A 262,225-nucleotide genomic window follows, 5' to 3' on the forward strand; every position below is an offset into this window, starting at 1 on the left:
CGCGCAGTGACAGCTCGAGCGTTTCAGTGTCGAAAAAAAGTTTGACAATTACCAAGAAATAATTAGAAAAGTTCACTGCGGGCCAATTAATGGGGCTTGGCCAGGGCTTCTGCACCGCAACCCTGGAGCGAGTTCACATACACAGCCTACAAAACCTCAGGTGAGTGCATGCGGGGGGAAAGCTGTGGTGTACCTTGAACACACATGTATCATTTGAAACGAACTTTAACTACTTCAAGGTATTTGGTCTAAGGTGTTTATCTTTATAAAAAAGGTTAATATTAAGGTTGGATGTGCTGACGCTAAAGCTACGCTTTCACCAGTAACGTTAGCTATTGTGATGGTTTGCCAACGTCATTAGAATTGCAATGTCGCCCAGGTTGTGAAATGCAGAAAGTGGTTTTGCCGCACCACAAAAAATAAGTGTGTGACTTAGTCATGCATGGAATTTGACTTTACTATCAGCAAAGATAAGGAAATGCCTATGCCATTTGTCTAAAATAAGTAAAACATGACCACCAGATCAAGTTTATCAAAGCAGATTTGTCAATCAACAATGCTATTCTATTGACTTGTATCGTAGAGAGATCTACATTTTTAGTCTTAAGTCTTGTCTTTTCCTTTTAGGTCCCTGAGTATGTTGTGGCGCTGGTACACAGTGGCCTATGGACAACTTCAGGGTAACGGAATTTCGCCAAGATTCAGATTTTTCACATTAAACTGTATTCCTAACAAAATCCATTGATTTCAAAGTTTAACAAACCATACAACTAAAATAATTGAAGAACAGTGCAGATACAAAGTACTGACTTTGCATCCGCACCGTTCTTCAATTAAATGTTTTTGTAAAATGTTCTGTGTAAATTGTTAAAAGTAGTCCTTTTGCATAGTTGTATGGTTTGTTAAATGTAGAAATCAATGGGTTTTGTGTAGCATAGAGTTCAAAGTGAAAAATCTGAGTCTCATCGTAATTCTATCATCATGGAATTCCCCCTATGAAACGAATGAAATTCTGCACACGCATGACATGAACACATTACCAAGTAGAAATTTCACACTAATCTAGGCCTAAATTCAATGTTATATTGACTCTCGTAGAAATGAAACTACAACCAACAGCAACCCTGAGATAGTGTAGCAGTTTTTCCAAGACAAACTATGTTCTATCCCTCATAAATCAAATCCAACCTGACATGTAGGCAACAAGACATGAAACACAATCCAAGGATTCCAACTGTGTCACTAGCTAGATTTCCATCCAATTGCCGATAGATTATCATGCGAATATTCTAAAATCTGCTAATTTTGTTTGTCAAATGGCAGTCAAGCATCGATCATCATGTTACCAGAATAAGACCCTCAATATTTACTGGAAAGGAGCATCAATATCACCATGCACTTTCACCACCCTGTGAAGTTTATCATCATTTATTTAATCTGTAACCTAATAAACTGCGTGGTTTTCCACCATGTCGAATGAACAAATTCTGTTGGCATTTATAAAATTGTACCGACAGTACCTTTTTCCATCATAGCTGTCATGATTYGTTTTTTAAAAATTGTATGACTTTACTTGCATAAAAACTGTGGATGGAAACTGGTTAGTGTAAGTAGAAAGGGAAGTTTGGGGATGAGGAGACTTGAGTTGTTGGGTAACTTACTTCTGCTCTCTCCGTTAGTGTTCAGTGAAAATCTCACTTTTTAAAAGTTCATATTCTGTTATTAACTCATACCCAAATAATGTTGTTGACTCGTCCTATACTTGTATTTGTGGCCAAAACATGAATTGGAGAAAAAGCTATTCAAAAACTCTCAAACAGAACGTTTAAAAATGCTTGCCATTTCAGAATGTCATGTTGGCTCATTGGCTGAGCTGGCCAATCTGCATTCTACTTGCATGAACATGCGTAATGACCAGTATACGCCCACAGCATTCTGCTGTTCGTACTCCCACACCATACCAACACACAAAAGGTGTTTTTTAACATACTTAATTAAACAAATTTGGAAGGAAAAGTATTTCACTCTTATTGTAATTAATGATACTTAATATTCCATAGAAAGCTGGAAACACTGGACAGTTACTTTAACCCGCTCCTAAATATGTAACCTTTACCCCAGAAGCCCAGAGTATTCAGATGGTCTGTCCTGTCGACATGATCATTTAGCAGACGTTTACATCTAAATCAACTTAAAGAACTGTCTACATTAGCAGTGAGTGACATATTCAGAATGTGAGACATTGGAATACGTTTTCTAACAGACATGATTGAGAGCATATGGCTAGTCGAGTGGACATTGTCCATTCTTTAGCAATGAAGCTGGACAATAACCCGTAGATACCAACAAAAAAACATGCCCATGGGGAATAACATTTAATACGGCTCTATATGTCTTTGTCTCCTTCACACACTTCTGTTGTGTGGGTATAAACTAGTGATGCACCGATATTACATTTTTGGCTGATACCGATATCTGATTGTTTTCTTTGCCAAAATTTTTTGGGACCGATATTAAACATTTTGCGGCCTTTTAAGCATTCTAGTACAGTTAAATAGTTAACACACACACATGGACGCGGCAGTCTAAGACACTGCATCTCAGTGCAAGAGGTGTCACTACAGTCCCTGGTTCGAATCCAGGCTGAATCACATCCGGCCGTGATTGCGAGTCCCATAGGGCGGTCCACAATTGGCCCAGCGTCGTCCGGAGTAGGCCATCATTGTAAATAAGAATTTATTCTTAACTGACTTGCCTAGTTAAATATAGGTTACACACACCACACTCACCAAAAAGTTATTTTGTTGGCATTTATGTATGTCCCCATTACCAGTAAAACAAAATCAAAACCTATTTCTTTCACTTACTTGCTGTGCTCTTTCGTTGTTCATTTGTTCAGTCGTTTCATTCTCAACCAGGATTTCAATGGAATGCTGTTTGGGTCTTTGCATGTCAACAAAGATGTACGTCAAATAACACTATTTGACATGTCAAATAAGCTTGTTGACCAATCAGGACCTGAATATGACTGCACAGAACGAGCAGTATGACTGGTGGCATTGTCATGCTGGAGGGTCATGTCAGGATGAGCCTGCAGGAAGGGTACCACATGAGGGAGGAGGATATCTTCCCTGTAACGCACAGCGTTGAGATTGCCTGCAATGACAACAAGCTCAGTCCGATGATGCTGTTACACACCGCCCCAGACCATGACGGACCCTCCACCTCCAAATCGATCCCTCTCCAGAGTACAGGCCTCGGTGTAACACTCATTCCTTCGACGATAAACGTGATTACGACCATCACCCCTGGTGAGCCAAAACCGCGACTCGTCAGTGAAGAGCATAGGCGACATTGTTGCCGGTGATGTCTGGTGAGGACCTGCCTTACAACAGGCCTACAAGCCCTGTCCAGCCTCTCAGCCTATTGCGGACAGTCTGAGCACTGATGGAGGGACTGTGCGTTCCTGGTGTAACTCGGGCAGTTGTTGCCATCCTGTACCTGTCCCGCAGGTGTGATTTTCGGATGTACCGATCCTGTGCAGGTGTTGTTAAGTGTGGTCTGCAGCTACGGGGACGATCAGCTGTCCGTCCTGTCTCTCTGTAGCGCCCTCTTCGAAGTCTCACAGTTACGACATTGCAATTTATTGCCCTGGCCACATCTGCAGATGAGCAGTGCCCCTGGGCATCTTTCTTTTGGAGTCAGTAGAAAGGCCTCTTTAGTGTCCTAAGTTTTCATAACTGTGACCTTAATTGCCTACCGTCTGTAAAACTTGTCTTAACGTGGGAAACAGTGTTTAAACCCTTTACAATGAAGATCCTTGAAGTCATTTGGATTTTTACGAATTATCTTTGAAAGACAGGGTCCTGAAAAAGGGATGTTTCTTTTTTTGCTGAGTTTATAATACAGTGGCTTGCGGTATGTCTCTGAGGTTGGCACATCTAGCCACTGGGATTTTTGGCCATTCTTCAAGGAAAAACTGCTCCAGCTCCTTCAAGTTAGATGTGTTCCGCTGGTGTACAGCAATCTTGAAGTCATACCACAGATTCTCAAATGATTGAGGTCTGGGGTTTGACTAGGCCATTCTAAGACATTTAAATGTTTCTCCTTAAACCCCTCATGTGTTGCTTTAGCAGTATGCTTAGGGTCATTGCCCTGCTGGAAGGTGAACCTCCATCCCAGTCTCAAATCTTTGGGAGACTGAAAACAGGTTTCCCTCAAGAATTTACCTGTATTTAGCTCCATCCATCATTCCTTCAATTCTGACCAGTTTCCCAGTCCCTGCCGATGGAAAAACATACCCACAGCATGATGCTGCCACCACGCTTCACTGTGGGGAGGGTGTTCTCGGGGTGTTGAGAGGKGTTGGGTTTGTGCCAGACATAGTTTGTTTTTGTCTCATCTGACCAGAATACCTTCTTCCATATGTTTGGGGAGTCTCCCACATGCCTTTTGGCGAACACCAAATGTGTTTGCTTTTATCTTTAATTAAGCAATGGCTTTTTTTGGCCAGTCTTCTTTAAAGCCCAACTCTGTGGAGTGTACAGCTTAGTGGTCCTATGGACAGATATTCCAATGTCCGCTGTGGAGCTTTGCAGCTCCTTCAGGGTTATCTTTGGTCTCTTTGTTGCCTCAGATTAATGCCCTCCTTGCCTGGTCTGGGAGTTTTGGTGGGCGGCCCTCTCTTGGCAGGTTTATTGTGGTGGCATATTCTTTCAATTTTTTAAATAATGGATTTAATGGTGCTCTGTGGGATGTTCAAAGTTGTGGATATTTTCTTTATAACCCAATCTTGATCTGTACTTCTCCACAACTTTGTCCCTGACCTGTTTGGAGAGCTCTTTGGTCTTCATGGTGCCACTTACTTGGTGGTGCCCCTTGCTTAGTGGTGTTGCAGACTCTGGGGCCTTTCAGAACAGATGTGTATATATATATATATATATACACATCTGTTCTATATATAGAGTATATATATATATCTCAGTATATATATATCTCAGTATATATATATATACTGAGATCATGTGACACTTTGATTGCACACAGGTGGACTTTATTTAACTAATTATGTGACTTCTGAAGGTAATTGGTTGCACCAGATGTTATTTAGGGGCTTCATAGCAAAGGGGGTGAATACATATGCACACACCACTTTTCAGTTTTTTTTATTTGTAAGATTTTTTTTTWAACAAGTAATGTTTTTCATTTCACGTCACCAATTTGGACTATTTTGTGTATGTCCATTACATGAAATCCAAATAAAAATCMATTTAAATAACAGGTTGTAATGCAACAAAATAGGAAAAATGCCAAGGAGGATGAATACTTTTGCAAGGCACTGTATGCCAATTATGTGATGGTCCGACCTTATTCTGTCCCCATCGACACTTAAAAAAAAAAACTTTTGGTGCCAGAGAGAATGATTACTTTGTCAAGACGACTAGCTTGATTTAGCCTCCACGATGTATATCTCACTAGGTCAGGATATTTAAGCCTACATATATCCACTAAATCCAATATGTCCATGACATTCATGATTTCCTTAAGTGCATGAGGGTGATAGTTTGTAGTGTGATTTCCTTTACGGTCCGTAGACTTATTTAAAACCGTATTATAATCCCCCCAGATCCCATGGCCCCTGAGAGAACGGGACCCATCCTTCGACAAGAGCACACAGTGCCACCCACAGAAAAGAAGCAGATCAGCCCCCAAAAGCATTTCCATCGCCCTCACCTCGATGTGTATTATATACAACTATTTAAAAAAAATGATATATATAAAAAAAATCCTGCTTTTTAATTTATTTTAACAATGAATATTTGTAATGTAAGTAGTTTATGCAAAGGACCTCTTACCAGTATTGCCATTACAAAAATTTCTTTTTCACCAAACAATTATTGTGATTCATCCTATATTGTCCCTAACATCTTTACTCCCAAGCAACAGTTGTGGGATGCATACACACTCAACCCCTTTCCCCAACAAACAACCATACACTCAGATGCTCAACAGTTGTTCCATCTCAGAGCCCAACTCAAGAAAGACCTTGATTTACAAATGCATATACAGTTGTAGCTGTATGAGAAGGGATGCAAAATTTAGCAAAATATTTAAAAAAAATTGGGAGATTTGACAACCATTTGACAATGGTTAATCAAATCTCCCCATTTTTGCCTAGGTGATGGATATCAGATATACCCCTTTCCCCTGAAACACCCACACGCGGTCCCCCGATTTGACCATATATCCCAAGCATCTCTGTGCAGTCAGACTTTTGATTTTGTGCCACCAGGGCCACAATAATATGCCCCCTCTCTGAATGTCCGAGTGTGACACCCTGCCCATGGGTTACTGCAGCTAGTGTTGCCAGCACTGCCACTGCCACCGGCTAGGTACAAGATCGTCACGGTTCACATTAGCAGCTTTGAGAATTTCCTTGTATATTATGCTCTCCCATCGGGGGGGCTTTGGTTTTGTAGGGCCAAACCAGCCAGTGGACATTGTCCATTCGTTAGCAATGAAGCTGGACAATAACCCGTAGATACAAAAAACATACCCATGTGACGAACATTTAATRCGGCTCTATACGTCTTTGTCTCCTTCACACACTTCTGTTGTGTGGGTATAAACCAGTGACTGAGGAGCTAACCATTTTTCTGTCTAGTCACAAGGTCCAGACGGTCAGTCTTGTTGCCTAATTTCACAACAATGAGAAATGGGTGACTTACTGTCCAATCTGATGGGAGAAGTTTTGTATTTTGCTTCTCTGTTACACTGACAACCATTTTACAGTTTGTCATTCCCCTCGTAGAATGTTCAGACTCGAATAATGGGATGTAATTACTCAAACTATTTTGTAGGCTAAGGCAGGGCAGAGGTTGGAGAGTTCAGCTCTTACAAGACTCAAGCTTTTCACCCAGCAAACCACTTATTTTCATTTAGGTGATCTAATTTACTGTTCTGTTAGTTAGAATATTTGTAGTATCAGTGTATAAACAGTGCATTCAGAAAGTATTCAGACCCCTTGACTTGTACCACATTGTTATTTACAGCCTTATTCTAAAATGAATTAAATAGTTCATCCCCCTCAATCTACACACAATACCCCATAAAGGAAACAGGTTTTTAGAAATGTTTGCAAATTTATAAATTAAAAACTGATATCACATTTACATAAGTAATCAGACCCTTTACTCAGTACTTTGTTGAAGCACCTTTTGGCAGCGATTACAGCCTTGAGTCTTCTTGCGTATGACACTACAAGCTTGGCACATCTGTATTTCGGGAGTTTCTCCCATTCTTCTCTGCATATCCTCTCAAGCTCTGTCAGGTTGGATGAGGAGCAGCACAGCAATTTTCAGGTCTCTCCAGTGATGTTCGATTGGGTTCAAATCCGGACTCTGGCTGGACCACTTAAGGACATTGAGAGACTTGTCCCAAAGCCACTCCTGCATTGTCTTGGCGGTGTGCTTACGGTTGCTGTCCTGTTGGAAGGTGAACATTCTCCCCAGTCTGAAGTCCTGAGTGCTCTAGATCAGGTTTTCATCAAGGATCTCACAGTACTTTGATCCGTTCATCTTTCCCTCGATCCTGACTAGTCTCTCCCACTGAAAAACATTCCCACAGCATGATGCTGCCACCATGCTTCATCGTAGGGATGGTGCCAGGTTTCCTCCAGACATGACGCTTGGCATTCAGGCCAAAGAGGTCAATCTTGGTTTCATCAGACCAGAGTCTTGTTTCCCGTGGTCTGAGAGTCCTTTAGATGCCTTTTGGCAAACTCCAAGTAGGCTGTCATGTGCTTTTTACTGAGGAGTGGCTTCCATCTGGCCACTCTACCATAAAGGCCTGATTGGTGTAGTGCTGCAGAGATGGTTGTCCTTCTGGAAGATTCTCCCCTCTCAACAGAGGAGCCCTGTTAGTGACCATCGGGTTCTTGGTCACCTCCCTGACCAAGGCCTTTCTCCCCCGATTGCTCAGTTTGGCCAGTTGTAGGAAGAGTCTTGGTGGTTCAAAACCGCTTCCATTTAAGAATGATGGAGGCCACTGTGTTCTTGGTTCTTGGTGACCTTCAATGCTGCAGAAATATTGTGGTACCCTTCCCCAGATCTGTGCCTTGACACAATCCTGTCTCGGGGCTCTACGGACAATTTCTTCGATCTCATGGCTTGGTTTTTGCTCTGACATTCACTGTCAACTGTGGGACCTTTTTATAGACAGGTGTGTGCCTTTCCAAATCATATCCAATCAATTGAATTTACCACAGGTGGACTCCAAGGATGATCAATGGAAACAGGATGCACCTGAGCTCAATTGAGTCTCATAGCAATTTACTTATATCAATCTGATATTTCAGTTTGCTAATTGTAATAAATTAGCAAACATTTCTAAACCTGTTTTTGCTTTGTCATTGATGGGGGGGAAACGATTTAATCAATTTTAGAATAAGGCTTTAAATAAAGACAAACCCTTGAATGAGTAGGTGTGCAAACTTTTGAGTGTATGTTTTATATATATATATATATATATCAAACACACTAAGCAAAAATATAAACGCAACATACAACAATTTCATTGATTTTACTGAGTTACAGTTAATTTGAGGAAATCAGTCAATTTAAATAAATAAATTAGGCTCTAATCTATGGATTTCACATGACTGGGCATACATATTTTTAATTTAATTAACCTTTATTTAACTGGGCAAGTCAGTTAACACATTCTTATTTACAATGGTGGCCTACCCCGGCCAAACCCTAACGATGCTGGGCCAATTGTGCGCCGCCCTATGGGACTCCCATTCACGGACGGTTGTGATACAGCCTGGAATTGAATGAGGGTCTGTAGTGATGCCTCTAGCACTGAGATGCAATCCCTTAGACCGCTGTGCCAGATATGCATCTGTTGGTCACAGGTACCATAAAAGAAAATCGGCCTCAAAATGGGCCTCGGGATCTCTTCAAGATATTTCTGTGCATTCAAATTGCCATACATAAAATGCAATTGTGTTTGTTATGGGCAGCTTATGCCTGCCCATAACATAACCCCACTGCCACCATGGGGCACTCTGTTCACAATGTTGATATCAGCAAACCACTCACCCACATGATTCCATACAGCTTGGTCTGCGGTTGTAACGCCGGTTGGACGTACTGCCATATTCTCAAAATCAACGTTGGAGGTGGCTTATAGTAGAGAAAGGAACATTAAATTGGCAACAGCTCTGGTGTACGTTCCTGCAGTCAGCGTGCTAGCTAGATGCTGGAGTGGTATAGTCTTTTGAGCATACATAAATGCATACAAACAGGCCATATGTGTTTTTCATGTCAAGTAATCTATGCTTTAAGTTGATTTGGAGAATCATTTTTGTTAGATCTAAGAAGAATACACCATTTCCCTGGATCTCATTCTCTTCTGTCATCATGAAGTGCTTTGAGACTAGTCAAGGATCATATCACCTCCACCCTACCTGATACCCTAGACCCACTCCAATTTGCTTACAGCCCCAATAGGTCCACAGATGATACAATTGCCATAACACTAGCCTATCCCATCTGGACAAGAGGAATACCTATGTAATAATGCTGTTCATTGACTACAGCTCAACATTTAACACCATAGTACCCTCCAAACTCGTCATTAAGCTCGACCCCGCCCTGTGCAACTGGGTCCTGGACTTTCTGACGGGCCGCCCCCAGGTGGTGAGGGTAGGAAACATCTCCCCCCCGCTGAACACTGGGGCCCCACAAGGGTGCGTTCTCAGCCCTCTTCTGTACTTCCTGTTCATCCATGACTGCGTGGCCATGCACACCTCCAACTCCATCATCAAGTTTGCAGACACTACAGTGNGCGTTCTCAGCCCTCTTCTGTACTTCCTGTTCATCCATGACTGCGTGGCCATGCACACCTCCAACTCCATCATCAAGTTTGCAGACACTACAGTGGTAGGCTTGATTACCAACGACGACGAGACGGCCTACAGGGAGGACGTGAGGGCCCTCGGAGTGTGGTGTTAGGAAAATKACCTCACACTCAAYGTCAACAAAACAAAGGAGATGATCATGGACTTCAGGAAACAGCAGAGGGAGCACCTTCCTATCCACATCGATGGGACAGTAGTGAAGGTGGAAAGTTTTAAGTTCATCGGCGTACACATCACGGACAAACTGAAATGGTCCACCCACACAGACATCGGGGTGAAGAAGGCGCAACAGTGCCTCTTCAACCTCAGGAGGCTGAAGACATTTTTACCGATGCACAATCAAGAGCATCCTGTTGGGCTGTATCACCGCCTGGTACGGCAACTGCTCCACCCACAACTGCAAGGCTCTCCAGACGGTGGTGCGGTCTGCACAACGCATCACCGGGGGCAAAATACCTGCCCTCCCAGACACCTACAGCACCCAATGTCACAGGAAGGCCAAAAAGATAATCAAGGACAACAACCAMCCGAGCCACTGCTTGTTCACCCTGCTATCACCCAGAAGGCAAGGTCAATACAGGTGCATCAAGGCAAAGAACCGAGAGACTGAAAAACAGCTATCTCAAGGCCATCAGACTGTTAAACAGCCACCACTAACATAGAGAGGCTGCTGCCAACATACAGACAGACTCGAATCGCTGGCCACTTTAATAAATGGATTTAATAAAGGTATCACTAGTCACTTCAATTAATGGCACTTTAATAATGTCTACATATATCCTACATTACTCCTCTCATATGTATATACTGTATTCTACACCATCTRCTGCATCTTGCCTATGCCGCACGGCCATCGCTCATCCATATATTTATATGTTCAGCCCTTTACATTTGTGTGCATAAGGTAGTCGTTTATGTTTTTGCCATCTGGGAACTTCGAATGTGGACTGTATGTGTCCGAAACAACCCTGCTTCAGGCTTGGACAGTAGCTATGGTCAACTGGTAAAGAAGGATTACTATCTGAAGGAAAGCTCCGCTACGGACACACGCTGGATATGGTTCTACCCACCATTGCATTTGGATCATATGGACAGCTCGCTTTGAAGGATTTGAACGCCTAGAATTCGCCCGCCGTGAGTAACCATTGCGAATGAATGAGCTGCCCTGTTCAATGCAATCGTTAGATAAAGAATATTATGGAAGCGCAAATGTGTTTCTTATTGGAATGTTTGATAAACTTGGGAATGGAAATCAAAACACAGCGCTGTGAAAACAATTAAGAATTTTGGGAAACACTGAGATCCTATGCACAATGTAGCCTCATCAAATGTCTAATATTAGGCCTAACGTGGAAATGCAATGCATCAATGGAACGCAACTWAAGGATCTAAAGATCCTGGGTGTTTTAAATAAAGGGGACAACACCTATAATGGAATGAAAGGTTGAACACATCTAAAATGCCAATTGGTCAATGTGCTGAAACGAATGAATGTATTTTAAAGCATTGAAAGAGGTCTAAAGGGGCATTGCGTTTAACAATGAAATCAACAACTGTGCCATTGTAAATTGAGTGAATTAAAAGTGAATGATGGCGGATGAAAACCCAAATGAGACTGCACTGGAGAGGACAGAGGCGCATTAAAGTTCACTATGCACCCGGTGAGGCAAACTGTGAATGAGGGTCTTGAAGCATTTGTTGTTCTCAATGACTTTAAGAATGCTCATGAATCTGTGCTAGAGCTAGTCACGAAGAAGAAAAGTGACAGGAGAGCATTAACTATTATCAACCAAGAATGAGGACTTACGAACATTGCCTGAAAAAGGTGGGAAAATGCTGAAGTGGAGCCACAAACGCAAATTGAATCACAAGACGGCATTTCCAATGTGTCAAATATCAGTAAAACCAAGTATTCTCTACACCTTGCCAAACCGGCTGCGCGCGTGCGCCATCGTGCATAAATGTATTTTGCCCCCCCACACCAAACGCAATCATGACACGCAGGTTAAAATATCAAAACAAACTCTAAACCAATGACATTAATTTGGGGACAGTGTCGAAAAGCATTAAACATGTATGGTATTTTAGCTAGTTAGCTTGTACTTGCTAGCTAACGTTAATTTGTCCTGTTTAGCTAGCTTGCTGTTGCTAGCTAATTTGTCCTGGGATATAAACATTGAGTTGTTATTTTACCTGAAATGGACAAGGATCTCTACTCCGACAATTAATCCACATATAAAACGGCCAACCGAATCGTTTCTAGTCATCTCTCTCCTTCCAGGCTTTTTCATCGTTTTAAATTATATGGTGATCGCATCTAAACTTTCATTGTATTACCACGACTACCTGCAAAACAGTTTAGTCTTTCTATCACCCACGTGGTATAACCAATGAGGAGATGGCACGTGGGTACCTGCTTATAAACCAATGAGATGCACGTGGGATACCTGCTTCCATAAACAATGAGGAGATGGGAGAGGCAGGACTTGCAGCGCGATCTGCGTCAGAAATAGGAACAACATCTATTTTAGCCCTTGGTGTCGCAGACGCTCGTTGGCGCGCGCAAGCGGTGTGGTGCAGTAATTGAATAACATGGGTTTTAAATTTATTTTGCGACGCACGCGACGTGTCCGGTCTGGTCAGCATGTAAGGGCTGCATCGTCCTCCGCATGCCTAAAAGCTGAGGCAGAGAGCAGCACTACTCGCTCGCCAAGCATCATTACAGGACAAGCATGCATTGGAACTGGAGAAAGCTCAACTGAATGTTAGAATGGATATGGAAATGGCAGCATATAATGCCAGACTGAAGGTCTTGGTGAGTTTTGAGTCAACTTCTCAATCCCATGCCATGGCAGCCCACTTACTAAGCAAAAAAATATAAAATTAACTCCTATTTTGAGAACCAGGATCCCAAGGTCTTTGAGGAACCTGAACCATCACCTGTTGAGTTTGCAGGATTGGTTGTAGTTCCAAAGACCCAACTACAAAGGGTTTTACAACAGACAACAAAGCCATGAAAACCCATTCAGAAAACAGTCATAACCCACACCCTTCAGCAGCCAACAGTAAGGTCTAGCAATCAACAGAATCAACCCTGTGGGTATCAGCCATAATACCAGCCATGATAACCTCCTCTACTGTCATGCAAAGGCCGAATGAAATTGCTGAACACCTTGTACTACAGTACAAACAGGCCACACTCTCTGTTAGGGAGATACCTATGTTTAATGGTGAACCTCTAAACTTTAGGCCATTTATGCGTGGTTTTGAGCATGGCATAGAAGATAAGATGAGCAGCCACCAGGATAGGCTCTATTACCTGGAACAGTACACCTCTGGTCAGCCCAAGGATCTGGTCTGCAGTTGTCTGCATATGGAAGCCAGAAGAGGCTATGCTGAGGTTGTTAAAGGAATACTTTTGGCAATGAAATCAGTCACCACTGCTTACATGGAAAAAGTTTAACTGGGCAAACATCAAACCGGATGATGGAAAGGGACTGGGTGCCTAGCCACCATCTTATAGGTTGCTAAAACGCTATGCAAGACCTTGAGAACATGGAAGAGCTTAATCTTCCCTCCAGCATAAAGTTGATAATGTCAAAACTTCTCTACAAACTAAGTGAAAAATTGAGCTCTACAGCATGTGATATTTTAGAGAAGCCACCTGAGGGCCCAGTTCAGTGACCGTGTGACGTTCATGGACAAACAGGATATTGCAGGATCTGTTGTATGGAGATGTTCAAGATTCCCTGTCCAACAAAAGGTTTTTAAAAACCAAAACAGCAGCAAACCTTAAACAGCAGTAGCTGTAGTGGCAGATTGCAACACTGAAAAACCTTTAAGAACAAACATTCGAAGTTAAGAGACCAGGCACCTACCCTCGGCTCACGGGGGCGTGGCCACTGACTAGTTGATCTTTATATGAAAATCCATACTCATTTAGAAGGTTATCACATTACATCTTTTCACAAATAGTTTCATGTTTAATCACATTATTTTCCCAATATTTAGATGTAAACATGACAGCTGGAAAATGTACACTAAGTGTGTTTCCTGTCCTTCATGAGATCACCAAATGAAACACACTCGTCAAAACTATCCCTTAAGTGTCCACGGACCATTCTCAAATTTAGAATTTGTTTAATTCTCCCATTTTGGGGATTTAGGAGTTTGGCCAAGTGAAGTCCTTTGTTCTCTCTGTGCTCTCTCCCTCTCTTTTTTGACGAAGTCAATCCCCGACGAACACTCTTTCATGGAAGAGATGGCTCTCAGAGCTTGAATAAATGTCCAGATTCCAGATTGACAGGTGCATGATGCCTGTGAACTTTGGTCAAGACCACAGAGCTGCATCACTTCAGTGACTGAAGTGAACAAAATTATTGCACGGCAAGTTACCTTAGGTTCACAAACGGTATGCAAAAGGTCCACATTGCATTCATGCTTGGGAAATCAAGGGTGACTCCACTCAAGCAGATGATGATCCCCAGACTAGAACTTGCTGCAGCAACATTGGTGGTGCGAGTGGACAGGATGTTAAGGTTGGAGCTCCAGATTGAACTCGAGGACTCCACTTTCTGGACAGACAGCCAGTCTGTGCTAAAATACATCCGCAATGATACCAAGAGATTCCATACCTTTGTGGCTAATGGGTCACAGATCACAGCAACCCTATCGAAAGCAGTACAGTGGAGGTATTTGAACTCCAAACACAACCCAGTCAACAATGCCTCGAGGGTTACATGTTTAAACTTTCCTGAACTCAGAGATGGCTCAAATGACCAGAATTCCTGGAGAAAACAGAAACATAATGGTTGAAAGTCCCAGAGGAGCTTGGCTCCATCCCTCCGGATGATCCAGAGGTGAGAAAAGACGTCATCGTGAACAGTACAAGTGTGGAAGAAAGGAGTCCGACCAGCAAACGGAGTACTATTCGACATGGAACAGCTTGAAGAAAACAGTTGCCTGGATGCTTAAACTGAAGATACTACTTCTACAGTTAAGCCAGAAAAGGAAAGTTCTCACACAAACGGATCCAGGATCAGATCAGAGTTTAACAAACTCACTGAAGGAACAAATTGACAAGTTCAAACTGACATTTGGAAAAGAAAGTCTGTCTGTGGATGACCTAGATGAAGCAGAAAAGATCATAATTGAGGAAAGACAGCATTTTAAACAAGAAATTGCACTCGTTGTCAAAGGAAGACAATGTGCCAAGGGAAGCGGCTCAATCTGTAGACTTGATCCAATTGTTGACAATGGCATTCTRAGAGTGGGAGGAAGGTTAAGCAAAGCTGCTATGCCTACGGAACTGAAGAATCCTATGATCCTTCCCAAAGACTACCACATCTCCAGACTGATCTTACTCTAGAAGGACAACCATCTCTGCAGCACTCCACAATCAAGCCTTTATGGTAGTGGCCAGACGGAAGCCACTCCTCAGTCAATGTCGAATGACAGCCCGCTTGGAGTTTGCCAAAAGGCACCTAAAGGACCCTCAGACCATGAGAAACAAGATTCTCTGGTCTGATGAAACCAAGATTGAACTGGCCTAAATGCCAAGCGAACCATGCTGGTGGCAGCATCATGCTGTGGGGATGTTTTTCAGCGGCAGGGACTGGGAGACTAGTCAGGATTGAGGGAAAGATGAACGGAGCAAAGTACCGAGATACTTGATGAAAACCTGCTCCAGAGCGTTCAGGACCTCAGACTGGGGTGACGGTTCACCTTCCAACAGGACAACGACCCAAAGCACACAGCCAAGACAACTCAGCAGTTTCTTCGGGACAAGTCTCTGAATATCCTTGTGGCCCAGCCAGAGCCTGGACTTGAACCCGATTTGAACATCTCTGGAGAGACCTGAAAACAGCTGTGCAGTGACTTACCCCATCCAAGCTGACAGAGCTTGAGAGGATCTGCAGAGAAGCATGGGAGAAACTCCCAAATACAGGTGTGCTAAGCTTGTAGTGTCATCCCCAAGAAGACTCGAGGCTGTAAACACTGCCAAAGGTGCTTCAACAAAGTACTGCGTAAAGGTTCTGAATACTTATATAAATGTGATTTTTCAGTTTTTTTTTTATACATTTGCTACAATTTCTAAACTTGTTTTTTCTTTGTCATTGTCGGGTATTGTGTGTAGATTGAGGTGGGGGAAAAAACAATTTAATCAATTTTAGAATAAAGCTGTGACGTAACAATGTGGAAAAAGTCAACCATTTCCATCCTAAAAATTAAGAATAAGCAAATGCTTTAGCTTCTGGTTAAAAAAAAAAACTTTTACAGTCAGGTCCATAATTATTGGCACCCTTGACAAAGATGAGCAAAAAATATTATAAAATAAAGAATAAAATGCTGAGCTATATTGTATGCCAAAAAAAATTGACATTTAATTTTTAGCAAATTACAAGTGGTTCATTCATTACTAGCCATATGGGCATATATTGCATAAAAATAATGGTTGAGTTTTTATTCAACGTATACACATACACAACAATAGATCATTAAACCTCACATCCTAGTTTTTCTGACATTTAGAAATGTTACGTGGTGACAGTAACGTTTAGTCTTCCCATCCTATCAGAGTGACATTTATGTTGTGCAATGTGGCATTACTTCTCCTGTCTTTGGCATAGGTTTGGTTATTAGGCCTAGGCTTCTTCTTGGCATCCCCTGGTCAGATGTTAGCCGGATCCCCCAAACCAGCTCTTTGGAGGTCTGTGGTGCAGATGTTGTTCTTTTGTCTTCAATGCATGGTTTTCTGGACTGCAAGAAGGAAACATATATATTTGATGAAATATTAATTAAAGGGAAAGTCAAGTTTCCATTGGAATTTTGTGTTGTGTGAGCAATAGTTTGGTTGCATGGTATGCTGATTTGCATTCAATTCATAGTAATATGATATTACACTCAATAGTTGAGGGTGACGTGCATCATTTTGAGTTGTGTATGGCTGATCTGTGGTGGTTATAATTCAACACTGCCAGCAATAAGGCCCCAGCCTCATGCACCCTAGGATAGTAGCACTTTTACACTGAACAAAAATATAAATACAACATGCAACAATTTCAAAAATGTTACTGAGTTACAGTTCATATAAGGAAATCAGTCAACTTAAATGAATTAAGTTAATTCATTACACCATAACCTATGGATTTCACATGTCGGGGAAGACAGATATGTTGGTCACAGATACGGGGTGTGGATCAAAAAGTAGTGGTGTGGATTAGAAAACCAGTCCAGTATCTGGTGTGACCACCATTTGCCTCATGCAGCGTGACACATCTCCTTCACATAGAGTTGATCAGGCTGTTGATTGTGGCCTGTGGAATGTTGTCCCACTCCTCTTCAATGGCTGTGCGAAGTTGCTGGAACTGGAACATACTGTCGTACACATCAATCCACAGCACCCCAAACATGCTCAATGGGTGACATGTCTGGTGAGAATGCAAGCCATGGAAGAACTGGAACATTTTCAGCTTCTAGGAGTTGTGTCCAGATCCTTGTGACATGGGGCTGTGTATTATCATGCTGAAACATGAGGTGATGGCGGTGGATGAATGGCGGTGGATGAATGGCATGATAATGGGCCTCAGGATTTCGTCACGGTATCTCTGTGCATTCAAATTACCATCGATTTTAAATGCAATTGTGTTCATTTTCCGTAGCTCATGCCTGCCCATACCATAACCCCACCGCCACCATGGGGCACTCTGTTGACATCAGCAAACCACTTGCCCACACGGTACAAAACACGCCTGACATCTGCCCGGTACAGTTGAAAGACGATTACGACGTCGAACTGCCGTCAGGTCAAGACCCTGGTGAGGACGACAAGCACGCAGATGAGCTTCCCTGAGACGATTTCTGACAGTTTGTGCAATAATTATTTGGTTGTGCAAACCCAGTTTCATCAGCTGTCCAGGTGATTGGTCTCAGACGATCTGTAGGTAAAGAAGCCGGATGTGGAGGCCCTGGGCTGGCGTGGTTTCACGTGATCTGCGGTTGTGAGACTGGTCGTTTGAAAAACTGTCAAATTCTCTAAAATGATGGAGAAATTAACGTTCATTTCTCTGGCTTGGATTATCTTGACAAAGGAAAAATGCTCACTAACAGGGATTTAAACAATTTGTGCACCAAATTTGAGAGAAATAAGCTCTTCGTGTGTAAGGAACATTTCTGGGATCTTTTATTTCAGCTCATGAAATATGGGACCAACATTCAAAACAATATTGGTGATGAAACGTGCAACCCATGAATTGCAAGTGTTGATGTATGAAGAGGTGATCTCTTTAGTAATGTAGAGGGATTCAATTTTGAATCCGTTTTTCCAGAATCACATCCCCATGTTGGCTATGCAAGTATCCACACGGAACACTAATAAACGCAACATGTTGCCGACTATGTTCTATTCCCCCATTCAGAATGACCGGACACCACTATTCTATGGCTGTGGTTAAATCTAAATGCTGAAGCTAGCTAAATAAATTGCATGGGCCGAAATGAAGATATGATTTGTAAACAAATCCCCACAGACTCTGAATAGCAAATTCATGTGGCACTCAGCAAAAGTAACGTTAGGCTACCATGGCTAGCTTTCTACAACGAGTAAAAAAATATGTAGCGCTTTGCTGGAACATAGTACGATTAACATTAGATGACTAGCTAGATAGGTACGAATAGCAGATAGGAATAGCTAGTAAATGTTGCTACGCTAACATTAGTTTTGAGTTTTAGCTTACCAGGTTTCAGCCCAATAATGGACTAAAGGAGCCTAACATTACTTCTTAGTCCAAGGACATGTTCTGTTTAGAACCAAATTGGCTCTGGCAGCCAAATCAGCCAAATACTTAATTTTAAAAGGGAATTGATTCTCAATTGTGGTATGGTTCTAGAAACGTAAAGCCCTCTACTTTCATATGACATCAATAATTTCACAAATGCAAAATATCCACTTATTGGACACTGTTTTATCACAGTTGCAATCAACAGTATTTCTCAGTGACAACACGTTTGTGGCGTCCGTCTTCTGTTTACACACAGGTGTATGGAGACACAGATAGCTAATTAGCACAGGTAATCAACTCTGTCGTCTGTCTGTTTCCCGTAAATAAGCACTGTAACATGGAAATATGGCTGTGTGGGAAAGCTATTTTATTTTGCTGATATGAAAGATCCTTATGTTTGCAAAACCTTACCGCAAGCAATGTGTTAAATTTCAGCATTTGGGCTCTTAACAAAAGGTCCCTGGCCAGAAGGTACTATTGTCAATATGCACTAAAGGTAGTTGGCGTCTATGAATTGAGTAACCATGTTTGAGTGCACTAACAATGCGGTCCATCGGTCCGAAGTATTTATCTACCATCTTCTCTTTCCACATCCTTCATCCAACTCCCTTTTTGGCTGGCTAAACTTCGTTTTTTAGCAGATAGTTTGCTGTCTGCTGTTGACAGCATAGTCCTTGGAAACTTTCCTTCCGTCCGTGCCATAAATAATGTTGTCCATGTTTGTTGTGACTGTCCAGAGATACTTTTGAGGGGATGGGGAAACTCCATTGGGAAAGTATTAACGCCCATTGTGCACATTGTCCATGCGTCATCAATGGTCCGCACGGTGCGCTCTGGCCGATGCTGGGACAAGGAGTAACCTTATTCAAAGAGTTAATGGGAGTCAATTGGGTGCTACCTTAACCCACCATTAGTCTGAATTACGGGAACAAGAAGTACTATATTACAAATATATTTTGGGATGTGAGATGATTAACTTGTTCTCTGTAATATTGTATAGCTTTGAAATCGTGACATTACGTACTTTTGAGGAAAATAGGCAGGTTTCTCGACTCCTACACTGACTTTTAGAAGGGATTGCGTGACGCAACGTGAACAAGATTTGTCGACAGTCTGCTGGGTGGGGCTTTATACGTTTCTCCATTCATTGGCAACTGGGATTCCTATCTCCACCTTTTCTCTAAATATCTCTGGACTGTCTGAGTCTTGTGTCCTGGGAGAGGCAAAGGGCCACGCCTCTTACGTGAGAGCATGCAGGGACAATATTCCCGCCAAATCGTACCAGACCACTATTATTCCAGCAGCAGTGGAATAGGCAACCCTCGGGTCTGAAGTCATCATGTAATTTTCAAAGCATTTTATTCTCTTATCCTTGCCACTTATGTCAATTTTAGAGCTATTTGAACGATAAAAAAAAACAAAAAAACATTTAACCTTTTTTAATGAGTGGAAAGTGCCGGTTCTCGATGGCCTATTGTGGCTGACAACTACACCCAGTATGGGACTACAGGTCCAGTCAATCCCCCATCTAGAGGGATGCTGAAAAGAGGGATGAGAGAGTGATTGCCCTCTGAATGTTGGCGATTTGCCCAAAACCTCAGCCCATAGGGAAGAGGTGTATTTGATCTTGAAAGAATCTGTGATGTGTGGTTAACCCTGTCTGGTTGGTGTTTCTAGGGTTTGTTTCTCTGTCTAATCCTATCATATTTTCACTTAGATGTGGTGGCGTCTTCCTCCTCCACTTGCCCCATCCTACTTCATCATTCTCTCCTTTGTCTTAAATACACACTGGCTGTAGGCCTACATTTGAACTTTGTAACTCAGTAAGAGAAATATGGACTAATTCCTATATGTCATCTTGTCTAAACAGCCAGGTCATCATCACGTAATGGTGAGAGTATATGGCCTTTTACAGTGTATACCCCCCCATGTGCTTTCCGCCAGGGAAAGTCTTAAAGCACTGTGTAAACTGACACAGTTGTCAATGTGTTTGTTGAACTTTTTTGTCTGTACACTCTGCTCATTCCCAGATTCTTCTAATTCCAGTCAGCCATTCATGCCAATGTAAGAATGAGTGATAACATTTTAAGGCCCCCTCTTTCACCACAACGGCCATTTCCCGTTCTCGGTGTCTGAGGAACAGGTAGAACCAGAGCTACTGGAAGTTAGTGGAACCTGTCATATTGTGACTGTAGGTGGGACTGACGTGAATTTAAGCCTAGCCTCCATGCCTGTTGCCAGTTAGGGCCACATGGACACATTACATCCCCATGATTTACTCTCATATCCAACCTTATTATTATAAGGGATGTGTTCGTTTTTGTTACATATAGATGTACTATGTGATGGGTCCCCATTCTTTAAGAGGCCATTCAAACTGGGCCCTGGAGAGTTTTCAAAAGTTATCTATCCAGATTTTGCCAAATGGAATGAATAGAACAGGAGTCCCTATTAAAGTGAAGTTCTATTCATTATATTTCTATGCATTTAATCCCAGGTGAAATCCAGATACATTTTGGGCAGAGGTTGCTACTGGATTCTCCCTCACTACCTTCAGCTACCCAACCCTGCTCTGATGACCAATGGCCAATCCCACTTTTTCTGCTGAACCAATCAGAGAGAGGCATAGTGGTTAGGGGAGGGTGGGTCTAGATGTTGAAACGGGGTGTGTTCCTGAAACTAGCTGGGTGTTGTCACTTAGTAGTGTGCTCAGCCTTTGGTTTAAATCTGGGTTGAATGAGTCCTAACACAGCTGTCTTCCCTCATAGCTGTACACATCTCTCTCTCTGACTTAGTCTGCCTGAGCTTTCTGTGGCTAGAAGGTACTTTGATTCAACATTTGAGGACTTCAAGGGAGAAACAAGAAATTCTGGGACTATCATTACACTTTTTCAGAGAATCTCTCTTTTTGACTCTTCTGTTTTGCTGGGCCTGGCCCATTGTAGGATCATTGGTTGTTGCCCTTGGCTGTGTGCCTAAAGGCCTGAGGGTTTGGGGACAGTACTGAGGACAACTTAATAGGTGAGTCTTGTGTTAACAAAAAAATGTCTGACTGTATATTCTCAGTAATGCTCAGTGCTAATACTCCATCTAACACTGCAGTGTCTATTTCAAGTTTTTTACTTTTATAACAAACTGTCAGGACAGGTTTTTCTTGTAGTTAGAACTGTATTACTTGGTGGATATGATAACACTGTCCCATCTTTTTTATATGTGGAGTGGGTTTTATTGCCGTTGTATGGAAAGGACATAAAAAATAAAATATCCAACATTCTCTTTTTGTCCTTCGCTCTTAGTTTGGTTTGCCGGCTCACCTCCAAGCCACTCCATCTCTGTCATTTTTCTCAATCCCTCATCCATTCCTATCTAGTGAGCTCATACCACATACTGACTGTTCAGATGTGTTCACCTCACCTGTTTGACTGGATCTGTTAGTCATTGAGAGAACACATCATTGTCTCAAAGGAGTCGCTAAGGGAATGTTAAATGCTGCTGAACAAGCCCTTTGTAAAACTACCGCCATCTTGGGTCTCGGTGTGTGAGATGATTTTATTAGTATAGTTTTTCTTGTAGTTAGAAGGTTGACTCAATGCTAAAGCCTGTATAGTATATTCCCTTATGTGTAGGTTAAAGCTGGTGGGGCTGCAACTGCCTGGTATGCCAGATTCAGCTATGGTATACAACTGACTGGTATGCCAGATTCAGCTATGGTATACAACTGGATGAAAATGTAACCTATCCCCTGTTTCTTGCTAGAAACTGAAGTCAACACTGAACAAGTGAAATGCAATTCTGAGTTGTAATTGAGTTGGTGTGTCTGTTTGCCTTTGCAATCTGTTGTGTAGATAATCCCAGATAATCCCAGATTTGCCTTTGCAATCTGTTGTGTAGATAAAACATATTTGATGTAATATTAGGGATTATGTCCATGGCTGATAGTGGAATAAAACACTTAGAAAAGTTAAAATAATATTACTTACCTGTGAAAAATCCCAGTAGGATCTATTGGACATTGACTGACATACATGGTCAGACCAACTACAATGCCCTTTGTGGTGGTTTTTAGGGTTGTGAATTATTTTAGTTTTGTTTGTCTATCAGATAGATAGTCAGTCATCAAAGCAGAGCCTCCGGTTCAGATATATGATGGGCCTGTGCAGCTGTCTCTGTTTGTTTAGTAGGGGAGGCAGTGTGACACTAGGCTGCTATGTTCATTACCGTATGTCTCTGTGTACTATAAGCTTAAGGACACACCAATGCATTCCATGTAGGCATAAAAGCATTACCTGCTATTATCACCACCCACTGTCTTTTCAACCAAATTGTATTTTTGTCTTTTTTAAGGGTTTTTTGATCAACTGAATAAAGAAGGAAAGAGGCCATCCAAAATGCTGCTAGAACTGGGATCCAATATTATGTCGTTGTATGAGTATGTATTGCAGAGAACGGGTGAGTGCWTTCTCTAAAATTCATATTTTTATGAATTAAATACATTTGATGATTTGCAGTTTGTAGATGATGAACGTGTTGTACCAGGCTATGTGTGTAACCTGTATTGTTGTCTTTGATAAATTGCTTATCCTCAGACCACCGGTTGTTGCCCTACCCGTTGATGCGGACCCCCTTCCAGATGACCAGCATTCTGTTGGGCTATGTATTCTTCTCGCTGTACGCAGGGCCTCGCCTGATGGTACACCGCAAGCCCTATCACCTCAAAACGGCCATGATCGTCTATAACTTCAGCATGGTGTTCCTGAACGCCTTCCTTGTCTATGAGGTGAGCAAAGCAGTTGTTCAGCAGAATTTAAGCTCTTCAAAGAACCTTGTTGTGAATACAGACTACTCTAGTTGCGATTTATTTTATTTTTTATTTATTTTAACAGCTTTTATGAATGTATGATATGACAGCCAGTTCTGTGCTTTGCCATTGCAGTTCCTGATGTCAGGATGGGGCACCACCTTTACCTGGAGATGTGACCTTTGTGACTACTCCAGTAGCCCACAGGCTCTAAGGGTAAGCTTTATTTATCAGAGAATCTGCTTTGCATCTCGTGAGATGCCATCCATGTTTTCATTCAATTAAAATGTTTTATATTATACATTTAAACATGCATAGCTATTTTAATAGGTCATATGATATTATTTGATGCCATCTATTTATTCTCTGTACTTTTCTCTCCTTTTTGTTAGATGGTTCGAGTGGCTTGGTGGTTTTACTTCTCTAAATTCATCGAGCTTCTGGACACAGTAAGAATGTTTTTTTTCTATTAAAACATGTTTGTGAATAAAAAAAATGGGCATGAACTGTCGTTTGACATTAGCATAATTCTGACTTTGTCTTTCTGACACACATGGAGATTTTAGAATTTGTTTGCTTAGAGTAACTTAAACTCTTGTCTGCTTTGCAGTTATTCTTTGTTCTGCGTAAGAAACACAGCCAGATTACATTTCTTCATGTCTTCCATCACTCCTTCATGCCCTTCACGTGGTGGTGGGGCATGACCATCGCTCCTGGTAATCTTGAACTCATCATCCCCATGCAGTGTGCTTACAGTCGCTCATATAACCTGTTTAACTTTAGAGTAGTTAACTGTGGGGGGGAGGGTTGTTGTTCAATAAACCTTTTAACCACAAAAGGAACATTCTACAATGTTACCAGGGAATAAGAAGCTTAACAAAATGATTTAGGAACAACATGTATTTTGTTATGCCCCTGTGACTATTCAGAATCTCTGAATGGGGCTCTCGAGTGGCGCAGTGGTCTAATGCACTGCTTCTCAGTGCTTAGAGGCGTCACTACAGACACCCTGGTTTGAATCCAGGCTGTATCACAACTGGCCATGATTGGGAGTCCCGTAGGGGGGCGCACAATTGGCCCAGCATCGTCCGGGTTTCGCCAGTGTAGGCCGTCATTGTAAATAAGAATTTGTTCTAAACTGACTTGCCTAGTTAAATAAAGGGTCAATTAAAAAAAAAAATAATAATAATATGCCTGTCATTGTGAATCTCCAGCAGGGGGAATGAGCTCGTTCCATGCCATGGTCAACGCATGTGTCCACGTCATCATGTACACCTACTACGGCCTGTCTGCTGCAGGACCTCGCTTCCAGAAATACCTCTGGTGGAAGAAGTACATGACCGCAATCCAGCTGGTGGGTGTTCTTTCTTAATGATGTACAATTGGGGAAAAAACTGTTAAACAGAAGCATTGATTTGTGTATAGCTGCCGGTGTTACTGTTGTGAATTGGTGACTCGCGCGCCATCTACAGACGACACATCATTAATATGTTCTCCCTTATATTTCTTCTTTAGATCCAGTTTGTGCTGATCTCACTTCACATCTCTCAATACTACTTCATGGAGAAGTGTGACTTTCAGGTGCCCATGTTTATTCACCTCATCTGGATGTACGGAACCTTCTTCTTCGTACTCTTCTCTAACTTCTGGATTCAGGCCTACATAAAGGGTAAACGGCTGCCAACAGCAACCAAGGAGGCGAAGCTCAAGCAGAATGGCGTTACTAATGGTCATACCAACGGCATTACCATTGGCAACATTTCCGGGGTGCCCAACGGCAAACAAGTGGAGAATGGCAATGGGACAACAGCGCACCGTGTCAACGGCCATAACCAACTAGGCAAAGTGAAGGAAGTCTAGCTTTGTCATTTTGGACGGGGAAACATAACTGTCTGAAGGAGCCTCCAAAATGCCAAAGATTCCAAAACAATGCTACTCTTTCACATGTTAGCTACTGATCACTTTCCTCAAATGTATATTTTTATATTTATTTACACTGCTTTTGGGATATGAATGGCGTAATGGATTTACCAGTTGGGCCCTACTTGACACACTGTTCATTTTTGAGTGGTTGAGGGAACTACTAACTGTAGATCACACTGTATGAAGAGGTATTCATCGTCACTATTATTCACCTCAAACCCAGTTTTGAAATGACYAATGAAAGCCCACTCTTGGACTTTTACTTCTTGTTTGGCTGGCATGACTCCTGTGTTGCTTGAAAATATTGTAGTTTCCACTGAAAGGACTGGAACATGCTTGTAAATGGCTTACCCAGTTCTCTTTCAAAGAGATGGGATTTGTATTGATGTCCATCATGGTTTTGTTTTTTGGTGCTGTTTATATTTAACTTTTTGAAATAAAACACATTTTAAGTAAGGCTGAGTCATTAAACATACTTACCTTGAGGCACATAAGGCATCCACAATCGAATACATCAGCCGATGTCACAAAGTGCTATACAGAAACTCAGCCTAAAACCCCAAACAATGCAGATGTAGAAGCACGGTGGCTAGGAAAAACTCCATAGAAAGGCAGGAACCTAGGAAGAAACCTAGAGAGGAACCAGGCTCTGAGGAGTGGCCAGTCCTCTTCTGGCTGTGCCGGGTGGAGATTATAACAGTACATGGCCAAGATGTTCAAATGTTCTTAGATGACCAGCAGGGTAAAATAATTATATTCACAGTGGTTGTAGAGGGGGCAACAGGTCAGCACCTCAGGAGTAAATGTCAGTTGGCTTTTCATAGCCGATCATTCAGAGTTAGAGACAGCAGGTGCGGTAGAGAGAGAGAGTCGAATACAGCAGGTCCGGGACAAGGTAGCACCACYGGTGAACAGGTCAGGGTTCCATAGCCACAGGCAGAACAGTTGAAACTGGAGCAGCAGCAGGTGGACTGGGGACAGCAAGAAGTCATCAGGCCAGGTAGTCCTGAGGCATGGTCCTAGGGCTCGGGTCCTCCGAGAGAAAAGAGAGTTAAGAGGGAGCATACTTAAATTCACACAGGACACCGGATAAGACAGGAGAAATACTCCAAATATAACAGACTGATCCTAGCCCCCCGACACAAACTATTGCAGCATAAATACTGGAGGCTGACACTGTGGCCCCATCCGACGATACCCCCGGACAGGGCCAACCAGGCAGGATATAACGCCACCCACTTTGACAAAGCACAGCCCCCACACCACKAGAGCGATATCTTCAAACCACCAACTTACTAGCCTGAGACAAGGCTGAGTATAGCCCATGAAGATCTCCCCCACGACACGAACCCGAGGGGGGCGCCAACCCGGACAAAAGATCCCGTCAGTGACTCAACCCACGTAATAGGATTAGAGGCAGAGAATCCCAGTGGAGAGAGGGGAACCAGCCAGGCAGACAGCAAGGGTGGTTCATCGCTCCAATGCTTTTCCGTTCACCTTCACACTCCTGGGCCAGACTACACTCAATCATAGGACCTACTGAAGAGATGAGTCTTCAATAAAGACTTAATAAAGGTCGAGACCGAGTCTGCATCTCTCACATGGATAGGCAGACCATTGCATAAAAATGGAGCTCTAAGGGAGAAAGCCTTGCATCCAGCTGTTTGCTTAGAAATTCTAGGGACAATAAGGAGGCCTGTGTCTTGTGACAGTAGCGTATGTGTAGGTATGTACAGCAGGACCAAATCGAAAAGATAGGTAGGAGCAAGCCCATGTAATGCTTTGTAGGTTAGCAGTAAAACCTTGAAATCAGCCCTAGCCTTAACAGGAAGCCAGTGTAGAGGCTAGCACTGGAGTAATATGATCAAATTTGGGGGATCTAGTCAAGATTCTAGCAGCCGTGTTTAGCACTAACTGAAGTTTATTTAGTGCTTTATTCGGGTAGCCGGAAAGTAGAGCATTGCAGTAGTCTGATCTAGAAGTGACAAAAGCATGTTTACATTTTTCTGCATCATTTTTGGACAGGAAGTTTCAGATTTTTGCAATGTTATGTAGACGGAAAAAAGCTTCGCAGCTTTATTTGAGACGACTGTACAACCATCAAGATTAATTGTCAGATCCAACAGAAGATCTGTTTGTTTTTGGGACCAAGAACTAGCATCTCTGTTTTGTTTGAGTTTAAAAGTAAAAAAAAATTGCCACCATCCACTTCTTATGTCTGAAACACAGGCTTCCAGGGAGGGCAAATTTGGAGCTTCATCATGTTTCATCGAAATGTACAGCTGTGTATCATCCGCATAGCAGGGAAAGTTAACACTATGGTTCCGAACCACATCACCAAGAGGTAAAATATATAGTGAAAACAATTGTGGTCCTAAAACGGAGCCATGAGGAACACAGAAATTTACAGTTAAGGACAAACCATCCACAGAGACAAACTGATATCTTTCCGACAGATAAGATCTAAACCAGGCCAGAACTTGTCCATGTAGACCAATTTGGGTTTCCAACCTCTCCAAAAGAATGTGGTGATCGATGGTATCAAAAGCAGCACTAAGGTCTAGGAGCACGACGACAGATGCAGAGCCTTGGTCTGATGCCGTTAAAAGGTAATTTACCACCTTCACGAGTGCAGTCTCAGTGTTATGATGGGGTCTAAAACCAGACTGAAACATTTCGTATACATTGTCTTCAGCAAAGCAGTGAGTTGCTGTGCAACAGCTTTTCAAAAAATGAGGAATGGGAGATTCGATATAGGCCGATAGTTTTTTTATATTTTCTGGGTCAAGGTTTGGCTTTTTCAAGAGAGGTGTTATTACTGCCACTTTTAGTGAGTTTGGTACACATCCGGTGGATAGGGAGCTGTTTATTATGTTCAACATAGGAGGGCCAAGCACAGGAAGCAGCTCCTTCAGTAGTTTAGTTGGAATAGGGTCCAGTATGCAGCTTGAAGGTTTAGAGGCCATGACTATTTTCATCAATGTGTCAAGAGATATAGTTTTTAAAAACTTGAGTGTCTCCCTTGACCCTAGGTGCTGGCAGTGTTGTGCAGATTCAGAACAACTGAGCTTCAGAGGAATACGCAGATCTAAAGAGGAGTCTGTAATTTGCTTTCTTATGATCATGATCTTTTCGTCAAAGAAGTTAATGAATTTATCACTGCTGAAGTGAAAGMCMTCCTCTCTTGGGGAATGCTGCTTTTTATTTAGCTTTGCGACAGTATAAAAAATAAATGTTGATTGTTCTTATTCCCCTCAATTAAGTTGGAAAAATAGGATGATCGAGCAGTGGTGTAGCGCCATTTCTGTTCCATATTTCTGGAAGATTGCTTCAGTGCTCTGGTATTTTCTGTATACCAGGGAGCTAGTTTCTTATGACAAATGTTTTTTGTTTTTAGGGGTGTGACTGCATCTAGGGTATTATGCAAGGTTAAATTTAGTTCCTCAGTTAGGTGGTTAACCGATTTTTGTACTCTGACGTCCTTGGGTAGGTGTAGGGAGTCTGGAAGGGCATCTAGGAATCTTTGGGTTGTCTGAGAATTTATAGCATGGCTTTTGATGATCCTTGGTTGGGGTCTGAGCAGATTATTTGTTGCGATTGCAAACGTAATAAAATGGTGGTCGGATAGTCCAGGATTATGAGGAAAAACATTAAGATCCACAATATTTATTCCACGGGACAAAACTAGGTCCAGAGTATGACTGTSGCAGTGAGTAGGTCCGGAGACATGGACAAAACCCACTGAGTCGATGATGGCTCTGAAAGCCTTTTGGAGTGGGTCTGTGGACTTTTCCATGTGAATATTAAAGTCACCAAAAATTAGAATATTATCTGCCATGACTACACGATCCGATAGGATTTCAGTGAGAAACGCTGTATACGGCCCAGGAGGCCTGTAAACAGTAGCTATAAAAGGTGATTGAGTAGGCTGCATAGATTTCATGACTAGATGCTCAAAAGTCTTTTTTTTGTAAATTGAAATTTGCTATCGTAAATGTTAGCAACACCTCCGCCTTTGCTGGATGCGCTTGTAACCGATGTGAAATGGCTAGCTAGTTAGCGGTGGTGCGCGCTAATAGCGTTTCAATCGGTGACGTCACTCGCTCTGAGACCTTGAAGTAGTTGTTCCCCTTGCTCTGCAAGGGCCACGGCTTTTGTGGAGCGATGGGTAACGATACTTCGAGGGTGACTGTTGTCTGTGTACAGAGGGTCCCTGGTTTGAGCCCAGGTAGAGGCGGAAGCTATACTGTTACACACGGGGGATATGGTCACTAGTGTAACCAGGAGAGGCCTCATTTAACACAGTAAATTCATCAGGCTTAAGCCATGTTTCAGTCAGGCCAATCACATCAMGATTATGATCAGTGATTAGTTAATTGACTAACTGTCTTGAAACTGAGGGATCTAACATTAAGTAGCACCATTTTGAGATGTCACAATCTCTTTCAATAATGACAGGAATGGAGGTCTTTATTCCAGTGAGATTGCTAGAGCGAACACCGCCATGTTTAGTTTTGACTAACCTAGATCGAGGCAGACAGTCTCAATTGGGATAGCTGAGCTGACTACACTGACTGCTAGTGGCAGACTCCACTAAGTTGGCAGGCTGGCTAACAGCCTGCTACCTGGCCTGCACTCTCATTGTGGAGCTAGAGCCCTGTATCTGGTCTGCAGTAGCATTCTTGATAAGGCTCCCCCAGGTCAGGCCACTCTTTTTATTGTTCTCCATGCATCTTTTGAGTGTTCTGGCACATCACAGCCTTTGCCATCTTTTCCTTACCATCAGGGTCAAGGGTGTTGCATTTTTGGCTTTCATAAAGGAGCAGATCAAACCAAAGCGTTCTGAACATTAGTCATACATGCCTCATTTTAGGCATTCAGCCAACAAGCTTACTATTGTAGAACACCATCCCGGCCTCTGGCCAGGTTTAGAACAGTTAGCTAGACGGAGGTTAGCTGGGACACAATTTTAGAATATCTTAATTCCTGCAGAAGTGCTTCTCAGAAACCTACCGATCAACAATCTTGTACTCTGCAGAATGTCTTACTGGAAAGCACCCACTGGTTTTCCAGGTAGTCTTCACTGTGGTCACACTGCTAGTTTCAGAAGATTGTTGTTCCTGAGCTGTTAACACTTCCAGGCATTGTGATATCTGTACATGACGTAGACCCCACCCCTTCTGGCTGGACAATATCAATAGTCAAGCACTTCAGAAAACACCATTCTTGATTAAAGAGCCATTTATGAACAAGACCACTTTCAACTAGCGCATCACCAATAAACTCCCAGGAGTACTGTACTTCAAAATAATGTTAACCATGGAAATATGAATCAAAAGCAGAAACTAGTATGGGTTTCAGCAAAGAAAGAAACCTCAGTTTCACAATGACCAAGGGCCCRAACAGTATTTCACTACATTCTACCCAGGTTATATTACTTGAAGATTTTCTTAAGTGGAAAATCAGATTTGTAATCAAGTGCCATGGCTGCAAAATATTCAAACGCAAAGAAAATGTAAAAGTGTCAATCTTTATTTTACAGTGAATAAACATTTTGTACATTAGTAAAGAATTAGGAGTTGATCAATAACTAAATTGAGCACACAACACATAAAAGGTTAATTATCGGATAGATTGGTGAATGCTGCTGCTGGTGGACTTCACCATCCTCTCTTTGGCCTTCTTCTTGACTGGATCCAGCTCAAAGCTCTTCCAGAGGCGGACAGTTTCATCACCGGCTACAGTGGCGATAGTCGAGCAGTCTGGACTCATGGTAATGTTCAAGACCCTGCCCTCATGACCTGGGGGGGGGGGGGAATTAAAAAGTTTGAGATTTCAGTTTTGAACTTTGACCCCAGAATGGTTCCAGTTCGAAACATGTGCTATTTTACTTTCAATTTTGTACACCAGCTTCATGAAGCTGAACAAAATATAGTTTTTGGTTATGGAAGAGATTTCACAGCAGTTTAGATTATTCTTTACACTATACCTGCTTGTTTTGTCAAACTGAAATTAAGCAAACTAATAGATTTTTAGGAACCAAGAAAAGGCAGAGCGATTTCAGYATAGCACATCTTTAAGCATGCATCATTATTGAGATGGATTGGGAGGTGTACATGCCCAAAATGCTTCAGCATTGACATTAAGCAAATTAATGCTACAGTTTAGTTTAAATTAGGATTATGTTTACCCAGTTAAGGAAACTGGGGTGAGGGACATTATCCATCAGGCTCTTTGATGCTTTTATAGCTTCAGGCAACAAAAATGGTCCTTGTCAACTGATCCATCAAGGACAAACTTAACAGCTCTGTGTAAAGTTATTATAAGTCATAATAATTTCAGGCCAGTCACTCACCATTGAGCTCTGCCACTTTAGTCAAGGAGGGATACTTCCAGATGACTACGTTGTCGTGGGCATATCCGTGGCCGGAGACCAATTCCTTGTAGTTTGGYGCAAACTTCAAAGAGGACACCTGTAAGGCAGATTTGACCACCAGTCAATGTCTGATCGTATGGCATTGCAGTTATGGAATGTAAACATATTTAAAAAGTGACCGGTATGCAAATATTCATGCTGCTATGACTGAGCAGCAGGGCCTTGGAGGTGTAATATCATCCAGCACAAAATTGAATGAGACTTCAGAACTCAGACAATCCCACTAGGGATCAAGATGGGTGCAGTTACCTGAGACTGAGTGTCCAGGGCACTGATGCAAGAGCCACTGGTGACGTTCCAGATGCGGATGTGACGGTCACTGGTGCCCCCTCCAGACGCAAGAATGTTAGGTTGCCATGGGCACCAGGCCAAAGCCTAAGGAATTTCAGTAAGAAACAATCATTACRGTTGGGCATGTCTCTTTACAGTGAGTGGACTTTAATGTGCATCAAATTGTGGCCTTTTATTCAATCCCAACTCCAACCTTCAATAAAACATGGTAGTTTAGCACGTCGCACCAAGAATTACATTTAGTTCAAAAATGTTTGCTTACCTTGACTGCACCTTGGTGCTCATTGAAGCCGTGAACAGCATTGCTGCCTTGGCCGCTGCCCTCCTGCACACCTGGCCACACGTACACAAGGTTGTCGTTTCCACCGCTGGCCAGGTATCTTCCATCAGGGGACCACTCCAGCCCACACACCTCCTGAGAGTGTCCGGACAGGGTGAAGATGTGGTGGTCTGCTACCCTTACATCATGGTGGTGGATGTGACCAGATCTGGAGCCACTGGAAAAAATAAATCATAAGACGGTTAATAAAAACACCAAATCAAAACATTCTGGACAGAAGTATAACAAAAAAAGATCCTGGAGGGACTGACTTAAGCCCTTGGCAGACTGTACATGAGATTCCATCTTTTACATTTTGTCACGTCACACTGATGTTACCAAATTAAAATCTTTATCAACCTGTCCAGGTGTACAATTTGCTTCAGTTCTGGCATCACAGTCTGATTGGCATGCGAGGCTTCATCAACTGCAGTGGTGTATTTGATCTGAGCATGTGCCAGCAGTGCAGGCCTCACTATGCTTATGCGCAAGTATATTGAATTCAGAAAAACTGAAAGTATGCATTGTAGAAAGTTTTCAAATAAAATAAATCAAATAGGCTTCCTCAAAATAGCATGGTCGCTGTGGTAGAACATTATTTTGATTGGGATTATAATGAGTGCACAATCACCATCAGGTAGACTGAATTCAAATGTGTCACGTAAATAAGACTATTAGGGAAATTGTTCTTGCACAGCATGTAGGCTTAACATTTAAATAGAACTATTACAATAACCTGACTATTCACAATAATCATATTGTGTGCATACTCTGTACCGGCAGTGTTCCTAGTCGACAGTCGCTGGGATCGGCTCGTAATACAAGCCACACTGCACGATAAAGCCCCCCCCAAAAAAATTGGACACGGCTAGAACGTCGAGGGGTCTACGACCGCATGTAGCGGTACTCAAAGCAACAGACCCATGTCACACTGAACRAGCCAAGACGTACCACAATCATTTACGATCTAAGAATTTGCACACAACGTGAACATTGTCTGGGACAGCAAAATCACAGCAAAAGCATTAAGTGGGACTGACTATTCATACAGTTGTTTTTTCCCCCCAGACATGAATTTTTACCTGGAAAGAATGTGATTGTTCCAACTCAGGCTGCCAACTCTGGCAGTGTGGCTGGCCATGCTGCGTAGACGCTTCTGGTTCTCCACATCCCACAACTAGGGACAAAGACAAATTCAGGTGATATATATATATATATATATTAAAAAAAAGAAGACTTAAACTCATTCTTTAACACCACAAAATTGCATTGGAAGCCAAATTCAGTTAGATGAGTGCTGGGTAGGTTCACGGCAGACAGTTTACCTGAACTTTGCAGTCACTGGTACCAATGGCAAGGAAGTTGCCCTCCTTGATCCATGACACAGAGCAGATGTAGTCCTCCTCCCGCTCCATCTTCATCAGTAGGACGATGTCACCCTGGGTGGCGTCCCACAGATAAACACTGTTGTGAAGGGCAACTGCTAGAAGGTTCCGACTGCTCCAGTCAAGTAGGTTCAGATCTGTGTGAACAGACGGAGGTAAATGGAGCTTTTTAACAAAGTAAATTGTCAAAGAATGCTCATCTCCACCCCGAGTGAATTAAGATGAGTTTGAAGACAAAAGGACAAGATACACTTGATGTGGCCCATTAGTCACTTAGTGCAAATCTCCCATTGAAATCTAGGACCTCTTCTCTCTATACACCAAGTCACTCAGCTCCGTCATATCAACCTGGCAGATATCTCAGCTTGGATGTCAGCCAACCACCTCAAGCTTAACCTCGACAGGACGGAGCTGCTCTTCCTGCAGGGAAAGGCCTACCTCACCATCAGTTGTCACCTCCACAATGTGTCCCCCCAGAGCGCAAAAAACCTTGGCCGGACCCTGGACAACACCCGTTCTCTGCCAACAGCAAAGCAGTGACTCGCTCCTGGAAGTTCATGCTCTACAACATCGTAGAGTACGACCCTATCACAGCAGAAGCGGCGCAGCTTCCACCTCAAGCTAGGACAGCAGCTTCCCTGTCCATCTTCCAAAAACATCCAAAACCCTACCTCTTCAAAGAGTATCTGAAGTAATCACACACCTCCACCCCCCCTCTGGATAAGAGCAGCTGCTAAATGACTAAAATGTAAAACAGTGTGATTTATGCATCACGGCAGGCGCACGTTACACCCACATCTAGGATTACTTYCCAGGTAGGTTACTGGACATTTACTGTGTTAGGAGACTGTCGAAATGTTGACGTTCCGGAGCATCTTTGACCAACACCCCTAGGTTAAGTCAATCGGTATCTGCTCCCCAGACAGGTTATTAGACATTTGTAGTACTGTATTGGCAGGACTCACAGAAATCATTTCGGAGTTCAGGAGCATCTAAGATTCTGTCAGGCACTGATGGTATGTATCGGTTCTTTTTGGTGGAGACTGGGGTAGGAATCTGACTGTAGAGAACTTTTAGGTTGTTCTGGTAACCTGCAAAGAAAAGAGAATTGGACACTAGATTCTGATAGCAAGCAACTGACATCAAGTCACAATCATTCCCAACAGTAGGCCTACCTTCTGGAGCATTCAAGGGTTTTCCTCCCAGATGCAAGATCTTTGCCTCCTCAATGTCATATCCATTGAGTGTAACAGACCATGCTTTCTGGTTCTCCTACAATGACAAATTTGCCTGTGTTTAGCTACAATACAACATACCAACAAATGTGATTGGAAATGTTAGAGAAAAGACTCACTGATGTTGCTGCTGAGGGGTTTGTGTCCATGGGCTCATTTTCCTTTGAGAGCAGGAAGCTTGCCACRTCCATCTGTTTGTTGTTTCTAGTGGGAATGAAACGGTCACCACCTGCCTTGGAAGGTGTGCACTGTGTCTTTCCATTTTTACCTGAGCAAGAGAGAAGGGCAGATTAGTAATAGAACCCTTGGTGAAACAGATTGGTAACAGTGCCACACCCATAGACAGTTGAAAAAGACTACCTACGTACACAGAAGCAAGTACTGTAGAGCAAGATTCAACATGAAAAACAAAAATAATTGCTAGTCACCTGGTGTTTTACTGGGCGTCTTGGACAGACTAAGAGATCGGTTTCCGGATTTGCCAGGTGATAGAGCGCTGGTGTTGGCACAGCTGGTCGACATTGACGAACTGGCTTTTCTCTGCCACCTCGCCATGGGCGCGTTTGTGATAGGCATATCCAGCTTCAGAATGCTGTGAATATCGTTGTCGAATCCAAATTGAGCCATGTCTGAATCTTCCTTTCGGACTCCCTACAGGGTAACGTTGCAAGAATAGAACCAAGTAGTTTATAAATTACACTAACAAAAGCGTATATTTTGTTAACTAAACGTGCATGTTAGCTAACCTTAGAAAACGAATTCACTGACGCTATAATTGAACGGCTAACGTTAGCCAGCAAACTTGCTGGCTTTCTCCGTCATTTATTATTTACATTTCATGCAACAAAACCTAAAAGTAGGTGTTAACAAACGTGAGCTACTTACTCCAAATTAATTCCACACGTAAATATGTACTTTTAGAACTACTGGAAGGAAAAAATCAACTCACAAACTTCACTGAACCGTTTTCCTTTCTGCCGCAGCTCAGGTTTAAAATTTCAACATCCAATGACGAACGTTCTTTAAATTACTAAATGCGCTGTCGTGATTGGTTTGTTCAAAAGATTTGGGAGGTTACCATGGAAGCGGAATAGCATCCGTTATTATGATTGGTGCGAAAATGTATCTGTTGCCCTCCTGAATAATCAATGCTGAAAGAAAATATCGTCACACTTTTTCGAAGGAMGGATAGAATCCACATCGCCCCCTAGCGAAAATAATGTCCAAACCACTGGCACTGACTTTTATGTTTTTGTTAACACTGATCTATAGTCAATCATTTTGAAGTCGCCTACATAATCAAATGCGGAAATGAATTCAAGATGTGTCCATTCTTGCAAGTCCATTTATTTAACTTACCGAATTTCCGGAGGCGTGGTCTTCACCATCTTTGATTTCAGTAGCACCATTTTCGGGAGGAAGCGCTATCAATTTATAAAACTTAACTAGTAGCTACATATTCGTGTTTGTAGGATACCCCCCGAAAATAAACCACCAATATGTTCAACAGGATGACAAGCCTTTGGATGGGTGATGTACGTTCGCTCTGTTTTAATCCTCTTGTTACTAACTGACTGAAGGCAAACGTTTTAGCCAGCTACTTTAGCTACAGGAGACTAGCTATCTAGTAACGTTAGGTAGCTACAGCAGTAACGTTATCTAGCTTGCTAACGTCAGCTAGCTAAGTTCCCCAGTTGTTGTGAAGTGTATAATATGTATGGTTATGTGGACGTTCATTTAAAAACAGGATAAGAGATACTGCCAGTGATGTATTAGCTACCGAATTAAAATGTGTGAACTTCTCAAAAGTAATGTTCCCGAATCCCGACAGTTTAGCTAGCTCGCTGCCCTGTCTGGGCCTAGTAGTAGAGCGCCTAATAATATCAAGAGTTTCTAAACCTGTCTTTGGTAATAATCTAACGTGTTTACAGCTACTCCTGAGCCCAGGCAGACATTTGGGTAAACATTTGGGTTGTCACGAGTTATCATAGCTGACTAAACTCCACTCCATGGTGAAGGAAGTGTCTGACGAATTGAATTACGTTCAACAAATGTTTGGTCGTCACTAGTTACCACAGCCACAAAGTCATAATTATAGCAGCATTTTAAACCTTACTTTAACCACACTGCTAACATTATGCCTGACCTAATTAGGCCTTCTCTCACTTCTCTATTTCCTGGCTTGTACTGTAGCCAGCTTTATATTTCATGGATATGAATGGGATATTTGCAAGTGTATATCTTACAGACAGATAACTCTACGCAATCTTTTTCATAGCTGGACCCATACATGGATGAGAATTTCATCAAACAAGCCTTCAGCACTATGGGCGAGACGGCGTATGGTGTTAAGATCATTACCCACAGAGTAACAGGGTATGTTCATCACACCTCTGTGTAATGTAGTCAAGTAATGCCATGTGTTTAGCATGTGTTTCCTTGTTTGAAAATAGGCCACACTATTTTATCTAGGCTATATATCAAGCAACTACTTTCCCAAATTAGAATCCGTCAGTAATTAAAATACATAGTGAGTAATTGAACCCCTATCAGCTACAATGCCAGGCTACCCTAACCTTAAATGGCTGTTGTTCTAGAACCTCCTGTTGTCATTTTAGGGAAGTACTTGGTTTACTTACCACAGAGCTGTGAATTGATACTGTAATTCCAAAATGCAATATTTATTACCCCACATTGGGGGTTTCTGTCCAGTTTCTAAAATGTTGTAGTATCACACTGTTGGCACTAATACAATCTCTTGTTCTACAGTGGTTCAGCGGGCTATTGCTTTGTGGAAATGGCAGACGAAACCAGCGTTGACCGATGCGTTCACCAACTGAATGGGAAGCTAGTTCCTGGATCAAATCCGGTGAGCACTCATCATAAGCTTGACATTTCTAAAGTTCATTTGAACAACTTACTGATGATGTGTTAGCGGACAACCACCCTCTAGTTTTAGTTTCAAATGTGTTGTTGATAGCGGAGCTTCGCTAGCATTGGCCTCCACCTTAATTTGAGGTTGATGGAACGGAATACAGTATCTCAGATTTACATTACTGCAAAGTTACTGAGCTCCGTATTCTTCCTGATGAAGGTGGTTGAGGCTGTTTGTAAGTTGACTTTGTTTAAAGCTGGTGAATAAACTCTGTTAGGAACTAACTGACGAATGGAATAAAGCCTGTTCTGGGTGGTGGAGGTATGTAAACCAAATAAAATGTTATTCTCTAATAATATACTCTTTATTTTCCAGCAATATATGTCCTTACTACACGCGTTTGTCTTTGAAGGTGCTTGACTGCTTGTTCTTTCTTCCTGTACAGCCCAGAAAGTTTAAGTTAAACTATGCAACTTACGGGAAACGGCCAGAGGCTGGGTAAGCTGTTTTACTTTCTTCCTCATTTGATGCATGATTCTGTTGTTGGAACCCACAGTAACTTGTTTATCATGTACACTGTTCTGTGTGATATTTTCTRTCTCCAGAAAAAAAGATTGTGCGAAAGAAACCGCTAGATGGTATGGTGTTGGTTCACCTTYGTAATCCCTCTCTCTGTGTCTGTCTTTTATGCAACCTCAGCCCGGAATTTTCCGTTTTTGTGGGAGATCTGTCTTCAGAGGTGGACGACTACCAGCTTCATCAGTTCTTCTTGAAGAAGTACCCTTCCTGCAAAGGAGGCAAAGTGGTCTCTGATCAGTATGGTAACTCCAGGTATGTGTGCTGAACAGACTTATACATTCATGTTATTTGGTGAGGCTAGTTATGCACCACCTGCTTTTGAACACAATTTGAATTAATCTGACATTTCATTACATTTAAATTCTTTGTAAAAGCTCATGACGTTTTAACAATAGATTCTTATTACATTGGATTGTGTGTGTATATATACTAGTGTGTTGGGTATCTTCACCACTGTTTACCACTRGTATATTTCCCCCAAAATACTGGAAAAGTTTGTTTCTGACATTTATGCTAAAACTATTGTTTTCCCCATGTAGGGTAAGCAAGAGCAACTCACAATTGAAGTGATGCTACTTCATATTAAAAGTAAAACAACAAGTTTCAGTTCTACCATACCATTTTTGTTTTTCGAATTAATTACGTATTTGATTAGCATGATACGGCGAGTTCGGACAGAATGTGTGCTCAGGGTTTTAGCATTTTGCTTGCTCTCGCAGAGGTTATGGCTTCATCAAGTTTGAAGATGAGAATGAACAGAAGAAAGCCATCGATGAGTGTCAGAATGCTTCAGGCCTGGGGACGAAACCAATCAGGATCAGCATAGCTGTGAACAAGAGGTATGGTTCTAATCTTCTGAAATAAGTGTATACATTATACTGTATTAGGGTCGATTAGTGTCATGCTGGTCTGTCTTTGTTGAAAGTCGATATACTATGTGTGATTGTCCTCCTAACTTAACATCCACTGCACCCAACATACATTTTTCCTGTTTCCTTACTTTTTAGCCATAAAATGAACAGCTATAACAACCAGAACCACAACTCCTACCACAACAATTACCAACAGCCATACTATCAACAACCCAACCAGAACTACTACCCTCAGTGGGGCTATGACCAGTACAACAGCTACAACTATGGTGGGTACGGTCCCTACGGGGGGTACCCCCCTCCAGGCCCCCATGGGATGATGGGACCCCCACCTCCCATCGGCATGCCCCCCATGCCCACAGACATGCAGACTTCCTCAGATGTAAGGCTTCCTTACAAGCTCCTGGGATCTTTCCTCATAATTTCCCATAACCTGTCCCTTAATCTAATGAAATCTGTCTAAAAATGGTTTTCATGCTAACAGGTGTTTACAATGATTAATATATGTTGTCTTGTTTTTCACATTAGCAAACACAGGAGTCCACAGATGAGCCTGAAGAAGAGGCAGCAGAAGGTAACTCTTCACTATACTTTCACATGCACTAAAGGAAAATGCAATGTGCTGCAGATATAAGGTCTTTCTTGTTCTTCCTTTTAAATGTATTGTTACCATTGCCTGACTCGGTTGCATTCAAATCCCTTGGTTTCTTGACTTATTTACTCTTCTTCATTCCCCTCTCTTCTCTGCCAGAACCCAATCCTCACCTGGATGTGGATGCACTGAACAAAGAATACATGGAGAGGAGTGAGGAGCTCTATGATTCACTAATGAACTGTCACTGGCAGCCACTGGATACCATCACTTCAAAAATCCCTCACTTTACCACTTCCTGATCTGTTTTAACTTGTCCTATGAATTTAGTATGAAGTGTATTTTCTCCAAAAGAGCAGTCACAGAAAATGTCAGCGTTGTTTAAAAAAAAGAATCACCAGTAGAGACACATTATGTTTCTGAGCTACATTATTGGCCATTTGTATATATTGTCCATGTCCTTCTGTCTTTGTTTTTTGCCTATTTTTTTCTGTCTCTAGATTATTATAATTATTTGATTTTTTTTAAAKATTTTTTTTAGACGAAACTTGATTCTTCCATTTAAATTTGATTATATCAAGTAATCAATGTTCGTCATCTCCCAGACACTTTGTTTGTATTTCACACTATTTTGGGTACCATCTTGTCTTCAGAAAGAAAATGTAAAGAAATGTTGGTGTAAGTCTATTTTTCAAAAATGAGAAACTTACATTTAAGCTTGTATTTCAAAATCTTGCATCACACCTTTACTTTAGCTTAATCTGTGGGGTTCTTAAAAAAATTAAAAAAATAACCTTTACCTGTCATTTTCATGTTATATCACCATGTCTATTTGTCTTAGACTTGTAATTCGTTTCTGCTTTTTTTGTGCCTGTAGCTTTTGGAATAATTGTATTATTAAAGCTGACTTGGAGGGGAAAAAACAAGATGTTGAAGTTATGTTTAAGTACAGTAGTAAACTATGTGTTTTCCAATTATAATTTGACACGGAAAAGTGGTGCTTATGCAAAGTTTAACATTTTCATTCAACACATTTGGTCTGGTTTGAATAAAATCACAATTCATTTATTTTCCTTACCTACAGTTGAAGTCGGACGTTTACATACACCTTAGCCAAATACATTTAAACTCAGTTTTTCACAATTCCCAACATTTCATCTTTGTAAAAATTCCCTGTCTTAGGTCAGTTAGGATCACCACTTTTATTTTAAGAATGAAATGTCAGAATAATAGAGAGAATGATTTATTTCAGCTTTTATTTCTTTCATCACATTCCCAGTGGGTCAGAAGTTTACATACACTCAATTAGTATTTGGTAGCATTGCCTTTAAATTGTTTAACTTGGGTCAAATGTTTTGGGTAGTCTTCCACAAGCTTCCCACAATAAGTTGGGTGAATTTTGGCCCATTCCTCCTGACAGAGCTGGTGTAACGGAGTCAGGTTTGTAGGCCTCCTTGCTCACACACGCTTTTTCAGTTCTGCCTACACATTTTCTATAGGATTGAGGTCAGGGCTTTGTGATGGACATTCCAATACCTTGACTTTGTTGTCCTTAAGCCATTTTGCCACAAATTTGGAGGTATGCTTGGGGTCATTGTCCATTTGGAAGACCCATTTGCGACCAAGCTTTAACTTCCTGACTGATGTCTTGAGGTGTTGCTTCAATATCTCCACATAATTTTCCTACCTCATATAGCCATCTATTTTGTGAAGTGCACCAGTCCCTCCTGCAGCCAAGCACCCCCACAACATGATTCTGCCATCCCTGTGCTTCACGGTTGGGATGGTGTTCTTCGGCTTGCAAGCCTCCCCCTTTTTCCTACAAACATAACGATAGTATGGCCAAACAGTTCTATTTTTGTTTCATCAGACCAGAGGACATTTCTCCAAAAAAGTACGTAGTCTGGCTCCAAAAAAGTACGTAGCAAACCGTAGTCTGGCTTTTTTTATGCTGGTTTTGGAGCAGTGGCATCTTCCTTGCTGAGCAGCCTTTCAGGTTATGTTGATATAGGACTCATTTGACTGTGGATATAAATACTTTTGTAGTTGTTTCCTCCAGCATCTTCACATGGTCCTTTGCTGTTCTGGTATTGATTTGCACTTTACGCACCAAAGTACGTTCATCTCTAGGAGACCGAACACGTATCCTTCCTGAGCGATATGACGGCTGCCTGGTCCCATGGTGTTTATACTTGCGTACTATTGTTTGTACAGGTGAACGTGGTACCTTCGGGCATTTGGACATTGCTCCCAAGGATGAACCAGACTTGTGGAGGTCTACAATTTTCTTTCTAAGGTCTTGGCTGATTTCTTTAGATTTTCCCATGATGTCAAGCGAAGAGGCACTGAGTTGGAAGGTAGGCCTTGAAATACATCCACAGGTACACCTCCAATTGACTCAAATKATGTCAATTAGCCTATCAGAAGCTTCTAAAGCCATGACATCATTTTCTGGAATTTTCCAAGCTGTTTTAAGGCACAGTCGACTTAGTGTATGTAAACTTCTGACCYACTGGAATTGTGATACAGTGAAATAATCTGTCTGTAAACAATTGTTGGAAAAATGACTTGTGTCATGCACAAAGTAGATGTCCTAACCGACTTGCCAAAACTATAGTTTGTTAACAAGAAATTTGTGGAGTGGTTGAAAAACGAGTTTTAATGACTCCAACCTAAGTGTATGTAAACTTCCGACTTCAACTACATGTCCTGCACTGTCAAAGATGCATAATCAAAACGATACAGCATTATGTTATGAATGTTGTATGGTTAGATGCACTGTAAAAATGTGTTCGAGGCCTAGTTAATACCATATTGATATGCATGTACATTTGCAAAATGATGGCACCTGAGGTCTGAAAGGCAGCCATCCAATTGTATGAAGAATTTTATTTATCATAAAACTGCTTGTAGACAAGTTCACAAACAAATATTTCTTATCAAGTTCAATAACTGGATGCTATTTGACAGCAGTTAAAAATGACTTAAAATTCTGTAGAGGGTTTAATTAGCCCCTAATTCTGTCCTGAAAAAGACAGCACATTCATTAGCTCCGTGTCTAAGTTTAATGAGGTGTGTTTATGCCTAAAACCATTCCTCTCATTCTTTCACTCAGGCTTCCCCCCTTCCTTCTTGGTGAAGAGTCCCACCCCTGGTCGTCCAGGACAGTACCAGCTGGGGCCCAGGCGGTACCAGCCCTGATACAGGCCCCTCCAACTAAGACAGCCCAGAGCCCCTCCTAAGATCTGTGTGGGGAATGCGGGGAAGTAAGCCAGCAGGCAGAGAAGCAAGAACATCCAGAGGCCTAGCAGGGTGACACAGAACAGGAAGAGCAGGCGCAGTGGGGCCCCCGAGGGCCCACCCAGAGTCAGGTAGGGCCCGAACACGGCCGTCTCCTCTGCCACCAGCAGGCAGCACAGACACAGCAAGAAGATGTCCTCAGAGACCTCATAGCCACGCCACAGCATGCCGTTTCCCACACACAACTGCTTGCTCGCCCCCTCCCGAAGTAGTAGGAAGGGCTGGCCGTCCACCGTGGGCTGGCCATCTACAGCGCTGAGGGGCTCGTAGCAGCTCCCTGTGGCATTCTCAAGGACATCCAGAAGCTTTCGGAACCCCACCCACAGCACGCCTGCCACCACCAGCCTGGACAGGTGTCGCAGTGAGAGAATGAGGGATCTGCGCACTGAGAAGGAAAGGAGGAAGACAAAGGAGCCRACGAAGATGCAGGTCCATCCCCAGCCTGAGCGCAGGAATGCTCTGAATGGTAAAGAAATGACAAGATGGTTGGAACATAGTTTTAATTAACTGGCAGGCATGTTTTGGAATATTGTTATTATGTACAGGCTTCCTTCTTTTCACTCTGTCATTTAGGTTAGTATTGTGGATCAATTACAATGTTGTTGATCCATCCACAGTTTTCGCCTTTCACAGCCATTAAACTAACTAACTATTTTAAAGTTACCATTGGCCTCATGGTGAAATCCCTGCAGTTTCCTTCCTCTCCTGCAACTGAGTTAGGAAGGCGCCTGTATCTTTGTAGTGACTGGGTGTATTGATACACCATCCAATGTGTAATTAATAACTTCACAATGCTCAAAGGGATATTCAATGTCTGCTTTTTTTTCTTCACCATCTACCAGTAGGTGCCCTTCTTTGCGAGGCATTTGAAAACCACCTTGGTCTTTGTGGTTGAATCTGTGTTTGAAATTCACTGCTCGACTAAGGGACCTTTACAAATAATTGTATGTGTGGGGTCCAGAGATTAGGTAGTCATTCAAAAATCATGTTAAACACTATTATTGCACACAGATTGAGTCCATGCAACTTATTATGTGACTTGTTAATTAAGCACATTTTTACTCCAGAACTTATTTAGGCTTGCCATAACAGAGGGGTTGAATACTTATTGACTCAAGACATTTCAGCTTTTCATTTTTAATTAATTTGTAAACATTTCTAAAAACATAATTCTACTTTGAAATGATGGGGTAGGCCRGTGTCACAAAATCTCAAAATTCTGACTAACACAACAAAATATGTAAAAAGTCAGGTGGTGTGAATACTTTCTGAAGGCGCTGTACTTTAGAAAAAGACCTTGAAACAAACAATAAGACAATCATGCATTGTTATTTGGGCCCATCTTAGTTCTCACCTGTAAAGAAAATTTGTCCTTTTGGCAAAGATGCTGTGTTGGGAGACCCACATGCTCAGGGCAGGTCCAAACACGATCAGGCATGACAACAACAGGTGAAAATGGCGGCGGAAATTGGCACTTCCCATGAGTCTGGCTGCCAGGTCAGTCAAGACCACCAGAATGGTATTGAGAAACATCTCAAGGGACTAAATCTAGTCTCAACTGAAACAATAATGAAGCTTTTATCTCTTCCTCTGGCTTTACAACTACACCCTATAGTTCATGTGTGTATCCAATGATCCTGTAGGTTGTTGTTTCTGTATTGCTTACTATGCCTGTGTGACTGACCAATCCTGCATGTTATAATCCAAAAYCAATACCTTCAGTTGGTGTAAATCACTTTTCATTGAATCAATCCAAAGGTTTGGTAATTCAATCGAGATGCAATCTTCTGCAAGTTTTTGACATTCAACTCTTCATGTGTAGATGTCTTAAATAAAGTGGCAGGTGTTCTGACTTTCAGAAGCTCATTTATTTGAATGTGCACAAATCCAGTTGTTCACCTCCTGTATCCAACACAGTTGGTACATTCCATTTCCACAAATGTTGCACTTAATTTGTTATTCAATATCTTGCAGTTTTCCACAGTTGAAGAATATTTGAATCCTGCCTTGTCTGACCTTGACTAGGTTTCCACTTTGGACTTACTTCCACGTGTTGCCACTGTTCTTCCTGTTATTGCTGAGGTAACTGCCCACCTCTTGCTCATGCAGCATTAAAAAATGTGCTCATCCACAATGGCGTGTTTGTTGTCCTTGTGCTCATACAGTAAACCGTAAAGTCCAACTGTTAGAGCTGAAGTTAGAGATTCCTCTGTCCCACATCCCCTCAGCTCCTGTCTCACTCCACCCCTTCACCCTTTCATCGACACCGACAGAGTGGGACATATGTTCTCGCCTTTGGTATATCCCTCCGTTGCGGGTGTCACATTACCTTTACAACGTTTTTAGGGGTTACAGAATGTATTGAGTGAATCAGCAAGTACCCTACTGTTAATGTGATTGTGTGTTAGTGTGTTAATGTGATTATTGTGGTATTTGAGTGCATTCCAAAAAAGACTACATTAATGCAGAGTACGCACTTTGTTTATAACATCTTTCAACTCATTATGAGCAGTGTGAAGTTGTGCAACGATATTTGATTATAGTAAGCGCTAGAGCTCCCAAATACTGTCCCAGTTGAATTGGTTGGCCCACAGTTCCACAATTTAATGTTGTTTGCTTTAACTCTCTACTGTAAATGTCAGTAACATTATAAATAACTAGGTCTCCTCCATGTGTCTTCTATTTATATCTATAACCTGTGTACTGTATCCACACCCGCCCATCCACCATTCTTAGACTCAGCTGTTGGTGTAGGCCTAGAAGCCTGTCTCTGTCAATCAGTGAGTTGGAGCTGTCCGCCCTCTCTATCTCTCTCTCTCTCTCTCTCTCTGTCTCTATCTCTCATATTACTCCCCAACGCTGACATTTCTAGCTCAAGTATTCCTGACTGACATCCCTCACTGCTGTCTATTTTCTCTGTCTGCCTATATACAGAGAAAGTCTATATCTAGCATGTACAGTGCCCTCAGAACATTCACACCCCTTTTCCACATTTTGTTGTGTTACAGCCTGGATTTAAAATAGACTAAATTGAGATTTTGTGTCACTGGCCTACTCACAATACTGTATAATGTCATAGTGGAATTATGTTTTTAGAGATTTTAGCAAATTCATTCAAAATGAAAAGCTGAAATGTCTTGAGTCAATAAGTATTTGTTATGGCAAGCCTGAATAAGTTCAGATATAAAAAACAAGTCACATAAGTTGAGCATGGTGAAGTTATTAATTACACTTAGAGTGGTGTATCAATAGACCCAGTCACTACAAAGATACAGGCGTCCTTCCTAACTCAGTTGCCGGAGAGGAAGGAAACCGCTCAGAGATTTCACCATGATGCCAATAGTAACTTTGAAACAGTTAGAGATTAATGGCTGTGATGGATCAACAACATTGTAGTTACTCCACAATACCAACCTAAATGAGTCAAAAGAAGGAAGCCTGTACAGAATAACAACATTTTAAAACATGCTTCTGTTTGCAATAAGGTACTAAAGTAAAACTGCAAAAAATGTGGCAATGAAATTAACTTTACAAAGTGTTATGTTTGGGGCAATGCAACACAACACATCACTGAGTACCACTCTTCATATGTTCAAGCATGGTGGTGGCTGCATCATGTATTCTTGTCATCGCCAAGGACAAGGGAGTTTTTATGATAAAAATACAAGTAATAGAGATAAACACCGGCAAAATCCTAGAGGAAAACCTGATTCAGTCTGCTTTCCAACAGACACTGGGAGACAAATTCACTTTTCCGCAGGACAATAACACAAGGCCAAATATACACTGGAGTTGCTTAGCAAGACAACATTGAATGTTCCTGTGTGGCCTAGTTACAATTTTGACTTAAATCGGCATGAAAATCTATGGCAAAACTTGAAAATGTCTGTCTAGCAATGATCAACAACCAACTTGACAGAGCTTGAAGAATTTTGTGCAGAATAAAGAATAATGTGCAAATATTGTAAAATCCAGGTATGCAAAACTCTTAGAGACTTACCCAGAAAGACTCACAGCTGTAATCTCTGCCAAAGGTGATTCTAACTTGTATTGACTCAGGGGGTTGAATACTTATGTAATCAAGATATTAGTGTTTTATCTTTCATAATTGTTTTACAAATGTTCTTCTATTTTGACCTTACTGAATATTTTGTGTAAATCGTTGACAATTTTTTTTACAATTAAATCCATTTTAATACCACCTTGTAACACAACAACATTTGTAAAAAGTCAAGGGGTCTGATTACTTTCTGAAGGCACTGTAACTTGTAGATGCAAAATTCCTTGTGGGGGCAAATTCCCCCTGGATTCTTTTTATTAAGGCCAATGGACGTAGTAGACCTGTTTTGCCCATGTGGCTCCAGGGAAAAAGCCTAGAATGGATGTGGAAACAATGTTGATTCAACCAGTGTGTGCCCAGTGGGCCATTAGCACTCCCAAGACAGAATGTAATTTGAACACATGTACACCATCGATTGCAAGCACCCTCRTCGATTGCAAGCACCCCTACACAACGATCAAGCTACCCCTCAGCTACCCAAGTAAAACATTTAGCCTTTTGGGCTTTCCCAAAAAATCATTGCACATTCTTCTCTCATAGCATCAGTGATTTCTGAATTGAAAATATATTTCTTCCCTTCCTGAATGCTTGAAAAAAAAACAAGTGACCCTCCCCTATACCCAAAATAATAATTAAAACATAAAGTGAATAGCAAAGAACATGTTTACCCTTAGTCCTAGGACAGACCAGAAGCTTAGATGCAGTTTGAAAAACTGTTCCTCCTTTTGTAAGCATTACATGGCAAAGTAGCCAGAAGGTTGTGGCTTCGCAGACAACCGCAGACTGGAGTAGGGGACAAAAGAGCTCCATTATAATAAAAGCACTGTATCAATCTATCATATTATTTGCAGACTGAGAAAAAATTGCCTTTTATAAACGCATTTCATGTAATTCTATGTCATTTTATATGACAGAAGACGAGCAGAATCTTTTTTTAGTATGCTGCAGGACCAGAGACGTTTTGATTTCTATACAGGCTATTGATAAAAAAGAAGATAGTCTATGTTTGGAACAGAGCTAAAGTTATCTATCAACTGTAAAAATGTAGCGTAACAGAACCAGTTACAGCTGAAGTACAGTACCAGTCATACGTTTAGACACACCTACTCATTTCAGGGTTTTTCTTTATGTTTACTATTTTCTACATTGTAGAATAATAGTGAATACATCAAAACTATGAAATAACACATATGAAATYATGTAGTAACCAAAAAAGTGTTAAATAAATCAAAATATATTTTAGATTTTGGATTCTTCAAAGTAGCCAACCTTTGCTTTGATGACAACTTTGCACACTCTTGGCATTCTCTCAACCAGCTTCATGAGGTAGTCACCTGGAATRCATTTCAATTAACAGGTGTGCCTTGTTAAAAGTTTATTTGTGGAATTTCTTCCTCCTTAATGCGTTTGAGCCAATCAGTTTTGTTGTGACAAAGTAGGGTAGGGGTGGTATACAGAAGATAGCTCTATTTGGTAAATCCTTATTATGGCAAGAACAGCTCAAATAAGTAAAGAGAAATGACAGTCCATCATTACTTTAAGACATCAGTCAATGCGGAAAATCTCAAGAACTTTGAAAGGTGGGAAGTATTGGTGACAAAACGAATGGCACTGTGATAGACTACATCCAATTTGCTGAGTAGAGTGTTGGAGGCTATTTTGTATTTGACATTGCCGAAGTCAAGGATCGGTAGGATGGTCAGTTTTACGAGGGTATGTTTGGCAGGATGAGTGAAGGATGCTTTGTTGGGAAATAGGAAGCCTATTCTAGATGTAATTTTGGATTGGAGATGCTTAATGTGAGTCTGGAAGGAGAGTTTACAGTCTAACCAGACACCTAGATATTTGTAGTTGTCCACATATTCTAAGTCAGAACCGTCCAGAGTAGTGATGCTAGACGGGCGGGCAGGTGCGGGCAGCGATCGGTTGAAGAGCATGCATTTAGTTTTACTTGCATTTAAGAGCAGTTGGAGGCCACGGAAGGAGTGTTGTATGGCATTGAAGCTCGTCTGGAGGTTTGTTAACACAGTGTCCAAGGAAGGGCCAGAAGTATACAGAATGGTGTCGTCTGCGTAGAGGTGKATCAGAGAATCACCAGCAGCAAGASCGACATCATTGATGTATAMAGAGAAAAGAGTCRGCCCGAGAATTGAACACTGTGGCACCCCCATAGAGACTGCCAGAGGTCCGGACAACAGGCCCTCCGATTTGACACACTGAACTCTATCTGAGAAGTAGTTGGTGAACCAGGCGAGGCAGTCATTTGAGAAACCAAGGCTGATGAGTCTGCCGATAAGAATGTGGTGATTGACAGAGTCGAAAGCCTTGGCCAGGTCGATGAAGACGGCTGCACAGTATTGTTTTTAACGATGGCGGTTATGATATCGTTTCGGACCTTGAGCGTGGCTGAGGTGCACCCATGACCAGCTCAACCCAATTGAGAGGGTTTTGGATGAGTTGGACCGCAGAGTGAAGGAAAAGCTACCAACAAGTACTCAGCATATCTAGGAACTCCTTCATGACTTTTGGAAAAGCATTCCTCATAAAGCTGGTTGAGAGAATGCCAAGAGTGTGCAAAGCTGTCATCAAGGCAAAGGGTGGATACTTTGAAGAATGTAAAATCTAAAATATTTTAAAATATATTTGTTTAACACTTTTTTGGTTACTACATGATTCCATATGTATTATTTCATAGTTTTTATGTGTTTCACTATATTTCTACATTGTAGAAAATAGTAAAAAATAAAGAAAAACCATTGAATGAGTAGRTGTCCAAACTTTTGACTGGTACTGTATGATTTATCAGTAAATAGTTTATTAAAGTAACAACAATTTCCATAAAGATTGTGAAGAATGGTAGTAGCAGATGACTACCTTGTGGGGCTAAGCTGTAGTGTAGTCCGTGCATCGCTCTAGTCATATCTCACGTCATGTAACGAGTGTGCTGAGAGTCGGGAAGCAAGTTCAGGGAGTGAGTGTTTTCATAAATAAAATAAACAATGAACACCAAAAATGCATCGACATTGCTAAAATTCGAATACTTCGCCTAATTTCTGTTTATGTGTCAAAACAAGAAATGGAGAATCATTGTACCATCTAAAACGCTGTGAAATATATTTTCCATAACCAAAAATATTATAATTTCAGTTGTTTGAAGCTGGTGTACAAAACGTAAAGTAAAAGACACAAAAACGAAATTTAATCACGGGATGCATAGAAATAGCGCACATAGAATAGGCATTGTTGACTTTATAGCCAGTAAGACATTTTTCGTTTCATTATAATTAAATTCTAAGTCATAGTTTTTTCCTGACCATTATTCCTCCTCCACCAAACCTTTCATTTGGCACTATACATTTGGCCAGGTAGCGTTCTCCTGGCATCTGCCAAACCTAGATTCGTCCGTCGGACTGCCAGATATTCAAGCATGATTCATTACTTCAAAGAGCACGTTTCCACTGCTCCAGAGTCCAATGGCGGCGAGCTTTACATCACTCCAGCCGAGGCTTGGCATTGCGCATGGTGATCTTAGGCTTGTGTGCGGCTACTCAGCCATGGAAACCCATTGCATGAAGCTCCCGATGAACAGTTATTGTGCTGACTGTGCTGACGTTACTTCCAGAGGCAGTTTGGAACTCAGTGGTGAGTGTTGCAACCGAGGACAGACAATTTTTACGCACTACGTCCTTCAACACTCGACTATCCCATTCTGTGAGCTTGTGTGGCCTACCACTTCACAACTGAGCCGTTGTTTATCCTAGAAGTTTCCATTTCACAATAAATCAAATCAAATGTATTTATATAGCCCTTCTTACATCAGCTGATATCTCAAAGTGCTGTACAGAAACCCAGCCTAAAACCCCAAACAGCAAGCAATGCAGGTGTCGAAGCACAGTGGCTAGGAAAAACTCCCTAATAACAGCACTTACAGTTGACCGGGGAAGCTCTAATAGGGCAGAAATTTTACGAACTGACTTGTTGGAAAGGTGGCATCATATGACGGTGCCACGTTGAAAGTCACTGAGCTAGGGCCTCCCGGGTGGTGCAGTGGTCGAAGGCACTGCATCGCAGTGCTAGCTGTGCCACCAGAGATTCTGGGTTCGAGCCCAGGCTCTGCCGCAGCCGGCTGCGACTGGGAGGCACATGGGGCGGTGCACAATTGGTCCAGCGTCGTCCGGGTTAGGGAGGGTTTGGCCGGCAGGGATATCCTTGTCTCATCGCGCACTAGCGACTCCTGTGTCGGGCTGGGCGCAGTGCACGCTGATCAGGTCGCCAGGTGTACAGTGTTTCCTCCGACACATTGGTGCGGCTGGCTTCCGGGTTGGATGTGCATTGTGTCAAGAAGCAGTGCGGCTAGGTTGGGTTGTGTTTCGGAGGATGCATGGCTCTCGACATTCGCCTCTCCCGAGTCCGTACGGGAGTTGCAGCGATGAGACAAGACTGTAACTACCAATTGGGGAGAAAAAAGGGGTAAAATAAAATAMAAATAAAAAACAACATAAAAAAAAAAGTCACTGAGCTCTTCAGTAAGGCCATTCTACTGCCAATGTCCTCTCAAGCTCTGTCAGGTTGGATGGGGAGCGTTGCTGCACAGCTTTTTTCAGGTCTCTCCAAAGATGTTAGATCGGGTATAAGTCCCGACTTGTCCCGAAGCCAATCCTGCTTTGTCTTGACTGTGTGCTTAGCGTCGTTGTCCTGTTGGAAGGTGAACCTTCGCTCCAGTCTGAAGTCCTAAGCACTCTGGAGCAGGTTTTCATCAGGGATCTCTCTGTACTTCGCTCCGTTCATCTTTGCCTTGATCCTGACTAGTCTCCCAGTTCCTGCCGCTGACAAACATTCCCACAGCATGATGCTGCCACCACCATGCTTCACCGTAGGGATGGTGCGAGGTTTCCTTCAGACGTGAGTTCAATCTTAGTTTCATCAGACCAGAGAATCGTGTTTCTAATGGTCTTAGTCTCTTCAGGTGCCTTTTGTCAAACTCCAAGCGGGCTGTCATGTGCCTTTTACTGAGGAGTGACTTCTGTCTGGTCACTCTACCATAAAGGCCTGATTGGTGGAGTGCTGCAGAGATGGTTGTCCTTTGGAAGGTTCTCCCATCTCCACAGAGGAACTCTAGAGCTCTGTCAGAGTGACCATCGGGTTCTTGGTCAGCTCCCCGACCAAGGCCCTTCTCCCCCGATTGCTCAGTTTGGCCAGCTCTAGGAAAAGTCTTGGTGGTTCCAGACTTCWTCCATTTAAGAATTATGGAGGCCACTGTGTTCTTGGGGACCTTCAATGCTGCAGGCATTTTTTGGTACCGTTCCCCAGATCTGCACTTCGACACAATCCTGTCTTGGGGCTCTACGAACAATTCCTTCGATCTCATGGCTTGGTTTTCGCTCTGACATGTGGGACCTTACGTGGGACCTTATATAGACAGGTGTGTGCCTTCCCAAATCATGTCCAATCAATTGAATTTACCACAGGTGGACTCCAATCATGTTGTAGAAACATCTCAAGGATGATCTATGGAAACAGGATGCACCTGAGATCAATTTTGAGTCTCACAGCAAAGGGTCTCAATACTTATGTAAATAAGGTATTTCAGTTTTTTATTTTTAAATGTGGAAAAAGTCAAGGGGTCTGAATATTTTCCAAAGACACTGTAGGTGTAGTCAAATTACATTTTGTAAAGCCTGAATTATCATTAAAATATAGGTAACCCCATTGACAGAAAGGCAACACAAGCATTTARCAAACATTTTATGTAGTAAAATATCAAAATACATTAAGCTGTAATTTATGTTGATTTCCATTAAGTAAAAAAAAACTGTGTTTTGGTTAAAAATATATATATATTTTTTTAATTGGCTGGTCAAAAAGCCACTATTTTCGGAGAATGACCCATGCGCCCTTTCTCCTTCACTACTTAACAGAGTTGAGCGGCTTGATGTCCTTACAATTCATCCTAGAATAACTAGGCAACTTAAATAGGCCTATATTGATGTGGCATCACTGCCACTATGTGGTCAAAAGCTGCATTACACATGATCATTAAATTGCATGTGGGTATGTTTTGAAATCACAGCTCGTGAATTTCTGGATGTAGTATTCTTGTCATTGTGTCCGCAATCTAGAATATGTAGAATGCCAGTTGTTTCTTAATGGCTCCTGCGTCCAAAATATTTACCCTGGGCTCCATCCTTATGTCTCCCTTGGTATTAATGGATGTCTCACTGTCGTTATCCCAAGCTATTCTATTACTAAGCCTGTTACTTTTTCCTGTCTCTTTGTTTTCATCTGACACTCACTAAATTGTTCTATGTTCACAGAAAGAATGGATGCCCAAAAGGTCTATAAGGGAATTGAGACAACAGAGAGCGAGATAAAAAAACAAACACAAACATCTAATCAAAAATATGGGGTATTCGGGATGTTAAATTTCAACTTTGTATCCATAAATTGGGCCACAAACATACAGTACCTTGAAGAACACATCACTGTCAAAATATAAGCATAAATATGACCAGTATAATTCTCAAAATAAATAACTTTGCTTATCCAACCACTATCCTGTCCTTGGTGATGACCAAAAACAATTCATGTATTTGTCTCTCTGTGCCTCTGAGAATAGAACATTCAGCAGTGGGACTGGAATTTACCTCTGATCCCTTGGTTAGGCTCTGACTGACAATACAAACAGCTGCACTGCTGAATGCAGTCAGTCCTTTTCAACTCCCCTAAGTCCTCTCAGATGAGGACACAGGAGGCAACTAGAGGAGATGATAAGGCAGACATGTGGCATGTCATTCCCACAGGAGTCAGGACGCATGCAGACGCTTCTGGTAGTTGAGCTCACACGCAACTTTGAAGAGGACATGCCAAAGTGCACTGAACATACCTTTAACAGCTATTTACATAAATAATGACTGACAAAAGTAGTTAAAAAAATAATATTTCAAAATGATTTTCAAAATCAAGTATCTACTTGCAGGGGGACATGCGCTATCCTCTGGCTATTCTAAAACTGAAGTCTGGGCATGTTCGAGCAGATCACTTTTGTCAAGTCGGTGCTGTTCAAAGTGTGTTGCATTATGGGAAGAAAAAAAATCTGACTTGCACCTACATTTCGACTGCATGCACWTGGCAAAAATCATGTGATCAAAGTTCATGAAGTTTTGACTGCAAGTTTCTGTAGTTGTACTTCAACAACTTCATCATGCAGCCATGGCCTGCGTTGTGGGGAGGCACTATTTGTCAACCTATCATTAGGGTGTTTTTGTTTGACCCACACAAACAAATGTGGCCAAAGATGTGACTGAAACAGGAGCCTACTTCGCCGTAATTCTAAAGCTTCAGAGTATACAAATGAAAGTTACATTTGAGATCTCTCTCTAACCAATATTGTTCAAACGTTAGTTTTCAGTTCTTGAGTGTGTGATATGCGGGTATAGAAATGTTTATTTCAATGTTTTTACATAATTTATTTTATAAACACTAGCAGCTATGTTGACACTGCCATGTTGATCTGGGCCTTGCTTTTGGAAAACCACTACAGTGTCTGACTTTTGGCTGTCGCAGATGTACCTACCCCAACTTCACTCACCGACTTTCGTCTACAGTCGGCTTCATTAGGCTTACCGCTCGACATGTCCATTCTTATCTCAATAGGGTTAGTAGGCCTGCTCTCTGCCTGGCCTTATCTTAGGTTTGTCATTACCTTCACTCCCAGGTTAAACACAGAGTATGTCGTTTTGGGAAGGGACATTAGACTTTATAATTGTGAGATTAAGGTCAGAAAAGATCAATGGATATTTTGTCCAATTCCCAGATTTCTAATTATGCCCTTCCCAAAACTACATGCTCAAGCTTTAATAAGGATTGCCTACTCAACTTTCGAGTAAATGCCAGACATTTCCAAACATCCAGAGTAGCATTACTTCCTCATCAATGTGTCAATTTCAGTGCATACTGGATCATTTTCAAACACTTAAAGGTGTTAAACACAAAAAAAGAGCCAACCCCAGTGACAAACCAAACGTACTTGAGCAGGTCACAATTGACTAAAATAAATTAAATGTATGGCCAATAGGAACTAGCCTATAGCTTATAGTCCATTATCTTCCCGAGCAGAGTACAGACACATTCATTGTGTGGCTCTTCTTCTCCACTACCTTTCCGCTTTTCTTGCTGAAGACCTCTGCTGTGGCGGTCTTCGAGCCAGTGGATGCATTGATTCCAGCAAAACATCTGTGAGAACAAAGAGCACACACATTTTTGAAAGATGATAAGGTCCCCTGATGTCTTCAATAGTGTCTGAAGTGTGCTGCATTACATCTGTACATTGTCCCCAGCTCAAATAATGACTTCGCTATGTGTTTACGCTCTGACAAAGGAGTCTTTCAAACTTATCAACCTATATTGATTTAATTAACCTGTCAAACCAAGCTGTGACACAAAATGCCTCAGTTTAAAGCCCCCGACCCCAAAGTAATTCTCCCAAGGAAGAAGCATATTTTTGTTTACCTTTGGATGAACTTTAGGGTGCGTGAAGCCTCCTCTTGGTATTGCAGATTGAAGGTGTGGAATGAGGCAAAAAAAAGCTGCCAGCGCTTCCACAAAGTTTGAGTGAACCGTCATCACGACCTCCTTCTCGATGCTWATCATCCATTTGGCAGCAGTCATTATGTCCCCTGAAATCAGATCACTTACATGTTTCACAATTACTTCTGTGAAACTTTGCGATTGTAAGGCCCCGTCTAAAAACAATTACTCACACAGAAAGTCTTATTGGATACACTACCTTGAACAATCAGTCTTAGTGAGTCCGGCAGGGGAATTGATCCCTCCACATCGGTGGCTGTGTTTGACACCTGAAAGATATAAAACGATCTTTCTATAACTTTCAAATCACATATTTTGAACATTTGGYACATCATTTTAAACTTCTAAAATACTTAGAAAATGATTATCTTATGCATAAGATGCAGATGAATGTAAAACATTGGCCTGTAGAAGGAGTGCATCTGTCCTTTCTTTGAAATGGGCCATCAGCAGGAGGACAACACAATGGCTAAATGCAGTCGCTCCACCCTTTTCAAAACTTGACAGGATGTGCCGAACTTCTTCATTTGTTGGTTTGTACAGGAAGTATTGTATGATAATCTTTCCTTTAACTGCCATTGCTGCATACATTTTTTCCCAGGATTGAGACATCTTTCACTAACTTGAAGTGGTTGTAGAGTTCCTTCTGTGTGAAAAGGTACGGCCACTTACTCCTCAGTGTCACGCCCTGACCATAGAGAGCTTTTATTCTCTATGTTGGTTAGGTCGTGGTGTGACTAGGGTGGGTCATCTAGGTGTATTATATTTCTATGTTGACCTAGTATGGTTCCCAATCAGAGGCAGCTGTTTATCGTTGTCTCTGATTGGGGATCATATTTAGGTAGCCATTTTCCTATTGTGCTTTGTGGGATCTTGTCTATGTATAGTTGCCTGTGAGCATTATTTATAGCTTCACGTTTCGTTTGTTCGTTTTGTTGTTTTGTTGTTTGAAGTTTTAATTTCCAATATTTAAGGATGGAAACATACCACGCTGCATCTTGGTCCACTCCTTGTAACGATCGTGACAGAAGATCCCACCACAAACGGACCAAGCAGCGTGGCCAGGAGGAACARGTATCCTGGGCCTGGGAGGATATCCAGGAGGTAAAGACATCTTGGACTTGGGAGGAGATAATGGCAGGAGACGAAAGCATTCCATGGAAGCAGACGCAAGCGGTGAAGGAATGAGAGCGACAACGGCGGGGTTCGCGGCCACGACGCAAGCCAAAGAAGCCGCCTCAAAATATTTTKGGGGGGWGGCACACGGGGTGGTCGGCGAAGTTGAGGTGTGAGTCAGAGACCGAGGAGTTGTTGGACAAATTGGAGGAGAGTGAAGTGAGAGAGCTATTGGTTTGGCGTAGTATGCAYGGCATTCGTCCTGAGGAGCGTGTTAGCCGTCCGATGCCACCTGTGCCAGCTTCCTATACTCGTCCTGAGGAGCGTGTCATTTGTCCGGTACCATGTGGGCCGGTTCTACGCACCAGGTCTCCAGTGCGCCTCCACAGCCCAGTACGTCCTGTGCTAGCTCCCCGCACTCACCGCACGGAGTGTGTCATCGTTCCGGCACCATCTGTGCCAGCTCTAAGCACCAGGTCTCCAGTGCTCCTTCCCAGTCAGGTACGTCCTGTGCCTGCTCCTCACACTCTCCCTGAAGTGCGTGTCCCCAGTCAGGTACGTCCTGTGCTTCCTCCCCGCACTTTCCCTGAGGTGCGTGTCATCAGCCCGGTGCCACCTGTACCGGACCCACGCATCAGGCCTCCAGTGCGCCTCCACAGTCCAGAGCTTCCGGCGACAGTTCCCAGTCCAGAGCTTGTGCCTTGCACTGAGTGTTTTTCKCTTTCTTAGCCGYACCAGAGGATTATCACAATTCTTATGCTCAACGCATGTTTTCATCTGGTTTAACGGGGATCCATAGCCACTCCCAATTGTAGAGCCATCTTTCATTGTATCAGCAAAGCTTTTCGGGTACTGTTGTACCATCCTCTTGGCTATTGTACGGCAATCTGCTCTGGTTGGATTRGGTTCAACAACTCTCATTGCACCTACTGTAATTCTCACCATCTCTCTTCGTTCTCCAGGGGTTGGCAGTGTGCCTCTGGCGAGGGCTGATGCACATTTTGCCCCAAGGGACAGTGAAGTTCTCCGGGCCAGATGTCCAGGTCTACAGTACTGGTCATATTCGTTGTTGACCGGGTTGTGCTGGATGTGGAGGATGACTGAAGGGGAAGGGCTTAATGGCTCAAATATTGATATATCCTTGATGGCACCAGCAGTGTCACTCCTTGCTTGTCCTTGGAAGTAAAATAGTTGCTCAACTAAAGTAATACAATTCCAAACATTTCCTCTCAACAGTACAGTACTTGTAAATCTTTAGCAAAATGTAATACCTTCAAATCTCCATGCATATAGCAGCTTCTGGCATTGTATTGGTCTGATTTGCTCTTGTACAGTAGGTCTTCTTCTTTAAGAAATTGAAGGTCTGGCTTTCCCTCTACTCCCACCTCTGATTCAGAGGGTTGGGTTAAATGTGGAAGACACATTTCAGTTGAATACATTAAATTGGACAACTGACTAGGTATCCCCCTTTCCCTTGTCCTGGAGGGATGAAAGCGGTCTCCTCAGGCAAATCTGGTGTTCCGCCAAAACGGCACTCTTTCTGGTGTGAATCTCAGCTAATTGTCATGTAGAGATTAAAATTAAAGCTCATGTGATAAAACGTCAAAGGTATAATAAAGGTAGCAAATATGTGGCAAGCTGTGTGTCTGTTTCCACTGCGCAGGCAAATGTCCAGCATAGTAATGTTGGCCATCATGTATGGATCAACTGTACTGACAGCTGGTATCTGCATTTTAAATAGTAAATATTCTTTTGTGAAATAACTTGGGTAAAGACAGTTTATTGCAAAATACACTGATACCTTCAAGTTTGATTATTTGAATTGTGAAAAATGTCCATACAGTCAATATTATTCAACCCTAATGTGATATATTTTAGTCAAATGTAGAAATGTATTTCTGGWTACTTGTCCACCTTTTGGTACCAGCATTATAAACCAGCAGGCATACAGTATGTGATCAAGACATCAGTCTATGATGGCTGGCAACGAGCACTCTGCTGGCAAGCTGCCCTCCAAAGTGATGGTGTGGTTCTGCCAGAAAGAACATCCTTTCCATCTGTCCTGCATCGTCCGCTACAAGTAAGCCGTAAGATTTTGCTTGCTCTGGACTCCAGGGAAGTGACATATCCCTAGTTGATGATATTGGCTGCAAACATGAATGACTTTCAGCTCCAAATGCTGCTGTAAAAAACATTGTATTTCTGTAACCTATCTTGCTTTTTGAAAATGTATCATTGTTTTTGGCTGTAATGATAGGCTACGTTTGCGCAGCAATTGTGCAAGCATGTTCGCATGTGCACAGGGGGGGGGGTTGCAAGTTTTGTACCTCTGGATTGTGGAAACAAATGGGCTTGGGTTGTATATAGGAATGGTGGGCTACAGTATTAATGACAATATTCTATTTTGACTGGAATTGTTTTGGTTGTTGTTCATAAGTGCAGCATTTAYTCCTGTTCAAAATATTTMTTCTAAAATTATTTACTCATCAGATTGCGCTACTTTCCCTTCTTCTTGCAATAATTGCTCAAAGAGTCTGTGACTGTGGTTGCGGGAACTTTGCCCCAAAAGGTCTGTGCATGGCCCGGGTCGGCAAGCACAGTGAGCATGATCGGCTAATGAAGAGTTCATGCCTGGTGTTCTAAGCAGGTAACACTGAGGCAAGTGTTAATTTAAAGTTATTGCTCCCTTAGCTCTGCTATCATTGGACGAGTGAGAGTCAAGTTTGTATTTCCTATGTAGCATTTCAGAGAGGAATGGGAAAGTCCCAAATCACATTGCTATAAATAATGTGGAGTCATAATAACAAGATCATAGCAACACTTTAACGCAAGTGTATGTGTTGGATCAGCTAGGTGTTTCAATCAGTTAATGTGACCTTTTCAAAACAAATAGTTGGATGAGTGATAATGAGGATTTACACCAGCACTGTCACATGCACATTCAGCTGTGAACGCGGCCATCCCTGCCGTTCCCCTTGGGTTGTGTCACGTTCCTGACCTTATTTCCTTTGTTTAGTCTTTGTTTAGTTGGTCAGGACGTGAGCTGGGTGGGAATATTCCATGTTATGTGTTTTCATTGGTTTAGGGTTGTCTAACTAGCCTGATATGGTTCTCAATCAGAGGCAGGTGTTTTACGTTGTCTCTGATTGGGAACCATATTAAGGTAGGCTGTTCTCACTGTTTGTTTGTGGGTGATTGTTGCCGTGTCTGTGTTTGTTCGCCACACGGTACTGTTTTCGTTCGTTTGTTCACGTCGTTTATTGTTTTGTATTTTGTCAGTGTTCTGTTTGTTAGATCATCATTAAAATTCATCATCATGAACATTTACCACGCTGCGCCTTGGTCCTCCTCTCTTCCACCTAACGAMGAGCGTGACAGGTTGAGAGATGGAGATATAGAAAGGTGGATGGGCCAAAATGAGACTTATATTAAACCCTAGATAACAAAGAAGATGAAAAAGAACAATACTGACAGTGACAGATGAAGTGTTGGGGATAGTAATGAGTGCTTGTATATGTGTGACTCACAGCATAGACATCTGCATTTCCCTGGACATTACCTCATAAAATCACAATGGAGCTGTGGAATGCCGGTCAAGGGAGGTAGACAGATAACAATGCACTCCTCTGGGCAAGAGTGGCATGTCCCTCTGGAGCCAGGAGTAGTTTGTGTCTCAGTGGGTGATTGTGAGGTTTGTGCGTGTGCTTGTTTTGTGCGTATGGGGGTCATGGGTTACAGTGTCCTTGGCCTTTGAGGGCAGGGCCTACAGAGGTTATATATTTGATCTCCGCTATTGCAGGGATACAGTTCTGAAGCATCCTTCCTTATCCACCTCTTAGCAGTGTTCAAGGTAAATTAACACTCCATACACTTTTATTGTGTGATTGTTACATACATCAAAATCTAATTGTATGATTTATTGCTATGCTTTTGACAAAGGATTAGTGATGTAATGAGACACGGGAATGTATGGTGGAAATGCTGAAGGAGTTTGTCCAGGCGTCCGTCACCAGCCGCGAAGGCGACTCGGTCACTGTGCAGACCAGTGGCAGTCAGTGCCGTTTAAGATGAGGGAGGACTATTTTCAATGAGCATGGCCTTATTTCTATTACAGCATATTGGATGACTMATTTATATTCCATTCACCCAGTTCAATGTAACAGCAATAGGTTTAGGCTACTACATGATACTCAAATGTTCCTATACCCATCATGAGGTTGCTACAACCTAGCCTATGAATGAAAGTTTACAACGTAGTATGCACACAGGTTGAGAGACAAATTTGAGGTGACAGACAGTGACATTCAGTACCGCCTTGCACACTCTTGTCTGCATCTAGCTGATATAGGGTGTAATCATTAGTCCAACAGTTGCAAAGGAGAGTTTATTGGACAAATTCAGGTATTTTTATCCCCGTTTTGTTCCGTTTAAGAAACGTTTTTCAACAGAATCGGCGTAATGAATCACACGTAAACAGAGTTCACTCTCATAACAGCCACGTTGTATTWCTTCTCTTCACTTCGCTTGTGGACTTAAATGCACAACACATCAGCTGTATGTGACGAGGCGAAAAAAACTTTCCAATCCAAACAGCCACATTGTTGTCACCATATTAGCTAAAGTAACATCATAGTCAGCATAGCTAATAGAACTAACGCGTTAGTAAACCCGCTACAGTCATGCAGTAACGTTAGTGTACAGTCAGTAAGCAGTTACACCGGCGGGCCCTGGTGGCAATAAATGTGTAATACCAAAAGCTTACCTTGACTTGGAAGAGTTCCAGTGTTGTGTTAGAAAGTCATAGCCAGCTAGCTAACATAGCATCCCTCTGTTTGAGCAGGATGTTTCAGTACGCTAAACTAGGTAGCTGCATTTGCTAGCTAAGTAAGTAAAAGTGAGAAATAAAGACACTCTTTCTCTTGCTTCTCCTTAATTTTTGGAAGAAATTAATTTGTTCAAAACTGTTCAACTATTCTCTCTCTCTTTGAGTCCACTACTCACCACATTTTATACATTGCAGTGCTAGCTAGCTGTAGCTTATGCTTTCAGTGAATATTTGATTAGGTGGACAACATTTCAGTTCATGCTGCAAGAGCTCTGATCGGAGGACGTCCTCTAGACTTAAGTTGTCGTAATTACTGTGTAAGTCAATGGAAGGGGKTGAGAACCATAAGCCTCCTAGGTTTTGTATTGAAGTAAATGTACCCAGAGGATGGAAGCTAGCTGTCCTCCGGCTACACCATGGTGCTACYCTACAGAGTGCTGTTGAGGCTACTATAGACCTTCTTTGCAAAATAGTGTTTTTTAATCAGTTATTTGGTGACATGATTATATTTAGTATAGTTYTATCTAGAAAGTATAAATGTTGAATGTTTTACAATTTAAATGTGTATGAAATTCACTGAGGATGGTCCACCCATTCCTCCTCTGAGGAGCCTCCACTGGTGCAGACCAAGAATGGGAAGGTCAGTGAAATGGGAAGGTCAGGTGAAACAGATCAGGGCGTGACACTAATATGTGTTTCTATAACATTCTAAGAAAACTAAGGATCAAATCATCCAGGCTAACCCAGCTCTGGAGGCATTTGGTAATGACAAGACCATTAGAAATGACAACTCCTCAAGATTTGAGAGTTTCTGATAGATATTCAGATTGATTTAATACAGCATTAATCACCTGAAAATAAACTAACAAACATTTTATGTTTCGGGTAAATTTATCAGGATTAATTTTGACACTAGAGGAAAACTCACTTCTGCTAAAATTGAGACATGTCCAAAGAAAGTGGCTGAAAGAAATGTCATTTTCTACTGTTCTAAATCTCCTTCTTTCCAGACCTTCTGGAAAGTCTTGTGTCACTTTTGAGCTGAAGGCTGAGAGACTACCACGTCTTCTATCAGATCTTGTCAAACAAGAAACCTGAATTACTGGGTCAGTACCACAATTAGATAACAATGATGCATTGACATTAATTTGTGTAGTGTAATAATGTAATAGCATGTCTACATTTGTCTTTCTATGTCTCTCTCCCCACTCTCATGGGAATACAGAGACGCTGCTGGTGACAGCTAATCCATATGACTCTACCTTCATCTCCCAGGGGGAGACAAGTGTTGTCTATTGATGACGCTGATGTTGGGAACAGATGTGAGTTACTTTACCATTACTCTGGCCCCTGGATTTAGGTATTACAGTTGTAATTCTTTGGTTTGGGAAACAAMGTGTGGTCTTGCTGAATTTCAAGCCAGCTTGTTATGTTGCCAATCCAAAATATGGATTTATGTTTCATATGTCAAGTAAACATTGTAGCCTACCCTGTTCTTGGTTTGAAATAATAATATCTACAATAGCAGAGCATCATTACGTCCAGAAATATCGGTGTTCTCACTACTAAATTGCTGTGCTTTTCTCATCTTCCACAGAGTGCTTTTGATTTGCTGGGCWTTACTGTGGAGAAGAAAAACTCAGTGTATAAGCTGACTGGTGCTATCATGCACTATGGCAATATGAGGTTCAAGCAGAAACAGTGCGAGGAGCAGGCAGAGGCTGATGGAACGGAATGTGAGAGCAGGCTAAAAGCCAAAAGCAGAGCATTGTTCTGTGAATCCATAGGTAAAGCATTACAACTCACTGATTTTCTTTCCCAGGTGCTGACAAAGTATCATATCTTATGGGCCTGAACTCTGCTGACCTCATAAAGGGTCTCTGTCACCCACAGGTAAAAGTAGRGAATGAGTGTGTCAAAGGGAAAACTGTCCAAGAGGTGAGTGATGGGATATTTCACACAGGGGAGAGCAACAAGTGGATGATGTGAAATCCTATATAGAGATTAGATAGCATTTTTCCATTCTAACAAACCACTAGCTCGAAGACGCCAGGCTCCCCAGCATTACTCACTCATACCACCATCATTACGAAYACCTGCCTTCTCCCGTCATACGCATCAGCAATTATTGGACTCACCTGGACTCAGTCACCTGTGTCATTACCTCCCCTATATCTGTCTGTTCTCAAGTTCTGTTCCTCGCTTCAGGATTAATTGTCATATGTCGTTGTGTTACCCGTGTGCTGACGCTGTTCCTGTCTTGTTCCATGTCTGTTACTTATTAAATATTGACTCCCCGTACCTGCTGCTCTACTCCAGCGTCGGTCTTTACAGTAAATACTACAGTATACAGTACTACAGTCTGCAAAAACACTACAGTAAATACAACAGTATACTGTCCCCATAGGAGAACCCTGTAAAAATGATTGGAGACAGGTGCAGGAATTCATAACAGGGGGGTTTAATACTCCACCTAAAACTACACAACATGCCATGAAAAGTCACGGGGAAGAGGCCCAATACAAACACGTATACAAAAACACAGGGATGTAACCCAAACAAAAGAGGTTAAACCTCTAATAAATACAAGGGACGAGACCCGTAATACACTACAGGGGAGAACCCGTAATGCACAACAATACACGGGACGAGACCCATAATAACAAGTGCACAATACATGCAGCACGAAAGCCAAAATAAAAAAGCACAGGTACTCACAGACCAACGGACATGGGAACAATAACCGACAAGACAATGGTGAACAGAGGGCACGTATATACAATTACTAATCAGGGGAATTGGAATCAGGTGTTCGTAATGAGACAGTTCAGTGACTCCTAAAGGCCGGTGACATAGACCTATTTTTTTTTTTTACATTTCATAAAAATATAGGACAAAACACACATCACAACAAGAGAGACACCACAACACTACATAAAGAGAGACCTAAGACAACAACATAGCAAAGCATCAACACATGACAACACAGCATGGTAGCAACACAAGATGACAACAACATGATAGCAACACAACATGACAGCAGCCCAACATGGTAGCAGCACAAAACATGGTACAAACATTATTGAGCACAGACAACAACACAAAGGGCAAGAAGGTAGAGACAACAATACAACACGCGAAGCAGCCTCAACTGTCAGTAAGAGTGTCCATGACTGAGTCTTTGAATGAAGAGTTTCAGTGTTAATTGCAGCTCGTTCCAGTCGCTAGCTGCAGYGAACTGAAAAGAGGAGCGACCCAGGAATGTGTGTGCTTTGGGGACCTTTAACAGAATGTGACTGGCAGAACGGATGTCGTAAGTGGAGGATGAGGGCTGCAGTAGGTACCTCAGATAGGGGGGAGTGAGGCCTAAGAGGGTTTTATAAATAAGCATCAACCAGTGGTTCTTGCGAGATGACCAGTTTACAGAGGAGTATAGAGTGCAGTGATGTGTCCTATAAGGAGCATTGGTGGCAAATCTGAKGGCCGAATGGTAAAGAACATCTAGCCGGTCGAGAGCACCCTTACCTGYCGATCTATAAATTATGTCTCCGTAATCTAGCATGGGTATGATGGTCATCTGAATCAGGGTTAGTTTGGCAGCTGGGGTGAAAGAGGAGCGATTACGATAGAGGAAACCAAGTCTAGATTTAACTTTAGCCTGCAGCTTTGATAKGTGCTRAGAGAAGGACAGKGTACCRTCTAGCCATACTCCCAAGTACTTGTATGAGGTGACTACCTCAAGCTCTAAACCCTCAGAAGTAGTAATCACACCTGTGGGGAGAGGGGCATTCTTCTTACCAAACCACATGACCTTTGTTTTGGAGGTTAATGGTTAAGGTTAAGGGCAGAGAAAGCTTGTTGGACACTAAAACACTTTGTTGTAGAGCGTTTAACACATAATCCGGGGAGGGGCCAGCTGAGTATAAGACTGTATAATCTACTTAGAAATGGATGAGAGAGCTTCCTACTGCCTGAGCTATGTTGTTGTTGTAAATTGAGAAGAGCGTGGGGCCTAGGATCGAGCCTTGTGGTACTCCCTTGGTGACAGGCAGTGGCTGAGACAGCAGATGTTCTGACTTTATACCAGAGGTTCGGACTCRAATCACATGACTTGGACTCGAGTCAGACTTGAGTTACAAATATGATGACTTGCAACTCAACTTTGACTATAACACCAATGACTCGTGACTTGACTTGGACTTGAGCCTTATGACTCGACCTGACTTGATACCCTCCCCAAGCCCAAATATAAAAGATTATGCTATTAAAAAAGTGTGCAGCGCATCAACTCTTCATTTAACGGATTACAGTTGTGCGTGCCAGTGCAGAGGAACGTCGGTGGGTGAATTCAGATGGAGCCCTTGGAAAGATGATACCCAAAAGTATTATTTTCGGATATAAAGACGACGCTGTATCAACAAAAAACGGATTGCAACTTGCAAAACATGCGGGAAGAAAATTACAGATGGAGGAGCAACAATTTCCAACTTTGTTTGACATTTGAAGCTGCACAAAGAACGGTAAGTAGTGGCTAATAWTGCCGACAGCTATATATTTTATTACTTTACTGGTGTATCATGTAAGCTAACGTAACGTTACGTCAATGAGCCTCCACACAGTCAGTCAGTGCAGGAACGTGATCATTGCACCCAAGATTGAGCTACAACTGGCTAGGCAGTTGGTARCCTAAATCCTGCCTGATGTTATTGCTTTTCCTAAAACCATTGACATACGTTAGCCTACTGTAACCACACAGAGAGAGTGTGTGTTAGGGTTGGGCGATTGTGTACAAGCCTACATCGCCCGATTGCGCCCCATAGCGATCCTCGATAGTCGATCACTATTGGGGGGGGGGGTGGGCTTTTTCTCATGGCTACCCATCTATTTCCATGGAAATATAACATTTATTTGGAAAGTAATAAATATATAGATATTTTTAAAAGCATTCATGATTTGCGTAATGTAATATACTATTACTCTTGATAAAAATATGAAATGGTATTACATTTGGTGAAGAGCACATTATGACTTGTTTAGGACTCGAAACTTGACTTGATACTTGACGGTCTTGACTTGAAAGATGACTCTGACTTGCATGTCTTGACTTAGGACTTGACGTGGGACTTGAGTGCTAAGACTTGAGACTTACTTGTGACTTGTAAAACAATGACTTGGTCCCACCTCTGCTTTATACACTGCGCTCTTTGAGAGAGGTAGTTAAGCAAACCAGGCCAAAGAYCCGTCAGAGACACCAATACTCCTTAGCCGGCCCACAAGAATGGAATGGTCTACCGTATCAAAAGCTTTTGTCAAGTCAATAAAAATACCGGCACAACATTGCTTAGAATCAAGGGCAATGGTGACATCATTGAGGACCTTTAAGGTTGCAGTGACATATCCATAACCTGAGCAGAAACCAGATTGCATACCAGAGAGAACACTATAGACATCAAGAAAGCCAGTCAGTTGATTATTGACAAGTTTTTCCAACACTTTTGATAAACAGGAGAAAATAGAAATTGGCCTATAACAGTTAGGATCAGCTTGACCCCCCCTTAAATAAAGGATGCACCATGGCTGCCTTTCAAGCAATGGGAACCTCCCCAGAGAGGAGAGACAGGTTTGAAAGGTCAGAGATAGGCAATGATAGGGGCAGCAACTTTAAAGAAGTAAGGGTCTAAACCATCTGACCCAGATGTTTTTTTGGGGTCAAGTTTAAGGAGCTCCTTTAGCACCTCAGATTCAGTGACTGCCTGCCTTTGTAGCGGGGCAGAGGAAAAAGAGGGAGGAGCATCGGGGCTGGTCGTATTAGAAAGGGTGGGAGATGAGGAAATGTTGGACGGGCAATGAGGAATGGCTGAGTCAAATAGGAATCCTGACTTAATGAAGTGGTGATTAAACAGCTCAGCCATGTGCTCCTTGTCAGTAACAACTACATCATCAACATTAAGGGACATGGGCAGCTGTGAGGATGAGGGTTTATTCTCCTGGTCTTTAACCGATTTCCAGAACTTCTTGGGGTTAGACCCACAGAGAGAGAACTGCTCCTTAAAGTAACTAACTTTGGCCTTCCGGATAGTTTGAGTGCACTTATTTCTGATTTGCCTGAACGAGAGCCAGTCAGCCTGAGTATGCATGTGCCTTTCTTCAAATGGAATTCTTGAGGCGGAGTAACTCTGCAAGATCACAGTTGAACCAGRGGGTGAACCTGTTTCTAATTCTAATTTTCTTTATGGGGGGCGTGWTTGTGAACAATASCACTGAAAATAAAATAAAAATAAGGTCCATGTCACGTTCCTGACCTTATTTCCTTTGTTTTAGCCTTGTTTAGTTGGTCAGGACGTGAGCTGGGTGGGCATTCTATGTTATGTGTTTCTATGTTGGGTTCATTGTATTAGCCTGATATGGTTCTCAATCAGGGGCAGGTGTTTTACGTTTCCTCTGATTGAGAACCATATTAAGGTAGGCTGTTCTCACTGTTTGTTGGTGGGTGATTGTTGCTGTGTCAGTGTTTGTTCGCCACACGGTACTGTTTCATTTCGTTCGTTCGTTAGTTTGTTCCTTCCTGTTCGTGCGTTCATGTTTTATGTTCTCAAGTTCAGGTCTGTTCACATCGTTTATTATTTTGTAGTTTGTTCAAGTGTTTTTCCGTCTTCGTTTAATAAAACAATAAGTATGTATTCAACCCACGCTGCGCTTTGGTCCGATCCTTGCTCCTCCTCAGACGAGGAGGAGGACGAGCGTTACAGTCCAAGCATTTTCGACAGAGCTGATTCTATACAAATTTACAGAGGCCAGGTCATGAATGAAGGCTTGCTCATTAAAGTTTTTTAGCAAGCACCTATGACAAATCAGGACAGGTCGTTTCACTAACCAGCCATTACGAACACAGGCTGTAAAACAGTGATCACTAAGGTCATTACAGATAACACCAGACTGATACCTATCAGGATTATTTGTGAGGATAACATCAGGGAGAGTAGCCTTTTCTGGGTGTTTGGAGTCATACCTTGTGGGATTGGTAATAATCTGAGAAAGATTTAGGGAGTTGCATTGCTTTAGGACTTGGTCAGATGGTTTAAGCATGTCCCAGTTTAGGTCACCTAGCAGGACAAATTCAGACTTAGTGTAAGGGGCCAGGAGAGAGCTTAAGGCGGGTAGGGTACAGGCCGGTTATAACCAGGAAGGTTAACATCAGTGTTCAAAACACTCTTCCTTAACCACTTCTCAGTAATGACCAACACATCTGGATTAGAGCTGCAGAAACCTCAGGCTTTTATGAGAACAGAAATCAGTGAATCAGATATCAGAGCACAAGTCAGAATTGGGGATAGCAACAGTAGATGGGCCAGGGTGTACATGCACATTTCCAGATATCATCAGCAGTAATACAATCAGGGCACGGCAGAGAACAGGGAGAGCTCTGCAGTGTTGATTTATGACATTTGAATGTGCATTAGAAGGCAACAAGATCATATTGTACAGAAATTTCATCAGGTAACATGAATACAAAGCCAGCGAGAGGTGGTTAGAATAGGATGGGAGGCCAAGAGTCCATGCTACCAATAGAGTGTCAGAGTCCCGAGTGTGGGAACAAACATAGTCTGTCCCACGGTTGGGTAAACAAGCAAGTTYATAGTCAATAAAGCATGCAGGAGCCTTGAGGCAAATAGCATAAAGCACAAGAAAACAATATAACGACTTGGGGCTAGCCATTGTAAGTTCAGAGTCCGTGCATGTGTCCTGGAGGCGAGTGAAAGCTCGGGAGAGAGGGGGGAGTGTGGTGGGGGTACCTGTACCTGACTCTCTCCATTCCAATGATGATCTTAAAGAGAACATTGCCATTGTAGAGAGACGTAACAATCTAATGCAGGCAGAGGTTGAGGAGCTAAGAAGCTGTCTTGAACAGATTGAAAGAGGCCGCAAGCTGGCTGAGAAAGAGCTACTGGATGTCAATGGAGGGTGCAGCTGCTGCAAGCTTTGGTAAAGTAGAACTACTGATTATGGATTTTCTACTTTAGCTATAGCTGAACATTGTAAAAAATATATATAATTAGACATCTCTTCACCACAGCTCCCATCTTGGTYCATCYGGATCCTTCCCGTCAGTTCATGGTGGAGGCCGATGCTTCTGATGTCGGAGTGGGGGCGGTCCTGTCCCAGCGTTCTGCCCTGGATCTCAAGCTACATCCCTGCGCCTTCTTCTCCCACCGCCTCAATGCCACGGAAAAGAACTACGATGTGGGGAATTGTGAGCTTCTCGTGGTGAAGATGGCGTTGGAGGAATGGAGACAGTGGCTGGAGGGGGTGGAACATCCATTCATCGTGTGGACCGACCACAAGAACCTGGAGTATCTCCGCACCGCCAAGCGCTTCAACTCCAGGCAAGCCAGATGGGCCCTGCTGTTCACACAGTTCAACTTCTCCCTCTCGTACTGGCCAGGATCTAAGAATGTCAAGCCCGGATGCACTGTCCCGCCACTATAGCCCCGCGGTTACCATCCTGGAGCCCGAGACCATCCTTTCCACCTCGTGCCTGGTGACGGCACTCAACTGGGGTATAGGGAAACAGATCCGGGAGGCGCAGTGGTCCCAGCCGAACCCTGGGGAGGGGCCCTGATAATCGGATGTTTGTGCCTGACGCTGTCCGCTCTGCGGTCCTGGAGTGGGCCCATTCCTCCAGGCTTGCCTGCCACCCGGGATCCCGTCGGACCCTGGCCTTCGTGCGACAACGCTTTGGTGGCCTACGATGGTTTCCAGATGTCGCCGCGTTTGTCTCCCCCTGCATGATCTGTGCTCAGAATAAGACTCATTGGCAAGCTCCGGCTGGTCTTCTGCAACCACTGCMTGTCCCTCACCATCCCTGGTCCCACATATCCCTGGATTTCATCACGGGTCTCCCCCTGTCTGAGGGCAGCACTGCCATCCTGACTGTGGTCAACCGGTTTTACAAGGCCGCTCACTTCATTCCTCTCCCCAAACTACCAGCGGCCAAGGAGATGGCCCAGCTCATGGAGCAGCACGTCTTCCGGATCCATGGACTGCCCGTGGACATGGTCTCCGACCGGGGGCCTCAGTTCTTGTCCCGGTTCTGGAAGGCGTTCTGCGCTCTCATTGGGTCATCGGCCAGCRTGTCCTCTGGATTCCACCCCCAGTCCAACGGCCAGTCRGAGCGGGCCAACCAGGATTTTGAGACTACTCTGYGCTGCCTGGTCTCTGCCAACCCCACCTCCTGGAGCCAGCAGCTGGTGTGGGTCGAGTATGCCCGCAACACCCCGGTATTGTTCCCTGCTCTGCCACAGGCCTATCTCCATTTGAGTGCTCCCTGGGGTATCAGCCCCCGCTCTTCCCCGAACAGGAAGAAGAGGTCGGCGTACCTTCTGCCCAGATGTTCATTCATCCGCCGCTGTCGTCGTACSTGGAGGAGASCCCGGTCGGCCCTCCTCAAGACCACCTCCAGGTATCGATGACAAGCGGATCGCCATCGGACCCCGGCTCCCCGGTATTGTCTCGGGCAGAAGGTATGGCTATCCACCCAAGATCTGCCCCTCCGGGTGGATTCCCGCAAACTCCCCCCCCGGTTTATCGGCCCATTTCCCATCTCCAAGATTATTAGCCCCTCTGCTGTTCGTCTTCTGTTGCCCCGTACCCTTCATATACATGCCACCWTTCATGTGTCCAGAGTCAAACCTATGTCTCACAGCCCTTTGTCTACTGTTTCCATACGCACCCACGTGTTGAATGCTTGCTGACATTTTTAAGACGTTAATAATAATAATAATAATTTTACCATTTATAATATTTTCCTATTTTTACGTAAATAAACAAAAGTGTATAAGGTTGTCACACCCTGATCTGTTTCACCTGTCCCTGTGATTGTCTCCACCCCCCTCCGGGTGTTGCCCATCTTCYCCATTATCCMCTGTGTATTTATACCTGTGTTCTCTGTTTGTCCGTTGCCTGTTTGTCAAGTCAACCAGCTTTTTTGTTCTCAGCTCCTGTTTTTCCCAGTTTCTCTTTTTTTTGCCCTCCTGGTTTTGACCCTTGCCTGTCCTGACCCTGAGCCTGAGCCTGTCTGCCGACCTGTATCTTTGCCCCACCTCTGGATTGTTTGACCTCTGCCTACCCTGACCCTGCCTGCCGTCCGGTACCGTTGCCCCACCTCTGGTTTACTGACCCCTGCCTGCCTTGACCTGTCTATTGCCTGCCCATGTTGGAATATTAAACCATTGTCAATTTGACGTGTCTGGGTCTTACCTTGATTTCTGATAAAGGTAGGAGATTACCTAGTTAATTAGCCAACTCTTACCATAGTCACTTATCTATATCCTTGACTATCTCAGAGTTGGAGGGTGATGAGGCTATCTGAGATCCTGAGGTCAAGCACCCTTTTTGACGTTGGCATTGGGATAAGGTTTGAGTTAGCAGGGAACCCGAGAGAGGCCAAGCAGGGGTGGACAGACAGAAAAGCCATGGGGTGTGGGTGGGCGGGAGGGTTGGCTGAGTGGGCTTAAGTGTTTGAAATGTGAGGTGATGATAGCTAAAATAGAGAGAGAGATAAAACAACTCTCTTGTTCTCAAAATAGAGCATTAAGGAAAGATCAAGAGTCAGGGTGTCAAATTCATGCAATAAACCACCTCAGATAGTAAGGCTACTCACAATGCCATGCAGCATAATTACACTAGCAGCTGGTCTGTCACAATAAATCCCTATCCCACTCCTCAACAACAATACTTCTCGATTGTGGCTGTGTTTGATACAATGTTTTTGGAAAAGTGCCATTAAAACAATGTTTTAAGTTTTTATGATCTAAAAAATAAGTTGTCAAAATKTATATAAATTGGAAATAATATACACTGAACAAAAATATAAAAGCAAAATGTAAAGTGTTGGTCCCATGTTTCATGAGCTGAAATAAAATGTCCCAGACATTTTCCATACACACAAAAAGCTTATTTCTCTCAAATTCTGTACACAAATGTCACGACTTCTGCCGAAGTCAGTTCCTCTCCTTGTTCAGGCGGTGTTTGGCGGTCAACGTCATCGGTCTTCTAGCTATCGCCATTCCACCTTTCATTTTCCATTTGTTTTGTCTTGTTTTCCCACACACCTGGTTTACATTCCCTCATTACTTGTCGTGGATTTAACCCTCYGTTCCCCCCATGTCTGTGTGTGGAATTGTTTGTTTGAAAGTGCTTGTGCACTCTGACTGTTTCGCGACGGGTTATTTTGTACCCATATTTTGTTGTTTTGGGTGCCGTTGGTTTTGCTATTAAACTGCTCCGGTTTTTACCCAGTTCTGCTCTCCTGCGCCTGACTTCCCTGCAGCCAGTCAMGCACCCCTTACAACAAATTTGTTTACATCCTTGTTAGTGAGCATTTCTCCTTTGCCAAGATAATCCATCCACCTGACAGGTGTGKCATATTAAGAAGCTGATTAAACAGCATGATYATTACACAGGTGCACCTTGTGCTGGGGACAATAAAAGGCCACTCTAAAATGTGCAGTTTTGTCACACAACACAATGCCACAGATGTCTCAAGTTTTGAGGGAGAGTGCAATTGGAATGCTGACTGCAGGAATGTCACCAGAGCTGTTGCCAGAGAAATTAATGTTAATTTCTCTACCATTAACTGTCTCCAATCATAAGCCGCCTCCAGTAAAATCTTAGAAATTGTTGCATGTTTCGTTTATATTTTTGTTCATTACAGATCTGATCATCTAGTCCACACTCTTACAGTTTAATATTTAAGAAATAGTATAGCTGTTAACAAACATAGTGTCTGGATCATGATAATAGAACAACTAGGTATATTAACTCCCTCTGCACCCACAGATATCCTCATGCTGATAGCAAGGTTGACATCCTCTAATTCAATAAAAATAATATAAATTTTGTGTAATTTGCCACTCTGCATTTCATTTTGTGCCTATTGATTTTGACATCATAGTCTCTCATAAAATACCATAGTAAAAATACTAACTAGTCAGTGCCTGTTGGTCTCTGTCCTGGTGCTGTTTGCTGTCCCTCGCCAAGGTTCTGTCACTTCTGTCAACACAGTGTTGTGGCCATCAGAAACCCCCATTGGAGAAACAGGAATCCATCAGCAGTGAACATGCTGACACCTTGTACAGTAGCTGTGGGGAGAAAATATCTGTTGAGGATTAGTGTACAGAGATGTATTTGATAAGTGATTAGGAAAAATAAATGTGGCATGACATGATGACACATTGATTGACATTTAAACGACTAAACAATCTAACATGTTTTTTCCCCACTATGGTCGCTATTGTTGCTATTCTTAAATAACATGCTTGATAAAGGTACATGTTCACACCTATTTGTGGTGACTTGTAKCTCCCTGCTATTAAAATATATGATAACTATTTGCCCTTAGGAAGTGTTTACAGATTCATTGCATTGCATTCATTCTTTGAGTTTGAGGGCAATTACAAGGCAGTCCTATAAAATACTTGCCTGGCTACCCACACTCCTTGCTCTGGCCAAACACTACGCCACGCCCAMGAACGTTAGTTTCTTCTCTGCAATAAGTTTGGATCTRAGTACCTCCCCAACCCGTCTCCCAATGTGAACACATTCGGGACTGTCTGATTGGTTCAGAAACCGATGGGTTTAGCCAGAGCTAGAACACATGTGGGTTTGAAAATTTGTCATTGGCTTTGACTGATTACAGACGATCCAATCGCTGATTATTTTGTTTTGTACAATGCCCCTTGTGCCTATCGTCACCACAAACAACTTCAATGATGGCAGTCTCAGACTGAAGTATGTAGAGAATGACAGCAAGTATGGGTAATCCATACTTGGAGTGGGTCTGAAAGTGGRCGTTGCAAAAGAAGTGGGTGGATCAACAGCGATGTGTGTAACATCAGTGGGTGGATCAACAGCGATGTGTGTAACATCAGTGGGTGGATCAACAGCGATGTGTGTAANTAACATCAGTGGGTGGATCAACAGCGATGTGTGTAACATCAGTGGGTGGATCAACAGCGATGTGTGTAACATCAGTGGGTGGATCAACAGCGATGGGTATAACATCACCGGCCATAGTCAGGTGCACAGCGGGTCAACTTAATGTTTACATAGTAGGTTAGGAGAATTACCGTAGCAGGTTAGGAGAATTAACATAGCAGGTTAGTAGAATTAATGTAGCAGGTTAGTAGAATTAATGTAGCAGGTTAGGATAATTAACATGGCAGATTAGGAGAATGAGGTTAAGGTTAGGAAAAGGGTTAGGGTTAGCTAAAATGCTAGTTGCAGTTGTCAACAATCGACTCGTCGTGTAGCCCAAACAGCCACGCAAAACTGTCTTGAGTGGCAACAAATCTGCCCATTAGCTTTCCATACACCTACTTCTGTTGATCCTCCCACTTCTGTTGACACGCCCACTTTCAGACACACTCCATGTATGCAGTTATCCATGACTCAATGACAAAGCAGAGCCGTCAGGCTAATAAAATACATGGTGTTGTTAACCTGCCAATTGTTCATATAAGGTTAAAATGTCAAGAAGTGTCTGGACTCCTGTGAATAGGGCTCAAAGAGCACTCAGGAACAGAATGTTACAAGTGATAGGCACAATTAAGGGGTTGGACAAGTGGAATATTTAAAACCTTTGAGTKTATGAACGTATATACATGTGTGTAGGAGGTAGGTATGGTGATGGTGCACGTAACAAGTCTACTACTGTATGTCACTCATTTTAATGAATTAAAGTAACTAAAATGCCCCATTTGCATCTAGCTGTCTTATATTTTCTCATGTTTCCTTTAGTCTGTGCTGGTTTGACTTTGGGCAGAGTGATAGGAAGGTCAATTTTATCTTCACAGGGTCTTTAGCAGTGGCATGGCATTTCTCACTTCAATTTGCCACCCTAACGCCAGCTGTCATTTGCAGGCCTGGGGAAGCTATCAGAAGATAAATAATCTTAAAACTTGTTACCAGCACTTGACTCATCTTTAACCTCTTGACCTTTTGAAAGGCTGTGACGATTAGTGGAAGTTACTAACATTCTATTTTACTTTTAGTAGTTACATTTCATTGCTTTTCCTCACTTTGGGAGTACTTTATTATTTTTATTCCTTCGACACGTCATCAAATGTGATGGACAGAATTCCCGGGATGTAAATATTTTGACTCAGAGAAAACCAGCCATAACCCTGACCGTACACAGCTCAGCATTGACTCCACACCATAAATGTAACATAACATATTGATGGGTTACAAGATACAACTGTCACTCTCTCTTTATGTKAAAGAAACCTTTGTTGGGTATGGTCATCTGCTACAGTTGATCCTACACGTAGGCAATGGCTGGACACTGAAAGCTTAAAACCCACCATGACTCACAAGCTGTCCTCCTCAATCAGTGAGAGGCACTCTGCAGGAATTTGACAGGGTTATCTTTGTCCTCAGACACAATGCCATGTCAACAAGACTGCAGTTAAGGGGAGAGTTTTAACTGGCTGTTGGTAGGTGATAATGGAGAACCTATGGAAGCCCATTCCAGTCAACATTTTGTTTATACTATCTAAAATGTTAGATTTTTATCCCAATTTTTTTCACTTACATATATCAAAATGTTAAGATAGTATCAACATAAACATCAACAAGGCCAATGACCTTGGCCTCGTACTAATCCGCAGTTACTGCCTCTGCCTCCATTATGTATCATTACTATGATATTTCAGCGAAATCTAAAGCTTGTCACCTGTGACAGACCTCCGTCCGTGTTGCATGACACTTGCCGCCTGGTTAATATTGCTGCCTAAATGTTCTTTATTTAGACCGGCCCATTGGCTATTTTATATTGCTGCTTATGCTTCCACAACGTCTATGGCTATGATAACAAAACACAATATGTTACCAATGTCGAACATGAACTCCTCTTAAGCCCTCTGGGAAATTGAAAACCTTGTCATGACATCTTTTTCTTAAATATCCCTTTGTGAAATCCAATATCTTCCTTTGTGTTTTCAGAAAAATACCAGTAGTCAAATAATTATCCTTGTGCCACGGTAAGACATCTGCGACATGTGGATAATTTGAATTCTCTTGAAATATTTGCTCTTTAATGCAGGGGAGACTGGGGGAAATTGTAACAGTTTTTGTATTTTACTTTGTATTTTACTTACTATTGCTCAGAGACCATTTGAACTAGACCAGTCATTTTTTGATATAAGAAACTTACATCTGTCTCCTAATCATTCATACCACTTATATGTCTGTACATAAGACGGTCGAATCACAATATTGATTTTAATCCGAAAAGTCCAGACTGGGGTCAAATGGAACACCTAAAAAATAAACCAAATAAATTAACTTCACTTCAAAAATATTCATGTTTATGAATTATCATATTATCATAGAAGTATGTAATTATTTTGCAAGAAATATGCATATTTCTATGTACGGTACATGATAAATAATTACAGTAAAACCCATGTGTGTGCATGGCAATTCAGTTCCTCTCAAAACATCTGAATAATCTCACGGTGCCGAGATTGATTCTGTTTACAACTTCTTTGACTCTCTACAGGACCCCAAGGCTATTTAAAGATAGTATTTCAATAATTAACGTATAATTCATACATTCTTTAAGTTAAAATCACTTGTTTTCATAATTTGGCTGCTTGGCTCAGGGACATTTTAACACTGTGTTACAATTGCCCCCAACCCAGCAGCCATGACAAAACCTCATGTGACTAGAAAGAGACAACAGTAGTGACACATGTCATTCATGTCAATGTTTAGTGATGAAAATTATGCTTGTTTGAATTATTGGACATTATTGCGCAGGGCAGTATAAGAAAAATACAGCCGGTGGAAAAAACTACTCTCACCCCTAAAAAACAAACATTTGCCCATTGTCACACCCTGGCCTTAGTATTCTTTGTTTTCTTTATTATTTTAGTTATGTCAGGGTGTGACATGGGGAATGTATGTGTTTTTGTAGTGTCTAGGGTGGTTGTATGGTTTAGGGGGTTAAATAGAGTAGATGGGTTTGTGTTTAATATAGGTTTCTAGCTGTGTCTATGGTTGCCTGAATGGTTCTCAATCAGAGACAGATGTCATTAATTGTCTCTGATTGGGAGCCATATTTAAGGCAGCCATAGGCACTAGGTTAATGTGGGTAATTGTCTATGTTGTACGTTTGTAGCCTGTGTGTGCACTTACGTTATTAGCTTCACGATTCGTTTGTTGTTTTGTTTCAGTTTGTTATAGTGTTTGTTGCGTGTTTTTTTCCCTTTCTCTACAATAAAAGAGAATGTATTTTGCACACGCTGCGCCTTGGTCCACTTTCTCTCAGCAAGACGATCGTGACACCCATAAAGGAAATAGTGAGATGTATTTGGCTGTAACTTGTTAAGCAGGAACAGAACCTAAATGGGCATACACAGTGTGCATTTCATAACTATAGATTGTTTCTGTTGTCCCGACTCTCCCCTACAATTACTAGCATCTGTTCATCTTATTTCTTCATAATTTTTTTATATCAAAACAAATGAACATATTGATAAAAAAATATATATATATTTTTTCTTCTTCCTTTAAGAAAGGAACATTATAATTGTAATTTAAGTAACATCATTAAAGCCAGATCTGCTCTGCAGTTGGAAAATGTAGACCACCCAGCTCCTATCTGACATGTACATTTTCTATTTTCAATTCAAGCTTTGAATTTCAGTTGAGATGGTATTCAGTTGAGATGGAGTCCAACAATGCAAGCGAACTAGTTAGATTACAAGGGATTTTCTGTTGCAAGATTGTATAACATGAAAGAAACTACATAATCTGCTATTTATGAGTGAATTTTGAGATTGCTGACAAAATCCCTTGACTATTTAAAGATGGAGTTGACTTCCTCTCACTGCTTGAATATATTTATGATTAACTACAACACTCCACGAATCACCTAATATGGAGCCTTCAGGGACACCCTCACTGATAAGACTACCTCTACCCGGTGATTTCTACAGTACATGGCTTTCCGACACTCATTAACCCCCACCACTCTTGTACCCCAACCAAACACAGACACAATAACATTCCTGGTCCCTGAGATGCATATCCATATTTGGCAGAGAGGTTTCATTTATAAAGAGGACACATGGTCTGGACCACAATAGGCCACCATACTACTGCAAGGTAAGACGTGATGCTGGAGCTATAATCTTCCTTTTTGTGCGAAAAAGGTGAGTGCTAGAAAGGGTAAATATGGTTTAAAATGTGTGTTTTTGTTTCCACAGGACCATTACCTCCATCAGTCTTCTATAAAGGGGTTGGTGTGGTAAGGGAATTTTAACATCATATCAGGGTGTTATTGATTCTGTATTAACCTTTGTTAAAATGTTTAATTTTAAATCAAGTCATACTATTTCAGAAATAATGCCTTAGAATCAATTGAATATGTGGAAATCAGAAATTAAATTAAGTCATTCAAAATTAGCAAAAGGAATWAAAAAAAATCTAAAACATTTTATTAAATTCTATTCTGTTATTTCAGTGATGCCTGATATAATATGGAATAAATGGAAACATGCAACAAATAGCTCTTTAATTTCTTTAAATAAAAATAAATAAATAATGGAGTTGATTTCCTCTCCTTTCTCTAGACACAGTAAATCATGGGAGACGCTCATATGGCAGAGTTCGGGCCCGCAGCCCCTTACTTGAGGAAGTCAGACAGGGAGCGTCTGGAGGCCCAGACCCGTCCCTTCGACATGAAGAAGGAATGCTTTGTGCCTGACACCGAAGTGGAATTTGTGAAGGCTTCCATCACCAGCAGAGATGGTGACAAAGTCACCGCTGACACTGCGAATGGGAAGGTTAGTAAGCTGTGAGAGAGCTGCTCAACCAGGACAACTAGTGATGATAAGATTATATTTTAACAAAATATTACTTTATATGTAATATGACAACAATTATGCCAGAAACTACTGGATCTAAACACTTGTGTGTTACATTTACTGTAAAAAAATATATAATTGTGAAATCTAAATGTTTAATACTCCTTTTTGATGTACTGTTGGTGAACAACTGTTTTAAAATGACTGACAAATAGTTCAACAGTACTTGCTTTTGTGACTCTGATCATTTCATTTTACAGACTGTGACTGTGAAGGACTGTGATGTCCACCCTCAGAACCCGCCAAAGTTTGACAAAATTGAAGACATGGCGATGTTTACCTTCCTTCATGAGCCAGCTGTGCTGTTCAACCTCAAAGAGCGTTATGCAGCATGGATGATCTACGTGAGTTCACACATGCTGGATTTATTCTCAATTTCTTAACACTGTGGAATGAAACAAAGTAGATATTCTGACCTGAAGAGGTACTACCTCTAATAAATCCTAATTCAATTGAATAGTCTATCAGCCAAACACCCAACAAGCAATTTAAAAAAAAACAACATGTTTTTGATATTTGCCACGTTTTTGGTATTCTTAAGACTCATACAGAGTATTCGGAAAGTACTCAGACCCCTTCCCTTTTCCCACATTTTGTTACGTTACAGCCTTATTCTAAAATKGATAAAAAAWTTACAAAATTGTCATCAATCTACACACAATACCCCATAAAAAATGTTTTAAACATTATTTACACAAGTATTCAGACCCTTCGCTATGAGACTTGAAATTGAGCTCAGGTGCATCCTGTTTCGATTGATCATCCTTGAGATGTTTCTACAACTTGATTGGAGTACACCTGTGGTACATTCAATTGATTGAACCTGATTTGGAAAGGCACAAACCTGTCTATATAGGTTAAATAAGTTAAATAAAGGTTAAATAAATAAAAAGTCTATATCAGGTCCCACAGTTGACAGTGCATGTCAGAGCAAAAACCAAGCCATGAGGTCGAAGGAATTGTCCGTAGAGCTCCGAGACAGGATTGTGTCGAGGCACAGATCTGGGGAAGGGTACCAAAACATTTCTGCAGCATTGATGGRACCACCAAGACTCTTCCTAAAGCTGGCCGCCCTGCCAAAATGAGCAATCGGGGGAGAAGGGCCTTGGTCAGGGAGGTGACTAAGAACCCAATGGTAACTCTGACAGAGATCCAGAGTTCCTCTGGGGAGATGGGAGAACCTTCCAGAAGGACAACCATCTCTGCAGTACTCCACCAATCAGGCCTTAATGGTAGGGTGGCCAGATGGAAGCCACTCCTCAGTAAAACGCACATGACAGCCCGCTTGGAGTTTGCCAAAAGGTGCCTAAAGTACTCTGAGACCATGAGAAACACGATTCTCTGGTCTGATGAAACCAAGATTGAACTCTTCGGCCTGAATACCAAGCGTCACGTCTGAAGGAAACCTGGCACCATCCCTACGGTGAAGCATGGTTGTGGCATCAKCATGCKGRGGGGGGGGGGGGGAACTATTCAATTCATTTTAGAATAAGGCTGTAACGTAACAAAATGTGGAAAAAGTTAATGTGTCTGAATACTTTCCGAATGCACTGTATACCCAACCAATCTTAGATTCAACTGCACAACAATCTGGTWAGGCCAAGTATTCACAATAATAAATGTAGGCCTAATATCATGCTCTGTATTTTATCATACTCTATTAAATATGTACTTTCAGTTTTTCTATTTTGACTCCTTCCTGTTTCTACAGACCTACTCYGGGCTGTTCTGTGTCACTGTCAACCCCTACAAGTGGCTGCCAGTATATAACCAGGAGGTGGTCTCAGCCTACAGAGGCAAGAAGAGGAGTGAAGCTCCTCCTCACATCTTCTCTATCTCCGATAACGCCTATCAGTACATGCTGACAGGTAAACTCACTACGATGACTTAGAATATCTTATTCAACTTTYACCCAAAAGATATTCAAACATTACGGTACTAATAATAGTGTATTCTTTAAAAAATATGTGACCATGCCCTTATATTTATTTCAGACAGGGAGAACCAATCCATTCTTATCACGTGAGTTCTCTCCTGAATTAGTMTATTTTTAGCTCTTACATTGTCTGACAGTGACATCAAAGTGTTGCTACTGTATAGAAGCTTAATGTGGCTGTATACTGTGATAAATGGATGGAGTCATTGGAAAGTATTGCATTGAAAAACCAATGACATGTAAATATTTGTGTTATTTTAACTACCTCAATTTGGACTGTTGAGGTAGTTAAAATAACACAAATATTTACATGTCATTGGTTTTTCAATGCAATACTTTCCACTGATTAACAGTGGATAAAACATGCACTTTGAATTCAGTGACTGGCATCCTGTGATTCCTGAAAAGAAGAAGGAACTTAAAATAACATTGAAGCCTGGTTGGGGGCTGAGGGCAAATTAAGGTTGAACAGTCAATGCATGCCAGCATTGGTGGATAGAGGCAATATTAATGGTGATATAATGGGTCATGGCTTTTCACAAAAGCTGGTACGGTCTTACACAGCTCACCAATTGAAAAGGACTTGGCTGAGATTGATGAGATTGACCATCCACGCTAAAATAAAAGCACATAGAGCTAACATTGTGTTTGCATTGAACTTCTTGCTCTTGTTTGATGTTGGGCGTCAGGAGAAAAGTGATATTATATCTTGAAAACTTGAATGTTGACATGCAACATTTGTGGGATTATATCAAAAGTAGACTAATGAAGAATATACAATATTTTTTTCTTCGTATGGCTGGTTTTTAGGGGATGAGGGAATAGTGAGCTGAATTGTTGCACTTTAGGGTGTAGCTCAGCTGGTAGGACATGGCTCAGCTGGTAGGACATGGCTCATCTGGTAGGGCATGGCTCATCTGGTAGGGCATGGCTCAGCTGGTAGAGCATGGCTCAGCTGGTAGAAGCATGGCTCAGCTGGTAGAGCATGGCTCAGCTGGTAGAGCATGGCTCAGCTGGTAGAGCATGGCTCAGCTGGTAGAGCATGGCTCAGCTGGTAGGGCATGGCTCAGCGGTAGGGCATGGCTCAGCTGGTAGGGCATGGCTCAGCTGGTAGAGCATGGCTCAGCTGGTAGGGCATGGCTCAGCTAGTAGGGCATGGCACAGCTGGTAGGGCATGGCTCAGCTGGTAGGGCATGGCTCAGCTGGTAGGGCATGGCTCAGCTGGTAGGGCATGGCTCAGCTGGTAAGAGCATGGCTCAGCTGGTAGAGCATGGCTCAGCTGGTAGGGCATGGCGCTTGCAACACCTGGGTTGTGGCTCGATTTCCACAGGGGACTAGAATGAAAAAAAAGTATGAAAATGTATGCACTCACTGCTGTAAATCACTCTGGATAAGAGCGTCTGCTGAGTGACTAAAATATAAATGTAAAATATACAGCATTCTGATTGCTCTGGAATCTTTTTTAATCAGTCAGAAGGCAGCCTTGAACTAAGTTATTAGTTAAATTTATTTCATGATGCATCTATGTTCAGTTCTTAAGCCTGGCCATTTGAGAGTGAATTTTGCATTTTGAGATACTTTCCATTTGTTTTGAGCCTATTTTACTGTTATATACTGTATTTGTATCCTCAGCGGAGAATCTGGTGCTGGGAAGACTGTCAACACCAAGAGAGTCATTCAATACTACGCCAGTATTGCAGCTGTAGGAGGAAAGAAGGACACAGCCTCTGAGAAAAAGGTTAGCTTGTTGAATTAACAGATAACATGTTCTCTAATGGCACTTTACCCTTCATTACTGTAATCAAAGCACTGCTATGAATACTTCCAGGGGACTTTGGAAGATCAAATCATCCAGGCTAACCCAGCTCTGGAGGCCTTTGGTAATGCCAAGACCATTAGAAATGACAACTCCTCAAGATTYGTAAGTTTCTGTCCACAGACCATTGTGACCACACTACCATTGAAAACATACAACATATGATACAAGGCACATAATATACTCACTATGTATGTTAATTGTATGCCAAAATGAATGATTGGTTCTCTTTAACTTTTATTCAGGGYAAATTCATCCGAATTCATTTTGCTGCTAGTGGAAAGYTAGCCTCCGCAGACATTGAGACCTGTAAGGAATATTCAAATCAACTATCAACTATTCTCATATATACAATCATGTTAACTGCTTCCTTCAATAAACTTTTCCGCCTTGCATTTTTACAGATCTRTTAGAGAAGTCCCGTGTGACTTTCCAGCTCAAGGCTGAGAGAGACTATCACATTTTCTACCAGATTCTGTCCCAAAGGAAACCAGAGTTGCTTGGTAAATAAAGAATACTGTCATCCATGTACTAACTAAAACATATCCTTGCTCGGATCTCACTGGATTTTACCGAATCTGACATTTTGCTTTTCAGAGATGATGCTCATCACCAACAACCCCTATGACTACCAATTCATCTCCCAAGGAGAGACAACTGTAGCCTCCATCGATGATGGTGATGAGTTGTGTGCCACTGATGTGAGTAAATATCGATGGTTGGTTCATCTGGCGCCATATCTGTTTTAACTATATTACCTTCATGTATTTATTGGTGCACTGGTAGCATACTATCTCTCTCTTTTTCTAATTTAGGAAGCTTTTGATGTCCTGGGCTTCACTCAGGAGGAGAAGAATGGCATTTACAAGCTGACTGGTGCTATCATGCACTATGGCAACATGAAGTTCAAGCTGAAACAGCGCGAGGAGCAGGCAGAGGCTGATGGCACTGAGGGTGAGGGGGACTTTATTAAGCAAACAAACCTCGGTGTTGATGATACATCTTAAAGACAGTACGTTAACAAATATTCTAATGTATCATTTCATTTGATTTATCCTAAGATGCTGACAAAGTGTCATATCTGATGGGCCTGAACTCTGCTGACCTCATTAAGGGTCTCTGTCACCCAAGGGTCAAAGTAGGGAACGAGTGGGTCACCAAGGGGCAAACTGTCCAACAGGTGAGCCAGAAATAACTTATAACAAAGATCTGAAAACACAAAGAACTCAGAGCTCAATGTTARTCAGGAAAGGTTCATAACCATAACAATAATGTTTTTTTTCTATTTCATTAAAGGTGAACTATTCCATTGGTGCACTGTCAAAGTCAGTGTATGAAAAGATGTTCCTCTGGATGGTGGTGAGAATCAACCAATCCTTGGACACCAAGCAGCCTCGCCAGTACTTCATTGGTGTATTGGACATCGCTGGGTTTGAGATCTTTGATGTGAGCTGAAGTGATATTCTATATGATACTTGAATCCCTTTTTTTTTACCTCAATCTATTCGTGATACTTCCAAGTTGTAAAACTAAGTTCACCTTTCTGCTGCAGTACAACACCTTTGAACAGCTCTGCATCAACTTCACCAATGAAAAGCTGCAACAGTTTTTCAACCACCACATGTTTGTGCTGGAGCAAGAGGAGTACAAGAAAGAGGGAATTGAATGGGAGTTCATTGACTTTGGCATGGACTTGCAGGCTTGCATTGACCTTATTGAAAAGGTAAGGAATAGTTATGTTTTTCAATAAGACAAGTGCACCTACACACATCTAAATGTTATCAGGTCATCAGTAACACTGCTCATATTTGTCTTCCCCTCAGCCAATGGGTATCATGTCCATCCTTGAAGAGGAGTGCATGTTCCCCAAGGCCAGCGATGCTACCTTTAAATCCAAGCTTTACGACAACCATCTAGGAAAATCCAACAACTTCCAGAAGCCCAGRCTTATGAAAGGGAAACCAGAGGCTCATTTCTCCCTGATTCACTATGCTGGTACTGTGGACTACAATATTTTCAACTGGCTGGTGAAGAACAAGGATCCACTGAATGAGACTGTGGTCGGACTGTTCCAGAAGTCTAACCTCAAATTGTTGACCGTGCTCTTCCAGAATTATGCTGGAACAGATGCTGGTATGCAAATTATGAATTTTTATATAAACCAGTTCTGAAAGCACCTAGATCAGTMCTTTTCAATAGGCATTGTCCCAGTCAAATAAACCTAATAAGATAAAGTACATTTTTAAGACGTTATTTTATATCCATTGTACTTCTCAGCTGATGATAGTAAGGCTAGTGGAAAGAAGAAGAAGGGATCATCCTTTCAGACTGTGTCTGCCTTGCACAGGGTGAGTATGAAAAACACATCAAACTGTGGTGTATATTTATTCAGATTTACAGTTACATGCATGGTTTTATTGCTTCCACAGGAAAACCTGAACAAGCTGATGACCAACTTGAGGTCTACTCACCCTCACTTTGTGCGCTGCATCATCCCCAATGAGACCAAGACTCCTGGGGCCATGGAGAATCCTCTGGTCATGCACCAGCTGCGCTGTAACGGTGTGCTGGAAGGCATCAGGATCTGCAGAAAAGGCTTTCCCAATAGGGTCCTGTATGGAGACTTCAAGCAGAGGTATACAATACATAGGTTCAACTGAATTGGGAAACAGGTCCTCTTTTGTAATATGTATTATATTCAAGACTATGTAATACTTCAAATAGATACCGTATCCTGAATCCTGCTGCCATCCCTGAAGGACAGTTTATTGACAGCAAGAAAGGAGCTGAGAAATTACTTGGGTCTTTGGATATTGATCACACTCAATACAGATTTGGACACACTAAGGTATAACTTTTATAAGGATGATCATGCACAATATACACATATTCTGATGAAGAAGCAAATATACATATATTTTCCAATGGAATATTTCCCTAAAGTGAAAGTGCCCAAATGTTATTAATTCATTCAACAATATGGGTTCATTCTGTATATAGGGAGGTGAATTAGATATGCTCTACTTGAAATCTCTTTAAGGTGTTCTTCAAGGCTGGTCTACTTGGTCAGCTGGAGGAGATGAGAGATGACCGTTTGTCCCTCATTATCACTGGAATCCAGTCCAGAGCACGCGGTCTGCTGGCTAGAGCTGAATTCCAGAAGATTGTTGAACGAAGGTAAGCATAAACAGTCACAAATKACTTTGATATCTATGTCGAATTCACATTGTAGTTCCATGCAATATCTGCTAAACTATATTTGTAATTGTTCACAGAGATGCATTACTTGTGATCCAATGGAATGTACGTGCCTTCATGGGGGTCAAGAATTGGCCCTGGATGAAACTATTCTTTAAGATCAAGCCTCTGCTGAAATCTGCTGAGTCTGAGAAGGAGATGGCCAACATGAAGGAGGAGTTCTTGAAGCTAAAAGAGGCTTATGCAAAGTCTGAGGCTCGCAGGAAGGAACTAGAGGAGAAAATGGTCTCTCTTCTCCAAGAGAAAAATGACTTACAGCTTTCAGTTCAGGCGGTGAGTTAAATATATCATCCCGTAAATGAAGTAATATGCATCAGAATTGTGATCCTTGCAATAATACTTGAAAATTGTCATTAAACTAATGAAACCTTTCAAAATAGGAGCAAGATAATCTTTGCGATGCTGAGGAAAGATGTGAACAACTGATCAAACACAAGATTCAGTTGGAAGCTAAATCCAAAGAGCTGACTGAGAGACTGGAGGATGAAGAGGAGATGAATGCAGAACTGACTGCTAAGAAGAGGAAACTGGAAGACGAGTGCTCTGAGATAAAGAAGGACATTGATGACCTGGAGCTCACTCTGGCTAAAGTGGAGAAGGAGAAGCATGCCACTGAGAACAAGGTCACTATCACCTCCATATTTAAAAAACAAATAAAAACTGTGTTTATGTTGTTGTTTGCTCAACCTTCACTTCCTATTCACAGGTGAAGAACCTGACTGAGGAAATGGCAGCTCTAGATGAAATCATTGCCAAGCTGACCAAGGAGAAGAAAGCTCTCCAGGAGGCTCATCAGCAAACGCTGGATGACCTGCAGAGTGAGGAGGACAAAGTCAACACTCTAACAAAGGCAAAGGCTAAGCTGGAGCAACAAGTTGATGACGTGAGTACTTGATGTTGTATTGCGAGCAATAAAGGATAGAAATACAGCATTCATGTAGCCATCAGAAGTTGAATGGATAAAACAGTAGTGAGTTTTATGATGATGTTCCCCAGCTTGAGGGTTCTCTGGAGCAAGAGAAGAAGGTCCGTATGGATCTTGAAAGAGCCAAGAGGAAGCTCGAGGGAGACTTGAAGTTGACCCAGGAAAGTCTAATGGACCTGGAGAATGATAAACAGCAACTAGAGGAGCGTCTTAAGAAGTAAGTTAAAACATTTTTTCCCAGTTTATATCATTCATGCCTATATTTGTTGATTTGCAACAAAAAAAAATGCCTTTCGGCCACAGGAAAGACTTTGAGGTCAGCCAGCTGAACAGTAAAATAGAAGATGAGCAAGCAGCTAACATTCAGCTGCAGAAGAAACTGAAGGAGCTTCAGGTAATGAATCATGTGTAATTGAATGTGTAACCATGAATGTGTAACCATGAAAATACACATTATTTKGACTTAAGTCACCTCAAAAGAATCGTACAATCTTTTTCCCCTCGCTAGGCTCGAATTGAGGAGCTGGAGGAAGAGCTTGAGGCAGAAAGAGCTGCCCGAGCCAAGGTGGAGAAGCAAAGAGCAGACTTGGCCAGAGAGCTGGAGGACATCAGTGAGAGGCTGGAGGAGGCTGGTGGAGCCACATCTGTCCAGATTGAGATGAACAAGAAGAGGGAGAATGAGTTCCTGAAGCTCCGCAGAGACCTTGAAGAGGCAACTCTGCAGCACGAGGCTACAGCTGCCACACTCAGGAAAAAACAAGCTGACAGTGTTGCTGACCTTGGGGAACAAATAGACAACCTGCAGAGAGTGAAGCAGAAACTGGAGAAGGAGAAGAGCGAGCTCAGGCTTGAACTTGATGATGTTGTCTCCAACATGGAACATATTGTGAAGTCCAAGGTATGACCCCATTTCATTATCTGGTCTTTATGTTTCTCATCAAATGTGATGCATGATGGATTATTTAAAAACTCACATTTATCTTTATATCATGCACTTTATTTCAGACCAATTTAGAGAAGGCATGCAGGACCTTGGAAGATCAGATGAGTGAATATCGGGCAAAGTATGAGGAGGGCATGCGCAGTATCAATGACTTCAGCATGTGTAAAGCTAGGCTGCAGACAGAGAATGGTAAGTTTGTTATCTCGTATGACAAATGATCGTCAATATTAGAAAACAATGCCTTCCTCCACATGGATCAAGGCAGTGAAATTGTTCTTAACAATTTCGTAATTTACTTCGCTAGGGGAGCTTTCCAGGCAGCTTGAGGAGAAGGACTCCCTTGTATCTCAGCTAAGTAGAGGGAAGCTGTCCTACACTCAGCAGATTGAGGACCTCAAAAGACAACTGGAGGAGGAGACAAAGGTGAGAGATAAATATGTTCACCCAAAGCTATATAATATACTGTAATCTATCACGTCATCCTTAGCTAATGATACAAAATGTGTGAAAATATTTGTCTTCCAGGCAAAGAATGCACTAGCCCATGCAGTGCAATCTGCTCGACATGATGGTGACCTGCTCCGAGAGCAGTATGAGGAGGAGCAGGAGGCCAAGGCTGAGCTGCAGCGTGGMATGTCCAAGGCTAACTCTGAGGTGGCTCAGTGGAGAACTAAGTACGAGACTGATGCCATTCAGAGGACTGAGGAGCTGGAGGAAGCCAAGTAAGAAATCATGGCAGTAATTTATTCCCTCTTTTAGTAAAATGTTCTTCAAGGAAATACACTGTTTCTCTTCTAGCAGATAGGCTTTCTGTTTGTGTTATGTTTCTTCTAAAATGTAAGACGAACAAAAAGTTTGTCTGATAGCTGACCACGCAGCTATTAGTAGGGAGGTAAAGTATCATCAAATGTTCATTTACCTATGAAGCAAAACAAATGTCACTGCAGGCACTAAATATCTCCTGTTTATTATTCTTTAATCCAGGAAGAAACTGGCTCAGCGTCTGCAGGATGCTGAAGAAGCTGTGGAGGCAGTGAACGCCAAGTGTTCCTCCCTGGAGAAGACCAAACACAGACTGCAGAATGAGATTGAAGATCTCATGGTGGATGTGGAACGGTCTAATGCTGCTGCTGCTGCTCTGGACAAGAAACAAAGAAACTTTGACAAAGTAAACTCTTTAAGCCATAGATAAATATGCTAAATTATAGGTTCATKATCCTTTCTTTCAAATGACATTTTTGTTTGATCGCTTCCAACAGGTTCTGTCTGAGTGGAAGCAGAAGTATGAGGAGTCTCAGTGTGAGCTAGAGAGCTCCCAGAAAGAGGCCAGGTCTCTGAGCACTGAACTCTTCAAGCTGAAGAACTCCTATGAGGAATCTTTGGATCAGCTCGAGACAATGAAGAGGGAGAACAAGAACCTCCAAGGTAAGCTGTCAGGCTATCATTACAGGGATCTATATATTTCATTAATGTCAACACAGCAATCTAAATGCCACTGTATGGCCTTAACCTCACAGAGGAGATTTCCGACCTTACTGAGCAACTTGGTGAAGGAGGAAAGAGCATCCACGAGCTGGAGAAAATAAGGAAACAGCTGGAACAGGAGAAAAGTGAGATCCAATCTGCTCTGGAGGAAGCTGAGGTAGGTTCCCTCTGTCCAGAATCAAGTCATAATATATTATACATACTTATACTGTATGCCTTTATAATAAACCCGAACCATTACSATCTAACAGGCTTCTCTGGAGCATGAGGAGGGTAAGATTCTGAGAGCCCAGCTAGAGTTTAATCAGGTAAAGGCTGATATTGAGCGCAAGCTGACTGAGAAGGACGAGGAGATGGAGCAGTCCAAGAGGAATCTGCAGAGGGCCATTGATACCCTGCAGAGCTCTCTTGAGGCAGAGTGCCGGAGCAGGACTGAGGCCCTCAGGCTGAAAAAGAAGATGGAGGGAGACCTCAATGAGATGGAAATCCAGCTCAGCCAATCCAACAGGCAGGCATCAGAGGCCCAGAAACAGCTTAAGAGTGTTCATGCTCATCTAAAGGTAAATTCTTTTTGGTCTATATCTGGATAGGAGTGTTGGTTAAATGACTCAAATGTAAATGTAAATTTAATKAGCAATTGACTAATTCATTATACAAATGTCTTCTCTTCTAGGATGCCCAACTCCAGTTAGATGACTCTCTTCGTTCCAATGATGATCTGAAGGAAAACATTGCCATTGTAGAGAGACGCAACAATCTGATGCAGGCAGAGCTGGAGGAGCTTAGAAGCTGTCTTGAACAGACTGAGAGAGGCCGCAAGCTAGCTGAGCAAGAGCTGCTGGACATCAGTGAGAGGGTGCAGCTGCTGCACTCACAGGTGTGAAAATGATTATTTAGGGTGCTTATTAATAGGATGCTACTGATGTATTGTACATTTCCTCTGGACTGTCCCACTGTTTAACAGTGGAAACATATTCCATCTGTAGAACACCAGCCTGCTGAACCAAAAGAAGAAGCTGGAGGCCGACACAAACCAGCTTCAGACTGAGGTGGAGGAGGCAGTCCAGGAGTGCAGAAATGCTGAAGAAAAGGCCAAGAAGGCCATTACTGATGCTGCCATGATGGCAGAGGAGTTGAAGAAGGAGCAGGACACCAGTTCTCACCTGGAGCGAATGAAGAAGAACATGGAGCAGACCATCAAGGACCTGCAGCACCGCCTGGATGAGGCTGAACAAATTGCCATGAAGGGGGGCAAGAAGCAGGTTCAGAAGCTGGAGAACAGGGTGAGTGTATGCTTTTTACAGTAGATGTACATACTGTGCATTGGAGCCATATGCAAAACAGCAATAATGGTCCCTGTTACATAGCCTAGATGTTATTTTTATGTTATGACAGGTGAGGGAGCTGGAGAATGAGGTCGAGGGTGAGCAGAAGAAGGGTGCTGATGCAATCAAAGGAATTCGTAAATATGAGAGGCGTATCAAGGAACTCACCTACCAGGTGATCTTTTATTTCTATTGTTGTTACCATGACAGGCATSCATAGATGTGTGCTTTACATCTACTGACTGCTATTCGCTATGGCTTCTGTCTTTACAGACTGATGAGGACCGCAAGAATATGACCCGCCTCCAAGACCTTGTGGATAAGCTGCAACTGAAAGTGAAAGCCTACAAGAGATCTGCCGAGGAAGCTGTAAGTGTGGACTTACCTACAATATTGGGGATCTTTTGCTTGTATGATAGTATCGGTCTCTGCTTTAGCTGTGATGCTTGTTGTGTTTCTATGTCACAGGAGGAGCAGGCCAACAACCATCTGGGCAAGTTCCGCAAAATACAGCATGAGCTGGACGAGGCTGAGGAAAGGGCCGACATCGCTGAGTCTCAGGTCAACAAGCTGCGTGCCAAGAGCCGTGATGTTGGTTCCAAGGTTAGTGAGGCTAAGTTAATTTTCTGATTCTTGAATATCTTAATTTTTGGTGTGCATAATATAATTATGTAAAAACAARCGTTGTTTTAATTCTAGTATTTCAAAATCATAAGCAAAAGTGGAAAAATATTTTTTGTAAGTGACTATGTAAGCAGATGTAAACATTAATACTGAAAAGGTCTTATTGACCCCAAAAAATCAGACCAAACCTGCATTCAAATATATTTTATTATAACAGTATTGTCATAGTGCATCAGACTTTGTCAAGATAAGGCCTGTATTTGTCATATAGTATTGTATTCTGTATTTGTAACGCTTGTTCGTAATAAGACTTTTAAGGCAAATTGGTGGTCAGTTGGTTAGTCAAAGTGATTCCAAATTACACTGTTTACAGTATTCGGTTATGAGAGATGGTTCCCATATTTAGGTCTTGATAAGTCTACACCTTTATATTGTGTTACTTACCTTGTGAAATGTTACTACAACATTTTAAAAGTACGTAGCCATCCAGTCTAACATTTACAGTTAGTCCCAGTTATGTCTCTTGACACGTGGGCTTGGTTTCCCCATAAATATGCAGCCTAGGTGATTGGTTAGTGATTGGATTAAGGAGGTAATGAGGATGTAGCTGAAGGCTCATCAACTGTTACACTTATGCGAAGTGACATAATATAAAAATCTGGGTAATTTATCAGTGTTTTAAAATGTATTAAGTGACACATCTAGGACCTTATATTGAATAATCCAGGACTTCAGATTTAGGACACATTTTCATCACTTTACATTTAATTGAACCGGCAATTGTATTATCACGGTTGTGAAATGAAAACACAGAATAGTTTTGGGCACTGTAAAAAAAACACTATTACTATCTACTAGGTAGACTCCCTTCACAAGTAGATGCTTTTCGTTTTCAGAAAGAGGAAGTGTTTGTTCATAGGCAGTAGTTTGAAAACAAAGACACTATTATATTGCTATGGCAGGTTTGATTGAATACAGTCTAGATTTCCACTGTATCTACATAAAGCTTGACCAGTGCTTACCAATATCTTCTGATCTGTCTCTCTCTATTCCCTAATTCTTTATCATCACAGAAAGGGCACGATGAAGAGTGAAGCTCTCATATGGACCTCTGAAACCCTCTGCTGTGGTGAAGTCTATCCAAAGCCCTAAAGTAACTCTGTAGAATAAAGTTAAATCGCAATCAGATTCACATCTACTGACTGTGTCTTTATTCATTGTATGTGAGTGATAGTCTCACTCCTCTCAAATAATTGTTGCTGTCATTAATGGTCATCAAAGCTTGGCAATCTGATTATCGGCATATATTGRTCTGTCATCATATTGATCTTCACTTGGTTAAATGTAGAACATTTTAACAAGGAGACTACCAATATCAACAGTTTACAAAARAAACTCTTGTCAATGCATTCGTCAGTGCATTCAGAAAGTATTCAGACATTTTAGCAAATGTAGTAAAAATAAAACATTTAAATATCACATTTACATAAGTACTCAGACCCTTTACTCAGTACTGTGTTGAAGCACCTTTTCATCAATGATCTCTCTGTTCTCTGCTCCATTCATCTTTTCCTCGATCCTGACTAGTCTCCCAGTCCCTGCCGCTGAAAAATAACCCCACAGCATGATGCTGCCACCACCATGTTTCACTGTAAGGATGGTGCGAGGTTTCCTCAAGATGTGATGCTTGGCATTCAGGCCAAAGAGTTCAATCTTGGTTTCATCAGACCAGAYAATCTTGTTTCTCATGGTCYAAGTCCTTTAGGTGCCTTTTGGCACCTGGGCTGTCATGTGCCTTTTACTGAGGAGTGGCTACCGTCTGGCTACTCTACCATAAATGTCTGATTGGTGGAGTGCTGCAGAGATGGTTGTCCTTCTGGAAAGTTTCTCCCATCTCCACAGAGGAACTCTGGAGCTCTGTCAGAGTGACCATCTGGTCAGAGTGGTCAGAGTGACCAGAGTGACCATCTCCCTGACCAAGGCCCTTCTCCCTCGAATGCTCAGTTTGGCCGGGCGCCCAGCTCGAGGACAAGTCTTGTTGGTTCCAAACTTCTTCCATTTAACAATGATGGAGGCCACTGTGTTCTTGGTGACCTTCAATGCTGCAGAAATGTTTTGTACCATTCCCCAGATCTGTGTCTCGACACAATCCTGTCTCGGAGTTCTACAGACAATTCCTTTGACCTCATGGCTTGGTTTTTGCTCTAACATGCACTGTCAACTATGGGACCTTATATAGACAGGTGTGTGCCCTTCCAAATCATGTCCAATCAATTGAATTTACCACAGGTGGACTCCAATCAAGTTGTAGAAACATATCAAGGATGATCAATGGAAACAGGATGCACCTATTTAATCGATTTCACAATAAGGCTGCAACAACAAAATGTGGAAAAAAGTCAAGGGGTCTGAATACTTTCCGAATTCACTGTATCTACTCTTCTGTTACCTTACCTGCTATTGTCTGCAGGAGCACGGTCCTGAAGCTGTTTCTCTCACCTTACACTGGCTAACTCACCCTCCTGTGGTGTCAGATGTCAGAGCTATCAGACTATCCACATGACCTCACTGCAGTATATTAAGAATAACTACACTACCATTCAAAAGTTTGGGGTCACTTAGAAATGTCCTTGTTTTTGAAAGAAAAGCAAGTTTTTTGTCCATTAAAATAACATAAAATTKATCAGAAATACAGTGTAGACATTGTTAATGTTGTGAATGACTACTGTAGCTGGAAACTGCAGATTTTTTATGGAATATCTACATAGGCATACAGAGGCCTATTATCAGCAACCATCACTCCTGTGTTCCAATGGCACGTTGTGTTAGCTAATCCAAGTTTATAATTTTAAAAGGCTAATTGATCATTAGAAAACCCTTTTGCAATAATGTTAGCACAGCTGAAAACTGTTGTTCTGATTATAGAAGCAATAAAACTGGCCTTCTTTAGACTAGTTGAGTGTCTGGAKCATCMACATTTGTGAGTTCGATTACAGGCTCAAAATGGCCAGAAACATAGGACTTTCTTCTGAAACTCGTCAGTCTATTCTAGTTCTGAGAAATGAAGGCTATTCCATGTGAGAAATTGCCAAGAAATTGAAGMTCTCGTACAACGCTGTGTACTACTCCCTTCACAGAACAGTGCAAACTGGCCCTAACCAGAATAGAAAGAGGAGTGGGAGGCCGGTGCACAACTGAGCAAGAGGACRARTACATTAGAGTGTCTAGTTTGAGAAACAGACGCCTCACAAGTCCTCAACTGGCAGCTTCATTAAATAGTACCCGCAAAACACCAGTCTCAACGTCAACAGTGAAGAGGCGACTCCGGGATGCTCGCATGGTATGGCCTTCACATTTGTAAGGGAATGTTGATCAGATACATTTTTCCAAGTATAAATGTAAAGCATATTCTGCACGTCACATTTACGACAGCAGAACTCTGCCTGATGCCATTATAACATGGAAATACACCACCTCTAAACAGACAATGCATGGTCATTTATGGTATTGTTCAAGAGTGCCAATGAACTAATAATAGGACCCCTCAAGGCCAATGGAGTTGGGTTTGCAGCAACAGGCCTTTTAGTGTTAGGCTAACAAATAACTGCTCAGAGGAGGGATATGGACAGCTGGGAATGAGTTGGCTAAAAGTGTCATTGAGTAGCCAGGAATGGAATGTTCATCCCCTCAACAGAGCTCAGTGAAGGACCTTTGTTGGTGCAAAGGTTGAATGTTTAAATGTAGAATAACTTGAATAACATAGGGTCACAGGAGTTAACGAGTTCATTAAAAAAAGAGCAGACAGCTTCAGAGATCAAACTGTAGCTAGTAAACCTAACACCTGTTTTATGAACAAGATGCCCCCTATCATTCATATGTTCCTGAACATACATGACTTGCTGCACTGTGACATGCCACAGCCACAAATACAAACAGAATATCAAAGAATGGCCTAATCATTGTTGAAACAAACATACAGCTCATTACTTACTACATAGCTAGCTGGATCTGGTTTCTTAGGTTTCAGGATGGATCATGTGGCAGCAAAGTTGAACCTGTAGGTCAAAAATATAGTTATTGCTTTATGATAATAATTTAATATATGATCACAAGCAGGTTCTCTAGAGGCGGTCCCTGAACACAATTTCTTCCAGTAACTAGCTAGCTATCAAATATATAACCCAGACACTGCAGTCTCACTAGCTGATGAAACTCAACTGCACGATTGAAGATGGAGTTGAGTGGCGACTCGTGTGGGCGAACATCACATAAAATGAAGTTTTTATAAAACACTGTGGATTTCAGTACCAAAATAATAGCCCAAATTTACACATGATATGGTCCTTTTTTTAAATTTTACTTCACCCAGTTGGACTAGCTAGCTAGTCTCAATAAATAGCTAGTACAGCAGTTCTATTATGTTTTAAGTAAAACAAATAGGTATTAGGTAAACAATAGATAAGTAAAGAAATACTTGTTCCGCCCAAAGAAAACTACAACGCAAACTTGCTCAAGTAGCTAACTAACTGACTCAGAGATCTCAGTTTTTATTTTTCCTGGTTTTAGATTATTATTATTTTTCACTCTCAATATGACAATTGTTCATAGAGAAACAATGAAATTGTATGTTCTGAGTCCATGTTCATGCTTAAATCACATCAGAAGACCATTTTTTAAAGTTCTGGACATAAACGTACACATTTTGATTTTTGAGTCTAATTCCCCCTTAATTGTGCGTCTGTTGTCTATCAACAATGACAAGACACCTGGGTCTGACAACTTGGATGAAAAATAACTGAGGATGATAGCGGACGATATTGCTACTAATATTTGCAATCTCTTCAATCTAAGTTTACGGAAAAGTGTGTGCCCTCAGGCCTGGAAGGAAGCAAAAGTAATTTGGCTACCCAAGAATAGTAAAGCACCCTTTATTGGCTCAAATAGCCAACCAATCAGCCTGTTACCAAGCCTTAGTAAACTTTTGGAAAAAATGGTGTTTGACCAGATACATTGCTAATTTACAGTAAATAAATTTACAACAGACTCTCAGCACGCTTATAGGGAAGGGTATTCAACATGCACAGCACTTACACAAATGACTGATGATTGGCTGAGATAAATTGATAATAAAACGTGGGAGCTGTTTTGTAGACTTCAGTGCGGCTTTTGACATTATTGATCATAGTCAGCTGCTGGACAAAACATATATGTTATTACTACACACCCCCTGCTATATTGTGGATAAAGAGTTACCTGTCTAACAGAACACAGAGGGTGTTCTGTAATGGTAGCCTCTCCAACATAATCCAGGTAGAATCAGGCATTCCCCAGGGCAGCTGTCTAGGCCCCTTACTTTTTTCAATCTTTACTAATGACCTTAGTAAAGCCTGTGTGTAAAGCCCATGTGTCTATGTATGCATATGACTCAACAATACACATCAGCTACTAGAGTGAGTGAAATTACAGCAACCCTTAACAAAGAGCTGCAGTCAGTTTTAGAATGGGTGGCAAGAAATAAATTAGTCCTAAATAATGACCATGAGAAACAAGATTATCTGGTCTGATGAAACCAAGATTGAACTCTTTGGCCTGAATGCCAAGCATCACATCTTGAGGAAACCTCGCACCATCCTTTGGGACAAATCATTCACTAAACCCTAAACCTCAACTAAATCTTGTAATAAATAATGTGGGAATTGAGCAAGTTGAGTAGACTAAACTGCTTGGAGTAACCCGGGATTGTAAACTGTTATGGTCCAAACAAATTGATGCAACAGTAGCTAAGATGGGAAGAGGTCTGTCCATAAAGAAGCACTGCTCTGCCTTCTTAACAACAATATCAAGAAGGCAGGTCCTACAGGCCCTAGTTTTGTCGCACCTGGACTACAGCCCAGTCGTGTGGTCAGGTGCCACAAAGAGGGACTTGGGAAAATTACAACTGGCCCAGAACAGGGCAGCATGGCTGGCCTTTAAATATACATGTAGAACTAACATAAATAATATGCATGTCATTCTCTCATGGCTCAAAGTGGAGGAGAGATTGACTTCCTCACTACTTGTTTTTGTAGGAAGTATTGACATGTTGAATCCCCTGAGCTGTCTGTTTAAACTACTAGTAAACAGCTCAGACACCCATGCATACCCCACAAGACAGGGAGGTGCACAGTAATGCTTAGAGCCATGGCTACAAGTAACTCACGCAAGCAGTCAAATCAGATTTAAAAAATAGATAAAAATACACCTCATGGAACAGCGAGGATTGTACAGTCGTGGCCAAAGGTTTTGAGAATGACACAAATATGAATTTTCACAAAGTCTGCTGCCTCAGTTTGTGTGATGGCAATTTGCATATACTCCAGAATGTTATGAAGAGTGATCAGATGAATTGCAATTAATTGAAAAGTCCCTCTTTGCCATGCAAATGAACTGGAAAAACATTTCTACTGCATTTCAGCCCTGCCACAAAAGGACCAGCTGACATCATGTCAGTGATTCTCTCGTTAACACAGGTGTGAGTGTTGACGAGGACACGGCTGGAGATCACTCTGTCATGCTGATTGAGTTTGAATAACAGACTGGAAGCTTCAAAAGGAGGGTGGTGCTTGGAATCATTGTTCTTCCTCTGTCAACCATGGTTACCTGCAAGGAAACACGTGCCGTCATAATTGCTTTGCACAAAAAGGGCTTCACAGGCAAGGATATTGCTGCCAGTAAGATTGCACCTAAATCAACCATTTATCAGATCATCAAGAACTTCAAGGAGAGCCTAAGAACACAGCCATGAATAAAGAATGGTACCAACACATCCTCCGAGAGCAACTTCTCCCAACCATCCTTTTCCAGCATGATGGAGCACCTTGCCATAAGGCAAAAGTGATAACTAAGTGGCTCGGGGAACAAAACATCGATATTTTGGATCCATGGCCAGGAAACTCCCCAGACCTTAATCCCATTGAGAACTTGTGGTCAATCCTCAAGAGGCGGGTGGACAAACAAAAACCTACAAATTCTGACAAACTCCAAGCATTGATTCACATCTAGATGTGTATAAGAGACAGGTTATGAAGAGTGATCAGATGAATTGCAATTAATTGAAAAGTCCCTCTTTGCCATGCAAATGAACTGGAAAAACATTTCTACTGCATTTCAGCCCTGCCACTAAACACATCTAGATGTGTATAAGAGACAGGTCCTGTGTCATGCCAACAGTAAAGCATCCAGAGACCATTCATATGTGGGGTTGCTTCTCAGCCAAGGGAGTGGGCTCACTCACAATTTTGCCTAAAAACACAGCCATGAATAAAGAATGGTACCAACACATCCTCCGAGAGCAACTTCTCCCAACCATCCAGGAACAGTTTGGTAACGAACAATGCAATTTCCAGCATGATGGAGCCCCTTGCCACCTTGCCAAAACATTGATATTTTGGATCCATGGCCAGGAAACTACTCAGACCTTAATCCCATTGAGAACTTGTGGTCAATCCTCAAGAGGCGGGTGGACAAACAAAAACCTACAAATTCTGACAAACTCCAAGCATTGATTATGCAAGAATGGGCTGCCATCAGTCAGGATGTGGCCCAGAAGTTAATTGACAGCATACCAGGGCGGATTGCAGAGGTCTTGAAAAAGAAGGGTCAGCACTGCAAATATTGACTCTTTGCATCAACTTCATGTAATTGTCAACAAAAGCCTTTAACACTTATGAAATGCTTGTAATTATACTTCAGTATTCCATAGTAACATCTGACAAAAATATCTAAAGACACTGAAGCAGCAAACTTCGTGGAAATTAATATTTGTGTCCTTCTCAAAACTTTTGGCCACGACTGTACACACATGTACACCTGGATAGTGTGCTGTAGTAGAGTAGTGGCCGGAGGGCCTCACACTTAATGTATAGTGATATATGTTTTTAAAATGTATTTTAATATTTACACATTTTATTATAATGTACTGTATATTACTGCTTTCATTTTTGCTGGACCCCAGGAAGAGCAGCTGCTGCCTTGGCAGCACCTAATGGGGATCCATAATAAATACAAATACAATGTGCTGGTTTAGTGATAGTTCTGTACTGCTGCTAGATATACTAGATATTTATAATATACTTCTGCCAGGAAAGCCTACTTTGCAGTTAACATTTCATTGTGAAGGTTTTAGGGAAAGTATTTCTGCCAACCCACAAGATGGTTATCACATCAACTGGCTACACACGGAGTGATAGACAAACACACGCACCACACTGACAGACAGGGGCAATATTGCTGGAAATTATTTGGCAGATATTGTCTTAAGTTTGCTTTTTAAGCCAATAGTGGCTAACCAGGGGTGGGATAATGTCAACGCTGCGTTGATTCGATAGTAGCTGGGTGCTTTCAGTGTCTAATACTTGTGAGATTTGTTTATCACAAGTTTGTGGTGGAACACATGAAAATTCCATGTACTTTCAGAATTCCTTGGCGAGCTACTCATAGGTGGGCTGCGAGCTACTGGTAGATCCCGATCGACCAGTTGGTGACCCCTGGTCTGAATGTAGGCCATTGCTTCGCTTCCTAGCTGCAGCTAGTACTTACTTGGGAGAAAGGACAGAACATCATCAGACAGCAACGGCTCGCTGCACACACTAGTAACTACACTGATTTTAGGTGGAATTCTGTGGTGCATGGCTGATTTGATAGCCTGCTTGTTAATGTCCCAAACTTGGCTATGGCCTAAACTCACCAAAGGTGAGCATGCGAAGAGTGTGTGTGATTCATTTTAGAATGCGTTGTCTTGAATTATAAAATATATTCTTTCCACACCATTTTCGGATTTTTCATTGGTATTTGCTTTTGTCACCCTGAAATCTTGTAGCAAATCAACTTTGAGGGTTTTTACATTTCAAAATAAATTGAGAGTTAAAAAATGGTGTAGGCCTACGTTACACAGTTGAAGTCGGAAGTTTACATACACTTAGGTTGGGATCATTAAAACTCGTTTTTCAACCACTCCACAAATTTCTTGTTAACAAACTATAGTTTTGGCAAGTCGGTAAGGACATCTACTTTGTGCATGACACAAGTCATTTTTCCAACAATTGTTTACAGACAGATTATTTCACTTATAATTCACTGTATCACAATTTAGTGGGTCAGAAGTTTACATACACTAAGTTGACTGTGCCTTTAAACTGCTTGGGAAATTCCAGAAAAGATTTCATGGCTTTAGAAGCTTCTGATAGGCTAATGAATATAATTTGAGTCAGTTGGAGGTGTACCTGTGGATGTATTTCAAGGCCTACCTTCAAACTCGGTGCCTCTTTGCTTGACATCATGGGGAAATCAAAAAGAAATCAGCCAAGACCTCAGAAGAAAATTGTAGAAATTGTAAAAAAAAAGTCTGGTTCATCCTTGGAGCAATTTCCAAACGCCTGAAGGTACCACGTTCATCTGTAAAACAATAGTACGCAAGTATAAACACCATGAACCCACGCAGCCGTCATACCACTCAGGAAGGAGACGCGTTCTGTCTCCTAGAGGATGAACGTACTTTGGTGCGAAAAGTGCTAATCAATCCCAGAACAACAGCAAAGGACCTTGTGAGATGCTGGAGGAAACAGGTACAAAAAGTATCTATATCCACAGTAAAACGAGTCTATATCGACATAACCTGAAAGGCCGCTCAGCAAGAAGAAGCCACTGCTCCAAAACCGCCATAAAAAGCCAGACTACGGTTTGCAACAAAGATTGTACTTTTTGGAGAAATGCCCTCTGGTCTGATGAAACAAAAATAGAACTGTTTAGCCATAATGACCATCGTTATTTTTGGAGGAAAAAGGGGGAGGCTTGCCAAGCCGAAGAACACCATCCCAACCGTGAAGCACGTGGTGGCAGCATAATGTTGTGGGGGTGCTTTGTGCAGGAGGGACTGGTGCACGTCATAAAATAGATGGCATCATGGGAAGGAAAATTATTGTGGATATATTGAAGCAACTGGCCATCACAAAGCCCTGACCTCAATCCTATAGAACATTTGTGGGCAGAACATGAAAATGCGTGTGCGAGCAAGAAGGCCTACAAACCTGACTCAGTTACACCAGCTCTGTCAGAGGATGGGCCAGAATTCACCAACTTATTGTGGGAAGGTTGTGGAAGGCTATCCGAAATGTTTGACCCAAGTTAAATAATTTAAAGGCACTGCTACCAAATACTAATTTAGTGCATGTAGACTTCTGACCCACTGGGATGTGATGAAAGAAATAAAAGCTGAAATAAAAATAATTCTCTCTACTATTATTCTGACATTTCACATTCTTAAAATAAAGTGGTGATCCTAACTGACCTAAGACAGGGAATTATAACTAGGATTAAATGTTGGGAAATTGTGAAAAAACTGAGTTGAAATGTATTTGGCTAAGGTGTATGTAAACTTCCAACTTCAACTGTAAGTATTTTCAACAAGTAAACAACTGTAGTATATGCCCTTTCAAAGGTTTTAATGAGCAATTATTCAAAGCTGGATTACATACCTGCTGGTGCCTGCCTAGGGCTGCTGGACCATAGGACAGTGGAAGGCATTCAGAGATACTGGCCAATGGGTGACAAACTATTGGTGGGAAGCATCTTGAGCATTCTCAAATTGATCCTGTGTGAGACAAACAGACCACCAGATCAAAAGCATCAACGTAATGTGAAATGAAACAACATTTAGACTTTCCACTCTTCAATTCTTCTGCAAGCTATGTTTTCTCTCTGTCAGTTCAGAGGTTCATCAGTGGTGAGAGAGGACCATCTGTAGCCTACTGGAGTCTGATAGGAAGACGACCACCGAAGAGACCATCTGTAGCCTACTGCAGTCTGATAGGAAGACGACCACCGAAAGAGACCATCTGTAGCCTACTGGGAGTCTGATAGGAAGACAGACCACCGAAGAGACCATCTGTAGCACCTACTGCGTCTGATAGGAAGACGACCACGAAAGACCATCTGTAGCCTACTGGAGTCTGATAGGAAGACGACCACTGAAGAAAACCATCTGTAGCCTACGGAGTCTGGATAGGGAAGACGACCACCTGAAGAGACCATCTGTAGCCTACTGGAGTCTGATAGGAAGACGACCACTGAAGAGACCATCCAGCAGAGCCACCAATGACTGATCCAATGTTAGTCAGGAGGAGATAGAGGGAGGTGGGCAGTCCTTCTCTAAAAAGTGACCGTTATGCCACGTTGCCACCACATAAGAACAAACACCCCTAACAATAGTCCTCTGAAACCCAAGCCGTGTCAGTTTGCACACTCAAGTAGGACAGGTACCACACATCCCTGATGGCTTGGTTGGGGGACTTTCAAGGACATGACAGTAAAGAGTGGGACAAGGAGGGACAGACAGCAGGTGTTTATTTAGTCTAGAGACGGGAAATGTGTGAACTCTAATAATATAGTTTGAAAAGACAGAGGGTGGTTAAGTTATAGTCGATGTTGTAGGGAGACATGATTTTTCATTGGGTCACCTGTTACTATTGGTTGACACTTGMCAATGAACCTTATTGTGAATCTAAAGCTGTCCTGCTCAATCAGTGAAAGGCAGCCAGGAAGAATTTCACAGGTTTATCTTTATCCTCAGGACTATAACTATTCCATGTCAACAAGACCTGGCAATACAGGGTATTAGGCTATACAGCTCTCTAGTGGCTGGCACAATAGGTTATAATGGAGAGGCTGACTTTGAGTCTCCTTCGTCTGGCTGCCTGCCAAGATGCATTGTCCCTCTACATAAGTGTCGTTATCTTCTCTCTCTATACAGTATTAAATGCAAAGTTGTCTAGCCACTACCATTTAATTGTGCACCGTGCTGATACTTCATGTGCACTATACTCTGTGTTTTTGCTATTGAAAAAGGTCCCCCCCTCCACAACGTTAAAACTATTTTCACGACCCTCCCATTGTACTGTGAAATAAAATTGCACACCCTCCCTCCTCATACAATTAACTCAAAATAATGTTTACGACCACAAATATCAATAGATGTAGCGACCCTGTGTTTATAAACGTGGATATCGACTTTGACACGTCAGCATGCTTTTGTAGCACGGTCGATGCCACGCAGGGCTATGGGCCAGAAGGTTGAGGTTTCGCCGACCACCATGGACAAGCTCACTTTCCCTGCCTGTTTCACTAGGCCTACACTACGATCAGAACCGGCTGCAGACAATGATCAGCTACTGTAGGTTGAAATGAGATTTTCAACATTTAGATTTTAAAATCATATAAAATATACGCAGAACATACCGACTTTGGGCACATCAATATCATGGTTTGCATTTTCAACACCACAATAAATAGACCATGTCAATCTCCACAAACAGAAAATGCATCCCTCTTTACCTTGTAGGCCTACGCAGTATCGAAGGTTTAGCTTGACGATCTCCGAATGTCATTAAATGGTCATTTTGGTGTTTTGTAACAGATGTCTCTTTCCATTCATCAAATGACCTCTGCACAGTTTGGATTGATTGATTTGTCAAACAGCAGCCAAGCATCGATCATCATGTAGGAGTATGAATGCCCTGACTTCTGCAGAGGCCGTATCACCGTAAATGCTGCACGGCCAATGCAGACATCGGATTGACCATGCAGCGCCTTTTAGGTTCTAGCTGCGGGAGGAATARCCGCTTGGATTGGAGAGGAGGTGACGCGCCTGGCCATATTATTGTAGGACGACTTGGGAGAATGGTGATCCCCAACAGACAGCGCATCCCAGTAAAATATTAAATAAAATAGAAGTACAAATAAGGTATTTTTTTTTATTTTTATCTTTGTCATTATGGGGTATTGTGTGTTGATTAATGAAGAAACCAATTAATTTAATAAATTTTAGAATAAGGCTGTAACGTAACAAAATGTGGAAAAAGGGAAGGGKTCTGAATACTTTCCGAATGCACAGGTATGCATAGGTAAACCTGCAAAAGAGCAAATGCAAACTAGGAGAAAAACGCACAACACTCCCATGTGCCTAATAAAAAACACACAACCCTCCCCAAAGTAAAAAATTAAGCTAGACAACCCTCCCCTATTTTGGTCCCCCCCCTCCAGTGAATGTCGAACTGTCCTTAAGATAGTTATTTATGGAACAAAATGACAAAGTATGCACAAAAGAGTAGAAGTAGAAGAATTGGAAACATAAAGTCATAAATGTTTTGCTTGTCTTTTATTTCATGATTAATATTCACATCACTAGTTAACAATGAATCACAATGAACATCTCTTTCATACCAAATTACATTACTCAAATCGAAAGGGAAACAATTAACTCCTCCTATCTATGACAGATGTTTACAATCCATTGTCTTCTGCATGCTCTTATGGTGTGCACTATGGAGAATAATACACACTGTAGGTGTGCTCTAAGAAGGCTCTAGATGGGCTCCTTGATGCTTTACAGAAGCACACTACATAACACATGCCAAAAGACAGTTACTGTTAGTCTTACAAGGGGAGGATGTCTGGACAACATTCAAGGGCTGTGTGTGTCAGGTGCCGCATGTGGGAGCTTGACCTTCAACCTATCCTCACAATGCCTGGTTCATGATTACAGTTGAGCACTCGGTCAGCTCACCAGTGACACAAAACATTTGGAAGAATATGCATTAATATGGATGATTCTTTGTTTCTGGTAGATTTTCTACATATAGTAAGTCTAAGTGTAAGAGGCAGATAAAAGTGGTAATTTATTCAAGCAAATATCAGTTTATCCACTATAGAGTTGGAGTGGATAAAAGCACACCTATACCATCCATTGAGAAGTTAACCATCGCTGAATGCTTAAGCTATTCACAGTCTGCTGCGGTCCCCATACTGGACTCGACACACACTTCCTACTGTCAGTCAAATTTATATTGAGTATAAGTGTCTTATTGTGATTTTTACAACAAAACAAAAAGTTCATACATATTATATTCATATCTTGCATCTTTAATATATTAAATTGTAAAAACATTCTTGTACTTCAGCCCTTTCTGAAAAAAGGCAGACTCCAGAAAGAAAACACTCTCCGGAAATGGGTTCATGAACGTCAAAGACATTTCTCAACATCCATAAAGACCCTAACATCAATACCTTGTTCTCCTGTGGTGATGAAAACGTGTGGATGTCTATATACAAACGAATGTGTGAAGACTGATGGAAGGGTGGTGGTGCAAGCAGCACTTAAGCGTTGGAAAGGTGAGTGTTCATAAAGGTGGTGCCTAACAGGCACAAGGAGAACAGACAGAGTGRGTGACCACTGTACCCAAAACATGACACCAAAGTCCACTAAACGTGACCGGTGAGCAAGGTTACCACCAAGGAGACTAAAAGACAAATCTGTTCATCCAATCACGGCAACAGTTCACTCAAACATACTGTAGAGCTCAAACGTGAAATGGACATGCCACTGTGCATTCAACGTGCTTTCGTCTGCTTTCATCAGTGTAAGGCTTAGTCTTCAGGAAGAATTCATTTCATTACAATTTTTGAACTAACCATGGGAATGTTGGGGGAAAGAATACCTTAAAAATATCATAAGGTGCTTTTGCTTTTCTTTCTCGATAATTTGATCACTTGCTCTTTGATTATCTCTGCCATTGACGTTCACTATTATTTCTTCCACTGCAGTGCACACACTCAAATAGATTCAGATTACACCCTACCGACAGTACAACAAATAAATCTAAGTAAAAGTGTTTTAGGGTGGGGGACACAAATATACTTTTTGGGGGGGAACTGTACACCTGTTACAGTTCAGCCTTGAGAATCTACAAGGCACAATTACACATTGAAAATCTGTGGCCATTATCCCTCTTGTTGGAGTAGTGTGATGGATATCTCCAAAAGGAACGGCAATTTTCATACTCTTAAGAGCCAAACTAGCAGTATTTTAAAGGCCACCCGGGTGCCCTTGATCTTGATCCGGCAACGTACCACAAATCCGACAGACTCCACAGATGTCTAAATGTCTAAATGTTGATCACAAAATGAGACCATCCCAAAGATCGTTCAACTACTATACACACACACACCGGATCCTAATTCATAGTCATGTAATGTTATACAATTCCATCCGCCAACCTCTTTACAAAACCAATAGCAAGTTAGACAGAGTAATTAGCTTATATATATATATTGCTATATATATTTGCTTGGTTAAGCAATTGTGCCCTATTGTTACACAATAATGTTACTATTCACAGTGGAACCAGTAGCATAAGCAGCCATTCAAATCAATTCATATTTAACAGTGGATTCGTTGAGAATAATTAAAATGTACATTGTTACATTGGAGATCAATTACCATCTTTGTCCTTCAAAAACTTCTCTTGATATTGACTTCAAATTGTATTTGTATTTTTACGATAATATTGTTAAATCTATCTAAATCTTGCTTTCCTTCAACATGGCTCTCTAGTCGTCGTCCCTGTCCCAACGATTTGGCCAACACTACAGAGACTTGATCGTCACTGGAGTATCTCCACTCTCCTGGTGCAATCATAGGCCTTTCCTCACTTTGTATGCTGCCTCCTGCTTACTATTCTGTCCTGCCTCAGGCATCCAGTCTCTGTGCACAGTCCCTGAGAGGGTTTTTCTCGCTCTCTCTCTCTGACTGTACCGTACTGTAGTTTACATGTGCGAGTACGGGTGTGTAAGAGGAAGTTGTATCCTCAACAAAGACCACTCACTGTATTGCTTTCAGAGAGATGTAACAGTAAAAGGAAAAAGGGTATATTGATGATTAAACAACAGAACAACACATCAGCTCATTGTTACAATAATTTACTAAAACACAATACAGAGTTTTTTTTTAAAGAGATGTTAAATATCCTACTGTTTGTAACAGCCTACTAGTTTCTTATTGTTTAGAGGGTTGTGTGGGGGGGTCACAGGTTTACAGAAGGTTATCTAGACATACTGAATTGGTTAAGTGAGGTGTTGACATATTAGCCGCTGCTCATTGGGATGACATGACAGTCCCACATGCTCACAATAAGGGKTGTTTCACTAATCATCATAATGTACTGTATAAGTGAAATCTGGGGTCCCTACAGTACAGGGGAGGCTATGCTCATCCAGAGGGTTAGATATGGTAAGGAAGGTTTTACATCTAGGGTTAGGCCTGTCACATACATAGCAGTGGCTCATTGTGATAGTCTATGACGAAAAAGTCATACTAATATACAGTGCGACACTGTAGGTGTTTGTGATTTTGATCAAGACTGCACTACTGTACGTATAAGAACAGTGCTTATAGGCTGGAACAAAAGAAGCAGGCGCTGACATAACTACAACAGAACACTGAGGGTCTATATTCTAGAAGGTTCACTCTGAGGTCATACTACTCCCCTTATATTACAGCCAGGGCAATCCAGAAGAGACAAAACCCCACTGTACAGAAATACCTTCCTCTATCTGTCAACTCTGGTCTCTATACTTTAAAACTGGCTCTTCTGAGACCAGAAGACTAARACAGATATTCAACGAGGGTAGAGAGTAGTGATGCGATACTGTATTGTGAGGTAAAAGGAATAAGTTGGAATGTGCTAAAGAAGTCCTTGTTCTGCTAGCATTCAGTATTTTYCCCCCTGCCCCATGGCTGGGTGACGAGGGGCTGGGTCGGAGCTGAAGGGTGTGGAGGAGGAAGCTGGCGGACCCCAGAGAAACACAGAGAGAGGTGCTGCGATGGGGGTGAGGGGGGGCTGCCAATCGGGGTGGGCCAAGAGATAAGGTCGGCGCCGTTGGTGGTGCGAGCCCGTGCGTTCTCGCGAAAGCTCAGCTTATAAGACTCAATCTGCAGGCAGATACAGACACAATGGAGAAAGATGGAGGGATAGGGGAGAAAATTAAGACGAGAAAGAGTGGAGGGAAGAGTAAACTGGTTAGACTTATGGCATAAAATAACGTACAAATGTTTTTGTACAGTATTTGTCATTTGTAGCAAGAAAGCTAAAAAGGAGCCTACTTCACAACAATCAGTTATCTCTCATCTGAGCACTCGGCAACGGAGGTAATCTCAAAGTTAAAGCTATGAGAGTGCATGACAGTGAAAGTGCTTGTTGGAGTAAGGGGCACCTACTTGTCTCAGGGATGCGTTTGTCCATGCCCATCGGGTCACCCCCAAAGGGATTAGGTTGAGGCAAGGCCTTATTGCCGTTCTCCTTAGCCATGCTTCCTGCACCTGTAGCTGGAGCTCCACCAGGGGGAGATGTTTTCCCTGCAGCTTTCTCCGGCATCCCCTCAGCCTGGAAACACACCAGCATCAGAATCAGACACACACTGATGTTAATTAACAATCATTTGTTAATTGAAAAAGTGTTTATGCATTTCTAGAAGTTCAATGATCTTTTCTTTATCTGTTGTTAATTTTATGAAGCAGTAGTGAGGCTGGGTAATCATTACCGGTAATGCCATCTAGTGGACAAACTCCCATAATGCATGATGACATTGCTTGTTTTAACAGGATGAAATTGCTCTCTGTATGTGAGCAATCAGCATGTTCAAATGAAACTTTTCCACCACAACCACAAAGATGCTGTGTTTCTGTGTTTTGCAATAAACAATTGTTTCATAACTTCAAGCTTTMTGAAATGTTTTTAAATAAAACTTCCATGACCAAATCCTGGTTAGATAAAAATGTTAATGACTATGTGACTACAACAGAATGGTGACCTTACCTTGATTTGTCCATCCCCTGCCTCAAGGCCAATATTGTCCATTGACCCCACCTTGGGCTTTCCATTACCATTGCCATTGGCCTTAGCCTCAATCTTCACGTCTCCACCCCCTGTAGCGGACACACCTTAGTTACAAGTAGGGTAAGAAGAKAATTAATTTGGTATAAGATGCTTCCCAATGGAACCCTATTCCCTATGTAGTGCACTACTTTTGACCAGTGCCCATGAGGCTCTGGTCAAACTAGTGCACTATGTAGGGAATAGGGTGCCATTTGGGATGTAGATATATTTTCCTAAATCATTAGGCGTCTTACCTGGCTTGTGCTTGATGTTATCCTTAGAGCCACACTTGGAGGTCACTTTGCTCAAGTCCACCTTCTTATGCTGAATCTGGACCTGAATGCACGCAAACAAACAACACAAATGGTGAAGTATGAATGGCAAACATGAAACAACACCCACTCTGAAATTCACACACAATGCCTTGAATCACTCTCGCCCACCAATGTAACACTGATTATGAAATTTGGACAGATAAAACGCTGAGGTACTGTAAATTGGAGAAGTAGGCAATTTGAAGTATCCATTTAAAAATATTGTTTGTCACTTAATAAGGAAAATGCTTGTTGAATGTAAAAGAGTGAGAGGCAGACAGAAAGCTAGTATCTCGTAGGCTAGTTAGTTGGGTGAGAAAGTTCACACAAACAGCACAGCACTCGGACCGAAACATTATTCACTGAGTATAAAAAGAATTAAGAACTTTCTATGACATAGACTGACCAGGTGAATCCAGGTGAAATCTATGATCCCTTATTGATGTCACTTGTTAAATCCAATTCTATGAGTGTATATGAAGGGGAGGAGACAGGTAAAAAAATATATATATATTCAGCCTTGAGACAATTGAGACATGGATTGTGTATGTGTGCCATTCAGAAGGTGAATGGGGAAGACAAAATATTTAACTGCCTTTGAACAGGGTATGGTAGTAGGTGCCAGGCGCACCAGTTTGTGTCAAGAACGGCAACACGCTGGGTTTTTCACGCTCAACAGTTTCCCGTGTTAATCAAGAATGGTCCACCCCCCAAAGGACATCCAGCCAACTTGACACAACGGTGGGAAGCATTGGAGTCAACATGGGCCAGCATCCCTGTGGAACGCTTTCAAAATCTTGTAGAGTCCATGTCCAACTCAATATTAGGAAGGTGTTCTTAATGTTTGGTATACTCAGTGTATCTAGGCTGGTCAATAGGGCTGACCATATAATTAGAATGACTAGAACGTTAGGACATTACTCTGTCCAATCGAGCATGTCAGTGGGATATGGGGATGGAGGCAGCAGCCACATGGGACCACCATGTGTTGTACTTACATTCCCTCCACCAGGGACATGCTTGATATTATCCTTGGAGCCACAGCGAGAGGTGATATGGCTGAAGTCCAGTTTTTTGTGGACTATCATAACCTACAAAACAGCACAGTAGCAGAGGGGAATGGGTCACTATGATGAGTGTAGAATTAGTGGAGGATGGTGGAGGAGCAACCAGGATATAAAAGTGAAAGCAATTTGAAGAGCATACAGTAGGGTGTTAACTCTTACTTGCTCCTTGTAAGTAAAGTCAAGTCACACAACAGTCAGAAATGCTGGCTGGTCAGACATCAGTATTTACATGCAAATGAGCTCAAATCCAATTCTAGATGTGACTGAGAACTATTGCAGTGTCACTCTCTCTCTCACACACACACACCCAAACAGATATACTAGCCAGCCAGCTTTTCTCTGATATCAATTATTGATTTCAAAACATTGTCACACAGCAAGGGAACATCTGTTCAGAAACCTTGAATGAAAAGCACTAGTCTGCTTTCTGCATTTATTTTTTGCTTTGTATTCTGAGACGCCTGGTGTTTAGATGATTTTGCGGCTCTGACGCAGGTAGCAGAACAGGCAGGCTGAGTCACCCTCTAAAACACACGGCCACAGCCAAGGTCTGTTAGTTCTCACTGCCTGTTCACACTCCCTCCAGTTCATATATCACTGAACTCAACTCACAGGTGTTGGACAACCAATGGCTACATTACTCTGCTATATCACTTGGCTTATGAGTGCTGGAGCTTGTTTCTGTATTGCTTATCTTGCACATTTTTTAGGCCCAACAGTTTAYCCACCTGCATTGAAAGAATAGTAAGCATAACYTTTTCACTGCGACCGGTGATCAGTTTWCCAACCTATTTTTGTACCACTACATCACTGATTCAAATCCTTAATTGAATCATACAAGACTAACATGACTGTATAAAGGTTAAGGCTAAACTACGAAGTAAACCCAAATGAACATTAACAGTGGTATTGGTTGCACTACGAACTCAAAAGCCATCCAGGGCCTCTCAAATACTCAAGCTCGGGGCTCTTCTAAATGTACCAGGTGCATGGGAGAACCAGCGAAGGACAACGGTCCCTGTGGTGTTCTGTTATTTCATGATGAGAACGTTTCTGTGCCAAACAAATGGGATGGGTAGTTCCATGGTTGTAGAGGTCAGGTGAATGATGGCAAGGTCCTGTCTGTCTCTTTTTCTGTCTGTCTGTCAGTTAAGCTGTGCATTTCAGGGGATACAGACWCTTGTCATACACTGTCCACAACCATTCCACATTTTATACAGGAAAGCAACAGGTTTTCATGAATAAGAAGAAAAGGTGAGAATGTGCATGAGTGAGTGTGTTAGAGTGTGACGTGTCTCTATTTATGTGTTTGTGTGTGTACAGGTAGGTTCAAATAGTCAGTGGACAAAAATATCCACTTATGTCATTTCCTTCAGTGTGATATCAGAGGAGAGAGAGTGGTTAGGCACACGGGTGAGAATGAAAGAGGGGTGTGTGATGATAGGGACTCACTTTGCCCGGGCCGTCTTTGGATTGGGAAGCCCCCGCCGAGGAGACCTGAGGGGAGACAACCACCCCTGGGTCAATACCAGGAGACAAGGCTGCCCTGGGCCCTGGGTCAGTACCACCAGTCAGGGCACAGGAGAGTGTGGTGGTGGGTGTATGGATGGAGGGAAGTGTTCTGCTTTCAGCTACACCACCTGTCTGTGTCACTGACGAGTTTCAAACCCAGGTCTCCTGCATGCCAGAAGAGTGCTTAGGCTCGCTAAACCAAAGCCTAGACATTGGCTCAGGGAGCCAATTCAACTCTTCAGTTCTCAGGCAAGATTAGTGGAAGTGTGTGCAGGGTTGGTACTGAAACTMGTTTTTTTAGATAGTTTTTCTAGGGAGTCTCCCTTATGCTTACATCACTGTGACAGGCAACCTTTTTGATGGATGGACACTGTCACAACCAATGCCATATGTAAAGACTGGACATGACGGCTATTTTCCAAGATGATCATCTGTATGAAAGGATTCCTCTTTTCAGAGTGATCTTTATGAATACAGGTGACAGCACCTTGTATCGGTCAAATGAGTGACGGCGGCTGTCAGTTGTAACGTAGAGAGACGAGAGAGAGAAAATAGAGAAAATAAAAAAGTTACAGAGAGGAAAAGGGGAGAGAACAGAAAGAGAACTACAGAAAGAAAAAGAAAAGTAGAATTAGACAGATAGTTTGCTTGACATATTTTCTATAGGGTTAGCATGCATTGTGCCACTATTCAGTTGAGGAGGCCAATAAAGGTGGCAATGACTAATGAGATGGTATATGGTCTTGTTATATGGTAGCAGTGGAGAGGTGAGGAGGTTTTAATAATATGGAATTTGTATGATCATTTGCTTGTGAGAAAACCCCTGCTATGAATGGCATTAGTTGGCAGCATTGAAAGCACTTTAAATATGCTAATACAAAAATGTCTATGTCTCATGTCGGTCTTCTTAAATAGACCCATCTCCACAAGCTTCCATGTACAGTACATCTCTATCCCTGGTTACCGCACCTTGCCGCCRGTAGGCTGGTACTTCATGTTGTCTGTGGAGCCGATCTTGGAGCGCACATTCTTTAGGTCTGGCAGGGGTGCGTTGATAGGTCTGGGAGTCCTAGGWGCTCTGGGTACAGGTGGCTTCCTCTCCATAGCGGTCTGCTTGGGCACTGGGGGTTTGGTGATGCGTCGGCGAAGCTGCTCCCCGTTGGTGGCAGGAGTGCTCGGAGCAGTGGCGGAGGTGCGAGGCACCCTGGGCTTGACTGGGGCAGAGAGAGCGAAAGGACATGAGGAACCATAGAACAGTACCCTCTAATGGCTGGAGCTGAGCTGATCGCGCACAACACTAACAATGATTTACTAGGAAACAATGGGCTGGAAGCTAACAAGTCCACAGGGAAGTATGAGGAACCACACTACTACTACCTACATACAGTAGATACAGTGGTCTCTGGTAGTTGGTTTTACAAGGCTGGGTCACCAGCCCCTGATTTGATGACTAATGAACATCTCAGAGGAGGAAACGACAGGATTGAGGGTTCAGTCAGTGTTTTCATTAACTGGAGCTACTGTGGAGACACAGGCAGCCCAATTCTGATCTTTTTTTTCACTAATTGGTCTTTTGGATAATCAGGTCAGCTCTGAAAAAGTTCTGATGTGAAAAGATCTGATGTGATTGGTCAATTCAATTACTGAAAAAAAAAAGATCAGTAAACGCAGCCTAAGTTTCTGTTTCCCTCTGCATCCCTGTCTGTCTCTTAGCCACACATATCCACTGTGTTTGTCTCTCTGTGTAGTCATAATGACACTGTCAGGAGAGATTAAAACAGGATATCTGTCCTAACAATTTCAAAGAATACATTAAACTCCAGGGTGTTTTAGTTGTATACTGAGATACTTAGATTGTGTAGGTTGGTTGTTGTTACTTGGTGTTGTCTTCAGCGTACTAGGCTTCTTCACATCACTTGGCTTGATATCAGTCTTGGGAACTGTAGGGTAGAGGACATAACCAAGCTCACCTTACATGATTTAGACTTGTGAACAATGTATTGATCTGGGGATGACCAATGAATTCTGACTTTGGGTTTTTGAATATCACCATCATCAAGAGTAAAGTACCTTAAAGAATGTAAGTTTGCACGGTACAGTTAGAGTTAGTGCTCACCAGTGTTGCGGCGCAGAGAGGGGGCACTAGCAGAGGGGCGTGGCCCAGCAGGTTTAGTAGTGGCGGTTGTAGAGGAACCGTTCTTATTTGCTGTGCCGTTGGCCTTTGGCACAGGGGGACCGTTTTCCGGAGTCTGAGTAAGCAAACAGGAAATCAGAGAACGGTTGGTGTGGAAGAGAGCGCTGGACTAAAAGGAAAGTGATTAGGAAATGAGGGGAGCAAAGATTGGAAACAGAAATGAGATATTGAAATGTACAGTATGCTGGGGTTTTCAGGGAGGTGATAGACAAGATTCAGTTTGTAGGACTACCCTAAATGGTGAAGAGACTGGACAGATGTCATAGTGCAGGGAGTTGGTGGTCCACAAACTATGAGTGAGAGTCAGTAGGTGGGCACTGGACAGTTATACGGCAGAACCAAACAAACGGGAGGGGGACAAGGTGCCAACCACAAAAGGGGRGGCCAGTGAGAAGACACCAGAGGAAAGTGGGAGGGAACTCACCATGGACTTGGTGACTTTAGGGGTTTGACTGGCAGCGGGCGTTGGCTGCTTGGTGCAAGCAGTGGGAGTGGTTGCCTTGGTAACAGGACTTTTTTTATTGGCAGAGCTTGAGGTGGGGGAGGAACGTTTTGGGGGGCCAGCTGCGTCCCCAGTGGACAAAGAGGTGGGCCGTGTTTTGGCAGAGTTTGGTTTGGTTGACCCAACAGCAGGCTGTACAACAACGTCACACGATAAAGGAGAAAAGAAACAAACCAAAAGCATAGAACAGAGGACAGGCAGGATAGTAAAGCAGCAGAAGCAGCATTCACTAACACCAAATCATAATCAAACCAAGAGCATCAGCAGAGCAAATTGGCAGTGACGAATTGCACATAAGCATGTGCATACAAACACACACAGACACACGCACACGCATACACACACACACACACACACACACACACACACACACACTAGAGATGGCAGTGACAGTTGCAGAAGCAGCTTGCACTGATATGAATGGTAACATTGTGCCAGCCTTTCCCTGACCTACCTTGGCCTTACTGTCTGGGCTGGTGAGGTCCTGCTTGCTTCCGTTGGTTGTTGGGGACTTTGCAGTACCTTTCCCAGCCTTTTCGTTATTTTCAGCTTTGACCATCTTGTCAGTTTTCTCCCCATTTTCTTTCTTCTCCATCTTCTCATCTTTGTTTGTCTTCTCTGGCTTGTCCACTTTTTCATTTGTATAATTCTTCTCCGTCTTATGGAACTTCTCTTCATCTTTGAGAATCTTGTCAGATTTTGAGGTCTTGTCGGCATTGTCGACTTTCTTAAATTCATCTTCTTTCTCTTTCTTCTCCATCTTGTCACACTTCTCCGTCTTCTCAAATATGTTCAAGTTATCTGTCTTCGGGAAGAAATCTGCCTTCTCTTGTTTGTCCTTATTCTCTGCTTTCACTGTAGAGCAACAAAAACAGATACATATTTAGCAAACCTGCAATACTGTATGTAATATAAAAATACCAGAATTACTCTACGGATCAAATACAGGTAGAGAAACATTTCATAGTGCCAGACGCGCTTTCAGCCATGAGAGCGATCATATCTTATAGTGTGTTATTAACCTAACCACAGATTCAGACTGGCTTTAGCTTGAAAATCGAGCTACAACAATGCATCCTAAGAATGCCACCTAAGAATACCACCACCGTATATGGTCAACAGGACTTTGTACATGTTGCGGCTGTTCAAATAGGCAACTAAATGTCAATCCTCTAAAATCCTCCTGATTGATCGGCACAAAATACAAGCGTTCCGAATACTGCTGTCATATTTTACTCATATGATGATAATCTATCAGTTATAATATTTTGTACTACACCCCAGAGCAACTCATTGGTGTGGAAATAAGAGTGAGTTAACTACAGTGACCAGTCATGGCATGGTGGTGTGTAGTCTAGGCAGGGCTACAGAAAGTCAGGGCCAAGCCCAGGGCCGAGCAGGGCAGACAGAACAGCACATTGTTGGCATCGGCTCCTTATGTAAACCATCCTCAGTGACCTCTACAGAGAGAGAGGGTATGTCTGTTATGGCACCCTATTCCCTATGTAATTCACTACTTTTGACTAAGGCCCATAGTTTTCCTCTCTCAGGCTGTATCCCAGGGTACCATTTGCGATACAACCCGAGCGAGAAAAACCAACTTGTTAAATGGATTAGGAAATGTGGGACAGATTAAGTTGGGTCAAAAGATGACCCATTGACGTAATGACTGAATCCGCTTTTCAAAGAAAATTCTGACCAATTAGTTGACTAGAGCATCAAAATGTAAAAATACAGCGAGTGCAAATGGATTGTAAGTTTACGGTAGATAGATACCAGTTCAATGCGTCAGACAAGATCATGGATTTGCCACAATGGTACTAAACCATGAGCCAATCGAAAAATGGATCAAATGATTGAGTACAGTATACAGGACTGGCCTTGTTGTGCCCATGGTTGGCTTTAGGAGCCCTGGTTCCAGTAACTGTCATACACTATAGACCAAGCGTAGGCAACTAGATTCAGCCGAGGGCCAATTTTCATCAGAGCAGAGGGTCTAGGGGCCCATAGTTATAATCATTTGTACACAACAAATTGACTACAACTAAGCCCMAAAAAGATTGTAAAAAATAACAAATTTCATACCTTGGTTACATACGTCTCTTTTTTATTGGTGGGAATTATTTATATGTTTATTTATTTATTATTTATATATTATAATTATTTGTTTGAAAGAGATTTCCTGAATTAAACTCATTCTTAGCAGAATTTCTGGTGATTTTACATTTAAATATACACCCCAGAGCAAATACACACCCCAGAGCAACTATATATATATACAGTACTAGTCAAAAGTTTGGACACACCTACTCATTCAAGGGTTTTTCTTTATTTTTACTATTTTCGACAAAATATGAAATAACACATATAGAATCATGTAGTAACCAAAAAAGTGTTTAAAAAATCTAATATATTTTATATTTTGAGATTCTTCAACGTAGCCATCCTTTGCCTTGATGACAGCTTTGCACACTCTTTGCATTCTTTCAGCCAGCTTCACCTGGAATGCTTTTCCAACCGTCTTGAAGGCGTTCCCACATATGCTGAGCACCTGTTGGTTGCTTTTCCTTAACTCTGCGGTCCAACTCATCCCAAACCATCTCAATTGTGTTGAGGAGGGGTGATTGTGGCGGCCAGGTCATCTGATGCAGCACTCCATCACTCTCCTTCTTGGTCAAATAGCCCTTACACAGCCTGGAGGTGTGTTGGGTCATTGTCCGGTTGAAAAATAAATTATAGTCCTACTAAGCGCAAACCAGATGGGATGGCGTATCGCTGCAGAATGCTATCGTAGCCATGCTGGTTAAGTGTGCCTTGAATTCTAAATGAATCACTGACAGTGTCACCAGCAAAGCACCCCCACACCATCACACCTCCCTCTCCATGCTTCACGGTGGGAACCACGCATGTGGAAATCATCCGTTCACCTATTCTGCGTCTCACAAAGCCACGGTGGATGGAACCAAAAATCTCTAATTTGGACTCATCAGACCAAAGGACAGATTTCCACCGGCCTAATGTACATTGCTCGTGTTTCATGGCCCAAGCAAGTCTCTTCTTCTTACGGGTGTCCTTTAACAGTGGTTTCTTTGCAGCAATTCGACCATGAAGGCCTGATTCATGCAGTCTCCTCTAAACAGTTGATGTTAAGATGTGTCTTACTTGAACTCTGAAGAATTTATTTAGGCTGCAATTTCTGAGGCTGGTAACTCTAATGAACTTATCCTCTGCAGCAGGGGTAACTCTGGGTCTTCCATTCCTGTGGCGGTCCTCATGAGAGCCAGTTTCATCATAGCGCTTGATGGTTTTTTTCAACTGCACTTGAAGAAACTTTCAAAGTTCTTGACATTTTCTGAATTGACTGACATTCATGTAATTTCTCTTTGCATATTTGAGCTGTTCTTGCCATAATAAGGACTTGATCTTTTACCAAATAGGGCTATCTTCTGTATACCACCACTACCTTGTCACAACACAACTGATTGGCTCAAACACATTAAGAAGGAAAGAAATTCCACAAATGTACTTTTAACAATGCACACCTGTTAATTGAAATGCATTCCAGTTGACTACCTCATGAAGCTGGTTGAGAGAATGCCAAGAGTGTGCAAAGCTGTCATCAAGGCAAAGGGTGGCTACTTTGAAGAACCTCAAATATAAAAATATATTTTGATTTGTTTAATACTTTTTTGGTTACTACATGATTCCTTATGTGTTATTTCATAGTTTTGATGTCTTCACTATTATTCTACAATGTAGAAAATAGTAAAAATAAAGAAAAACCTTGGAATGAGTAGGTGTGACCAAACTTTTGACTGGTACTGTATATACACTACTGTTCAAAAGTTTGGGGTCACTTAGAAATTTCCTTGTGTTTGAAAGAAAAGCAAATTTTTTGTCCTTTAAAATAACATMAAATTGATCAGAAATACAGTGTAGACATTGTTAATGTTGTAAATGACTATTGTAGCTGGAAACGGCAGATTTTTTATGGAATATCTACATAGGCATACAGAGGCTCATTATTAGCAACCATCACTCCTGTGTTCCAATGGCACGTTATGTTAGCTAATCCAAGTTAATAATTTTAAAAGGCTAACTGATCATCAGAAAACCCTTTTGCAATTATGTTAGCACAGCTGAAAACTGTCATCCTAATTAAAGAAGCAATAAAACTGACCTTATTTAGACTAGTTGAGTATCTGGGGCATCAGCATTTGTAGGTTCGATTACAGGCTCAAAATGGCCATAAACAAAGAACTTTCTTCTGAAACTCCTCAGTCTATTCTCATCAGTCTATTCTTGAAGGCTATTCCATGCGAGAAATTGCCAAGAAACTGAAGATCTCGTACAACGTTGTGTACTACTCCCTTCACAGAACAGCACAAACTGTCTCTAACCAGAAAAGAAAGAGGAGTGGGAGGCCCTGGTGCACAACTGAGCAAGAGGACAAGTACATTAGAGTGTTTAGTTTGAGAAACAGATGCCTCACAAGTCCTCAACTGGCAGCTTCCTTAAATAGTACCCGCAAAACACCCGTCTCAACGTCAACAGTGAAGAGGCAACTCCGGGATGCTGGCCTTCAAGGCAGAGTTCCTCTGTCCAGTGTCTGTGTTCTTTTGCCAATATTTTTATTGGCCAGTCTGAGATATGGCTTTTTCTCTGCCTAGAAGGGCTCTGTGCAGGGCTCCTTTGCAGGCCAGTCAAGTTCTTCCACACCGATCTTGACAAACAATTTCTGTATGGGCCTTGCTTTGTGCATGGGGGCACTGTCATGCTGAAACAGTAAAGGGCCTTTTCCCAAACTATTGCCACAAAATTGAAAGCACAGAATCGTTTAGAATGTGCACAGAATCGGCTAGAATGTCATTGTACGCTGTAGCATTAAGATTTCCCTTCACTGGAACTAAGTGGCCTAGCCCGAACCATGAAAAACCGGCCAAGACCATTATTCCTCTTCCACCAAACTTTACAGTTGGCACTATGCATTGGGGCTGGTAGCGTTCTCCTGGCATCCGCCAATCCCAGATTCATCCGTCGGACTGCCAGATGGTGAAGCGTGATTCTTCACTCCAGAGAACAAGCTTCCACTGCTCCAGAGTCCAATGGCGGTGAGCTTCGCACCTCTCCAGCCAACGCTTGGCATTGATCTTAGTCTTGACAAACCGTTCTTGTGCTGATGCTGCTTCCAGAAGCAGTTTGGAACTCTGTAGTGAGTGTTGCCGACGAGGACAGACTATTTTTACGCTGTACGACCTTCAGCACTCGGCAGTCCCGTTCTGTGAGCCAACTGACTTATTGGGAAGGTGGCATCCTATGATGGTGCCATGTTGAAAGTGACTGATCTCTTCAGTAAGGCCATTCTACTCACAATGTTTGTATATGGAGATTGCATGACTGTGTGCTCAATTTTATACACCTATCAGCAATGGGTGTGGCTGAAATAGCCGAATCCACAAATTTTAAGAGGTGTCCACATACTTCTGCATATATATATATATATWTKTTTTTTACTACAAACTTCAGGGGACCAAAAGAGATCACTGCCTGTTGCTGACCTGTGCTATAGACTAATATAGAGCTGTTCTGTATGCCTGGCCAGTGGTGTAAACATACACTATAGACTCTAATATAGAGCTGTTCTCTTTGCCTGGCCAGTGGTGTAAACATAGACTATAGACTCTAATATAGAGCTGTTCTCTTTGCCTGGCCAGTGGTGTAAACATAGACTATAGACTAATATAGAGCTGTTCTATATGCCTGGCCAGTGGTGTAAACATACACTATAGACTAATATAGGACTGTTCTATATGCCTGGCCAGTGGTGTAAACATACGCTATAGACTAATATAGACTAATATAGAGCTGTTCTATATGCCTGGCCAGTGGTGTAAACATACACTATAGACTAATATAGAGCTGTTATGTATGCCTGGCCAGTGGTGTAAACATACACTATAGACTCTATAGACTAATATAGAGCTGTTATGTATGCCTGGCCAGTAGTGTAAACACATTGTCACATAGAGCATGACTAACACACAGGGACATGATGGTGCTCATGACATTTTACTGCAGGCGACCAGCATTACACACCAGACTCACGCACACATATACACGCATACACATGCATGCACACATCCACCCCCACACACATACAAACACATGCACACACACACACACACTACTGTATATGAAGTGATGATGCATATAGCTCATTTGCTAGAATTAGTAAATGTGTGCATATTATACAGGATGTCTTTGAAATGACCTTGCATTATATAAAAACACACAGCCACATAAGCAGAGGGATTATTTTCCCATGACTTTCATCCATGAGGTAGAAATGACCCTTGTTACAGCAGGAGGATGCTGCCAGCTATTTCTGCTTGCTCCCTACTGTCGCTAGTTGAAGGATGCAGATGTATCGTTGTCATGATGGTGTCTTTGTGAGATATATAGCGATAGGCTAGCTGAAGGTGAAAGAGAGCTCTAATACTGTGTGTACAAAACATTAAGAACATCTTCCTAATATCGAGTTGCTTTTGCCCTCAGAACAGTCTCAAGTTGTCAGGTTATGGACTCTACAAGGTGTCGAAAGGTTTCCACAGGGATGCTGGCTCATGTTGACTTCAATGCTTCCCACAGTTGTGTCAAGTTGACTGGATATTCTTTGGGTGGTGGACCATTCTTGATACACTTTGGAAACTGTTGAGCGTGAAAAACTCAGCAGTGTTGCAGTTTCGGACACAAACGGGTGCGCCTGGCACCTACTAACATACCCCGTTCAAAGGCACTTCAATATTTTGTCTTGCCCATTCACCCTCTGAATGGCACACATACACAATCCATGTCTCAATTGTCTCAAGGCTTAAAAATCGTTATTTAACCTATCTCCTCCMCTTCATCTACACTGGTTGAAGTGGATTTAACAAGTGACATCAATAAGAGATCACAGCTTTCACCTGGATTCACCTGGTCAGTCAGTCTATGTCATGGAAAGAGCATATGTTCCTAATGTTTTGTACACTCAGTATATAGTGCAAGCAAAATGGCCTCAGGCTCCAGACTGCCTGCTTGTCTAGTGTTATTGAATCTAAGTGTATATATGAAAAACACAGAGTAGTCATGCAATTTGAAAGCATTCCCAAGAGTCCCCAGTCCCCACATGGTGCCACCAGAAATGACTACTTTCTGTTTAAATGGATACCCAGAATCAATTTCAAATCCATCACACACCCTTCCTTTAGTGCTAGCCACTTGTTGGAGTGCCACTTGATGTGATGTATCACTGAACAACAGTCATCTGAAGAGATGGGAGTTTGAGATCGTAAATTAACCTCAGCATTTCAATAGACATTCATATTCAGAGGAACTTGACACACATACTATTAATTCTGTATAAAACCCCAGACCTCCTCAACGATGGTATTCTGCTGCCTGTGACATTTTGTCAAAGCAAAATGTTGATGGAGGGGAGACACAACAATGGATGTACACATTTCCTTTCAATTATTCTTTCTGAATTGTAAACCCTCCTGCTCCCTTAAAACCCTAAATTGTTTTAGAAGCACATCATCCTWGTACAAATATACCAAAAATCAGAACTTCTAGTTGTTGTTGTTTTTTTACATCCATTCTTCTTTTGGCTACTTCCATTATCTCTCTCAGCACTCCATCATAGTTAAAACAAACAGCCAGCCCAGACGAATACCACTGCCCACTGATCTATCTGGTCAGGGATCACAAATAAACTCCCAAATCTATGTACTTAAATCAGTGTACACCATTATATAGATAACCAATGAGAGATAGAGGAACCAGGTCTAAGGTGTATATGAGCAACATGTTATAACAGAGCTAGTCCAAACACCAAGAGGAATAGGCCTCAAATCATATCAGTCACCTACCCTCAATGGAGCTTTTGGTATTGATGCTGTTGAAGGTTTTTCCAGTGAGGGGAACCGGCAGTAGAACACTCTCACTCTGGCTCTGTGACATCCCATTACCAGTACCTTTCCTGGGGGGAGGGGAGTTGGGGGCCCTGACAGGGCTCAGTGGGGACAGAGGAGAGAGTGTGGGCGACACAGTCTTTCTCTCCTCCCCCACTGTCAGAGAGCGTTGCACAGCCGAGTGTGGAGACTTGGACCCCATAATGTTACTTCCAGGCGAGGGCAGGTCCACTAGTCCGCCAGGCTGCACTGGGTACTGGGAGAAGTCAAAGCTACCCGGCACAGACAGGTGGGAGCAGTCAGAAATGGCGCGCCTCACGGCTTTGTGTTGCTGCTCGGTCCCTCCTCCTCGAGGTAAAGTAGGCTCCGTGTCCTCATCACTGTCTTCAGAGAAGTTAGAGTAGTTGTCGTTGACAACACCAATGACACAGTAGTTGTCTGCAGGTGCAGGTGCAGAAGTCTGAACAGCAGGCTTAAGGCCTGTGTGGGGTGGCCCAGAGAAGGAGGGATTCCATACACAGTTGTCCACCTTTTGTGTGTTGGGGAACGGTGAGGCGTCATGCTGCACAGCAGGTGACACCCGCAGGGCTGCAGCTCCATTGGCCCTGTGTTCTTGTCCCGGGGTAGGGAAGAGTTTCCCAGGGCAGGCTGGAAAGGGCGAAGAGGAGACGGAATTTGTGGGGCTCTCCCAAGCACTTCCCAGACCCAAAGGTGCCCCGAGTCCAACACCCATCCTCCCTGGCACCTTGAGGTCAGACGACTCCACCTTGAACCCTGATCCAGATGAAGGTCCATCAAAGAGGCTTGACAGCTTGTCCTCGTCGGTTAGTCTGGGTGCCCCTGGGCTGCCCCCGAAACATTGTGGTCCCATCTGGTCCTGCTGCCGGTCCCAGCCCTGAGGGGCCTGATGAGGAGGCGCCATAGAGACAGAGGGCACCTTGCCCAGCTCAGTATACTCACAGCGCTGTCCACCTCCACCACTCTGCTGCTGCTGATTGGAGAGAGAAGACATCCTCACCTCTCTCTCTCTTCTCTCCGCTGCTTCTAGAATCTTCTAGATTCTTCTAGACAGCAAAATAAAGGAATCTTCCTTTGGCTGTAAGGAAGGTTGTTAATGTACTCTATCTGTGGTATTTGGTGTTTCTGTGAAGTACAGCCTATTTGTGTGCTGGTGTAGTAATTGTGTGTTTCTCTCTGTGTCTGTGCTCTGAACTGATCAGATGAAGCTGTGAGGCTGAACTGAATGCTGCTCCCTCTCCTCTCTCTCTCTCTCTCTCTCTCTCTCCCTCTCTCCATTTCTCCCCCTCTCTGACATCACAGCCCTAACAGAGCTTTGGTCACATGACTCCATGGAACATATCCCCATTCGCTAGAGCAGATTCTCAACTCATGCCTTCGAGCAGTAAGCTAAGTCACAAACACACAAACACACACACACACACAAACACACAAACGAACATCACTGACACACACACAAACTAATACACACACCCTCCCTTGGTGTCCTATAAACCACAGCTCTGACTCCTCATTGACAGGCAGCTTGGCATTACATTAGAAACACAGAAAAGAGAGAGAAAGAGAGCAGCTTTGGGGGATACAGGGCCAGTTTCCACTGCCATTCTACTTGAATGAATTTGTCTTCTCTATAACAGCATCCATTAGTGCTACACATCTCTTCCTGGTTCTGGTGGTATAAATTTGCTTTCAATGCTGTTCTGTCATCTCCAATTCTTCACTTAGTTCCATGCCCACTACTGTACCCACTGCCCCTCTCCTCCACCCTGCCTCCCTGCCCCCGTTAGGGGCCCTGGGTGTGCATCACTGCCCCTCTCCTCCACCCTGCCTCCCTGCCCCCCGTTAGGGGCCCTGGGTGTGCATCTCTGCCCCTCTCCTCCACCCTGCCTCCCTGCCCCCGTTAGGGGCCCTGGGTGTGCATCTCTGGCTCATGGCCCCGCCTGGAGCATTTGACTCTTTTGTTTATTGTGTTTGTTGTTTGTGGACTTGGTTGTGGACACTGTGTTCCTTCTGTCTGCTGTTGCCACATGCTGTGGGCTACTCTGTTAGGACGGTATTGAACGACTGGCCTCGGAAAGAGTGTGCCGACCTTCTTCACACCAACACCCTGTCCAAACGTTCACTCTAACATCCCTGGTTCAGTCCTGTACTAGACCCCTCCCTCTTCGCAATTGTCCTGGATGGCAGGCAAAAATAATTCAATCTCTGATGACATCCCTCCCTTCCACCCCCCTGCCACCATCCCACCTCCAGCTGCATGAGGAAAAACGAATTCAATATAAATGATTGAAGGTGACTTAATCCCCCCCAAAACAGTCCACCATTTACTGTAGGAGGGGATAGTCAAAGAGGGAATGCATTGTTCAAGGAGTACAGTACAGTGGGGTTGATATGGGGAAAATGCTGAACATATTGGAATCACACAGGACATTGTCAACTTCTGAGATCATGTGCCGCTAGCATAAGCGATATTATATTTCAATAATATCACATTTGAATTCACACTGCAAAATCATGATGGCAATTGTTTGAGTTGATCACATAAGATACTAATGCACTGATGCAACACTCCTCAGATAAGTATACAAATGCACTATACTGAAGCCTCACTGGTCAACATATTTCCAAAACAGCAGTGTTTTCTACAGCCCTACACACAATATTAGGGAAAAGTTGGACAACACACTGCAACACGTCTGTCTATGACAACAGTCAGCCTCATTCCCAAATCAGAGCCCTTGTCTCTGTTCATTACATCACTCTAATGGTCCTGTTTCTCATGAATAGACATTGTTATGCAAGACCCATGTCCAACATATTCCTCTGTCTGTTTATGTTTACATCTCTTACAGAAAGATGACTCTAGCTTTAACTACACGTATAATCCACATTATTATTTATTTTATTTTATTTAACCTTTATTTAACTAGGMAAGTCTGAAACTCTTAAGGATCCGCCCCTTTTTTCAATTTTCGTCTAAAATGACATACCCAAATCTAACTGCCTGTAGCTCAGGACCTGAAGCAAGGATATGCATATTCTTGATACCATTTGAAAGGAAACACTTTGAAGTTTGTGGAAATGTGAAATTAATGTTGGMGAATATAACACATTAGATCTGGTAAAAGATAATACGAAGACAAAAACTAGTTTTTTGTATTTCTTTTGTAACATCATCTTTGAAATGCAAGATAAAGGCCATAATGTATTATCCCAGCCCACGCTCAATTTAGATTTTGGTCACTAGACGATAGCAGTGTATGTGCAAAGTTTTAGACTGATCCAATTAACCATTATATTTATGTTCAAAATGTTGAATCAAGACTGCCCAAATGTGCCTAATTGGTTTATTAATAACTTCTCATGTTCATAACTGTGCACTCTCCTCAAACAATAGCATGGTATTATTTCACTGTAATAGCTACTATAAATTGGACAGTGCAGTTAGATTAGCAAGAATGTAAGCTTTCTGCCAATATCAGATGTGTCTATGTCCTGGGAAATATTCTTGTTACTTACAACATCATGCTAATCACATTAGCGCACATTATCTCAACTGTCCTGAGGGTGGGACACCGAACAAATTATTATTTATAATGACGGCCTACCCCGGCCAAACCCTAAACCATTAAACACAATCTTATATAATCGTCATGAAAAATACAGAGATCTGTACAAACAAACATTGCACAAATCATTTCAGTTCAAGGCCAAGTATGATGGTAAATATCTAACTGCAGAGAACCAAACATTCTCTTTTTTGGAAATAGATCCCCTCTCCACTCCAATTATAATAGATCCCCTCTCCACTCCAATTATAATAGATCCCCTCTCCACTCCAATTATAATAGATCCCCCTCTCCACTCCAATTATAATAGATCCCCTCTCCACTCCAATTATAATAGATCCCCTCTCCACTCCAATTATAATAGATCCCCTCTCCACTCCAGATTAGATATAGAAGTCCCCTCTCGCTAAGATCCAATATATCAATAGATCCCTCTCACTCATGTATATATAGATCGCCCCTCTGACATTACATCCAAGTTATAAGTGATTTCCCCCTCTACAGCTCCAAATTATAATAGATCCCCTCTCACAACCAATTATAAATAGATCCCCTCTCCACTCCCAATTTAGATGAGATCGCCGCTCTCCGTACTCTCATTATATAGGATCCCCCTCTCACACTGCCTAATTATAATAGATCCCCTCTTACACTCGGCAATTATATATTCAAATCCGCCGCTACCTCCATTAGTGGTCCCCTTACACGTCATTATAATAGGAGTCCCCCTCTTCACTGCAGATTTTAGATAGATTCCCCTTCTCCACTCCTGAGTTTGTTATTTGCATAATATTTCATGATATAGATCCCCCTCTCCACTCCAATTATAATAGATCCCCCTCTACACTCCAATTATAATAGATCCCCTCTCACACTCCAATTATAATAGATCCCCCTCTCTCACCTCCAATATATTATTTTGAGATCCCCCTCTACACTCCAATTATAATAGATCCCCTCTCTCACTTCCAATTATAATAGATCCCCTCTCCACTCCCAATTACTAATATAATGATCCCCTCTACCACTCCAATTATAATAGATCCCCTCTACCACTCCAATATAATAGAATCCCCCTCTCCACTCCAATTATAATAGATCCCCTCTACACTCCATTATAAAGATCCCCCTCACTCCAATTTAATAGATCCCTCTCCACTCCAATATAATAGATCCCCTCTCACTCCAATTATAATAGATCCCCTCTCCACTCCAATTATAATAGATCCCCTCTCCACCCTCCAATTATAATAGATCCCCTCTCCACTCCAATTATAATAGATCCCCTCTCCACTCCAATTATAATAGATCCCCCTCTACACTCCAATTATAATAGATCCCCTCTCACTCCAATTATAATAGAGTCCCCCTCTACACTCCAATTATAATAGATCCCCTCTCCACTCCAATTATAATAGATCCCCTCTAACACTCCAATATATAATAGATCCCCTCTCCACTCCAATTATAATAGAATTCCCCTCTACACTCCAATTAAATAGATCCGCCTCTCCACTCCAATTATAATAGATCCCCTCTACACTCCAATTATATATAGATCCCTCTCCACTCCATTTATAATAGATCCCCTCTCCACTCCAATTATAATTAGATCCCCTCTCCACTCCAATTAATATAGATCCCCTCTCACACTCCAATTATAATAGATCCCCTCTCCACTCCAATTATAATAGATCCCCTCTTCCACTCCATTTAATAGATCCCTCTCCACTCCAATTATAATAGATCCCCTCTCCACTCCAGATTAATAATGATCCCCTTCCACTCCAATTATAATAGATCCCCTCTCCACTCCAATTATAATAAGATTCCCCTACTATCCCTCTCACTCCAATTTATAATAGATCCCCTCTCCACTCCATTATAATAGATCCCCCTCTCCACTCCAATTATATAGATCCCCTCTCGACTCCAATTTATAATAGATCCCTCTCCACCCAATTATATAGATCCCCCTCTACACTCGCAATTATAATAGATCCCCTCTCCACTCCAATTATAATAGACTCCCTCTCTCATCTCAATTATAATAGATCCCCTCTCCACTCAATTATAATAGATCCCCCTCTCCACTCCAATTTATAATAGATCCCCTCTCACACTCCAATTATAATAGATCCCCTCTCCACTCCAATTATAAATAGATCCCCTCTCCAGCTTCCAATTATATATGGATCCGCTCTCGCACTCTCCAATTAGTAATAGATCCCTCTCCACATCCCAATTATAATAGATCCCCTCTCCACTCCAATTATAATAGATCCCCTCTCCACTCCAATTATAATAGATCCCCTCTCCACTCCAATTATAATAGCCCCCGATGCCACTATGAAGCCATTTTCCATATGTTCCAGTGTACCAGTTCCAGTGTAATACGTCTGTATCCAGTGTGAGTGATACGTCTGTATCCAGTGTGAGTGATATGTCTGTATCCAGTGTGAGTGATATTGTTAGTGATACGTCTGTGTTCAGTGTGAGTGATATTGTTAGTGATATGTCTGTGTTCAGTGTGAGTGATATTGTTAGTGATATGTCTGTGTCCGGTGTGAGTGATAGTGTTAGTGATATGTCTGTGTCCAGTGTGAGTGATAGTGTTAGTGATATGTCTGTGTCCAGTGTGAGTGATAATGTTAGTGATATGTCTGTGTACAGTGTGAGTAATAATGTTAGTGATATGTCTGTGTCCAGTGAATACCAGTATAACAACCAATTCTAATGAGCACAATCACCTCATACCATAACAGCCTTTGAGGAGAGAGGAAGTATGTCAGAGAATTCTATTTCTGGAATCCAACCTCCAGACTGTCACACCCCATTTTTTTCATCTCAGCAGTCCTGAGTTGTTCCATCTCCACGGAAACCGCCTCCCATATCCATGGCAACAAGCACCCAGTCAAAGAGAGGCTGCTATGACGTGGAAGTAGAGAGAAAAGGCAAAGGACGGATGGAGAGATGGAGAGGAGAAGGACTCCAAATAAACACAATAATAAAGAAGGGAAGAGAAGTAGAGGTAGGGACATGTAGAGAGAGTACTCCAAATGATGGAGAGAAAGGACAAAGGAAAAGACGGCGGGAGACTCATCTCACTACACTCATTCCTTCCCACATCTTCCTTGGTAGCTTACAATCCATCTTGTGGAATGGCAACAAAATCGGGTTAGATGAAGTCAAATAAAGTGTCACATCGAATGAAGTATCAGAGTCATGAATTCACACATCTGATGGTCCAGCGGACTGATCCGGATACACWAATTAAACAAAATCCAATCATTCTGCCAAATTATGCCCCTAAACGAAAACAGGGTAAAAAAAATGGATAGGCTTGAGACATGGAAAAAGACCACACTGGCTGAGTGGAGTTTAGTATTGGCTTTGTAGACATCATTTGCCTGGCTGAGAAATCAGAACACATAACCGTGAGGAAATGCAGTGAGCTGTCTTTCAATGAACTCCTGTAATAATCAATGAGCGTCACCAGAAATGTTATTATTGGAAGCTGCTTTTTCGAATCAAAATGATCAGAATTGTGAATATATTTGCAGTATGATATGTTTTGATCATAGTTATCAACCTTAGTTATTAGCTATCATAGTATAATTGATCTAGTTTCAACAACAAGAATGTTGCCCATATGGGCATAGTGACCTAGTCAAATGTCTGAACCTTTTTTAAGACCAAAAGCTCATACAAATGGTTAGCATTTGAGATGACTACTATTGTTTTTCAAGTGTCCTCGTTTTGATCCTGCTATCATTCAATATTTATGTTCAGCTTCAGGCCTATTGTACTGACAACATGAAGTCTTATTCTCAATCCAAGATCCAAGCACTTGTTTCCACAAGAGGAAAGTGATTACATTGATATTCTCTGGTTTGAAGCAAAAAATCAATTAAACGTTTTATTCAGGTTATCATAATGACAACTTATCTAGTTTTCATTATACTGAAAAGTTTTTTCGTTTTCATATTAGTGTGCTATTTTAGATAGCGAGTGGCTAAAAGTAGGACTGTGTTCCCAGTGAGGCTGCCTCAAGCAGAATCTTCACAGGTGTGTTCTCGCTTTATCATTCTGTAATATTCATGAGGTATCTTCAGCCAGCTAGACCACATTCACATTCACAGCTACAGATAACACTTTGATATAACCACCAGTCATTTATTGAACCACCAGATGATGGCCCCATTGGTCAATTAAAGGTGAATTATGCAGAAATCGCTCTCCCATTTCCGGGTTCCTAAAATGTCAGTTTTTGTGACAAAACAAGCAAGTATAGTGTGTGGAATCATTGTACCATCTAAACCGCTGTGAAATACATTTTCCATAACCAAAAACATTGTATTTTCAGTTGTTTGAAGCTGGAGTACAAAACTGAAAGTAAAAGACGCAAAAACTAAACTTAAGAGCGGGAAGCATAGAAATAGTGCACATAGAACAACTCTATCTCTTCTTAGACTAGCTTTCAATGAGAATGACAGATCTATATCTCACATTTCTATGTGCATTTGGTCAGGTCTCCCAAAAAGTTGCATATTGCAGCTTTAATAAATCATGAAAAATAGCAGGGATTTTCAATCTTATAAACAACACTAAAATAGCACCTGTACTTTTACTTGGCTTCAACATATATGGTCCAGTGCGATGATATTCACTGTGAAACACAGAATTGCACTTAAAACCGACAGCATGATGATGACGTATTTACTGAAAGGTACCTACGACGTAAAAACAGAAAGACTGCACAGCACTGCCCGTCTCAATCAGTACCATAGTGGCGACTGTGGTAGCTATATGCTTTGCCAGGCTGGGCATGCTCTTTTGGATGGTCTCTTTGTTTAGCTGGTGGCAGGATGGTCTGTGCTCGGCTGACCAGAATAATGACTATGCAGCAGGGCCGAGCAGTACCAGTACACAGACCTTTGGTGGAGTGCTGTGATAACCCTGACTGCAGTACCGCGCCGCACAGCCACTGAGCGCCTGCCTTCCTCTGCCTACTGCACACACCCTGATCACCGGCTATAAAAAGACAGGTTGTGTGCTTTACGTAACTGCAAAAAAAGTCCCAGCCATCAATATTGCATTAGGGAGAGGAGGATGGAGAGGGAGGGAGGGGGGTGGAGGGAGGAAGGGAGGGAGGAAGGGCTGGAGGGAGAAAGAGAGTTGGGGAGGGCGTAGGAGAGGGGGTAGGGAGAGAGAGGAGAGAGAAGAGTCAGAGAGATAGGAGAGAGAAAGAGTAAGAGAAAGAGAGGAGAGAAAAGAGAGAGAGGAGAGAGAAAGAAAGATGAGAGAGAGAGGAGAGAGAAAGATGAGAGAGGAGAGAGAAAGAGAGAGAAGAAAGACAAAGAGAGAGAGAGGGGAGAGATGAGAGAGAGAGGAGAGAGAAAGAGGGAGAGAGATGAGAGAGAAAGAGAGAGAGGAGAGAGAAAGAGGGAGAGTAAGAGAAAGAGAGGAAGAGAGGAGAGAGAAAGAGAGGGGAGACAAAGAGAGAGGAGAAAGAGATAGAGATGAGAGAGAAAGGGAGAGAGGAGAGAGAAAGAGAGAGGAGAGAGAAAGAGAGAGAGAGAGAGAGAGAGAGAGAGAGAGATGAGAGAGAAAGAGAAAGAGAAAGAGAGGAGAGAGAAAGAAAGAGGAGAGAGAAAGAAAGAGGAGAGAAAGAKAGAGAAGRGAGAGARAGAGAGAGGAGAGAGAAATATAGAGAAGAGAGAGAAAGAGAGAGAGGAGAAAGAAAGATAGAGAAGAGAGAGAAAGAGGGAGAGAGGAGAGAGAAAGGCAACAAAACAGAGAGGCTGCTAGGGGGAGAGAGCGAGGGGGGGAGAGAAAAACAAAGGCGGTGATTGAAGGAGGAGGATGTGGGGTGAGAATACAAAGAGGCCAGCAGAGGCCAATCCCTCTGTCCCTCCACACACCAACCCGCCTACCTGGTCATCTGTAAATTACCCATTAACAGACTGCTGAATGGGATGAATGGGTTGAGTAAGGGAATGTGAGGGTTGCAGACAGACAAGCAGTATGCTACTGACTTCCACCATTTGTCAACCAAAAACACCTGTGTCATCCAGGAAGGAGGAACAGCGTTCCTACAACAACCTTACACACTGCCCGTCTGGCAATTTAGGAAAGTGACAACCTTGCAGTCCTTGGAATCTCCAACCAAGAAAACAAAATGAGAAGGACCAACACAGGACAGTCTCTGAACTACGGCAAACTTACTCTCAACCGAATGAGCAAACTTTCCTGACATGGAATATATCAAACCAAATGTGAGACAGGCAAAGTACAAGAAATGTTGAAAAGAACAAAAACCTGTGGCAGACATGTGTAGTAAATAGGAAAGAAATAAACACTGGGWTTCCCTTCATATTATTCCACTGATGAGAAACATTGAAATATTCTCAAAGGCAACAATGGGAATGTAACTCACCTATTTAGCATCATCATCAGAGCCATCATCAGGAGATACAGATACAGGGGGAGAGAAAAGACAAAACATAGCTTTCAGTGATTTCAGTTCACTTACATGATAACTTCCACATCAAGCAATTCACAATTTGAGTGAAAATCTGTTTTAATATCTCCAATCAAAAATTGCATGAAAGTAAAATGTGTATTTTTTTAAATGGTCAAATGACATATCTTAGAATTCTAGCTGGGAACATTTTGAGACATTCAAACTGGTTCTGAAAGTGAATTCACACACACAAGTAGAAAAAGAATGTGAAAGAAAAGCTGTTAGTGACTCCTCAGTCAGTTTAGGCTATTTGAGGAACAAAAGCATCATTTAGTCAAGGGGAAAGCAGTCTCTTGAGAGAAAGAGAGAGAATCACACTGCAAACCAACATCCCTTTGATTAGTGAAGAAAGGTTCACTCAATGTCAAAGAGTTAGGGTATAGAATTACTCGTTGCAATTTAGGATACCTAAATCAGGGGGGAGAAAGCTAGCTATTTCTATCCCAAGGAGAACGGATTCACTCGAGAGTCACACAGAGAGTAATCTACAGAGACAGTAGAGTCATTAGTATATGATTACAGTGTTAGAAAGGAGAGAGATAGGAGGTAAAAACGAGCTGGTGACATGATCAGGTAGGTAGACAGACACATAGCAATGAATATGCTATTATAATCATCATCATCATCATCATCATCATCATCATCATCATCAACAGTACAGTACTACAGAGACAGGCCAGAGTATCAGTTAGGTAAGAGGGACCCAAGGCCCAGTCAGACACAGTCAGGTTAAAGAGCAGTGTAATTAGTTAGCATGTTATTACCAGTGCTAATAAACACATAATGGCCGAGCAACAGCAGGCCCAGTCCACAGAGAGAACCATGCACTATAAATGTCATCATTCACCCCCATACTGATAGATATGTCCCCTCTTCAGTGTCACCAACCTTCCAGCAGGGGGGGCTCTGGCAGCGGTGGCTCCTGGTGCTCTGTGAGTGGCAGTGTAGTGGGGATAAAGGGTGGGGCTGCAGGGTTGAGGCCTGAGCCCACTGCAGGGCGGGGACTGGGAGTGTCATGATCAGGCTGGGAGGAGTGGCTAAACAGTGGAGGAGGAGTGGTCTGGAAAGAGGAGGAGGTGGTGGTGTTTGGAGGAGGGACCTGGGGTGTGGTGGTCTGGGACTGGGGCTGTGAAGCAGGAGTGCTGGCTTGGGGGGTCTGCAGGGCAGAGTCAAGGAAGAGGAAGGTCTTCGAGACCTGGGGGCTGAGAGCCGGGGAGCTCTGAGGGCCCAGCTGCTTCTGGTCAGAAGTAGACGACATGACCTCAGGACGACCATGATCAGAAGAGGCTTTGTCAGTGAAAGACAGAGCCGCCTCATCCTTCTTGGGAGGTAGGACATCTTTAGTGGCTAAGGGAGGGGGCATTTTAAAGTCATCAATACACATGGGTTCATAATGGAGGGCAGAGACAGTGTTTTTAACAGGAGTCTCAGCCTCCCAGTCCATGTTTACCTTGGCAGGGGAAGGTTGCTCAAACATGTTTAGGTTACTAGTAAAAGTGTCTGTAAGGGCAGGGTCTGTGGTGAGGATGTGACTGGGTTTGGGGTTCTCAGTGAGGGGTGGGGCAGTGGGGGTGTGAGAGGGTTTGGTGTCCTCTATAAAACTGCTAAAGGGGTTAGTCTGGGGGCCGGCTACAGGGGAGATGTTCTCCAGGGTTGAACTTAAGGGACCAGAGGCATTTACCATTGCAGACTCCAGGGCCACCGACGCTTGTGTGGAATGAGGTGTCATTGGCTCCTGGGGTGTTGGCCCCCACTCCTCTGGGAGCTTCATCCTGCTCTTATTCTTCCTGCCCCTTACCCTACCCCCACCCCTCCCTCGGATCTCACACTCCCAGCTCTCCTCCTTGCTCGGGGAGGATGGGCTCAGAGGGCCGTCTGAGGCTCCGCTCTCTGTCTCGCCCTCCTCCTCCTTTGCATCCGGAGCCTCCTGCCTGTCCAAGAAGTCATACACCTCCTTCCTGGACCTCCTTTTCTTCTTCTTCCTCTTCTGCTGCTTGCTGCTACTGTTGACCCCTTCGCTCCCCATCTCGTCCCCAGAGCCGGTCTCCTGGCTGTGGGAGCCGTGGGGGCTGAGGGGGTCGGAGTAGGGGCTCTCCTCCACTGAGTTGCTGGAGGAGAGGGGGAGACCCTCTGAGGCTTGCAGCCTGGACTCACCACCTGCCCAGGAGTTTGGGTTTGTCCAAACTTCTTGATGAGCAGAGAGGAGGAAGGAATGTCACTACCCATAGTAAAGACCATAGTAAAGACCAATAACCAATTGCCAATCCTCTCCATTCATTGCTATGTGTAAAATCAGGGTATATCTTATCTGCTCTAAGAAATTCCGACCAAAATGTATGAAACTCAACCACTGAGTAAATAATTATCTTTTTAAACTACAAATAAAAATGATTCTATCAATTGTGTGAAATAAAATTGTGCCTTGAGTTTTGAACTGATGTAAGTTAAGTCATACTGACACGACCTCCACTATAATTTATTTACGGCCTGGCCAGTAGGTTTATAGATGTGAATTTTAGGCTTATGGATTACATGTTAGTCTTAAGAAGGACAGTTTTTTTGTGTGCACTGCTCCGAGCTTGCAGCTGATTGGGTGTGATTCTTCCTGCCGGGGCGGGGCAGGGGGAGAATGGAGATTGTACTGAGACTGAGCAGTGTGATGTTTACTGTACACTCGACAGCACATCGCATGAGCGGATGAGCAAATTAATTCATGTACAAGGAACAGGCAGACTGCATAACAACAACAGAGGCAGGTCACATAGACAAACACAGACAAACAATGAATCAAGAGGAAGGGGTCATGTGACATGGGGTACCCAGTACAAACAAATACTGAGGAGGACAGTGTTAGAAGTAAACAATATTTACATAAAATCATAAATATATGAATAACTGAAAGATACGGTACACACAAAAACAACATACTGCACATGCCCTTTTTTATGTTGTAATAAAGACATAACAAGGCCAAAACCTCTCTGCGTCCATGTGTCTTAGTTAATACTGACGGGTAGTACCATTCCAATACTTAACACGGCAGGGCAGAGAAATTAAAAATAATGAAAAGCTCCTCTCTCCTCTCTCAYCCCAATCGTTAATGATAATGTATTTTTCTTCCAAATAGTGTATCGCTGCCCTCTTCTCTAATTGATTGATGTGCTATTTTCCTTAATGTCCTTCCTTCATTGATTATGTGTCTATGTTAAACAACATGTGCAGGAGATCCGATTATCATTATCATCTATGTTTCATGCAATATTGGTATTTAAAAAGTGAAGTGCATCTTAATCCAAAGCCTCAGTTTGGCCTCCTGACAGAAGGCACATTACTTCTAGTCTATGTGGCTGCCTCACTCAGAAAGCAATGTCAAAGGTGGGTATGGAGCTCAAAATGAATATTTAAAGATACATATTTTATATATGTATCTTATTATATATATGAATCCATATTTTATATATGTATCCAAATATAACGGAGCACTTCAATGAGGACTTTGATGCGGGGGGGAGGGGGGGTTGTCTAAGGATTTATTTTTCTTTTTCTAATAAATAAGGTTAGGAATCCTCACATAATTATTATTGCTTCTCAAACAAATGTTATAAAGTTACAGTAAGATCTGAGAAATTGCATAACAAACTAAAGAGTTGTGTGATTTGAACCTTATAATTCATGCCGGAGCAGCAGTGGATTTCTGCTCTGAAGGCCGCTACACGAAAATAACCCTTATGTAAGTAACAACTAATACCACTAGCTGGCTATTAACTACAAGTTCTGCATTAGTTTGTAAAAAAAAACAGTGGTAATATATCTAACACGTTCCCTTTGGATGACTAAGGTGCTGGCACTTTGAGGAACCCTCTAAAGAAGTGACGGTTATAGTTTACCTGTTCATGGTCACATTTGAGCTCATCATCAAAACCTATTGGATTTACTGACATTTGATACTGTGTTTTACTGTAACTGGTGACTGGACCTCTGGACATCCCACCCAGGCCCCCAGTTGAACTGCTCTGTGTGAGACAACCTCTTACCTGTGGCCCAGGGCAGAGGGGTAGGGAGCCTGGAACTGCTTGGGTTTAAATGGGGCCTGGGACTGCTTGGGTTTAAAGGGGGCCTGGGACTGCTTGGGTTTAAGGGGGCCTGGGACTGCTTGGGTTTAAAGGGGGCCTGGGACTGGCTTGGGTTGGGGCTGCAGAGGCACACAGAGGAGAGGCCTTCTGAGGGTTGCCCATAAAAGGCATGCCTGACTGGAATGGAGCCATGCCCCTCACACCTCTTGAACCCATGTTCATGTTCATGTTCATATTCATGTTCATGCTCATGTTCATATTCTGTTCATGCTCATGTTCATATTCATGTTTATGTTCATGCTCATGTTCATATTCATGTTCATGCTCATGTTCATTATTCATGTTCATGCTTCATGTTCATTTCATGTTTATGTCATGCTCATGTTTCATATTCATGTTCATGTTCATGTTCATTTCTGTTCATGTTCATGCTCATGTTCATATTCATGTTCATGCTCATGTTCATATTCATGTTTATGTTCATGCTCATGTTCATATTCAATGTTCATGCTCATGTTCATTTCATGTTTAGTTCATGCTCATTTTAATTCAGTTCATGCCTCATGTTCATATTCATGTTCATGCTCATGTTCATGTTCATGTATGTTCATGCCATGTTCATATTCATGTTCATGTTCATGTTCATTTCATGTTCATATTCATGCTCATGTTCATAATTCAATGTTCATATTCATGTTCATGCTCATGTTCATGCTCATCATCCCTGGCTGGGAGAAACCTGGGAGTGGAATTAAGACAAACAGGTTAATACTATTCTATTATGTGTTATAAATACTCTATAATACAGGTTCTCACTACTATATTGTGCTATAATACACAGTGATAAGCACTACGTGTAAGGCTGGCACAATTACCGTATAACCATGTAATCGACGGTTAGCATATGGGTGAAGACCGTCGTGAAAATAAAGACCGTCATAACCTAACATAACTTAGTCATCCAAAGGGAAAGTTTGAGATATATTGCCACTGGTTCCCTGAGGGGGAGGACCAACAGCTGACTGAAGACGGGACGGTTGGGCATTCGTGCGGTTGAGTCCGTTTCTTCCATAACATGGACTGTTAACGTGATGAGACTTTGTTGCGCCTTGCTGAAACAAGCAAACTTGAGTCTAGAAACATGCCTATTTTCCTTGAAAGTAGGCATACGTAATGTCACGATTCCAAAGCTATACGATATTACAGAGAACAAGTTGATWATCTAATTTCTCTGAAAAAAATTGTAATGTTGTACTTCTTTTTCAAGGGATTCATGCTAATGTTGGGTTTTTGAGCTAGCACCCAATTGACTCCCATTCACTTCTTGAAGGAGTGCACCACACGGCCCATTGATAGGCAACGTACACAATGGCCGTAAATACGATTCCAATTTCAATGTGCGTAAAAAAATAAATGTATTTTTCTTTCTATTTGAAAGGTTATTTCGGTGACCGCGGTCATTTGGCTCTGGCCAAATACCGTCATTCATAATTACATGACCGTCACAACCCTAACTACATGCTGGTGTTACATAAACACTTTACAGTATTATTAAGCAGTACCCATGAGAGAGTCTGGCATGTTGCTGTCCTTCATTCCTTTGTTCTGGTTCCCCTCACCAGGCATTCCCATCATACTAGACACTGGGCCTAGAGATAAGATAGGGAGAGAGAGAAAGAGAAAGAGAAAGAGAGAGAGAGAGAGAGAGAGAGAGAGAGAGAGAGAGAGAGAGACATCAGATGTCAGTTACCAATACCAGATTAGTACACCATAGACACAAATCAATAGCCAGACTAAGCCCCCCAAAAGAGATAGCAATATCATTCACAATCACACAACTCATAGTTAGCTATGAAATATTAATGTCCAGATGGTCAGAGAAGACAGCAACAAGGAGACAACAACAACAGCCTTACTTAGACGCAGGCACACGTTTAACTAGGTGTTCTTCAATACTGTACTGCCCAATTTACATTCCTAAGAGTGCCCAGGCTGTGCCAGGGATACTTGGCAGGCAGCTCTCGGTAACCAGACAGCTTAATATGCCACAGAGGGATCTTTAGCATCTTAGGCTATTGATGATAGGGATCAAAAAAGACTATGACAGTAAAATAGAATCAAATATAGAAACCATGGAAACCTGTCCTTTCACAAAATGCCTTTTCACAGGGCATGCCTTATCACTTGAGCATACATAAGACACTAGAGGAATTCAAACCGGTGGAAAGAAGCTTCACCTGAAAGGTAGTCAGCATTGAAGGCAGACTGTTGCCCAGTTGGACAGGGACGCTTCTCTCCCATTGGTTCCTGCCGCTGCATCCCAGTCCCCATCTGTCCTCCTGGCGTCGTACTGGAGCCTGCAACGAAGAGGCAAAGAACAGAACATCAACATCAGGATTGAAAATCAAGTGTTAGAAATAGGACCAAGTGACTAAGTCATGTGACCAATGTTCCCTCAAAAAAATGTCAGTACTGAGCAAATTTCAAGTCTGCTGAGCGCTAACTTGAACATTGTGATAATTCTGTGCAACAAGCGAGCGTTTATTGTGAACACTGAGGCTGTGTCTGCTTTAAGTTACAGTTTCAGACAGTGGTCAAGTGGGCTACTGTGGCTATTTGATCATAATGTAGGCCTACCAGAGTGGCATAACGTCAAAAACAATGGAGAAAATGCATCCCACAACATTTTAACATGGAAATAGCTGTTCTTTCATTCTGCCTACAGTAGCAGCCAATGTGTTGTGTTCAATGTAGACCTACATTCTATGAGACTTTTGAAAAAAACTTGCAGGGCTTGACATTAACCTGCTTATCCACTTGTCCTTCAGACAAGGAGGTGATTGAAAATGTTGTTGTGTTGTTTGATGCAAGAAACCACTTTATAAAATACATTCATTATTATTTCCATACCATTATTACAGAGAATCAGACAGTATGCTACCCTCTGCCTATTGGCTACTTAGCTTATTCAAGCCTGTCTCAAAATATAACACTGTCTCTTAAAGACAAAAAAAAAGAGCTCTTTACCTGACTCACTTTTCAAAAATGTCTAGAAATGTACACATTTTATTCTCTTTCAAGCAGCAATCACTCCACCATTGCTGACTACAAATGAGTTATAACTGGGCTAATATCTCACTAACTAGCAAAGGATATGTGTCACGCTCTGACCATTGTAAGCTGTTTTTTCTCTGTGTTGGTTGAGGCGTGATAGTGACTTGGGTGGGTCATCTAGGTGTTTTGTATTTATATGGTGGACTGATATGGTTCCCAATCAGAGGCAGCTGTCTATCGTTGTCTCTGATTGGGGATCATATTTAGGTAGCCATTTCCCCATTGATATTCATGGGATCTTGTCTACATTTAGTTGCCTGAGTGCACAACAGTAGCTCCACGGTTCGTTTGGTTGTTTGTTGTTTTGTTCAGTGAGTTTCGGTTTATTAAAATTATGTGGAACTCTACGCACGCAGCGCCTTGGTCTACTCATTTCAACGATCGTGACAATATGRAAAATGTGAACACTTGGCTACATGCAGCTCTCGCTTTGATCTCAAAACAAGCGCACCTACTCACGACCACTCATGCTGTAAACACAGTCCAGTGCAAAGTGAATGGCACAGATCCATATATAGCAATGGTCTATTTGCATATCAGCCTACTGCAGCTCTGATTGGTTATGCAGCACTGGTCTGTTTAGAGTACAGACTGAGTCGTGCTTGTCAATGCAATGGAATCCTACTCTGATGCGTTCTGCCTACAACAACATCTCTTGCATAGTTTGTTTCGGTATGTTGCATTGAAAGTGGCTAATATTGTGTTGATTTGATCACAATTCTCACAGTAAAGGGAGACCTTGATAGTGTTAACTAAAGGCAAAAACTCGAGAAAGTTAAGTGAAGTTCAATCTCGTGCTTTCTTCTGCACGGCAGTCCCGGGGGTACTGCACAACCGTGCACGCTTGCAGCTTAGCTAACATTGCATGTGACCATGCTAAGCTAAAGTAACTAACTCTGTTACCCCTGCCTAATATTTAAAGTGACAAAATTGACCAAAGGTAATGTTGCTTTGGGGGCTTTAAGAACATTTTTTAATTGTATACTATAATTCTGAACTACTGAAAAATACGGTAACTTTGGTAAATTACCGGTAGATTTGCAACCGTACCACTGACAAAGCTTGCAAGCAAAATTGCACTCCTGGTTTCAATGTAGGCTACACTGTCTTTCATAAGTATTTGGAAACAGTTCTATATATTTTTGCTATACTAGGCTACTCTATAAATGTTTAACTCCACCTCCAACAACTGATAAGCACATTGAATACAGCCCACCTGGTCTAAAGTGTCAGTTGATGTCTGGCCTAGACTAATAGGCTACTCTAATGTGTCTCAGGGTGCTGTCCCTAAAAGCAGCCCTCTCTGGAACACAGCAGAGTGGTGACAGTGATGAGAGGGGACAGTACAGGACCGTGGGCCGTTACTATGGTTACGCAACCGACCAACCAGACGAGAGCATCTGAGGTTCTGGCGGCAAACACTTTCCCGTCTGTGTCATAACTGATTGACATAAAAACCTCAGCTAAAGCTTAAATTCCAGCCTAGAGGAACTCACTGTACTATCTGGTGTTTATTCCTGTAGGGCTCTGCAGCTTTACCAGATCATTCGGCCCATACACATACACATTCAAACACACACAACCCCAGAGAAATCATTGCATGTCAATCTGACCTCTTCTGCTTGACTAGATGCAACTTAGGTGATATTACAAAAAGAAAGTCATAAAGTCATCCATCAGTGTGTAGAGTCAGATACTGTGTGATTTGTCCTGCAATGAGACATACAAAATACCAAACGGGGAGAAATACACACACACAGACCAATTTCTAGTGTTAAATACCAGCACAGCTTTCATGATAAAACAGAGATATCTGAAAGAGTCACGTGAGGGAAGGTGTAAGTCCCAGTATTTTGTGTTGCTCAGCAACAGCAGCCTCTGGGGACCATCAAGGTGTTGTCCTCTCCTATGTACGTTCCATGCAGCACGTCCGCCTCCCCTCAGAACCCTTAAGTGGAGTTATGCCAACACAGCCCAAAAACCACATCCCCACCGCCCCAGCAACACCCTAGCCGGGCTGGCACGGTGTCTGACCTGACATCAGTCCTGGCACGCAGAGCATGGCAAAGACTTCCCTGGCATAGGAGCCTAGCGTTTCCTATGCCCCAGAGGATGGCACGGAACCAATGGAACCAGGGCTAACAATATCACACTGGTTTGAGAATACACGCACAACATCTGATCAGACAACAGATACAGTAGACATCAGTCAGAGCTCTCACAGTCACAGTTAACTATAAATAGTTTCGCTTTGAAAGTGTTGTAGGCTACACTGTATTATTTAGGTCTCTTGTCTGGTGCAGTATTGTATGATACCTCAGAAAGTAAATACGGTCCAGGCTATTCTCGGTTAAATTGAAAGGGACACCTAAATTATGTGTTTGGGGAGTTTGAACTCTCTGGTTTCAGAAGTGAACTACAAGGGATGCCCTGGGATCGCTGAGGGAGCTAAACACCATATGGATATTCAAGACAAGTAGCCTGACAGAGGGGAAATTAGGAGCCTAAACTGCAGGCAGGGAGATAAAATACAAATATCCTGTTGTGACACAAGGGTCCAGGAGCAATAATAACAATAAGAGAATAGAACTCTTAAAAGCAGATCCGCCGTGAGGTAGTTAGTGTCCAGACCAAAAGACTGCCAAGTCATGCCGGGTGCAATGGCTCCCTCTGTACTCTGCCGGAGGAGTCACAATGACCTTCCTCCCTCTCCCTCACTCCATCAGCACAGAAGCATGTCTGCTAGCCTGGCACTTACGTAAGGACACCCTTACGTAAGGTGCAGAATGGAGGTTAAGCAGACATTTGATGATTTCTGTTTTTAAACAGTAACTAAATAAGGCTGTGGTTGTGAGAAATRAATTGTAAAATACGTTGTACGTGACTAGACATTCATGAGCATGTTAAATTCCTGCGGTTCACGAGGACGATGGAGAGAGTTGTGTTGTTTATGTAGGAGGGATGGAACGCCCTCCATGGATTGCTAATGGACCACTTATAAAGTATGGTGTATGTGTTCTGTGACTAATGAGTTTACACCCACACTGAATACACAAGTAATTAGCTTACACCAGCTGTTATGGTATAGTCCCAATGGGCTGTAGGTGAATGACACAGGCCTAACGCTGGACATAACACATAAGATCATGTTCCAGGGGCTATTTCTCATTTCTAAGACATTGTTCGAGGGCTATTTCTTAGAGGCCAGAGAACTGATAAAGTCCATCATCTTCTATGGCCTCTATCGCCTGACAGGGAATCAGCCGAAGCCTCCTCTCCAGACGGTCCCTGTGGGGTTGATATGCACTCAGCTTGTCAAACCTCTCAGTGCTACGCCACCATTTGGCAGGCACACCCAGCTTCAGCCTCCTCCACCATGAGAGTCGTGTTTCAGCTGCATACATATCTGTTCACCGGTTATGGGAGAATTGGTGTAGCAAAAAGAGAAAACAGCATCATTTTCATGATAATGATTACTGCTGTGCAGTGAGAGGAGCTGTTTTGAATTCCCTCCTGTATACATATGGCTTTCTCTCATTTTGTGTTGCTGTTTGTCATAAGCACATGTAGGCCTGATCTTTGATTCTTTACTACAAACAGATGAAGGGAAAAGCCAAATCAAAGTATCCAATTCTATATGACAACTCCATATGACAAACAACCAATGACTTTGAGATTGAAGGACGTTGGGGAAGGAGAGAAGGAGGGGAGGGGGAGGATTCTGGGAAAGCCTTTAATGATTGATGAACACAGCAATGACTTTGTGTAGGTCAAGGAGATGGGGCAAAAGTTCAGTGCAAGATAAATTTGATAGCACTGCATGACAACAACATGGGTTGAATCCCTTTACTCATGCTAAGATGATAGACTGATACAATAACTTAATTTAGTGTGTATTTTCCACTGACATTTTACATACAAATATACATTATCCTTCTTGTCTTTCAAGGTATTGTGGCTTCAGTTCAGGGAAGAACGCATGTTGAATTGTCACTACAAATCAGACATGCTAAGAATATTGACTAGATCCAACAGAAGCTAAATCAGAGAACATTTTTGAAAAAGTACAGTATTGTTTTAACTTACAGTATCAAGGAAGAGGATTAGTGTACAGTACGTGACTGATAAGCAGCAAATGCTCTCATATTTCCTTGGGAAACTCTTGATCTACACAGCGGCTGACCAGAGCTCTTGCTCTGAAAGCATCAATCATTATACAGTACAGAGGAGATGCTGAAATCAGCACACACACACAGATCTGCACTGCCAACACTGGTGTTGTGTCTTTTTGATGAGCCAGAGCTGTTTCCTCCTTCTGCTATTGTTGATGTTCCAGCATACTGCAGTCACATGCTAACCGCAGAGCCTCTATCATGCAGCACACTGCTGGAACTAGCTAACATGCTACATTGTACACTGTGTTCTGTATGCCCTCCTGAAATAAACCCCATACTGTAGCGTAGCCTAAGGATGTTGATTTATCTTAATTAGACGTAATTAAATTAAGCAGCTGTGTGGAAAAGCTGACGTCATCTGTGTCAATCAACTCAACTTTTAAAGAAATCAATGTGTTCAGTTCGGATTGACATAGAGGTCATAAAGCCTCAGAARTCAAAGAATACCACCTTTAATCCACCCCTAATCCTAAACAATTGTTTTGACTGAATATGCATGTAAATATTACAGTTTGAGAGCAGGATAATTAACATGCAACAGATGTTGCCAAGACACCAGAGGAGAGGATGTTCATGGCCCGGGTGTTAATTGTCATTGCTGTGTCCTGACTTGTGCATGACTGAGTTTGTTATATTCCTCCAGTCAGGGCTATGCTAATGCTGCCCTAATGCTGTCTCCAGGCTGACACTTCTGGAAGTGACATGACACGAGGGGAGACAAAGAAAGAGAAGGAGTGTGGGAGAGATGGACAAAGACAGTGATAGTCATCTAGATGGAGAGAGGGCGAAAGAGAGAGAAGTAGAAAGGGAGAGGGGGAGATAGAGGTGAGAGAGTGATAGATGGAGAGAGAGGGAGAGAAAGGGAGTGCTTGGAGTCTGTCTGTCTGAGGTATAATGAGACTGTCTGTGGTTAGAGAGTTGGATCTGAAGGAACTGACTGGCAGGAAGGATATTATGTCTGGAGTGGAGGAGACTTATCGCTGTACATTTGAGCTTTATCATATTACATATCACATGTATTAGCTGGCTACGTACTTCTGCTGTTACTTTGAGGAGCAGCGTCCAATGGTAGAGTTAGGAAAAATAATCTTCATTCTCTGTACTTTTTGTTTTATAGTTTTTTCTCTCACTTTCTATGTTGTTATTCCTGTGCAAATTAGGAATTGCACTCTGGGGCTAAAATACCAATTGCCATCCAACATAGTCAAAAGAGGATGATTCAGCTGTGAAAATGTGCCCTTGCAACACAATAAACAATTACAATGGAGGGTTAACCACAGTGACGGGAATGGCCCAAAGGAGTGAATTTCCCCCAAATGCTCATGACAGAGTTCTCATGAACTGTGAAGTACTTTCTTGGTAGATGGAAACAAACGCAAAAGTTTTCCAGTAGCCAAAATATTTTTGGGGTGAAATTTCTCTCAGATAAAATCAGGGTGAAGTTGCCACCCAAGGTGAAGTTCAAGTTCAGAAAAAATCTGTTAACAATAACATCAGTGCACAAAACCACTGAATCACAGAGATCCCAAAGACTGCCTAAGAAATGGAGTGAGTTACAAATAATATTTTTTAAATACATAAATTGTCCCTCTTTGACTCCGCTGTTTGGTTCAGGTTGACACACAAACTGAAAAGGCAATTCCACCACTTTTCAACCTAATATTCATTGTCTCCAGCACAGAACCGGTGTCTAAATACTGTATATGTTAAAACGATACAGAGCTAAATAATCCTTCTCTGTGACATCACAGGGTAGGATTAAACATGCAAAAAACTATATTTTCAAAACGTGCAAAACTTTCTAGCTAAGGGGAGGGTGTTTTCTTGCTCCCCATGTCACCACGAATCTCATAGTGTTTGAAAATCACTGTTTTTAAAATGCTTTAACTTTATTTGACGACGTCATCGTGTAGACATTTTTACTTTTTTCTACAAATCATAGATATGCTCCATTTTCACCTATATAGACACTAGCATCGTACTGAAGATCATCAGAATGAGGTTCCAAAGTGGCGGAATTGCATTTCAACACAGTAGGATGGCAGCTACAAACCAAAACAAACAACACATCCACGCACACCGATGAGAGTGCGAATGCACACGTTCACACAGGCACCCACACATACACACACGCACGACGCACGCACACGCGCGGTGCGTGCGTCTCTTCGCAGGAAGAGAGTACAGTAAATAACAGGCGCTGGAGAAGGTGGTTCTGTTCCTGAACATTGTCTGGCCTGGTTCCTCTGTCCCTTAGGTCTCCTCTCTCTCCATTATTTAACACATGTACTCACACACTACATGATACATATACTATACTGTACACACAATAGCATATGTACATGATATTGTATGCATATGAGATAAGGATAATCTGCATAGATAAGAGGGGTTAAAGTGGAGGCAGAGGGGTTAAAGTGGAGGCAGGGAACTCACAGATTGTCTATCCTAAAGTTGTAAGCAGCTGGCATTCAGGTATACGTCACAATATATGCATTTACTGAGCAGAAGAATCAGCTAAATCCTCTCCCTGGATTGTCTCTCTGCTGCCCCAATACTCTATGGGTTTTCCCATTCCCACATAGCCTCCATCCATCCTGCACCCCAGTTTACCTTTACCATCCTTCCCGTCCAGCAGAGGGCGGTACTCAGTCTTTCCCACAGTCTCGCCTACTTTGTCATCAAAAGTCTCTTTCTCCAGGGAAGCCATGAAGTCCCTCCTCACCGGGTTGTCCGGGCCCGACTGGGGCGCCCCATCCGTGAGAGCGTCATGCAAGCTCAGGTCCATGGTCCTGGCGAGGGAAAAAGGAGGTTAGAGGTCAGAGAGTATCATCATCATCATTCACATCATCATCCTCATCAGTACAAGATTTCGCACTAACCCCATACTGCATTTCTCTATAGCCGTATACTGGTATGGAGGCCCACTAGTCAGAGCTCATAATGATGGCTGATCTTGGCTAATGGATATCACCATTTGTGCACCACACTAAATCCAGCTGCAGTCAAACCAGCCACACTAAATCCAGCTGCAGTCAAACCAGCCACACTAAATCCAGCTGCAGTCAAACCAGCCACACTAAATCCAGCTGCAGTCAAACCAGCCACACTAAATCCAGCTGCAGTCAAACCAGCCACACTAAATCCAGCTGCAGTCAAACCACTGTCTCGCTACCATGGGGTGATTCAGTCCAAAAGGTCATCTCTTAGTGTGTGTGGGGGGGGTGAAGCCGAGGGGATATAGCCTAGATGACAGAGACCATCCCCCAGCCCATAATAACAACAGGGTTTGACAAAAAACTTACCAAGGTTTATATTGCTAACCAAAACGCATGGGTCTGTGTGGTGTTGTTAGACACGGTGGCTCTGGGAAGAGACCAGCACAGGGCTACTCTCCAGGGGCCACCCTTCCAAATGTTATTTCGTTCGAAGCCTGGGCTCCCGAAGCTAGCATAGGGCTCATGCAAAATTGAACAAAGACAGAAAAATGAAAAATGGATGGAAATTATGTCACCGTCATTGCATTCAGTCTCCCCCTGCAGCCTCTGTCTCTCCCACATCCTCTCTCCCCCTAAAGACACAAGTGACACAAACAGTACACCGCTGCAGCTAGCTGTCTTCACACTACACTAGTATCCACCACTACCACCACCGCAAAACAGATAATCAACTAAGCCTATTCAGGCCAACAGTATATTACCCCCATAACATGCTGTGGTTTTTGTAGTTGCGCTGCGGATCTCAGAAGACAGCGACAGGCTATCATATGAAAGTTATTTCCAGTCGCTGTTGGATCTGATAGCCGGATCACTGGAACCGCGCCACTGTGTCCTAAAAGGCAGAGAAGCCATTCGGGAGTGCCGTCTGAAACACGTACAGTACCCAATGAATGGAGAGTACTCACTACATCAAAGTGTCTGCAAAGAAACCTGGAGGGTGTACGGTCTAAACTGTGGAAGTTAATAATTACCCTGGATTATCAATTCAAATGAAGGTGAAGGAGGGTAGTTATTGTTAATTTGTTGCAGAACAGCATGATCTTGTCTGCCTTTAGCGATCCAGCCCCGCTTGCTACAGTACAGTAGGGGATAGAAGCATCCAAGCTTTAGTAAGAGGGAGGACATTCTCCTCTCTTCACAGTGCACCATTTACTCCTCATAATGAGTGTATCTTTGTGAGACAGACAGCAAAACGAATACATATGTTGAGAGCTGCTCTACACAAAAGTTCTATCAGTGGCACTGACAGACGCACAGACGCACAGACACACACTCCCAACACACAACTTCATTATTTTTTTCCTCCCGTCCCTTCAACTCACCCACTATCTCCTCCTCCACACACGAACAAGTGATGATTGTCCTAGTTCTACACACACAGACACACACACAGACACACACACACACACACAGACACACACAGACACACAGACACACAGACACACACACACACACACACACACACTCACAAAAAATATCTTCATGCTGTCATTGTGCACCAGCCTGCAGATTTGCGTACGTACAGTGTTTGTTGGCCATGATTGAAACTGTGCCCCATTGTTTTGGGAGCAGCCACACCAAGTACAGTTGGACTAGTCAGATTACTACATTGACACACTGTAGCAGCCCCTAGGAGAGAGAGAATACTGCGTGACACAGAAAGCTCATCAAAATTCACACAGTCAAAAATAACGCATTCAGGCAGGACCACAGCAGGGTGTCAGCAGTGAGCGAGTAAAATAGCTAGCTCACAGCTCAGCTTTTATGCATCCATCCAAATGTTGAAAAGACGTTTGTGTGATTATGATGCAAGGGCATGCAAACATTAGATGAATAATCCTACAACAGCCCGTCTCAACTCCGTCTCCTCTACAATTCCTTTTATACACCTCTTCCATTAAAAGTTCTGCTTACCTTACCTGTCTTTCTTCTCCACAATCCTTCATGTTCTCTGATCCCAATTCTAAGGTCATCATTTTTCAGAACCTCTTTCTTTCCCTTCTTTCTTAAAGGTACGTTTTTTTCATTCAAAGCCTAAGTTCTCTCTACCTCTAACCTCTTTTTGACTGTAACTCCATTCACCCACCCCCTGGTGTTCAGACAGCTGTTCAGACGGCTGCATCCCCCAGTCTGACCGCTACATCTGCTCTACATCTCCCCAGTTTTGAGTGCAACATCGGACATTTCCCATTTAAAACGAAGGAGCATAACTCTGCTTTATGCTCACATTGAGTGTAAAAGCCTGAGAGACCAGCTGGTACTGCTGCATGGGGATTAGTGCAAGCTAGAGTCAACCCTAGTCCCCACGTCCACATGCAGCCAGGGCCTGTTATATTAGACTCAATCCTTCCCTCCGTCTGTCACGCAATCATCCCCAAAAACCACAGCAGGCCTACTGTAACACACAGCATAGCCTAACACAGTACAGAGTAACACACAGAGTGGGCCTGGGCCAGCAGCTTGGCAGGGAATCCCTGGCTTTATCCTGCCATCCAAAGCAACAGCCTTGTTCAGGGGGGTGGTGTTTCTGTTTACACAAAATGCTCTCAGTAAGCCTCATTCGACACTCATATTCCCATACGTTAATTCCCCAATTTTACTGTAAAAGGCATAGTAATCCAATAGTTATGGTCACCAAGCAAAATACTGTACTGTGTACTCACCCACTTTATTGGCAGATATGTATCTAACCTCTGACTGCCAACACCATATGACTGACTAACATAGCAACACCTACCTAAAGACCATTGATCTGTTGCACTAGGGTTGATGACAGGTTTTGTCCAACCGATTTGAACTGAGGAAGTTATTAGTAGTAGGAGTCACCTGATTACAGTACTATTGGCCATTCAGCTCTAGATCTGTATATGTTAAAGTGCAGGGAGTGCTGCAATAGCTGAGCATTATGTGTCATCGACTCAGTGGACCATAACAGTGATATTATCAGTGCCACAGCACAGTTTGAAAGATAAGCACAGGTGAACTAGTCACTAACTCAAAAGGTCAAAGGGCCTTTTCTACTATTATACATTTTGTTTTAGCTTGTGGGTTATTTCATTTGGAAAACAGGTGTAAACTCGCAGTTCAAGCACAATATTCAACATATCTCATTCTTTATACAGTCTCATTCATCAATAAACCTCAAAATAATATAATTTCGTAGAATATAATTCAACATGTGACAATTATTATAATAACTTTTTTACTTAACCTTTATTTAACTAGGCAAGTCAGTTAAGAACAAATTATTATTTACAATGACGGCCTACATCGGCCAAACCCTGAACCGGACGACACTGGGCCAATTGTGAGCAGTCCTATGGGTGATACAGCCTGCATTCAAACTAGGTACTGTAGTGACGCCTCTTGCTCTGAGATGCAGTGCCTTAGWCCGCTGCACCACTCGGGAGCCCAGTGCTAGAGGCGTCACTACAGACACCCTAGTTCAAATCCAGGCTGTATCACAACCGGCCGTGATTGGGAGTCCCATAGGGCTGCGCACAATTGGCCCAGCGTCGTCTGGGTTTGGCCAGGGTAGGCTGTCATTATAAATAAGAATTTGTTCTTAACTGACTTGTCTAGTTAAATAAAGGTTTAATAAATGTAAAAAATAAATAAAAAATAGCACTGAGATGCAGTGCCTTAGACCGCTGTGCCACTCAGGAGCCCAATGCTGAGACAATCTATTTATTTGATCGTATATCAGATTATCAGTCGGCAACATTTGAGCTATTTCTAAAGATAGGCTGTGGCGTGCATGAAGTAATTATCATTTTATTCAGCAGGATCAGATCTATTCCATTAAGTAATTATCATTTTATTCAGCAGGATCAGATCTATTCCATGAAGTAATTATCATTTTATTCAGCGGATCAGATATATTCCTGAAGTAATTATCTTTTTATTCAGCAGGATCAGATCTATTCATTAAGTAATTATCATTTTATTCAGCAGGATAAGATCTATTCATGAAGTAATTATCATTTTATTTCAGCAGGATCAGATCTATTCATGAAGTATTATCATTTTATTCAGCAGGATCAGATCTATTCATAAGTAATTATCATTTTATTCAGCAGGATCAGATCTATTCCATGAGTAATTATCATTTTATTCAGCAGGATCAGATCTATTCCATTATTAAGTAATTATATTTTATTCAGCAGGATCAGATCTATTTCATGAAGTAATTATCATTTTATTCAGCAGGATCAGATCTATTCCATTAAGTAATTATAATTTTTTCAGCAGGATCAGATCTATTCCATGAAGTAATATCATTTTATTCAGCAGGATCAGATTATTCCATTAAGTAATTATCATTTTTTCAGCAGGATCAGATTCTATTCCATTAGTAATTATCATTTTATTCAGCAGGATCAGATTTCTATTTCATGGGTCATTGGTCTGGTGTTAAAGAAATGTTTGATGCGAAGTTGGCACCTCTGGATCTCAAATCAGAAATGACGGTTTTTTTAAAGTCTTTATCTTGATTTCATTCGTGTGATTTATGTAAAGCAGTTACTCTTTATAATGTGGTGTTATTACGTTAGTGAGGGGGCTCGTTCCCGACCCAACAGGAATTTACTGTAATGTCAGGGAATAAATAGTAGTGTGTTATGGTTACAGTGATCAATCTTTTTTTTAACAGAGGGTGTATTGGTCTCAGATGTCCTTAATGTGTTAATGTGTTGCCAGGTCTCCTAGTGTTTGTCATGAGTCAGCGTTTTTATATCTCTCTCATGCATGATGGGCACATCTCTGGTTACTGCTGCATAATGCTTTGTCGTCCTGTCTCATCTCTCAGGGGAGACACACACAGTTCTGAAAACAGTCAACCAGTCAGTCACTCAGTAATTCAGTCAGGCCTTAGTCAGAGCAAGTGGTGAGATCTGTATTTACCCCCAGTGTGGACACTCACCTAAATCAACTGACTTGAGGATAGCTGTATTGGTGTGTGGTGTGTGTGTGGTGTGTGTGTGTGTGTGTGTGTGTGTGGTGTGTGTGTGTGTGGGTGTGTGTGTGTGTGTGTGTGTGTGTGTGTGTGTGTGTGTGTGTGTTGGTGTGCGTGTGCGTGTGCGTGTGCGTGTGCGTGTGCGTGTGCGTGTAAACTATAAAGGCTGCATGGAAATACAGGTTCTCGTGTTCGAACACAGAAGACAGTGATACAAGTGGTATCACTTGTGGCTATTGACTCTTTGCTCTTAGTTGAACTTTCAGGGATTCTGGCATTTGTGTTGCTATGTAAACTGCCAGGAATCGTAAATTCCTGTTTAAGTATGTTGAGCTGAAGATGGGATGTGCACCTGACACAGTCCAGTCCATTACAATGGCTCCTGACCCAGGAGTTACTGACCTGCTGGTCCTCCACTCACTGTAATCAGTTCTACTCTCTCATTTAAACTCATATTTTTGCTCCTCTTGGAAACACAATCACGTATCCTTCCTTAACAAAGTCTGGCTTTCAAATTACAAATGTACAATCTCTTAGAGAATCATGTTGGATTCATAACACTCAGCATGAACAAGAAGGTATCTCAGAATATATAGCAATGATATAACTCCTCTATTATTTACTGTGACACTAGCAATGAGTAACAAGTGTAGAAACCACCTAACTACACGGCTCCTTGACATTAGTCATCTAGGAAATATTTCTCCAAAGAATCCATTTTCAAACGGAGCCATAGTGGCATCTAATGGGGATGACATCATTCACTCTCCCTTTTTCTACTCCCTTGGATTCTTCTCAAAGGCCCTGGCTCCTTGCCCTCCTTGCCCTCCTCATACAGCACCTTCACATTGCCTCTATTGTTAAGTTCTCTGGTGATGGGAAGCCAAGGCCACTGTGAAAAAAAAGAGGAGGGCTGGTATCCTCATAGATCACAGTCAGTGGACAGCATCTCATGGTGGAGATGATGAAGATGGTTTATGACAGGAAAGCTAGACATCACCACAGACCAGCAGACCTTGACCTGACACCAAGGCCACGCAGCGGACGAGGGACCACGCAGCGGACGAGGAACCCGCACACCAAGGCATACTGAGCTTCCCCCTTCAACAAACATATGTTGTCGCTTTGGATTTACCTCACTTTGCTCTCATAATGGGGGATAGTTTTTACGGAAAATAGCCTGTTTTCATTTCACACTTTGAATATCCTTTGGTGACTGAGGAGGAGCAATGGAATGATGGACTAGATGGAACAGGAATAGATATTAATATATAGAATTACTAATAAAATCCAGCAAACTGTTATGGCTTTCTTCACTTCAAACAGTCTGAATGACAACTTTAATATTTCACTGCTCTTCTGTGACTGACAGCATCATTAAATAATAATGATAATATACAGGTCTGTGTGTTTACACAGCCTTAGAGACTTCGTCTTTCATGCTCAAATATCTCTACTCTACAATGACAGTTTGGAATCTGGAACAGAATGGTCTCAAATGTCTGCATGGGTCCAGTGATCTAACAGCCTCTGCAGGAGTAGGAGAGTCCACGATGTCATTGTAGAGTAGAGATACMTGAACATGAAAGYCAACATCTCTAAGGCTGTGTTTACACAGGCAGCCCAATTCTGATGTTTTTCACTAATTGGTATTTTGACCAATCAGATCAGCTCTGAAAAATATCTGATGTGAAAAGATCTGATGCGATTGGTCAAAATCAGTGAAAAACATCAGAATTGGGCTGCCTGTTTAAACACAGCCTTAGAGATTTTGTCTTTCATGTTCAGGTATCTCTACTCTACAATGASATCRTGGAMTCTCCTACTCCTGCAGAGGCTGTTAGATCACTGGACCCATGCAGACATTTGATACTGAAAGTTTGGTTCTATATTGTTATTTCGTACAAAGCAAAGCAACCTTCAATACATCACTGGAGTGCTTTTTGCTGTACCACACATACACACTGTACCACACACTCATAGTACCATGGCAATCTGTATGGTATGACTGTCCGGCAAGTCTTTGGGATCGGCCTCTGCTTTGCTTTGTGAACCTTTATGGACAGACACGCTGCTGTGCTGTGCTGTCCCAGTCCATCTAGCTCTGTCTCCCATAATCTGTTGAGGATTGCACTTTAATCCCATCATTCCAGAGGACTGAGATACATTTCATGGCATGCATTAGGCCATGTCTACTAATCCAAGCATGCCTGTCTACTTGTCTGTCTGTGCCATATACAGTCATTTGTCCTTATGTCTGTTGTCTGTCTGCCCGGTCCATTTATCTATAGTCTGTCTGTCTGTCTGTCTGTCTGTCTGTCTGTCTGTCTGTCTGTCTGTCTGTCTGTCTGTCTGTCTGTCTGTCTGACTGACTACATAATCGTTGTTGTGTGACAAGGAGCAATACACCTGAGAATACAGATCTAAACAAGGCAAAGAGCATGGTCTAAGACGACTGCAGGACGTTACAGAGGGCATCGTTCACATGCATACAGAACCATGATTGCACAACACACAATAGGCCTACCTACATGCATGGTACGGCTGCAGTCGAGAGAGAGGGGCACTACACAATACACATTGACGGAGAACAATGCGTCCTAATCCACAGCACAGATACAGCATGGAGAAGGGGCATTGTGTGGTATTCGTCGTTTCCCGCAGGGATGAGCCTTCTGGCAGTGCACTCTTTAAGCCTCTATCGTTGTTATCTTAACGAATTATAATGTCGAAGCTGCATAATATCACATTTATGTAACGACGATCAATGTCAGCTCTGTTGGCGTGGACCTATATGCGATGCGGTGGACACCTGTCTACAGTCAGCATCCTTTGGCCTTAACTCAACTGCGGCACCATAACAAAGAGAATGTTCTGCATTGGTCGTGGTGGGAGTGAATCAAACACGCCCACCGTGGACAGGTAAACATTCATTTGGTACATCATGTGATATTGTATCAACAATGAATAGGGCGCATTAGCGTCAGTCAGCCAGACTGGAACTGTGCATATTGTGCATATTGTATGCTTCTTGCTACGTAATAAACGTGTAACCATTCATCAATAATTACTAGATCTCTGGGGCATGGAACAATCTAGCAAAACACACAAATATTGCAACCCAGACAATCACCAGACCTGTAGTATTCCCGTCAATTGTCATTATTCATAATTTTACTCACCCTMTGCTGTCTCTTTTTGATCAGTTCTCAATGGTTGTCGTGGATGTCGCTGGTTGAAGTCTGTTCCACCTTGTCATACAGTGCGCTTCACTCACTGACCGCAGGAAAAACAGCCCACCTCCTTCGCCCCGCTCAGCCTATCATAGTCGAGAAATGCTGCCGTGTTTTTCGTTTGATTCTCTATGTTTGACGCAGAGATCGTCAGCGGTGCACATGATTGCATCCAYGCTCAGGATTCGGCGCCGCGCACCTGTCCTGCAGAGATTCCGCCCACATCTGTTGATGGACAGCTGTTGTGATTGTGCAGAATGAACAATCGTCTCCATCCCTCGACGCAAGTGACGAAATTTGACCAATCATCGTTAACAGTAGATAACAGTTATGTTTACACTGTATGGGCACGATACGTAACCTACTGAATGGCAATATGGAGGCAGCTCTCAATGGCAGTTGCGCATTTTGCCGCCAGTCTCACTGAAATATATGCAAGGATATCCTACATTCCGTAGTCTCTCTGTTCGTCATCACAATGGAAACATAGCCTGTCTCTCTCAGCCCGTTATTATGAAATCTAATTAGTGTCACAGGCTCATGTGTAACTTTAGCCTACTCTCCCGGATTAATGGTCGTTGCTTTATCGTTGGGCATGTTGCCCTGACCTCAGTGACACTAATAAAAACCTGTCTCTCTCTGTTAATGAGGTAAACAAAGTCAGACCAGCCAGGCTTTAAAACATTTAAGACCATGACCCAAGAAGAGACCCCCGATCCCATCCCACTGCTGCCATCCAAACAGATTCACTTGCTGTGCTGTAATGCAGTGCTTCCTATACGATTAAGAGGTTACAGGTCTCATTTGATTTGGAATATAATCCCTGGCAGATAATCCCTGGCCATTGTTGGACCAGCCAAATCTAAAGTGCCTTTCATCTATAGTTATGCTGTTGCTGCTTATATATAGGCCTACACCTGTTCCCCTCTGACTTTGGTCTTGTCCATCCATCATGGACTATGCATGATATACAGTGCCTTCAGAAAGTATTCAGACCCCTTGACTTTTTCCACAGTTTGTTACGTCACAGCCTTATTGTAAAATGTATTAAATCAAAAATATTCCTCAGCAATCTACACACAATACCATATAATGAAAAAGTGAAAACAGGTTGTTAGAAATTTTAGCAAATGTATAATATATATATTTTTTAAATACCTTATATATGTAATATACCTATACATTATATCGCTATATGACTCGAAAGTGAGCTCAGGTGCATCCTGTTTCCATTGATCATCCTTGAGCTGTTTCTACAACTTGATTGTATTTGTCTTTATTTGTATTTATTAGGGACCCCCATTAGCTGCTGCTGGGGTCCAAACACACCAAAGCACCCACATTACATATACAACTAAATATAAAACAGTGAACTATGTTTGCACTGAATGAGCTAAAGATAAAACAGTACATCATATAACATCACTACACCACCACATATCCACAACACAAAATGTTCAATACCACCATACAACAATATCACAATGTGTGCGCATGCATGTGTCTGTACCTTTGTGTGTGTCTCTTCACAGTCCCCGTTGTTCCAGAAGGCRTKTTTTTACCTGCTTTTTAAATCTGATTCTACTGCTTGCATCAGTTACCTGATTGAAGTCCACCTGCGGTAAATTCAATTGGTTAGACATGATGTGGMAAGGCACACACGTGTCTGTATAAGGTCCCACAGTTGACAGTGCATGTCAGAGCAAAAACCAAGCCATGAGGTCGAAGGAATTGTCTGTAGAGCTCAGAGACAGGATTGTGTCGAGGCACAGATCTGGGGAAGGGTACCAAAATATTTCTGCAGCATTGAAGGTTCCCAAGAACACAGTGGCCTCCATCATTCTYAAATAGAAGAACTCATTGTAGAGTGGAGACACTTGAGCATGAAAGACTCTCTGAATGCACTGTAATATTGCTATGTCTTTAAATCGCTTCATCAGAGGAGGCTGGTGAGTAGAGATATTGGAGAAAAGGATCACTGTAATGGCTGAACAGAATGAACGGAACGGTATCAAACACATCTACAGTGCATTCGGAAAGTATTCAGACTTCTTGACTTGTTACATTACAGCCTTATTCTAAAATTGATTAAATAGTTTTTTCCCCTCATCAATTTACACACAATACCTCATTATGACAAAGCAAAACCAGGTTTTTAGCATTTTTCACAAATGTATTCAAAATAAAAAACTTAAATATCACATTTACATAGGTGATTAGAACCATTACTCAGTACTTTGTTGAAGCACCTTTGGCAGCAATTACAGCCTCAAGTCTTCTTGGGTAGGATGCTACAATCTTGACACACCTGTATTTGGGGAGTTTCTCCCATTCTTTTCTGCAGATCCTCTCAAGCTTTGTCAGGTTGGATGGGGAGCGTCACTGCACAGCTATTTTCAGGTCTCTCCAGAGGTGTTAGATCGGGTCTAGGCTCTGGCTGGGCCACTCAAGGACATTCAGAGACTTGTCCCGAAGCCACTCCTGCGTTGTCTTGACTGTGTGCTTAGGGTCGTTGTTCTGTTGGAAGGTGAACCTTCGCCCCAGTCTGATGTCCTGAGCGCTCTGGAGCAGGTTTTCATCAAGGATCTCTCTGTACTTTGGTCCGTTCATCTTTCCCTCAACACTAACAAGTCTCCCAGTCCCTGCCGCTGAAAAACATCCCCACAGCATGATGCTGCCAGCACCCTGCTTCCCCGTAGGGATGGTGCCAGGTTTCCTCCAGACGTGACGCTTGACATTCAGGTCCAAGAGTTCAATCTTGGTTTCATCAGACCAGAGAATCTTGTTTCTCATTGTCTAAGAGTCCTTTAGATGCATTTTGGAAAACTCCAAGCTGGTTGTCATGTGCCTTTTACTGAGGAGTGGCTTCTGTCTGGCCACTCTACCATAAAGGCCTGATTGGTGGAGTGCTTGCAGAGATGGTTTGTCCTTCTGGAAGGTTCTTCCATCTCCACAGAGGAACTCGTGAGCTTTATCAGAGTGACCATCAGGTTCTTGGTCACCTCCCTGACCAAGGCCCTTCTCCTCCGATTGCTCAGTATTAAATATCTTTCCACTGAAAGTCATAGTGTCATGTTTAGTAAAACACATATGAAAAAACATGTGATAAGACACTCATGACGTTGGCCTGGGGTAGGTTTATGACAGTCATAAATACCTCCCCCCCCCCTTTCCTCTCCCTACTCTACTGATGTGACATTAGAAAGCCCCTTTGGTTAACATAGAGATTCTGGGAACATCAGAAGTTGGGGGAAATTAACTATATTCTGGTAATCCGACCAAGTGAACATATGCGGTGGTACTTAAGGTATATTATGTCAGTTCGGTTGTCATCTGGCACATTCTCATCAATGATAGAATGACATAAACTCTACTGTGGAAAGTCTGCACATCAGAGTATCGGATTCACATGGAATTGTTGTTTAATTCAAATGTTTGAATATGAAATTATTTGTGAAGAGATGAAATTAATTTTAGCTTCCAAATGAGAGATTTGGGTTTTCATAAGTTTAGGGCCCTGCTCAACCAGTGGCCTGCCCCTGTGAAGAGACATGGGTTATAAACTTTTCAGACACACCCCTCTCCCTCCACTATATAAGCCATTGACAAAAATTTAACCTCCTGTTCCGAGGATGTGAGGACGACGGTCCTATGTCAGAATGGTTCAGATAATAACTACAGAACGAAGCCAACCTCAACATGAGCTTTGGTTGCGAATGGTATGAACTTTGAACTCTTATTCACTATAGAAGTGATACCTCCTAGACGTTGTTAGCAACAGCAGCTGCAAACGTAAATTAGGACAGACAGAGTATCCAGTCTACCACTCAGCAGCAGCAGCAGAGACATTCTTCAAAGGACAAAGGACCCTGTTGGGCAACACGGCCTTCCATCTACCACCAACCTAGTAAATATTTATTGCATTTTCCTTTTCCAAATGGGCGGTAATTTAGAATGCATAAGATATTTTATTTACGATAGCACAGCGTCGCCCTTTTTCCTCAGTCTTCCCGCTCTTTCACTCAAACCCAGCCCTTTTCTTTTGTGTAACAAGCTGTCATATCTGTTCCGCCCGCTAGGGACGTTTTCCTTTATGACGTAATTTCTAATCAAGGTATGATTTATTCTGTGTATATGTAATTCTGTGTGATTTAGTTAGGTATTTAGTAAATAAATAATTAAACCCAATTTTGTATTGCTGATTCAACTTGTTAGCCAGGGTTCGTGAAGATAACCAAGAATTTACAACTTTCAGATGAGACTGAAATAAGGTGACGATTAATATTGACTGCTATTGATGTAAAATATTACTAGGTCTTTATGAGTTTATTCGGAAGATAATAGCTCTATAAATATTATTTCGTGGTGCCCCTCCTCTCTAGTTAATTACATTTACATGATTAGCTCAATCAGGTAATATTAATTACGGAGAAAGTATTTTATAGAATAGCATGTCATAACACTTCATCCGGCATAGCCAAAGACACGACAAAGGTATGACCCACACACAAAACAATGCATTTCTTGTTAATCTTTTTATTCAAGAGTAGCATTAAAATGTTCATTATCAAAGTTAAATCAAACTACACGGTAACTCTATTCAATTGAGTACTGTACCCTGGCCAAAACCTGCAACCAGCAATAACTGTATCTGATATTTACATTATATCCCTACATTACAAGCTACTTTCCTTGCAGTAATCTATTTCCCAGAACTGGACAGTAACACAACTATAACAATAGGATAAGTAAGGGTACTACTTAGACTGACAATGAATCAATAAACCATAACAATAGATTCTTTAAATATATACAAATGCATTTTCAATAAATCATTCAATCTTTCATAAAACAAGAGACAGAATATTTTAGTTTAGGTTGTAACACATGCAGGTCCTGCCCTTAAATGTGTAAACAGTGGCATTTTAGCAGTGGCATTACACTTGTCTTTGCTTTTTACAGTAACTGAGTAGTCTGTCTTCTGGAGTCAGAGAGAGAAGGGAGGTGAATGGTCCCAGTTGGCCAGCCTGCATCATGGAATATTAATGTGTTCTGATAGATACTTCATTCAGTAGATTATATCATCATTCTGTAATCCTCTGCTGGCCTGGGATTGGAAATTGTGTCATCATTCAGCGCCCCCGCCATCTCATTTAACATCTAGGCTAACTCAAGGACAAAGGAGAGAAGAAACCATATCATTAACACCATGATAAGAGAACAGAAAAATTGTACAGTTTGCATATTGCGTGCTAATATAGTTCAGTAATTCAAGGACTTGACATGGATCCCAGAATTCATGGCTTTTAGCCATTGAGCCGGACAGCCGGTACAGCTTCATCAGTAGACCAGTGAAACTTAGCAACATCTCTCCCATCTCTCCCATCACAACTACACAAGACAAAACAGAAAGTAATGTTAGCCCGGCTAACACTCCAGTTGACCCCTACACGGAGACAACAAGGACATATAGAGACAGATATTGACTAACAACGACAAATATGTTTCCATATACAATACTGCAAATGGTAGTATACATTTGTGAAAAGATATGCTTTGAGGACCAWAATGACCAAAAACTATTTTTATCCGAAGCCCAGGATATTGTATTTCAGGAGCAGAGAGGGAAGCAGTTTGGATATGTTTCTGTTTGACTACATACTCTTCTGACTCCATGTCCATAAACAGGGAGACTGTTAGTGTTACACATACAGTGCCATGGATGGCCCCTAACTCCCAGGGTCAGAGCTGTATCTGTGTGCAGTTGTCCAGGGGCTCTCCAGGTCCAGAGCTGTGTGTTTCCCAGGCAGGGAGAGTCGCCGCCGCCGGCCATATGAGGGCCCTGACTGGGCCAATCCTGTCCATGACCCCGGCACTGACTCTGAGAAGTTCCCATGTTTGACCAGGCTTAAGGGCACAGTATCTGGATGGCTGGACAAGCCCAGGGGTTGATGCTCTGGCTGGAAGCTAATGCGAAGAGGCTGAGTCTGGGGGAGTGTCTCCAGGACTGGGGTTGGCTCCATGCTGTGCAGAGACTCACAGGACTTGGAAGGGCTGTCGTCAAAGTCTGTGTCGACCAAGAACTGAGGTAAAGAACAAGAGTGAGAGGTGAGAAGAATCATAAGATGATCTACAGTACACAACTACAGAATACCCTCTCAGAGTGAACATGGAAACATAAAAGTGGGATAAATGGTTGATATACAGTAGGCTAGATAAGACAGACTGATCAGTTGTTTGCTATGGATCCAGACTAGTGATGATAGTCCCAACCAGCTGATGACCTACATCCACAGTGGGTTAGACCAGACCACCTGGTGGGCTTAGCGGATTTCCACCCAACATCCTATTGTTAATGGTGTCTTTAACCCAATGTTTTTGCACAAAAACAAATGCTCTCAAACCAATGTGCTGCTATCACACTGATGACACAACCGCAACTGCACTTCGTGACCTTAATACCGACAAAGAATGTCAGTATGTCAGTAAATCAACTGCACTAAATTGATAACCAGGTTCAATCTAAAAACAATCACTTGGAAGATGTGTCTTTCATCAGCCAAAATGCTTTGAATGTCCCACATCAGTGTGCTCAGTTGCAAATTGTGGTATACAGTACCTGTGAGAAGGAGGCTAGGATCTCTGAGTCCAGTGGTGAGGCAGGCTGCACCAGCCTTTCTGCAGGCTTGGGGGTGAGGGTGGGGGTGACAGACGGTTCAGGGTAGGAGGACACTGTGCTGTAGGCCGGGGGCACTAGCACCATCTGTCTCTGGAGCAGCTGCATGATGGCCCCGATGTCTGTTGACATCCGTGACTCCAATCTGAGGGATCCCAGTAGAGTAGTCAGAATCTACAACCACAGCTACAACCACATTTAAACCTCAAGCCTTCCATCCTTACAGTACCCAATGTCACTATAGTAAAAGGTTATTGTAAAAAGTATTTGTGTCATCTTATTATCGCTCAGTTAAAGGGAGACTCCCAACAGCAAAGGTTTGGGATGTCATCGACTGCATCCCAAATGGCACCCTATACCCTGGGCCCTGGTCAAAAGTAGTGCACTAAATATGTAATTAGCAGACCTGTAGAGCTGTCTCTGCAGCAGGTCCAGCCTGTTCTCTAGCTCGCTCCGCTGCCGTCGGTTGTTGCTGCTCAGGGCAACGTTGCGAGTSGGAGGATGAAGGGGAGGGGAGGGCAGGCTGTGGCAGGGTACCTCCTGATAGTGCTGCTGCTCGCGGCTCTCCCCCCAGAAACTGAAGATGTTGGAGACACCTGAGATAGCCCCTGATAGAGAGTGGAAGTTAGACTGACAGCTAGTCCAGCTCATACAATATCTACATCAGATGCATACAGTATACTGTACTGACATGAATAGCAGCATGTGTGGCTATTATATTGGTGCATCAATGGGATCTAACACAAAGGCAAAAGTTTTGTATAAAAGTGGTGCTCATGAATGGATTGTCTACCTGAGAGAGCGTTGCAGGTGTTGCCAGTTTTCTGGTTCATCTCATCTTCTGAAGCACTGCTGATGTTGAGGATGGTGGTTTCACTATAGGGCGTCCGCATTAATGAAGTTGGATGTACAGGGCTGGTTAACACTGACTCCTCATCTCCGCTGGAGTGGGAAGAAGAATAAACTGAGTTCCTCAGCCCCTCAAACTCTGTGTTCTGCCCATCTCCCTCGTCTCTGGAGCTCTGGCCTCTGGCACTGCGGACAGGTCTCTGGGATAGATTGGTCTCCCCTGCATCTGTGAGGCAAGGCAGAGAACGCAGAAAGTTTGTCCCAAATGGTATCCTATTCCCCATTTAGTGCACTACTTCTGACTAGGGCCTATAGGGTAGTGCACAGGGAATAGCGTGCACCTTGGGATGCAACTAAACACTGAGTATACCAAATACTAGGAACACCTTCCTAATATTGAGTTTCACCCCCTTTTGCCCTCAGAACAGCCTCAATTCGTCGGGGCATGGACTCTACAAGGTGTCGAAAGCGTTCCACAAGGACGCTGGCCCATGTTGACTCCATTCTTGATACACACAAGAAACTGTTGAGGGTAAAAAACCCAGCAGCATTGCAATTCTTGACACAAACCGGTGCACCTAGCATCTACTACCATACCCTGTTCAAGGGCACTTAAATATTTTGTCTTGCCCATTCACCCTCTGAATGACACACATACACAATCTATGTCTAAATTGTCTCAAGGCTTAAAAATCCTTCTTTAACCTGTCTCCTCCCCTTCATCTATATTGATTGAAGTGGATTTAACAAGTGACATAAATAAGGGATCATAGATTTCACCTGGATTCACCTGGTCAGTCTATGTCATGGAAAGAGCAGGTGTTCTTATTGTTTGTATACTTAGTGTGGATAGAACAGACTTAGAACAGTCTAAATTGAAGCAAGTGTGATTAATGCAAATTGAATGGGTTTACTCAAATCAAACTGAATTACACATAATCTAATCTAGCTGCGTGCTAGTCAGGGTACTTGACTAACAGGGTACCACACCTCTGTCCAAGCTGAGAGACAGGTTTTGTCTGGGAATGCGATGGTTGACTCCACCATGGTCAGAGTCCTTACTGCTCATTGAGCCAGCAACCGTGGCAGTCTGAAAAACAGTGAGAAGAAATAGAGTGATTTCTTTAGTCAAAACATTTGAATTCCAACAATCAAATGTAAAGATAAGAGACAGCATATTCCTCTGAATCTCACTTTCTGGCAAGGAATTAGTGACAAAATTCTTTAACAAAAAGCCCACTCACATCCCGCAGGTTGAAGGTGATCTCCAGGTTGGTCCAGAAGCAGTCGGAGAAGTCTGGGTACATGTCCAGCACCTCCAGCATGTCCTCTCTGTGGATCTTATGGAGGTCACAGTAGGTCAGAGCCCTCACGTCGGCATTGGACTTCCCTGGACGGGCATACATGTTAATGGGCTCTCCGAAGATGTCATTCTTACCTGCAGGAAAGAAAGGAGAGATTGTTTACTGGATGTATCTACATTAGATTATACCATATCTATTTAAAACATGATCAAAATGGATATATGATATGCTTCAGATATTGTGGATATTCAGAGACAACGTGTTATTAATTCATATGTAATTCACTTTTTCTGTATTCATTTGTAGTGATTTACAAGGTTTCCAAATGGATGTGATCGCTCATATTCTTGTGACTAACCCATAGTAACCACTAGATGAGGATGTTACGCTAAACATTGTGGAGGGCTATGAGGCATATCAAGGAGTGAAGGAGATGAGAGAGACTGGGTTGAAAGCCTCTGCAACAATATACAGGTTAAAAGCCAGAAGGTTAAAAGCCACTGCTTAAGGATAGGGCTGATATTACCAAGTCAAGTCAATTCAAATCAAGTCMATTTTTATTGTGCCATATGGAAATGCAGTTTAGATGATATCCTACCCAGGATGGCCACCACCACATCCCCTCTCAGGATCTCTATGGAGCCACGGGAGATGAAGTAAAGAGCTGAGATGATGTCACCGGCGTGAACCAGGGTGTCGCCTGGCGGGGCATGGGTGGTCTTAAACCTCATGGCCAGGGCCCGCAGGCAGCCCTTAGTGCAGCCCTTGAAGGCCTTACAGTTCTGCAGCAGGGTGCGGTTGAGGTGCAGGCAGATGTCAGCCTGCAAGCACTCTGGGAAGCCCTTCAGCACCTGGACAACATAGAGGAGTGGACATACATCAGTTGGTTTGTCTTTTGTGTCGACCACTGTGTGTTGCCTTTTTACAAGTACTACTTTGTGTCCATTTCGCCACACTTAAATGACCAGAACAAGTTAGCGCTTGGTCGTGTTGTGTGTGTTGTTGTGTGTGGTGTCTGTATTGTGTGTACAAGCTGTGCTGTGTGTCGTGTGCAAGATGTGTGTTGTGGTGTGTCGTGTGTGGTGATGCGGGCGTAGCGTGCTGCGGTGCAGTTGCGTGCTGCGTGCGTGCGTGCGTGCGTGCGTGCGTGTGTGTGTGACGCACAGCATTCATATCAATGCCATTAGTGTAGGACCAGGCATGTTGGAAGTACTCCTCCAGCCGCTGCCTCAGTGGGTTGGGGATCTGGTGGAACCGGATGAATTCTCGAACCCGCAGCATCTGGGTGTGGTAGCGAGCTGTGCCGGAGTAGAGCCGCTGGATGATGGCTGACACATTACCAAATATGCTAGCATACATCAGAGCTGTTGATAGACAGAGAGAACAGAGATAGAGGTCTTGGCATATTTCCAAAAAAGAAACATAACATTACAATCCTAGGAAAACATGATGATTTTGTGCATGTATGGGGCTGTAGTGGAGCAGGTTGAGAGCTTCAAGTTCCTTGGTGTCCACATCACCAACAACTAACATGGTCCAAGCACACCAAGACAGTCGTGAAGAGGGCACGACAAAACCTATTCCCCCTCAGGCGACTGAAAAGATTTGGCATGGGTCCTCAGATCCTCAAAACGTTCTACAGCTGCACCTTCGAGAGCATCCTGACTGGTTGCATCACTGCCTAGTATGGCAACTGCTCGGCCTCCGACCGCAAAGACCTATAGAGGGTAATGCGTACGGCCCAGTACATCACTGGGGCAAAGCTTCCTGCCATCCAGGACCTCTATACCAGGCGGTGTCAGAGGAAGGCCCTAAAAATTGTCAAAGACTCCAGCCACCCTAGTCATAGACTGTTCTCTTTGCTACCGCATGACAAGCGGTACCGGAGCGCCAAGACTATGTCCAAGAGGCTTCTAAACAGCTTCTACCGCCAAGCCATAAGACTCCTGAACATCTAATCAAATGGCTACCCAGACTATTTGCATTGCCCCCGACCCCCTCATTTCACACTGCTGCTACTCTCTGTTATTATCTATGCATAGTSACTTTAATAACTCTACCTACATGTACATACTGTATTACCTCAATTACCTCAACTAACTGGTGCCCCCGCACATTGACTCTATACCGGTACTCCCTGTATATAGCTTCGCTATTGTTATTTTACTACTGCTCTTGAATTATTTGCTACTTTTATTTCTTATTATTTTTTTTAAAGGTTTTAATTAAAATTTATTTTTTGACTGCATTGTTGGTTATGGCTTGTAGGTAAGCATTTCACTGTAAGGTCTACTACACCTGATGTATTCGGCGCATGTKWCAAATAGCATTTGATTTGATTTGATCAAAATGTACAGCTTTTTATATTATTAGATACGATACAGTAAAATGAACATCCCTGGGGGAGAATTGCCTTGGGCAGTGGGCACGAGATGTGGCTATCCAATAGGTTGAACACATCCCACAAACATAATCCATAATTACACATTGTCCATTCATGTGTTGTCAAATTTCAAATCATGGGTTAATAGAGGCATAGCGTGTATATTAAGCAAGACTTATTTGTGTATTGAGGGTTAATAATTGTGACTTACAGCCGATGAGCATGACGCAGATGGAGAAGATCTTCTCAGAGTTGGTGTTGGGTGAGACGTTTCCAAAGCCCACGCTGGTCAGGCTACTGAAGGTAAAGTAGAGCGCTGTCACATACTTGTCCCTTATGGAGGGACCTGACCCTGGTATAGTCTGATTGTAGGGTTTTCTGAGCTGGTCACCCAGAGAGTCCAGCCAGCCAATCCGGGCTGCTCCTGCACGCTCCACATTACCAATGGCGTACCAGATACAGGCCAGCCAATGAGCTATGAGGGCAAAGGTACACATGAGGAGGAATAGGACGGCCGCTCCGTATTCAGAGTATCGGTCCAGCTTCCGAGCTACGCGCACCAATCGCAGCAGCCGAGCAGTCTTCAACAGACCAATCAGGGTTGTTGTCTAAAACGGTATAAGTCAGAAAGAGGTCAAACAAAGGTCATTCACACATGCAGAACACCTAGCCATAAAAGCAAACTTGTTTTATTATTATCACTGTGTCAGCTTACTGATTATTATATTGGAGGTTAAGAAAGAATAAATAAATATTTGCACCGATTCTTATAACAGACGCTCACAGCAGCATTTGGATAGGTACAATAAGCATTCCACCCTGATCTCCTCACCTCTTCTCCTGAGCGGTATATGAGCAGGTCAAAGGGGATAGCCGCCACCATGTCTATAAGGAACCAGCCTTTGAAGTAGTGCACAGCGATCCGCTGTGACTGGCTGACCACCTCGTCATTTTTGTTGACGTACGTCGTCCTGAAGTTGATGATGATATCAACAATGAACATGATGTCCACGATGAGGTCCACCACGTTGAGCGGAGAGCAGGAGTAACCACAGGTCTGCATGGCCGCCCCCTCCTGGTCACTAAGGAGAAAGGCCGCAGAGTAGGGGGTGAAGATGGCAGTGTAGATGACCAGGAGCAGGATGACCCAGTCCCACACCGCCTTGAAGGGGCTGTAGTGCAGGATGGTCCATTTATGGATGCGAGGGGTCTGGAGCTTGTACTCTGGTAGGACATCTGCACCTAGTGAGAGGACCTTGGGAAGGAGAGAAAGGAAATGTGACTGACTTTGCTGATGAGACTGAAATCAAAAGATGGAAGGGTGTTGAATTTGATGACCGAGGGAAACCTGTCCTCTAAAAACGATGTGGTCCAACAGATTGCAAATATGCTCTTTAATGTAGGCCAGTGTCATCATTTACATTTTGGAGGATTTTACCTTTTTTTCTAATTAAAAGCCACTTAAAATTCAAGTTGTACCAATGAATAGGATGGGAGCACACAAACAGTGGATTATTGAGCGTAGCCATAAGGCTTCAACACAACTACTTGATTTATTATAGTGCTAAAAAAAAGCAAAGGAGCAAATGAAACAGTATTGCACTTTTCATGTAGCCAACTTTTGGCCAGCTAATAGCCTAACCACCAATCAAGCAACATTACGGGCTAAATGTTAAAATGTTGCTGTGACAATATAGGTCAAATGAAGATCCTACAACAGGATTTGAACGTTTAGAGACCATAATGTTGCTTGATCAGTGCTTAGGCTTTTAGCTGGYCAAAAGCAGGCTACATGAAAAGTGAAATACTGTTAATATAACCGTGTGTTAGAGTGGGCATTCAGTGAATTTATGTCAATCACGAAGCTCATCTGCTATTCCTGTGGTGCAGAAATATTCTCAGAAACCAAAGAGTGATCAAATTAAGATCCTATATCTGTACATATTGAAATCAAGATGACAGTGTCAGCCATGAGCTGGCCCTAGTCAGTGATTGCGGTCCAAACACTTAAAAGACTATCCCCTCAGCCCTCAAATTAAGTGGACACTTCTGATGACGTATCATGACGTCTGACGAGTATACACCTGCAGGGCAAGGGGCGAGGGAGGGAGGAAGGAATTATTTTTAAATGGACCACCCTTGGCCAGAAATTACTCCAGCCACCCAAGTCATAGACTGTTCTCTCTACTACCGCACGGCAAGCGGTACCAATGTACCAAGTCTGGAACCAACAGGACCCTGAAAAGCATCTACCCCCAAGCTATAAGACTGCTAAATAGTTAGTTAAATAGTTAACCAATAGCTACCTGGAATATCTGCATTGACCCTCTTTGCACTAATCTCTTTTGATTTATCACGTACTGTATGCTGTTGTTACTGTTTATTATCTATCCCGTTGCCTAGTGACTTTATCCCTACCTACAGTATATGTCGTTATCTACCTCAATTACCGTGCACATCGACTCAGTACTGGTACCCACCCGGTGTATATTGCCAAGTTAAGGTTACTCATTGTGTATTTATTCCTTGTGCTGTTATTATAATTATTATTATTTTTGTTTACTATTTCAACAACAAAATCTCTGCATTGTTGGGAAGGGCTCGTAAGTAAGCATTTCATTGTTAGTCTACACCTGTTGTTTACGAAGCATGTGACAAATAAAATTTGATTTGATTTAACAAGAGACTGGAGTCGAGGAGCAGGTGGCTCCAGCCTTCAGGCTTCTGCAAAGAAAATATGACAGATGAAGTTAAAGAACTGTACACACTTATGTGAGGGTATGTTGACAACTTCTTATAAATATCATCCCTTCGTGCACGACACCTGAATGACACCATAACATCCCCATAATGTCCCCATAACATCTTTGCAAACTGTAGTTCCAAAGTGAAGACCAAATACGAATAGAAATAAATTACAAAGATATGAGCCTTCTGTGTACCATGCATCTTCAGCTAAAGCACCTTGAATCACATGACCGGCATTAGCTCTGTGGTTATTGTTTCTTTGTATGTGTAACCGATGTGAAATGGCTAGCTAGTTAGCGGTGGTGCGYGCTAATAGCGTTTCAATCGGTGACGTCACTTGCTCTGAGACCWTGAAGTAGTTGTTCCCCTTGCTCTGCAAGAGCCGCGGTTTTTGTGGAGCGATGGGTAACGATGCTTCGTGRGTGACTGTTGTTTATGTGTGCAGAGGGTCCCTGGTTCGAGCCCAGGTAGGGGCGAGGAGAGGGACGGAAGCTAAACTGTTACATATGATATCAAAGCCAGGTACAGAACATCTACACAACAAAACAGTGTACATAAGGCAAACTGAAACAGTGTGACAGTCAGAGTACTGAGGACTTCCAATCAAGCCCTAGCCGTTCTAACCAAACTCTCCCCAGCCTCTCAATCACTCACCAAAACCCAATCAAAACTCACTCTTGTCTGGCATTCTCTGGGGAACTGCTGGTCAGGCTCATGCCTCCACTGTGAATAACAGATTTGTAAATAAATAAAGGTGTATTATTCCCCAATTCCAGAAAAGCATAGTACACAGTGCATTCGGAAAGTACTTAGACCCCTTGACCTTTTCCACATTTTGTTACGTTACAGCCTTATTCTAAAATGGATTAAATTGTTTTTCCTCCCTTATTAATCCAAATGCAATACCCCATAATGACAAAGCAAAAACCTGTTTTCAGAATTTTTTGGCAAACGTAATAAAAAATATAAAAACGGAAATATTACATTTACATAAGTATTCAGACCCTTTACTCAGTACTTTGTTGAAGCACCTTTGGCAGCGATTATAGCCTTGAGTCTTCTTGGGTATGATGCTACAAGCTTGGCACACCTGTATTTGGGGAGTTTCTTCGCCAATTTCAAGTCTCATAGCAAAGGGTCTGAATACTTATGTAAAGGTATTTATGCTTGTTTTATTATATACATTTGCAAAAATAAAAACTTTTCGCTGTGTCATTATGTGGTATTGTGTGTAGATTGATGAGGTGAAAAAATGATTTCATCTATTTTAGAATAAGGCTGTAACGTAACAAAATGTGGAAAAAGAGAAGGGGTCTGAATACTTCCCAAATGCACTGTATGTGGACATCCTTTCAAATTAGTGGATTCGGTTATTTCAGTCAAACCCAAGGCTGACAGGTGTATAAAATCGAGCACACAGCCATGAAATCTCCATAGACAAACATTGGTAGTAGAATGGCCTTACTAAAGAGCTCTGTGACTTTAAATGTGGCACCATCATAGGATGCCACCTTTCCAACAAGTCAATTTGTCAAATTTCTGCCCTGTTAAAGCTGTGCTGTTATTGTGAAGTGGAAATGTCTAGGAGCAACAAAGGCTCAGCAGCGAAGTGATAGGCCACACAAGCTCACAGAACGGGACCGCCGAGTGTTGAAGGTTACATGCGGAAGACACATTTCAGCATCACTACCGAGTTCCAAAATGCCTCTGGAAGCAACGTCAGCACAATAACTGTTTGTCGAGAACTTCACGAAATGGGTTTATATGGCCGAGCAGCCGCACACAAGCCTAAGGTCAACATGTGCAATGCCAAGCATCAGCTGGAGTGGTGTAAAGCTCGCCGCCATTGGACTCTGGAGCAGTGGAAACGTGTTCTCTGGAGTGATGAATCACTTCACCATCTGGCAGTCTGACGGACGAATCTGGGTTTGGCGGATGCCAGGAGAACACTACATGCCCCAATGCATAGTGCCAACTGTAAAGTTTGGTGGATGAGGAATAATGGTCTCGGGCTGTTTTTCATGGTTTGGGCTAGGCCCCTTAGTTCCAGTGAAGGGTAATCTTAACGCAACAGCATACAATGACATTCTAGACGATTATTTGCTTCCAACTTTGTGGCAACAGTTTGGGGAAGGCTCTTTCCTGTTTCAGCATGAAAATTACCGTGTGCACAAAGCGAGGTCCATACAGAAATGGTTTGTCAAGATCGGTGTGTAAGAACTTGACTGGACCGCACAAAGCCCAGACCTCAACCCCATTGAACACCTTTGGGATGAGTGGAGGCTAATATAGCAGCAAAGGGGGGGAACAACTCTATTCATGCCCATGATTTTGGAATGAGATGTTCGAAGAGCAGGTGTCCACATACTTTTGGTAATGTAGTGTATATATACAGTATACACACACTGAGTATACCAATGAAAAGGAGGCACAGGGAATTAAATGATTACAAATATATTATTTTCATGAAATAAACACACAGAGTGATTTACTGAATTAGGCATACAGTGATGATTTTAAAAATACAATTAAAAAGACTGCATGGGGGCTTTAACATCCACTGTAGCCCTACAGACTGCTTCACACAATGTACATACACATAAAGACTCTAAAAGCCAGAAACATGAAAATATGATTAACTTATGTTATATTTGAATATTTATCCTGCTCATTATGTACCAGTCAGAATGAGAAATGACAGCAGATCCGGAAAAGGCAGCAAATAGATAGCTAGCAAACAAAATTACATTTTGGGCTGAACACAGAACATACAATTTTCCTCACCCACAGTAATACACATAACAGCGGCACTAAATGTCTTGCTATCGACATCCCAGTTGATAAGTAAGACCATGTTTAATTTATGTTTCTATTCCTGTATCTATGCTATGATTACCATAAACAACTTCACACAACTAGCACTTCAAATAAAGAGCATGCGGGGTTCGCCATCTAAAAAGATAGCGAGTTTTTCCACATTGTTACATTACAGTCTTATTCTAAATTGGATTAAGTAAAAATGTTTTCCTCATCAATCTACACACAGAGTGAAAACAGGTTTTTAGCAATGTTTGCAAATTTAYAAAAACAGAAATACCTTATTTACATAAATATGTCAGAGCGAAAACCAAGCCATGATGTTGAAGGAATTGTCCGTAGAGCTCAAATACAGAATGGTGTCGAGGCACAGATCTGGGGAAAGGTACCAAAACATTTCTGCAGCATTGAAGGTCGCCAAGAATACAGTGGCCTCCATCATTCTTAAATGGAAGAAGTTTGGAACCACCACAACTCTGCCTAGAGCTGGCAGCCCAGCCAAACTGAGCAATCGAGGGAGAAGGGCCTTGATCAGGGAGATGACAAAGAACCAGATGGTCACTCTGACAGAGCTCCAGAGTTTGTCTGTGGAGATGGGAGAACCTTCCAGAAGGACAACCATCTCTGCAACACTCCACCAATCAGGCCTTTATGGTAGAGTGGCCAGACGGAAGCCACTTCTCAGTAAAAGGCACATGACAGCCCGCTTGGAGTTGCCAAAAGGCACCTAAAGGACTCTCAGACCATTAGAAACAAGATTCTCTGGTCACTACCTAMATGTATATACTACCTCAAATAACCGGTGCTACCACACATTGAYTCTGTATCGGTACTCCCCGTATATAGTCTSGCTGTTGTTATTTCACTGCTGCTCTCTAATTACTTACTTTTATCTCTTAATCTTATCTGTATTTTCTTTAACTGCATTGTTGGTTAGGGGATCATAAGTAAGCACTGTAAGGTCTACACCTGTTGTATTCGGCGCATGTGACTAATAACATTTGATTTGATGAAACCAAGATTGAACTCTTTGGCCTGAATGCCAAGCGTCACGTCTGGAGGAAACCAGGCACCGCTCAATACCATCCCTACTGTTATGTTCTGTTAATTACTGATGTCCCCTTTAAGAATGGGGCCCCCTTGCGCAGTGTTGTTCTATGTTATTCTGGTACTAACTCGTTTTAGTAAATGTGGAGCTCCAGTTCAATTTCTTGTATTCAGAGTCTTTCTTATTATATAAATAAGTAATAAGAGCTAAGACACTACAATGGCGGCAAGGATGATTACTTGCAGTGTGCATCACGAATGCAGATGGAGCTCGTTGTCATGCACTGACCTTAGAGAGCCTTTTTATTTCTCTATTTGGTTAGGTCAGGGTGTGATTAGGGTGGGCATTCTAGGTTTTCTGTTTCTATGTTGGTGTGTTTGATTCCCAATTGGAGGCAGCTGTCTATCGTTGTCTCTGATTGGGAATCAGAAATTAGTTGTTAGTTTCCGTTTGGGTTTTGTGGGATCTTGTCTTTGTTTGTTGCTACATATGTAGCAGAGTTGAAGAAACTGTCTGAACATTGCCAGTAGGAGAGAACCTAAATGACACATTAAGGGATAGATTTGTTTGTGGACTGAAACATGAACACATTCAAAAACGTTTGCTCACAGAATCAGACCTCACGTTTGCAAAGGCTGTTGAAATTGCTTTGGCTATGGAAGTCGCAACTACAGCTGACCTATCACAAACTTCCCTGCACAAGTTTTCACGCAGCCGACAGCGTCCCCGTGTTGCCGAAAAATGCAACAGGTGTGACAGAGATGGTCACAGAGCAGAGGACTGCCGTTTCAAAGACAAAATTTGTCACAAATGCAGTAGAACGGGGCACATTCAAAGAGCATGCAAAGCAAAATTCAGTCACAACAGGAAAACTGAGAAAATGAAAGGGTCTGTGAATTCACTAGCAGAGAACAGTGGCAGTGATTCAGATGAACGAGTAATTGGTACAATGGAGTTAAACACAGTGACTTCTCCCAGCAGTAGCATAATATGATGACACCAGAAATTGAAGGCAAACTCCTCAAAATGGAGCTGGACACAGGATCTRCAGTGTCTATAATTTCCACTACTGTCTACAATGAGCACTTCAAGGCTATCAAGCTGAAGAACACAAATGTGTTGCTGAAGACCTACTCAGGAGAGAGATTGAGCCCAATGGGGGCGTTGCAGGTCAGAGTGAGTTATGGGGAGCAAACACAGCAGTTACAGCTGTATGTGGTGCCTGGAACTGGCCCACCATTATTTGGCAGGGAATGGCTTTCAAAAATAAGGCTGAACTGGTGTGACTTGAAAATGCTGCACACGTTCCAGTCCAAAGAGAAAGGCACAGACCAAACACTGGAACACTTGCGGAAGAAATACAACACAGTGTTCAGTGATCAGATGGGAACAGTAAAAGGCTTCACAGCCAAACTTGTACTAAGAGATGACGCAACCCCAACATTTTGCAAAGCCAGATCTGTTCCATACTCCCTGAGACCAAATGTGGAAGCGGAAATCGATCGCTTGCAGGATACAGGGATCCCGACGAAAGTGGACAGAAGCGAATGGGCCACACCCATAGTTCCTATTGTGAAGAAAGACGGGTCTGTTAGAATTTCTATTTTTATTTTTTTTATTTCACCTTTATTTAACCAGGTAGGCTAGTTGAGAACATGTTCTCATTTGCAACTGCGACCTGGCCAAGATAAAGCATAGCAGTGTGAACAGACAACACAGAGTTACACATGGAGTAAACAATAAACAAGTCAATAACATGGTAGAAAAAAAAAAGAGAATCTATATACAATGTGTGCAAAAGGCATGAGGTAGGCAATAAATCGAATAATTACAATTTAGCAGATTAACACTGGAGTGATAAATCATCAGATGATCATTGTGCAGAGAGATACTGGTGTGCAAATGAGCAGAAAAGTAAATAAATAAAAGCATATGGGGGTGAGGTAGGTAAATTGGGGTGGTAGTTTACAGATGGACTATGTACAGCTGCAGCGATCGTGTTTATGCTGCTGATAGCAGATTTTTAAGTTGTTGAGGGAGATAAGAGTCTCCAACTTCAGAGATTTTGCAATTCGTTCCAGTCGCAGGCAGCAGAGAACTGGAAGGAAAGCGTCCAATGAGGTTTTGGCTTTAGGGATGATCAGTGAGATACACCTGCTGGAGGCGTGTTGCAGGTGGGTGTAGCCATCGTGACAGTGAACTGAGATATAGGCGGCACTTTACCTAAGCATAGCCTTGTAGATGCTGGAGCCAGTGGGTCTGACGACGAACATGTAGCGAGGCAGCCGACTAGGGCATACAGGTCGCAGTGGGGGTCGTATAAGGTGCTTTAGTAACAAACGAATGGCACGTGATAAACTGCATCCAGTTGTTCTAGAGTAGAGGTATTGAAGCTATTTTTGTAGATGACATCGCGAAGTCGAGGATCGGTAGGATAGTCAGTTTTACTAGGGTAAGTTTGGCGGCGTGGAGTGAAGGAGGCTTTGTTGCGGAATAGAAGCCGATTCTTGCTTTGATTTTGGATTGGCAGATTGTTGATATGAGTTGGAGATGGAGAGTTGCATTCTCTAGCCAACACTAGGTATTAATAGATTGTGCACAGTGATTCTGATATTCTGAAAGACTTCTGGTAGCGAGCACGCTAGAGGGTGGTGGTACTTGACTAGATGTTCACATAGGTGCGTAGGTGACGCTGCGAGGTGTGAGTAGGGGTCGGTGCACTGCAGCGCAACGGTTGAAAAGCATGCATTTGGTTTTACTAGCGTTTAAGAGCAGTTGGAGGCCACGGAAGGAGGTGTTGTATGGCATTGAAGCCGTTTGGAGGTTAGATAGTACCGTGTCCAAGGAAGGGCCGGAAGTATATAGAATGGTGTGTCTGCGTAGAGGTGGATCAGGGATCGCGCGCAGCAAGAGCAACATCATGATGTATCCAGAGAAAAGAGTCGGCCGAGAATTGAACCCTGTGGTAACCCCATAGATAGAGACTGCAGAGGACCGGCAACTGCCTCTCGATTTGACACATACTGACTCTGTCTGCAAGAGTAGTTGTGACAGGCAAGGCCAGTCGTATTAGAAAAACCTGGAGTCACTGGAGTCTGCCGATAAGCCATATGGGATTGACAGAGTCCGAAAGCCTTGCGCAGGTGATGAATACGCTGGCAATCATAATGTTTTTATCGTGGCGGTTATATGATATCGTAGGGTTGGTCGAGCTGGTACCGATTGAGCGTGGGCTGAGGTGCACCATTGACCTTTCCGGGTCGGAAACCGGATTTGGCACAGGCGGAGGAAGGTACGCGTGGGAATCGAGATGGGTCAGTGATCTTGTTTGTGACGTTGGTGCTTTTCCGAAGGACGTTAGATTAGGCGTGCAGATGGATATAAGGTCTGTAACAGTTTGGGGTCGGGTGTCTCCCCTTTGAAGCGGCCGGTCGAGTAGTATGACCGCTGGGCATGAGTGTTTCAGTATCCTTGGTGTAGGATTCAGGATGCACGAAGAGACGGTTGACAGGCTGGTGTAAGTAGGGTGCGTACAATGGCGGGTCGTTTGACTAGTTTCAGCAAATAGGAGGTCCATGGTGTAGTTGTCTAAGTTTCCCAGCTGATTTGTGTATGGTGGTTCATTTTGGTTTTCCAGGCTCTTCCTTTCAGAACTTGCTATTGGAATGTGGGTAAAGAAAGGTTGACTGTCGGGGAGGGGCTGTGGCCGAGTAGTTAGTCAGCGGTAGGGCGGATTGTAGCTTTTGGTTTTGTTGGCACTGTGTTGATGTCGCGATGCAGGAGGATAGGAATGTGTGTATATGTTTAATGGCCTAGGCCAGTTGAAATTGGCTGCTTGTGTTTGTTGTTGTGTTGATCCAACGCAGGCATAAGATAGACAGAGTAAATGTCTTTGTCGGAAATCGACGTTATTGACTGAGCAGTTATCGCTAGCTCAGTTCATCGTATGCTGTCAGAGTGTATCCGGGGGTGGTGCAACGAGTTGATATCGATCCCGCGGTATCTGCAGTAGCTAGGAGTGGTTGCAGTCTCGATATACCGTGTGATTTATCTGGTGGTTGACCGTGTTTACCTAGCCTCGATGATAGTGGCCAGAAATTAAGTAGTGTAGTTCCGGGAGGAGGCTGCTCTGTTTCCATGGGTACTTTACAGTAATCCCAGACGAACTTTTTGGAGTTAGAGCTACAGGATGCAATTTCTGCTTGAAAAAGCTGGCCTTTGCTTTCCTGACTGACTGCGTGTTTGATTGTTCCTGACTTCCCCTGAACAGTTGCATATCGCGGGGCTCTTCGATGCTATTGCAGTTCGCCACAGGATGTTTTTGTGCTGTCGGGGGCACGCAGGTCTGGAGTGAACCAGGGGCTATATCGTGTCTTTGGTTGCATTTTTTGAACGGAGCATGCTTGTCTAATATGGTGTAGGAAGTAACATTTAAAGAATGACCAGGCATCCTCAACTGACGGGATGAGGTCAATATCCTTCCAGGAACCGGGCCAGGTCGATTAGAAAGGCCTGCTCGCAGAGTGTTTTAGGGAGCGTTTGACAGTGATGAGGGTGTCGTTTGCCGCGGACCCGTGGCGGATACAGGCAATGAGGCAGTGATCGCTGAGATCTTGATTGAAGACAGCAGAGGTGTATTTGGAGGGCAGGTTGGTCAGGATAATGTCTATTAGGGTGCCATGTTTACGGATTTAGGGTTGTACCTGGTGGTTCCTTGATGATTTGTGTGAGTTTGAGGGCATCAAGCTTGGATTGTAGGACTGCGGGGTGTTAAGCATATCAGTTTAGGTCACCTAACAGAACAAACTCTGAAGCTAGATGGGGAGCGATCAACTACAGATGGTGTCCAGGGCACAGCTGGGAGCTGAGGGGGGTCGGTAGCAGGCGGCAACAGTGAGAGACTTATTTCTGGAGAGATTAATTTTTAAAATTAGAAGTTCGAACTGTTTGGGCATAGACCTGGAAAGTATGACAGAACTTTGCAGGCTATCTCTGCAGTAGATTGCAACTCCTCCCCCTTTGGCAGTTCTATCTTGACGGAAAGTGTTATAGTTGGGTATGGAAATGTGTGGGGACTTCAAGGTAACTGTGAATTCAATGTTGCATGTGGACCAATACCCTCTGCAACGTCTGGATGACATCTTTGCTGCACTAGCTGGTGGGAAACACTTCAGTAAAATCGATCTGAAACAGGTTTACCTGCTGCTATCGGTTGATGAGAGCTCCAAACAGTACCTGACAATAAACACCCACAAAGGTCTATACAGGTATAACCGCCTGGTTTTTGGCATTGCATCAGCCCCAGCCATTTGGCAACAAACTATTGACCAGATTTTGCAAGAAATCCCAGGAACCCAGTGTATCCTGGATGACATGATCATAACAAGACGCACCGACAATGAGCACCTGGCTAACCTGGAAGTGGTCCTGAAAAGACTGAAAGAGAATGGTCTACAGGCAAACTTACAGAAGTGTGAGTTCTTCAAAGACAGGATTGTCTTCTGTGGACATGAAATCGACCGCAAGGGATTGCACAATACAAAGGACAACATCGATGCAGTGGTACAGGCACCACAACCACAAAATATCACAGAAGTGAGATCTTTTACGGGACTGATCAATTACTACAGAAGATTCCTCCCAAACCTTTCAGCAGTAATCAAGCCTCTAAATCAGCTACCGGAAAAGAATAGGACATGGCGGTGGACAGAACAGTGTGAAAATGCATTTCTTGAGGCAAAACGGCTCATCACATCTGAACAGGTCCTGATGCATTACAACCCTGAACTGCCAGTGAAGTTGGTTTGTGATGCGTCCCCTTAAGGCTTAGGGGACGTCCTTTCACACACACTGAAAGATGGGTCAGAGAGGCCAGTTGCATTTGCGTCACGAACATTGAATGATGCAGAGAAAAACTACTCACAAATCGACAAAGAAGCACTGGCACTAGTGTGGGGCGTCAAGAAATTCCACGCATACCTATATGGCAAGCGTTTCACACTGGTTACGGATCACCAGCTGTTGCTTTCCATTTTCAGTCCAAAGAAAGGCAATGACAGCAGCCAGGTTCCAGCGATAAGCCTTGTTCCTTGCCAGTCATATGTATGACATTGAGTTTAAACCGTCGTCCCTCCACACAAATGCAGATGGATTATCCAGACTGCCGTGTGCAAGAGAAAGACAAAGGAGTGTGGATGCAGTGGACATTTTCCATACCGCTCAGCTCGAGGCACTACCGGTCACAAGCACAGTTATCAAACAGGAGACAAGGAAAGATGTGACCTTGTCAAAAGTGTACACCTACACCATGYCAGGRTGGCCAGCTACWGGCAGAAAGGAGCTGACTCCGTATTTCCAGCRGAGAAACGAAATTWSAACGTACCAAGGATGTTTGATGTGGGGAATGAGAGTCATGATACCCCAGAAATGCCAACATCAGGTTTTGCAGCAACTACATGAAGGTCATGTTGGAATTGTCAAAACGAAGCTGCTCGCAAGGAGCCACTTCTGGTGGCCAGGTCTGGATCAACAGATAGAAAACATGGCGAAGAACTGTAGMGGATGTTTGGAAACCCTTCACATGCCTACTCCTGTCCCAGTCCACCCATGGGAATGGCCCACAGAGCCATGGCAGAGAATTCATGTGGACTACGCTGGTCTCTTTGAAAAGCACATGTTTCTGGTTATAGTTGATGCCCATTCCAAATGGCCAGAGATGTTTTGCACTGACTCTACCTCAGCTCAGACGATAGAGTGTCTCAGAACWATGTTTGCACGCTGCAGCTGATAAGGGACAACGCGCAAGCTTTTGTAAGTGACGAGTTTACAAGATTCATGTCAGTAAATGGAATCAAACACTCAACCTCAGCTCCGTACCACCCTGCCACCAATGGGCTGGCAGAACGCTTTGTGCAAACCCTAAAGCAATGACTCTGTGCAGCAAAACGAGACGAAGGGACTTTGCAAACAAAACTGGCCAAGTTCCTGGCCTCCTACGGAAACACCCCACATGCCACGACAAATGAAAGCCGAGCCGCACTGATGTTCGGGAGGCCTCTCCGCACACAGCTGGACATCATGAAGCCAAACAGGCGTAATGAAGTGCTGAACAAACAAGCCAAGATGCTCTCCGGTGGCMGGGAGCGCCATCTCCAAACAGGACAGGAAGTGATGGTGCGAGACTACAGAAGGGGAGGGAAATGGACAAGAGGGACCGTACATACACAAACGGGACCCAGAACTTACCAGGTTCAAGTGAGCCCAGACATAATGTGGAGGCGTCACATTAACCAAATGCATTCCACGGAAAACAGCACAACAATCGAGAGATAACAGGCACAGAGAGCTCCTGAGAGTGACACACAGGGAACTGTAGAGGACGGTGGGGCAGTAAAGAGACCCCAGGCTGAAAGAAGGGAACGTGTTGATGAAGGTGCTGCTATAGCAGAAGCTATAATGGAACAAGCACACACTGAGGATGTTCAGGAGCCTCCAGACAATCCTAGGCGCTACCGAGAACGAAGGCACCGTCCACCAGACAGACTGGACTTATAAACAAAGAAACAAAAACGAACTGTTCAAGTTCAAATCAAAAGATGCAAATAACTACAACAAGTTCTGGGAAATGTTTCAGTTGTGGTTTGGTAAAAGTAACTCTGATTGTATAAGAGAAGGAATGTTATGTTCTGTTAATTACTGATGTCCTCTTTAAGAATGGAGCACCCTTGGTCATGCGCAGTGTTGTTCTATGTTATTCTGGTACTAACTCGTTTTAGTAAATGTGAAGCTCCAGTTCAATTTCTTGTATTCAGAGTCTTTCTTATTATATAAATAAGTAATAAGAGCTAAGACACTACACCTACGGTGAAGCCTGGTGATGGCAGCATCATGCTGTGGGGATGTTTTTCAGCGGCAGGAACTGGGAGACTAGTCAGGATCGAGGGAAAGATGAACGAAGCAAAGTAAAGAGAGATCCTTGATGAAAACCTGTTCCAGAGCACTCAGGACATCAGACTGGGGCGAAGGTTCACCTTCCAACAGGACAATGACCCTAAGCACACAGCCAAGACAATGAAGGAGTGGCTTCGGGACAAGTCTCTGAATGTCCTTGAGTGGCCCAGCCAGAGCCTGGACCCGATCGAACATCTCTGGAGAGACCTGAAAATAGCTGTGCAGCGATACTCCTCATCCAACCTGACAGAGCTTGAGAGGATCTGCAGAGAAGAATGGGAAAAACTCCCCAAATACAGGTGTGCCAAGCTTGTAACGTCATCCCCAAGAAGACTCAAGGCTGTAATCGCTGCCAGAGGTGTTTCAACAAAGTACTGAGTAAAGGGTCTGAATACTTATGTAAATGTAATATTTCAGTGTTTTATTTTTTATAAATTTGCTAACATATCTAAAAACCTGTTTTTGCCTTGTCATTATGGGATATTCTATTTTAGAATAAGGCTGTAACATAATAAAATGCGTAAAAAGTCAAGGGGTCTGAATACTTTCTGAATGCACTGTATACCATGTGTACCCCATACATACTGTACGACTAATAAAACTTGAAACTTGAGTCTCCTCTTCTCATATGTTTGTTTGCTCACTTCACAACTGAGTGGATAGGTTTTCAGTATCTGATGGCCTGTCCTCAATGGCAAACTGAAAATGAAATTCTTCAGTTCAGACTGCATCTTGCTATACCTCTCCAGTGCTCTTTCTAGATTTGGATGAATTATTTTTGCTCTGTTTATTTCGCTCCAAATTGAAATTAAGTGATTTGCGTATTTTGGGGGTTTGGSAGATTCAATCAGCATCTCTACAGAAATGTGTCATTCTGACTGATGCTTCCGAGAATGGAACCACCAGCCAATAGGATCCCTGACACCTCCACTCTCTGTCCTGAATCCACCCTGAGTCCTTCAGCATCTCCTGACTCAAACCCTGACTCTCCCCTTGAAGTAAGTCAGAGTCCTTAGAAGCCGTCCAATAGCAAGAGGGATGGGGCCTTCATCAGCCTCCAACCTAATCAACACTCTAGATTAGTCCACCCAGCTGTAACAATGCATGACCTAATGTGCATCCAAGGCTGTGTCCCAAATGGCAATCCTATTCCCTATATAGTACACTACTTTTGACCACAGCCTTATGGGCCCTGGGTGCACATTAGTGTCCTAAATGAGTAGGTTGACATTTGGGATGCACTCTAATACAGATGACCACTGATATTCCACTTCAACATTCTATTTCAACAAATACCTGACTTGGGTTCTCGTGAACTGTGCTACCCTTGTGAAAACACCTTCTCCCATTCTCCTTTACGATGTGCCATATCATTATGACCAAAGTGAGGTAGTAGTGGTCTGGTTATATTCAGCAGTATTGTGAACAATAACAGTAATACAACAAGTCATATTTAGCCACTCTGGCGTCGGCAGATTTTTGAGTGACAGATGTGGCAGACTGAGGTGTTATGCTATTCTGTTCTATAAAAGTTAAATATCTGCACTCTAAGTTTCTGATATGGACCAATGTTGGACACCAACTGAAACATCAGAGAAATACAGAGATAATAAAAGACTGCTCATTAACTAGGGGAGAGCCGGGACGAAAGCAACATGGGGTGAAAGTAACACGCCCATTTTCTCAGATAACACAGAAACTAGAATTACGTAATGAAGTCAGCAAGTTCCTAATGTGGAGAACAACCTCCCTGCGAAATAAACAGCACGTCAACCATGTTTTGCAGAGTTATCAACAAAAATCGACACAAACTTGATAGTACATTTGTTGAAAGTAACGACGATTACAAACCAGAAACATGGAAATAAGACAGATTTTGTACACTTCTCCCCAGCTGTTACTCCGCCCCGCCTGTACTAACAAAAGTAAAGTTATGGTAGTTCTGTTCTCTGTCTATTTAAAGGGGAAGTTCACCCTGGGGGAGYCTGAGCTTGTTTTCATTATGTCCAAGGTATTTCTAGGACAGTGAGATGTGTTTCACACATAATTAACCAGGAGGAAGGCAGGTTTGGGCTTCGGGCGGTGAATGATACACTCTATGATGGCTTCCGGTGTATTGATACGGGGGTGCAAGATCTAAAAATAAATCTGCTTTGTGGCATTTCGTGAAGATTGTATGTTATACTGATTGCACTATACATCTTTGTGCATGTAGATATGGTTGTACTTGTTCGATAGAACCATTGGATGTCTTTCAGCAATGTTCCGATCGGTAGATTCATTGCTAAATATACAAGTAGACACATTTTTTACATCTCTGAGACTACAACTTGTGTTGGGCGCTTTTTTAAGAAGGAGGCGGACACTAATACAATCCTTTTGGCAAAACTGAAAGTACTGACCAGAAGCAATGGCTTCAAGTGATTCCTCTCATCAACACAAATTYGACGATGAAGAATGTTCTATTAGCTACATGGTGACATTTAACTATATATTTATAACTGGAAATAACTGAAGAGGATTCGAAACAAAGAGTTAGATTTAGCTAACGTTAGAAGCACACAGACAATGCAAGCACCAAGAGGGCAGATGAAAATTACGGTGCCTAGCTAAGTAAGTTATTTTTCCTGCAAGCCACCTAGCTAGCAAACTTTAGTTTATCTACTGAAACCCATATTGTGTATTTCTGGCTAACAGTTACAGTGGGAGAAAATCAAATAATGGTTCTGTTTGCTAACCTAGCTAGGTGGCTAGCTAAGTTAGCTAAACAACTACCGGTTGCCATATCTATGACTAAAATAGAAAAGGTTTTACAATCAGAGATCTTTTGTATCTCAATTGTAAAACCTCTTCTCGTTTTAGTCATAGATATGGCAAGCTACAAGGTTACAACCAGCCACCTAAAGCTAGGTTTACCAGCAAACGTTAGCATGACTGGAGTTGGCTGGCTAGTTAGCCTGGCGACTGCTAACTTATACGCCTCGCTTTACATTTGTAACCTGATAGCAAACATGTGTAGTGTCAGCAACGGTAAATCATTTTACTAGCTAGCTATGTAACATGATTGACATTGGTTATGATCATGACCATGGATGCATTTTAATTTCACAAAATTCTAGGCATAATCCAAGATAGGATTCCAAACAGATGTAAAGAACAATTATTTTATATCCAGCAAGCCAGCTAACTTATCTAGGTTTACTATCAAACATTTGAGGAGAAACAATAATACAAAAATGTACTGTTGCAAATCTCAAAAATTGAAGCTGGTTTTACAATAAACATTTGCCTAAGCATGCCTGATAGACATGGCTGTAGGTAGATACTGTCTGCCTACCTACCTARGCTCATTTGTATGGTCTGGTCACTGTGCAAAGGTTGAGGGTTATGCCATATTTCTTTCTATTATTAGGMTAGATATTGTTGTAATGTAATATCTGTGCCTGTCCACATGTATGCATRTTCAACCCTAATGTTAATGTTATGCTGGCACAGTTCAATATTTTTTTGTCTTGGGACAATACCGTGTGGTGCATTCCTGGAGTTATTTCTAGATACAGAAACAGAATTACTTTGCCTGCATGTGTCATTGTAGCAGAACTGTATCCCGCGAACTGTATCCCTCTCGAGGGGTTAGACATTATGCTGGATTTCAAGCAGTTGACTCATGAGCCCCATGAAGTAATCCAACAAATGTGTATGTATTTTTGCCTCCATCTTGTCTATTTCAAGTCTTCTCCCATTGATCTAGACAGTTATGTTATCATGACATGCAGCTCTTTGTGGTGGACACCCACCTTTCTCGATCAATGAGAGAAGACTTGAAATAGACAAGACGTCGTCAGTTAACATTAACCAGTGTAAACTYCCTGTATTTTAGATTTTGACAAATATTCTTTGGATATCGGAATGTTTAGCATTTGTTTGATGCTACAGAGCCCTGTACAGCTTATAAATACAGGGCTCTGTGAATCCATAAAGGCAGACAAATTTCAACGATTGATAGAAAATATCCATATTTATTTTATAGTGGTTCTACATCAGGGCTCTCCAACTTYGTTCCTGGAGAGCTACCGTCCTGTAAGTTTTCATTTAGCTGGTTGATAAGCTGAACCAGGTTAGTTACAACTGGGGTTGGAGCGAAAACCTACAGGAGGRTAGCTCTACAGGAACAGGGTTGGAGACCCTTGTGCAACATGGTCTTATGCTGAGCCACACTGGCTGCGTTTACACAGGCAGACCAATTCTGATCTTTATTGCACTAATTGGTCTTAATCACATCAGATCTTTTTCAGAACTGATCTGATTGGTCAAAAGACCAATTAGTGAAAAAAAGATCAGAATTGGGCTTTATCCGGCTTCAGTACACTGCCAATGGTGTTTGGCATGGTGGGCTGGGGAAGCTGAGACTCTTTGTGCTTATAGCGAATGGTCTTGTCCTGTCTGAACGGCCAGCTGGGTAAGGTTCTGCGGAAAGTGGTGTATGGCTTCTTAACCACCAACTGTTTGGTCCTCTTGCAGAAGATTTGCTGGTTTTGCACATCTCCTGGAAAGACAAGGTTGTGGTGTTAGCATTTTACATGTTTTGTGGAAGGAACATAGGGCAACATGCCTTTGTTGGTAAAGGTGTCAACTGAATGGGACCGGCTAGCGTATTGTTTAGGGACAATGGGTGCTGATTTTGAGAGGAAAGATCAGTCAACATAGTTAGGAGGGCAGTTTTTACACAGTATGAATTGTCGTGTATGGTAGATTGAGGAGAAATGGCATCTCTCAATTGTTGTCATACACAACAATACATTTACTGTCTAAGCACAACCCTGCACTACCAAAATCCCCTTCCTCATCTCAAAGTACTGTCTGTAAACCTCCCCCAGACCATTGACTGACAKATCATTCTTGTCAATAGTAGCCCTTTGCAGGGGATTTTTGTAGACATGTCTTTGTATTGTGTTTTGAGAGTCTACAGAGAGAGGAATGAGGTGATTGTGTCATTACTGTTGTAGTCTTGATTTTATACCTTTCAGTGTCCCTTGCTGGTTTCTGTMCCACAATCTTGTTGTGCTTCATAACCACAAGGTTTCCCCTCCCTCATGCTYGTGTACCCAAAACGCCGCSGCTTTGGGGTATTTTTCAGCAGGRCACTGTCACTGGAATGACTCCAGATAACCTGAGTTTTACAAAGAGAAGAGGGGTAGACTAAATTGATTACATGGTCTGGAAGGAAGGTACTCTGTGGCTACCTCTAACACCATAACACAAACACTACCTAWTTCATGTTTATGCCATGCTTACTGTAAATATTAGCTGTCAGCTTGGTAGGACATCTTGGTACTATCTACAACAAAATACACAATTTAACCACCCCACTAATTGTATTGATCTCTATTAAACTGGCTAGCATAGCACACCTAACATGGACATTTCAATATTGTCAGCTAATGTTAGCTAACTAGCGTCATCAAATTGGCAGGAAGATTGCTAGCCAGCTGAAACTGACTGAGAACCAACTAACTAATCATAGATGATTTATACAGGTTCGTCATTGCTACCAACACAAAAACAGAGTTTGTTCAGTGTTAATAAATATTCATTTATTATAACACAAGCATATTGCTAATACATTGTTATAACTAAACTCTTTCCAAACAGGGTTACTCCACAAACTCATAGCAGATACGGAAACCCACACCACCCAGAGACAGATGGCTGACACAGGCCTTTTTCATAAAGACTGATAAGAAAAGTGGTGCCGGGTACTGCATATCACGAGAAACTGAGACACACACATACCCAAGGACAGAGGGCTGACGAAAACCTTTCATAAACACAGATAAGACAGGAACATCTACGCACACACAAAACTCCTCTTCAGTCTGAACATTTTACAGAGACACACAGAAATGTCAAAATAGGAACATCTACGCACAACCTAATCTCCTGTTTTAGCTGAACATTTCTGAAGACAAAAACTCTACTCAGAGCCAATGGGACAGTGATACTGGCTGAAGGAGACCTCGCCCAACTCATCAGAACCAACCAGAGGACCAGAACTTCCAGACTCAACCTACTTTCTGTACTGTATAAAATGTATATGCACTCTGTTATCTGGGCTTTTTTCAGAGAGTTCCATTTGAGCTTGATGAAAGGGTCCGTGCACGCTATTTCAGATATTTTACCTCTGAATAAATTGCTTTTAATTAAACCTAATCCACCCTGTCCAGAGTCTCTACTTCGTCTCAGTTCTCCAGTAACCTATGTTTATACAACATTAGCTATATCGACAATTCCCTTTTTAGTAACGGAGTGTTTTCCAGGCAAGGGTGTAATAGATGCCTACCAGATTGAGTTACTTTTATTTACTAACGTTAGCTAGCTTGTATTAGATAACGTCAGTCAAAGATATAATGAACAMACATGTTTACTCTGCTGCTGAAGGTAGCTACCAGTCTAGCAGTGACTACCATGGCATAAGTGAAATTGATTGACAGTGTGTATACCAAAAAAGATAGCTATATGATTTAGCTGATGGCTTTCAGAGTTCAATACAGGACTGTAACGTTAGCTAGCTAGCTAATGTTATAGTCCTGTGTTGAACTCAAAGCCATGAGCTAAATCATAAAATCCAGTTAGGTTACCTGTAATCGAGAATCTTCCGTKTTGTTGTGAAGGGAAAAAAATGTATGGTATCGCATCACTTCTCAGCTGTAGTCGAAATGGATTCCCCATCATATCAGTTCAGCCTGAGAATCCCTATGATAATCTCTGGTCATCGTAAGGGGCATCATTCTTGATATCTGCAAGCCACTGGCAGCATCGGGGTAAATCTCTGGTAGGTAGAATAGTGAAAGATAACACATTTTCACACTTGTTTGTAATTAACACAGCCAGGCACAGAACACCTCACAGGCATGATGACAAAGGTTTGTGAAAAACAAACATTGTCAACAACAACAACAAAAATACTTGCCTTCAGGAGTTCTGAGATTGCTGTGTGTTGTTCGCCCAAAGTACACAACGCCATCATCAACGTTGCCATCTACCTTAGCGGACCGTATCTGCATTCGCTATGAATGTCGGACTTTGTGGTTCACTATGAGCAGAGGAATACACAGAAAGTCGAAAACTTCCCGATTCTACCAGTGAAATGAAAATGTGCTAGTTCTAGCTTGYGTTTGGATAATTGTTATGTTTATGACAAAAAAGTAATGCTAATATAGTAATAATTATATGCCATGGCAGAGCCAGGGTGAAATGTCACTTTAATTTCAACTMATTTACCCTATAAATGAAATTACAGTTGCTAATGGAAAATGACATATATATACAGTACCAGTCAAAAGTTTGGACACACCTACATTGTAGAATTATAGTGAAGACATCAAAACTATGAAATAACACATATGGAATCATGTAGTAACCAAAGAAGTGTTAAACAAATATACATATATATACTTTATATTTGAGATTCTTCAAAGTAGTCACCCGTCGCCTTGATGACAGCTTTGCACACTCTTAGCATTCTCTCAACCAGCTTCAGGAGGAAGTCACCTGGAATGCATTTCAATTAACAGGTGTGCCTTGTTAAAAGTTAATTTGTAGAATTTCTTTCCTTCTTAATGCGTTTGAGACAATCAGTTGTGCTGTAACAAGGTAGGGGTGGTATACAGAAGATAGCCCTTTGGTAAAAGATCAAGTCCATATTATGGCAGGAACAGCTCAAATAAGCAAAGAGAAATTACAGTCCATCCTTACTTTAAGACATGAAGTTCAGTCAATACGGAACATTTCAAGAACTTTGAAAGTTTCTTCAAGTGTAGTCGCAAAAATCATCAAGCGCTATGATGAAACTGGCTCTCATGAGGACCACCACAGGAAAGGAAGACAGAGAGTTAGTTACCTCTGCTGCAGAAGATCAGTTCATTAGAGTTAACTGCACCTCAGAGTGCAGCCCAAATAAATACTTCACAGAGTTCAAGTAACAGACACATTTCAACATCAGCTGTTCAGAGGAGACTGTGAATTAGGCCTTCATGGTCGAATTGCTGAAAAGAAACCACTATTAAAGGACACCAATAAGAAGAAGAGACTTGCTTGGGCCAAGAAATACAAGCAATGGACATTAGACAGGTGGAAATCTGTCCTTTGGTCTGATAAGTCCAAATTTGAGATTTTTGGTTCCAACCGCCGTGTCTTTGTGAGAGTGTAGGTGAACAGATGATCCCCGCATGTGTGGTTCCCACCATGAAGCATGGAGGGGGAGGTGTGATTGTGTGGGGGTGCTTTGCTGGTGACACTGTCAGTGATTTTATTTAGAATTCAAGGCACACTTAACCAGCATGGCTTGCCACAGCATTCTGCAGCGATACGCCATCCCATCTGGTTTGCGCTTAGTGGGACTATAATTTGTTTTTCAACAGGACAATAAACCAACACACCTCCATGCTGTGTAAGGGCTGTTTGACCAATAAGGAGAGTGATGGAGTGCTGCATCAGATGACCTGGCCTCCACAATCACCCGACATCAACCCAATTGAGATGATTTGGGATGAGTTGGACCGCAGAGTGAAGGAAAAGCAACCAACAAGTGCTCAGCATATGTGGGAACTCCAAGACTGTTGGAAAAGCATTCCAGGTGAAGCTGGTTGAGAGAATGCCAAGAGTGTGCAAAGCTGTCATCAAGGGAAAGGGTGGCTACTTTGAAGAACCTAAAATATATTTTGATTTGTTTAACATTGTTTTGGTTACTATAGTTTTGATGTCTTCCCTATTATTCTACAATGTAGAAAATAGTAAAAAAAATAAAGAAACTCTTGAATGAGTAGGTGTGTCCAAACGTTTGACTGGTACTGTATATAAAAAATATGGTGTCTCCAGYTCTATTGATCTCTGAGTAATTAGGAAAAAAACAAAGTTTTACTTTACTTTCATCCCGGTTCTCCCCTAAGACAATATAATTACAAAACTATATTATTCCCTGTGTCAAGGGATTGACATACCTTTGCAGTGTATCACCGACATACAGTAGACAATGAACAGGGTATTGTAAATGARAGAACATTTCCAACATCCAAACCTCTATTTCTCTTAAATACACTCTTAAAATWAAAAGGTGATATCTAGAACCTAAAAGGGCTCTTCGGCTGTCTTCATAGGAGAACTCTTTTTGAAGAACACTTTGGTTACGAACCCTTTTGAGTTCCATGTAGAACCCTTTCCACAGAGGGTTCTACATTGAACCCAACATAGTTATACCTGGAACCAAAAAGGGTTCTCCTGTGGGTACAGCCGAATAACCCTTTTGGAAACCTTTTTTCTAAGATTGTAGGACATGTCCTTATGTGGTAGAAACTTCTAGTCACAGTAACAAGTGAGCACCTCTGCTTTGCACTGCACTGCACAGGGGAAGCCCACTTATCCAGCCTGCAATAAATCTTCCTGCACAAGGGCCCCTGGGACATGGGATTCCATTTGCCTGGCTGCCTGGGCATGAGGTGCGTTATGCTTTACTGACTGAGTATGGTGTTCAAGGGCACTGGTTTGCCAAGATGGATGTTGGTTCCTTGACCGGAGAAACTCCCCTACTGTGCACTCTGTGCTACATATACTTGGTTATGTAGCAGTCTTTGGGTATCCACGCTATAACTAATCTGTGTCTCCAAGTATGGAGATGACTATGATGAACCATTACTATAACTAGTCTCATAAGAACCATTTCTCTCTTTTTTTGGACAGTAGGTGGACATATTCACCTGTGTGAGCCATTGCTGGATTTATTTTCAATTCACCAAGCTYTACAGCGAAATGCTTGTCTTGTTTCTGTTAACACTATGGATGGATTAATGACTTGCCGAGGATAAAACTAAACACTGTCTCTCGCCGACTCATGACTCAATTCCAGCATGATGTAGTGCTAGGAGTGATCTGTTTACAACATCAGATTCCACCCCATGTCTAATGGCCGCTCCAGGGTGAAGTTTCTCTTAGATACAGATCTAGGATCAGCTTCCCCTCCCCCAATCCAAACCTTAACCATTTAGTGGAAAAAGGAAAAAATTACCCTAGAAAAGCATATAGGGGCAACTTCCCCCTAATCCTCTGATGGTCACACAGTTTCACGGGGCCCACCTCAAGGTCCAAGGCCACTACTTGTTTAATTGTTTTATTTTTTAATGGGGCAGAGAACAATATGTGACCAACCGGTTTGATTCGGACTTATGTAGCAGCATTTTAAATTGTGTTTTTTTACATTGGATAAAAGTAGAGACTCAGAGCTAGAAAAGGGTATATCATACACTACAGTTGAGGAACAATGGGAAAGTAATTCTGCTTTGAAAGTTGATAAACTTGGAACCTCACTTTTAAGAAAAAGGCCTTTGATTGTTTTGGTATACCAATTGGAGAGCTCTTCTTTGTCTACACCCATTCAGCATCCGAGCGTTCTGTCCTAACAACAGCAGTCAAGCACCCAAGCTAACTGGCTAACGTTGGCTAGCTTGCTAGCTACTTCCAGACACAAATGAGAGAATAGCTCACTCTGACCATTTTACTCGCCATAGCAAAGCTGTTTTTATGTAATCCAGGGTGTTGGTGACTGCAATTGTGCTGATGGCAACAATKGCWWYWWTTGCCAACGTTTACTGACATTGGCCATATTCAACGGGTGTTGAGCGTTTGTAAATTTGTCAGTTATTCTGCGCTCTGGCACACTCAGACGAGAGTGTTCTGAAATCRGAGTAGATAGCCAGAGCGAATTTACCAGCTACGTCTATCAACAGCTGTCGCAGTGACATCATGAGTCWTTTGTTAAGACATTTAGCTAGCTAGCTAAACAATGAACCTTAATCGCAACTCATGACGTTACTAGCCTGCATGAATCTGCAGGTAGCTAACCAACCATGTCCAATGTTAGCTAGCTAACATTAGCCTATAWCTAGCAAAGCAAATGGCTCTGAGATACGAATAATATTACGACACATATCATACACGTAACATTAGCTAGTGAGCCAGCCAGCTAAAGTTAGCAAGCTAGCTACTTTTTGACAAAATTAGAAAAGTGTAATATTGGAAAATGTAGCTAGCTAGACTATCTTACCTGTATACATGGATAGACGYTTCTCCCCCTCTGTCATGGATGCCATGGTTGCCCTTAATTTGAAGATGTAATCCGGAGACAGGTGTTTTCTCCATCTCCTTAGCTATCATACTCTAATTCCACTGATTTCAAAATTCGGTCCCCCAGAAAGTGGAGAGCAACACTTATGCAGTTCTACTACGCAATATATTTTTTAAAAGCTGCATTAGACAGGATTACCTACATAWACTGACCAGCTCAAATAGACAGCAGCTTGCTACATGGCAGATCAATCCGAAACTCATCTCTCGGCATGTCCAGCCCACTCATTAGCTCAGCCAATCAAGGCTAGCAGGAAGGTCTTTTTCTGTGGCTAAACCAACTAGGCTCGTAATTTAACAATTTTATTCATATTTACAGATGGCATACAAGTTTGTTATTAAGGCACATGAAAGTTCACATGTTCCAGAAGGCATTTCTRACAAAAAATGCATTTTGATTGAAAGTAGTGACATGCGACATACGCCTAGTTTCCTGAAACGAGTCACATATGCAGTATTATAGCTAATCTCATGCTATTCTATACATTTTGCCATAAGGCTGAGAGATAATGTTGCTGTTTTAGAGTTCAGGGATTCTTGAAAAAGGGACAATCTCAACTTTTCCCCCACAAATATTTGTCTTATTACAAAATGTAAAATCAATATTTTGATAGGCCAAAGTATCAGCTACCACACCATGCAAAGGAACAACCTCYTATTTACAGTGCATTCGGAAAGTATTCAGACCCCTTGACTTTTCCACATTTTGTTACGTTACAGCCTTACTCTAAATGTATTAMATATTTGTTTTTCAATCTTTACACAATACTCCATAATGACAAACCACATTTTTTAATATTTTCACCCAGAGAGGGGAGAGAAGGGAGCTGGTGGGAGATTGACAGCTTACTCCCTGTTGTAAATCAARGAGAGAACATCCCTTTCCAATGTTCACACAGGAATGTTCTTTGTCTACACAGACATTTTCCCGYCGAAACTCTTAACACATTCTAAAGTGAATACTGGAACAATATTTCTAACATAGAACTTGGGGAATGGTTAGAGGCGATCTAAAGAATAATAATGTCAATTTGGTTGTTATTTTGTGGTTGTTATAAAGGAAATATATATTTAGGTTGTGATAAAGGAAATACTGTAACTTGAAAAGTATATACAGCACATGTATGAAGTTTACATCCTCTGCGTTGTATTTGAAATATGAAAAATTATGAAAGTGTTTTTGTTAAGAGAGGGATGTGATCTTAGAAACTATATGAGGAAATTGTTTCTATAACTTTGTACAAGTAAGTGATCACAGCCCACWTGGGTGAGGCGAGAGAGCGTGTCAGCCTTATGAACCTTTTTGAAGAACTGTATAAAATGATGGGTTAAGAATTAACATATCAGACCAGAGAGGCGTGTAGCTGCAGCTCACGTCCCAAGTGTTTCATACTCTGAATATCAACACGAGGTAGAGGCGAGAAGCTCACCTGGACAATCACTGGTACGGCTGATTAGCTGTCATAAGTAATGCATCTAGAAAAGCAAATTTAAGTGAGACCATTCTACTACACTTCTCAAATCACCRAAGTACACTACTCTCATCACACCACTGAGAACCATCGACACGGTTGGCTAGCCTATCTTAAAATAATTATCTTCCAGAGCAAGTGGAAGTAGAGTGAGCTCTGTAGTTCTGTTCAGGACTACACGACGGGTCACAGGATGCCGGGCGACGGCAGAGGAGAGCAACAGTAGGAGACGGGTGGGGACCTCTTTTGGACAATCAGAGCCTTACAAACACGCTGCAAAAAGACCTAACTCCCTTTCCAGGCGGTCTGGTTCCGACAGAGATACGCGGCGAACCAAGACATTTATGCGCAAATACATTAATGATTTCATGCTCCAAACGGGCAGCGGTTCGTGTGCAAAGTATATGATTACTGTGAGAGTAGTTTCTAGATGTACCAAAGTATTATGTCTCTGTCCCTCTCTCTCTCTCGCCCTCTTCATGTCTTTTGTAACAAGCCGCCATAATGTTGTCAGTCCGCTAGGGACCTGTTTCTAATGTAAGTGTGTATGTTTATCCTGTGTTAGTTACCATTTAGTTAGCTAGTAAATAATTAAACCAATTTGTGTAATACTGAATCATAAGTAAGGCTCAGGTTTTTGCAGATGTCGAAGGTTACGACTGTTCAGAATTATGATATTATATGAGGCTATAATTAATGAGTCGACTGTTTATGGATGTAATAGGTAAAGACCTTTAGAGTTTAATTCGGGAGATGATAACTCTGTAAAGAACCGCTCTCATGGTGCCCCGAATTCCTAATGAGTTAATTGTTACATTAATTGTTAAAATGAACATAGTTAGTTGATTAGAAAAATAACAGTCATCAGATTAATGCAGGCACGGCGCCAGGATTTTTTCTCGCCCGGGGCCAAGGGGGGGCTTGACCAATACATGGGGGTGCTAAGAAATAGTTGATTTTCATGACTTCAGAGTTATAAGGAAGTTCTCATTTGTTCAATACAAGCAGATATGGCACACAGCACATTTGATATAAATGTAGTTTTTAATTGAATTTGGCCAAAGAACCTTCAACAAAATAGCTATAAGCCTAATACAAGTGACCACAAGGCAATGACAAAAACATATTTCACATGCAAAGGTGAAAGACTTCAGCACCGGACAGTGCCCATGCACGGAAGTCTTTCGGCAATAACACAATACATCCAAAATGCGGTGACAACAACAAGAAGTGCATTTATACCATATGCATAATCAGACAACTGTGTATTGGTAATAATGTTTTGGATGAAATGGCTATCACAACGTCAGAAATTACATKAATAATATCCAAAGTGCAGCCACAATGAGAAGTGCAATGCATTTAGCCTATGCCTGWTAACTGTGCACACACTTGTAAAACGAACTGGCTATCATCACAATCTTAGTGATTATATTTCTATTGCAAACAAAAATAACTTGTAGGCCGACAATATACATGCGTCCTGCTGTGCATTGGTTATAATGTTACGGATTAAATGTCTATCACAATGTCAGAAATGAAAGGAATGATATCCACAGTGCAGCCACAACGAGAAGTGCATTTACCCTATGCCTGTCCACTGTGYWCACATGGTGTAAAACGAGCAGGCTATCATCACAATCTTAGCGATTATATTTCTATTGCAAAAACAGTTGTAGGCCGACTGGCTGACACTATGCATGCGTCTTCTTGTTCCATCCAGATCCAGATCAGCGCGATTGAATCATGTTCCCACCACCGGACAGGCGCTCTGTCAATAAATTAAAGGCCTTTCATTTACTCACCAAGTGTTGTTTTATAGAAGGACGATGCGTCTGTTGTGGTTCAGTGCAAATGAGTCTAATCTTCTGGACATCCAGGGCCTTGGTTCTTTCTGTGTGTATGGACAGGCAGGAAAGGTTGCTGAGTCGATTGTTTGCCCAGTATTTCATTCTGTWTATCATGATGCGTGYACTTCGCATCTCTATTATTATCTGAGATTTTCTGTGCAACTGTTTTGTCGAATTTGCCTATGACCTGTAAAAGTTCAAGGAAGTTTCMCTGGTTGACAGCCATGTCGTTTTCTATGTCTCCTCTCTGTGAAAGTCCCTGGTATGCAGTGTAACACAATGTCTCCACAACTGCTCTCATATACTCTCTGTTCTCTAGGACTATTTTCGAATGTCCATCACTTAGAGCATTGCATATTGTTGAGCCAGACTCTTTCTGAATAGTCCACTCATTCCACGCTGTCATTGCATATTTATGCTCCACACTAGCATTGTGTGTCTTGAACGAACTTGTTGCCTTCTTCCAGTTCTGGTAGCCATCGTGGGTAAATGCCGCCTTCTCTCCACCATGGTTTCCTGGACGTTGAAAGGCAGAAATTACGGTTCTTTTGAAATAGAATATTCCAGCCATTTGTAATCCTCATACCATCTACGATTGAAGTAGCGATCCTGCTGTCTGACTTTTGTGGCTGGATAACGCCGAAGAAGAGGGCGCCTTGGTTCTTCAACAGGTGACTGGCTTAAATCAGAGGGAGCGGTGGCTGTGCTAACAGTGCAGCTAATGGTGGCTGTGGAGCAGCTAGCAGCGGTGAACTGCTCTGGTGCTCCCTCACGTCGTGGCTCACGAGTTTCTCTCTCCGACTCATCTTTCTTATCTCCCTCTTCTTCATTGGCCCCCTCGGAGACAGGTTCTGGATTTTAAATTTCTACCCGCACTCTTCTCTTGATCAGAAAACGGTCCATTGCAACAGGGTGAGATGGGCGACTAGCTAGCTAAAAGTTCACTCACATAACGTAGCCTAACGTGTGCGAGCACACACACCCCCACCACACACACACACACACACACACACGTCATAGGGTACATGCACACGCAGCCAGGGATCTGATTGGGAACAGAATGGCTGGTTATTAACTTTAACATATTTCTTTATTAAAAATGTTAAAAAACACAAAAATGCTTGAGGGGGCTTAACTGGGGCTACGCAGATTTGTGACATGACTAAAGCCCCCCCCTAGCCTCGGTGTAGCGCCGTGCATGGATTAATGAAAGTAAAGTCACAACACTAAATAAGGTCCCACAGTTGACAGTGCATGTCAGAGCAAAGTACAGAGAGATCCTTGATGAAAACCTCCTCCAGAGTGCTCAGGACATCAGACTGGGGCAAAGGTGCACCCTCCAACAGGACAACCACCCTAAGCACACAGCCAAGACAATTCAGGAGTTGCTTCGGGACATGTCTCTGAATGTCCTTGAGTGGTCTAGCTAGAGCCCGGACTTGAACCTGGTCAAAGATCTCTGAAGAGACCTGAAAACAGCTGTGCACGGACACTCCCCATCCAACCTGACAGAGCTTGAGAGGATCTGCAGAGAAGAATGGGGGAAAGTCCCCAAATACAGGTATGCCAAGCTTGTAGGGTCATACCCAAGAAGACTCGAGGCTGTAATCGCTGCCAAGTCGCTGCTAAAAGGTCTGAATACTTATGTAAATCTGATATTTCAGTTCATGTTTTTTTATAAATGTGAAAACAATTCTAAACTTTTTTCTTTGTCATTATGGGGTATTTTATGTAGATTGAGGGGAAAAAATGAATGTAGTCAGTTTTCGAATAAGGCTGCAATGTAACAACATTTAGAAAAAGTCAAGGGGTCTGAATACTTTCTGAGTGCACTGTATGTCAGACACCATAAAAGGCATTTCATTTTTACAATAATTGTCCAATAAGTGTTTAAAGGCCTTTTATTGTTTATTTACAACATTAGATTATTCAAATATGTAATTCAAATCTCCAAACTTATTTTTGTTTTGTTTTATAGCACTATTAATGCTCCAAGGCTAATTTCGTTAGCATTTTGGCATGTTTTTATAGATWTAGAAAAATAAAAYATTTATAGCGCAAACAGTATCCATTAGGTCTAGCACAGCAAATACTTCAATTGTTTAAGCATATGTTGCAGAACAGTGAATAATAATTTTTTCCTTCTGATTATTGACAAACAATATTGACTACATCAGTGACAGAGTTGACAACAGATACACAAAACACACATATTTTTCCTCTAAAAATAAAAGTTCAATACAAACATTTTGTAAAATATGGAARATTATTCATTTTGCCAATCCCCAATAAAAACATAAACATTCTTTCAGATCTTTAAGTTGACGCTAGACAAAAATCTGAAAGAGATCATGKTTTACGGAGTTGACAAAAATGTATATTTTTTTCTTCATTCAAGTACACAGTAGCAAGTATAAACAGTAGCAAGTTTGTTTTTCCTCAGCTGTTTTATGACTCTAAAACCTAAATACATTGAACATATTTGAACCAAAGTTAATATTCTTTCATCATCTATCAGGCAGATGGAGTTGACAGTTTATGGTTGTGACCATTGAGTCCAATATTGTTTGTTTAAATCTATCAAAAGTAGAGAACTTTACAGACCATTAGTGGTCTTGCTACACTACATGTAATGAGGACATGAATAAGGGGTCCTTATGGTATAGCTGACCCTGCTCATTCCTGATGAATTCAGGATTTTAGACAAATCTGACGAAGTTGACCAAATCTCCAGTCACATCTTCTAGGAATCACAGTTTWGAGAGAAATGTGATTTAAAGTTACAGAGGGCTATTACAAAAAACKACATAAGATACTTTTTCAGTTAATATCCATTATTGCCCTTTAAAAAATAAAATAAATTACACTTTTAGTTTTAGTTGGGATCCTTTGCACTGGACAAGTTCATTTCCAGACATAATATTGAACGTATTTTGATAGTTCCCAAAATAAATATTTTCCCTTATAAAATTCACATTTTCCATGAGGCTGAGATACATTTTGTAGTTTTGAAGTTAATATTCTGTAATTCTAAACATTTAATTCATGGCTATTGATGTTTTCGTATGTTATATGGGGGGCCGATGTCCGGGGACACCAATCCCCCCCAAAATAWTTTTTTWAATAAAAATAAATATTTGGGGGGGGAGCAAGGTGTGTGCTACACAAGTGACACTGGCTTCTCTGAGAGGAACTACATTACCATTATGCRAATCAATTTCTATTTGTCACATGGTTCGTAAACAACAGGTGTAGACCAGTGGAGGCTGGTGGGAGGAGCTATAAGAGGAAAGACTCATTGTAATGGCTGGAATGGAATGAATGGAACAGTGTCAATCATATGGGAACTACATGTTTGACTCCATTCTTTTTATACCATTCCAGCCATTACAATGAGCCCGTCCTCCTATAGCTCCTCTCACCAGCCTCCACTGGTGTAGACTAACACTGAAATGCTTACTCGTTTAGAACAAGCCCCTTAAGTTGATTGTCATTGTTTGTTGAGTGGCTTTTATCCTAAAATAACAGTGAGAATGGTAGTCACAACAGGATGTAACATAACACTAACTGAGGTTAGCGTAACAGACTGGGGTTAGAATAACAGACCATGTAGCTTACTATATTAATGTACTGATGACATTAGAATATAATATTACATAAAACAGGCATGCAAACAAGCAAATAATGTACGTATGCACCTGCTCAAACACATAAACATACACACCGACACACACACTGTAGTATAGCCCTGGGTAACTGTTTGTTGGCATTTGTACAGGTAAATACAGCTTATGACCAATAATCCTATCACAAGTAGAGATACTCATGGATCAAATAAACACAAAACGTTTTTTCTACCGGCCAAACCCTCCCCTAACCTGAACGACGCTGGGCCAAATGTGCACCACCCCATGGGTCTCCCGGTCAYGGCCGGCTACGACAGAGCCTGGACTCAAATCCAGAATCTCTAGTGGCACAGCTAGTACTGCGATGCAGTGTCTTAGGGCCTCCCRAGTGGCACAGTGGTCTAACACAAAATGTTTTTAATTCCAGTAAAACACACCAAGGAACGCCACAACCTGTCTGGATTGAATCTAACCTCCACAGACTGAAGCACACTGAATAGGCTTTATACTGATGTACACTGTCTGGAACCATATTAATCTTCTTTGAATATGCCTTAAGTATGACATAAACTGTTCAAGCACCCTGTACAGTTGAGTAAGAGAGCAAATTACCAAAACAATTCTTACAAATAACATAATACGCTCTACAGTATACACTATTAAGGTAATACAAAGATAAMGTAGGCTGATGCAAAAAGCAAAATAATAGTTGTGATACCCCTTCAACAGCAATTAATGTGCCTCTGTTTAACTGAACACTAATCCCTGACAGACCAAATGTTAAAATAGAAAAGCCCCTGAAAGTTAGGATGTATTTGAATGCCCTTGTTCTCTCCCAATAGTGCCCGTTGTCCCATGCAGTCTCACAGCCAGGTCAGAGTCCGACCACTCACCTCCTGAGCAACGATGCTGGAGATGCGGACAGCCCTCTTCACTCGTGTGTTCCGGCGCTCGTTGCTGGCCACTGGCACGCCATCCTGGGATATACTGCCCATTCCACTGAGGGACATGGTGGATCTGCCCTCCTCTGCCCGCTCTTTCCTCCACACAGCTGCTTGTTATCCTCCCAGACTCATCTCCCCAATCTCACAACCCCGTGCCCTCCCCTGGGAGAGCTCACACTCACAGGTTATGTGCTTCTCTGTGCTGTGAATCCACACAGGGCTGTTTAGGGTTCCGTCAAACTGAGTCCAAAGAGAGATAAACAAAGTGAATGGTCCATCTGTGTTATTCGTCCTGTCATCAACCCTTTTTTTCTCCTGCTAATGTTCCTTGTCTTAATGATCTGACGCGTCCCCAGGAGAAGAGGTGCTCCGGTGCGGTTCCACCTAATGAGAATTGTTGTCACTTCATCTTCATGGTCTTCTCCCATTCTCTTTTCACTCTACCGCCTCCTATTCTCCCTTGTTCAGTATGAGTATCAATTATGTCATGTCCAGAGACAGAGAGCTCTCCCTCTTTCTTTCTTTCTCTCCCTCGCTCTCTCTTTCTCTCTCACTCTCGGAGTAGAGTCTTCGCTCTACTTTTTAGTTGCTTCGCTGTATCTGTGAGGTGCCACACGCCCTTCCCTCCATCTCTCTCCCCAGCCYCTTGTCTTTTTCTCTCTCTCTCTCTCCCTCTCTCTCTCTTTCCCCTCCTCTTTTTCTCGCCTCTGTAAAAGCGCTGTACCACTCAGGATCAGCTGTAATTGCAGCTGGCTCTGTCTCCTCCTCCCATCTCCTAATTTCCACCTCTTCGGTCCATCACCAGGCCAGCTGCAGGACTTGATTGATTTCCCCTTTCCCCAAATAAACACCAACAGACTTCCATAAACCTTCTCTCCCCCGTCTCTTCTTCTTTCCCTCCCTCTCCCCCTTAGTCACACACAAGCTACATATTGCATTACATTTGTTAATGCGCTTAATAAAATAAATTAATGTAAACAGTGTTAGGGTTTTAAAATTGAAGATATTTTGCATCGCCTTGTGGTTGAACCCAAAACAGCAGAGGTGATACTTCTGCCTCTGATACCTAGTAGCTAGCCTTTCACTGCACTGGCCCATTAACCCTCCAGCTGCTAACATGTGGTTAACAGTCTCTAAGCTGATTTGCATAGGATGTTGTATGTTAAATAATATAATATATTTTTGCCTCAGAGATGCCAGACTGTAGAACCAATATTATTTGCAACATCTTGGCTAACTTAGGCATGACCTTGGGCACACATAGTTACTCTACCAATCTAATCTTTTATTGATGCTGACAAAACCAAACCTCTCCTTTACATACCACGAAAGGCGTCCGCATGCTTCCCAGCCGAAACAGTTTGGTAGAGTTTGTGCATATGTTATGATGACATTTTGTGAAGTTTTTGTGAGTTTTGGACTTCGGTGAGGGTTTTTTCGGCTGTCCAGGCAAGCTAAAAACAAAATCTGGAGGCAAGCCGAAGTTCGGAGCCKAAGTCTACACCCYGTCGGTGATTGGTCAACCGTAGAGATTCTTCAATCAAGTCTTTGTTGTCATTCAATGAGAGATGACTTGTTCTCCTTCACATTTKTWTATTGAAAAATACTGCACCAAACATCTTGGATGTAATATTGTGCGACGAAGATCTCTTTGGCAAAAATGTCTAAATTAATGACAGATTTCTTTAGTTATCGTAGATTAATTCAGAGTATTTTGAGGAAGTGTATACTGGCTACTGTGTCTCAAAATGGACAAACAGTAATATTGTCACTTTTTCTGGCGAAGGTCTTTTAAGGGAGTACGCAGCACATTCGTTCGGCGAGGCCGAGTTCGGCGAGGCGCCAGCCGAACTGAAGCATGCTGACGCCTTAAGTCTTCCTCCTTGGGCTGAGAGACTGGGATAGGGAGAGATTGAATATTTCCGTAAACACTCCAGACAGCTGGTATTCCATGAATAGGAATATATATAATCAACAAATAGATAATCAATCAACATAACTTTGCAACATCTTTTCCCTCCAATTCACATAGATTTTCTGACTCACTTGTGTTAAACAGCAGCTTGCCAAAGTATTGAGAAGGCAATCAGTCTATGGGGCATTTATTTAAACTTAATCTCAGCTGGAAAGTGCTGGGATTAAACAATCAATCCAGTTGATAAAGTGAAAGAAGATTCAGTGGGTGTATAARGCGAGCCCATGCTTCATTACATCCCCATACCATGTGTGACCTTCCATAAACCAGGAGCTCACCTTGCATCAGCGTCACCACCCGTCAATCCAGCCTCTACTGTCTTCCAGATAGTGTGACTGGGGGCTTTGTTATTTATGACCTTGCCCAGGGGAGTGAAACCMTCTTTATTTTTCAAGTAYTGTGGTGGCAGCATCATGTTACCGGCAGGGACTGGGGAGTTTGTCATGATCAAAATCAATATGAAATTACCAAACCCCAATAAAAGTTAGAGGAAACCCTGCCTCAGTCTTCTGAATACCTAACCATGGGATAGTTTTATTTTTCAGCTGTGCAATTACACAAATGTTAATGCCAAAGACACACCAGAATGGTTTTCCAATACGTGTTGAGTGTTCCTGAATAGTCCAGTCTCAATCCTAAATGAAAATCAGAGACAAGGTTTGAATTTAGCTTTCCATCAGTGACTCCCAACCAAATTCGCTGAGCTCGAGCAATTTTGACAAAAACAATGGGTATATGTTGCCCTAAGAGTTGGCCAAGTTGGTAGAATCTTATTCAAAATGATACCCAGCTGTAATGGCTGCCTATGGTGCTTCCACCAAATTTTTACTCTGGGGTGTGAATACATACACAATCAATTAATTCATTTGGTAAATGTTCTATAACTTTTCTTTCGCTCTGATAATGTGGATTAGGTTGTGTACATCGGTAAGAAAAAAATAGAATTTAATAAATGTTGAAATAAAATTTGAAGGCAGCAAAATGTGAAGACTGTGCGAGGGGTGGGTAGACTTTCACTAGACACTGCCACAAGAGGCAGCTGAGCTGGACGGCTCATAATAATGGCTGGAATGGCGTAAATGGAACGCTAAATGGAACGGCTACCTATTTGGTAGGTCAGGGTGTGACTAGTGTAACAATATAACTTTAGTACGTCCCCTCGCCCCGACCCGGGCGCGAACCAGGGACCCTCTGCACACATCAACAACAGTCACCCACTGAGCGTCGTTACCCATCGCTCCACAAAAGCCGCGGCCCTTGCTGAGCAAGGGGCAACACTACATCTAGGTTTCAGAGCAAGTGACGTAACTGATTGAAACGCTACTAGCGCGTACCCGCTAACTAGCTAGCCATTTCACATCCGTTACACTAGGGTGGGAAATCTATGTTTATATTTCTTTGTTCCCAATCAGAGGCAGCTGTCTATCGTTGTCTCTGATTGGGGATYATACTTAGGCAGCCCTTTTTCCCACCTTCTGTTGTGGGATCTTGTCTTTTTGTGTTGCATTCCTAGCTTTACGGTCRTTGAGTTGTTTATTGTTTTTGGTGGAACATTTAAAATTAAAAGAAAATGTACGCCTACCACGCTGCACCTTGGTCTTCATTTAACGACGGACGTAACAGGTATGAAACACATGGAAAGGTTTGGACTGAGCCTCCCATTCAAAGGCAAAGCTTTTGAGAGAATGGTTTAAACTACTATGCCAGTATTTCAACAGTGGTGTAAGCTCTAAATTTACTCGTCTTAAAAAAWTTACCCAACTTTTACTCATAAGTATTGGACATTTGAACTAATGGTCAACTATTGTGCTGAGTTACCAAAAATTAGTAGTACTGTCAGGAAATTGAAATGAAACAGAATATACAACAAAATGCTCATGATTAAACCGACTATTGTCTATGTATCACAATAAAAGCCCACAAAAGACACACACATCACATAGCTGAAATGTTTGYCAGATCAGAACTTTACTTTCACAGAGACAAAGAATACTGTGAGATAAGATAAGCTGTATCCTACATGCTAAATGTGTTACAGTAAAATATCAGATGTTCAGCAGGGAGTCTGCAGGACACAATACTCTGAATTCTGCTTCTGCTTGCTAAAACTAACTATTACCTGAGTGACTCACTCGAGTAGATACATAATCTAACAGGATCAAATTGACCTGGGTTTAGAAATAAAATGTGTGTGGGGAGATATTTTCCATAAAGAAAGCCGTTAGATATGTGGGCTGTCTGGGTGGGTGTTTTCCCTCTAGCAGGGTTTGTTTGTAAAGCCTATGGGTCGTCGCATGGATGATATAACGGTCTACACATTCTGATTTTGGGTATGTGGGTGGTGAGTATAGGGCTTATACTGATGTGGCATTTGATGCTTGATAGAGCTTGTAAAAACAAAGGAGTTTCCCATAAGTATGTGAGAGTCTGCATGTTTGACACAGTCCATAAAAATAACCAAAGTTATTGCAATGGAAAGAATGACAAATTTCCCTCCAATTTTTTTTACAACAGCAATAGGCATCCAGCTGCTATGCAATGGCTCAGTGCACAAATAACAGTTCACTTGCATCTCAGCAGGGTATATTCCTCTCCTTGAKGGCAATTCTCCTCTAGGATATGCTTTATCAGGGACACCCTGGAGTTACAACCATCTACAATCTCATCTCAGGTTCTAGGGTTTTTCTGCTTCAGCTATATCTGCAGAGTTAACAATGTCACTGAAACACACACTCAGTCCCTCCAACTCAGTGGGCATACTGTGTGAAGGTGACCCATTGTTCTATAACTTCACAGGCACAAGGAGCTTTCCCAGAAGGGCCATTATCTATCTCTCATCTGGTGCTCAGGCTTGTAGCTAAGGGAACAACAGTCCACATGACAGAGTGAGTGGTGGTGGTGGCCAAATAGTTACTTTTATGATGACTTCTGAATCTATGTTGCCGTTGTGATTCTCTGCAAGGATTTCCTCAATCAGACTTTACATAAATTCCTGTGTGTATATATAAATACATACAATATTTATAAGCCATGCATGTACGATGTTATAGTAAGTACATGTTACAGCTTCTCTATTATTCAGAGAAAGCCAAGGCTCTAGGGACAGACCAAGCTAAGGCTAGGCAGCATCACAGAGGATGCCATAACGGTGGCAGCTGTTTCCAATAGGCATGTGAGGTATTCTATTCAGTGGTTTTCTGGCTGTTTAAAGGTCATCTCAATAAAAGTGTTTTATTTTTATCTGGCTTATGCGGAAGTGGCATAATGACATGCTACTTTATATTAAAGGTCTTTATGTACATCATGTATATTACCTTTTTGGCCTTAGTCCAGGACAGTGAAGCATTGAGCTTCCATTTGTAGCTTTTAATTAAACCCCAGAATAGCGGAGGCAATCACTTCAGATGAATTTTCCATAACAACAACATCATTATTATATGTGACTCAATCTTCCTGTCAACACTGTACACATGTCAGGGACATAACATACGATGGTATAGGATACTGTACATAACATTCAATATGGGATTTTCTCAGAACACACCTACAGTACTGAGGTGGCATTAAAAGAGAATTCATGTAATGTAAATAAACTGAGGTGTTGTTGTTTGGTACAGTACTACCTATGCTATGTTGATAGTATAACGTCATTCAATGACCCGTCCCAGGAAAATGATGTTATCAAAATGCTCCAAAGGAGAATTAACTACATGTCATATATACAGTATGTGTACCCTCCATCCACTACCTGCATTCATACACATCTGACCATTTGCTCTAAGTAAAATATTCCATCTTTGGGGGGCACTGGAAGAGAAGGCAAGGTTGTCCGTTACTGTACATTACATAGTACCCCAAAACACCTCTCACACACAAACAAGCCAATCAGCAACAGTCACAAGGCTTTTTGATATTAATTTAATTATTGCATTGAGTTTTCATCAAGCAAAGCTAATATTGGCATCGTTATGGTGTCTCTTAACCAGTAAATCTATCCCCATCCACAGTAACACACCAGAAAATTGCTGTGCGCTGTACAGGTTGTAAATAAATACTATGCAAGCATACACCAGCTGTCTCTAGACCTATTTAAGCTTTGTAGTAGTAAACACAGATTGATTTGTCTGCTCCGGCCCTTCCTGCAGTACAGTATTACTTATCTGTATGACACTGGACTGTCTCACTGACTTGTAACTCCAGCCAGGCTGTTCTGTTCTGCCTCACTGGGATAATAAGCCCCACTCTGAATATATATGGGAGAGGAGTGCTTGGTTAGCAAATTATGCTAACAATTCATTGAGTACGGTCTGCATAGGTAAGCTAGATCTATCTCACTGTCAATGTAATGGAAGCACTGTTATAGTAAGTGAAACTCTGAGGCAATAAGGAGGGATTCCCTGTGTTTTTGAGTCTATGCAACAGTGTCACCGGCATTGTTTGACTGCCTATAATAGATGTACTATATTTTGAGACTAGGTGTATTCTACTCCAGTCATTCTACTCGTGTCTTTTATTTAGTACAGTAAAACATATGATTTTTGAGCGTGAGGTAAATGTGAACTACTGTCCTGCTAAAGCCCTGCTCAACATCTCTGAAAACCTGGAGGTTTCCATTTTAGTTTACTAAGTCCTTTTATAAGTTTCTTCAACCATAGAGGAGCTCTGTTCTGCCAACTTCAGTAAGTCTTAAGTACAATCAGTGAACACCAGACAGATAGGTGACTCACAGTAACTCTGAATGGGGCGCTGTGCACGCCTGCAAGTCACATTATGTTGGTTTGCAAAGTGTAATTCCTATTGGAATCCAGCCAGAGTTAGGATATTCAGCAGTTGGAATTTTTAATCACTCACAGCCTGCATTCAGAATGACTGTTAGGGAAGTTGATAAGAAGACTAGCTAAACCATTCAAACTGGAACAACCATTTTTGTAGCAGGTGCAATAAAGCTAACTGACTGGATTAGTTTAGAAAAATGTATGTTATGTATCTTTGTGTAGCATAAGATTATTCAATCAATGTACATGCAAAAATACAGATATTAAAAACAATCCTAAAAAATCAACCTGCTGGTTGGCCGTGGTTTTGATGGGACTGTTTTACTCTCCACAGTGTAAAACAATAACTCTTATTAACACCAACACTAGGGGTTCTTATACACCACTGAGTGTTAATTGCACTCTTACAGAGTGAATTAAACTGGTAATCTAGTGGTTAGAGCATTGGGCCAGTAACTGAAAGGTTGCTGGATCAAATCCCCGAGCTGACAGGGTAAAAATCTGTTGTTCTGCCCCTGAGCAAGGCAGTTAACCCACTGTTCACCGGGTGCCGAAGACGTGGATGTCAATTAAGGCAGCCACTCGCACCTCTCTGATTCAAAGGGGGTTGGGTTAAATGTGGAAGACACATTTCAGTTGAAGGCATTCAGTTGTACAACTGACTAGGTATCTCCCTTTCCTGAATCAACACTAGAAATGTTACACTGAAAAATCAACACTGGCCTATTTGCGGTGTGATGTGGCCTGTAAAGTACTCACTTAGTGAAAGCCACAGGCCTTTAAAATTAAAGAATTGAATAACCATGTCACAAACAAATACAGTCATGGGTGTTTAACTCTACGATTCACTCAAAGAAAAGGCACTCTGGGAAATATGCAAATTAGGCTTTACACCATACAGTGTTAAAACAACACCCCAAAATGATTTACTGTAACACTACAGGTGTTAATTTCTTCCACTGAGAAACTGTAACGGCATTAGCACTAAGCAAAGTGAGTCCAGCTTATCTAAATCAAGTGTTATGTTTTACACTTTAGGTGTTGGGTATTACTCTACTGTAGAGCTATGCAAACACCACAATCAAGTTCATTTGAACACGTTAAGAGTTGAATGGAGAACACTGCAAAATAGTTCAATCTTTAACACTTTCAAAAGTGTTAATGTACACCCTTAATTTTGCTGTGTAAAGACCTACAGAAGAATCTAATACAATATATTTCTGTGCGTTATGCTTTCTACATACACTGTATCCCCAGCCCCACGGAAAACTACAGAGTAAATAATACAACGAACAACATCAGTCATTGTGAGTATTGCAGGTTCCATGTTTGTGCTTTCTTCATTGCTGTAAAGTGGGACAACTTGAGTCAGGCGAGGGGGAGGTGTAAGTAAGAAGCACGAGAGGCTGTCCATTGGGATCCTCTGTTTAACATCTCTTATCTCCAAAGTTACTACAGAATGACAAAACAACCTTGTGCAGTGTTTATCCTTCATAAGAATGATTAAAGTACCTACTGCCACGTGAGTACAGAATGAAGTGCCTGTTCCAGCACTCCAGTGAGTCAAACACAGTGCCATGTGTCGGCCATTTTGAAAAGGGACAATAACTTCCTACATGGGTTGTCATGAGAAACCCAAGCTTCTATACAGGAGCCATGTCCCTCCATCTGTTTGATAGCAGAATGAATGAGCTTCCATCAGCAGAGTAGAGGAAGGCTATAAGGCTTCGAGAGGGTATGCGACCACATACAGTAATGTCCGATTGCACTGGTGGGTCTTTTGAGTATACATCAGCCGCTCTGCTATACAGTAGAGATAGGGGGTTAGGGGGCAGGTGTCAGAGCAGCCAGAGGCGAAACATGACAACAGGCATTTATTTATAAAATCTGCCTGTACAGTACACCTCTCCTGACCTACTAACAGGACCTGTCGTCAATCCCTGTTCGTCCCAATGCTCATGCATTATCTTTATTGTCCTCACATACAACAAGGTTCAAAGTTTATTTGTCACGTGCACAGGTGTAAAACAGTACAGTAATAAACAACGGTTTACGCATAATACACAATCTGTGCAGTGCACTACACCCTCATCTTCCTCTACTCTGTATGATCATTAGTTGTTGGAGACTTGTGTTGCAGAGTGTAGGCTGAAAGCAGTGAGTGGAGCATTCCTAGCAATCTGGTCTCGGAGCATTATGTATTATTCTATATATAAATCTGAGACACCCCATTTAGTATGATATGTTACGTTTCATATGGTATGTATTCATTTGTCGATGTCCATCATCCATTTTGTATGATAGATTACGAATTACAATTGTATGATATGTTACGAATTGTAATTCATACAATATGTTACGAATTGCAATTCGTACAATATGTTACGGATTTGCTAAATGTATGTTTAGTTACGAATTTCAATTTGTTGTTGCTAATGTTAGCTAGGTGGCTAACATTAGCTAGCTGGCTAACATTAGCTAGGGGTTAGAGTTAAGGTTAGGAGTTAGGTTAAAGTTAGGGTTAGAGGAAGGGTTAGTTAAATGGTTAGGGTTATGGGAATGGTTAGCTAACCTGCTAAGTAGTTGAAAAGTAGTAAGTAGCTGCAAAGTTGCTAATTAGCTGAAATGCTAAAGTTGTCCGTGAAGAGATTCGAACACGCATACCTTTGGGTATATATGGTAGTATATACTATAGTAATTACTTAGTGTTTTTGCGGACTGTAGTATTTACTGTAGTGTTTTAACTGACATTACTGTAGTATATACTATAGTGTTTTGTTTTATTATCTTTGACATAGCAGTGAAGGCTTTGTCCTTGAGGAAAACTACTAGACAAATTACTTAAAGTGCAAATTTTCCATAACCTGTAGGTAGGTAGGACTAAGGTCTGAACGAACAGTTCAGAGCTTCTGCTATTTTTTATAACCTGTAGGGAACACAATAAATTGCCTTCACTCTGTGTGAAATAAAAGTGTTTAACAGGATTTTTGAATGGCTGCCTTATCTCTGTACCCCACACATACAATTATCTGTAAGTTCCCTCAGTCAAGCAGTGAATTTCAAACACAGATTCAACCACAAAGACCAGGGAGGTTTTCCAATGCCTCGCAAAGAAGGGATTCTATTGGTAGATACAAAAAAAAAGACATTGAGTATCCCTTTTGAGTTTATTTTTATTTTTACAGGGGCTGTGCACATACAACCACAGTCCCTTGGCAGGTTATTAAAAACAATTACAATATTAATACAGACAAACAATGAGCAGTGAGCACATGCAGAGAAACATAGCACAAGCAACACGTAGCATGCAGAAAGAGCAATAGCACAAAAAGCAACAAAGCAATACATAAACAGTTTTTACACACCTCACAAGCTACAGATAACATGGAAAGTGGCAATACACCGCTAGGAATTATGTTCACAAGTCAGATTGTCCTTTAGCCATGTCTATGTTTTTTTGTCAAGGTGTGATAGGTGGTGCAGTTATGTGTGTCTGATGGCAGTGTGTTCCAGACATGGGAAGCTCTCACAGAGAAAGCAGTTTGACTAAAGGTGCTTTGAGCATTGTGAAGTCATTAATTACACTTTGGATGGTGTATCAATACACCCAGTGACTGCAAGGATACAGGCATCCTTCCTAACTCAGTTGCTGGAGAGGAAGGAATCCAACCGCTTAGGGATTTTACCATGATGTAAATAGTGACTTTAAAACAGTTTATTGACAGAGTGGAAAGAAGAAAGCTTGTCCAGAATAAAAATATAACAAAACATGCATCCTGCTTGCAACAAGGCWCTAAAGTAATACTGCCAAAAATGTGGCAAAGAAATCACATTGTCCTGAATAAAAAGTGTTATGTTTGGGGCAAATCCAGTACAACATATTACTGAGTACCATCCTCCATATTTTCAAGCATAGTGGTGGCTACGTCATGTTATAGGTATGTTAGTAATCGTTAAGGACGKGGAAGTTTTTCAGGATAGAAGAAAAAACAGAATGGAGCTAACCACAGGCAAAATCCTAGAGGAAGACCTGGTTTAGTCTGCTTTCCACCATACACTGGGAGAGGAATTCACCTTTCAGCAGGGCAATAACCAAAAACACAAAGCCATATCTACACTGGAGTTGCTTACCAAGAAGACAGTGAATGTTCCTGAGTGGCCGAGTCACAGTTTTGACTGCTGGAAAATCTATGGCAAGACCTGAAAATGGTTGTCTAGCAATAATCAACAACCGATTTGACAGAGCTTACATTTTTTTGATAATTATGGGCAAATGTCGCAAAATCCAGGTGTGGAAAGCTCTTAGACTTACCCCCAAAAACTCGTAGCTTTAATCGCTGCCAAAGGTGCTTCTACAAACTATTTACTCAGGGGTGTGAATACTTATTTTCAATATTTGCTTTTTTTTCTCACTTTTTCATTATCTGGTATTGTGTGTAGAATGTTGAATTCAAGCTGTAACACAGCAAAATGTGGAATAAGTCAAGGGGTATGAATACTTTCTGAAGACATTGTACTGTATATGGTCTATACTTGGCATGTAGGTGTCTCACTTATGGCCGGCATACATTGGGATATCAGGGAGGGGAATGGGCAGGGTATAGGTAAATTGAATACGGCAGTATATACTATAGTAATTACTGTAGTGTTTTTGCGGACTGTAGTGTTTTTGCATACATTACTGCAGTATTTACAGTAGTGTTTTTGTGGTCTGTAGTATTTACTATAGTATACTACAACATTCTATAATAAGTACTACTGTCACAGCCGTCGTAGGGAGGAGACCAAGGCGCAGCGTTGTAAGCGTACATTCTTCTTTATTAAAGAACGAACACTGAACAAAACGAACAAAATAACAAAACAAACCGTGAAGCTAATATGGATAGTGCAGACAGGCAACTAAACATAGATCAAGAACCCACAAAACCAAAAGGGAAAATGGCAACCTAAATGTGATCCCCAATCAGAGACAACGATAAACAGCTGCCTCTGATTGGGAACCAATTCAGGCCACCATAGACATACATATACCTAGACTTACCAAAACCCCTAGACATACAAAAACCCCTAGACAATACAAAACAACCATACCCACCCTCGTCACACCCTGACCTAACCAAAATAATAAAGAAAACATAGATAACTAAGGTCAGGGCGTGACAACTACAGTACACATGATTGAGGTATACTACAGTGTTTAGTATAGTATTTTACTACAAAATTCTATAGTAAGTACTGTAGTATTCTATAGTAACTAGTATTATTTAATGTGGGCATTGAAATATAATTAAGTCAGTTAAGATGGCATCTCATGGAGACAACATGCGCAGTTTGAGCTCCTCAAGGACGTGACGTCGCAGGCTAGCTCAGTGCTGTCCTCTCTCATTGAGTAAATCAAGTTGAAGGCCGACTGGGGTACCATTAGCAACTAAATTATCCTGATAACTTCTTCTGTGTGCGATTTAAAAAAATAATTGGTTCAAGGACATACATTTGGTGTATTAGAAGCAGTTATTGGTACCATGGTTGTCTTCTAATTTTTTTTTTATTTACATGCAGATTGACCATGAAGAGTGCTATTTTTCCATTCACTATAATGGGGATCCTGTTTTCAGCTAACAATGCCTGCAGTACCACAGTTGGCCTTGAACTTCTGTGGTGTCAATGAGAGGGACAGTTGTTCTCCCCTGGGCAGAATTTTTGAAACTCCTCCCAGGGGGCGTGGTGGACTAATAGACTGCTGCAGTGTGTTACTGGGCTGCTACACTGACCACGTTTACATGTATTCAGGGAATTTAGCTCATATCCTGGTTAACTTCTCAGGGCTCTACAGTACAACCATTTTACTCACATTTGCGCCTAAAAATAGATGTGTACAAACTGAAAAGATCAAGTATGAGCACATGTGCGAGTTCTGATTTTAAAGCAACAACAAAGAAATGCTGCTGTAACTATTTTCAAAGTATTTCTCCTGTTTTGTTTCATAGCTGGTATATAATCAAACAAATAATTATGTAGAGTCCTATATATCCCATATATCCAGTGCCTGGGGTGCTGTGTGCACTGTGAGAAGTGGTGCTGAAAACTTCATTTTTAGAAGTGCACAGGCATAGAAGTCACTTGTGTAGCACACAGCCCCCTGGAGGTCGGGCCCCCCAGATTTGCAGACTGCACTAGCATCTAATAGTCCCCGCGATATACAACTTTTCATGGAAGTCAGGAACCAATACAYGCAGTCAGTTAGGAAAGCAAAGGCTAGCTTTTTCAAACAAAAATTTGCATCCTATAGCTCTAACTCCAAAAAGTTTTGGGATACTGTAAAGTCCATGGAGAATAAGAGCACCTCCTCCCAGCTGCCCACTGCACTGAGGCTAGGAAACACTGCCATCACCGATAAATCCATGATAATCGAGAATTTCAATAAGCATTTCTCTACGGCTGGCCATGCTTTCCTCCTGGCTACCCCAAACCCGGCCAACAGCTCCGCACCCCACGCAGCTACTTGCCCAAGCCTCCCCAGCTTCTCCTTCACCCAAATCCAGATAGCAGATGTTCTGAAAGAGCTGCAAAACCTGGACCCGTACAAATCAGCTGGGCTAGACAATCTGGACCCTCTCTAAAATTATCCGCCGCCATTGTTGCAACCCCTATTACCAGTCTGTTCAACCTCTCTTTCCTATTGTCCGAGATCCCTAAAGATTGGAAAGCTGCCGCGGTCATCCCCCTCTTCAAAGGGGGTGACACTTAGACCCAAACTGTTATAGACCTACTGTATATCCATCCTGCCCTGCCTTTCTAGTCTTCGAAAGCCAAGTTAACAAACAGATCACTGACCATTTCGAATCCCACCGTACCTTCTCCCCTGTGCAATCCGGTTTCCGAGCTTGTCACCTCAGCCACGCTCAAGTTACTAAATTATATCATAACCGTCATCGATAAAAGACAGTACTGTGCAGCCGTCTTCATCGACCTGGCCAAGGCTTTCGACTCTGTCAATCACCGTATTTTTATCGGCAGACTCAACAGCCTTGGTTTCTCAAATGACTGCCTCGCCTGGTTCACCAACTGCTTCTCAGATAGAGTTCAGTGTGTCAAATCGGAGGGCCTGTTGTCCGGACCTCTGGCAGTCTCTATGGGGGTACCACAGGGTTCAATTCTCGGGCTGACTCTTTTCTCTGTATATATCAACAATGTCGCTCTTGCTGCGGGTGATTTCCTGATCCACCTCTACGCAGACGACTCCATTCTGTATACATCTGGCCCTTCTTTGGACATTGTGTTAACAAACCTCCGAACAAGCTTCAATGCCATACAACACTCCTTCCGTGGCCTCCAACTGCTCTTAAACGCTAGTAAAACTACATTTTCAACCTGCCCGCACCCGTCAGCCCGACTAGCATCACTAATCTAGACGGTTCTGACTTAGAATATGTGGACAACTACAAATACCTAGGTGTCTGGCTAGACTGTAAACTCTCCTTCCAGACTCATATTAAACATCTCCAATCAAAAATTAAATCTAGAGTCGGCTTCCTATTTCGCAACAAAGCCTCCTTCAATCGCGCTGCCAAACATACCCTCGTAAAACTGACTATCCTACCGATCCTCGACTTCGGCGATGTCATTTACAAAATAACCTCCAACACTCTACTCAGACTACATCCAGTTTGCTATCAGTGCCATCTGTTTTGTCTCCAAATCCCCATATACCACCCACCACTGCGACCTGTATGCTCTCGTCGGCTGGCCCTCGCTACATATTCGTCGCCAGACCCACTGGCTCCAGGTCATCTATAAGTCTTTGCTAGGTAAGCTCCACCTTATCTCTGCTCACTGGTCACCATAACAACACGCGCTCCAGCAGGTATATCTCACTGGTCATCCCCAAAGCCAACACCCCCTTTGGCCGCCTTTCCTTCCAGTTCTCTGCCGCCAATGACTGGAACGAATTGCAAAAATCGCTGAAGTTGGAGACTTATATCTTCCTCACTAACTTTAAGCATCAGCTATCTGAGCAGCTTAACGATCGCTGCAGCTGTACACAGCCCATCTGTAAATAGCCCATCCAATCTACCTACCCCATCCCCAATGTTGTTTTTTGCTCTTTTGCACACCAGTATTTCTACTTGCACATCATCATCTGCACATCTATCACTCCAGTGTTAATTTGCTAAATTGTAATTACTTCGCTAGTATGGCCTATTTATCGTCTTACCACCTCACGTCATTTGCACACACTGTACAGTATATATACTTTTTCTATTGTGTTATGGACTGTACATTTGTTTATTCCATGTGTAACTCTGTGTTGTTTGTGTCGCACTGCTTTGCTTTATCATGGCCAGGTTGCAGTTGTAAATGAGAACTTGTTCTCAACTGGCCTACCTGGTTAAATAAAGGTGAAAAAACCCTGTCATAAGTCATAAAAAAAAAATATTTGCTTAAATAAATCCATTTTATCTCTCAGCCTCATGGCAAAATGTGTAGAAGAGCAGGAAATTAGCTCAGGGATTCTAGAATATTGGGGAAATCCTTGTCCAGCAGAGAAACTTGATTTTTACGCTTAAGATATTTACAATTTGTGGAATTTTATGAGGAAAATATGTGTTGGGAATTTTCATGTCAGCTCTACAAATGGAAATGCCCTTCTCTGGAACAGAGAATCCCAATTTCAAACTCTCCAATAAAGTGTTTAAAAACTGCCAATAATGGATATTAACTGAAATATATTATGTAGTTTATTGAAATGGCCCTTTGTGACTTTTATAGAATAGTTCTCTAAAAACTGTGATTCCTAAAAGATGAGTCCAGCGATTTGGTCAACTTCGTCAGATTTGTCTAAAATCCTGAATTCATCAGGAATGAGCAGGGTCAGCTATACCATAAGGACCCCTTATTCATGTCCTCATTACATGTAGTGTAGCAAGACCACTCATGGTCTGTAAAAATCTCTACTTTTGAGAACCTTCCAGAAGGACAACTATCTCTGCAGCACTCCACCAATCAGGCTTTTATGGTAGAGTGGCCAGAAGGAAGCCACTCCTCAGTAAAAGGCACATGACAGCCCACTTGGAGTTTGCCAAAAGGCACCTAAAGGACTCAGATCATGAGAAGCAAGAGTCTCTGGTCTGATGAAACCAAGATTGAACTCTTTGGCCTGAATGCCAAGTGTCACTTCTGGAAGAAACCTGGCACCATCCCTACGGTGAAGCATGGTGGTAGCAGCATCATGCTGTGGGGATGTTTTTCAGTGGAAGGATTGGGAGAATAGTCAGGATCAAGGGAAAGATGAACGGGGCAAAGTACAGAGATCCTTGACGAAAACCTGCTCCAGAGCGCTCAGGACCTCAGACTGGGGCGAAGGTTCATCCTCCAACAGGACAACGACCCTAAGCATACAGCCAAGACAACGCAGGAGTGGCTTCGGGACAAGTCTCTGAATGTCCTTGAGTGATTCAGACAGAGCCCAGACTTAAACCCGATCTAACATCTCTGAAGAGACCTGAAAATATTTGTGCAGCGACGCTCCCCATCCAACATTACAGAGCTTGAAAGGATCTGCAGAGAAGAATGGGAGAAACTCCCCAAATACAGGTGTGCCAAGCTTGTAGCGTCATACCCAAGAAGACTTGAGGCTGTAATCGGTGCCAAAGGTGCTTCAACAAAGGACTGAGTAAAGGGTCTGAATACTTATGTAAATGTGATATTTCCATTATTTATTTTTAATACATTTGCAAATATTTTGAAAACCCAGTTTTTCCTTTGTCATTATGTTGTATTGTGTGTAGATTGATGAGGGTGAAAACTATTTAATACATTTTAGAATAAGGCTGTAATGTAACAAAATGTGGAAAAAGTCAAAGGGTCTGAATACTTTTCGAATGCACTGTATTTGCTGTGCTAGGGATAATGTTTGCTTTATAAATGTTTTATGTTCTACATCTAGAAAATGCAAAAGAAATTTGCCCTGATTCAATTAATAGTGATTTAAAAACAAAACGAAGTTTGGAGATTTGTATTACATATTTGAATATTCTAATAATTGTAAAAATGAAATGCCTTTATGGTGTCTGATGGAGTTGACAAATCTAGTAAGTTTCATTTTATGATTATGATGATTTTTTAATTAAGAGGCTGTTCCTTTACATGGTGTGATAGCTGATACTTTGGTCTATGAAAATACATATGAGAACTTTTACAGATGCATCATTGAGAGCATCCTGTCAGGCTGTATTACCACCTGGTACGGCAACTGCACCGTCCACAATCACAGGGTTCTCCAGAGGGTGGTTCAGTCTGCCCAACGCATCGCAGGGGGTACACTGTCTGCCCCCCAGGACATCTACAGCACCTGGTGCCACAGGAAGGCCAAGAAGATCATCAAGGACCTCAGCCACCTGAGCCACGGCCTGTTCACCCTGCTACCATCCAGAAGGCGAGGTCAATATAGGTGCATCAAAGCTTGGACAGGAATGCTGAAAAAAACGATTTTATCTCAAGGCCATCAGGCTATTTCATAGTCACCACCAATGTTCCCTCTAAACTGCGCACCGGCGCGCAGTAGCCCCGAGACTGCCCCGCAGAGCGCAGAATAAATATCAGCCCAGGGAGAGAAGCAGCAGATTGAACTTCACTCAATTTACTAGAGTTTTCTCTTTTAGTTAACACTATCAACATTTCCCTTTACTGTGGCAAATGTGATCGAATCAATGCAATATTAGTCACTTTCAATGCAACATTCCTGAAACAAAACGAACTACGGAAGAGATTGTGTTGTAGGCACAACGCATCAGAGTAGGATTCTATTGTGCACGACTCAGCCGGTAMTCTACACAGACTGGTGCTGCATAACCAGTAGGCCCGTACGAAAATAGACCATTGCCATATATGGATATGTGCTATTTACTTTGAACTGAAAGGTTTACAGCTGTGGACGTGAGTCGATGAGCTTGTTTTGAGATCAAAGCAAGAGCTGCATGTAGCCACTTGTRCACACTTTGTTCATATCCTTTGTTAGTGACTTATTAGCCCAGTTATTGATAATGTGTAGTCAGCAATAGGGGAGTGATTGCTTCCTGCAAGAGCACAAAACGTGTACATTTCTAGACCTATTTGAAAAGCAAGTCATATAAAGAGCATTTTTTTTGTCTTAAAGGTGCAGTGTTGTATTTTGAGACAGGCTTGAATAAATTCTGTAGCCAATAGACCGAGGGTAGCATAATTTGTCTGATTCTCTGTAATAATGGTATGGGAATAATAATGCACTTTATTTTGTAAAGTGGTTTCTTRCATCAAACAACACAACAAGTTCAGTCACCTCCTTGTCTGAAGGACAAGTAGATAAACAGGTTCATGTCAAGCCCTGCATGTTTTCTTTCAAAAGTCTCATGGAGCGTAGGCTTACATTGAACTGCTACTGTAGGCTGAATGATACAACAGCTATTTCCATTTAAAGAATGGGATGCATTTTCTCCATTGTTTTTGATGGTAGGCCAGTCTGGAAGGCCTACATTATGATCAAATAGCTACAGTAGCCTACTTGGCCACTGTTATAACTGTAACTTAAAGCAGGTACAGCCTCAGTGTTCACAGAATTTTCACAAGGTTCCAGTTTGAGCTCAGCAGACCTGAAATTTGATCCGTGTCGATTATTTTTTTATGGAACATTGGTCACCACTAGCTAGCCTCCTGCCCTGAACTTTAGTCACTAGCCGGGCTACCACCCGGTTACTCTACCATGCACCTTAGAGGCTGCTACCCTATGTACATAATCAATGAACACTTGTCACTTTAATAATGTTCACATACTGTTATACCCACTTCATATGTAAATACTGTATTCTAGTCAAGGCCTATTCTATTTAACTTTGCTGTACAGATACTATTCTTCAGATATACTACATATTCTATCATATTGTCTATWCATTCCGTCAWATATATATATATTTATACTCCGGACTCTGACATTGCTCGTCCTAATTTTTCTATATTTCTTCATTTGATTCTTTAACTTTTTAGATTTGTGTRTATTGTTAGATTTTACTGCACTGTTGGAGCTAGGAAAACAAGCATTTCGCTACACCCGCAATAACATCTGCTAATCAGTTGAAGGCATTCAGTTGTACAACAAACTAGGTATCTCCCTTTCCCTTTAAATATGTGTATGCAACCAATCACATTTTATTTTAAGTTTACCAGCAGCGACTGAGTTTAGAACAAAACTCTCTGGATAGTGCTGCCACTCTCAGGAAAGATACTGCAATGGCAGACTACAGAAGGGACAATATGTCTGTGAAAGCCTCTAGATCAGGGCTCTACAAGCCTGTTCCTGAAGAGCAGCTACAGTCCTGTAGGTTTTCACTCCAACCCTAATCTACCACACCTGATTTTAATAATTAGCTGGTTGATAAGCACCAGGTTAGTTACAACTGGGGTTTGAGMGAAAACCTACAGGAGGGTAACTCTCCAGGAGTTTGAGACTCCTGCACTAGATACTGCAGTTTGTCATGAAATAGTGTCATCCTATCCATATACATCCACTGATAGGAGAAGAGCAGCGACTCACCTGAGTGAACTTCTCAGTGACCCCGTGTGTGCGGTCCATCAGTTTACACGGGGCGATTATGTCCCTCTCTGCGGACGGGCGGGCCACCAGGGGGTCGGGCCTGTATTCAAGTGGGTTGACCTGTGTCACGTGACTAAAGGTCCGGAAGCGGATAAGGTTTGGGTCAGACGTGGTGTCAGATGTAACATTACGCAGGCTGGACTTCATACAGGTCATTCCGCCTGAGAAGGAATAAATGTTGATGATAGTGTTAGACTTAGAAGTCTAGGCTTACTCCTTGTTTATTTCATTGCCAGTGACATAGAGTTGAAGGCGATTTGTGCATGATACAATACATAGTGATGTTGAAAAGATGGAACATTAACGTAAGACAAGGATTCATCAATTACATGATTTGAGCTCCTCTCTCATCCTCAAATGTCTCCATACAGCTCCTGACAGCCCCGCCTTTTTTATGTGTCCCATACATGTCCTCAACCTGTCCTGTCCCTTCACCTGCCCTTGCCCACCCCCCCCCCGCCCCCCATCCTTATCTTTGTCCTCTGCCCATGACCCCTATCCCCTGTTCTCGTCTCTGTCTCCYCCTCTACCTGTGCTGCTGGGCCGCGTCTGGAGCTTCCCGTGCCAGCTGGCCCGTCCCCTCAGGATCTTGATGCCGTCCACGGAGGAGACGTGCCGCAGGCTGCAGAGGCTATCACAGGAGTGGCTGGGCGTCACGATGCAGTTGGAGCCACATTCCTCATCCATCCGGAGGCAGTGCAGCCTGGGGGAGGACTGGGAGAAGCCCAGGGACAGGGCTGGGGGAGCATCGGATGTGTCTGTGGAGAGCAAGATGGACTCACCTTCAAACACATATGTAAGCATTAAATAAGTAAATGAGAATGTGTTCTCAGTCAACTTACCTGGAAAAATAAGGGTAAAATAAATCAAATGAACATATGACGGCCTCTGCATTGTCAGGGACTAACTGCACTCCTCCAGCAGTGTAGGAGGGCAAAAGGCTCAAGGCCATTTAGCAAACACTTTCATCCAAAGTGACTTAAAGTACAGTGAATGCATACGTTTTAGTACATGTGACCACAGTGGGAAACAAACCCACACCCTGGTGTTGCTCCCACCATGCTCTTACCAACTGAGCCACAAAGGACCACTCACCTCCCAGCAGGGCTCTCTGGTCCTCATCCCGGAGTAGTACCCCGGTGCACCCCAGACGCCGGCGCTCTGGCAGGGACAGCAGCTTTTTCAGCGCCACAGACTCATGACCCAGAGCAAGGAGGTCCCGCTGGTGGCCCAGCTCGGTGTCGTTCTCCAACCTATTCYGACGTTCTGCACGTCAAAGGGGAAAGGTGGGCGAGCACAGTTTCTGAATACACTACACCGTAACAATGTCATTAAAATACTTTAATCTCTAAGATTTTACAGGAAAATCTTTGGACCCTACTCGTTAACACACAGAGGATGTGCTTTGCTTACTTAGGGTCAGCCAGGGGATGGGCAACTTGTGGTTGAGCTCTCTAGTTGGAGACCTGGGAATAGGTGGATCAGTGGGAAGCTCGAAGTTGAGGATGAAAATGATCACCAAGCCATCCTCATTTGTCACTGGCACCACATCGATTTTACAGGAGAAACACACACCTGGACGGACACACACACACACACACATACATACACACATCATCACCACCAGTGAGCAAACATGATTGTATTTTAAAGCATGCATACCAAAGTTCTCCTCTAGAGGGAGACACACAACATCAGATGAGAGCTGCATTGATCTGCCATGGAGTGGGTTTCCTCAAGGACACAATATTTACATTAAGGAAATATATCAATCCTGTAAATTGTCCGTCCTATGAATATGAGTATCTTCTCAATCTTTCTCTATCTCTGTTAGTGTATGAATGTCAGTCAGTGCTGTTTGTGAGTTGTCACAGAGTACATCTTAGAGAGAAGAAAATAATGTTGCAGTGAAAGAAATAAAGTATTTATTGTTATCATTCAATATTCAGGATAGAACTATAGACTGCATAATATTGTAAGCATGTCTTGTGATGTAACTCCTACCCATCCCGTCTCAGTCCAACTGTGTCGGGTGACAGTGATACCAACCTGCTAGAAAGCTAAAGCTTTACCAGGAGCCAAACTAATCTGGCTTCCCCTGGGAGAACAGGAAAGGAGGGATAGGAGGGCGAGATAAAGTGAAAGAGAGCGAGGGGGTTAGGGAGAGCGAGGGGATTGGAGAGAGGGGGAGAGAGATTGAGGGAGAGTGTAGTAGGGAGAGCGAGGGGATTAGGGAGAGCAAGAAGGAGAGAGAGAGGGGGGGGGCATGGAGGGCACTGACTGACTGTGTAGGTATGGGGAGGAAGTAGTCAGAAAACGCTGTAGCATGAAGGACACAGGACAGGCCTGACAGGGACAGTACTGAGGACAGGAGGAACATTCTGAATTATCACCCCTCCTGGATTAGAGCTCTAACATGGCCCCTTATTCTACCTTTAATTCATCTCATTGAAATCACACAGTCATCTACCGTACTGCAAAACCATCTGCTACTGAACACTTTGTTCCGGGCACACCACATCTATAATCCACACAGATTTACAGGCATATTGGATTGGCTAAATCACCTTTGACATGTGGAGCACACCTGAGAACACCATTAACTGCTAGATCATAACCATGGTGACCCTATTGAAAACTGAGTGAAGCTACACAAAGGATTTGACTGAAATCATTGGCTGGAATTATAAGAGTCCAAGTGGAAAAAGTGACCCAAATAAACCAGTACAAAAAAWTTTAAACATACGTTAGCATAATGTATAACATATTTTTTTGTTCCCGCAGGAGATATTACAACTGCCTTGTCCTTGGTTCTTTATCTGGGGCAATAAGGAAACAAGATCATAGTTTACATGAAGAACATAAGCACCATATAAACCAAAATAAATTATAAGATTTAAGATTTAATAAGATTATATCCCGGAAAAGATTACCCCCCCCACCATCTCTCTCTCTCCCTGTCTTTCTCTCCTTCTCAGTCATTCTCTCCCCCCTTCTCTTCCATCCTTCCACCCTCCCTCCCTCATCACAAACAGTGAATTACTCATTGGAGATGTCTCTTTCTCTTCTTAAWGTATTTACATATTAGCTTGAGGAGAGAGCTGAACTATTGGTCTGTTTCTGCCGCTACTATCTTATCTCAGTCTGCAATAACACAGCCAGGGGACAGCTGAGCTGTTCAGACTGCTTAAAACTGGAACAGGACCAGAGATGCCTGACAGAATGATGGACATACCTGTTAGACTCATCCAATAAACAGTGGTGGAAAAAGTACCCAACTGTCATACTTAAGTAAAAGTAAAGATACCCTATTAGAAAATGACTCAAGTAAAAGTCACCCAGTATAATTCTACTTGAGTAAAAGTCTAAAAGTATTTGGTTTAAAATATACTTAAGTATCAAAAGTAAAAGTATACATGCTTTCAAATTCCTTATATTAAGCAAACCAGATGGCACCATTTTCTAGTTTTTTTAATTTAGGGAAAGCCACAGGCACACTCCAACATTCAGACATCATTTACAAACGAAGCATGTGTGTTTAGTGAGTCCACCAGATCAGAGTCCGTAGGGATGACCAGGGATGTTCGGTTGACACGGGTGTGAATTGGACTATTTTCCTGTCTTGCTAACCATTCAAAATGTAACAAGTACTTTTGGGTGTCAATGAAAATGTATGGAGTAAAAAGTACAATATTTTCTTAAGGAATGTAGTGAAGTAAAAGTAAAAGTAGTCAAAAATATAAATAGTAAAGTACAGACACCCAAAAAAAACTACTTAAGTAGTACTTTTAAGTACTTTACACCACTGCCAATAAAACTGCTCATCCAGCCTGCATGAATACGTATCATTAAGTGATGGCGGAACAATGACAAGTCAATGACAGACAGATCGTATTCCAGCAGTTCCCAACGCAGATAAGGAGTTGAGATTGAGTGTCTGATACAGTATATATAGAATATTCACAAATCTAAATTCATCACAAGTGTAGATACTGCAGTAGATCATTGAGTGAGTTCTAAGGATTGATACTAGGTGTGGATACTGTTCATGAAGATGACCCTTAAGGGTTTGGCAGAACAGAGCTAGTATTTGGGAGGTATTATATACCCCCTTACAGGCMCTGGTCAAAAGTGGTGCACTATATAGGGAATGGGGTGCCATTTGGGATGTAGCCCTACCCACTGAGCATACACTGGTTGAATCAACGTTGTTTTCATGTCATGTCAATGAAATTATGTTGAACCAACGTGGAATAGATGTTGAATTGACGTCTGTGCCCAGTGGGTAGTATCTACTAGAGAGGAAATGAGTCTTGGGGATAATTGGACAATGAATGTTAATAAAAGACTGGTCCTGCTCTCAGAGGAGAATCACCTTATTGATCTGTGGAACTCATCACTGTTCTCACAGAGAAGACGAGAGGCTAGGACCGTGGCCCGAAAGGAAATAACAAGTCCCACGCAATGAGAAGTACCTAAAACAACAATTACTTTGTGTGAGGTCCCCTATTGATTACGTAAGAGGAAAGGAAAACTAATCTCTGTACAATTAACTCTAAAACAGATTTTAAGACTAATCCACCTTTGGCCTAGCAACAAAATCCCACAGAATCACTGTTTCACTTGAACAATAGTCAAACATAGCATGATTCAGTTTGGATTCTGAGAATACCTTTTACAAAAATATAGCAYCAATGACCACTGTACCAATCCTTAATTCAGAAATGTATAGTTATTTTAGAGCAACAAAAAAAACAGTCCCACCATCGGAAGTCAGCTATACGTGTGAACACATCTATGAAAAGTCAGACATGAGTAATGTACACTCATAATGGCCATTCACAATGCCCTGTAAGTCATCATCACTAATAATAACCTTAGGAGTCAGCCAATAATAGATCAGTGAGATGTACAGTGGGGTCGGCCCTTAAYCATAGAATATTAATATGCTTGATGTGTCTAACATTTTTTTATTTAAACTTTATTTAACTAGGCAAGTCAGTTAATAACAAATTCTTATTTATAATGACAGCCTTCACCAGCCAAACCCGGATGACGCTGGGCCAATTGTGCGCCACCCTATGGAACTCCCAATCACGGCCGGTTGTGATACAGCCTGGATTCAAACCAGGGTGTCTGTAGTGACACCTCAAGCACTGAGATGCAGTGCCTTAGACCGCTGCGCCACTCATGAGCCTCCTCTTCTACAGTATGTAACCAACATCATACTGAGGCTACTGTGGCAGGTGTGTGATTATCTCTGATGTTATTGTATGCTTATCAAGATCTGCATACAGTATATCATATGTCTCAACACACACAATATCAATTCAGGCATAACCATTGAGCGTTCTGTGTGTGTTTATTATAAAGCTGAACCCATGGGGTTAGACTGGGGAGTGATCAGCTCATCATCAGACCTAAATTACAGCAGGGTCCCAGGTCTTGCTGACTCTCAATTTCAATTTAAGGGCTTTATTGGCATTGGAAACATATGTTTACATTGCCAAAGCAAGTGAAATRGATAATTAACAGTAAACATTCCAAATTATGTATATATACACAGTGCTGTCTCTCACTCTACTTAACCAGGTAGGTTGACTGAGAACACATTCTCATTTACAGCAACAACCTGGGGAATAGTTACAGGGGGAGGAAAGGGATGAATGAGTCATTTGGAAGCTGGGGTTGATTAGGGGTCCATGCTGGTATGTGGGGCAGATTGGGAATTTAGCCAGAACACCAGGGTTAACACCCCTAMTCTTACAATTAGTGCCACRAGCTCATTAGTGACCACAGAGAGTCAGCTGTTTAACATCCCATCCGAAAGACAGCACCCTACACAGGGCAATGTCCCCAAACATTACCCAGAGGAAAGGATGCCTCCTACTGGCCCTCCAACACCACTTCCAGCAGCATCTGGTCTCCCATCCAGGGACCAATCCTGTTTAGCTTCAGAAGCAAGCTAGCAGTGGGATGCAGGGTGGTATGCTGCTCTCTCCCTCTTTTGATATTTCTCTCATCATCCCTATCTCTCTCTCCTTCTCTCTCTCGCACGGGACAGAATTTAAAAGTGATGGGGGTATTCTCTAATTGTTGCTGTCCATATCGCTGCTGTGTAATGTGTGTTCCTGCCTARATGATGATCTCACAGTGAATTCCCTTTGTGAGGACCCCTTTGATCTTAACAAAATAATGGGATTTCTAATAGCTAAGCTCAGACTTAAGAAGTGACAGTCATTCAAAGTACACTCTTCAAGAAGAATACACTGAGTGTACAAAACATTAGGAACACCTTCCTAATATTGAGTTGCATCCCCTTTTTATCTTCAGAACAGMCTCAATTCGTCGGGGCATGGACTCTACAAGGTGTCGAAAGCGTTCCACATGGATGCTGGCCCATGTTGACTCCAATGCTTCCCAGAGTTGTGYCAAGTTGGCTGAATGTCCTTTGGGTGGTGGACCATTCTTGATACACACAGGAAACTGTTGAGTGTGAAAAACCCAGCAGCGTTGCAGTTCATGACACACTCAAACCAAACTAGTACCATACCCCGTTCAAAGACACTTAAAATATTTTGTCTTGCCCATTAACCCTCTGAATGGAACACATACACAATTCATGTCTCAATTGTCTCAAGGCTTAAAAATCCTTGTTTAACCCGTCTTCCCCCCTTCATCTACACTGATTGAAGTGGATTTAACAAGTGACATCAATAAGGGGTCATAGCTTTCACCTGGATTCACCTGGTCAGTCTACGTCATGGAAAGGTATTCCTAATGTTTTAACACAAAACCTTTTAAATAATTGTTTGTCCTATTAGACATGTGTTTATTGCATATCCCAACTCTCCCTGAGACAACCTTGGACAGGGGTCACGACCAGGGTTTGCCTTTATCAATGGTGACCCTTGAGCAATTAGGGTTAAATGCMTCGCTCAAGAGTAAGGAGTTTTTGTATGGGGGCGATGAGAGACTGTCGAATTCGGTCAAGATAAATGTGAATTGCTATTTTGAAAGGTAATAATAATACACTTTATTTGTAGAGCACTTTTTAATGCAAGTCACAAAGTGCTTCACATCATTAAATAATTTTATAAAATAAAACCGAAAAAACTAAGACAGGAGAAAGGAGAATGAAAATATCATACATTAAAGGGATCTTTATAAAAGTGTGTCTTCAGCAGGGATTTAAAAAGAGGCACTAAATCTGCAAGCCAGATCTCCTCTGGCAGACCATTCAAAAGTCTAGTGTCCCTAATGGCAAATGCCTGGTCTCCTTTCGTTTTCAACCTAGACTTTGGAATGGTCAACAGTGCCCTGCCAGAGTATCTCAGGCTGTGTCCTGGCTCGTAGATGGATAAAATAACTGAGATATGGGATGGGTCTAAACCAAGCCTAGCCTTAATTAATTGATTCATACAATTTGATTTATTCTAAAAGTGACTGATAGCCAATGTAGAGAAGCTAAAATAGGTGAGGCTTATTTGATCGAATAGAAGTTTCATAATGCTTAGGTCGTTACGAGTGTATTGATATGTTTTCTACAAAAGACCATTGGCTAGAATGTTCCCATGTGATCTTGCCTCCTCACGCCTGCCTTTCACATTTGCCAACATGTATTTCCATTGTTAGAGCGGTCAGTTGATCATCTTGTCACTATAATATATCATCTTTGGTCATATTTGATCTGGTCAAATGTCAAAATATTACCACTTGTCCTGGAATTCACATATCATAACCACCATTGAAAATGTAATCAGTGCTGTGTGTGTTTGTATGTGTCTTGCATATTGTAATTAGGTGCATGCCCCCATCCACGGTCCCGCAATGGACTACTCCTGGGCCAGGGTGAGTAATGCCAACCAGTCAGTGCCATGCTGGCACATGTCCCTTGTGAATTAGCTGTGAATCATAATCTCTGGTTGGCAATGTTCAACAGTGTATTTACTGTTGGCTTCCATGACTGTATGATGACAGTCTCTCTCTCGCGCTCTCTCTCTGTGATAGGAGCTGGGTTGAATCTGTAAGTCAGGCTCCTTCATGACCCGTATCTGTGATGAGAGGGGCCTGGAGCTGATCTACGCTGCCATGCCTAGAGTCTAGGCCTTGCACTCAACATTCAAATTATACAAGACTGTAAGGATCGACGCTGGTAGAGATGAGAAGCAGGAACAGGGAGTGAACATTTAATGGCAACGGACATGGAACAAGACAGGACAGCGTCTGGACATGAATACATAACAACATTAATGCTGACACAGGGAACAAATAGGGGAGCAGACAGTTATAGACAGGGCAATCAACAAAGGGAAGTAGTCCAGGTGAGTCCAATGAGCGCTGCTGCGGTAATGATGGTGACAGGTGTGCGTAATGAAGGTCAGCCTGGCGCCCTCGAGTGCCAGAGAGGGAAACATTTCTGTCGCATCTCATGCCCTACACTCATCTGTCCAATGCATGTAAATAGCTTGCCCACTCCATAGCAAGCTGCTCTACCCACACGGATTGGTGAAGTAATTTAATGTTTAGCTAAATGTAAAAAATAAAATAGTTTCAGATTTCAGAGGTTTAAAAAGGAACAGAAAGGATTGATATAAATCGTTCGAACCGATTCAGAACTTTATTTTGCTGGTCGGGAACAGTGGAATGGAACGAAAAAAACAAATGGTTTGGAAGATAATTTTGGTTTCAAACCCCGGCAAAGACACACACAAGAAACACCCACATCAAACCACACACCCAAGACAACTCTTGTTTGGCTTCAGTCATGGCCGCTAGCATTTCTTACTGAGCAAGCTCCCTTTTATATATGGCTTATTGACTTATTGACTTCAGGAAAATGATAATTACCAGCTTGGTTTGGCTCTATCCCCCTTTAACAGGATTTTGTATTCATCCTCCACTCCTAAACCAGATTAATGTGCCATAATAATGACCCAAATAGAAATCCCTCCTGTCTTCCAAGGCTTCTGCTCTAATGTTGATAATGAGAGGATGAAATCTTTCAGGAGTTTCTGTCCCAAATCTCTGTCTTGTGGATGGAAGGCAGCCAAAAGACAGGCCATGAAAACATGCTGCTCACAAATTGAAAAGCCAATTACACACAAACCCCAGGAGAGATAGACCACAGTGTAATGCCCCAGTGTGTCCTTGTGCTTCACCATATTAACTAATGCGCTTCAGCTGAAGGGTTAGCCTAGGCTCCCAGACAGGGAGTTGAGATGTCAATGAGAAGTGAACAATTCTTCCTTAGTTGTTAATTTCTCAAAATCTAAAGGCAAAACCTAGATTTGAGCCAATGTCTTAAGTAGCTGAACTTGTTATTACTTCAACCTCGTGAAAGAGACAAACTGACACGTTTTCATTTTCGTCAAAAACAACTGTATATATCGACGTGCCTTTGATTTGACGGCCTGCACATGCTCAGTTTGGCGCGAGACGACCGTTAAACCCRCTTAAGTGTTCATGCACAAGTTTACCTAGCCAACATCGCCATACCATCGCCTGCAAGCAGGATCTTGGATTTCTATTTCAAGCAGTTTCTACACATATTCATACAACACCATCTTTAGTTGACCAGTTCTGCCCACACATCCTCTGATGGCTGACGCGTGCAAGCTATGCGCTGGTGTTTCTTGGTGACATGCTATTGCTGTAATGTTTTGCTGTCTGTTTTCTGCCCACAGCCTTCAGAAACTGCAGGGCATTAGCCATGTTAACCGTCTTATGGCTACTTCTGCTGTTGGCTACCAGTTGGGGGTTTGTAAATCGGATGGATTTGATTGCGGGATAATTTATTTCATGTTGCTTACTGTCTTGTCAGTCACTAGGCCTAATTATCTGGCTGCAAACTACCTAGTTAAAATATCATTAGTTTCGGGAGTTTCGTAGCCTACACTGTTTTTCTTAAATTCCCCATGCTGCTCTGACAAGGTCCAGGAAGCACACCCCTGAACTAATCTGAGCACACAAGTCAATCAAGGATAAACTCACAGCCCAGTGCGTCCTGTGCCAGCCCCCCGCACTTGCCGTGCGAAGGTGGTTATCTGTCCAGGACACGTTGTGCCGGCTCTGCGCTCCAGACCTCCAGTGATGATCCATGGCCCGGAGCCTCCAGCGACGATCCATGCCCAGAGGCTCCTCGGCGACGATCCACGGCCCCGGAGCGTCCGGCGACGATCCACGGCCCGGAGCCTCCGGCGACGATCCAAGGCCGGAGCCTCCGGCGACGATCCACGGTCCGGAGCCTCCGGCGACGATCCACGCTCCGGAGTCTCCGGCGACGATCCACGGTCCGAGCCTCCGGTGACGATCCACGGTCCGGTTCCTCTGGCGACGATCCACGGTCCGGAGCTTCCGGCGACGATCCACGGTCCGGTTCCTCCGGCGACGATCCACGGTCCGGAGCTTCCGGCGACGATCTACGGTCCGGAGTCCCCGGCGACGATCCACGGTCCGGAGTCTCTGGCGACGATCCACGGTCCGGAGCTTCCGGCGACGATCCCCGCACCAGAGCAGAGCACCTAAGCAGGCGGATCCGCGAGCGGAGCGGGGTCGACGTCCCGCAGCGGAGCAGCCACTGAGGCTGGATGCCCACACGGACCCTCCCTTATAGAGTCAGGTTTTGCGGACGGAGTCCGCACCTTTGGGGGGTACTGTCATGCCCTGACCTTAGGATCCTTTTATTTCTCTAGTTGGTTAGGTGAGGGTGTGACTAGGGTGGGCATTCTAGTTTTTGGTTTCGAGGTTGGCCTAGTATGGTTCCCAATCAGAGGCAGCTGTCTATCGTTGTCTCTGATTGGGGATCATATTTAGGCACCTTTTCCCACCTGTTGTGTGTGGATCTTGTTTTTTTCATCAAAAAAGAAACGTCCCTTTTTCAGGACCATGTCTTTCAAAGATAATTTGTAAAAATCCAAATAACTTCACAGATCTTCCTTGTAAAGGGTTTAAACACGGTTCCCCATGCTTGTTCAATGAACCATAAACAATTAATGAACATGCACCTGTGAAACGTCGTTAAGACACAACAGCTTACAGACGGTAGGCATTAAGGTCACAGTTATGATAACTTAGGCCACTAAAGAGGCCTTTCTACTGACTCTGAAAACCACCAAAAAGAAGTGCCCAGTGTCTCTGCTCATCTGTGTGAACGTGCCTTAGGCATGCTGCAAGGAGGCATGAGGACTGCAGATGTGTCCAGGGCAATACATTGCAATGTCCATACTGTGAGACAGCGCTACAGGGAGACAGGGCAGACAGCTGATTGTCCTGCTGTGGCAGACCACGTCTAACAACACCTGCACAGGATCGGTACATCCGAACATCACACCTGCGGTACAGGTACAGGATGGCACAAAACACTGCCCGAGGTACACCAGGAAGCCACAATCCCTCCATCAGTGCTCAAACTGTCCTCATAGGCTGAGAGAGGCTGGACTGAGGGCTTGTAGGCCTGTTGTAAGGCAGGTCCTCACCAGACATCACAGCAACGTTGCCTATGGGCACAAACCTACCGTCGCTGGACCAGACAGGACTGGCAAAAAGTGTCTTCATTGACGAGTCGGGTTTGTCTCACCAGGGGTGATGGTCGGATGGCGTTTATCATCGAAGGAATGAGCGTTACCACGAGACCTGTACTCTGGAGCGGGATCGATTTGGAGGTGGAGGGTCCGTCATGGTCTGGGGCGGTGTGTCGGACTGAGCTTGTTGTCATTGCAGGCATCTCAACGCTGTGCGTTACAGGGAAGACATCTTCCTCCCTCATGTGGTACTCTTCCTGCAGGCTCATTCTGACATGACCCTCCAGCATGACAATGCCACCAGCCATACTGCTCGTTCTGTGCCAGCCATACTGCTCATTCTGTGCCCGGATCGCAATCCCATTGAGCACGTCTGGGACCTGTTGGATTAGAGGGTGAGGGCTAGGGCCATTCCCCCCAGAAATGTCCGGGAACTTGCAGGTGCCTTGGTGGAAGAGTCGGGTAACATCTCACAGCAAGAACTGGAAAATCTGGTGCAGTCCATGAGGAGGAGATGCACTGCAGTACTTAATGCAGCTGGTGGCCACAGCCGATACTGACTGTTACTTTTGATTTTGATCCCCCCCTTTGTTCAGGGACACATTATTCAATTTCTGTTAGTCACATGTCTGTGGAAGATTCTCAGTTGTTGAATCTTATGTTCATACAAATATTTACACATGTGAAGTTTGCTGAAAATAAACACAGTTGACAATGAGAGGACGTTTCTTTTTTTGCTGAGTTTATATTGATTGTTGAGACTACTTTACACATTTTATATTTTGTATATTATTCATCTATTTTACATGGGAGTGTAGGAGTGTMATGCCCTCACTTTAGTTATATTTGCTTTCTTTATTATTTGGTTAGGTCAGGGTGTGACAAGGGTGGTTTGTTTAGTTTTTGTATTGTCTAGGGGTTTTTGTGTTTTCTAGGGTTTTTTGGTTATCTATGGGGATTTTGTATTGTCTAGGGGTATGTAGGTTTATGGTGGCCTGATGGCCTGATGGGGGAGCCTATTTAAGTTGCCATTTTCCATGTTGGTTTTGTGGGTAGATGTCCATGTTTAGTTGCCTGTGAGCACTCCGTTGGCTTCACGTGTCGGTTGGTTGTTTATTGTTTTGTTGGCGACATCGTTAAATCAACAAGTATGTACGCTCAAAACGCTGCGCCTTGGTCCACTCCTTTAAACGGCCGTGACAAGGAGTACTGGGTATTTTATTGGCAGCATGTGTTTTATGCTCTGCTCATGCTATGTAATGGGTCAGTTGCCATTTCCCTGCATCATCTGCACAATAGTATTGTGTTACGGCATGGATAGTAATATTGCTTAGGCGGGAACACACGGTGTGGTCGTGGCGCTACATTCTCCACTGCATTATCATGGTTTCAGTATTACTGCATCATGCACTGGCTCGAAAACATGGATGCTCTGGGCACATGCTTTGTACTCCTACAGTCAGTCTATTGGTTAGTTATGTCCATTCATTCAAGCTGTTATGCTCATGAAGCCATTGAGGTTAAGCAATATCTAGGTGTGTTCTATTTATTAAGAGACCCGTAAATCCATGCATGCTTGTGCATTGTGCATATGCAAGGTATCTCTATAACCTGGTTTAGCTCAACTCTTCTACAGCTGTTCAATCATGCTGTGGGTCACGACCTTTGTGCACAGTAGCTGAGTGTGACTCATATCTACCACCATTGTGTGGCCCAAATGCTGTGGGCCGCTATGTGCGCTATTCAGCAACCGAACAGGTTGATTTCTTGTGCTATGTGGATGGTGTTAGTAGTCTGTAAGCAGGTAAACATTGTTACTGGTTCGTTTCCATCACTAAGCATATATTCACAATACATTGTTTAAATAATTACTACTTCTAACCCTAACATTTTTTCCTGAGATTTCAAGTAATCACCTTGGACCTCACTACTTCAATGCCATACAACACTCCTTCCGTGGCCTCCAACTGCTCTTAAACGCTAGTAAAACGAAATGCATGCTTTTCAACCGTTCGCTGCCTGCACCCGCCCGCCCGACTAGCATCACCACCCTGGACGGTTCCGACCTAGAATATGTGGACATCTATAAATACCTAGGTGTCTGGCTGACTGTAAACTCTCCTTCCAGACTCATATTAAACATCTCCAATCCAAAATCAAATCAAGAATCGGCTTTCTATTTCGCAACAAAGCCTCCTTCACTCACACCGCCAAACTTACCCTAGTAAAACTGACTATCCTACCGATCCTCGACTTCGGCGATGTCATTTACAAAATAGCTTCCAATACTTTACTCAGCAAACTAGATGCAGTTTATCATAGTGCCATCCGTTTTGTTACTAAAACACCTTATACCACCCACCACTGCGACCTGTATGCTCTAGTCGGCTGGCCCTCGCTACATATTCGTCGCCAGACCCACTGGCTCCAGGTCATCTATAAGTCCATGCTAGGTAAAGCTCCGCCTTATCTCAGTTCACTGGTCACGATAACAACACCCACCCGTAGCACGCGCTCCAGCAGGTATATCTTACTGATCATCCCCAAAGCCAACACCTCATTTGGCCGCCTTTCCTTCCAGTTCTCTGCTGCCTGTGACTGGAACGAATTGCAAAAATCGCTGAAGTTGGAGACTTTTATTTCCCTCACCAACTTTAAACATCTGCTATCTGAGCAGCTAACCGATCGCTGCAGCTGTACATAGTCCATCTGTAAACAGCCCACCCAATTTACCTACCTCATCCCCTTACTGTTTTTATTTATTTACTTTTCTGCTCTTTTGCACACCAGTATCTCTACTTGCACATGATCATCTGATGATTTATCACTCCAGTGTTAATCTGCTAAATTGTAATTATTCACTCCTATGGCCTATTTATTGCCTACCTCCTCATGCCTTTTGCACACAATGTATATAGACTCATTTTCCCCCCCTACTGTGTTATTGACTTGTTTATTGTTTACTCCAKGTGTAACTCTGTGTTGTTGTCTGTTCACACTGCTATGCTTTATCTTGGCCAGGTCGCAGTTGTAAATGAGAACTTGTTCTCAACTAGCCTACCTGGTTAAATAAAAATTAMAAATAAACTGGAGTTGCTGATGTTATATTGCGGTGCAATGACCGATCAAGGATCGCTATATCTTCCAGCCGTGTTGGATTCCCACTGGGAACACACTGGTTGAATCAACGTTGTTTGCATGCCATTTCAATTAAATGACATTGAACCAATGTGGAATAGACGTTGAATTGACGTCTGTGCCCAGTAGGTTGGCTGTTGTACTAGCATTACCTAGCATGCTGAGGGTTTGTTAAAAACCCACATGGCAATCAGCTGTTGGCGATCACCTTTAATGAAACGTTCTGTTARAGAGAGCTTATTCCAGACTACTCTCTAATCTGCAGGCCTATTCTAGTAATCTATGGGGTCTATTTCTTCTAGTTATTAGGTCATCTATTCTTCCCTCATGGCTTACTAGCATATACGGTTAGACATTGAGCCTACAGCTCAAGTAGACTCTATATTACAGTATATGCCTAGGTTTTAGATGATCATTTTCACTCTCATTGTGCATACTGTATATGCATCAACTACTGCTGAGCTGTATCGGTTGTGACATTGGGCTATTTAGAAAGTACAGGTGGTTATACGTAGCTACCATTTGGTTGCTGTTTCGGGGGTTTGTTAGTGTATTGTATGTACAGTGCCTTCGGAAAGTATTCAGAAACGATACTTTTTTTATTCTAAAATGTACAAAAATGAAAACAACTCAGCAATCTACACACAATACACCATAATGACAAAGCGAAAACAGGTTTTTAGAAAGTTTTGCAAATGTMTTTTTAAAAAAACAACAGAAATACCTTATTTACATAAGTATTCAGACCCTTTCCTATAAGACTCAATTGAGCTCAGGTGCATCCTGTTTCCATTTATCATCCTTGAGATGTTTCTACAACTTGATTGGAGTCCACCTATGGTAAATTCAATTGATTGGACATGATTTGGAAAGGCACACAYCTGTCTATATAAGGTCCCACATTTTACATTGCATGTCAGAGCAAAAACCAAAGCCATGAGGTCGAAGGAATTGTCCATAGAGCTCCGAGACAGGATTGTGTCGAGGCACAGATCTGGGGAAGGGTACCAAAACATTTATGCAACATTGAACGTCCCTAAGAACACAGTGGCCTCCATCATTGTTAAATGGAAGAACCTGGCATGGATACTAAACTGAGCAATCGGGGGAGAAGGGCCTTGGTCAGGGAGGTGACTAAGAACCCAATGGTCACTCTGACAGAGCTCTAGAATTCCTCTGTGGAGATGGGAGAACCTTTCAGAAGGACAACCATCTCTGCAGCACTCCACCAATCAGGCCTTTATGGTAGAGTGGCCAGACGGAAGCTACTCCTCAGTAAAAGGCACATGACAGCCCTCTTGGTGTTTGCCAAAAGACACCTAAAGGACTCAGACCATGAGAAACAAGATTCTCTGGTCAGGTGAAACCAATATTGAACTCTTTGGCCTGAATGCCAAGTGTCACATCTRGAGGAAACCTAGCACCATCCCTACGGTGAAGCATGGTGGTGGCAGCATCATGCTGTGGGGATGTATTTCAGCAGCAGGGAGTGGGAGACTAGTCAGGATCGAGGGAAAGATGAACGGAGCAAAGTACAAAAAGATCTTTGATGAAAACCTACTCCAGAGTGCTCAGGACCTCAGACTGGGGCAAAGGTTCACCTTCCCACAGGACAACTACCCTAAGCACACAGCCAAGACAATGCAGGAGAGGCTTCGGGACAAGTCTCTGAATGTACTTGAGTGGCCCAGCCAGATCCCRGAATTTAACCAAATCAAACATCTCTGGAGAGACTTGAAAATAGCTGTGCAGCGACGCTCCCCATCCAACCTTACAGAGCTTGAGAGGCTCTGCAGAGAAGAATGGGAGAAACTCCCCAAATACAGGTGTGCCAAGCTGGTAGCGTCATCAAGAAGACTTGATCCTGTAATCGTTGCCAAAGGTGCTTCAACAAAGTACTGAGTAAAGGGTCTGAATAATTATGTAAATGTAATATTTACATTTGCAAAAATATCTAAATACCTGTTTTTGCTTTGTCATTATGGGGTATTGTGTGTAGATTGATGAGGGGGGAAAAATATTTCATAATTTTTTAGAATAAGGCTGTAACGTAACAAAATGTGGAAAAAGTCAAGGGCTCTGAATACTTTCCGAATGCACTGTAGCCTCAATGGCGCTGACCATGCTGTCACAGACTCCATAATTACACAGATTCAAAGATGAGACCTCTATATATCTCTATGTTGTCAATTGTTTAGATTGTGACCGTTTCAGTTTGGACAGTTTATACTTATTTTGGGCTTAAACTGGCACTCCAGTCTCCTTTCCACCTCATTTAACACCGTATTTACTTAACAAAAGGTACATCCCAATTGGTGGTCCAGGTAAGTCATGACATAGCACAATTCGGGGAGTTCCCAAGCAAGGGGGAGGCTGATGACATCAGGGGTTCCCATCAGACCAACTCCTTGAATGCCCTACTCCTCCAGTTGTGTCTATTTTGCTCAAAACCWATTTTTTTACCCTTTAGTGTGTGTACTTTACTGTATTTATACTTGGGATATCGCTTTTCAACAATAAAAGTAAAAAAATCATGGTGGACGTCTTTAGGTATACCTAACATATCGCTGGCTATCTTTCATTTGGACAGCCCTTTATCTAATTCAGATAAACTTGTGGATACCATTTTTATGTCTCAGTGTCCAGTATGAAGGAAGTTAAAGGGTAGTTTTGTGAACCAATGCTAACTAGCGTTAACGCAATGACTGGAAGTCTATGGGTATCTGCTAGCAGACACTAGTGTGCAATTGCGCTAGTGCTAGTTAGCAATTTCCTTAAAACTGCACACAGAGACATACAAATTGTATCTACGAGTTCCTCTAACTCTGGGGAAGTATACAATTTTTTTTAAATGGGGTGGGACAGCAATTTACACCACATCTGTAGAGGTACCTATATAAAGCTGCAGGTGGTTGGCTGGGTTCATACTGATTTACGGTGCCATGTTAGATGGGTGGATTATTTCAGATTGTACCAAGATGGCAGGTTCATCTTGCCTCAGCAATGACACCGGGYGGAACGCCACATGAGAAATAAGACCATAGTTTCTGAGAAGCTATCTCAGTACGGTGTATTTACAGTGCAGTTAGATGGTGGATTATTTCTCATATACCAAGATGGCAGGATCATCTTGCCTCAGTATTGACACTGGGTTACATGAGAAATCAGCCCATTGTTTCTGAGAAGCTATCTCAGTATGGTGTGTGCCTGCCGTATTCTACTCATAGATATCCTCATGCTATAGAATGACCTACGGTCTATCTATCAAGCTATTTTAGAACAATGTGCTGCCTTAAACTACATATAGTTCATCAGCTGATAGCTTTCCCACCACCCACCCCAGCCCACCTGTTTGGGCTCTGCTTTTGTTTCAGTTGGGGGGATTGGTATAAGGTTGCTGTACCACACATGGGGATGTTTGAAACTTACTCCTCAGCCTGAAGTGTCCCCACTTGCGCCAGTGAATGGCTAGCTTTTTGTGTGGTGGTAAGATGGTTCAAGACTGGTAAGATGGTTCAAGAAGGCGGTCACGTGTGCTAGCAAGGCAGAGGTCCTGGGTTTGAGCCTTGGTGTGAGTCGAATCAGGAGGATGCGATACTTGCTAAGCAAGCAACGTGATGTCCTTTACAGTGGTGCCTAGTGACTTGGATCTACAGTTGCCATATGATTATTCTCATTGATCGTTATTCTAATAATATATTTCACATTGCCAGACCATGTACAGTACCTCTAAAATAGACAGCTTTATACACGGTAGAAACATGGTTAACAAGTTACATTGTTTTAGTTACTGGCGTGCAGTTACAGCATGCTTAGCATAGGCCTACGGATTGGATTCAGTCACTCGTTAGATCCAGTATGTCAAGAGCAGGGACTTCATAGCCAGCCAAGCTCTCAGGCAGGCAGGCATATAGATGATCTCATCATATTCACAGTGAGAAACACTAGTAATCTACCTAAAATCCCACTAGATTTAAATGGTCTTTGTCAGCAAGAAAAAATACCTCCTTGATTTGGCACGGTGTGACTCCTCAGTGCTCACAGTTCATCACTGAAGTAAATAGGCCACTGTAGTATGTATTCATTCATTCATTCCTGGAACTCATATACTGATGACAAACAGAAATGTGTAATAATAATCACAGAAATGAGCAGCAATCCCCGGAAATCAGTGTCAGTTAAACCTGGTATCACCGCAATGTGTTTGCATTTGAAGTAGAGAACTGATGTATTTTACACCTTTTGAGCCATATACTGTTGAGTATCAGTATACACCGTGCGGATTTACAGMGTTCCTGAGTGACTGAGTTCTCCTCAAGTGTACTGTAGCAATGACCTAAAGGTGAATATAATCAGCCTGGTCTCATAGACTAGACGTAACATAGTAAATGTAAATCCGGGACACTCAAATTAGTATGATATGTTACGTTTGGTATGGTTACAAAAGACAGATGGTTACTTAAGGCAAAAACGAAAGAAGGGTGGTTGGTCGGGGTGGATGGTGGACGAGTTCRAATCTCATCATGGACAACTTTAGCATTTTAGCAACTTTTCAACTACTTTTTAGATACTTTGCAMCTACTTAACATGRTACCTATCCCTTCCCCTAACTGTAACCTTAACCCTTTTAGCTGACCTTTCCCATAACCTTAACCATTTAGCTAACCCTAACCCCTAGCTAACATTAGCCACCTAGCTAGAATTCGTAACATATACGYTTTGTAAATTCTGAACTTTTAGTACACTTTGCAAATGGGTAACATATATAATACAAATTGTAATTCATAACATACAGTATCATACAAAATAGGGGATGGACATCCACAAATTAATACATAAYATAGGAAATGTAAMACAGCATATTAAAAGTGCTATCTCAGATTTACGTACAGAATAATACAAAATTATCTGAGACCAGGTTTCCGCTCCTTGAAACAGAGAGAGGACTTTGTGTGTTAGACTCTTATGCAACCATTCGAAAAAACAGGGGTTACCTTTGGGATTTGAGCGGCATAGTGAGTAATCGTCCTTCAAGCCATCATGACTCATTATCTTTTGTTACTATTGTTATGATTSTCCAACTCCCACCTGCCAATCACTACATTAAAGAGACAGGCTTACTATTTAAAAACAGAATATATTGTAATAACAATTGTTAYGGCAATAACACCAGTCTGTGTCTATCTTGCAGTCATATTAATACTGGTCTCTAGCCTTGAGCTTTACCCATGGAGTTAGGTACTTTATCTATTAGACAATGGTTCTTTTTTTATTAAATTAATGAACTGGGAATTTTGAGGGTATAAAAAACAGATTTGGTCAGATCCATTTGAAGACTGAGCAGTAGATTTTTCATCTGATAACCTGTCAAATATCTCTGAAAGCTGCATTATTTACATAAAAGAAAATTGTACAAATCATGAATGTTATTTTTTTTGTGCATCTCTGAGCAATATTCTATTGATTCCCAGGGTCATTTCATATTTTCATGTGTATCTGAGCTATTCGCCGTTCAAAGCAGGCAGAAGTTTTGCAGAACTTGTCATACCAACTGTATTTCTGCCTGCTTGAATGGCAATGAGAGAAATAACAGTAATAAAAGCATGGACCATTTGGACCCTGAGAGCTAAACATGGTGGAAATTGAATCTCTATTATTCCATTATGCAAATGTATCATTCTACCAGCTATATGGTCAAAAAATACCATATTCTTCTGATATTATAGACTATGTGTCATGGATCGCATGTCCGTGACTTATAGACAATGACACAAACAAATGATTGGTTTGAGAAAGACTCTTTATTGTATCTCTTCAAGGTATAGCCAACAATCCTGAAACAAAAGAACATGTTGGTTAGAGTTGCGCATTCCGTTTGCCAACAATACTTTGACATAAGGTTCCAAAGTCAAGTGTTGTTTGTGCACGCCAGTAACTAAAACAATGTAACTTGTTAACCATGTTTCTACCGTGTATAAAGCTGTCTATTTTAGAGGWACTGTACATGGTCTGGCAATGTGAAATATATTATTAGAATAACGATCAATGAGAATAATCATATGGCCTCCCGAGTGGCGCAAGACACTGCATCGCAGTGCTAGCTGTCCCACTGTGTGTACGGTGTTTCCTCTGACACGTTGGTGCTTCTGGGTTAAGTGGGCATTGTGTCAAGAAGCAGTGAGGCTTGGTTGGGTTGTGTTTCGGAGGACGCACGACTCTCGACCTTTGCCTCTCTTGTACAGGAGTTGTAGCGATGAGACAAGACTGAAACTACCAACTGGATACCATTAAAATTGGTCAATAAAAATAAGAGAATAATAATATAATTTAACCTACCTGATGTTTGAAGCTCCGCGCTGTTTTCTTGTTGAAGTGCCGGTGTGCGTGACGCAAATTAGTCTGCGAGTCATCAAGGAACATTTATTGGTTAATGGGAATAACCAAAGTGATGAATTATCCCATTACTTCATGAATGTGTATTGTGTGACTTAAAGTTATGGCAGTAACAGGTTGGCTAGAGTAGAGCCCTACCTGCGTTTTGTTATAGGCAAAGTTGTTGCCAGAATAGTTTATACTGACAATGTCTTTAATTTATTCAAGTCTTTATGTCAACATCCTGTTTGTTATTTTCTGTACAAAGTGTATTGGCCAATTTGTCCTGTGCCTGTCATTGTAAATAAAAGCCTCTAAAAGAGGTGAGCACCAAAACGTCCTGTCTGTCTCCTCATTGTCCAATCAGCCACTTCTGTTTCACACTGTCATTATTATGACACTGTTAAGTTATGATAGTGTTATGACACCAAAAGACATCACAAAAATGTAAGATGACTTTACAACCCATATTCCTAACTGTTTGATGTTTCAAAATAAAATGAGAGCCCTGCTGAGGCCCTGGTGGGCTGTGCTGGGTCGTACCATCTTTGGTGTAGAGGGAGATATCCACCTTCCTCTCCTTGGAGCCCAGCAGAGCCTTGGACATCTGGGCCACGGCAGSCCTCTTGGTGTGCGGTCCATACAGGAAGCTGCAGGTACACGGCTTCTGCATGACCTCAGCGCGTGTGTACCCGCACATGCCACAGAAGGCGTTGTTGCAGAAGATGATGGCACAGTTTTCCACACGAGCATTTGCGATGATGAACTTGCGATCTGAGGGAAGGAATAATATCAATATTATTCTAATCTACAGAGTCCTTGGCATTTGTCATCGCATATAATACAGTTTACTACAGTACAATTTAAGATGGTTATTTTATTTGACCACATATGCCATATCAGTGATCTGCACCAAGGCATWTAACCAAGTAATTTAATAAAACCTGCAAGAGAACTAAGATGGGAGCATCTGTAAGGTGCAAGTCTGTTTTCACCTTCAACTACTAAACATACTGTTTACATAAAAACTGTTAACTGTTTAAAGCCTTAAAAAACAAGTAGATTATGTTTTGGTATCAAAATATGTTCCCAGAAGGAAACATTCAGTGATGCATATCAGTTTTTGAAATGTAGCCGTTTTATTCTCTCCTATCCTGCTTAGAAAYTAACTTCTGATCCTGTTTGGATATGAGCYAAATGAATGCTCTGATAGACACTGCTGCCTTATTATATTTATATCCTTGAAATATTACTCTCCCAGTAAGTCTGTCATTTAGAAATGTAGCCCATAGGCCTAAATCTGATTTTATCGTTATTTGTACCCTAACATTCTAATATACCAAGAAGGGAAACATAATTAAACTAAGGTGCAAATTCGACAGTCATATACTTTTTTTTTTTTTTTTTTTTTTACAAGAGAATCACAACAGCTTACAGTGCAAGATCATAGATCTAATTAAACCTATTAACTCAATACATGCCGATTTCAATAATAGCCTAATATTGTAATTTCAAAAGGGACATTTTTAATTTATTGCCAAAAGAAGCCTTTGAAAATAGAAAGAGGCTGTTTGCATTTTATTCCAAACCCCTAACCAGAGGGATTTCTAACCATGGATTCCCCAAAATGTTGAATAGGAAAAATCTTACTCTGTCCTTCGAATTTTCTGATGATTGTATCCAGAAAAGTGTTCTGAGGAGCCACGTGTCCCTGCCGAACCGGCATTTTGGTCCGTATTTCGCGCGTTTGGAAAGTTGGACGGTATGCTCCTGTCACAGGTGTGGTCTGTGCGCCGCTTTCGCCTATGTTGTCGCTCTAAAATCACTAAACCGCTGGAAACATATCACAGCCACCAAGCCCTGCGATGTAACGTTCCAACTACTTTTTACATCACTTTGAAAAGCAGACACTACTGACGTTTTTGTGTAAAAAATCCCCGAACAGCATTATTGGCTATCAGCCAACCTGCTTTGTTGTTAGGCTACGGGTGTATCCTTGACTTGGAAGTAGCACCGCCTCATGTTCAGTGGAAGCGGCAATTCCAATTCACAGGTGCCTGGGGACTGTTGCTGTATTATCCTGTTTCTCTGACCACCCACGATGTCTTGGCTGCAAACCCTGCTTTTTGAAATTGTGATGGTCTATCAAGTCGTAGATGTTGTCAGTTGCGTCTCTGTCCATGGTGTTTTTATATACAGTTGAAGGCAATATTACAGACATTACTTTACTGAACAGAAGATTAGCCTATTTTTCTTATTTTGTGTTGAAAGGGAAACACTTTTAGATGTAGGTCCATCACAGACGCAGCAAGGCAATATTTGAACTATATATATTTTTGTAGGTTGTTATTTTAGATAAACAAATGCTTAGTTATTTGATCATGTCAAATGTATGCAATAAAAGTCTACTAGCATTTTATWGCATCATTCACTCATTCAATCCAGAAGAGAATGAATGGTGTGATTTCCATCTAGAGGCACAGAAAGCACATTACCAGATAGTTTGTATTCTGGTACAGTATGAGCCTATGACCAGCAGGTGGCAACAGCAGGTTACAAATTCAAATCTATCTTTGTTTGTCACATGCGCCGAATACAACAAGCGTAGACCTAACCGTGAAATGCTTTCTTACAAGCCTTTAACCAACAATGCAGTTACAAGAAGAGTTAATCAAATATTTACCAAATAAACTAAAGTCAAAAATAATAAAATGTAACAAAATAAAATAACAATAACGAGGCTATATACAGGGGGTACCTGTACCGAGTCAGTGTGCGGGGGTACAGGTTAGTTGAGGTAATTTGTACATGTAGGTAGGGGTGAAGTGACTATGCATAGATATGAAACAGCCAGTAGCAGCAGTGTACAAAATAAATGGGGGGTGTCAATGTAAGTAGTCCGGTGGCCATTTGATTAATTGTTCAGCAGTCTTATGGCTAGACTTGATGCTATGGTACCACTTGCCGTGCGGTAGCAGAGAAAACAGTCTATGACTTGGGTGACTGGAGTCTGACATTTTTATGGGCTTTCCTCTGACACCGCCTATTATATAGGTCCTGGATGGCAGGAAGCTTGGCCCCAGTGATGTACTGGGCCGTACGCACTACCCTCTGTAGCGCCTTATGGTTAGATGCCGAGCAGTTGCCATACCAGGCAGGGATGCAACTGGTCAGGATGCTCTTGACGGTGCAGCTGTAGAACTTTTTGAGGATCTGGGGACCCATGCCAAATCTTTTCAGTCTCCTGAGGGGGAATAGGTTTTGTCGTGCCCTCTTCACGACTGTCTTTGTGTGCTTGGACCATGATAGTTCATTGGTGATGTGGACACCAAGGAACTTGAATCTCTCGACCCGCTMCACTACAGCCCCGTTAATGGGGGCCTGTAGACCACGATCAGCTCTTACCTGTCAGGTTAGAATTGTGAAAGGTTAACCAGATAATTTTTTTCTCAAGAATATCATAGACTATGCTTACTGATTTCGTCTGTTCATGCTCAACTGTCTCAAATGTCWACATTGGCATTTCTATACACTTACCAATGGCTACCTATGATAATGGAAATTATGAACTTGTAAATCTACCTTACGGGCAAACCACAGGCTGTGAGGGCTGAAGAAATTCGGCATGCCAGCCCAGGTCCTCTACAAATACTACCCCTGCACCCCAGGAGGTTGGTGGCACCTTAAATGGGGAGGACAGGCTTGTGGTAATGGCTGGAGCGGGAATGAGTGGAATAGTATCAAACACATGGTTTCTATCTGTTTGACGCCATTCCATTCGCGCCATTCCAGTCATTATTATGAGCCGCCCTCCCCTCAGCAGCCYCCACTATCGAAARTCCTGACTGGTTGYATCACGATCTGGTACAGGAATTTCTCCTTCCACGACCTTAAGGTTCTCCAGCGGGTGGTGAAGATGGCCCAGTACATCACTGGGACCGTGCTTCCACCCATCCAGGACATATACTACCACAGCATCAAGGACCCAACACACGAGCTGTTCACTCCCTTACCGTCGGGCAGACAATATCAGAGCAYGAGGTCTGATACCAACAGGCTCAGTCAGACAAGCCATCAGACTGCTGAACATTGGACTGACCACCTGCATTGACTCTCTGCACCTTAATAAACATACTCACACCCCCACACATACAGTATGCATTCATACTACACACACACATCCAAACTATTGCTACCAGACTCTTATGATAGCTAAATACTGCACAATTTAAACACCTGCCGCCCCAATCCCCCTTCCGTAAAACACTTGTAAATATTGGACTATTAATAGTGCCATCCAATACATTTTAAGAAAGCTTAAGCTCTTTTACTGCATTTCTATACAATTTAAAAAGTCTCAAATTGTCACGCCCTGGCCATAGTTTGTTTTGGTCAGGGTGTGATATGAGTGGGCATTCTATGTTGTATGTCTAGTTTGTCTTTTTCTATGTGTTTGGCATGATATGGTTCTCAATCAGAGGCAGGTGTTAGTCGTTGTCTCTGATTGGGAGCCATATTTAGGTAGCCTGTTTTATCATTGTGGGTTGTGGGTGATTGTTCCTGTTACTGTGTTCACGTTACGGGATTGTTTTCGTTCTTGTTTATTGTTTTTGTTCGTTGTTTAAAGTATTCTATTAAAATCAGTGGTGGGCCGTCAGGGCCTGCAAGGCCTTCTCTGCTGGCCTAAACATCATCAGAATATAATTTTTTTTTAAATATATTTTCCCACAATATGTATTAAATTATTCCCCAGAGTAAGAGTTATACTCTTCATTTCATAGCTTTCCTCTTGGTTGCCACTGCTTCCGCCCCAGGTTGAGATTTGGAGGGCTGGTCTTTATGTTAGATCTTTTATCCAATCATATCAGCCATCATGTGTTGCCAGGGGTCTAAAATCTGCTCTCAGGCTTTCAGAATCAAAGTGCGGGCGCTTGTAGCTTAAAGTGAATGGAAATTAAAATTTTGTCAACCAATCAGCTTAGAGTTGGCTATTGTACGCCTGCTGGCTGGCTCCAGTGTTACACAGGAGCCAGCTAGCAGGCCTAGGGCGTCCACGTCTTTTGATTGGATTACCAATATTGAGAGGCAGGTCCTATGGGCAGGTCTATGCAGATCTAGGAAACTCTACTAAGCTGTTTTTTGAACCCACAATGGCGGAAGGAGGAGAAGATATCGATTTCGTCGAGGATATAAATTATAACGCCATTCTCAAGACGAACTTTTCAAGAAAAGTTAGACATTGTAAGGAGAGGTCGCCCGACGCCACAAAGCCTGTCACAGGCGGGAAAGGGGTTCGTTCGCTCGCCACTTTCAAAGTTTCAACTACGAGCGCTGTCAATGGCTCAAGGCTCCGAGAAGCACTGCAAACTGTACTGCTGGGAATGCCTATTATTTGCAAGTGATCGATTTGGTGTTTGGAGCCACACTGGCTTTGCAAACTTGAGTTGTCTGTTAAACACTGTTTACCCAAAAATTCAAATTTGTCAATTTCAAGGTGACGCAACGCCTGGTTATACTGCGTTTCTGTCTAAATGTATAGTGTCTAGAGCCATCGGCATTAATCTGATGATTAATAAGAGGTGGATTAATTCGGGTGGGACTGTGTAGTACCTCACTGAAGGCCTAGGCCCCAGGCCCACGGCACGCCACTGATTAAAATGGATAATCATCACGCTGCATTTTGGTCCTCCGATCCTTCCTACTACTCCTCCTCCTCAGAAGAGGAGGAAGACGAGCGTTACACAAATGCTATTTGGAGAACAGCAAAAGCAAGCAAAATGACCCCAGCCATTATTAMAGTGGTTGCTGTAGCTTCATTCACATTAACTCAACTCCAGGATTAAAAACTATAATTTAAAACATACTTAGGGATCTGTTAGCAGAAAAAGTATTTTATTAATGTTAATAAAATAAGTTTGCTTTACAGATTTTTGTTGTTGCAGTTTAAGCACATTTCCTGCAATTTTACACATTTTCCCATGACTTATGAAATGTTAATATGATATCCGAGTGAGCCCGATTAACAACATCAATGTATTCCCCCTGGAGGTTAGGGTACCTAGGCACGTGCCCTGCATGCCCGGTTGGTAATTCAGCCATGATAACTACAAGTTTAGCTAGCTAGACTACCTCCACCTAGACAAACCAATCAAAACATGGGCTAATTGAGTAACTGTCAGTGAGTGACACAGGGGTGCCACTTTGGTTTTAGCAGCCTGGCAGGTGGTCATCTAGAGTTAATTTCCTCAATTTTTACACAATCCAATATGTCATCTCCATTTAGGACAAATAGTAAGCAAAAATGCCTACAGTCATCAAGCTAGGTAATAGATCATTATTAAATGTTTAAGTGATTAAGATTGAACTAGATMAAATGTAATTCAATTATAAACATTGTGTTGCACCTTTAACCAATAGTTTAACAAATTAACTATTGAAAACACTATTTCCATCAAGTTCAGTCCTTCCTAGTTCAACACCCTGCAGCCCCCCAACGCAACTTAAGGATCTTAGTGAAACATTCATTATTGGTTTTGGGTGTGTTAGGCCAAGGCCTGAGTGACAACCCACAGGACAGCAGGGCCCCCATGACCAGGACTGAGCAGCCCAGCAGCTAGGGATTGCCTAAATAGGGATCTACCTTGACATGGTTTCAATACAGACTCCTTTACTCATACTGTATATAGCATCCAGACCTCTTGTAATAAATAAAATATAGTGATACATACCTTGACATTGTGGGAGGATAACCAGCCTTCCAATTAATGGCAATGCATTTCTTAGCCGCTATAAATGCAGAGTTAATGCAGAGTTATCCTCCCATAATGTCCAGTTATGTATCATGTGAGCGGACCAAGTAATTTGGCGTCACTCTAAAGCGGAAAGGTGGAATAAACGAGTCAGGAGTTGGTTTCTTGATTGGGAATTTGGTCAATACAAACACTCAAACATAATCAATGAAAATCTCCCAAGGAAAAACATACATCTTCTCCAGATGAAACAGGAACACAATACRATTATCTTTAAACTACAACAAAAGTCACAGGTTTGTCACCATCTTAATGGTTCTTCATGGATAGCTCCCCTCTCTTGGTGGCCATCCTCCAGAGATAGTTTCCCCACCCCCTTATCTGCTGGTTCCATACTCTCTCTTATAGGGGAAAGAGAATATGTCATTAGTACCGTCAGCTGTGCTTAATTGCCTCTGGTTACGTTGCCTCACATGCCTTTTTGGGCTACTATCCGTGAGCCCAGCCTGCCCTCTGGTGGTACTTCCACAATCACTATATTTTATTTACTACAAGATTAACGGTATACTGGGCAACTTTCATAAGGTCTGGATGCCATATACCGTATGGAGTCTCCAGTATCAACATTTTCAAGCAAACAAAAACATGAAGGGAGAATCTGTAGACATGCTGAGATAAAATAACATACTATTTGCCAGAATTCAGCCAGCCTTCACAAGACCATAACATATGCAAATGTATTTTACATGTTTTGTGTCATAGGGAAAAGCCTCTATCAACCATTGATACAGTKTGGAAATCAACTTTGGAGGTTTGTCAGACTGCCTTAAAATATAATCTGGCTTGTCCAGTGTTTGCACAGAGAGAATAAAGTGTTGTATCTGCAATTCACCTCACCTCCGTCACAGACTGGTCTTCCCTGGCTGCCTTATCCTGTTGAGACCCCGTCACCATCTGAACCTCCTAAAATGAGGCATGACAAAGAATTATCTTGGTGTACATTTATACATTGATTATATTCTTGGATAATATAATGGTTCAATAATTGAAATGACCATTATTCCCGGATCCCAGACTGTAGCTTTAAACTGCTGTCCTGTATCTACTGTAGGTCTACCCATCAACTCAAGATAGAACTTTGTATCATTCACTGATATTGTTAATATACTGTAAAGTTCACCTGAGCTCCGTCGRCTGGTCTTCCCTGGCTGTCTAACCCTGCTGGGACCCCTGTCTCAATCTGATCTTGCTAAGATCCCGGGCAGACCTCCACTGTGCACCATGACAGTGAAGCGTGTAACATTAGAGCTGTTTATTACTGTGTCAGTCTGAAAAGTGGGGAATTAGCTAGATAAACTAACAGATCAATAACAATACATTGTTATAAAGACTAATAAAGCTCACAATGCTCTGAAACAAACGTCAGAATATCCAATCGTTTGAATGACGATTTCATAGATGGATTCAGGTCTAGTGTGATTGAGGCAAAAATAATAGCTAACGTTAGCCAACATTTGGCCAGCTCTCTCTCTCTAATGATACATCAACTGGCAAAAGCTAGTCAGTTTCATTTACTTCTGAAGCGGGACAAAACAAAGGCTACAAAACATTTCCACACACACAACAGCTGTTAGATAGTAAAAATAGGCTAGAGCTGAACTGGCTGTGGTAGCTACCAGCTAGTGTAGCTTATTCACTCACCTCAGTCGAGAGGGGATGAAACATTAGCGAACATTACAAGTCAGTTACAATACTAGCTCAGCACTGGGAATAAACACTAGTTTCGTTATATACAGTACCAGTCAAAAGTGTGGACACACTTACTCATTCAAGAGTTTTTCTTTATTTTTTTACTATTTTCTACATTGTAGAATAATAGTGAAGACATCAAAACTATKAAATAACACAYATGGAATCATGTAGTCACCAAAAAAGTGTTAAACAAATCAGATTTTAGATTCTTCAAAGTAATCATATGCTGAGCACTTGTTGGTTGCTTTTCCTTCACTTTGCAGTCCAACTCAACCCAAACCCAAGCCTTGATGACAGCTTTGCACACTCTTGGCATTCCCTCAACTAGCTTCATCTGGAATGTTCCMACATATGCTGAGCACTTGTTGGTTGCTTTTCCTTCACTTTGCAGTCCAACTCAACCCAAACCATCTCAATTGGGTTGAGTGATTGTGGAGGCCAGGTTATCTGATTTTTAAAATATTTGTATTTTATTTATTTAACTAGGCAAGTCAGTTAAGAACAAATTCTTATTTACAATGACAGCCTACACTGGTCAAACCCGGACGACGCTGAGCCAATTGTGCACCAACCTATGGGACTCCCAATCACGGCCAGTTGTGATACAGCCTGGATTCAAACCAGGGTGYCTGTAGTGACACATTTACATTTACATTTAAGTCATTTAGCAGACGCTCTTATCCAGAGACACCTCTGAGATGCAGTGCCTTAGACCGCTGCCCCACTCCATCACTCTCCTTCTTGCTGAAATAGCCCTTACACAGCCTGGAGGTGTGTTGGGTCATTGTCCTGTTGAAAGACAAATGAAAGTCCCACTAAGCGCAAACCAGATGGGAAGGCGTATCGCTGCAGAATGCTGTGGTAGCCATGCTGGTTAAATGTGCCTTGAATTCTAAATAAATCAATGACAGTGTCACCAGCAAAGCACCCCCACACTATCACACATAATTCTTCTTGCTTCACAGTGGGAACTACACATGCAGAGATCATCCGTTCACCTACTCTGCGTCTCACAAAGACACAGCGGTCTCAAATTTCGACTCATCAGACCAAAGGACAGATTTCCGCCTGTCTAATGTCCATTGCTTGTGTTTCTTGAACCAAGCAAGTCTCTTATTATTATTGGTGTCCTTTAATAGTGGATTCTTTGCAGCAATTCAATGTCATTTCTGATGCTGGTAACTCTAATGAACTTATCCTATTCAGCAGAGGTAACTCTGGGTCTTATTTGAGCTGTTCTTGCCATAATATGGACTTGGTCTTTTACCAAATAGGGCTATCTTCTGTATACCACCACTACCTTGTCACAACACAACTGATTGGCTCAAACACATTAAGAAGGAAAGAACTTTCAAAAATGAACTTTTAACAAGGCACACCTGTTAATTGAAATGCATTCCATGTGACTACCTCATGAAGCTGGTTGAGAGAAGGCCAAGAGTATGCAAAGCTGTCATCAAGGGTGGCTACTTTGAAGAATCTCAAATATAAAATCTATTTTGATTTATTTAGCACTTATTTTGTATATATATATGTATATATATTTATAGTGCCTTTGGAAAGTATTCAGACCCATTGACTTTTTCCACATTTTTGAAAGTTACAGCCTTATTCTAAAACGGATTAAATAAATAAAAATCCTCAGCAATCAACACACAATACCCCATAATGAAAAAATGAAAACAGCTTTTTTGAATTTTTGCACATTTATTAAAAATGAAAAACATAAATACCTTATTTATATAAGTATTCAGACCCTTTGCTATGAGACTCGAAATTGAGCTTAGGTGCATCCTGTTTCCATCGATCATCCTTGAGATGTTTCTACAACTTGATTGGAGTCCACCAGTGGTAAATTCAATTGATTGAACATGATTTGGAAAGACACACACCTGTCTATATTTGGTCCCAGAGTTGACTGTGCAAGTCAGAGCAAAAACTAAGCACTGAGACAGAATTGTGTTGAGGCACAGATCTGGGGAAGGGTACCAAAACATTTCTGCAGCATTGAAGGTCCCCAAGAACACAGTGGGCTCCAGAATTCTTAAATGGAAGAAGTTTGGAACCACCAAGACTCTTCCAAGAGCTGAGCAATCGATTGCCAACCTGAGCAATCGGGGGAGAAGGGCCTTGGTCAGGGAGGTGACCAAGATCCCGATGGTCACTCTGACAGAGCTCTAGAGTTGTTCTTTGGAGATGGGAGAGCCTTCCAGAAGGACAACCATCTCTGCAGCACTCCACCAATCAGGCCTTTATGGTAGAGTGGCCAGACGGAAGCAACTCCTCAGTAAAAGGCACATGACAGCCCTCTTGGAGTTTGCCAAAAGGCACCTAAAGGACTCTCAGACCATAAGAAACACGATTCTCTGGTCTGCTGAAACCAAGATTGAACTCTTTGGCCTGAATGCCAAGTGTCATGTCTGGACGAAACCTGGCACAATCCCTACGGTGAAGCATGGTGGTGGCAGAATCATGCTGTGGTGATGTGTTTCAGCAGCAGGAACTGGGAGACTAGTCAGGATTGACGTAAAGATGAACAGTGCAAAGTATTGAGACATCGTTGATGAATACCTGCTCCAGAGCGCTCAGGACCTTAGACTGGGGCGAAGGTTCACCTTCCAACAGGACAATGACCCTCAGCACACAGCCAAGACAACAAAGGAGTGGCTTCGAGACAAGTCTCTGAATGTCCTTGAGTGGCCCAGCCAGAGCCTGGACATGGACCCGATCAAACATCTCTGGAGAGACCTGAAAATAGCTGTGCAGCAACGCTCCCCATCCAATCTGACAGAGCTTGAGAAGATCTGCAGAGAAGAATGGGAGAAACTCTCCAAATACAGGTGTGCCACRTTTGTAGTGTCATACCCCAGAAGACTCGATGCTGTAAACCCTGCCAAAGGTGCTTCAACAAAGTACTGAGTAAAGTAAATCGCCAATCTTGGGTTTATACCTGTTCAACCACACTCCAAATTGGCAGTATGCACCCTTTCAGTTTCTTACCAACTCATAAAAGTAGTGGAAGAAGAAAATGGAATACTTCAAAATGGAGATGGCCTCAATGGCGCTGCCCGTGCTCTCACAGATGCCACAATGGGACAGATACAAAGATGAGTTGTCTGTCTAAGTCTATGCTCGGACCCATGACCACCAGTTTCCACTAGATTTCACAGCCACATAGTCAAAATWGGCTATCGTAAAATATAATGAAAACAATCATTTGCTTTTTTGTCTTCATTTAAGGTTAGGGTTAGGCATAAGGTTAACAGTGTGGTTAAGGTAATGGTTAAGGTTAGGTTTAAAATCACATTTTAAGAAGAGAAATTGTAGAAATAGGCACAGTTTATTTTTTTGTGGCTGTGGTAACTTGTGACAACCATGACAAGCTTATTTCTCTCAAATCTGGCATTTACACCCCTATTAGTGAGCATGTCTCTTTTGCCAAGATATTCCATCCCTCTGACAGGTGTGGCATATCAAGAAATTGATTAAAAAGCATGATTACACAGGTGGACCTTATGCTGAGGACAATAAAAGGCCGCTCTAAAATGTTTAGATTTGTCACACAGCACAATGCCACAGATGTCTCCATTTTTGAGGGAGTGTGCAATAGGCATTCTGACTGCAGGAATGTCCACCAGAGCTGTTGCCTGAGAATTTAATGTTTATTGCTCTACCATAAGGAGCCTCCAATGTCGTTTTAGAGAATTTGACAGTACGTCCAACCGCAGACCACTTATATGGCGTTGTGTGGGTGAGCGGTTTGCTGATGTCATCATTGTGAACAGAGTGCCCCATGATGGCTGTGGGTTTATAGTCCTGTGTAATTCAGTTGGTAGAGTATGCCAGGATGGTGGATTTGATTCCCACGGGGTCCAGTACAAAAAAGTATTAAAATGTATGCACTCACTATTGTTAGACGCTCTGGATAAGAGTGTCTGCTAAATGATGTCAAACATATATAATGGTATGGGCAAGCATAAGCTAAGAACACAATTGCATTTTATCGATGGCAATTTGAATGCACAGAGATACCGTGACGAGATCCTGAGGCCCATTGTTGTGCCATTCATCTGCCGTCATCACCTCATGTTTCAGCATGATAATACACAGCCCCATGTCRCAAGGATCTGGACACAACTCCTGGATGCTGAAAATGTCCCAGTTCTTCCATGCCCTGCATACTCACCAGACATGTCACCCATTTAGAATGTTTTGGATGCTATGGATCGACGTGTACGACAGCGTGTTCTAGTTCCCGTCATTATCCAGCAACTTCACACAGCCATTGAAGAGGAATGGGACAACATTCTACAGGCCACAATCAACAGCCTGATCAACTATATATGAAGGAGATGTGTCACGCTGCATGAGGCAAATGGTGGTCACACCAGATACTGACTGGTTTAATGATCCACGCCCCTACCTTTTTTTTTAAGGTATCTGTAACCAACAGGTGCATATTTATATTCCCAGTCATGTGAAATCCATAGATTGAGGCATAATTTATTTATTTCAGTTGACTGATTTCCTTATATGAACTGTAACACAGCAAAATCTTTAAAATTGTTGCATGTTGCGTTTATATTTTTGTTCAGTATAAATTGTAATGGATAAGTTGCTTTGTCAAAACAAATGGCCAATTGGCAAGTCAATCAAATTTCACCAAACATTTTTAAAATTCCAATGCTACTTTGTTCTATCAATCTATCAAATTATCCAACTCACACATGATTGACAACCATACCAAATAGGCCTATAAGCCTACTACAGCATTTCCCCAATAGTTTGCCCTGTGGACATTGTGCTTTTTAATTTGAAGTGCCATTGTTTTTGCACTGAAAATAGTTTGAAAGTTTTAACAGTAAACAACCTGCATGTACTGCCAAAGGAACAAAGCATTGCATGATTCTCAGAGTCTTACAAGGCATTTAGACCTCTTATCTCATCACCCTTCATCTTCCCATGACAAAGTTTATAATCATACCGCACACAACCAGAACTCAGTATGACTAACACACACCTTGTTATTATTCCAGAGTACATTCAAATAGCTGTGCAGCAACGCTCCCCATCCTGCCTGACAGAGCTTGAGAGAATCTGCAGAGAAGAATGGGAGAAACTCCCCAAATACAGGTGTGCTAAGCTTGTAGCGTCATACCCAAGAAGACTCGATGCTGTAAACGCTGCCAAAGGTGCTTCAACTATGTACTGAGTAAAGGGTCTGAATACTTATGTAAATATATTATTTCAGTTTTTTATTATAAGGTATTGTGTGTAGATTGATTAAATGTTTTTTTCCCCTCATCAATCTTACAATACGGCTGTAACGTAACAAAATGTGGAAAAAGTCAAGGGGTCTGAATACTTCCCGAAGGCACTGTATACATATACTGTACCTGCCAGTTASATCAGTCAACTAAATAGTAGCCAGTTTCTGCTCTGCTTGCTTTTGAAACTCTGTGAAAGAGCGGAACACATACACACTGAACTATACTCAACCCTCCTCTGCTGGTCCAGCCAGCCTTCCAGAAGCTTTGCCTTCACACAACCTGTCAGACCGCTCTGTGATCCAGCTGGCTGAATACTACAAACAGCCTACCTGACTGYTCAGAGGCGTCCGCATGGTCCTAAAGCACACCTCTGCCGCTTTTTGTATCAGATTGCAATGATAAAGCTGGGGGGGACAAAAATGCAATTTCAGAATGACCCCCCCGTTCCCCATTGAAAGTTGCGCCCCTAGTGATATATAACAAGTGGAAAACTGCTGATGCACAGCCAAGTTTTGAAATTGCACCTTGTGTATTCTACTATTATAACTCTCAACAGTAAGTGCATATAGTTGTTTTTTATTCAAAACAATTACCGAGGTCTGGACCCAATGACATGCGAGTGGAGAAGAAGAGTCTCACTTCAGACAAGCGCATTTGTTTTCATGTTTCCTCTCCTCGCCTCCGCTCCTCAATTACCTTAGACTTTTTTCTAAAAGAGACAAGGAGAGGAAAGAGGAGGGGAGGCGAKCAAAACCCATTGAGATTCTCCCTGGGTCTTCTTATGGATTAAGGAAAGATCACATAATTCTGTCCAGGTCATCAGGAGGGATCAGCCAATGAATTATACTTGTGAGCAAACATACCATAACTGCAGGTGGCAGTAAATTGACAAATTTGGTTTATACCTGTTCAACCACACTCCAAGTGGCAGTATGCACCCTTTCAGTTTCTTACCAACTCATAAAAGTAGTGGGGGRAAAAATGAATTACTTCAAAATGAAAATGGCCTCAATAGCGCTGCCAGTCCTCTCACAGATGCCATAATGGGACAGATACAAAGATGAGTTGTCTATCTAAGTCTATGCTCGGACACATGACATCCGGTTTCCACTAGATATCACAGCCACATAGTCAAAATAGGCTATCTTAAAATATCATGAAAACAATCATTTGTTTTTTGGTCTTCATTTAAGGTTAGGGTTAGGCATAAGGTTAACAGTGTGGTTAAGGTAAGGGTTAAGGTTAAGCTTAAAATCACATTTTAAGAAGAGAAATTGTAGAAATAGGCACAGATTATTATTTTGTGGCTGTGGTAATTTATGACGACCATGACATCTGCCATTATAGATTTTCCGCCATCTTGGAATTTTGGAAAAAACGAATTCTTCTGCTCGTGAACAGCATGGTGATTTGGTATGTGCATTCTTAGCAAAGATTTTGGAATGCTTTGCCTGTTCCTCTCTGGCTGTTGGCCTACTTGTCCCAAAATACACTGATCAAAAATATAAATGCAACATGTAAAGTGTTGGTCCTATGTTTCATGATCTGAAATAAAAGATCCCAGAATTTTTCTATATGCCCAAAAAGCTTATTTCTCTCAAATTTTGCATTTACAGCCCTGTTAGTGAGCGTGTCTCTTTTGCCAAGATAATCCATCCCCCTGACAGGTGTGGCATATCAAAAAGCTGATTAAACAGCATGATTACACAGGTGCACCTTATGCTGGGGGTCAATAAAAGGCCACTCTAAAAATGTTTAGTTTTGTCACACAGCAGAATGCCACAGATGTCTCAAGTTTTCAGGGAGTGTGCAATTGACTACAGACGGCAGGAATGTCCACCAGAGCTGTTGCCTGAGAATTTAATGTTTATTGCTCTACCATAAGCAGCCTCCAATGTCGTTTTAGAGAATTTGACAGTACGTCCAACCGGCCTCACAACCGCAGACCACGTGTATGGCGTTGTGTGGGTGAGCGGTTTGCTGATGTCATCATTGTGAACAGAGTGCCCCATGATGGCTCTGGGGTTATAGTCCAGTGTAATTCAGTTGGTAGAGTATGCCAGGATTGTGGATTTGATTCCCACGGGGTCCAGTACAAAAAAAGTATTAAAATGTATGCACTCACTATTGTTAGACGCTCTGGATAAGAGTGTCTGCTAAATGATGTCAAACATATATAATGGTATGGGCAAGCATAAGCTACGAACACAATTCCATTTTATCGATGGCAATTTGAATATACAGAGATACTGTGACGAGATCCTGAAGCCCATGGTCGTGCCATTCATCTGCCGTCATCACCTCATGTTTTAGCATGATAATACATTTACATTTACATTTACATTTAAGTCATTTAGCAGACGCTCTTATCCAGAGCGACTTACAAATTGGAAAGTTCATACATATTCATCCAATACACGGCCCCATGTCGCAAGGATTTGTATACAATTTGTATACAATGAAAATGTTCCAGTTCTTCCATGGCCTGCATACTCACCAGACATGTCACCCATTTAGAATGTTTGGGATACATGGATCGACGTGTACGACAGCGTGTTCCAGTTCCCGTCATTATCCAGCAACTTTGCACAGCCACTGAAGAGGAGTGGGACAACATTTCACAGGCCACAATCAACAGCCTGATCAACTACTTGCGAAGGGAATGTGTCACGCTGCATGAGGCAAATGGTGGTCACACCAGATACTGACTGGTTTTATGATCCACGCCCCTACCTTTTTTTAAGGTATCTGTAACCAACAGATGCATATTTATATTCCCAGTCATGTGAAATCCATAGATTGAGGCATAATTTATTTATTTCAGTTGACTGATTTCCTTAGATGAACCGTAACACAGCAAAATCTTTGAAATTGCTGCATGTTGCAGTTATATTTTTGTTCAGTATAAATTGTAAAGGATAAGTTGCTTATTGACCGATTGACAAGTCAATCAAATTTCACCAAACGTTTTTAAAATTCCAATGCTACTTTGTACTATCAATCTATAAAATTATCCAACCCACAGATGATTGACAACCATACCAAATAGGCCTATAAGCCTACTACAGCATTTCCCCAATGGTTTGCCCTGTGGACATTGTGTTTTTATTTTGAAGTGCCTTTGTTTTTGCACTGACAATAGTTTGAAAGCTTTAACAGTAAACAACCTGCATGTACTGCCAAAGGAACAACGCATTGCATGATTATCTCTTATCTCATCTCCCTTCATCTTCCCATGACAAAGTTTATAATCATACTGCACACAACCAGAACACAGTATGACTTACACACACCTTGTTATTGCTCCAGAGTACATTCAACTGTATACAATGCAATAGGGCCTTTGTGTTGATTGCTGCCTTACCACAGGGGGAAACTCTCCCTCTCTCTCTCAACTGGCAGGGTCAGTYTAGCGATCAACACCTCTGAATTGCTCTGTGGGAAAGGAAACACCCTTTTGTTTACCTGTGCTTAATGTCGCAGACTTCTGACTTACACATGGTGGGAAAACATAGAGGAAGGAAGACAAAATCCTGAGTCACTTTACCATAGTTCTATACTGTCCAAAAAATAGTTTTATTGTCACATACAGTACTCCGGATAGGTGATGTGAAATGTTTTGTTTAATAGGCTCAGCCATATTAGTATGGCGCCACTGGAGCAAATTAGGGTTAAGTGCATTGCTGAAGGGCACATGAACTGATTCTTTTTTTTTTGGGGGGGGGGTGGATCAGTTTTGATATTGCAAATAGATTGTAGCTTCTATCAATGTAATTGTCTGCATCATTTCCAATCCCCCATATAGATTATTTTATAAATACAGTATATATATTTAAAAATATTCTTATCAATACCCCATAATGACAAATAAACTCTTTATTTTCTGGTTAGAGACAGTTTGAGCTGTTCTGTGAAGGGAGTAGTACACAGCATTGTATGAGATCTTTAGTTTCGTAGTAATTTCTCGCATGGAATAGCCTTCCTTTCTCAGAACAAGAATAGAATGACAAGTTTCAGAAGAAAGGTCTTTGTTTCTGGTCATTTTGAGCCTGTAATCGAACCCACAAATTCTGATGCTCCAGATACTCAACTAGTCTAAAGAAGGCCAGTTTTATTGCTTCTTAATCAGAACAACAATTTTCAGCTGTGCTAACATAATTGCAAAAGGGTTTTCTAATGATCAATTAGCCTTTAAAATTATACACTTGGATTAGCTAACACAACGTGCCATTGGAACACAGGARTCATGGTTACTGATAAATGGGCCTCCTTACACCTATGTAGATATTCCATTAAAAAATCTGCTGTTTCCAGCTACAACAGTTATTTACAACATTAACAATGTCTACACTGTATTTCTGATCAATTTGATGTTATTTTAATGGACAAAAATTTAGCTTTTCTTTCAAAAACAAGGACATTTCCAAGTGATCCCAAACTTCTGAATGGTAGTGTATATAAATTTTCTAAAAACTTGTTTTCGCTTTGTGTGTAGATTGATGAAGAAAATAAATATTTTATAAATTTTAGAATAAGGCTGTAATGTAAGAAAATGTGGAAAAAGTCAAGGGGTCTGAATACTTTCCGAATGCACTGTACATTTTACAGACACAAAATATTTTACAATAGTTATCTTTTTTGCTSTTGTTATTTTTAGTCCCACCCGTCAGCTCTCCCATATATCTCCGAATACCATGCAGTTTTGAGTTCTATTTGTCATACATTTTCTGTTTTGTGATGTTTCACAAAAGTTCTGAACCTTTCTATTCTCATAGTTACTACAGATTGTAAATTAAAGATATTTTTTTTTGCTAAGAGTATTATTATTATTGATCGATTGACTATGACTTTTCAGATCACCCAGCATTGCTATTTGCAGAGTTAACTAACTCCAGGTAAATGTTGCAATTCTCAAATCAAATCAAATTTTATTTGTCACATACACATGGTTAGCAGATGTTAATGCGAGTGTAGCGAAATGCTTCTAGTTCCGACAATGCAGTAATAACCGACGAGTATTCTAACCTAACAATTTCACAACAACTACCTTATACACACAAGTGTAAAGGGATGAAGAATGTGTACATGAAAATATATGAATGAGTGATGGTACAGAACGGCATAGGCAAGATGCAGTAGATGGTATAGAGTACAGTATATACAGAGTGGAGTTAGACCAAAAAGCTCTATTTTTTGTCTCATCAGACCACATGACCTTCTCCCATTCCTCCTCTGGATCATCCAGATGGTCATGGCAACTCAGACAGGCCTTGGGACATGCACTGGCTTAAGCAAGGGACCTTGCGTAACTTGCGCTGCAGGATTTTAATCCATGACGGCGTAGTGTGTTCTAAATGGTTTTCTTATGAGATCTGTGGCCCAGCTCTCTCAGGTCATTGACCAGGTCCTGCCGTGTAGGTTGTGGCTGATCCCTCACTTCCTCATGACATTGATGCCCCACGAGGTGAGAATCTTGCATGGAGCCCCAGACCGAGGGTGATTGACCGTTCTACTTTGACTTCTTCCATTTTCTAATAATTGCTGGCCATACAGTTTTCCTTCTCACCAAGCTGCTTGCCTATTGTCCTGTAGCGCATGCCCAGCCTTGTGCAGGTCTACAATTTTTATCCCTGATTCCATTACACGCAGCTTCTCTGGTTCTGGCCATTGTGGGAGGGTTTTGGAAATCTGTTTGATTGTGGTGTGGACAGGGTGTCTTTTACAAGGTAACGATTCAAACAGGTGCAGTTAATACACGGTAATTGAGTGGGAGAACAGGAGGGCTTTCTTAAAGAAAAACTAGACAGGTCTGTGAGAGCCCGGATTCTAACTGGTTGGTAGGTGATCAAAATACTTATGTCAGTGCAATAAAAATGCAAATAATTATTTTAAAATCATTAACAATGATTTTCTGGATTTTTGTGTGTTTAGAGATTTCGCGTCTCTTCAACAGTTGAGAGTACCTATGATTAAAATTACAGACCTCTACATGCCTTTGAAGTAGGAAAACCTGCAAAAATCGGCAGTGTTATCAAAATACTTGTTCTCCCCACTTACATATACATGAGTAATGTAAGGTATGTAAACATTATATAAGTGTCATTGTTTAAAGTGGCTAGTGATACATTTTTTACATAATTTTTCCATTATTAAAGTGGCTGGAGTGAGTTCAGTATGTTGGCAGCAGCCACTCAATGTTAGTGGTGGCTGTTTAACAGTGATGCCATGAGATAGAAGCTGTTTTTCAGTCTCTCAGTCCCTGCTTTGATGCACCTCTACTGACCTCGCCTTCTGGATGATAGCGGGGGTGAACAGGCAGTGGCTCGGGTGGTTGTTGTCCTTGATGATCTTTATGGCCTTCCTGTGACATCGGGTGGTGTAGGTGTCCTGGAGGGCAGATAGTTTTCCCCGGTGATGCGTTGTGCAGACCTCACTACCCTCTGGAGAGCCTTACGGTTGTGGGCGGGAGCAGTTGCCGTACCGGGCGGTGATACAGCCCGACAGGATGCTCTCGATTGTGCATCTGTAAAGGTTTGTGAGTGCTTTTGGATACAAGCCAAATTTCTTCAGCCCCTGAGGTTGAAGAGGCCGCTGCTGAGCCTTCTTCACCACGCTGTCTGTGTGGGTGGACCATTCAGTTTGTCCGTGATGTGTACGCCGAGGAACTTAAAAACTTACTACTCTCTCCACTACTGTCCCTTCGATGTGGATAGGGGGGTGCTCCCTCTGCTGTTTCCTGAAGTCAACGATCATCTCCTTTTTTGTGAGTGTGAGGTTATTTTCCTGACACCACACTCCGAGGGCCCTCACCTCCTCCCTGTAGGCCGTCTCGTCGTTGTTGGTAATCAAGCCTACCACTGTAGTGTCGTCTGGCAAACTTGATGGATTGAGTTTGGAGGCGTGCAGGCCACGCAGTCGTGGGTGAACAGGGATACAGGAGAGGGCTCAGAACGCACCCTTGTGGGCCCCAGTGTTGAGGATCAGCGGGGTGGAGATGTTGTTACCTACCCTCACCACCTGGGGGCGGCCCGTCAGGAAGTCCAGTACCCAGTTGCACAGGCGCGGTCGAGACCCAGGGTCTCGAGCTGATGACGATTTGGAGGGTACTATGTGTTAAAGG

At 42.3% G+C, this 262,225-nt stretch overlaps 8 protein-coding genes, 1 long non-coding RNA gene and 1 pseudogene across 20 annotated transcripts in view; 4 read left to right on the forward strand and 6 right to left on the reverse strand.

Moving 5' to 3' along the window:
- The window catches only part of LOC111979783 (very long chain fatty acid elongase 1), a 25,939-nt gene extending 60 nt beyond the window's left edge, over nucleotides 1-25,879 (forward strand). Inside the window, exons 1-9 of one of the 3 annotated variants that reach the window (XM_024010490.1) lie at nucleotides 1-160; nucleotides 21,648-21,723; nucleotides 23,047-23,151; nucleotides 23,289-23,479; nucleotides 23,636-23,716; nucleotides 23,893-23,949; nucleotides 24,111-24,216; nucleotides 24,715-24,854; nucleotides 25,016-25,879. The exon at nucleotides 1-160 is cut by the window's left edge and continues 60 nt beyond it. In XM_024010490.1, coding sequence (XP_023866258.1) covers nucleotides 23,091-23,151; nucleotides 23,289-23,479; nucleotides 23,636-23,716; nucleotides 23,893-23,949; nucleotides 24,111-24,216; nucleotides 24,715-24,854; nucleotides 25,016-25,360 — 981 coding nt within the window. In that variant the 5' untranslated portion in view covers nucleotides 1-160; nucleotides 21,648-21,723; nucleotides 23,047-23,090 and the 3' untranslated portion in view covers nucleotides 25,361-25,879. Of the gene's footprint in view, nucleotides 161-21,397; nucleotides 21,525-21,647; nucleotides 21,724-23,046; nucleotides 23,152-23,288; nucleotides 23,480-23,635; nucleotides 23,717-23,892; nucleotides 23,950-24,110; nucleotides 24,217-24,714; nucleotides 24,855-25,015 lie in introns of those variants that run through there. The other 2 variants (XM_024010489.1, XM_024010491.1) reach the window with 2 other exon arrangements.
- Nucleotides 25,880-30,939: 5,060 nt separating this feature from the next.
- Nucleotides 30,940-36,108, reverse strand: cdc20 (cell division cycle 20 homolog). Of its 2 annotated transcripts, none has more exons than XM_024009534.2 (11): nucleotides 36,039-36,108; nucleotides 35,518-35,740; nucleotides 35,209-35,357; nucleotides 35,030-35,126; nucleotides 34,820-34,945; nucleotides 33,795-33,991; nucleotides 33,552-33,646; nucleotides 32,413-32,647; nucleotides 32,109-32,234; nucleotides 31,779-31,896; nucleotides 30,940-31,224 (listed from the first exon to the last, which is right to left on the reverse strand). In XM_024009534.2, exons 2-11 carry the CDS (start codon nucleotides 35,714-35,716, stop codon nucleotides 31,046-31,048), a joined length of 1,521 nt encoding a protein of 506 aa, XP_023865302.1. In that variant the 5' UTR covers nucleotides 35,717-35,740; nucleotides 36,039-36,108; the 3' UTR covers nucleotides 30,940-31,045. The 2 variants fall into 2 exon arrangements, with proteins under 2 accessions (XP_023865302.1, XP_023865303.1); XM_024009535.1 differs by having other exon boundaries at nucleotides 35,975-36,083.
- Nucleotides 36,109-36,463: 355 nt separating this feature from the next.
- On the forward strand, nucleotides 36,464-40,933 carry LOC111979181 (tRNA selenocysteine 1-associated protein 1-like). Its single transcript, XM_024009536.2, has 9 exons — nucleotides 36,464-36,624; nucleotides 37,368-37,465; nucleotides 37,859-37,958; nucleotides 38,410-38,462; nucleotides 38,664-38,795; nucleotides 39,263-39,382; nucleotides 39,551-39,797; nucleotides 39,944-39,989; nucleotides 40,167-40,933. The coding sequence occupies exons 1-9, from the start codon at nucleotides 36,589-36,591 to the stop codon at nucleotides 40,307-40,309; spliced, it is 975 nt and encodes a 324-aa protein (XP_023865304.1). The 5' UTR covers nucleotides 36,464-36,588; the 3' UTR covers nucleotides 40,310-40,933.
- Nucleotides 40,934-43,025: 2,092 nt separating this feature from the next.
- fitm1l (fat storage inducing transmembrane protein 1, like) lies at nucleotides 43,026-45,516 on the reverse strand. 2 transcript variants are annotated; one of them, XM_024010444.2, is made up of 2 exons: nucleotides 45,352-45,516; nucleotides 43,026-43,766 (listed from the first exon to the last, which is right to left on the reverse strand). In XM_024010444.2, exons 1-2 carry the CDS (start codon nucleotides 45,417-45,419, stop codon nucleotides 43,115-43,117), a joined length of 720 nt encoding a protein of 239 aa, XP_023866212.1. In that variant the 5' UTR covers nucleotides 45,420-45,516; the 3' UTR covers nucleotides 43,026-43,114. The 2 variants fall into 2 exon arrangements, with proteins under 2 accessions (XP_023866212.1, XP_023866211.1); XM_024010443.2 differs by lacking the exon at nucleotides 45,352-45,516 and adding an exon at nucleotides 44,662-45,305.
- A 9,950-nt stretch (nucleotides 45,517-55,466) lies between these two features.
- LOC111979809 (uncharacterized) lies at nucleotides 55,467-58,069 on the reverse strand (annotated as a pseudogene).
- A 4,602-nt stretch (nucleotides 58,070-62,671) lies between these two features.
- LOC111979807 (myosin-6) lies at nucleotides 62,672-93,327 on the forward strand. Of its 2 annotated transcripts, XM_024010520.2 has the most exons (39): nucleotides 79,007-79,066; nucleotides 79,168-79,208; nucleotides 79,534-79,746; nucleotides 80,028-80,171; nucleotides 81,539-81,695; nucleotides 81,822-81,849; nucleotides 83,396-83,501; nucleotides 83,592-83,684; nucleotides 83,825-83,888; nucleotides 83,984-84,082; nucleotides 84,177-84,280; nucleotides 84,395-84,533; nucleotides 84,641-84,759; nucleotides 84,876-85,025; nucleotides 85,132-85,302; nucleotides 85,403-85,712; nucleotides 85,857-85,927; nucleotides 86,009-86,214; nucleotides 86,304-86,427; nucleotides 86,620-86,756; nucleotides 86,855-87,110; nucleotides 87,218-87,460; nucleotides 87,544-87,720; nucleotides 87,834-87,979; nucleotides 88,066-88,156; nucleotides 88,271-88,660; nucleotides 88,768-88,894; nucleotides 89,010-89,128; nucleotides 89,231-89,427; nucleotides 89,690-89,873; nucleotides 89,965-90,130; nucleotides 90,223-90,347; nucleotides 90,442-90,750; nucleotides 90,864-91,067; nucleotides 91,177-91,473; nucleotides 91,586-91,690; nucleotides 91,789-91,884; nucleotides 91,984-92,118; nucleotides 93,213-93,327. In XM_024010520.2, the coding sequence occupies exons 3-39, from the start codon at nucleotides 79,546-79,548 to the stop codon at nucleotides 93,231-93,233; spliced, it is 5,811 nt and encodes a 1,936-aa protein (XP_023866288.1). In that variant the 5' UTR covers nucleotides 79,007-79,066; nucleotides 79,168-79,208; nucleotides 79,534-79,545; the 3' UTR covers nucleotides 93,234-93,327. The 2 variants fall into 2 exon arrangements, with proteins under 2 accessions (XP_070304960.1, XP_023866288.1); XM_070448859.1 differs by lacking the exons at nucleotides 79,007-79,066; nucleotides 79,168-79,208; nucleotides 79,534-79,746; ... (3 more) ...; nucleotides 83,396-83,501; nucleotides 83,592-83,684 and adding an exon at nucleotides 62,672-62,697.
- LOC111979808 (myosin-7-like) lies at nucleotides 62,712-64,195 on the forward strand. The gene is made up of 4 exons (XM_070448860.1): nucleotides 62,712-63,000; nucleotides 63,120-63,216; nucleotides 63,492-63,630; nucleotides 63,717-64,195. Exons 2-4 carry the CDS (start codon nucleotides 63,193-63,195, stop codon nucleotides 63,881-63,883), a joined length of 330 nt encoding a protein of 109 aa, XP_070304961.1. The 5' UTR covers nucleotides 62,712-63,000; nucleotides 63,120-63,192; the 3' UTR covers nucleotides 63,884-64,195.
- Nucleotides 93,328-108,850: 15,523 nt separating the features above from the next.
- LOC111979263 (microtubule-associated protein 4) lies at nucleotides 108,851-156,304 on the reverse strand. Of its 7 annotated transcripts, none has more exons than XM_024009680.3 (16): nucleotides 156,035-156,304; nucleotides 147,513-147,691; nucleotides 139,848-139,967; nucleotides 139,173-139,259; nucleotides 134,426-135,724; nucleotides 115,927-116,327; nucleotides 115,395-115,604; nucleotides 114,893-115,025; nucleotides 114,654-114,716; nucleotides 113,746-113,990; nucleotides 112,717-112,761; nucleotides 111,196-111,288; nucleotides 110,138-110,219; nucleotides 109,824-109,948; nucleotides 109,226-109,391; nucleotides 108,851-108,940 (listed from the first exon to the last, which is right to left on the reverse strand). In XM_024009680.3, exons 2-16 carry the CDS (start codon nucleotides 147,685-147,687, stop codon nucleotides 108,936-108,938), a joined length of 3,249 nt encoding a protein of 1,082 aa, XP_023865448.1. In that variant the 5' UTR covers nucleotides 147,688-147,691; nucleotides 156,035-156,304; the 3' UTR covers nucleotides 108,851-108,935. The 7 variants fall into 7 exon arrangements, with proteins under 7 accessions (XP_023865448.1, XP_023865449.1, XP_023865447.1 ...); XM_024009681.3 differs by lacking the exon at nucleotides 156,035-156,304 and adding an exon at nucleotides 148,600-148,780 and having other exon boundaries at nucleotides 109,824-109,933; XM_024009679.3 differs by lacking the exon at nucleotides 156,035-156,304 and adding an exon at nucleotides 148,600-148,780.
- A 4,349-nt stretch (nucleotides 156,305-160,653) lies between these two features.
- LOC111979618 (voltage-gated inwardly rectifying potassium channel KCNH2-like) lies at nucleotides 160,654-243,362 on the reverse strand. The gene is made up of 17 exons (XM_070448861.1): nucleotides 242,985-243,362; nucleotides 241,878-242,108; nucleotides 221,694-221,877; nucleotides 221,398-221,555; nucleotides 220,833-221,084; nucleotides 220,243-220,463; nucleotides 168,130-168,552; nucleotides 167,509-167,905; nucleotides 166,079-166,278; nucleotides 165,513-165,765; nucleotides 164,855-165,048; nucleotides 164,589-164,700; nucleotides 163,686-163,836; nucleotides 163,555-163,637; nucleotides 163,168-163,369; nucleotides 162,705-162,906; nucleotides 160,654-162,168 (listed from the first exon to the last, which is right to left on the reverse strand). Exons 1-17 carry the CDS (start codon nucleotides 243,058-243,060, stop codon nucleotides 161,815-161,817), a joined length of 3,693 nt encoding a protein of 1,230 aa, XP_070304962.1. The 5' UTR covers nucleotides 243,061-243,362; the 3' UTR covers nucleotides 160,654-161,814.
- Nucleotides 185,860-189,111, reverse strand: LOC111979678 (uncharacterized). The gene is made up of 3 exons (XR_002879350.2): nucleotides 188,499-189,111; nucleotides 186,881-187,030; nucleotides 185,860-186,406 (listed from the first exon to the last, which is right to left on the reverse strand). It is a non-coding gene; the product is annotated as an uncharacterized lncRNA (long non-coding RNA).
- Nucleotides 243,363-262,225: the final 18,863 nt, after the last annotated feature.

Source organism: Salvelinus sp. IW2-2015, linkage group LG19 (genome assembly GCF_002910315.2).
Source record: "Salvelinus sp. IW2-2015 linkage group LG19, ASM291031v2, whole genome shotgun sequence".
In the NCBI taxonomy this organism is placed as follows: Eukaryota; Metazoa; Chordata; class Actinopteri; order Salmoniformes; family Salmonidae; genus Salvelinus; species Salvelinus sp. IW2-2015.

What these genes read in the sequence shown, in the direction of transcription:
- LOC111979181 (XM_024009536.2), top strand. Translation starts at nt 36,589, where the DNA reads ATGTTCAACAGGATGACAAGCCTTTGGATGGGTGAT. An exon ending in GATCAGTATGGTAACTCCAG is followed by an intron (nt 38,796 to 39,262) that starts GTATGTGTGCTG and finishes TTGCTCTCGCAG; the next exon opens with AGGTTATGGCTTCATCAAGT. An exon ending in ACATGCAGACTTCCTCAGAT is followed by an intron (nt 39,798 to 39,943) that starts GTAAGGCTTCCT and finishes TTTTCACATTAG; the next exon opens with CAAACACAGGAGTCCACAGA.